This window comes from Tiliqua scincoides, chromosome 10 (genome assembly GCF_035046505.1).
Source record: "Tiliqua scincoides isolate rTilSci1 chromosome 10, rTilSci1.hap2, whole genome shotgun sequence".
NCBI classification, from domain to species: Eukaryota; Metazoa; Chordata; class Lepidosauria; order Squamata; family Scincidae; genus Tiliqua; species Tiliqua scincoides.
The window spans coordinates 9,372,554-9,627,276 of NC_089830.1; the positions used below are offsets into that span (position 1 = coordinate 9,372,554).

At 46.3% G+C, this 254,723-nt stretch overlaps 9 protein-coding genes and 1 pseudogene across 18 annotated transcripts; 3 read left to right on the forward strand and 7 right to left on the reverse strand.

Moving 5' to 3' along the window:
- Positions 1 to 3,177: 3,177 nt before the first annotated feature.
- RRAGC (Ras related GTP binding C) lies at positions 3,178 to 14,707 on the reverse strand. Its single transcript, XM_066638806.1, has 7 exons — positions 14,388 to 14,707; positions 12,689 to 12,892; positions 12,114 to 12,313; positions 10,854 to 10,968; positions 8,166 to 8,308; positions 6,959 to 7,107; positions 3,178 to 5,539 (listed from the first exon to the last, which is right to left on the reverse strand). Exons 1-7 carry the CDS (start codon positions 14,694 to 14,696, stop codon positions 5,388 to 5,390), a joined length of 1,272 nt encoding a protein of 423 aa, XP_066494903.1. The 5' UTR covers positions 14,697 to 14,707; the 3' UTR covers positions 3,178 to 5,387.
- Positions 14,708 to 18,647: 3,940 nt separating this feature from the next.
- Positions 18,648 to 22,804, reverse strand: MYCBP (MYC binding protein). Of its 2 annotated transcripts, XM_066638907.1 has the most exons (5): positions 22,721 to 22,804; positions 22,557 to 22,629; positions 21,837 to 21,885; positions 19,288 to 19,417; positions 18,648 to 18,925 (listed from the first exon to the last, which is right to left on the reverse strand). In XM_066638907.1, exons 1-5 carry the CDS (start codon positions 22,733 to 22,735, stop codon positions 18,884 to 18,886), a joined length of 309 nt encoding a protein of 102 aa, XP_066495004.1. In that variant the 5' UTR covers positions 22,736 to 22,804; the 3' UTR covers positions 18,648 to 18,883. The 2 variants fall into 2 exon arrangements, with proteins under 2 accessions (XP_066495004.1, XP_066495005.1); XM_066638908.1 differs by lacking the exons at positions 18,648 to 18,925; positions 19,288 to 19,417 and adding an exon at positions 20,740 to 20,856 and having other exon boundaries at positions 21,812 to 21,885.
- A 2,476-nt stretch (positions 22,805 to 25,280) lies between these two features.
- GJA9 (gap junction protein alpha 9) lies at positions 25,281 to 26,855 on the reverse strand. The gene has a single exon (XM_066638762.1). It carries the CDS (start codon positions 26,853 to 26,855, stop codon positions 25,281 to 25,283), a length of 1,575 nt encoding a protein of 524 aa, XP_066494859.1.
- A 20,646-nt stretch (positions 26,856 to 47,501) lies between these two features.
- On the reverse strand, positions 47,502 to 53,364 carry RHBDL2 (rhomboid like 2). The gene is made up of 7 exons (XM_066638743.1): positions 53,128 to 53,364; positions 51,238 to 51,386; positions 50,683 to 50,795; positions 50,314 to 50,414; positions 49,842 to 49,902; positions 49,200 to 49,261; positions 47,502 to 47,872 (listed from the first exon to the last, which is right to left on the reverse strand). Exons 1-7 carry the CDS (start codon positions 53,350 to 53,352, stop codon positions 47,690 to 47,692), a joined length of 894 nt encoding a protein of 297 aa, XP_066494840.1. The 5' UTR covers positions 53,353 to 53,364; the 3' UTR covers positions 47,502 to 47,689.
- An 8,260-nt stretch (positions 53,365 to 61,624) lies between these two features.
- Positions 61,625 to 74,142, forward strand: TMEM222 (transmembrane protein 222). Its single transcript, XM_066638600.1, has 6 exons — positions 61,625 to 61,764; positions 65,103 to 65,187; positions 65,817 to 65,848; positions 66,636 to 66,732; positions 68,294 to 68,424; positions 71,401 to 74,142. Exons 1-6 carry the CDS (start codon positions 61,625 to 61,627, stop codon positions 71,486 to 71,488), a joined length of 573 nt encoding a protein of 190 aa, XP_066494697.1. The 3' UTR covers positions 71,489 to 74,142.
- Positions 74,143 to 95,224: 21,082 nt separating this feature from the next.
- On the forward strand, positions 95,225 to 101,921 carry LOC136661152 (trophoblast glycoprotein-like). Its single transcript, XM_066638177.1, has 2 exons — positions 95,225 to 95,502; positions 101,090 to 101,921. Exons 1-2 carry the CDS (start codon positions 95,225 to 95,227, stop codon positions 101,919 to 101,921), a joined length of 1,110 nt encoding a protein of 369 aa, XP_066494274.1.
- Positions 101,922 to 109,993: 8,072 nt separating this feature from the next.
- SYTL1 (synaptotagmin like 1) lies at positions 109,994 to 152,107 on the forward strand. Of its 5 annotated transcripts, none has more exons than XM_066638985.1 (15): positions 109,994 to 110,153; positions 123,324 to 123,725; positions 131,040 to 131,188; positions 132,229 to 132,343; positions 134,360 to 134,408; positions 135,139 to 135,202; positions 136,790 to 136,881; positions 138,181 to 138,309; positions 139,256 to 139,422; positions 140,616 to 140,718; positions 141,733 to 141,894; positions 142,670 to 142,748; positions 143,249 to 143,348; positions 146,465 to 146,670; positions 150,305 to 152,107. In XM_066638985.1, the coding sequence occupies exons 2-15, from the start codon at positions 123,559 to 123,561 to the stop codon at positions 150,442 to 150,444; spliced, it is 1,722 nt and encodes a 573-aa protein (XP_066495082.1). In that variant the 5' UTR covers positions 109,994 to 110,153; positions 123,324 to 123,558; the 3' UTR covers positions 150,445 to 152,107. The 5 variants fall into 5 exon arrangements, with proteins under 5 accessions (XP_066495082.1, XP_066495081.1, XP_066495085.1 ...); XM_066638984.1 differs by having other exon boundaries at positions 123,350 to 123,725; XM_066638988.1 differs by having other exon boundaries at positions 123,350 to 123,725; positions 132,232 to 132,343.
- On the reverse strand, positions 144,689 to 144,807 carry LOC136661879 (5S ribosomal RNA; annotated as a pseudogene).
- MAP3K6 (mitogen-activated protein kinase kinase kinase 6) lies at positions 150,199 to 217,574 on the reverse strand. Of its 5 annotated transcripts, XM_066638978.1 has the most exons (27): positions 217,253 to 217,574; positions 205,200 to 205,339; positions 195,333 to 195,520; positions 184,674 to 184,842; positions 183,489 to 183,595; positions 181,166 to 181,336; positions 179,183 to 179,295; positions 178,855 to 179,011; positions 177,131 to 177,281; positions 176,091 to 176,198; positions 175,913 to 175,962; positions 175,144 to 175,239; positions 174,755 to 174,833; positions 174,454 to 174,587; positions 174,194 to 174,321; positions 172,186 to 172,322; positions 171,490 to 171,595; positions 170,824 to 170,981; positions 169,033 to 169,385; positions 164,997 to 165,168; positions 164,378 to 164,578; positions 158,034 to 158,139; positions 156,238 to 156,478; positions 154,630 to 154,739; positions 153,364 to 153,470; positions 152,652 to 152,728; positions 150,199 to 151,457 (listed from the first exon to the last, which is right to left on the reverse strand). In XM_066638978.1, exons 1-27 carry the CDS (start codon positions 217,551 to 217,553, stop codon positions 151,373 to 151,375), a joined length of 3,945 nt encoding a protein of 1,314 aa, XP_066495075.1. In that variant the 5' UTR covers positions 217,554 to 217,574; the 3' UTR covers positions 150,199 to 151,372. The 5 variants fall into 5 exon arrangements, with proteins under 5 accessions (XP_066495075.1, XP_066495076.1, XP_066495080.1 ...); XM_066638979.1 differs by lacking the exons at positions 152,652 to 152,728; positions 153,364 to 153,470; XM_066638983.1 differs by lacking the exons at positions 195,333 to 195,520; positions 217,253 to 217,574 and having other exon boundaries at positions 205,200 to 205,266.
- A 13,535-nt stretch (positions 217,575 to 231,109) lies between these two features.
- FCN3 (ficolin 3) lies at positions 231,110 to 247,783 on the reverse strand. Its single transcript, XM_066638161.1, has 8 exons — positions 247,669 to 247,783; positions 245,956 to 246,078; positions 242,932 to 242,976; positions 240,287 to 240,322; positions 239,401 to 239,528; positions 236,431 to 236,560; positions 235,600 to 235,734; positions 231,110 to 233,991 (listed from the first exon to the last, which is right to left on the reverse strand). Exons 1-8 carry the CDS (start codon positions 247,736 to 247,738, stop codon positions 233,750 to 233,752), a joined length of 909 nt encoding a protein of 302 aa, XP_066494258.1. The 5' UTR covers positions 247,739 to 247,783; the 3' UTR covers positions 231,110 to 233,749.
- Positions 247,784 to 254,723: the final 6,940 nt, after the last annotated feature.

Below are 254,723 nucleotides of genomic sequence, written 5' to 3' on the forward strand. Positions count from 1 at the left end.
GCTGGAGTACACATGGAGCAGTACTGCCATCTTGTGAACAAACACCACACACCAGGCAGTCTTCAGCTTCTCCTTGGAAAGGAGCAACCAGACTGAACAATGCCCAACTTCCAATACAATGACTAGTTCACAAAACCAAGTCTGAAAGGATTGAGGACAGGAAAATGTTTGGTCCAGTCATCACTCTGCCATTGCTGAGCAGAATCCCAGTCTCAGTAGCAGGTGCAAGTAGTCCAGCAACACTGCCAGTCTGGTAGGTGGAGAAGGAATTTGAAACATCAAACCTGGCTTTCAACTTTCCTTTACAGGAGGCAGCAAGGACTGGTGGGTATGGACGAAGCTCCTAGCGTCATGCTTTCTGCACAGCCCATGGTGGGTTGGGTTAGCTGTGTCTTTCTGAGTTCCTGATGACTAAGACCAGGGGTCTCCAAACTTTTTGGCCAGAGGGCCACATCAAATATCTGGCACAGTGTTGAGGACCGGGAAAAAAAATTTAAATATAAAATTTATTTAAATAAATTAGGGATGGAACTCAGATGAGTGAATAAATAAATGAATGGGCTCATTCATTCAACCTCTCTGGCCCTTGAACACCCTCCAGACACAACCAGAGCATAGTTCCAGTCATGTTTGGCCAAGTGGACCAAAGGCTTTCAGGGGACAAGAAGCTGGCCACCGGCCAGATAGAGGCTTGCCGTGCACCACATCTGGCCCCCCAGGCTGGGCTTTGGAGACCCCTTCCTAAGACCAACCCACAGATTCTCCACTACAGAGGCATGTAGTGCACTGGTCAAAATGAATGCAACAATTTGGTCAGTTTCATCTGCCCAAGTGCCAAGCCCAGAACCCTGCATGAAAGCTGTGCTAACACAAGCAACAGTACTTCCTCCTGTTCCTATCAATACACTTGTAGCTACCCAGCAGTAGAATATTACCCAGCTTCCCCACTAGCAGACCTCAACAGGAAGACTGTCATGTCATACTGTGGCTTTTCTCCTTCTTGCCCTAACAATTTGCCTGACATCTTCAATGTAGTAGCCACATGGTACTGTGCTATTCTTTACCATAATGCTTGAAGGCAGTGCCCCTGGGAAAGGGTCAAGGCGCAGCAAGTTGCTGTATGAGAGATGGTGCTACAGTCCCCTTCCACCAAGGAAAGGTGCACCCATGGTTGAGAGTTATTGGGGGGTGCTCTTTTGCTCCACAGGATGTACTCAGTAGTGCTTTTTGCTAGGGGAGACCATTATCTCAATGGTAAAATGCCCAAGGTTCAATCTCTGCAATCTCCAAAGCAGGACAGAGAAAAATTCTTGTCTGAAAACCTGGAAAGCCATTGCAGTCAATGTCAACAATATGGAACTAGATAGACTTTGACTAAGGCAGCTTCCTAGGTTCTCAGCTTCAGCTGGTAGGCCACCTGTTCCTAGACATCAGGCCAGGCCACAATCATGCACGTTTAAATCAGGGGTCTCCAAACTTTTTGGCATCAAATATCTGACATGGTGTGGAGGGCTGGAAAAAAATTTAAATATAAAATTTAAATAAATTAGAGATGGAACTTAGATGAGTGAATAAATGAATGAATGGGCTCATTTATTCAACCTGTCTGGCCCTCAGAACACCCTCCAGACACAATCGGAGCACAGTTCTGGTCATGTTCAGTTGAGTGGGCCAGAGGTTTTCAAGGGACAAGAGGTTGGCCGTGGGCCCTGGTTTAAACCAATGGTCTCCAAAGCATGGCCCATGGGCACATCCGGCCTGCAGAGTCTGTCCATCTGGCCAGCAGAGATCCATCAGCCTGGAGGGATCCTCTGGCCCATGAAGCCTGACCTTCCAAAGGCTGGGACTTGCAGAGCTCTCGTGGAACCTTCAGAGTGGTCGCAGGAGCTATGGGGCTCTTCAGAGCTTTCGCACAACCACAGAAATTTAAGAGGTGTGTGGGCTCAATGTGGAGAGCCTGCACTTGGAGAGGCTGCAGGAACAGGCTGGAGGAGCCTGCAGGAGTGGGCTTTTGGACTGTTTTGTAAGATTTCCCCTTCCCTCCCCAGTTGCTTTGAAAGTGCTTTGGACTGGTTTGCAAAGAGATCTTTTCATTCCCCCCCCCCCAATGGGGCCCTCCTGGTGAAAAGTTGGAGACCTCCGATTTAAACTGATAACTGTTACTTGGGAATGCCCTTAAACTGCATACAACAGAATGCTGACTGGTAGCCAATAATGGGATCATGTGACCTCTACAGTTCTATCAGTTACTCTGCCTGATAATCTAATTCAAGGTGCTGGTAGACCCCTTCAAAGCCTTAAAGTAACAGGGTACTGAAAGGACTGCCTTCTGCCATGTGACTGCTTGACGCCTCAAGTTACCAGGGATGGAACTTCTGTGCTTCCAACCATTCTCAGCAGCATGCTTGACACACGATGTGGTATTTCCCATAGCTTATGGAACTCCCTACCTCATGAGATCAGAAAGGCCTGTGTTTTGGCTTTCTTTCTTTTAAGCAGACTTCAGCTAGGCTGGAACAGAGGCCACCACCTCTTTCCCTCTCTTACATATCTGTGTTTGACTTTTTTATGCATCTGATACTATATGGATTTTAAAAATCTTGGCATTATCCACTTTGGGCATCCTGCAACTAGGTTGGTAAAAGAGAAAGGATTTCTGAGAATTTCGGTGGTGGGTGCAGTGGGGGCTTAGGATACCTGGACTGAGACTGGGGAAAGCCATATTCAGACCCCCAAGCTCTTGCAACCAAGTGCACTGGTTGCCCATGCTGGTTGTTCTCTCTTAGGCTGCCCCACCTCACAAGATGGTTCTTGCAAGGATAAGACAAGGGGAGAACCACAGCATCAACCAAGGCTTGTTAAAGGAAGGGTAAGCTATAATACTATACGAGAGGAAAAAGTTAGCATGTAACCCCCCCTCACACAGAGTACGCAGGACCGAACTAGTGTTGCTGCTGGACCAGACCAAGGGCTTATCAAGGCCACTCAGTCACCACAAGCAGGGTAGTGCAAATATCATGCTCTGTTAGACCCAAGCATCTGGTACATCTCCGCACATGGACATTCTACACATTTTGGTATCTCTGCTATCAGCCATTTATTAACCTATTCTCTCCCACATATGGAAGAGATCTGATCTTTTGAAAAGCCTTCTGATCAGAATCAGGAGCCAAGAAATCTGTCAACAGGCAAAGAATTTAATGCATAATTGACATGGGGTTGCATTCTAAGGTTTCTGTGATGGAAGGAATCTTCCATAAGAGCCAGGAAACTTTAGGATACTACAACAACAACAACAACAACAGTATTTATATACCGCTTTTCAACAAAAAGTTCACAAAGCGGTTTACAGAGAAAATCAAATATCTGATGGCTCCCTGTCCCAAAAGGGCTCACAATCTAAAAAGATGCAACACCAGCAGACAGCCACTAGAAAAGACACTGCTGGGGTGAGGTGGGCCTTTGTGTTCCCAATACAATCCTTTGTGTTCCCAACCACAACATGTGGCAATGAGCACTAGCTAGGATGATTTTCCAAAAGGATTAATACTTCAAGGAGAGGATGGATATTGACCACTTTTAGCCCCAAGCATACAGTGCTCCTCTGAACTGCAGCTGCTGAGGGATAAAAGAAGCCAGGGCACTCACATTCATGCCCTCCAGAACACTGAACCTGACAGCCCTTCACCTGAACCCGCAAAAGGCAGTTATGTTCTCACGAAGGCAGCAGCCAGGAAGTGGAGGTAACTGCCCTTTCCCCTGTCCACACACCACATTTGAGCCCAGTTTCTGCTCATTTCTCTAAATAAAAGAGAGTTCTAAGCTGCAGACCTGAACAGTACTGAAGATCAAGAGTAGCCAAAGAAAGCAAAAAACTGCATTTCTGTTATATTAACAATCAGTGCTCATACCAGAATTATGCCAATGTGATATACAAGACTGCTGTTTGCATCCAACCAGTCACCACAGTTTATGGCACAACCTTCACTTACTGCAGGCTGAATGTCCATCCTGCACACTAGCAGACAAGGTATCTATCAGCAGCTGAAATGCAAACTTCCACCAGGAACCAAGTCATGAGACACCCTCCCAATCCCCTTGGGATCCAAAACAGTTTCACACAAACTTCATTCAGAAGAACACCACTTATTGAGATAAATGCATTTTATTAATGCAATCCGGGGAAAATTGAATCACATGAAGGCTCTCCTTTCTCAAGGCAACACCCTATAAACTCAGTTGGCTGCAGACAGCCGTAGCAAACCGGCTGCTAAACCTTCAGCATTTTCACTTGAGTAGGCAAAAGGTCCTGGGGCTTTGGAAAGTAAAAGTGTTGCTTTTCCAACAGAAGAGGAACCAGTGACTCTTTACTGACCAATGCCACAAAGGAAGAGTCACACAAACACAAGCTTTTCTCCCAGGGAAGTGTGCAGGCTATCTTGCTAGCCTTGGAGCAAAGGAGCCACCTTGCCTGGTAAGGGGCTCTTACAGCCAAAGTTAAGTTTACAGCAGTCTGAACTTGTCAAAGGAGCATGCCAGGTTTTACAAACTAGACCTTTATGCTATCATAGGGCTTCAAAAACTGGAACAAGCACTGAAACCTACAGATGTTAAGCCCTGACAGCAAAACCTGGGTCATTTTACTGCTTTAAGAACATGAAGAGGAACTGTTGCCAGCAACTCATTAATTGGGTTGTCGTAAGCTTGAGAATCCAAGCAAACATATTGTAAACCAGGTATAAGCCACAAAATTAAGGTTACTAATTCTTGTCTTTATCATATCCTCAAAGAAAGAGAAGAACAGAAGCACACACACTTCTCAGCACCTTTGCTCTATGGGTCTGCTGGAGGCCTGGCATAGCTTGGTGTGGTGTTTAGTTCGCAAAATATGGAATTGTTTTTGGGATGTTACTGCAAAATGACACAATGAAAAAACACATGGAATGTTTGAGATGGAGCTAAAACTAAGCCACAAGCTGCAACGTTTGAGCCTCTGAACTTCTACGGCAAAGTCACCAGCTTTTTTGAAACACAAGTGAATGAACTACCTAGGGTTAAAAACAGAAGAACACTGAGCAATTATCAATTCAGCTCAGTTCTGGAATAAACCACACCCTGCTTCATACCAAGGGAAATGGTCCAGGAGGAGAAGAGGGTGTACTCTGGGCAAGAAGAGCTGCCACTTGAAGACAGGAACAGCCACTCAGTCTCCAAGAGTTTGACAGCTGTTTCGGTTGTGCCAGATCAACCAGGATTGCAGTTCCACAAGGGCAGGATGTCTCTCTTCTGAGAACGCACACAGGAGTTTATGCAGCCAGTTCTCTGCTGCCCGGCCCCTGGATACAGATGGGGCAAGCAAGCACGTGGCAGGCCAGGTTTGGTTTCCCCTAAACTGCATTTCTGGGGGTGCCATTATGAGTCACTGCTTTTAGGCCAGGGATGTTTGTTTGATGGTTGCAGGATCGGTGAGAAGAAATGCCCACTTCAAAGACCTCGTGGATGGCCTTGCGGAAGCAGTGGAAATTGTAGTCTATTAAACCTGTGAAGAGCAAAAGGACAGACACAGTTGTAAATTGAATGCAGCAAAGTACAATGCCACCTGGGAGCCCAAATGGGGGCATACCAAGTTTGGCTGAAGAGACATATGTCTCTGTCGTATGCAGCAGCAGACTCAAGCCCCAGAGCAATTCCTTTTGTGACAGATTTGGTCAGTTACTCCAATGACAGTTTTTAATTTTTTTTAAATAGGGGCTAGATAGTATACACTCTTGCTAAGATGCATGGTCAAATCCTCAGCACCAAATAGACACAAAGGAATTCCATGCTTTTTCCTGCAGCTTAAAAGGCTTTGGCCAGCTTACAGCAGCAAAAGTGAAACAAATAGTTAGCACAACATCCAGTTCATCACCATGTGATGCGAGCCAACACTCTTGCTGTGTCAGAATTTGGAGCGGGCAAGCAAAGCTGTGACAAATCAAAAGATCCAGGTGGGTTTAAAGAAATCGGATTTTTCAAGACCACCTGGCACGTCTGTCTTACAAGGGGCAAAGTCAACTATAGCAAATTTGAGAGTTCTGTGTCAGCCCTGTGAATTCTCCTGGCAAAGCAGGTTGAGCCCAACCAGAAGGCACTTCAGAGCATCCAGAGCAGCAAACACACAAACATCAGAAGATTAAGCATTCCCTTTAAGAGACATTCTTTTAGAGCAGTGTTTCTCTAACTGTGGGTTGGAACCCACTAGGTAAGTTGCAAGCCAATGTCAAGTGGGTTCCCATTCATTTCAATATTTTATTTTTAATATATTAGATGAAGCTGCCATGGTATGTGACTGCATTTGGGGAAATGCTACAGACCTGTACTTTTAACAAGCTACTAAGTATATTCTTTTAACAATGATAGCAAATGGAACTTATTTTTGGGTATGTGTGAGTAGGATTGGAGCCTAGGATTGTTAAAAATTGGGCTGCTTGATGATGTCACTTCCAGACATGACATCACTTCCAGTGGGTCCTGACAGATTCTCATTCTAAAAAGTGGGTCCCGGTGCTAAATGTGTGAGAATCACTGTTTTAGGGTACAGGCATGAAATGACCAGTAACTGTCTCCAATGAAGAGTTTTACCAAATTCACATCAGGCATAACAAGTGTTTCTGAAACGTTTCAACAAAACAGGTTTCTAGGCAATTTTTTGGGCTTGTTGCAAATTGTGCAATTCTCTTCTTCTCTCCTTCTTCGCCTCCATTATATCTCCACTTTTTTAAAGTGTGAGAACGTGAAATAGTGTGCACCAATCTCTGAAATGTTTTAACTCCACTCTTAGCAATGAGAGCAGCTCAAACCGGAACAGATCTCCACTCACTGTAATTACAAGACCTCAGGTAAGTCTTGTACCCTTAAGCACACCAACTTGAATATGTCACCTTTCTGAACCAGGTAACATGCAAACCCTTTTCCTTACCTTTGCGTTCAAAGCTTTCTTCTCTAAGGATACACACTAAGGCCAGAAACTTAGTCACTTCTTTTAAATAGAGAACAGTTGTGTTATTGAGCTTGATAATTGCCATAGACTCCTTATCGTAGGCACTTCCACTCCCATCTTCTTTTAGCCTACAGTAATTTGAGAAAACAAACCACTCAATGCATGTGCTTAATTCTGAGGTGCCGACAGAATATCTTTAGTAGTATTTGCACCTTGGGCAGAGCCTCTGAATCGTAATAAGCAAAAAAAAAAAGTTGTCTGAATTAAAGGGCTGCCAGTTCACTGAGCTGAAGAGTAAGCCAGAAACAAAACAGCAAGGCCAACTGCATAATGCTATCAGTACAGAGCAAAGCCCTCCCCACCAACAACATTCTCAGAAGGAAGCCGACCCCAACCCAGAAATACTGAAGCAGGAAATTCCCATGTTCCTAAAAAGTGAGCCCATTCTTATTTTTCTGATTCCAATTGCAATACATTAACTGAAACAGAAGCAACTGCTCCTGTAAGCCACTGAGATACAGCAGGCAAGGAATGCAACCTTACCCCTCAAATGTATTTGCTAATATTTTCCACCCCTCTGTCCAGTCCCACCAGCCAATATTGCCTACTCAAATGGTGACTGGGACTGCAATCCTATACACATTTACAAGGGGGTAAGTTCCATTAAACTCAGTGGGTCATACTTTCTGAGCACGTGTATAGGATCACACTGTTCTGAGATATATGTGGGGCGGAACTCAAAAAATCGGCACTGTCCACCTTAAGAATGCCCTTCAAACACAACAGCATGAACAGAAGCTTCATCTTATATCTAAGTCTTTTCAAGCCTTTACCAAAACTGATGCTCAGCAACTTCATCACAGGCAGAGCTTCAACCCTGCAGGGTTCTGCTGCTGACAGTAACTAGAATGGGCTTAAGACTTACTGGAGTCCTCATTTACCCTTGTGCTATCTGAGCCCTCCAGAGGTAGCAATCCCTGAAACAGGAGAAGCTGCTGGGTGTGCATTAAGCAGCTTCTCCAGGAGACAACTGAAAGAAATCACCAGACCTCATTGAACACAACAGAACTCACATGACAAACCTTCAGACTTAAGGTCCATGATCTGGAACGGATTCAGAAATTCCCCAACGATATTCAAGAATACACTTCTTCAAAGCGACTCAGATGCATGGCATGCCACTTACCCATATATACAAGACACATCAATGACTACGTCAATCATGTCACAACAAAGCTCATAGGACTGCATGTCAACGGGGGAACTGTCTGTTGCGATATAGATCTTGCTGACAACATCGAAGAGGAAAGCTTTCTCAATCCCTGAATTCTTCAAAGAAAAAAAATAACAGGTTTACAATTGCAAACAGCCCAACCTCATGCATACAAGGAGATGAACAACACTTAACACTAGCCAAGAGCAGGGCTGTCCAGACTCCGAACCATGGACCGCATCCAGTGCCCTGCCTTCCCCACATAAACGGCGCTTATTGTTCTGCAGGGAAGGCCTTCCCACCCCACCACCGATCTCCCACAAAGTGCGCTCCAGTTCGCCACTTCCAGGTTCTGTCACCCCAGCAGTCACTGCACCTGGATTTCCTGGCTGGGGTGCAGAGATCAACAGCAGGGAAGGAAGGCTCCCAGGCAGAAGCGCCAATCATGCCAGGGACGCCCTTCTCCAAGCGCAGCAGTCTCTACCATGGAGACCGCTAACTAAGAGTAATTAATAAGTTTACAATTTAACCCTTTTACAGAAGCAACATGAGTAGGCAGGACATCTTTTCATCAACAACCCTGAAAATGGTGGAAGGTGGTGGAGGGTGTAATATCAAACCAGTCAATTTTCATCAAGCCTCTCATCCTTTAATATGCCCCACCATCCTCATTCCAAGACTTTAGGTCACTATTCTCTAACACCCGTTTATTAAAAATGTATTACAAAATTATGCACACAGTGTACTATAAATACCAAGATGTCTTGAAAAGATAAGCCTAGTCATTTCTGACTTTATGGGGGCTGCTCATCTCCATTTCTAAGCCAAAGAGCTGGAGTTGGGCGTAGACAGTTTCCATGGTCATGTGGCCTGCATGACTTAATGCCTAAGCACACGGAATGCTGTTACCTTCCCACCAGGGTAGTACCTATTTATCTACTCACAGTTTTACAGGCTTTCAAACTGCTAGGTTGGCAGGAGCTGAAACAAGCAATGAGAGTTTACCACGTCGCATGGATTCAAACTGCCAACCATGCAGTCAACAGGCCTGTCGACTCAGAGGTTTAACCCACTGAGCCACCGCCGTCCCATTAAGATGTTTTACTTAACCACAATTCCTTAGATACCAAATATTCAGCTGGGGAGCATTTCCTATGACCATTCCAGTATGGAACAAGACGCCCCCACCTCCTTGTTAATCCGTGGCTCAACGCAAACTAGACATCCCTTATTAATGAGGATGTCATCAATTGCCAACCATGATAAATTCACTAAAAATGTAATTCCTTTGGAACTTGTGTCAGGGACAATTTCTCCTAAAACTGAGAAAAACTGAGGAACGGGTTTGTTTTATTCAAACACCAGTACAGGTGCAGCCTATTTATCCATGGATTTTTTATCTGCTGATTTGTCTGGGGGTGGGGGTACTGAAAGTCACACACACCTTTGCCTCCTTTGCCCTGAGCTGGCATCTCCATCCGTTTCCAGGCAGCCCAAAACACTGCAAAAAGGCTCTGCCTCGCCCAGGCAGGGAATTAGCCCTGGAGCAATGGAAGAGGCTCTCCTTGCAAAGGAACAGTAACATTCCTGGAGCCCCTGAGCCAGCCGAGGCTAAAGAGGGGACCAAAAACCTCTGTAGCCAGAACAGGTACAGCAAGGTGGAGCGCTCGCGCTCTCTCTCGCACACACGCACACACACACAGGCGCAGTAGCAACAGAGGGGAGGAGGGGATTGCTTTAAAAAACCTCTGGAGTGTTTGCGGAGCCTTGGAGAAACAGGTGAGGGTGAGCAGAGAGCCGGACTACAAGTTCCAGAATGCTCTGGAGCAGAGGAGTTTCCATGATGGCTGTGACCAGGGAGGACTGCAGGAGCAGCAGCAGCGAAGAGGAGGAGGAGAACCTGCAGTGCTGTTGGGAGGCTGCCTGGGACACAGAGGACTCCCAAGCAAGCTCAGGATCCCACCTGTGGAAGGGAAGGGGAGGGAAGGGGAGAGGATTGATAACAGCTGCCTTTGTTTCCTTCCATCCAGAAGTGTCAGGCTGCAGGCTGTAAACTCTATGGGATTTAGCACAACGCGTTTTTTGTTAATCACACCGAGTCATGGAACGGAACTAACGCAGATAAATAGGCTGTACCTGTATCATACATTCTAGCCTTTTTCCATTGGGTTAAACTACCCACTTTATTATATACATTAAGTTCAGGAATTTTCATTACTTAGGCAAATGGAAAGAAATCCGAGGAGAAATTCTGCACTTATTTTAGATTGAAAAAAATGTGTGAAAAAGGCAGAGTTTTCCTCCAATACTTTTGGACACTTTCTAGGTGAAAGGCCCAACAATAACCCTTGAAAGAAGTTCATAGGCTGGATAACAGAACACGCAGAGACAGGCTAGCACCACACAAGAATGCCTTCTGCTTGTAAGTAGCTACTCCGGCGATATTACAAATGTTGGGTGAGGAGGACTATAAACACATAGGATTATTAATCTGCTTTTTAAACAGAAGCTTCAACATTCTAGCCAAATGCACTAGTAAGTCAGTAAATTCATGTCAAAACATCTAGCAAATGTGTTTTTTGCAGTGAACTGCAGCTTCACCATCTTCAAAGTACTGACCACCACCAAACTAAAGAATGCAAATATTAAATCATTACTTACAGATATAAAAATGTTTAGCAGATTTTCCAAAGTTGGCAACTGCGGAATAAGCTTCTGTACGACCTTACTGAAGGCTTCAAATATTGAATGATCATAGATGCTAGTCAAATAAAAGCTACAAATAACCCAGTCATTAATTAGAATATTTACAGACTACTTTTCAACAAAAAGTTATCAAAGAATATTCTGCAATTAAAACTTGTTAAAACTTGAATTTTCTGTTTGGGCCAGAAGACCAAACAGTGCACACACTGAACAGCAAAAATAAAAATAAAAAATAAAAAATGCCAAGGGCATATTTTAAATTTAGCTTCCAGATTAATTTGTTTCATTATTTGCTCTCCTGGCCCTTCAGAATAATAAAAACAGTGGTCTCCAAAGCAAAAAGTGGTCTCCATCTATTAAACTTAAGTTTTAAAACGTAACATCTTAAGTTGAATGAAGTTACTAGCCAAAGTGGGGGGGAAAAGCAAAGACAACTCACGCATTCTTCAAAATATTCAAGGCTGAACAATTTCTCATTGTTTGGATTGCAGAGACACATGCACAGACCAAGTATTTTTCTCCTGAACAGATTTGGGTTGAATCTATCAAACAATGGTTTGCAGTCACTTCAAATTATAAATTATGGATTGAAACTTAGTATACTGGCAACAGTACACTAGTTTTAGATATCATAGCAAGACTGCAGCACAACCAACTTAGACACAGTTAGGAACTGACATGCCAACCCATGACACACACCTGATCAGTCATGTTTGGAGGATTGCTTGAACAGAATTTGGGTTTACACCACATACAGCAGAGAAATATGAATGGTTATGAATGACCATGCATTAAGCAGCAAAACAAAAACACACAACTACAACAAAACAAAACAAACCAATATAAAGGCAAGAAGATTGATCAAGAAATGCATTGTGCATAACTGAACATTCATATTTTAAATATAAGTACTTACAAAACGGCCAGCACACCCTCTTCCTCTTTTTTGTCACACAGCAGGGAATGTCTAAGATAATGCATGCATTTCTATTTGATCTATTCTAACTCTTCAGAACTGAAGATTAATACTATAGTATTAATCTGAAGGTTAATACTATAACACTTACAAAATTAACAAGTCAAGGCGCATTAACACTTTTTAATCTGGGTAGCAGCTTTCATATTAACAAGCACTAGAAAGCTGAGCTTTCCCAGATTCTATGAGAAACAGCCAAAAGGGGTAAAGCCAACCACAGCCAAAGGAATTTAACTTACCTAAGATGAAGTTTTTCTAAGCCAGCATCACCCAGGTCATCATTTGCTCTCTGATGAATATCTCTTTGAGTTTCTATTTTATGGTCATCTGATAAACCATCAACTTTATGAATAAAAACCTCAAAGTTCATGTCTGGGTTGATTTTGTAAGCTTTTGAGACTGTAATGTGCAGCCTAGTTAAAGCTTCCATGTAGTCATCCTGTAAACCAGATTTAATATATATCCTTCAGTCATCAGCCAATGTACTTGTCTTACATCACTAACTTGCATACATTGGGGCAAGTAAAAAATATTGTTCTGATCCAGTAACTACAGGAGAATCAGACAATGAGGAATTTAGAATTACAAGAGCCTATGAACAAAATATTTCTATTTTAGATCTCTAAGCTGAGTGTATCTTATACAGAGTACTTGGGTCACAGCTTGTTTTAAAAAACAAACTTACAACTACTGAAGTACTCATTGTTAAGGTCACTAATGTTGTAATAGCCAAGACCTACTTTACTAGCCCAACTACTTTCCAATCTCTCTTGCTTAACACCCTCTTCTCCCCAGCTCTGTTATTCATAATGACCTGTGCATCAATAACATAGATTAGTGCTCCAGTTCCTCTGAAGATCATTTCGTAATCAAACGTTGGATCAAAGAAGTCCATTTGCCCAGGAAAATCCCATATTTGGAAGTTCACAAAGGAGCTGTTGGAAATATCATCCTTATAGATCTTATTGGTACTCTCCAAAAACAAAGTTTCATTAGGAGACATTTTGTGAAACACCACCTGGGAGGAAGACAAAAGCAAGACAAGCACACAGGTTATCAGGCTCTGAGAAAGGAAAGTCCACACTGTCCTTTCTCACTAGAGGGGCTGGAGCATTTGTTGTTGTTCTGCAGCCACCTGGATGTGGCCAGGTGCAGAGGAGTGGCACCAGGATGCAGGTCTCCTGTTGTCTTGTGTGCTCCCTGAGACATTTGGTGGGCTACTGTGAGATACAGGCAGCTGGTGTAGATGGGCCTTATGCTCTGGTGTAGATGGGCCTTATGGACCCAGATGACAAGCAGAAGAGAAAGAACAGGACCACTTTGCCTTCCCCCCTTTATAGAAATTTTGCATGGATGGTTCTGACAGCAGGCAGACAACCACATGACCTCATCAACACCTAGTTTCCAGGGGAGTTAACACCTTCAAGGCGCATGTGATACCTTTAGTGGCCTCCCCCACCCCCAGCCCAGCCCGGTATGGGAATCAGGGATTGGTGGGCAGACTATTGCTTCCGCTTCCTACACACCTTCTGGATGAAGAACATCCCACTGTGCTGCAGTTCCATGAGAAGGATGTGGGACTACTTGGCCCTTGACCCAAATGATGAGCAGGAGGAGAGGATAGCAGGACCATTATGCCTTCTGTATTCCCACAGAGAATTTTGCATGGATGGTCCTGACAGCAGGCAGGCAAACATTCCCCCTCCTCATCACCCAGTTTTCAAGGGAGTTACAGCCTGCAAGGCCTGTGTATGTCTTCAAGAGTCAGTCAGAGATCTCCCGCAGGCCCTGAGTCCAGCCAGGTGTGGGACTCAAGGAGCACTGGGCAGACTCTTTGCTTTCCCCTCCCTGCACACCTTCCTACCCACACTTACCTGGGAGTAAGCCTCACTGACTCTAATGTGACTTACTTCTGAGTAATGTGCCTACACTTCAGCTGTCTGTCCAGAGGCTGCCCCCCATGCCCTGAGGAAATCCCAAGCATGGGTCTCAGGGAGTGGTGGGTGGACTTTTGCTTCCCCTCCCTGTGCACCTATCCTACCTGCACTTACTGGGAAGTAAGCTCCATTGATTACAACATGACATACTTTGGAGTACACATGCCTAGGCTTAGGCTGTCTATCCCCCACACCCTGAAGGAGCCCAGGTGTGGGGCTCAGCCCATTCTGATGCTTGTCTAAGCCCCATTATAGTGACTGGGGGTTACTCTCAGGTAAGTGTGACTAAGATGGCAGCCTCAGGGCTCAATCCTACACCTGCCTACTCAGAAGCAAGCCCACTATAGTGAACAGGGCTTGCTCCAAGTTAGTGTGGCTAGGATGACAGCCTCAGAACTCAAGCCTATGCTTGCCTACTCCAAAGTAAGCGCCATTATAGTCAAGGGGACCTACTCCCAGGTAAGCAGTGGCAGCCTCAGGGCTCAGTCCTCTGCTGCCCACTCAGAAGCAAGCCCATTCTAGTCAAGGGGACTTACGCCCAGGTAAGTGTGGCCAGAGCCTCTGGCCCCCGCGCACCTTCTGGATGGAGGACTTCCCGCTGCGCCGCAGGCCCATGAGGAGGATGCGCGGCTGCTTGGACGAGTCGCCGCCCGCGCCCAGCCCGCAGCCCCCGCCGCCGCCCGCTCCGCCGCCCAGCGGCGCCCGGGGGCGCTCAGCGTCCGCCTCCTCCTCGTCCTCCTCCTCCTCGCCGTCCTCGTCGGCGCCGTAGCCGAAGTCCTTCGGGAAGGAGTCGCTGGGGGGGCCGCCTCCCCCGGGCAGGGCCGCCACCGCCGCCGCGCCGGCGTCCTCCCCGCCGCCGCCCGCCCCGAACTGCAGCGCCGCCATCGTCGCCGCCTCAGCCCGCAGCAGCAGGAGCCTCCCGACAGCACCGGAAGTGGCGCAGCTCGTGACCGGAAGCGGAGGAGCCGGGTGGGAACTGCGAAACCGGACGTGCCTCTTCCCGCAGAGACGGAAGTGTTCCCTGAGCGAAAAACCTCCCTCCTGCTCCCGGAGCCGGAAGGTTCCGAGACCAAGTGGTTCCTATGGGGGAAGAGCGCACTATAAATAGGGGGAGCAGGCAGGAAGGGGGTCAGAGTGGCTCTTTTAAGCCCCATTGGGGGAGAGAAGAGGGTTTGGGGCAGGGGCAGCTCAACAGGAAAGCTGCCCCTGTCCCAGTCCCCTATACAGTGGTTAAAGGCAGAGGCATTCCCTGCCCCCCCTTACTTCTGGTCTCCCCACACAGAGGCTGAGCTCCTCACTGAGGACTAGTCCATTAAGAAGGCTGAAGTCCTGAGCCTCCAACCGCAGCTCCCCTTGCACTGACCTCACCCCACACACACACAATAGTTGAAGGTATAGACACTCTGCCCCCCCCCTTTGTATCTGGTCCTCCTATTCAGAGGCTAAACTCCTCATTGAGGACTATTCCATTGGTAAGGCTAAAATCCTGAGCCTCCAACCACAGCATCCCTTGCACTCCTACGACAGTGCAGAGACCCCACCACACACACAGACATAGGTCAAGCAGATACAAAGGGAGACAGAGTACCTGTACCTTTAACCATTGTATAGGAGACTTTGGCAGGTGCAGCTTTTTAAACCCTTCCATGTTGAGCTACACCTGCCCAAATCTCCTCTTCTTTACAATGGTTAACAGTAGAGGCACCTTGTCCCTCCTTTCCTATTTGGTCACACTACACAGAGGCTGAGCTCCTCATTGAGGACTAGTCCACTGAGAAGGCTAAAGTCCTGAGCCTCCAACCACAGTACTCCTTACTCTCCTACAACAGGGCAGAGACCCCACTGTGCGCACGCACACCCACACAGGTTCAAGGTGGAGGCACGCTGTCCTCCTTTCTATCTGGCTGTTGTTCTTGTAAGTCTATCCAAGCTTTCATGAAGGGATCCCCCATTTGTTTCAGCTAAGTTTTATATCCTTGCTTTCAAGACCTCCCCTTTGACAATGACTGACTGCAGTCTAGACATATGGAGCAATACAATCACTACAGTGTTCTACTACTGTTACTCCACACAGAGACAGGAAGTCCCAGGCACTGCACACTCTCCCCAAACAGGGGACAGAGAGTCTCAGTAGCTGCTGGAAGCACTACAGTACTATACAAGCTCTCTGGCACCACTCTCACAATCACTCCCAGAAACCAACTCTGCATTACTGCTGGCGTTTATTTTTCTCTCTCTCTTTCTCTGCCTCTCCTTGATCTAAACAGGCAACTCTCCAAAACAGATGGAGAAATTGCCCCCACCATTTGCATGGGGTGACACAGACCACAAGGGAAAGTCAGGGCATGTCCAGCAGCAATAACCAGTGTGATCCCAACTGTTCCTCCATGGAGCTGCCACCCTTCTTGTTCCAGACAGGCCCCTGTAGTTTTACAAAGTTTTACAAAGATACATCATTGCAACTGTCTGCTCTCTATCATGCAATGATAGGTCACAAGAGGTCACAAGAGTCCTGCTGGGATAAGATGGTTAATAACTCGTGTCTCTCTTTGAGCCGCTGCTTCATCTCTGTGTTCAATAAAACAAGATTGTCACAGTTATTAACTAGGATTAATAACTCATTTCCTCTCTCTCCCCCCCCCTTCTTTTTACCTCAGCTGGTTTCAAGATGGGACCTTAACAAGGCAACTTCTCCACTTGCTGACCCCCATGAGCTTCAGTGGAGAAAGGCAGGGACAGGCTTCTAAGGCCCAGTCACTGCAACCATTATCACTGAGGAAGTCAGTGGGGAAGGGGAGAATGAAGGTTGTGCTGGAGGGATAAGAAGCATCATGTTACACAAGAATGTAAACAAGCCTAGTATGTGACTAGATGGGTCAACTAATTTTTTTTTTTTTAATCAACCTGTATTAAGTGCAAGTCAAATGCACTGATTGGCTCATATGTGCCTGTTCATGGTTCCCCAAAGCCCTCTGCAGTAGGAGATCACAGCTCAGTATAGAACCTGTGCCTTCTGGTACTTGGGATCCATTCTGTTCACCGGCTAACACTCCATATATAGCCTCTATGTTCCTGACCGGTTTGGGGGGAGGTGAAGGCTGGGAAGTATTTTGACATCTCAGTGACAGCGATGTTGTGGGTGTCAAATGTTGACATCATGAGGGCATCATGCCTGGATTGGCTCTTTCACACTCAGTCCACATGGGAGCACTGTCAGGGGATGATGGCACAGGGAAGTGGTATTCTCATGTTCAGCAGCAGGCAGAGTTGCACCTTGCTGGGCTTAAACATCTTGTCTCCACTCCCCATGTTCTGGACCAGTATACAATAAAGACTACAGTGTACTGTGTAACTAAGCTATAGTTAAGATATATATAACTGTATATAAACTAAGTAAACTAAGTTATATATAACTTAGTAATTATAGTAAACTAAGATATATATAACTGTATATAATACAGACTATAGTGTAACTAAACTATAGTAAGCTAAGAAACACTAGTGACATAGTTTGAGTACAGGACTACCCAGGAAACTAGATTATCATAGAGCTGAAAAGCATTAGCTTTGATACTGAAGCCATTACAAAATACAGTGAGAAAGCCAACTCCCAGCAGAATCAAGTGGTAAAGCTGATTTTGAACTGTGCCACTGCAGGGTAGCTGTGTATGAATTTCATTCCCAAAGAAGGAAGGCTTTTTACAGGTAGTAAACTAGGAAGAAGGGTTCAGCTAAAGTTCTCTCTGAAATGCTTAGACAGCATTTTTCCATGGCACATAGACACAGATGTGGAGCAGTTCCAGTGAATCCAGTCCCTGCGTTTGGGTAAACATGCCAGCTTGCACCCTCTCCCTTTTATACAAACCCATATGCACATGCATCCCACCATCAGCATTGCTGTGCTCTTACCTACATGGGGAAGTAGCTAGGCAGAAATGGACCACAGAGCAGCAAGGAGCAATCCAGAGACCCTCCCTCCTCCTTCTTTAAGGTCTGCGGTCACTTCTTCCCACTTGCAGCTGCCAGGCCTGTTGAATCCAACAGGATGACTAGGAGCATGCTGAATCACTCCCAGCATGCTCTGCTCAGTCTGCTTCAACAGGACCAGGTAAGTGGGATAATGCAGTGGTGGGCCTTAAGATAAGAGACAGGCAAAGTGGGGCAAGGGTCTCCCTCCTCCTTGCTGCATGGGAAGGCAGAGTCACATGATCCTGTTTGCTTGTGGAAGCAAGAACAGGATAACCCTGTTACTCTGCCACTGAGAATGCTCACAACAGTAGCAATGCTGGAGGAAGAGATAGGCTGAACTTACTTGCTCTTAAGCAACTGAGAAGATGATCAGAGCACCAACTGAAGCAGCTGAATGGGCAGCAGGCCATAGAGGAGCACAGGCAGACATGGAGTATAGGGCACTTCTCTGTTTGCTGCTTCCTTCCAACCCATTGGTTGAAGTAGCTACTTCAGTCAGACTTGTGGGTGAACCATCCCTGCATAGATGATATACAGTCAAACATGCACATCTCTATAGCCTGAAGAGGTGCAGTTAAAGAAAGCCTTTAGCATTGGATTCTACGAACTTTATATAAACTGGACCACATTGCTTTGATTCTTTTGCTGCAACACCAGGGATACTAAAAAGAACTGCTGATGTATCTGTCTTATCTGAGGCACCGTTTGTAAGATTCATAGCTGAAACTATTCCAGAGTACAAGCATACATATAGTACGGTATATAACTAACTCCCTTCTACAGAAGCATCACAGTTGGAATGAACATCTGTCATTCAAGTAATCACTGTTTTTAAGTGCAATATAAAAGAGTCATTTTTTCCCAGTATTTACATAAAAACATGCAACAGTATATATTTATTAAAATTTGCTGAAAAATAAAAATAGTAGCAGCAGCAAAGTTCTTCAGTGCACACTACAAGCATTCTGCAAGTTGCAGCCTCCTGAGTCCTGCCCTCTATGGGCCTCTGAATAATGGCCACCCTGTTTACAGATGCTTTTAACTATAAAGCAATACTCAATTTATGTGCTTCAACATCTTTTATTCAAGTAACAAAAAGAATCTTATTCTTTCTTTTCTTCCAGAGGTGGTTCATACTGAGCCAGCTGCAAAGAGAAAAATTCTTGTTAGATCTCAGGCAAATATACAATGCAACAGTCCACTGAAGGTGAAGTTATCATAAGTATGGTATGAGTCAAGAACCACAATTCAGATATCTGAACACAAATCTAAACACTTTAATAGTGCACTGTGGATAAAAGAAAGCTCTCTTTCATTCACAGTTCACAACAGTTCATTCACTGTTGTCTCACTTAAGCAGCAGTGTACAAGGTTGATGCTGCTTGCATGTTTGGAAAAAGAGCTAATAGGGGGATCAAAGCCTGAGTGCCCATTCCAGCCATTCAAGCAGCAGCACAAGCTGAGAGGTAGATCTTTCTCCCAACCCAAAGCATTTTCTTGCCTTTACCTTTGCCTTCAGTTTCTTATTTTCTTCCAGTACAGCTTCATACTTCTCTTTCATCTCTGCCACTTCCAAGCGGAGGGCCTCCACTTCAGGATTTTCTGGAGCAGCAGCTCCTAAGTGATGTTTCAGGAAGCTTTTAAGCAAAGTTAAGTTGCTTGCTTGCTTGAATGAATGGCTTAATACTCAACCAGAGAATCTTGCCCTAGGCTATTCACCTAATTCCACCCAGAATATAAGGGCCAGTAGCATTCAACAGCTCTAAATCCAGGTGCAGCTAGTTAGGCCAGTGGCCCTAATGCACACTAATCAAGGCTTATTGGGCACAGCCTTGCTTCTTCATAAACCATGCACAGGAAGCTGCACTTTACAACACAATCATATGCATGTCTACTCAGAAGAAAAGTCCCATTGTGTTCAGTAGGGCTTACTCCCAGGACAGTGCATATAGGAGTGCAGCCTTAGAGCCCAATCCAACTTTCTAGCACCAGTGCAACCACAATGCAGCCCTGAGATATGGGAACAACTGTTTCCTTACCTTGAGGAGGCCATCATAACTACCCAGCCACCACAGAATGCAGCACACACCCTGTAGGCATAGCTGCACGGGTGCTGGAAAATTGGATTGGGCTGTTAGTTCTCAAGTATTTAGTTTCTGCTAACTGGGCAAAGAGGCACCTTTTAAAATGGAGTCCTCTTATATTTAACAATGGGAGAGCAACTGTCCCTTTCACCCCACCATAGTGTCTAGTACAGGGGTGCTCAATAGGTGGATCGCTATCTACCGGTAGATCGCGAGGCAAAATGAGTAGATCGAGGAGTGCCGAACCCCCCCTTCAGGTGCCTCTGGGAGGAAACGCCGGGAGTAAGGCCCATTGTAAGGCACTCAATGGGGCTTACTCCCAGGTAAGTGTGGCTAGGATTGCAGCCTCACAGCCTAATCCTAGGCATGTCTACTCAGGAGTAAGTCCTGTTATACTCAGTGGGGCTCAAGGTACACCAACATACATTGTACACTATGTTATGATGTGAACATTGTAAAAAAAACTCTGGTAGATCTCCAGGCCTTGCTGGGTTTCAAAGTAGCTCTTGAGCCAAAAAAGTGTGAGCACCCCTGGTCTAGTAGGTGTTGCTGGTGTCTCTCTCCTCACCCCCACCCCCCTATATGTACATGTATATATTTTAGACTGTGAGCCCTTAAGGGACAGGGAACCATTTATTATTTTAATATGCCAACTGCTTTGTGAACTACTCCTGTTGAAAAGCAGTATACATGTATTCTTAATAATAATAACTGACTTGCAGGCCTGTGCTTTTGAGGAATCTCAGTCTCCAGCTTTATCCTGCACTGGAATCCAGCACCTGTGATGTGCATGTTTGCAGAGAGCAAGCCCTTCCTAACTATAGTACAATCAGTTCTCTTTATATGCATATTCACTATCTGTGAGGGGCAGAATTGCCACCTACCTCTCATTATCTTCTGTTCAAGACTCTCTTCTTGTTATCTGCAAATTCAACCCTGGTGATGATGAGAGGTTGATAATGAGGTCTCTGGAAGGCTACCTGAGGGCTGCTCTGGGGTTGGGGAAAGACAGAGAAGGAGCCAAGAGACAGGAAGGAGGAAAAAGACAGGTGAACTCCTTAACTCTGAGGCCTTGTTGGGCCAGTAACCTTCAATGGGTCAAGGAATATCCAACACAAAGGAGGAAGTATCAGATGTTGGAGATATTGATGAGTCCTCACTATCTCACAGCCCCACAGACTTCAAGTTAAGATTCAGGTTCACAAAGTTCATAGAGTGTATGGCAAAGAGGGTCCCCTGGAGCCCAACCCATTTCCCCCATAGGCTCAATTCAGCATCCACTAATTCAGCATCCACTAGGTTTTCCAGGAATCTAACTTGGATAATGACAACTGCAGCCCTATGCTTTTTTGAGAAGCCTCTGTCTCGAGCGTGCTCCTACCCTGCAATTCAGCACCTGTGGTGTGTTCACATTTGCAAGGCAGTAAAGCCCTTACCAGCTAGCTCCAATTGACTTGGAGCCCTGTGCTTTTTGAGAAGCCTCAATCTACAGAGTCTTATCCTTCCGTGGAGTCCAGCACCTGTGGTAGGTGTGTACATCTGCAGGGGAGTTAGCCCTTATTTCCCAACTAGCTAGCCCCAACTGACTTGCAGCCCTGTGTTTTTTTGAAAAATCTCAGGCTGCAATCCTAGCCACACTTACCTGGGAGTAAGACTACAATGGGACTTACTTCTGAGTAGACATGCATAAGATGGGGCTTGAAGTCCCTGGAGCTTCATAGTAGCCTAGAGACCAGCACCTGTAGTGGATGTGCACTTTTCAGGGGGGTGGGGGAAGTAAAGCTCCCCTCCCCGCAGCCCAGCATCCTCAGTCCTCCCCCACAAAGAGATTGTGGGGTGCATGGTTGCAGGGGGGGCAAACTAAAGCCCCCCTTCCCAGCATCCTCAGGTTGCAATCCTATCCACTCTTACCTGGGAGGAAGACCCATTGACTATAATGAGGCTTACTTCTGAGTAGCCCAAGAAAGGATACTCTAAGGCACAGTTGGGTTTCTCAGGTTCTTCGTACAGGGCCACCAGGACTGCAAGGCAAGAGGAGGCAGAGGCAGCAAGTGAAGGGGAGAGAGCTGAGGGGTGGGGGTTCCCACAGAGCCCACAGTTCCCCCAGTGCCCCCTAACCTCCCAGCCCCCTGTGCCCCCCAGCTCCCAGCCCCCACTGCCCTCCAAGTACCCCAGTCCTTCCATTCCCATGCCCCAGTGTCCCCTAAGCTTTCCAGTGTCCCCCTAGCTTCCCAGCCCCTGAGTGTCCCCATTCCCATGCCCCAGTGCCCCACTAGCCTCGCAACCCCCTGTGCCTCCCAGACCCCCAGTGCCCCCGGATGTCCCCATGCCCCAGCATCCCCCCAGCTCTCCGGTACCCCCCAGCCCCCAAGTGCCCCCATTCCTATGCCCCAGTGCCCCCAAGCTTTCCAGCGCCCCCCTAGCCTCCCAGCCCCCTGTGCCTCCCAGCCTCCCAGAGCCCCCGGATGCCCCCATGCCCATGCCCCAGTGTCCCCCAAGCTTTCCAGTGCCCCCCTAGCCTCCCAGCACCCTGTGCCCCTCAAGCCCCCCAGTGCCACCCGTGCTCCCCAGTGCCTCCCAGCCCCCGGGGTCCCCAAACCCCCTAGCTCCCAGGAGTCCCCAAGTTCCCATGCCCCCACTGCCCCCAAGCCACCCAGCGCCCCCCAAGCCACCCAGCGCCCCCCCGCCTCACCTTTGGTGAGCGTGTCCATCACTCCAGACTTCTCCAGGTAGCGCCTGAACTGCTCCCTCTTGGAGTCGGCGGCCTAAGGGGGGGGGGGAGAGGTAAGGGGCAGGCCTCACTCCCAGCCAGGCCTAACTCTAACATCCCCCCCCGCCCCATCTCGGCCGCCGTACCTTGTAGTTCGCCATCGGGCCCTTCTTCCTCCTCCTCCTCCTCCTCCGCTGCTGCTGCCGCCGCCGCCGCCGCCGCCTCGAATGCGCCTGCGCTGAGAGCAGCCCGCGCCTGCGCAGACGCGTTTTCCCCCGGCCAAGCGGCGTCCAGCCGTTGCCATGGCAGCCGCGGCGTCGCTTGGTTACGGAGAAGCCACGCCCCTATATGCTAATAGCCCTGTGGAGGATGCAAAAATACAAAGGCGGCGCTTCTCCGCTAGAGGGCGTCTGAGATCATGGGATTTAAAGGGAAAGCTCCCTTTTTAGGGGGAGAGGGGGAGCTGTGGCAGGGCCTCTCCAAAACCTGGGGCTGCCTGGCATAGCCCCCCCCCCGTCCCTCTGTATTGGAAACCGGGGCACCCCCCACTACTCTGCTGCCTGAGGCAATGGACTCAGTTGGCCTCAGGGATGGGCTGGCCCTGCAGGGCTGGATTTTTGCCTGCAAGGCTGCTCTTGCTTAGTTCAGTGTTTCTCAAACCTTGGGTTGGGACCCACTAGGTGGACCGCAAGCTCGTTTCAAGTGGGTCCCCATTCATTTCCATGTGCGTTTGGTTTCTGAGTGCATCCCTTCCCTTCCTGCATCCTCTGCAAATCACCCATTCCTGAAGCCACTTGGCTGTGATCAAACTGTGGGTGTGCACCTGAGTTGGAGCCCAATCCTAGGCATGTCTACTCAGAAGTAAGTCTCATTAGAGTCAGTGGGACTTACTCCTAGGAAAGTGTGGATACACTTTTGCAGCCTAAGGGCCCAATAATCTTATCCAACTTTCCAGCACCTGTGCAGCTGCACCAGCACTGGGAAATTGGGTAGGATTGGGCCCTGAGAGCCCAAGCCTATGCATGCCTACTCAGAAGTCAGTTAAAGGGTCTATGCAGGCAATGGGGAAAATTCTTTATGCTGCACACAGACCCTGATGCAGGGTACATAATGGGCAAAATGCTAGCCTAGATTAGCTAGCCTAAAATTAGCCTAGCCTAATGCTTAAGCTTAAATCCTTGCTCATTTAGAGCCCAATCCAGTGCATATCTACTCAGATGTCCCATTACAGTCTATAATGGGGTTTACCCCAGGTGAGTGTGGATAGGATTGCAGCCTTACAGCCCAATCCTATCCACATTTTCCTGGGAGTAAACATTGACTCTAATGGGACTTACTTCTGCGTAGACATGCATAGGATTGGGCTGTTAGGCTACAATCCTATCCACACTAACCTGGGAGTAGACTTCATTGACCATAATGGGACTTACTTCTGAGTAGGCATGCATAGGCTTCGGCTCTTAGTTATTACTGCTTAGCCTGCCTCTCATGGCTATTGTGAGAATAAGGGCATAATCCTAACCCACTTTCCAGCACCGACATAAGGGCAATGCAGCGCCAAGGTAAGGGAACAATTATTCCCTTATTTTGAGGAGGCCTTCATGAGTGCCACCCAACTGCAGGATGCAGCACACGTCCCACTTCAATGCTGGAAAGCGGGTTAGGATTTGGGTGTAAGGTGTGGGATGGAGAGAGGAATGTCATCCTGTGCTGCTTGGAGGAGGTTGGATTTGAAAAAAAACTAATACATGAATAAAAAATGTGAGCAGTGGAGTTAATCAGCTTTTCTCAGAGGTGTGGGGTGATCAGAGGGCAGCATCCGCAGCCCTGCAATTTAAATTGCCAGCAACTAAAGGCCTGCCACAGTTGTAGCAAACCTCTCACCATCATAGAAATGAATTTGGGGCTGTCACTCTGTTTTTTTGTTTTTTTTTAATTTTGGCTCCAAAAACTCCAGTTAGAGCCAATTTCCCCTTGAATAAAGGGAAGCTGCCCTGAAGGTCCGAGTGGAGAACTTTGTGCATTTCCTTGTATGTATTTGAATGGGAGCTTCCAGGTTCACATCCATCTGCTTTTTCTTGGGCCTGCTGCTCTCCTAGTTTGTTATGGGGGGGAGGACTTGCTTGGAGGAGCTCTCAATTAGGCATTCGAGGCTTGTTCTCTGCTGAGAAATGTCACCAAGTATCTCTGCACCATCCTGTGGAGGTGGACCCAGCCTGGGAATTGCACTTCACTATCCCTGTGCATGTGGCTCTGGCTGGTAGCAGCAGAGAGATGAGCAGCCTCTGCCACCTCTTGTCTTGCCCAACCCTTGGCCAGGAGAGGGAAAAGTCCCTGAAGGGGGCAATCTTGGAAGGCAACAGGCTGGGGTGGGGAAGATCTCTGTGGAATAGAGGGACTGAGATGGGAGCTTGTGAACCAGCAAGCTCTTCAGAGCCCTAGCCCACCCCTCCATGCTTCCTCCTCTGCTCCATTCTCCTCTTCCTCATCAAATTCAGGGAGCAAGAGCGTGAGAAGCGTGATAGCATTTCACAGTTGCTGGAAGGGAGATAGCCTCAGGCACCAGGAGGCTGCCCCTGCCTTGACATCCATTTACTCTCAGAGCAACAGAGAAGACTTGCCAGGACCCCTACCCAATGCTTTGTCCCCTTCTCCAGGGGTCAGCTTCGTAACACTTGGGAGAACAGAGCAGGAAAACGGTCCCACTCAGATCTGGAGGTCAGTGGGTGCCCGTCTGGTGCTGTTGCCCCCACTGCTGCCACTGGCATTGCTGGCCATCGACACCTGCCGCAGAGGGGAGAGAGTCAGCAAAGGGCTGCCTTCTTCATCCTTCCTACTCTGCCTCCTCCTCCTGCTACTGTGTTTGGACTCTGGACTCTTCTCCTCTGCGGAGTCTGGAACATCAGGCCAGCTACTGAGTCTCTTATGCTCAGTCTTGAAAAGGGCTCTGGGCTTGCTTCTGCCCAGGGGGCTCTGCTGTCCAGGATGACTGCGTGTTGGAGGAGAATCTACTACGGATCCCCCTCCACTCTCGGCCCCAGTAGAGCAGGAGTCACCGGCCCCCTGTGGCCTTTGGGCACAGTTAACAGGCAGAGAGTTCCTCTCAGGGGACAGAGCCGACAACTCAGAAGGTCTCTCAGCCCACCTTGGCCAGGCCACGTTAGAAGTACCATCCACAAAAGCCTCTGAGCGACGGGGCTCCTTTTTCTTCTCCCCCTGGCTCTGAGGCACAGAGATCTTGGTTTCGAGGGCTTTGTTTAATCCTTCACTATTATTTGAACTGGTGTTCAGGGGGTAGCTGCCTGTCACTCCAGCAACTGGGACCTCCTCTTGTTCCTCATAACAACTGTAGTTGTTACTGTTCTCTGAATGGCTGTTGTGAACCAGGCAGAGCTGGTTCTCCATAAGCAAGTTGTATCCACTTGGAGCAGTAGGGAGGGTCTTCTGTGGCATGGCAGAGACCCCAATGCATGGGTGTACTATGACGGAGGTCATCTTGGATTTGTTGACACAGCAGGTGTCGTCACATTCTTCTTCATTGGCATCAGGCCCACACACCCCCTTCCTGATCTTCTTGAAACCCAGGTGGGCAATTTCAAGGACATTCAGGCACAGCGAAACCGTCGCAATCAATTGCATGAAGACAATGAATACCGTCTTCTCGGTGGGCCGTGATACAAAGCAGTCAACTACGTTGGGACAAGGATCTCTTTGGCACTTATAAAGAGGGTCGAGCTGAAAGCCGTACAGAAGGTACTGACCAATCATGAACCCAATTTCAAGGGCCGATCTCGTAAAAATGTGGATCACATAAGTGCAAAGCAAGGAGCCTTGGAGGGGGGCTTTGTTGAGCTTTTTATGCTCCAGGTGCCGGAGTTCCCTCTCGAGTCTTCGACGATCTTCCATCATTTCAAATCCTGCCACTTCCAGTTCGACCCTCACCTGTGCTTTTTTCTTCTGCCTCTCCTTTTCCAAAGTTCTCAGTCGATATAAGGCATGCCCCATGTACACCAAGGAAGGCGAGGAGACAAAAATCACTTGCAGAACCCAATATCGGATGAGAGAAATGGGGAAGGCGTGGTCGTAACAGACATTCCTGCACCCAGGTTGGTCTGTGTTGCATATGAATTCACTCTGCTCATCATTCCAGACATCTTCGGCGGCCACTCCGAGAACAAGCATCCGGAATATGAAGAGGATGGTCAACCAGATCTTGCCAATCATTGTGGAGTGAATATGGACTTCCTCCAAAATTCCTCCCAGGAAATTCCAATCTCCCATGGCTACTCTGCCATTTTAGCTCTAGAAGCCACAAAAGAAAAGAAAAAAACAACAGATGTGGTTAAATGGCTAGGCAGATAGATTTGGCAGATCGTACAGGGCAGGTCCTGCTACTAAAGAGAAAACTGCCTCTCATAACACAGTGACACGCTCAAAATAACCCCATTCCATTCTGCACTGGCAGCCACTGACTTCTGCAACTCAGGGCCCAATCCTGCCCAACTTTTCCCCCAATCCTGCCCAACTTTTCCAACACCGATGCAGCCCCAGGGTAAGGGAACAAATGTTCCCCTACCTTGAGGAGGCTTCTGTGACTGCCACCCACCACAGGATGCAGCACATGCCCCGTTAGCGTGGCTGCATCAAAGCTGGAAAGTTGGATAGAATTAGGCCCTTATCAAAGGGGATTTCTGGAGTCCATGGAGAAGCTTGTCCCAGGTTTCCCACTCTGCGGCCTCCCACTTTGCCTGCTCCCCTCTTCCTCCCTCTGTTTGAGATCAGTATAGTTTAAAAGTGCTAATACACAGGGAGGTGACATGGAATTTGCACATACAGTGCAACTGGGTTAAAATAATACCAAAAATCATATGAAACCCACAAACAGCTACCAGTAAAAGCTGATGCAGAAGCGTCAATAAAATACTCTATGCTAAAAGGTCTATTCAGTAAGGCCTTTTCTTGGTCTTCTCGGGGGTGTCACCGGCTCTATGGAATTCCCTCCCCTTCGGTTTAATAACTGCTCCCTCTTTAGCATGGCATGGTCTAAAAATGTTTATTTTTCAAGAAGCCTCCAGAATTTAGCATGGTGGTTTTACTGCTTGATACCTCCTGGTTTTATTATTTATTGATTATTGTGTTTTATTTGCTCTGCTTCTTCTGGTACATTTGTAATTTATTGCTTCTGGCTGTTTTTGACACGTGTATTTTTTTTGTATTTTACAGTTTTATTTTAGATGCACGTCTTTTTAATACAGTGGCATCCCTGGCGTTAGAGACAGGGGGCCACGTAGTACTGGGTGATGAGGCATTGTGTGGCATCCTGGAGCACTTGGAAAGCCTTCTGAGCTTCCGGAGGGCTCTGTAAACAGTACTTCCAGTTTTCCAGAGGTACTGTTTAAGGGCTGGAGGTTCAGAAGGCTTTCTGAGTGCTCCAGGATGCTGTGCAAGGTTCCAGGGTGCCCAGGTAAGTGGGGGGGGCAGCATCATGGGGGTCAGTCTGGGGGACACACACATTGAAAGGGTGTCAGCAGCCATTCATGAAACTATTGCACTGATTTAATGAGGAGGAGAGAAAAGAAAGTTTGCAGATGTCTCTCAATCACTTGGGCACTCAATCGTATGCTTCCCTGTGCTTGGAGGAACAGTGGCATCAAAACGCTACCGCTGTATCCCCTTGCCCCTCTCTCCCAAGGAAAGCCCCAGGTCCCACAATGGGGCTTCTCAAGTCCACCAGCTATTTTGCTGGCGCAGACTTGAGAACCTCTGAGTCAGGCTTTCCAGCCCAACACAGAGGTTAGGATCCAGTACAGGAGGCCTCTGCCAGCCCCACCTCCCTACTGCCCCAGCCCCTCCCCTCATTCCACCGCCCCCCACCCCAAAAGGCCACTGCCTGGTGGTCTTACCTTTCTCCAGCAACTGCACAGCATCCTCCTCCCGGCACTGGGCGCAGCACCAACGCTCCCTCCTCCTTGCGGTGCTGTAAGCATGCTTTACATTTATGACACCTACTGCCCACGCTGGAACTCAGCACCAGCACTGATGGCCCATAGCATTGAGCCCTAAGAGAGCAGAGACCACCAGAACATGAAGAGCCAGTGGCACCTGCCCCAACAGCCAGCACAGCAAGCCCTGGTAGTGCACTTTGAAAAAAGAAGATGCTGTGTACAGTATTGTAGATACAGGTTTTCATATTTTACATTTGTTACCAATGATGATGATAATGATTTAAAATATTTATGTATCGTTTTTCAACTACTAAGGGCTCAATCCTATCCAATTTTCCAGTGCTGGTGCTGTTGTGCCAGTGGGGTGTGAGCTGCATCCTGTGGTGGAGGGGCAATCACTGGGGCCTTCTTAAGGTAAGGGAACATGTTCTCCCTTACCATGGGGCTGCATTGTGGCTACACCAGAGCTGGAAAACCGATTAGGATTGGGCCCTAAGTTGTTCACAATTTTGTTTTCATCACAATAAATATTAAATATTTCAAGTATTAAAAATATTTAAAATATTTTAAAATTAATAATTAAAAATATTAAAAATATTAAATATTTCAACATAAGTATGTTTCTCCTTAAGTACTGACCTCCGGAACCTAATGTCTACTTAAATGCATTATAAATGGGGGGCTCAACTAAGGCTGCTTTGTGGGTTTTGTACACCAGCCCTGGAAAACTGGATAGGATTGGGCCCTTAAGAACATAAGAACAGCCCCACTGGATCAGGCCATAGGCCCATCTAGTCCAGCTTCCTGTATCTCACAGTGGCCTACCAAATGTCCCAGGGAACACACCAGATAACAAGAGACCTGCATCCTGGTGCCCTCCCTTGCATCTGGCATTCTGACATAACCCATTTCTAAAATCTGGAGGTTGCACATAGACATCATGGCTTATAACCCATCATGGATTTTTCCTCCAGAAACTTGTCCAATTCCCTTTTAAAGGCGTCCAGGCCAGATACCGTCACCACATCCTGTGGCAAGGAGTTCCACAGACCAACCACACGCTGAGTAAAGAAATATTTTCTTTTGTCTGTCCTAACTCTCTCAACACTCAATTTTAGTGGATGTCCCCTAATTCTGGTGTTATGTGAGAGTGTAAAGAGCATCTCTCTATCCACTTTATCCTTTCTGTGCATAATTTTGTATGTCTCAGTCACGTCCCCCCTCAGGCACCTCTTTTCTAGGCTGAAGAGGCCCAAATGCCGTAGCCTTTCCTCATAAGGAAGGTGCCCCAGCCCCATAATCATCTTAGTTGCTCTCTTTTGCACTACAAAAGTAGTTTCATTTCCACTACATTGTAGTTCCATTTCCACTAGTGTACATTTCCACTACATAGTGTACACTTGCATACATTTTCCACTACATAGTGTAGTGTACATTTCCACTACATTGTAGTTCCATTTCCACTACATCCTTTTTGAGATGTGGCGACCAGAACTGGACACAATACTCCAGGTGTGGCCTTACCATCGATTTGTACAATGGCATTGTATTAGCCGTTTTGTTCTCAATACCTTTTCTAATGATCCCAAGCATTAAATTGGTCTTCTTTACTGCCGCTGCACATTGGGTTGACACTTTCATCGACCTGTCCACCATCACCCCAAGATCTCTCTCCTGATCTGTCACAGACAGTTCAGAACCCATCAGCCTATATCTAAAGTTTTGATTTTTTGCTCCAATGTTTATGACCTTACACTTACTGACATTGAAGCGCATCTGCCATTTTGCTACCCATTCTGTCAATCTGGAGAAATCCTTCTGGAGCTCCTCACAATCACTTCTGGTCTTCACCACTTGGAAAAGTTTGGTGTCGTCTGCAAACTTTGCCACCTCACAGCTCAACCCTGTCTCCAGGTCATTTATGGTTGAAAAGCACCGGTCCCAGGACAGATCCTTGGGGCACACCGCTTTTCACCTCTCTCCATTGTGAAAATTGCCCATTGACACCCACTCTCTGTTTCCTGGTCTTCAACCAGTTCTCAATCCATGAGAGGACCTGTCCTCTAATTCCCTGACTGTGGAGTTTTTTTTAGTAGCCTTTGATGAGGGACCATGTCAAACGCCTTCTGAAAGTCCAGATATATAATGTCCATGGGTTCTCCCACATCCACATGCCTGTTGACCTTTTCAAAGAATTCTAAAAGGTTTGTGAGGCAAGACTTACCCTTACAGAAGCCATGCTGATTCTCCCTCTGCAAGGCTTGTTCGTCTATGTGTTTTGAGATTTTATCTTTGATGAGGCATTCTACCATCTTACCCGGTATAGATGTTAGGCTGACTGGCCTATAGTTTCCCGGTTCCCCCCTCTTTCCCTTTTTAAAGATAGGCATGACATTTGCTATCCTCCAATCTTCTGGCACCGTGGCCGTTTTGAGGGACAAGTTGCATATTTTAGTCAAGAGATCAGCAACTTCATTCTTCAATTCCTTAATAACTCTTGGGTGGATGCCATCTGGGCCCGGTGACTTACTGATCTTTAATTTATCAATCAGGCCCTTAGACTGTAATCCTACCTTACACCTCGGAAACAAACATCTCTATATAGTTCAGTCCTCTGGCCACTCTTTCCCCTCCCTCCTGCCCCAGTTAAGACTTTTAAAGTGGTTCCGCTTGGAGAAAGAGAACAGTTTAGCCCTCTCCTTTTCTAACCACTGTTGCACTTGCTTTCATTTGTGGACCTGTACAAAACCTGCACAAGGTCTGAGAAATTGCAACATAGGAAGAATTTGCCATGAGAACTCAGTTTTTCTAAGTATTGCTTACCAAGCTTAGGATTTCACAAGCTATTTTTGTTTGTCATCTCACCTGAGAACATGGAACCATGGGCACATACCTTCTGCAGCAAATGCAAGTCCCATCAGAGCCCCATGGATTCCTGCAGCCGCCTATGCTAGAGGCATCGGCACAAAACTGTGAGAACCAAGAGCAATCACAGCTGCAGCATTTGATGGAACGCGAGTGCAAAAATCAATCCTCCTGTCTATTTGCAGCTGCAGCTTGTTTTCTGAACTTAATTATGCGCCAAGCCATATCCAAGCATTTTTTTTTAAGAATTGAAGAGGTCAGCCTGTGTCACTATGCTTAGCTCCACGTTTGATCTTTTTTCATAATTGATCAGGATCCTTTGCCCTCCCCTTCAGTTCACTGTTGCTATATGCACTGGGTTTGCATTTTGCCAAATGCCCAATATGATCAGAGGGAGCGGGGAGGAGACTATCAGGGGCAACATATTAGCTCATTCCTTCCTGCAGTCCAAAGGGAAGCCTCCCTCAGTGCTCCACAGCACTAGTAGTCTTCATTCTTGTTCCATCTCCAGAGGCAAGCAAGGTAAATTTCCACCACCATCCACCCATCCACCATTTCTCAGTATGGTTTATATCAGTTGTTCCCAAACTTTTTAGCACCAGGGCCCACTTTTTAAAACGATACTCTGTTGGGACTCCTAGGTTTACCAGACTTCTGAAAAAGAAGATCTAGAACGAAACTATTTATTTATTTATTTGCAAGTAATGATAACCAGAAAAAAGACTCTCAGACGTTTATCCCCAAGAGCTGTTGGCATCCTTCAGTCTTGGAAGACTATGGTATCGCGCTCTGAATGGTGGTTCTGGAACAGAGTGTCCTCTCCAGTGCGTGAAGCCTGGGTAAAGTAGATATGGAGGATAGACTGTTTCCCATGCAGCAAATCCCCCCTCTCCATGTTGCTGAAATGGTCCAACGGAAAGGCAGAAGCCAATACAGTTGGTTCCAGCGGCGTCACAGGAGTTGCCAAAACGTGACTGTTCAGCCATGAACTGCCTCAGGGACTCCGGCTCCGGATTTTGCCTTGAGGTTGACTCCTGAAGCCTTTCCCATAACTGGATGTAGCCACAAGGCAGTGGAGGTCTGGGATAGGGTTGGGACCCCCCTATACTTACACATACTTGCAAACTGCAGAAGCTGAGCTTTTTGTAGGGTAATTGGCAGCTATGGGATCTGATTTTTGAATAGTTTCAGGGTTCGAGGCAATTAGTTATCTGATCTTTCTATCACCCTTTGGAGAGCCACCAAAAATAATATTGCAACCCACCAGTGGGTCCTGACCCACAGTTTGGGAACCACTGGTTTATAATCTTTTTAGGAGAGCCCTTGAAGAGGGAGGAAATGCTTTAAAGAATTAAGTCAGGATCTAATGGGAGTTATAGCAGGGGAACCTAGCAGGACAAACAGCCTTGGTTACTCCCTTGGCACCTTCCAATTCTCAGATCTCATCTGCACAAGACACAATTCTCATAGATCACCAGATAAACAGGCATTGATATGTTTCAAGTCTTGGTCTAGTAAGATATGCCCAAAAGTCTAAATTGGAACCTGGGCAAATTCCTAATAGCCCAAGCCTGGCTCCTGGTTTGCCTGCCCCTTTTCATACCATGGCAGTAGCTCAAGCAGCCCCACCAGGTGTCCACACCACAGGCCAAGAATTCCAAGAGTGGCCTGAGCATCAGAAAAGTTTTCTGCATGAGTGACTTTGGTGCAATAAATGCATATTTGTTTGCACAAGTCCATATATCTTGTGTCAAGTATCAATGTCTCTTACGTTTTCCCATGACTCCAAAGCTGATCTTTTATACATTTTCGCCACATACAATTTCATATGTATTACAGCCCAATCTAATGCTAGCCTTCCATTGACATATCTCATGCTCCATCAGTGTAAGCTCCATTCTGACAGCATGAGAGCTGTGCTGCTGTCATGCATTTTGGAGCCGCTGGCACAAATGGCTAGAGGACCTGTGCGTGCGCTGGTGGCTTCTGAACACCCCACCAGAACAGGTAAGGTGGTGCCGGGGGCTGTTTAGGGGCTGGAAAAGTTTTCATCCTTAAGATTCTGTGTTGTACTCCAATCATTCTTTTCAGTCTCAAATCAAAGTCTGGAAGATTATAACTGAATGCCCTGCCAAAATGTAAAACCAATTAGGAAGTTTACTTGCATCCAAGTCCAAGATCTTGGAAAACCTTATGGACAAGATAGGCACCATTATGAAATGCAAAAGCACTCAGAAAGTAGCACATTTACTAGAGAAGCAGTTTTCAACCAAGTGTGCCAAGGCCATGGGAGTTTGGGGTAGGGTCATATATTAGTAGGGCCATGGGGGGGGGGGTGAGCCCCACACTTGCAGTGTGGTATCAAAAAATTGATGGTGTGCCTTTAAAATGTTAGCATCTTCTATGTACGCTGTGAGATGAGAAAGGTTGAAAACTGCTGTAGTAGATAGAGTCTTTGTGATTCCGTCCCACCTTTGGTAACACACACCATACCAGAAACAATCAAAAGCAGCTTGTTGGGGCAATGCAGACATCTTGTTAAGGACAAGGGAGCAGTCAGATTGCAAAAGCTCCCAGCAACAGATCAATAGCCTCTGCCCTGGCACTGGGTAGCAATCAATCAACCATGTCCAATTTCAAAGTCAAATGAAACCTTGTTCCAATGCAATCAAATCATCCCTACCAATATTAGTTTCTCCTTTCCCATGTTCCTGCCAGCAACTTTCCCTCATTATTTAAATGAAATTTTAATTCAGCATTCATTGTCTGACTAAGGTAGTCATCCTCCCCTGGATTGGCCTGCAGGTTGAAAGCTTTGGCCAAATTGTTTATTGTTTTTAACCTCCTACTTTTGTATCACTGCTGGAAAAGGTGTTCGGTGTTGGAAAGAGGTTTCTACAAGGGTTTGTTAGAGGAATTATTAATGCATGTCATCACAATTATTTGTCTTGAACTGCCAAGAAAAATTGCATTAAAACAATGGTTCCCAAGCTGTGGGTCACAACCCACTGGTGCAAGCATGTGTAAATATGGGGAGATAAATGTCTGAGGGTCTTTCTTCTGGTTATTATTATTTATAAATAAATAAGAGCACAATCCTAACCCATTTTCCAGCACCGACATAAGGGCAATGCAGCTCCTAGGTAAGGAAACAAATATTCCCTTACTTTGAGGAGGCCTCCGTGAATGCCCCCCAACTGCAGGATTCAGCAGACGTCCCATGAGCACAGCAATGCCAGTGCTGGAAAGTGGGTTAGGATTTGGGCCTAAATTAAACAAATAAATAAAATATTATTTCTTTCTAGATCTCCTTTTTTTTAATAAGTCTGGTAAACCTAGGTGGGTTCTGATAGAGTGTAATTTTAAAAAGATATATAGGTTTAAAATAAAAGGTTTAAGATAAAAGGTAAGGTGCTTACAATGTTTGCTTAAAAAGCATGGAAATTGAATGTTTTACAATGTTTGCTTAAAAAGCATGGAAATTGAATGTTAAGCTGGTCACCTTAAATGTCTGCACCGTGAAAGCAGCTGAGACTTTGTGCAGTTTCATATAGTAGGATGGCTTTGCAAATTAGATTCCATGCACCAACACTTTGCTGTAGTCTGTCAATCTGAGGTACGGCTGAGAAGGGAAGCTTCCAGGTGGAAATTTACCAGGTGCACCTTACCCAATCACTTGCTAAAGATGCACATGATGGATTTCTGCCTGGTACTTGTGTCATTCACAGCATCCAACAGGGCTGCTAAGAGAATATGTCCTCAATACCACCCAATAGGTCTGCATCCTCACAACGTTCAGTTGTGGTCCTTAAAGAACACACACTAAATTTTATGGACACATTCAGCCCTGGAAAGGTTTCCAGACCGACACCACTTGCTCATCACTCGGCCAAAAATTTCAGCAGCAGCAGGATGAATTGCGTAGAACAACTCTTTGATTTCTTCAGAGCATTTAAGAGGTCCTTCTTTCAGACCTGAAAAATTCTTTCCACTCTATGTAAAACACCATGTACTAATACATGAACAAAGTGAAAATCAGAGGTCAATTTTCAAACTGCTTATCCTGACAATTTCTCAATAGGTCTGCATTAAATTTGGAGAAATGACAGTCCCCTTCATGACACTGTTCCAAATGTCAACTGGATTTGGACAAATAATCTGGATATCATGATCAATAGAATTTACAACAGTGGAATGCCGTTTTCACGTTTACACGGTTACCTGTGTAACCACTTCCAGGCTGGAACGTGGGGGGGGGCAGCAAGCTTAACTTGCTAAGTCCAGTCGCTAGTCATTAAGGACACTATGAGGTGGCCTCTGCTCTCCCTAGTCACAGATGAAAGCCCAGCAGCCCAATAGCAAACATCTTCAGTGCTTATTAGCCATGAAAAATCAACTGAGCTGTGTCTATGCCTAGAAGTTTTTCTGCATAAATGGAATAGGGCAGAAGGCTCAAAGGAAAGCTCTACTAAGAACACACAGGGCTGCCATCTTCTCTTCCTTCTGGTTCTGTCGAAGGGATATTTGTAAATCACTGTCCTTGCCCTCTGTAGAACTGGCTGTTGGGAAGCCCTGTTTTAATTATATACTGTCTTCTCAATAGATTCAAGGTGTTCAATGACATCAGTAGGGTTTGCATCACCCAGTATGGGAGGCCACCGCTATGTTGGACTTCCTCCCATGCAGTGGGCGGGGGCAACTCTCTGGGCAGTGGGCATGGTGATTCTCCATCACCCTGCTCCTGCTGATTGTTTTGGCTATAACTTTTAATAGAATAGAGATATTTCAACATGGTTTTTTTAAAAAATTGTATTTTGCATGTAATTACACATTGATTGATATATAACAGGGGCACCCAAATCCCAGCCCTGGGGCCATTTGCAGCCCTTGAGGACTCCCAATCTGGCCCACTGAGAGCCCCCAGTCTCCAATGAGCTCTGGCCCTCCGGAGACTTGCTGGAGCCTGCACTGGCCCGACGCAACTGCTCTCAGTGCGATGGCCAACTGTTCGATCTCTTGTGTGAGCTGCAGACCAAAGGCTCTGTTACCAAAAGGGCTGTTTTGTTTAGGGGAATTATTACACTGCCCTTATTGGAACATTAGGATCGTAGGTTGGATAACAAGACGGTGTAATGCAGATAAATTCCCTTTGGCTTAAAGAGGAGACTGAGAGAAAGATAACTTTCAGTAAAAGATTATGGTTAATAAACAAAAGAACAAAGGTAAAAATAATGCACATGGAGAAATATATTTCTTGGTACCTAGCCTTCATGGTGGTTGCGTGTGAAGAGTATTTGGTGCATCGAGGAAAACAGATAAGGAAGGGGGTTGTAGGGAAGGCTTTAGGGGTCCCTGCTCTGCGAACCCCAGCAGCTAACTAAAGATGGGAAGAGAAGGGGAGAAAAAAGGGGAGGGGGAAGAAGGGAAAGAGTTCCAGGCGCAAGACAGTTACCTGTCCTGTAGAGCCAATTGGGGGGGAGGGGGGGTCCTGTGGAGAGGACCCTCTGACACAAAACAAATGTGTTGGGCCTTGGAGAGAGAGAAAGTGTGAGAGGAAGCCCTCTCTTATAAGTGGTTGGGAGACAGACTGAGCTGGAAGGTAGCTTGATTGCTAACACAAAGCTGGGTGCTTGGAGTAATGCTTACACATTTGAATGGGGATCAGGATGTACCTATCAGTTATTAGCAAAATTCAATCAGAGGGTCAATGACTGGCTTCCTAGAAGGGGGAACTTAACAAAGACTGTGTGGGGGAAAAAATACAGGATGTAGGTACAATACAATGAATCAGAAATAGAATTTCAACACCAAAATCCTTGAAGGCAGTTCAAGTTTGCATACAGTAATGTAGGAAATGCTTAAACAGAGATTGGATGAAAACACAAGATTTCCTTGCATAATATGTGACTATTGGGGGGGGGGGGGTGTAACCATCAGCTTGTGGCTTGACCAAAGTCCTGGAAATGTGGCCTGTATGCTGGGAGATGCTTGCATGATATTATAGTCCATAATAGCATAACCAGATATAGAGAGAGAAAATCACAGCTAAAAGGCAAAAAGGGTTTTTTTCACATAATAGCTCCCTCCACTGCTTGCTGTTTCACATCTGTGATGCAGAAGTGGCAGCAAAGGAAAGGCCGGTCTTGCTTTGTGCAAGGCCTTTTACAGGCCATGAGCTATTGCAAGACCTTCATTCATTCATATATGTTTCATCTCTAATGTATTCATTTATGTAAATTTATTCAAATTTGAAATGTAAATCAACTCATTTTTTCTTCCCGGCCCCCGACAGAGTGTCAGAGGGATCATGTGGCCCTCCTTCCAAAAAGTTTGGACACCCCTGATATATAACATGATGATATTATTTGAAAATGCCAAGATTTTAAAAATTTTGGCCAGTAGTGGTATCGCACCCCCCCCCCATGCACATCACCAGTGCGGCCTGCACCCACTGCACCCCCATAGCAAAGCCACTGGGTTCAGACGGCAGGCTGAACATAAATCCATTTTTCAACAGGATTTTTACAAGCATGATTCCATCAGACAATTTCACAGAACCTCAATTTCTCCAGGTGTTTCCTTTCATACTGCAACGGTCATCCTGGCTGCCAACTCTTGCGCTTTTCAAGCTCTCACAGGCAGCTGCCATCCAAGCTTAAGACTGATGTCTCAAGGATGTCATTCATTCTTGCCAGCTCCTTACTCTGCTCCTCCACACAGATCTGTGGCCTCCCAGTCTCCTTTCCAGCAGCTGGTCTTGCTTAGCTTTTTCAAGGCAAGGCTACCAGACCACACCTCCTTTTTTAATTACCATGCACTGTTCCAAGCCACAGGAACACCACAACTGTTGAACCTTTATTTTTGGTACCTAAAATAAAACTTTCCAGCCTGCATAGTAGGCTCATGTTTCCCCTCTGTCTTTCTCAACAGCCACATCCTTTCAACAAAAGTGATACCCTTAACACTGGGTCTGAGCTACAGAAGAGTCAGCATGCTTCCTGTTATATAGCGGGTCCATGCAAATACAGGAAGGCATAGAGATAACAGCTCAATATGTTTATTCCATCTTCAGAACCTGGCAATGCAACACAAGGCAAACACCCTTGGCTTTTATAGCCTTTAGCTCTGCCCAGACTCCCCATGATTGGTGCAGTTGAAACCTTAACTAGAGTGCCAATCGGATGGTAGGATTTCGATCCATCACCATAAGTCTGGGCCAATCAGTTATGCAGGATTTCAATCCTGCATAACTTACATACATAACACTTCGCCAAATGCATCAGCTGCAGTTGCAACTCTAGGTGAATTCTAGTCACTAGTTACAAAACCCTATTCACAGAAAGATCTGCCAACGTCAAGCATTTTTATTTTAAACATTGCAAGTGCGATACCCAAAGATTTATGCTTAATTTACATGCCTTGATTTTGATCATCTGGTGGATTTTGATCATCTGGTGGATTTTGATCATCTGATCTTCCCTGGCAACTGAAATAGTAAGTCCCCACCAAATTCTGTTTGTGCTTTGGGTGATTCAGCTACCAACATGGCCTCAAAAGAAGGGGGGAAACCACCTCTTTTCCGTTTTGCCCTGTGTTTTCCTGCTGGCTGTATAAAGATTAAAGAACAGGGCATTTCGGCTCTTACTTGGAACATTTGAGTTACATCTTAAAAGCCTGAAGCCATCCAGAATCTGCTTTTCACAGGTCCAGAAGATAGCCAAGGAGATTTGGAGCACAGGTTAGGAAAAATAAGTTTTAATGGTGTACAGAAGTAAGAGAGAGCTTAAATACACAAAATATAATAGGGAAAAGAAAACATTGGAATCAGGAACAAGCACTTCGTGCAATGTTCCTTCAGCTTACTTGGGTATCAAAGTAGCCTTCAATGTGTCAAGTTCCAGGGCACACCTGCTTAATTCCTTCTCCACTGATGAAATCCAAGAGTGTTTCTGGGAGTTATATACCTATACCCAGATAAACTGCTGGAAGTTTGGTTTCTAATGGAAAAGACTTAGGGCCCAATCCTATCCAATTTTCCAGCACCAGTGCAGCCACAATGCAGCCCTGAGGTAAGGGAACAAATGTTCCCATACCTTGAGGAGGCCTCCATGACTGCCTCCCCATCACAGGATGCAGTGCACACCCCATTGGTACAGCACCACCAGCACTAGAAAATTGGATAGGATTGGAACTTTACAATGCAATCCTAGCTCACCCCTGAGCCAGCGCAGGTCCCTTGTGCTGGCTCCCAAGTGTAGCAAATGGGCCACAAAGCATGTCTGCAGCTACTCGGGAGCAGGCTAAGCCAGAGCAAGGATGTGCGTTGGCCTAGTAGTTCCAGATCCACACCCAGACATAATACATTTGTGCAGGCCTGGACAGGTTGGCGCAGGGGTTGAGAGAGAGAGAGTAGCGGGAGGGCAGAATTGAGGCAGGGAGGGGACATTTTTGCATGGGGGAGGGCAGACTGGGAGTGGATTGGGCCCAGGAGAGAGGTGGGACTGGCCACAGCAGCGCATGTTGGGTCCTAACCCCCTTCCCCACCAGCATTACACAGGCTGCTGTGATTTGCACCACAAAATCGTGGGTGCAGATCCAAGTAGCCTCATAGGGCAGGTTGGCTTGTGACAGGGGGTAAGGGGACAAAAATCTCCTTACTCCAAGTTGCTCCCCTTACTCCCCTTACTCCAAGTTGCACTCCAGGCTGCACCAACCTTGCGCTGGATACAGCACAGGTAACTCTGGATTACGTTAGGATTACGCCCTTATACTCTCTCTCTCTCTCACACACACACACACACACACATTGTTGTCTTTCCTTATCTAAACTATGTAGTAAAGATAAGCATGGAGCTGTTTCCAGCCCACATTATGGAAAAACACAAGTCTGAGCCTACTGTTCTCAGGCCTTGCAAATAAGCAGGCCAACTGGTGAAGTCCATCTAACTCTGGCTTTGCTAAGGAGGCAAGCCAGACAAATTGTGAACAGTCACTAGCTTCTGGTATTTACAGTGGTCTTCTGGTACACATCCACTACACAGTAAACTCCTAAGCAGGTTTACTCAGACCCATTGAGTTCAATTCTCCCCCTGCCCCCGCAACAATACTTCACAGTTGTGAATAGGTTTATGGTGTTGCTCTTTACTTTTCTTATCCTGTATGTGTTATATATGCCAATAAGGGATTCTGACTTCACTGACTGAGCTGGACAATACATAACACATGTCGTTCCCCCCTCCCCCAAGTGGGCAAAGCATTTCACATATACTATCTTACAACAACCCTGGAAAACTGGCAAATACTGTGGGGTAAGCAACTTGCCTAAGGGCACTGAGGACGCAAGAGGCTTGCGCTGTATTCAGCGCAGGATAGGGGCCCAAAGTGGCTCAGCCAGAGTTAAGGGGAAACTTTTCTCCTTACCTCCGGGTAAGGCACGCTGGCAACTGTGGGTCTCCTTGGGAGTGGAGGGAAGGGAGCGGAGTGGCTTGAAACTGCTTTGAACTCCCCAGGAACAGGGGTTGGGATCTGGCATAACTGCTGCATTCCAGCCCCACCTTCTGCTCCCCACCCATCCACCCCCGGGGCAGCCCAACACCCACCCCAGAACATCTCCCTCCCGCCTCCTCCCTGCCCAGCCCAGAGCCTTACATCGGCCCAGTTGGGCCGACACAAGGCTTGCAGCACAAGCTGCCACGGAGGCTGGATTCAGCCTCTGTGCACTGGCACAGCTTGCTCGTGAGGAGGTGCAAACGTGCTTTACAGCACATTTGCAATTCTCCTGGGCACTTACACCAACCCAAGGGCACTTCTGGATTGCACCCTGAGTGAGTCAATGGCAGAGTCAATGTCAGTAAGTGTAAAGTCATGCACATTGGGGCAAAAAATCAAAACTTCACATATAGGCTGATGGGTTCTGAGCTGTCTGTGACAGATCAGGAGAGAGATCTTGGGGTGGTGGTGGACAGGTCGATGAAACTGTCGACCCAATGTGCGGCGGCAGTTAAGAAGGCCAATTCTATGCTTGGGATCATTAGAAAAGGTATTGAGAACAAAACGGCTAATATTATAATGCCGTTGTACAAATTGATGTTAAGGCCACACCTGGAGTATTGTGTCCAGTTCTGGTCGCTGCATCTCAAAAAAGACATAGTGGAAATGGAAAAGGTGCAAAAGAGAGCGACTAAGATGATTACTGGGCTGGGGCACCTTCCTTACGAGGAAAGGCTACGGCATTTGGGCCTCTTCAGCCTAGAAAAGAGGCACCTGAGGGGGGACATGATTGAGACATACAAAATTATGCAGGGGATGGACAGAGTGGATAGAGAGATGCTCTTTACACTCTCACATAACACCAGAACCAGGGGACATCCACTAAAATTGAGTGTTGGGAGAGTTAGGACAGACAAAAGAAAATATTTCTTTACTCAGCGTGTGGTCGGTCTGTGGAACTCCTTGCCACAGGATGTGGTGATGGCGACTGGCTTGGACGCCTTTAAAAGGGGATTGGACAAGTTTCTGGAGGAAAAATCCATTACGGGGTACAAGCCATGATGTGTATGCGCAACCTCCTGATTTTAGAAATGGGCTATGTCAGAAGGCCAGATGCAAGGGAGGGTACCAAGAAGAGGTCTCTTGTTATCTGGTGTGCTCCCTGGGGCATTTGGTGGTCCACTGTGAGATACAGGAAGCTGGACTAGATGGGCCTATGGCCTGATCCAGTGGGGCTGTTCTTATGTTAGAGGCAAGGTTCAAATCTCAAAAATCCCAGACCATGGCTCTTGACCACTATTCTACAACAGCACTTTGAATACAATACTTATTATAATATTTGTATTCCACTTTTCACTTAACGCAGTCCCAAGGCAGATAACATGATTAAAAACATAAAGCTATCTAATGCATCGAAAATTTAAAGAGATTGAGAAGAAATCCAACCGCAACGCCCTTCCTTCCTTAAAGTTCAAGAGTCCGGCAAAACAAGCAGATTTCAAATACAGCAAATCCTCACTTAAAGTTGTTTTGTTATAAATTTTGAGAAAAAATAGTTGATTCCTGGTAAGGGCAACTGCCTGTGTGGAGTTTGTATGTTCTCCCCAATTCTTTGTGCGTTTTCTCTGGCCTCAAAAGCTCACATTTATTTCAATGTTAGATAAGAACATAAGAAGAACAGTTCCAGTTCAGGCGAAAGGCCCATCTAGTCCAGCTTCCTGGATCTCACAGTGCCCACCAGATGCCTCAGGAAGCACCCAAGACAACAAGAGACCTGCAACCTGGTGTCCTCCCTTGCATCTGGCAATCTGAGGTTACCTACTTCTGAAATCAGAAGGTTGCGTATACCCATCACAGCTTGTAACCTGTGTTGAACTTTTTCTCCAGAAATTTGTCCAATCCCCTTTTAAAGGCATCTAGTTTAGATGCCCTCACCACATCCTGTGGCAAGGAGTTTCACAGGCTAATTATATGCTGACTAAAGAAATATATTCTTTGTGTTTGGGGTCTTTATTTATAAGTCTGGTAATGTTTTTATGACCAGAAATATACTGTAGGAACTTAACTCTGGTTTACATATATCAGTTATTAGCCTACAGTAAAACTGGTTTTGTTTCAAGTCATTACGCTTAAAGTTGCAGTTTCCACGAACCTCTCAGCAACTTTAAGTGAGGGCTGGCTGTACTTCCCTAAAAGCAGCAAGTGTACCCAGGACTGCAGCCCAAGTTATTTGAACTGCCCCATATGAATGCAGACAGAGAAGTCAAGTACAGCATAGAGGTCTCTTTTACTACAGTTCTGAGAACTGTTGGAGACCTTTGTGCCTATCCTTGCACAAATCAGACCTGCTCGGCAAGCAGGCAGCGTCTCCTTTCGTAGCTCAGGGGTGCTGATAAGCCAGTTCCTTGTTCTGTAGCCTCAGCTTGTTTCTCAGAATCATAGAATCATAAAGTTGGAAGGGGCCTAATAGGTCATCTAGTCCAACCCCCTGCCGCTTCTCATAACCACACAGAACCTTCCACTAAGACATTCTTGAGCTGAAAGTGACATGAGAATCTATTGTTGCAAGCAAAGAACAGACATCTCCCATTGTTTATTGCAGTATTCAACCTGTGAACCTTCAACCCAATGGTGTTTCAAAGCCTCATTGGGGGGAGTAGCATCAGCCTTTCAAAGCCTGTGAAAGAGAGGGCTTGGATCCGATCCAATCCAATCATGGTCCTACCTCACCAAAACTCTTGATATAATCCTGCAGAGCCTCTTCTCACCATCTTGCCCCACAGCTCTTAAGGTCAGCCCTGCTCAGGCCATGATCTCAGAAGGTTGTTGTGAAGAAATTGGGGGGGGGGCAGCAATGGTTGGGCAGATTGGGTCCTGGAAGGTTCCGGTCTCATACTGGGAGGGGAGGTTGCATGAAAAAGGTTGAAGACTATTGGCTTATGGAATCAAAACAATGCATTATTCAATCCCTCTTTCAGCCTTTAAGATGGGCATTTACTTTCAAATAATCATGTCATGCCACCATTTACTATTCCTCAATAATGGCCATGTCTCGCTCTACCAGGAAGTAGCCATTTGCATCCAGGCAGAAATCAACATATTGTATATCATACCTCATTCTCTCTTCTGAAAAGCTTTATTCAGAATGAGTATTTGAAGGGGCATAAGCAAGAACTAATGTATCTGCATTATATCCTAGGACAAGACTCATTTCGGCAGCGCACTCTTACCTTGCGCTGGAACAGGCAGGCCAGGAGGCCTGCACTGTATCCAGTGCAAGATTGGGGCCAGAAGTGGCTCAGCCAGAGGCAAGCAGAAGCTGTTCCCCTTACCCCCCAGGCAAGACACTACGGCCCCAATGGGTCTCCTTGGACTTGCATCACCTCAGGAGGTGATACAAGTCAGAGGAGAACAGAGCGACTTCATGCTGCTCCATGCTGCTTGTGGAATGGGGTTGGGATCTGGCATAACAGCCAGGTTCAAGCTCTCTGTCTAACCGCCCTCTGCCTGCCCTCCCCCCGCCCTGAAACGTCTCCCTCCCACCTCTTCCCCACCCTCTCCAGACCCCTGCGTCAGTTGAGCTTGGTGGACACAACCCCCCCTCCCCAGGTCAGCGTGGAGACTGGATGCAGCCTCCGTGGGCCAGTGCACATCCCTGTGCCGGTCCAGCCAACTCTTGAGGAGGTGCAAGTGTGCTTTACAGCACATTTGAGACCCTCCTGGGCTGGTGAAGGAACTTGCTCCAGCCTAGGGTGCAGATAGGGTGCTAGATTAATTGATCTAGCCCACACAACCTGCAAAGGCGGATGTAGGAAAATGTTAACAATTCTGTAAGCTATTTAAGGACTTCTATCCTGTCTTTCCTCCTAAAATATAAGGTGCTTATAATAATAATAATAATAATAATACAGGTATTTCTATACCGCCTTTCTTGGTCCTCAGATTTCTCCTTAGACTTTATTCAAGGCGGTTTACATAGGCAGGCAAGTTAAATCCCCATAGGGATTTTTACAATTTTGAAAGAAGGTTTCTATCTTTCAAGAAACCACAACATTCAGATGTTTCTTTCTTGATCTGGTCGCACATTCTGGCTTCCATCCTCTCACGCTCAGAGCAGATGGAATAGCTCAGCTCAGCTTGTCAGCTGCTTCAAGGTCGCACGGTGCCGGTGGCCTCGAACTGGCGACCTTTGGATGTTATCTTCAGGCAAATGGAGGCTCAACCCTCTAGACCAGACCTCCTGCTTACAAAACAAAAGAGTAGCAGCAGGATAAGTGGTGCTGCTGGGGAGGTGTGGGCTGTACCTGGTGACACGCACTGGGGGGGTGACACCACTACTGGCCAAAATTTTTAAAATCTTGGTGTTTTTGAAAATTACCATCATGTTATATATCGTTTGATGCATAATTTCATGCAAAATGCAATGAAACACCACATTTAAATATATTCTATCAAAGGTTATAGCCAAAAAACCAGAGGGGGTGTGGCAATGGTGCGTCACCACATTCACTGCTCAGAGCATGTCAGAGCGCTGACACGATGCCCTACCACACTGGGTAGCGCAAAACCCTGAGAATGCTACTGAGCAGGATATCAATAATAATATACCAAGAATATAGCAGCATCTCAAAAATTACCAGGCACAAGAAGTTTTGAAATAATAGCCAGAAATTTAAAGAAAAAATGCAAATGTAACAAATATATTCAAAAGGAAAAGCAAAACAAAAAACTGTTGAGATTCTGCTGAAAGAATTGCAGTTCTTAATTCTAGTACGAGGGAGTTCCATAGTAATGGTGCTGCTACAAAGAATATCTTGCTTTCATCACTGCTAGCCTGACTTCTGCCAGGTTGGTACATGCAATAGTACTCCCTCAGCTTACCTTGAAATGGGGGGGGGGGGGGGAGAGAGAGAGAGAGAATCCATGCAATTCTCAGATTTGTAGTCAGGCTGCTAATTTTTTTTTTATTGCCTCCAGATTGTATGAAGCTGTAATAGTATGCATAAGAAACATCACATCTGAGATTTTTTTTAACACTTTTAAAACCTGCTTGAAAAACTAGCCACTTTAACAAATGGGCATCTGTGAAAAGCACTTGCCAATGCAGGTTCCATGGAGCTCAAAATCCTGATTAAAAAGGTACACCTACTAAAAAAAAAAAAACCTGCTTAAAGGTAAACCTGTTATGCTTTAGACCAGGCCCTTTGCCAATGCAGTTTTGCTGGGGGCCATAGAAAACTAGCAAGTAAAAGCTCTAGTATACCAGTTAATAGCTTTTGGGTGTCTGCACACAGGCAGTGCTATGTACGCATGCCACACCTTGTACCAAATCAACCCTGAAACAGAGTTTAATTCTTCCCAACAATAATCCCGTGATTGGCAGGTGTTAGAGGGACAAATAGGCAGCTTGAGCAGCAATGAGACATACACCTTGAGCTGAGAGCCACTGGCCTTAGGCTGGAACATCACATCAGCTGAAGAGTAATTAGAGGGTTCAGCACTGGCCTGGCAGAACATACAAACCATGGAAAGCTACAAAGTTTATCTGAAGGATGTATATCCTACCTCTGAACCAAACAATCCTCAGGAGAATGAATGCAGCAATATTTTAAATACTGTTACCGCCATCAGCCTTAGCACTCTGGCTGATGATAGAGGGTGTTTTCCTTTAGAGAAGGAGTCCTCAAGACAGGGCCAGCTCATCCATAAGGCTAGCTGAAGATTGGCAGGGGGATGCACCTCTGTCCCTCCCTGCTTGCCTCCACTGGGAGGAACAGAAGCTGGTACATCACTTGGTAATGATCGAGGGAGGAATCTAACACATTGCCTCACATGCCAGGTGGTCTAAGGCGAGTCCTACCCCAGACAACTGACCATTGGATGTTTCAGGGAGGGGAAAGGAAGCAATGCAGTCATTCAACATCAAGGCTTTGGTAATATTAATAGTTGCCTACATGAGAGTGTTTGTAGGTGTGTCACAGTGGGGGTTTGCCTGCTGTGCCTCTGTAAGGGTCCTGTGGCTTGACTGCTTCCCTGAACGAATTTGCTCCCCCTCCAAAGATGATGTGTATTGGGTTTTCCTTTGCTCTGCTTTATGTCTTCAATGTTTTGGGTTTTAATGTTAAAACATTAATGTTTTAATGCTCAGTTTTGAGGTTTCTACTGTTCATTGTTGTGATATACAGCATTGTACTTTTACTATTTGTGAGCCACCTTGGGCATTTGCTTCAGCATGGGAAAGGCAGGATATAAATTCTTCAAATAAAATATATCATAGCACCACCAGCCAAAATTCCCTCATCTACACAAAGGCACAGAAATCCCAATATTGGAAAATATCTATTGGTAACCTCAGTCGTTCACTAGGGATAAGAGTATTGTATACGCAGTACTCGGCCACAGAAGGGGGCTGCTTCTGGGAAGGGTTTGAGCTGCTAATGCGGAGTTCCTTTCCAATGTGCATTTTGCAAGGTGCCTGAACACCAACCCCACTGGATAAGTTGGGCAACTACAGGAATGATCCCTTTTATTGCAAGGAAGAAAGGAGGGGCCACACCCACAAAGTCTTTGTTCAGAAGTCAGCAAATAAATGACACATCGAACACAATAAATTTCCAACAAGTACCAATGAAAAAAAATCTTTGCCATTTAATACACAAAGTATAAAAGGAATATTTTCAGAGCATTATAGTACAACATACAATTCCAGAATGAGCACAACAGAAGTGAGATTGTTCAAAAGCTAAAAGTCACACATGACCTGTTTTTAAAAAGCTCCTTTGAATGTTTCATTTTGATTCTCTTGGATGATTCAGTCTAAGCATTTGCTGGTGAAAAAAACACATTGTAAAACACAGCAAACCCCACAAAGGCCAAGTAACCAATGATGCAGACCCAGAACCTGGGGTCCTTAATGAAATTCTTATCAAAACAGCTGAATATGACATAACCTATTGACATCCCAGCCAGGCCGCCTGCAAGGTGGGCCACAAAGGAAACCTTGAGAAAAAAACAAACACACACATATATTTAATGGGGCTATGTTCCAGGAGGGAGAGTCAGAAACAGCTGAATGTATGGTTGCTTGTTTCCTAAGGATGGGGAAATAGTACAAAGAGGGGATTTTATGCAGAGGAGGAACAGAAAGTACCTATGATAAACCCCTGGGTGGGGAACAAAGCCTAGAGAGAAACACAGACCTCCTCCCAGTTCACAGAACCTGCAGTTGCATCTCATTCTGACAATATTGTTGGTTGCGCGACATTTCCGTCCCACAATGTAATGAGTCAGGACAGTATTTCCTCCAAAATATGGCCACTTGCCACAAATCAAAGGCCTCATGTTGTATAACATGTGGTAACAAATTAATGTGTGGTTTCCTTACTGTACAAGGAAGTAGAAAACAGCTTAATATTGCCATTTCTACCCAGCCCACAGATATATACATTTGTTCCCTGTTGTGTATATGCAGTGTTCGTCAGAAATTGCTTAATTTTGCTATGGGAAACCATGTCAATTACAGAGATGCAGAAGAGAGAGAGAGAGAGAGAGAGAGAGAGAGAGAGAGAGAGAGAGAGGTTTGCAACCAAGGTGTGCAGAATCTCAGAGAATAAAATTTATATATCTATGATCGAATCAAAGCAATCAAAATGTGCACTTAAAAAGTGCATGTCAGTTAATGGACCAAATGGATCTAAGCACATATTAATATAAAATTCCAAACAAGACTAGAGTAGATCGCCCTAGCATGGCCCCCCCTTAGGTGCTGGGAGAATTGATTCAAGTTGGCTTAAGCCATTTCTTCCCCACATTGCATATATGCAACAGGGACCAAATGTGTACACCTGTGGGCAGGGCAAAAATGGGTTAAAGCCCACCCCGCACACACAAGGTCTGCAAGTTCTCTCATCCCATACCTTACCAGCTGCAACCAAGAGCAGATGTCCAAGTGAATTCATGCACCCGTTTGTCCCTGCAATTTGGGTCATGCAAAGCAATCCTCAGCTCTCCTTCCAATTACTTAGAGCTCCTCCAAGATTTGCCAAAGCCCAGTTAGTCTTTCCACCACCGACTTTACTCAATGCACCAGAGCAGAAAGAAAAGTATATAGCAAGAGACAAGGCTGCAGGCAAAATACAAAGGAATAACAATCCCCAAATATGAGAAGGATAGAGATGCAGCCCTCAAATATTGTAGTGAAGAGTATCTGGCAAGAGTCTGGGTAGAAGAGAATGAGAAATGTCATATCAGTACCAGCAGAAAAACTAAGCCAGAGCATTTATTGAAGAAGCAAGCCCAAATTCTGCCAATGGACACTTGCACTTACCTGAGGCCCAGTCACTGGAGAGAGAAATCTTCTATACAAAGCAAATCCAATGTCTGTTCCAACTAAGAAATCAAGAGCAGTTGTTAGCAGCCCATTATTATCTCTCTCCTCCCACAAAAGCAGAGGTATGGTCTTAAAACTCGCAATATTTTATTTAATTTATACCCCTTTGGTAAACCCCCCAAAGCACCCAGGGTGGCTAGTGTCTTCTGCCCTTGGTCTCAAATGGCACACACATGCTTTTCTGTTCTTCCCAAAATCCTTATCCTCTTTTTAAGTTGTGCCAGGGTTCAGACGTTTGTATATATCACGCAATTAGTCTCTAAATGAGAACTAAAAACCTTGCACTTTGGAGAGCTCTAAATCTGGGGCATAAAAGCAGTTCTTATGTCTCTCCAAGTGCCAGGCTTTATTTCAGAAGTCAAGATAGCCTTTTTTCAGGCTAGAAGATTCTATTAAGAAGCAAGCCAAGAATGTCTTCCTATAGCTAATTTGGCATGGGAAAGCAGACAAAAAACAAAATGTGAACCTACCCAATGGAGCACAGAGCAGTGGGGGGGGGGGGAGAAAGAAGCTGCTGCTTCCTCCCTGCTATTTAGTAGTTACAAGGGGTGGGGTGGGGAATATGCTTTCCAAGGTTACCTATTGAGAAGATGATAAGTAGTCTGGCCACTCCAAACAGCGGAATCATTTCTCGGAAGTTCTGAAAAGAACAGAGACATGAATCAACTCTATACCTGCAAAATTCATTCATTTATTTATCCAGCCAGCCAGCCAGCCAGCCAGTGTTTCTGCCAGAAGGGCACCCAGTTCTCACATGGCTACCTGCCATGTTGTTGTTGCCCTGCCTGCCCTTCCCACTCCTTGTCTTATGAAAGGGGGCAAGTAGAAGCAAAAGACAAAAGATGTAGGTCTGCATCTTTGTCATGCCTGGACTGCCATGCCGAAGTCAGACACCCAGATTTCCCAGGCTAGCATTTTGGCTTCTAGGAATAAATGGCTAAAAGAGCTTCCTCATCCACGCATAGCTAGAAGAGTTAGCACTACTCTTCGCAAACAAATGTACCCAAGGAGAAAACCTCCAGCTCCTAGAAGTGTCAAGCTTTTTCCTTACCACTAGAATATTCATGAAGTATCCTCCAATCAGAGCATACACTCCTCCTGAAGCACCTACTAGGGCCAGGTGTGGATCACAGATGGAGCTTGCCAAGGAACCTGAGGGTAGGGGTGGAAAGAGGGAAAGGGTGGAATACTAGAAGGAATGCTGCACTCTAGCACTCAGCCTAGGTCAGCACTCCTGCATGGCAAAGCAGCAATGGAGCCTTGGCTTGGGTCTGGGGGGAAAAACTCTTGCCATCCTAAGAGCCTCAAACTGCACTCCAGGATTCATCTGGATCAGCTATTTAATGGGGCTCTTACGAACACATGCTCCTTTGCCTCCAAGAAATGTGCTCCACTAAGTGCCCCATTTCTGCACACTCACCTCCAATTACTCCTGCAATGTAGACCAGTCCAACTCGGTGTCCTTTGTGAACCATTTCTAGAGGGATTCCCAAAAAGAGCTGCAGGAGAAGATTTCCTAAGATGTGTTCAACACTGAAAGAGGGGGAAAAAAGTTTGGAGATAGAGGAGCCAGCAGCAGCATTCCCTGTAAAGAACTCTGTGTGCTGCCCTTCTGTGGCTGTGCAGTGGTGGGGCAGAGTCTCCAGATGTTTGGCTATGATGCCATCACCTCATTGCTGACTTCTGGGTAGCTGAGCTCTGAACTGCATGGAGCTTGGCTATGAAGTGTGTTGCTGCATACCTTAGGAAGAAGAGTGGCCAGCAGATGATTATCAAGTGCAATTTGGCTCCCCTTTACTGGAACTAAAACCATACTGTAACCATAAAAACTGTCAATAATAATAATGAGCACTCGAGGTATTCATTTTCTACTGTTACACCCCAATGCCTGGTGCATATTTAACTCAATTTGCCCTGCTGCCTCAAGCACCAGAAGGTGTTGAGCCAGCCCTGATTGGTGCACTATGTTGCTTACCCAGCATGCACAAGCATGTATGACACAAATCTCCAGGCTTCCTTCCTCTTGTCAGGACTGTAAGTTAGAGGACTGTCCAAGATGCCAGTTTCCAAAGTGATCCACTGAATCTGGGGCTTCCAAACAGCATAATAAATGAATACAGCCAGCTAGAGAGAAACATCAAGAGAGCTTCAGTCCAACACTCAGGAAAAAAAACAAACAGAAAAGTGTGGAGGGTTAAGCCAATCAGAACAGCAGTTTGTTGGGGCAGACCCAAATGCTGCATCTTGGAGAAGTTGGAGCTTTAGGACCACACAGGGCTCTTCTTGAGTCCTCCATCCCTTGCCTCTTTTTAGTACCGAATATTCAGCAGTCCAATACATTAGGACACCTAAATATGAAGGATAGTTTCCCAGCAACAGCTCAGACCCAACAGCCTTAGACATTGAACTTTTCTAGATATTCAGTACTTTTCATAGACCTGAAGAATACCTGTGATTGGATTTTAGAGCTCTTTTCTAGTGTATACTTGAATACAAGGGCTTGCCTTAAATCAAGTGAGACTCTTGGTCCATCTTGCTTAGTACTACAACTCTCCAACATTTCAAAAACAAATCTTTCTATCACTTCTACATCTTGTTTTTTTGTTTTGTTTTGTTTTGTTTTAAGATAGCAATACCAGGGATTGAGTCTGAGACCTTCTGCATGCAAACCATGAGATCTACCACTTTATCATGACCCATCTCCCCCTTACAATGGATTATTTTCTAAGTAGTGGTGGATTTCCACCAGGGGCAAATCCAACACAGAGGAAACATTTCCATTGCCAGGCCCTGCTTGAATTCTTTCGTGCTTGTCTGCACCAACATGATGCATCCAAGGCCAGGAACATTAACAGCCATGGAACTAGCACTTACAGCCCATGTACTTAGAGGCAGAAGCATTCCTACCATCACTTAGCTGGCACTTCTGCCTTGAAAGCAACTAAGAAAAGAATGTGGTTCGACCCTTGAAAGCAAAGGGAAGAAAAGAATGTGGTTCAACCCTCCATGAATGGTATGAAACCAGAGTGCAGCTGGGGGCCACAATTTAAATGTTCCCAGACATAGAAACTAAAATCATTGCGTATTGAAAACCAGCACATCAGGGAGAAGGCTAAAACATCCTTGACATGCTAGATTTGCACAGCTAGGACTGTAACCACCTAGCAGAGCATCAATCATTGGCATTCAGAAGTTACATAATTCCATGCAATCTGTGTCATGCCCATTTTCTAAATATAGAGATTGGTTCCCAAGTATGTGAAAAAAGACGACTTTTGGAACAGCCCTTCGGCCAGCAACTCATTCAGCTGGGCAAAATGGGCAGACTTACCAAGGAGGAGAACTGAAACTGTGCGTCGGGACACACTAAGTGGGTCATGAACCAATTTCAGATGGGTCCCCATTCATTTCAATGTGTATTTTATTTTTTATATATTAGACTTGATGCTACCATGGTATGTGACTGCATTTGGGGAAATGTGACAGATCTGTACTTTGAACAGGCTACTAAGTATATGCTTTCAATAATAATAGCCAATGGGGCTTACACCTGGGTAAGTGTGGATAGCATTGCACCCTTTGGGATATTTGGGGAGTTTTTTTAAATAGATCAGCAACTGCTTGGGAGGGTTAAGAGGGTTTTTCTTAAATAATTTTTTAAACTTATATGTACTGTAAACTAATTAATTTGATTTTATTGTATGGAAGGGGTGTTAAAAATGTTCCTGCTTGATGGTCACTTCCAGATATGATATCACTTCTAGGTTAATGACATCACTTCCAGTGGGTCCTGACAGATTGCCATTCTAAAAAGTGGTTCCCAGTGCTAAACATTTGAGAACCACTGCACTAGAGAGCTTCCTACCTCGGCAACACTGATGGTAATGATGAAAATCGGTGGTGGGATGCAGTTTGCTCTTTCAAGATAGGTCCCCCTGGCATCCTCAGGAAGCATCCACTTTGAAACCGTTGCATGGATGCTGTCGCAGTTCACACAAGCGCAACAGCCTCTTTTGTCACCTCTCTTCTCCTCCTCCTCTTCTTCCTGTGCCTCAGGGTCTCCCTCCAAGTTCATTCGCTCAAGTTCCATGTTACATTCAGCCTATGCCAGACAGAAAGAATGACAAGGTCATTTGACTAGGACTCAGTCAGGGGCCACCTCTCATTCAAGTCCAAATGGATAAAAGACATTGACACCTGTGCTGGAGATTTAGGAACAAAGAGGTGCTTCTTCACACAGTGCATAATTAGTCTGTGGAACTCATTGCCACAAGATGCAGCGACAGCCACTGGCTTGGGTGGTTTTAAAGGGGTATTGGACAAAGTCATGGCCAGGCAATATCTACAGCAGAGTCAGGTCAACTATGCCTCTGAATACCAGCTGCAGTGGAGCAATGGCAGGGGAGACAGATGAACATAAGAAGAATCAGGCCAAAGGCTCATAGTTCAGCTTCCTGGAAGTGGCCCACCAGATGCCTCAGGGAGCACACAAGACAAACAAGATACCTGCATCCTGGTGCCCTCCTTGCATCTGGCATTCAAAGGAAGCCTATTTCTAAAACCAGGAGCCTGCATCATGGCTTGTAACCTGTGATAGACCTTTCCTCCATAAATTTGTCCAGCCCTCTTTTAAAAGCATCTAGGACAGATGCCATCACCACGTCCTGTGGCAAGGAGTTCCACAGACTGATGACATGCATAAGAACATAAGACTAAGAAGTAGTGCCAGAATGCTTAGCAGGAGGAACAGAAGAAGAGCACCACTGGATCAGGCAGAAGACCCTCTGAGTGCAGCTTCCTGCATCTCACAGCTACCCACCAGATGCCTCACAAGACACCTGCATCCTGGGGCTACTCCCATGCACCTGGCATTCAGAGACAGCCTACTTTTAAAACCAGGAGGTTGCATACCCATGACAGCTTGTAACCTGCAATGGACTTTTCCTCCATCAATCTGTCCAATCTCCTTTGAAAGGCACCTAGGATTTCAGGTGCCACCACCACATCCTGGGGGCAAGGAGTTCCACAGACTATTTCTAAAACCAGGAGGTTGCACATACCCATTAGGGCTTGTAACCTGTGATGGACTTTTCCTCCAGAAATCTGTCCAGTCCCCTTATTCTGTCTTGCTGGTGAGCCTGCCTGGGGCAGCTGATGGATGCTAGATTTCTCTCTAGACACAGTCCTCCCCCCACAACCCTAGAGTAGAGACGCTCCGTCCCGGCAGCAGCGAGGACCTCAGCTCAGGCAGGCAGACCTAGTGGTTGCAGCGTCTCTCCAGGAACAGCCCGTCCAGGAAGCCGGCGCAGCGACAGGCCATCGCCCAGCCTAGCCAGGGAGAACTTGGGACTAGCGGAGCGGGAGTTTCCGGCTACAATCCTAGCCACCCTTTCCTGGGAGTAAGCCCCATTGACTTTAATGGGACTTACTTCTGAGTAGACATGCCTAGGATGGGGCTGTCAGGCTACAATCTCATCCACACTTTCCTGGGAGCAAGCCTCATTGACTTTAATGAGACTTACTTCCGAGTAAACGTGCCTAAGATGGGGCTGTCAGGCTGCAATCCTATCCACACTTACCCAGGAGTAAGCCCCACTGACTATAATGAGACTTGCTTCTAAGTAGGCATGCCTAGGATGGGGCTGTCAGGCTGCAATCCCATCCACACTTACCTGGGAGCAAGCCCCATTGACTATAATGGGACTTACTTCCGAGTAGACATGCACTGGACTGGGCTCTCCAAAAGGGAGGGAGGAGAGGAAGGCAGGCAGGAGCTCTCACCTGTGCTGCGGGAGAGAGAGAAGAGCCGGAGCGATCCTGGAGGGAAGGGACAGGCGGGACCAGCCAGCCAGGCAGCTTTCCCGGCTCCGCCTCGCTCTCAACGGGCGAGGAAGCGCAACCTCCGGCCGAGCCCAGGAAGCCCAAGTCGGGAGAGCGGCAGCAGCAGCAGGAGCGCTGTGATTGCAGCTGGCTCTGGATGCGAGCACTCCTGTCCTCACTCTCCTGGGAGTAAGCAGCCCCACTGATTATAATGGGACATACTTCCAAGTAGACCCGCCTAAGCTTGGGCTTGAAGTGCAGCCGCCAGGAGAAGGGTCTGAAGCACACGGTCCTGCCACAGATGGGGGGGGGGAGCAAAGTAAAGCGCCCCAGGAGTTTCACAGCTGCAGCCCTCAAGTGGTATCCATCCTGGTCCACGGATGGCACCAACAGTGAGAGTCCATCATAGCTTACAAGCCATGAGGACTAGATGCAACCTCTGGGTTTTAGAGGTAGCCCAGTGGCATAGCTAAGGGGGTGCAAGGGCAGCAATTGCACCAGGCAACAAGCTTGGGGGGGGGACAACCTGGGCTTGATATGCGTGGCCAAAACCTTGGTATTTTCAAATGTTCTATACCAGTGGTTCCCAAACTTTCTCTGATTGCCAGACACAAGGGAGTGGTAATATGGTACAGGTGTCTTGTTATCTTGAGTACTTCCTGTGGCATCTGGTAGACCACTGTGAGATAAAGGAAGCTGGATAGGGCCCTGGCCTGATCCAGCACAGCTTGTTCTTTATTCTAATAGTTCTGGACCCCTGGGACTTCTCATTGCTCAAAGAAGTGAGGCCTAGCCTCAAATTGGCTGAAGGTGTACATCTCCCTGGCATACAAGGAACAACCTGGTCATGTTATCAGAGCCTTCTACTAAGGAGGTGTCAGCCTCTGCTATCTCCAGTGCTAAGACACCTCTTTTAGAGCCCAATCCTATGCATATCTACTCAGAAGTAGGTCCCATTATAGTAAATGGGCCTTATTCGCAGGTAAGTGTGGATAGGATTGCAGCCTTAGATACCTGTACAGCCAGGGATCTCCCTCTCTCCCCCATTTATTTGACACTGTTGTAACTCTTGAGTCAAGACCTGGGGTGGGGGGGCTTCCTTCTTTTGATCACCCTCCTCTGGCTTGATCCTCCACCCAAGGAAACCTGGGACCCCAACTGGGACATTTGGGTAGCAGTCTTCCTCCCTCCCTGTACCTGAGATAGGGTAAAGCAACACTTATTCAAAGTGAACAAGCAGCAAACAGAAAACAGTGGTGTAAGCAAAAACCACAGAGATATCCCTTGAGTTGGACTCAAGATCTTTTGCTCTCACTTCCAAAAGTTAGCACAGCGGCAAGCTGGGGTGCTTTTGGTCTGATGGCCACAGGTGCAGACTGTTGGTTGGTGTTTCAATGCTTGCTTAATCATCAGAACACAATTATTGTGACAATAATTACAGTAATAACAATTGTTGTGAGCACTGCAGCAGAAGTCCAGTAGATGGCAGCAGCAGGACCCAGTAACAATTGTGGTGATATTGGCCATTCAAAATTCTACAATACTAACTACAAAGATTGGAAACTCCAATTCAAGGGTGCAGCATGACAGTAGCTCCACAGTCATCCTGCTCCCATATACATGGGGGGGGGGGGATGTTGTGTGTGATACATCTGATCAGACTGGAGCATGTGACAGGCAGTGGTGTAGCTAATGGGGTGCACCGGGCATCAAGCTTTAGGGGGGCAACAAGCAGAGCTTGACACTAGTGACCAAAATTGTGAAAATCTTGGTATGTATGAATGATACCATCATGTTATATATCAATGGAAAGGTTATTTAATGCAGAATGCAATGAAACAAACTGCACTGGAATATCTGTATTCTAACAAAAGTTATGGCCAATTAACCAGAAAATGAAAACAATTTTCACTTTTTAAAAAGCCCAGGCGTGCTGTCACTTCCGATTGTGACATTACTTCCAGGGCAACGTTTTGAACTTGGCACCGGGCTACACAATCATTAGCTACGCCACTGGTGACAGGCTGATCCCTAAGTCAGCCTCCATGTACACAGAGCGCATGGGGGAGGGGGGAGAGACAGGCTTTCCCCAGGTGAGAGGTGCTTGCTCATAGTCATAATAATGTCCCCAGGCCTGGACAGGAGAGGCTGCCTAGGTGTGCTTCGATCCCAACCCAGAAGCTGAACAAGGTGGCTAGGGGAAATAACCACAAATAACCCAAGCACCAGTTTATTTTACAAATTACAGATGGAGGCTGCAATCCTATCAACACTTACTTAGAAGTAAGCCCCAATGACTACAATAGGACTTACTTCTGAGTAAGTAAGTCTCAGTAAGTAAGTAATGCCTAGGCTTGAGACCTTACACAGGTAGACATGCAGTGCAGTTCTACTCTGGGTGCAAATAGGATCACTTTCCAGACTGCACAGGTTCCTTTACTATACTGGTACAATGCCAGTTTCCAGCACTAGGTGGCTGTGCTTTTCTAAAGCAATGGCATTCAGTGGCTCCCAAACCATGGGCCAGGACTCACTGGTGGGTTTCGACCTGATTTTTGGTGGTTCACCAAAGGGTGATGGAAAGATCAGATAGCTAACTGCCTCAAGCCCTGAGGCTATTCCAAAATTAGATACTAGAGCTGCTCCTTACCTGCAAAATAGCTGCAAAGAGTTCAACTCCTGCAGTTTGCAAGCTTGTGTAAATATAGGGAGATAAATGTTTGACGATCTTTTTTCTGATTATTATTTCTTGTTGGCATCCTTCAGTCTTGGAAGACTATGGTATCACACTCTGAATAGTGTTATGGAACAGAGTGTCCTCTCCAGTGCGCGAAGCCTGGGTAAAGTAGGTATGGAGGATAGACTGTTACCCATGCAGCAAATCCCCCCTCTCCATGTGGCTGAAATGGTCCAATGGAAAGGCAGAAGCCAATACGGTTGGTTCCAGCGACATTGCAGGAGATGCCAGAACGTGACTGTGTTCAGCCATGAACTGCCTCAGGGACTCCAGCTCCGGATTTTGCCTCAAGGTTGACTCCTGAAGCCTTTTCCATAACTGGATGTAGCCACAAGGCAGTGGAGGTTTGGGATCAGAGTTTTCCTTCTCTCAGATGAGCTGCCTTCCCAGGCTAATGAGTCCCATCTATCTGGTGGCTATTCAGTCACCTCTTATGACAAGTATAGCCAAACTGAGGGCCTATTCTTATCCCCAGCCCTCAGGGGAAGTGATTATTATTACTTATAAATAAATAAATATTATTCCTTTCTAGATCTTCTTTTTAAAAAATCTGGTAAACCTAGGTGGGTCCTGATAGTGTAATTTTAAAAAGTGGGTCCTGATCGATCAATCAAGATAGATACACACACAGTGATTCCCAAACCTTTTAGCACCAAGACTCACTTTTTAAAAAGATACTGTATCAGGACTCTCCTAGGTTTACCAGGATCTCCTTTTAAAAAAGGAGATCTAGAAAGGAATAATATTTATTTATTTATAAGTAAGATAGATAAGAGTATACTACAGTGCACAAGGTGAACTACAGGTGTTCACCTCTTCCAATGCAATCTTTGGGTGGGGGATATTCAAAGAGGTTCTTCCTCAATGCAGTATTTTACAATAAGCTATCAGTTGGGATGGTCAACTGCTGTATAATTACCCACTCCTGGACAGCCTCCACCACTGAAGGTATAAAAACAGGACAGCTTTCTGACTCCCCTCATTTGTCCTCTATGGACACCAACAGTGAAACCTGAGGAGCCAGGACTTCACACTTACCCCAAACCTAAATGACAGTGCTGTAGCTCAAATGGGGGTCCTTTCAAAAATGTTCACATTCACTTCATCAGCCCACATCCGATGCCACTTTCCAGCACTGGCATAGCGGTGCCAATGGAACATGTGCTGCATCCTGCAGTTGGGTGGCACTCACAGAGGAAACAGTCAAGGAATGTTTGTTCCCTTACCTCAGAGCTGCATTGCTGGAAAGCATTGACATAAGGAGTTAGGATTATGCCCAAAGTTCCCTTCCCATGAGGTACCTGCAGGGCAGGCTCTGTTGGCATGGCTGCATCAGTTGGAAAGCTGGATAGGATTGGGCCCTTGGGTGCAACCCTATACACACTTACTTGGGAGTAAGGGCCTTTGAACATAACAGGACTTACTTCTAAGTAGACATGCATAGGATTGTGCTGTTACCCGGAGGGGGTGGGTGGGATTGGGAATCCCACTGAACTCAGTGGGACTTGGTTCTAAGTAGCCATGCATGGGGTTGTGCTATGTCTGCCTTTGGAGCAGGGAAGCCTCTCCTCATTCCTTTTGCAAATGCCTATTCAGATATATGGGGGATGTCATATTGATCTGTAATTATATCACACACAATATTTCTGTATAGTATACAGGGTAATAAAGCAGGACTGCTGAAGCGCCTCTGCATTCCTTTTGCAAATATTTATCCAGATATACAGAACATGCACACACATATGGTGTGTTGCCTATGTGTGTGCACATCGTGTGTGGGCCTGAATGTGCATATTGTGAAGCACACACATACTGTGTGTGCAAATGCATATTGTATGTGTGTAACATGCACACACATTGTATGTATGCCTGTGTGCACATTGTTACACACGTCTGAGTGTCATATTGTGCGTGATTGTGTGTGCCTGTATACTGTGTGTGTATGCCTAGATGTGTGTATATTATGTATACGTATACATATTGTATCACACACACACACATATTGTACGTATGCGTATATGAGTGTCATATTGTGTGTGATTGTGTATATTGTGTGTGCACCTAGATGTGTGTGCATATCATAGTGTGTGTGCGTGCCTAGGTGTGTGTGCGTACTGTGTGTGTATAGATGCACACACATTATGTATGTGTGTATATAGATTGTGTGCATGCATATTGTGTGTGTGCACATATGTTGTATGTGTGCATGTTGTGTGTGTAGATGGGTGACCAGGTGACCGCGTAGATAGGACTCGTTAGCCTGGGAAGGCAGCTCATCTGAGAGAAGGAAAACTCTGATCCCAAACCTCCACTGCCTTGTGGCTACATCCGGTTATGGAAAAGGCTTCAGGAATCAACCTCGAGGCAAAATCCAGAGCTGGAGTCCCTGAGGCAGTTCATGGCTGAACACAGTCACGTTCTGGCAACTCCTGCAATGTCGCTGGAACCAACCGTATTGGCTTCTGCCTTTCCATTGGACCATTTCAGCGATGTGGAGGGGGGGGGATTTGCTGCATGGGTAACAGTCTATCCTCCATATCTACCTTACCCAGGCTTCCTGCACTGGAGAGGACACTGTTCCGGAACCACTATTCAGAGCGCAATACCATAGTCTTCTGAGACTGAAGGATGCCAACTGTCCTGTCCTGTGTGTGTAGATGCAGACTGCACTTGCTCCCAGTGTGGAAGGGATTGTCACTCCCGAATCGGCCTTTTCAGCCACACTAGACGCTGTTCCAGAACCACCATTCAGAGCGCGATACCAGAGTCTTTCGAGACTGAAGGTTGCCAACTAAACTTTGTGTGTGTGCTTAAATATGTGCATATTATGTATGTGTGTAAAAGTCCAGCCTATTTATACAAGGATTTTTTATACAGGGATTTGACTCAACATGAATGGCCCCCTGCAAATGAGAAGGAATGTGCTGATACCTGGAGAAGAGGAAAATGCATCCCTTTAAAATCAGTTTAAAAAACAGAACAGTCCTTTAACAATAGCCTCCTTAATGAGAGAGTGAGAGGGGGCAGCTGGCTGATAATCCATCAGTCCTTCTCTCTCCAGGTGACCCCTCCCTCTCCCCTGAGCTCATGAAAGAAAGGTGATCACTTTGCATTGGTGAAGGGAGGGGCTGAGTGAATCAGAGGACTGATTGATGGATTGTCTTCTTAATGACTCTTATCTTACATCACAAAGGTCAGCAAGGCTGTTTTTAAATCACCTGAGGAAAAAACTTTGTTTTTTAAATTGATTTGCTACAGTGCAAATCAATCAGTTCTTTGCCATCCACCTGAGTGCTTGGAAAGGAACCCACTTGAATAATGAGGCTCAACCTGTAGATCCATTCTGTGTGTGTATATTGTCTGTGACTGTGTGTGTAGATGCACACACTTTGGCTACAGTCCTAGCCAGTTTCCTGAGATTAAGCGCCATTGAACAAAATAGGATTTACTTCTGAGTAGACCTGGCTGGGATTGTGCACTTCGTGTGTGAGTGCACCTAGATGTGTATGCATATTGTGTGTGATTGTGTGCCTGGGGCTAGGTGTGCATATGTTACATGCACACACATATTTTGTGTGCGTGCATATTGTGTGTCTGTGCAAATGACGTGTATGTTCCACGCACACACATATATCGTGGTGCGCGCCTATTCCTCCCGCAGGTACCGTATTTACTGGGCCCTGCAGCAGGCGAGCCTAGATTCTGCCCGCAGAATTGGCGCATGCGCAATGGCAGGGCGTGCGGCCCCGCCCCCTGCCCGGCGTCCGGGAAGTGACGTGAGCCCTGCCCCTCCCCTCCCCTGGTGATGGAGGAAGAGGAGGCCGCGGCGGGGAAGATGAAGCAGCTCCACGGCAGCGCGGGCGGAGGGGGCCTGAGCGCGGGGCCGGACCCTGAGCGCTGCCGCTTCCCGCACTGCGTGGTGTGGACGCCCATCCCCGTCCTCACGTGAGTCTCCCCACCGCGCCTGCGCCGTTCTGGGGGGCGGGGCTCTCCTGGTTAGCTGCAGCAGGGACTCCCCGAAGCCGCGCTGTGGCAGGGAGTTCCGCAGTCTAAGGGGCTTTAAACCTGGGCCAGCACTGACACTAGTACGGCATCTAGTTCAGATGCCATCACCACAACCTGGGTCAACACTGACAATAAGAAGGTATCTAGCCCTGACACCATCAACACATCCTGTAGCAAGGAGTTCCACAGGCTAAGGCGGCATTAAACCTGGGACTACACTCGCAGTCACATCATCACATTGTCTGGCAAGGTGTTCCGCTGACTAAGGGGGCATTAAACCTGGGACAACACTGATAGTAGCAAGGCATCTAGTTGAAATGCCATCAGCTAAGGACATACTCCCTAAAGACTTCTAGGGGAGTAAGAACATAATAAATAATATTTCATGGTAACATCCTTTCGGTTTCCTCCTTCCCTGGATTAGAGAAGAATATCAGACTTTAGGGCACAGTCCTAACCAGGTCTACTCAGAAGTAAGACCTATTTTGCTCAGTGGGGCTTACTCTCAGGAAAGTGTGGTTAGGATTGCAGTCTTAGTCCTTTGCATCTAGTCAGAATTAGTCTGTGGAACTCCTTGCCACAGGAAGTAGTGATGGCATCTTGCCTAGATGCCTTTGAGAGGGGATTGGACAGATTTCTGGAGGAAAAGTTCATCACGGGTTACAAGTCATGCTAGGTATATGCAAGCCCCTGGATATAGAGGTGGGCTACCTCAGAGTGCCAGATGCAAGAGAAGGTACCAGGATGCAGGTGGTCTCCTTGTCCTGAAGCATTTGGTGGGCCGCTGTGAGATACAGGAAGCTGGTCCTTTGGCCTGATGGTCCTTTGGCCTGATCCAGCGAGGCTCTCCTTATGTTCTTATGATGCTCTGTTGCAGAGGGTGGAATTTTCTGAATTACGCCACATTTTCCAGTGTTCCGTAGCCAGAGGTGAGGCAGGGCGTTCTCCTTGGCAAACCTGCTTGGCAGCTTAGGAAAAATGGTAGCTTCCTCTGCAGTGGGTAGGGAGGAGCATAACATTCCATGTTTCACAGATAGGTGGCTGATATGTTCTCATGGCACCCTAGTTCCTTGACCTGCACCAAGTTTACTGCTTGAAACCCTTCTCTTCCACTGTTATGCACTGCTGAAGGATTCACTTTGCAGGAGCCTGTCCTGCCATCTGAAGCTGATGTAGATCACAGCACATCCCACTTGTTTTAAAACACACACCCTGAAAGATGTTTAGTAGAATGTGAAAATTTCACAATAGATTTATTGAACATTCTGTGCAACATACTTGTAGCTCTAGGTTCTCTTTGGGTAGGCAGTTAAAGAAAAGGGTCCGGGTGAGGGGAGAGGGAAGCTTTGCACTTGAAATAGTTGTGCTCATGACCTGCATGCTCACCAGGGACAAAGTGTATTTCCTTCCCCACCCAAGATGTCACTTCTGGAGACTAGGGGAGAAGCCTGAAACCTGCGAAATAGCAAAGCTAGCAACCTGCACTAAAAGGCATTACTGAAAGCCAGAGGAAAGTTCTATTAGGAACAGGTGCAATAAGATCAACCAGCCCCTGGTAAAAAGGACATAATTGTTGCATGTAAGGAGAGATGCTGCAAGGAAGGGGGGCAAGCTAGCTTTGTGCAGATGTTGCTCCCTTGTTCCCCCTGTGCTGGACCTGTTTGTCCCTGGCCTGTTTTTTCCCCTCAAAGAGATCAGCTGTTAGAATGTGTCAGAGTCAGGGCTGGTCCAAGATCTTCTGGTGTCTGAGACTGTGTGCCACATGCTCTCCCCCTTGCCTGTCAATATGCTCATTCCGTTCCCTGGATAGGGAAAAGGAGACTGGAACAGAAGAAACCTGACACTCTAGTCCTCTACTTGCCTCTCCTCCCCTCGCCCTCTTCTCCTCTGTCGTCCTTTTTCAGTTCAGGAAATGGAAGGAAGGAAGAGCAGTGAAAGCTAGTGGTGGGCATCTTCCTCTAAGCAGCTGTCTAGCTGACCACCTCAGTCAGCTTCAGTCCTGGCAGGGATTGCTTTTCCTATGTGGAAAATCACTTCCTATCCTGGAGTGATTGCCCCTGCTAACTGGATAAGAGGCACTTTTTCACGAAGGTGATCCTCTTTTATTTAGCAGGGGGAGAATAACTGTCCCTCCTCACCCCTGCAGTGTCTTTTATAGTGGCTGTCTGCTAGTGTTCTTTTGTGTCTTTTTAGATGGTGAGCCCTTTTGGGACAGGGAGCCATTAAATATTTGATTTTCTCTGTAAACTGCTCTGTGAACTTTTTGTTGAAAAGAGGTATATAAATACTATTATTAATAATTGAATATCTTGGCAGCATGAAGTCTTAACCTGTGCTCTTTACTGGTACCCTAAACCCCATCCTTACTAATATCTCAGGTTTTCAGAAAGCTTCACAGATGTTCCTAGCCCACGCATGCCTGTAGCACAGGGGTGCCCAAAGTTTTTGGCAGGAGGGCCACATCATCTCTCTGACACTGTGTCAGGGGCAGAATTCATTTACATTTCAAATTTGAATAAATTTACATAAATGAATATATTAAAGATGAACTTATATGAATGAATGAAGGCCTATAAAAGACCTTGCACAAAGCAAGTCTGGCCTTTCCTTTGCTGCTGCTACTGCATCGCAGACGTGAAACAACAAGCAGTGGAGGGAGCCCTCATCCCACAGCTCACGCGAGAGGTCAAACAGTTGCCCTCACGCTGAGAGCAGTTGCATCGGGCCAATGTGGGCTCCAGCAAATCTCCAGAGGGCCAGAGGCTCATTGGAGGCTAGGGGCTCCCTGAGGGCCGCATAGAGAGGCCTTGAGGGCCACAAGTGGCCCCAGGGCCGAGGTTTGGGCACCCCTGCTGTAGCACATCAGTGGTCTGAAAGGAAACTGTAGGGTGGATATGTAGAGAAATTTCCAGTTTGCACGGGTTTCACATACTTGGTTGGGTGGAAGTGATTTTCTCTTGCCACAAATAACCAAGAGACTAGCTATTTACAGTGTACTGTTTTCACAAGGATACCTCACTTACAGTCAACTGGAATGCAGTGTCAGAAGGAGATGGCATTCTAGGAAAAACAGAGGCTGCCTCTGAGAGTGCTGTTGCTGTGTGAGGCTTTCTGACTCCCCCAGACAGTCATAGCTTATTAACTGTTACTTGGCACCTGTTTCTCCTGCTCACTTGAGTCTGGCCCATGGGAGAGCATTTCTGCAGTTTTCCAACAGTTTTTTGTCTTCAAGGTGTGAAGTGCAGGGTCTCTGATGCATTCTTTCCTTCCTTTCACAGCTGGCTCTTCCCCATCATTGGTCATATGGGCATCTGTACCTCAGCTGGAGTTATCCGGGATTTTGCAGGGCCTTACTACGTCTCTGTAAGTGAAAGTTTTTTCCTGGTTGGCTGTGGAATTTTTAACAGGGGCTGTATTTAAGGGCAAGGGCTGGACAAGGGCTGGAGGTCCAGCAATATTAGCCTATTGAGTTGCTCTCATTAGAGTCATGAGATTGGATTTCACATTGTGGCCCCAGGGTATGTGTTTTGGGCATGTGCCGGGGGGGGGGGGTTGTGCATGGGTGTTTGGAATAGTTGAGGAAGAGGAAGAGGGTGTCAGGAAGCAGATTGATAGTAGGGACCATTGCAGGGTTTCCAGCTGAACTAGGTGACTGCAGAGCATGTATGATAGGGATGGGGTGGTACTTGCTGTGTTACTCCACAAACTCAGTGTTACATAGTGTTGTTTTTTTCACATGTTTATATTGCCCTTCTTCCAAGGAGCTCAGGGTGGTGTACATAGTGAGGTGGTGTACAACCCTGTGAGGCTGAGAGATAGTGAGTGGCCCAAAGTCATCCAGGAAGCTTCATGACTGAGCAGGGATAGGAACCTGGATCTTCCAGGTCTAAATCCAACACCGGAACTCTCAGTGTCCAAATGTCTTTAACATGTATTTTGTGCTGTCCCTTACTGAGACCTGCCTTTTAAAATTTTCTCCTCCTTCTCTCTAGGAAGACAACATGGCTTTTGGGAAGCCAGTGAAGTAAGTGTTTCTCCTGTCTGGTGTGTTTTCTTGCAAATGCATTCTATCCATAGAAAAACCGACAAATATGTGCTGTGATGCAGTGATTAAGGTGCAATGAAAGTGCAAGTTCATCTGGCAGACAGGTGGGGCTTCTGCTTCTCTGAGAGGAGAAATCTTCATGTAGCCATCTAAAGTTTCAGCTGAACCTTGGTATTTTCTGAAACTTCAAATATGAACTGACGTAACTTTTTGAGTTCATTTTGCTTCTCTGGGAGAGTTCAGATTTGAAATGTTTGGAGAGAGAAAACTTCCTGTGCCTTTCTTCTCCTCTCATATTTCTACTGAGTTTGTACCCAGGGTTGTGAAGTCAATACACAAAACCTCCAGCCCTACCCAAAATGGCTTCCAGCGGTGACTCCCCAACCCTGAGCAGGTTTTGTGTACAGACTCAACAGCTGCGCTAGGTACAAGAGTTGGCATACAACTGCTGACTAGATGATAATCTGAGAGAGCAGGGCTGTGGAGTCAGTACATAAAACCTCTGACACCACCCAGAACAGCTTCTGACTCCTCCACAGCCCTGCTTGTGCCTCACCATTGCTTGGGTGGTACAAGTAGGTCTTCACCATCCATCTAAAAATGGATAGAGGGAGAATTTGCCTAATCTCTTTAGATAGGGAATTCCACAGTTGTGTTCTCATTAACTTTATTGGAAGGTGACGTGTTTCATTCTAAGAGGAAGGCAAAGAAACAGCAGACCACATGTGAGCTGAATCTTCAACCTTCTCTCTTTGTTCTGTTTCAGATACTGGAAGCTGGATCCAACCAAAGTATATTCCTGTGGCCCTAATGCTTGGGATACTGCTGTTCATGATGCCTCAGAGGAGTACAAGCACCGTATGGTGAGGAGACCTCATTAGTCAACTTGGAACACCTGCATTGTTCCCCAGAATGGACTCTCCCCCAGATCGCACCTCCACCCCCCCCCCAACATACACATTTGGGAAAGTTGTAGTAGTTCTCTTAAGGGAGTAATTTTTCAAGAGACTAACTGGGAATAAAAATTTGCATGCAGACTGTTGAAAAGGGACAAGAAGTTTTATTTGGCCATTCTAAAACGGAGTATTTCAAATAATAAAATAGAACTGTGAAGCAAGACAGTGAAGCAAGAACCGCTCACAGAGGAACCCACAAAACAGGAACATCCCATCGCCAACTGACACTCAGTTGCAAACTTTCTGCTTGAAATTTAGAACTTTAGAACTAGAATCAAGGTACTTGATGTGACAGAAGTAAAGATTGTACAAGAAAGGTCCTTATTGCTGTTGACCAGAAGTGCTAAGTTCTGTTGGGCAAATCGATCTCTATAATTCTGCAGAAGGCACCATAAGAATTGAATGCTTAAATGCTCTGAAATAAACCTGTCCATGCACAGAAAGACCCCTTTTCATCTGTCTATCAGCAATGACTGTGGGTGTTTTCTTAAATGCAGAGAGCTCTAGTAGGTAATTGTATCTCTGCATGCCATCCAAGATGGTAGCACCCAGGAGAGCCAGGAAGAAGAGGCCTCCAGGGGACATCCTGCAACACACAGTTTGGGAACCACTGCCATAGTGACGCATTTGAAATCAAGAGAAGTTGGGTCCCCTTGTGTAATTTTTAATAAGAAAAGAACAGAAGTGTGCTATACGTTCAGGGTTGGCATGTGCCTCTTTACTACCTGACTACAACCCACTGCAATCTCTGCTGACATGTGCCCATGTGTACCCATCTTGTGAAGTGTGAATGGGCAGAGGAGTGGGCATGTTTCCATCCCCCCCCCCTTCCCACAGATTGGTACAACCATCTTGGTCTGCGTTCCTTGAAATAAACAGGTGTGGGATGCTGGGAACTAAGCATCCCTGGCTCATGCTCATTACACATAAAAGAGGGATACAGGGGGAGGCTGCATGCAGTGATTTTTGTAAGTGTAGGGTGGGGGAGGGGAGAAGATCCACATCATCTTTTTCTGCCTATCTGGTACTTCATAAGCACCAGGTAGGCAGGGAGATGTGATTTGGAGCCTTGTCAATTTTTTTTCCTACTTCTTCCTCCAGCAGTGCTGGAGGGGGAAGGAGTCTGCTACCGCTGCAATCCTCTTCCAACCTGCTCATAGCAAATTGGAAGAGGATTGGAGCAGCAGGCTAGAGAGGCTGGTGGATAGGTGGGCTGGGGGCTCATCCATTCGCTGCCCCACTAAGGGTGCCCAAGATGTGAACATGTCAGGTGGCCCCCTGATTTGGCCACTCCTGTATACATTCAATCTAGTGAAGTAGTTTTTCCTGTGAATATAGTGACTTCAGCACAGAGAAATGGATTGGCCTTCAGATGGGTCATCCAGCACTGAGTGTTGATGGATTTATAAGAATAACTTAAAAGATGCACGCACAGATCCTCAACTGCACGTCTTTTTTTCTCTCCTAGCACAACCTCTGCTGTGACAACTGCCACTCCCACGTAGCTCTGGCCTTAAACCTCATGCGATATGACAACAGCACGTCTTGGAACATGGTCAAACTTTGTTTTTTCTGCCTGCTATATGGAAAGTATGTAAGGTAAGAAAAGTCACCACTGTATATTCTGTTGTAGGTGAGGGTGTGAAATTTACTCAGAGCCTTGGCTTCCCACTACATTTCTCTAGGGCATGCTTCTTGGGCAAATGTGATCAGATTTGAAAGCTGTTCAGATCTCAGAATCTGGTGATACCTGTAGTGTAGCAACTGTGTGCAACTCTTGCTCAAGTGCAAGTGCTTGCACTTTAGTGGCAAGCTTCAAGAAGCAAGTAATGAGCACAGTTCACCAGCTTCCCACCCACACAGCTGAAAGGACACAGCCAGCTATGCCTTCTTTCCACTTATTTCCTCTTGTCTATTCTGTGGCATCAACTCAATTAAAAAAGCAGAATTATGTGATCTGCATAACTTATGTGAATTAAATATTAACCATAATTCCCTTCTCCCTGTCGCCGAACTTTGCCACCCTATCTACAGGCTGCAAAATGCCCCTTAGTCGCTTTTCACAGGACCTGCAAATAGGCAAACTCTTTGTTGTACTGACTGGTGGCAATCATTCTCTGTTCAGCACCATTTTCTTGTGCCTGTCTCCTTTCCTCTAGAATATCCCAGAAAGCATTACCCTTACTCTGGTTTGGCTTTATGAAAATGCCATGCAACCAGTCAGGTTTGACTGTGTGATGATTTCCAAAGTCAAATCACAGCCAAAGCAATGCTTCTTGTGTTCTGGTCTGATTCTGTGTGTCTGTTTGGGGCAGATGGATATGCCAAGTAGCAGTTGCCCCACATGGCCAGAACTACAAACAAGATGGCAAAGAAGGAACAAAAAATACTAGATTGTACTTTCATGATACGCTTTGGAATGGAACAAGATTTCTGGATTGCTTTCGCCTCAACCCCTGAATAAAGCAAACATTTGTGTGATTCATTGTGTTTCTGATATTCGGAGGGGGGGCTTTGCAAGGCACAGAAATGCCTCTTGAGATACCTGTCTCAAGAGATTGTCTGTCCCATACAATGACATTAATCTTCATGAGGGCTAGAAACTTTGTGTAAAATCTGCACCTGGTCTGTTCCATGGTCTGGTAACAGAATAAATGCAGGCCTGGTTTAATCCCAGCTAGCTATGAGTAGAAAGGGGTGCAGCAGGGAGAAATGAGGCACTATTGTGAGTTTCCCTCACCAAAGGCTACTGAAAAAACTCCACAGTCAGGGAATTAGAGGACAGGTCCTCTCCTGGATAGAGAACTGGTTGAAGACCAGGAAGCAGATAGTGGGTGTCAATGGGCAATTTTCACAATGGAGAGAAGTGAAAAGCGGTGTGCCCCAAGGATCTGTCCTGGGACCGGTGCTTTTCAACCTCTTCATAAATGACCTGGAGACAGGGTTGAGCAGTGAGGTGGCAAAGTTTGCAGACGACACCAAACTTTTCCGAGTGGTGAAGACCAGAAGTGATTGTGCTCCAGAAAGATCTCTCCAGGCTGGCAGAATGGGCAGCAAAATGGCAGATGCGCTTCAATGTCAGTAAGTGTAAAGTCATGCACATTGGGGCAAAAAAATAAAAACTTTAGATATAGGCTGATGGGTTCTGAGCTGTCTGTGACAGATCAGGAGAGAGATCTTGGGGTGGTGGTGGACAGCTCAATGAAAATGTCGACCCAATGTGCGACGGCAGTATAGAAGGCCAATTCTATGCTTGGGATTATTAGAAAAGGTATTGAGAACAAAATAGCTAATATTATAATGCCATTGTACAAATCGATGGTGAGGCCACACCTAGAGTATTGTGTCCAGTTCTGGTCGCCGCATCTCAAAAAGGATGTAGTGCCAAAGAGGGCAACTGATGATTGCTGGGCTGGGGCAGCTTCCTTATGAGGAAAGGCTACGGCGTTTGGGCCTCTTCAGCCTAGAAAAGAGGCGCTTCAGGGGGGACATGATTGAGACTTACAAAATTATGCAGGGGATGGATAGAGAGATGCTCTTTACACTCTCACATAACACCAGAACCAGGGGACATCTGCTAAAATTGAGTGTTGGGAGAGTTAGAACAGACAAAAGAAAATATTTCTTTACTCAGCGTGTGGTTGGTCTGTGGAACTCCTTGCCACAGGATGTGGTGATGGCGTCTGGCGTGGACACCTTTAAAAGGGGATTGGACAAGTTTCTGGAGGAAAAATCCATTACGAGTTACAAGCCATGATGTGTACATGCAACCTCCTGATTTTAGAAATGGGTTATGTCAGAATGCCAGATGCAAGGGAGGGCACCAGGATGAGGTCTCTTGTTATCTGGTGTGCTCCCTGGGGCATTTGGTGGTCCGCTGTGAGATGCAGGAAGCTGGACTAGATGGGCCTATGGCCTGATCCAGTGGGGCTGTTCTTATTTTCTTAGAGTGATGAAGATGACTTACTCGCCTAGTTGTTTCTCTGCAAACACAAAAAAGCTCAGTTCACATGAGGTCATCATTTTTGTGTGTAATTTACACACTTAACTACATCTCTGTACCTAAGGTGTCCCCCCCAGTATATAAAAACTATTGCCTTGTCTGTGGGTGACCCTGTTTTGCGTAAAAACTGACTGACTTTCAGCCACCTGCGTTGGATATTTGTATATAGATGATAAAAATATTTTGTATTTGAATAGAGGTTTCTAAGTATGCAAAGAACTGCATGTGTATTGTCAGTATCATCACCATGTCGCTGCTGAGGAGCTGAGGCAGAGAGGGAGTAACTTGCTTAAGGCTGCCTAGGCTGCAGTCCTGTACACCCTTTCCTGGAAGTAAACCCCACTGAACACAATGGGACTTACTTCTGAGTAGAAATGTTTAGGGTTACATTGCTACTGAGCTCATGGCAGAGGCAAGATTCAAACTGAGATATCCTGGTTCATAGTTGTCTGTTTGCTTCTGCACTACTGAGTTCCCAGTTCACCCTCTCCTCCCATGATTCACTCTGTGGCTGTGTGCATGCGCATGTGATTCTCCTGCCTCTTCTAAATTTCTCTTTCTCTCCCTTACAGCATAGGGGGCTTTGTGAAGACCTGGCTTCCCTTCATCCTCTTTTTGGGGATTATCATAACAGTCAGCCTGACTCTTCACTTACGGTGATGGAACATCCCCAGCCCCTTTCAAAGACATTGTGTGGAAAACGGTGACTCTTCAACCCAGGAAGGGCTGGAGCCGCTTGACTTGGAAAGCCTTTGGAAAAGAAGTCACATGTTGGCTTTGTAATAACAACTCCTCTTTATCCTGTGGGACTGATATTCTCCAGTCATGTTTTTTTCCCCATCATTCTTGCCTTTTGTTGCCCAGGGAAGGGGGAAAACCAGTGCATTGCACTTCTTGTCAAAGGTTCCCTGTGTGGAGTAATGCGCTACGTGGACTTTGGTTTGCAGGGCATGTAGTAAGGGCTTATAACCTGCATTTCAGCAGGTGTCAGGGTGATTGTCAGGCTCCCCAATTTCTTGTGGACAGATTCATGACGGCATGTTATGGAAAGTGAATGTCCAGAACCGCTTGGGCTTGTCCTTTCTGCTTTCCTATTTGCAGGTAAACAGTGTTTGCAACACTGTTGTTAGTAACATTTTTCCTACCACTGGGTAGCTTGATACTGGCCATCTCAAAATGCTAAATATCCCCCCGTTGTGCGCACAAGCTGGGGATGCTGTGGCCAGGGTGGGGTTACATGAAGTTTCTGCTTTTGCAGCTGTTACATCTGTCACAGTGTGGCCATTGTAGCCATACATTGTAGTCAGGTCTGGGTTTCAGGGGGACTTTGGCAGAGGGATGATCTTGGCAGTTGTCAGTCAGTGGGTCCTCCTAAGGGCCCTCTGCACTTGCCCTGATGCCAGCCCCATGTTGCAGCCCCTTGTTCACAGCCATGTGCATTTAATTTGGTGTTCATAGGAAACACAGCCATTCTTCTACAGTAACAAATGGCGCATAGTCTCCCACCAGTGTCATTGGTGAAGCCCTTGTTGACGTTTTCCTTGAGCTATCCTTGACCAAATCCTTGAGAGTTCTGTTGGTCTTCCTAGTTCCTGTCATAGAACTGCAGTTCCCAAAGTATGTGTGAGAGAAAAAGAGGCAGACCAACAGAACAGAATTGATGATGGTAAAACTGCTCAGTTTTAATGTGCCTATATTGTGCATGCAAAGTCCCTTGGAAGAAAATTCTGCAATGGGGAAATGTCTGCTCTCGCTTGCCGAAGAGTATAGAGCCTGGAAACCATAGACCAGTGTAAAGACTGTTCCGAGGGGGCTAAGAGAAGTGGAGGAAAGGGCTTTTTCATCCACCTTGTCAGGTGCTGCTTCCAGGTAACCCAGGAGCAGTAAGGAATTGTGTGCTTCCCCCAGTTGTACTCCCCTTTTCCTAAGCAGAGCTGACTTTGGAGCCCTCAGTGCTTTTGTAGTGTGCTGTGGAGAGGAGGCATTGTCCTTGAGTTAACACCTGTGGCTGTACCAGGGCCTCTCAGTTATCCAGCCATTCCAGGCATGAGCAATGTCAGCTGTGGAATACAAATCAATATGCTCTGGGCTGATCACAGATCAAAGTGGCAGTCCATCAAGTGAACCCTGGGACTTATTACCCAGTGGCATTTTTTGGAACCTAGACCAAATTCAGTGAATGTCCTTCCCCCCCATCCACCTTTTTTGTACTTTCTTTCAGTGACTTGCCAAATGTTGGATGCTCCAGGAACCCAAGAGATTTCCAGACTTAATGCTCAAATCCAGCTTCCTTGCCACAGTAGCATCAGTCTAGACTTGGGTTCTGAGTCCATTAAGAAGTGCTTTGCAACTGTCCAAGTGTTGCCAAAATCTGAGGCTGGTGGCCAAAGGAGCAAACTTGCTAGAAATGCCCATTCCTCCCACAGCCACTACCCAGGTGTCTTTTTTGTTCTTATAATCTGTATTTTTCATTTGCATATTCTTGAACAGGTCTGATAGAGGTAAACAGAGAAGTTGCATGGAAAGACAGTGGGGAAAACTGAATGTACCTGACAAATCCAGTACTAAAATCTACTGAAGGAGCCACGGCCACAGTAGTGGACAAGGCTTTCACTTGTGTAGCTGTTACTGCTTTTCAACTTCAGTAAATGTGCTCCAGAGATGTGCACAAGTTGTTGCCTAAGGATGGGGATAACTGTGTAGTTGGAAGCTGTAAGCATCTGACTCTGCTCTTTGTGATTAAACAGGTAGGTTCAAACATCAAGGTTCCTCTCTTTCTCCAGTGTCACCCCAGAATGCATCACAATGCATTCACTGAGTGAAAGGAGAAGCCTTGGAGTGACCAAAAAGTGGTTGCCGGCAACTCAGAAGGCTGCCTGCAGCCCTGAAAACGCAGTGGTTTTGCTGCACTAAGGTAAACAGAGCTATTTTTATCTTTCTCCTTTATCTTTTTAAAGGGCGTCCCTGGTATCTGTGGAACAACAGATAACTGAAACAGCAGATACTGGGATCTGCAGATACCTGTATTTTCAGCACGAGCCCAAACACATCTATCTCATGTCTCAAATGAATGAATTAGCCCTTGGCTTGGAATTAACTGCTGTCTTAGAAAAACTCTGCAGTTTAATGCCACCTCTTCAGGGCTGTTTGAGAGTAACAAAATTCCTACCTGAGAGGCACTTCTGTGTAGGCATTTGGGAAATCTTGAGTATTGATCATGGTGTGTATATATAGTTCTTTGGTGTGCTTGTATGACTTGGAGGCAGCTGTTGGCTGCAACTCCATGGCAAAAATGTACTTGAGTATAGGTAGTGAAAGCTTGACATTGCGTATTGCAATCTCTGCACAGATTTCATATTAATGTGTGCATGGAAATGCCTTTAATGCAGGAATTTGGTAGGATGCAAAATACCCCTCAAAGGTTTCAGTTGTTGCTTCGGAGGCCCTACTTGAAGACACCTCTGGTTTTGTTTCATTCCATGAAACACTCCGCTTTCCATGTGTTCTGACTTCTTGTGGCATTTCATTGATTTGCCACTTGGGGATTCCCCCCTCCACCTTTTCCCTCTTGCTGGTGATTAGCCAGATGAGCCTCTGTCCTTCAATTTGGTTCTCCAGGGGGTGCTGGGCTCCTTTGTGCATACTGAACTCTGCTGCTATGATTTCATCATCCTGACAATGGTGAAAATAAATGCATTTCTGTGTACGTCGCCAAGCAATGGACGTCTCATTGTTTTGCCTGCTCTGTTGCCCCCCTCTGGTTGTCAGACAGAAGAGGGGGTTGTGCTTGCCACGGGTGAAGAGTAGAAATTCCATATAGCTGTGATCAAACATTACAGTGATTTGTACTTCTCCAGTGATTTTGCCCAAAGCGATTTAGTGTATAGGTATTACGTTTGTTTGACAACATTTTTGTCACTGAGACAATTTGTTTGTTCTTAATTATGTATATGCCTCAAAATTTGGAGCCTTTCCCCATTTCCAGTGGTTTTCTAGCCAGGTCAGCCAGCTTTAAAACATGTAAAAGAAAAAAGTCATCTTAACTGTCCAGCTGTGGATTCTGCCCACAGCCTGGATTATAATCACCTCCTACCATAACATAGGGCAAATTATTCTGGCACAACCACTTGGATCTGGGTACCAGCTTCCATCAGTCCAAAGATGCTCAAAAGTCTTCTCTAGTTTGCCCACCACACCCCCACTTATGTTGCTGATGCGTAAGAAGAGTCCTGCTGCATCAGGCCAAGGGCCCATCTAGTCCAGCTTCCTGTATCACAATGGTCCATTAGATGCCTCAGGGAGCCCACAGGAAAACATGATACCTGTATCCTGTTGCCATTCTCTTGCATCTGGCATTCAGAAATAGCCGACCTATAATCTGGAGGTTGCATTGAGTCATCATGGCTTTGTAACCTGTGTTGGACTTTTCCTCATATGTCCATTCTCCTTTTAAAGGCATCTAGGCCAGGTGTCATCATGACATCGTGTGGCAAGGAGTTCCATATATTTAATGGGTTAATTTTTCCTTTCACCTGTTCTGACTCGCCTGCCAGTCTAATCGGCAAGTAAATAGAAGTTTCCTTGAAATTTTTAAAAAATTCTGTGCTGTGATGCCTGATGAAGAACTTTTAACCACCACCACCACCACCACCCTGCTGTCCCAAGGAAAGAGCTTTCTGCTGTCAATCTGTAAGACCCACTCAGCTGCAATTGAGGTTTCCAGGTGGAGGAAGCATGGGCCACTCATTAGCAGGAGAGCCCCCTTCAAAAGCCAGTTGAGATTTTGTTGTGCTTACAAAGAAAAGCTGCACAGAGCTTCCCCCTCTGCTTGCTGTTACCACTGAATGGCTTTGAATTGCTGAATCTTGGAGAGAAATGACGCAGATGTGGTCAGCAAAGTCAGCTCCAATCTGCTGCTGATGGAACAGGGAACAAGGGTGTGAGCAACAATGGGACTGGCTTCTTTTGAAGACTGCTTTGTCTCGCATGGGGGGGGGGCATTGGAGAAGAAACAGGTGGGCTGCAGAAGTGGCAGCCATGTATTGAGTTGCACACAACTTGTATTGAGTTGCTGCATTCCAACATTGTGTGGTATGTTTCATTGCTGGGCAAGCAGCACCCAAAGATATAGAGCTGGGAGCATGATGTTAAATGTATGCTCTAACACAGGGATGTCAAACTTGTTTTGTACTGCAGGCATCCATGACACCTGCTGAAGGCCAGGAGTGATGGCTATGCAGGAAGCGACATCATTAAGCAGGTGATAAACAGAAATAAGCACTTCGTTCTCACCTAGGAACAAACCAGCTGCAAGTGACAGAAAAGAAAATATGCAAACCTTGATCATAATTTCAAGATAGAGGAGAGCACAATTATCACGGGCTGGATAAGGAGCTTCCATAGGCCTCATGTTTTATACCCCTGCTCTATTAAATGTATTCGTCTTGGAGGCATAGTAGGCTTTTGTTGTTTCTTATCACACAGATACTTCTAGCACAGGGTTTCTGGGTAGCTCAGGTATTGCCTCTAGACCAGTGATTCTCAAACTGTGGGTCAGGACCCACTTGGTGGGTTGCGATCTGATTTCTGGTGGGTCGTGAGAAGCTGGTGGCAGCCATATTGGAAGATGGCAAAAGACCTTTTGGTGCCATTTTGGAAGCGGGCAAAGCCTGGGCATTGCCATTTTAAGCTTCCCGGCATTGAGACGTAACTAAGAGCAGCTTGCACATGTGCAAAGAAAGCAGCGTGTTGCTTTTCCCCAGAGAGCGTGCTGCTGCCTTCCAGCTGGACCTCCCACTGCACTTGGAGGCTTCCCTCAGGGGGGCCAATTGTGGAGTGCAGGCTTGGATTGCCGGCAAAGAAGGACTGGGAGAGACATGGACGAGCCAGCCAGGCTTCTCCCCACCAACCTTTGTCAGCTTGGCTGCCTTGGTGGGATGGGCTGCCTTGGGGTTGCAAGACAGAGCAGCTCCCCCCTTGCAACTGGACTGGGCTGGAGAGTGTAGGCGGCGACCTGAACACAGGGCTTGGGTGAGTAGAGGCAGACCCACATGATCTCCCCTTTTGTGAGCCTGCCTTGAAAGCAGCATCGCCGCCGCCACCACCCCACTGCCGTTCTTGTCCCCTGCATCCCAGCCTCTCTCCCTCTCTGAAATCGCCTAGAAGCCACGATCCTTTCCTGCCCTGGCTAGCACGTCCTTGCTTTATATCTTTGCTGGGGTGAAGGGGGATCCCTGGTTGCCTGGCTGCCAAGAGAGCAGCGGGGGGGAAGGGGAAGGGAGGGCAAGCCTGGCATGTGGGGGGGGAGCACCCAGGAAGAGTGCTGCTCCCCCAGCCGCTTCTCAGATGTGCACCCTTCCCCTCTTCTTACTTCTCTCTTAGGCTGCAATTCTGTCTACTCTTACCTGGGAGTAAGCCCCATTGCCAATAATGGGAGTCAATTCTGAGTAGACATGCTTAGGCTTGGGGGAGATGAGGGGAAGCGCCCCTGCTTATCTTCCTTCTGAGGGGGATGCTACTGTTTTTATTTCCTTTATTTACCAAAGCTCAAGCTACTTCTTGTATTGAGGTGCATGAGGAGGGTGCACTTGTTTCTGGCTAGTGCTGAGCACAGTATCAATAGCCACATCAATGTTTGTTAGTTTCAAGCACAATACAAGAAATAGCTTGAGATTTTGTAAATAAAGACAGAAATAAAAAGTCGTAAATAAATACACAAATATTTTGTTCCAGATGTTTTGTTTTTTGCTTGACAGCAATGGTAGTGAGGGCAGGGAGAACTGGAAGAAGCTTCTGGGCTGGAATACTGTCTCTTGTCATTTGCAGTTTGAGTTTCTAGGCAAGAACTTCCTGCTTGATGACATCACTTCCGGCTCTGACATCACAGTGATGTCACTTCCTGTTTGATGTCATTTCTGGCTATGACATCACTTCTAGGTTGCTGACATCACTTTTGGTGGGTCCCAGACAGATTGTCATTCTCAGAAGCGGGTGGGTCCCGGGCTAAAAAGGGTGAGAACCACTGCTCTAGACCAGTGATTGTGAAAGTTTCTAGAGGCGCTAGAGCAGTGGTTCTCAAACTTTTTGGCACTGAGACCCACTTTTTAGAATCTGTCAGCACCCACCAGAAGTGATGTCATTAATCTGGAAGTGATGTCATAGCTGGAAGTGACATCACCAAGCAGAAAAATTTAACACCCTTTGTATGACAAAATCAAATTAATTAATTAAGCAAGTAAATAGATTAAAAGTTTAGAATTATAAGTTTAAAAATGTATTTAAAATGAAGTACCCTCCTAACCCTTCCAAGCAGATGCTGATCTGTTTCAAAAAAATTCCCCAAACATCCCGAAGGCTGCAATCCTATCCACACTTACCTGGCTTGTTAAAAGCATATACACTGTATATGTTAAAAGCATCATTGTTAAATGCATATACATAGTAGCCTGTTAAAAGTACAGATCTGTAATGTTTCCCCAAATGCAGTCGCATATCATGGTAGCATCAAGTCCAATTGATTAAAAATAAAATGCACATTGAAATGAATGGGGACCCATCTGAAATTGACTATCAACGCAGTCTGAGAAACACTACCTTAGAGGCTACTACCTGATTTATAAATGCCAAGGGGTGTGGCTATATTGGTGATTGGGCATCAGTGCTTCCTGCCCCCATTAGCAGCTTGTTTAACCCTTGTTGCACATAGCTTGCTCTAGACTGTACATTGATCTTGTATATACAGTCAGATCCTGCCATAACCTGCCTCAAATAACTCAAATTCAGATAAATTGCAATTGACAATTTCTACTGCCCACTACGTGATGTTTCATGCAAGAAATATCTAGGCCCATTGTTAACTAGGAGGACTCAATCATGCTTCAGTCTCTCCTTTCCACACCTGACTCTGAGACACTTGATAAGGTTGCTTCCTTTTTATCTGGGGTAATTGCCAGGCAGAGCTCTGGGCAGTGTGTGAGGGAAAGACCGATGTCTATGTTGTGTTGTCTTTTATATTTTTGTTTTGTTTTGTTCTTTCTCTGTATTTTATGCCAATAAAGGTCTTACTGAACTGAATTGACAATTGGCTCCCATCCTCCCTCACACACCAGTTCCCAACATAGTATTTAATACAGTTTTAGCATAACAAGTCAAATCTTAATACAGTACAGTATTTAATATGGTACTATGGATGAATTGATTTGCAAGTGGAATGTATTTGCTACCCAAGAAAATCTAATTTCTCAGGATCATTTAAAGAGTTGAAAACAGCAAACATAGCTGGCCAGAGATCTCAGTGTTAGTGGGTTATGATGGAGTTTACTGTATTATAATGCTGCCCAATTTTGTGCGTTTAAAAAAAGTTAGAATGATGCAAACTTTGATGGGCTTTAGCAAGGTGCACTGAGATCTGTGCTGGATTGCAGCCTCAGGAGAGGCATTCTGCATACGGGAAGATGATTTGATCATGCCACTGTCATGTTTTGGACTTCTATGAAACATGCCGCTTTTGTGCTGGAGGGGAGAAGCTGTTTTCCATGCTTTGCTCTCCCAGATAAATTCCCCACAAGCGCCCCCTCCCAAAACCTAATGTAATGAAGAAAGTTAGAAGCTCAGGCTTCTCTTTGCAGTGCTAGTTTTCTACATTCAGTGAACTTACTCTTTGGGGAAGTCTGAAAGGATACATGTTCTTTCTACCATGTCAGGACTCTGCAGCACATGCTTTCTGCCTCATTCTGCAGCATGTGTAGGCCACCTAAAACGATGTAGAAAGTAGGGAGCAAACTGAGGAGGTGAAGTATAACTCCAGCAGCGTTGGCCCATCCATAAGACCAATTGAGGCAGGTAGCAGATTGTTAGGGGGGGGCACTCCTCCATTTTCCTACTTACCTCAATTGCTGCTGCTGCTCCCCCAGTTTGGAAAAAGAAAGGGGGTGGAATGGGAGAGGAAATGCAGAGGAGAGTGGTGGGCTAGAGTGGAGAGAAGCAAACACTGGTGCATCACTAAGTAAAGGGGCTGGCATTTGACACAGGTGCCAGGGTTTGGAGCTGACCCTGACTAGTCTGCCAGCATGGTAGGTGTTCATATTTCTGACCCCCCCCCCCCCCCCCCGTGAAAAACAATTCACTTCCATAGTGGTCTGATATTGAACCTTTCTTTTTCTGTGCAGCAAATTTTGACCCTGAGTAAATTTTCACTTGCAACTGCAATGGGAAACCACAAGTTCAGCCACAGGGCATTCCCTATTTGCATGACATTCAGAGGTGTATAAAGAGGAGGAGATTGTCACTCACATGCTCTCTGTCACACTTTCTAGTAACTGGCTGAAGCAGCCAAGCTTCTGGTCCCTGCTGTTTTGTTTTTTTATTGTATTGACTGCTTTCGATGTTAAGGACACCCAGCCAGTGGTGTTGCTAGGTGGTGCAGGCCACACTGGGTGATGTGCACAGAGGGGTGACATAACTACTGGCCAAAATTTTAAAAATCTTGGTACTTGTGAATAATACCATCGTGTTATATATCAGTGTTTCTCAAACTGTGGGTCGGGACCCACTAGCTGAGTCGCAAGTCCATTTCAAGTGGGTCCCCGTTCATTTCAATATTTTATTTTTAATATGACTTGTTGCTACCATGGTATGTGACTGCATCTGGGGAAATGTTACAGATCTGTACTTTTAACAGGCTACTATATATATACTTTTAACAATGATAGTAAATGGGACCTACTCCTGGGTAAGTGTGAGTAGGATTACAGACTAAGATTGTTAAAAAAATTTCTGATTGATGATGTCACTTCTGGTCATGACATCACTTCCAGTGTGTCCTGACAGATTTTCATTTCTAAAAAGTGGGTCCCGGTGCTAAAAGTCTGAGAACCACTGTTATATATCACTTGATGCAGAATTTCATGCAGAATGCAATGAATCAACTTGTGTTGAAACATTTCCATTCTTTATAGCCAAAAAACCCGCAGGGATGGGGCGATGGTACATTACCATGCCCACTGCCCAAGGAGGAGGTCCATCATGGGTGTGACACACTGGCCTCCCGCACCGGGTGAAACGAAACCTAGTGACCTCACTGCATCAGCTCACGGAGATGTCACACTGGCAGGGCATTTTTGCTGAGCAGAGAAGTTTCCTTAATTAAAAACGGTGTTGTGAGGTGGCTGGTAGCATTCCCTCTTGAGACCCTGCAGTTTCTTTTATTAAATTCCTTTGAACCTCTGTCTGATTTCATAAGCAGCCTCTCGATCCCCTGTGGGAGACTCAAATATTTGCTAATGCTGCTTCCACCTCTACTGTCACAGCCTCCATGGATTATAAAGTCTGTGTTCATGCAGACTTTAGGGTTGCCAGGCTCCACTTGTGTCCTGCATAAACATGCATAGAATGGCATAGTTATTGCTAGTTTTTTTAATCTAGGCTGGAAAAAATTTGGACAGGGCAGTCTTGAGTTCAAATTGTAGATCAGCCTCTGCCAAAGACCGGGGACAACTCATTTGTCTCACCTCCTCTCTGTGAAATGGGAATAATACTGACCTACAGTACCTCACATTTTTCATTTAGCATTTTTATTTGTGTTTCCTTTTAAGTAGGAAAGAATGCAATAAAAGAATTCAATTTAACAGAAATGCAGAAAACAAAAATACATTCAGGCAGCACAAGGAAAACAAAGAGCTAGAGTAAATTGGATCATGCAAAACCTTAATGACAAAAACCGTAGCCTGAATAGTGGAAAAAAAAAAAAAACTTGCGAAGTCCATCAAATATTTAGGGCAAACCTATTTGGTATCAAAATTATCTTTCCATTAATATAATGAATGGAGACTAATGTGTCAAAAAACATTTGACGCATCTGATAGAGTGGACTGTAGTCTGCACAAACTGAGCTGAAATAAAACGCGAAGAACTTTCTTGTTTTTGCTAGAAGAGATCAACAGAGCAATCCCTCTGGACATCAGGCTTAATAGTACTGGATAAGCAGATAAGGTAGATGTTGTTTTTCAGGATGGGCGGGGGGGGGTGAATTATGTGTTTTGATCTCTCTTTTGAAGCAGTGGGGCATTTATTTATTTATTTATATGCATGCCACCTTTCCTATGTTCAAGGCAGTGTGCAATTAAAAATATGAAAATCCAACCATAAAAACCTATAAATAAAAGAATATTAAGAAAAATAAAAGCATATACATTTTTTAAAATCTGCAATAAATGTTGCAGATAAAAAATATAAAAACAGCAACAGCGTAAAGATGATGGCATAAAAGCAGCAACCAAGCATACAAAGGGTCTCTGCATTAGAAATGCCTCTGCTTTAAATATATAAATGAAATATAGTTAAAAAGAAAATCTTGGGAAATGGTTTGTCCCCTTAAAGGCAAATCCATTTTTGTAGCAGAAGCTGTCATCTAAATATGTCACCTAGCACGTCCAAGGACAAAATGAATAACTGCTGGGCTAAACATGTTTAAAGTTTGTTCACAGATAAAACATACAAAGATCAATAAAACTAGTATAGGTTGATCATCCCTTATCCAGACTGCATGGGACAGGAAGGTGCCTGGATGTTGGAATAATGGCATAAATATACTAAGAAATGCTTCCTCTTGGTCTTTGCCACCCATACGGGTGTCTGCTGGCCTCTTGCATTTTTCAACCATATCTGTACACACCATGGAGCAGGGAACAGAATTTACTGCCTGTGCCTGTACTGTATGAAGGAACGAGCACAAGACCTTCTGATGCTCACATTAAAGAAAACAAGAAAAAATATCCAGATTTTGGAATAGTCCCAGATAAGGGGTAATCTATCTGTTTTAATTTAATCTGATACCAATTGCAGTGGTATAGAAATATAAATTAAATAAATGCAATAGAAGAGGCAATGGAGACCCAGAGGGAAAATCGCTAACACTTTCTAACACAATTGCTATCAATACTAGGACCCCAGTATTGATAGTAAATTTATTGCTGTCTTCTCTAGATCCATCTCATTCTGTCTTCAGAATTTCATGGGAGCTGAAGAATTAGAAAGTGTCTGTTTAAAATATTTATATCCTGCTCTTCCATCCTGAAAGAGAGCATCAGTTCAAAGAAATTAATCATAGGACTGGGCTGTGCCTGTGATCCTAAACTTAGAGCCCAATCCTATGCACTCAGAAGCAAGCCCCACGATAATCAGTGGGACTTACTCCCAGGTAAGTGTGGATAGGACTGCAGCTACAGTCACATAGGACACACAGTCCTGAACTCAGTGGGCCTTACATGCAAGTAAATGAGCATCCCATTGGGCTGCAGATGTTTAGGACAGCCTCTTCTTTCTTCCCCCTGTATCAGATCAGATTCCTTGTTGCTTCCAAAAAAAAATAATAAAGAACAGAAAAGATAGCTCTGTCATTACCAAACACAGAATTAACATTCCTGATGTTAAGGAGAATTCTTTGTTTGGAGGAGAAAAGAAACAACCCACCCAGCAGGAAAGCCTGTGAAAGTGAGGGATGGTTCCACTGGGGAAGGCCTGTCCCTGCAGGGGTGAACTGCCAGGCATGCTTTGAAGTGGGGTCATTTTGTCACAGCTGGAGAGCAGGGGGGTTGCCTTTTTCATCCTGTTAGCAGGCTCCGCATCAAAGAGAATGATATCAAGTTGCACTTAAGCCAGGACACATTTGGAGCTTTTGAAAGGACAGCGGCAGGGGCCGGGCTGCCCACCAGCTTGCAGCCTGATGTGCAATGATATGATCTGCTTTCTCCACTCTTTACACAGCAGTCTAGAGAGACATGTGCACACATGCACGCTCATGTGTCTGTGTCTGTCTGTGCACATGTATCTCAGAAATTGTAGGGGCGAGGGGGGACTTGAAGACCCCCCTGACCTCTTCCAATTTTAGCCAAATTATGCTCCCCTTGTAGACTTCTAAAAACAGTAGCTAAGGGGGCCAGCACAAAAACCAAAGGGACTGGGCCCCACAGTGACATAGCTAGGGGATTACAGGCCACACCGGATGATGCACTCGCGGGGAGGGGGTGGAATGGGACAAAACTACTGACCAAAACTGTGAAAATCTTCGTATATTTGAATAATACCATCATGTTATATATTATTCAATATGTAATTTAATGCAGAATGCAGTGAAACAAACTATGTTGAAATATCTGTATCCTATCAAAAATTATGGCCAAATAACTAGAAAAGGAAAACACAACTGCCTTGTGTCACAAAAAGTAAATTTTCTTATCTTGAAACTGACCAATGAGACTGATTGTTCTGACAGCCAATATGGTATCCTTGTGACACAGCAGGGAACCAATAAGGTGTTAGTATGAGTCAGCTCTCATTTCCATGGATCAGAGTTCATACTAGAACTTATTCAGTGGTGTGAGTGTCATCAAGTTGGTCATGGGTTTTTTGTTGGTTGCTGATATCAGTCAACAGTCAACAAAACCTTTATTAGGCATAAACATTTGATAGGTGAAGATTCTGTACAGAAACCATAGAGAGAAGATAAAGCTAAGCAGTACACAAATATATGTATATGTGCGCGCCTACGTATACACACAGATACGAACGTACATTACATTTTACATACAAACAGGAATTATTTAAAAGACAGAAAACAATCAGTTACTCTGCAGATATTGCCAAGATGTAATATACTCAGTGATTGCTTGGTACAGAAAGCTTGGCTTGATTCAGATTACTCAAATTTAGGAACTGTGCGACTGAGAGGGTTGTATGCTCTACATCACCTGCTAGAAGGAACTGAATTATAGCTTTCTCAAAATGCCCTGTTTTAGCATGGAGCAAGGGAGAGAGAAATTGCTCTCTTAGCGCTTGATATCTGGGACAGTGCAACATAATGTGTGTGGATGATTCTACTTCACCTAAATTGCAGCTACATAAACGATCTTCCCAGGAGGCGTTTCAAAATCTGCCATGTAAGTCTTTAGAGGGGGTCACATAACAAGGTAAAGGCCCTTCTCTCCAGGGGGTGCATTAGGAGGGACAGATATTTTGGTTGTTGACCACTTGTAATTTTAAGTTGAAAGTTCAGAGGGCAACATTTTTTCTGTGCTGCGCCTAGAATCTCTTGCCTTTCTATGTCATATAGTCTGGTTTTCACAAGTCTGGTGATAACTTCAGGAGAGGGAGCTCCTTGTAGATCGACCTCAAGGCCCATCTGTTGAGTTTTTTTTATAAAATAGTACTAGGCAAGGGGTTAACGTTGAATCAGTCAACAGCCCCTTTAGCAGCAAGTCGTGATCAGCCCTGAAAAAGACTTTGGCCCAGTATTTTAAAAAACTGGACCATGCATGTAACTCCAGTCTGTGTTGGCCTGATTCCAGGCAAAGTGCTGCATAGGGAACGCAATGTGGTAAGCCGAGAATTTTGTAAAGAAATTTAGATTTAATCCTTTCAATTGTATTATTTAATGCCGGCATCCATACTGGGATGCCATATAAAATTTGTGGTATGACTTTAGCATTGAAAGTTTGTAAAGCAGCTGGTACAAACCGGTTGCCCCAGGAGAAGAAAAAGCGAGTTATGGCTTGAACCACTGGTTTGGATGAATTAATTTCAATTGATCGATGAGAGGACCAGGAATGCTTGTAATGAAATAGAAGACCAAGGTACTGGAATTCCTTGACCTGCTGTATTAATTTTCCACTGAAAAGCCAAGATTGTGGTTTCCATGAGTTCCCAAAAAGCACAATTTTAGACTTTTCATAGTGTAACTGCAAAGAGTTTATTGTAAAATATTCAATGCAGGCTTTGACTAGTCTCCGTAAGCCTATTTTTGTACGTGAGATCAGAACCATGTCATCAGCATACAAAAGTAAAGGGACGTCCACCGATCCTAGTTTGGGACAATGCAAGTCAAGCTTTGTTAAGAAGGGGGCCAAATCATTGATGAAAAAGATGAACAAAATGGGTGCCAGCACACAACCCTGCTTGACCCCCTTGTGATCAGGATTGGAGCTAAAAGGTCACCTTGTGGGGATAATTTCACTTGACAGGAAGTGTTTAGGTGGAGGACACGAATTAATTCTAATAATCTTTTGCCAAGTCCCAGCTTCTCAAGTTTTTCCCAAGTCTGTCCCTATCAATAGAGTCAAAGGCAGACTTTAAATCCAGGAATGCCACATAGAGTCGATATTTCTTTTGAGTCACCTGTTTGAAAAGTAAGTGGGACAATATCACACAGTGGTCGACTGTGGACTTGTTTGGTCTGAAACCTGCTTGCTCTGGACCTATGATGTTATAATCAGATATCCAGGAAGAAAGTGTTTTCAATAAGTGGGATGCGTACGTTTTCCCTGCGACATCCAAAAGGCTTATTGGCCTGTAGTTAGAGGGAAGGTTCTTATTTCCTTTTTTGAAAATAGGGATCAAGATTGATCTGGTCCAGGATTCTGGAATTACTCTAAATTTATTGATTCTTGTGAATAGTTCCGCGATAATTGGTGCCCACCAGTCTGGCGCTGCTTTATAGATGGGGAATATATATAGGGAATTTATATAAATTCCCTTTATATATAGGGAATTGCATCTGGGCCAGCTGCTTTACCCTGTTTTAGCTGGTTAATAATTGAAATGATCTCATCCACTGAGACAGCAGGCCAGTCTGGGAGGTCTGGCTGGATTCATTAAAAAAAATTGATTTGAAGTGCGATTCCCACAGTTTGGCAGGGATTATGGTAGTACCAATTGATTCTTTATGAAAACAACCTGATATAATTTGCCAAAAACTCTTAGCATTTTTTGATCTAACAGCATTGATTAGCAGTGACCATCTTGTTTCTGCAATACAATGGATCGAAACTCTGACAGCTTCCTTCAGGTGGGCAGTCAGCTCAAAATATTGGTGTAAAAGTGTTTTACAGTTAGTGTCTCTAAATTTTTTGTAAGTGCTGTGAACGGCAGTTTTCAGAGATAGGCAGATCTGATCAATCTTAGAGTGATCTCACCCACCTCAACTTGTAGTAAATATACATGCACAGGCACTAAAGTTTAATATGTTTTAGCATATTTGGCATCAAGGACAGTCAGGCACACCTGCGCAGTTGAGCACACTCAACCAACCTTGAAAATATGTTGGGTCATTGAACTCTGTGCCTGTGAGCAGCAGAATGCTAGGAAGGAGAATCTTATCTAGGAATGTGTTTGCGGTTAAGCTAGAACTAGCTAGTAAGCAGCCGGTATGAAGCAAGGAAGCATCCTTGTGGAAATTTCCCAACTATGTAATCTTATATCATGTGTTTTGAGACTTAATAAAAAGCTGGGTCAGGAGCTGGGAGACAGCACTTGGCTTCTCCCTTGATTTCATTCTTGCTCCTGCTTCCAGCACTTTCAACCTCTCTGAAACCTGTGTCTGTTGTCTAATTCTTGCCATGGCTTTTCTGCCACACCAACGCAGCATCTCAGGCTGCTCCTCAAGTAGCACCAATATGCTACATCAACTCTTCGGGAGGTTGCTGATATGTTGGGTGACCTGTACAGTTCTATATGAAAACAAATTAATAAGGGGTGATGTGACACCAACCCTAATGATGCCACTGCATTTAGAGTGTGTGTATGATATTGTAATTTACTCTGCAAGGTCTGGTACAAGAGGAGATCCATTATGGGGGGGGGGTTGACACAATGAGCTCTCACACCGTGACACAAGCCCTAGTGACGCCTCTGGACCCCCAATCTGCCCCCTTGTAATTTGAGCACTAGCATATCTATATCTAGTATTTATCTTAAAACCCTTCATTTATCTTTAAGCCCCTCAGTATATGAATATGTGGAGGATAGAACGAGGTTGTGTGTGCCCAGTCTCCTTTATTTATACCATTGCTTGTATAAGCTTTCTATGCTATGGTGACAGGGATGAAGCCCTGGGGGCACTGTCTCCTGCCTTCCCTCTGATCTGATTCTTGCCTAGGAGCTAGTACAAAATCCACCACATCCTGCCTGCTTTCCCATATGGTGAAGATTTGGCATGTCTCCTGCAGAAGAGGAACTACCAGGACCCCTACTTGAAACCTGCTTTTTCCTGACAGTACTTAGCCCCTACCTAGGTAACTGCTTCCTTCATTCAAATATGTGCCTTGAGGTATGCATGCTCCAGAATGCACTGCCCTTTTCCCAGCAAAATGTCATTCCTTTGGTAGTGTTGAATCTCTCCTGGATATACTCCTTTTGCTGCGGTTTCTGATCTATTCCTGTGGAGTTGGGAGGAAAAGGAAGGAAGGGCTCAGAAATTCATCGCATATAGTGGACTGAATGGCTTTCGTGGCACCTACTGAGGGCCGGAAGTGATATCATTCAGCAGGATTCATTTAGGCAAGGGAGGGCACCAGGATGTACGTTTCTTGTTGTCTTGTGTGCTCCCTGGGGCATTTGGTGGGCCACTGTGAAATACAGGATGGGCCTATGGCCTGATCCAGCAGGGCTCTTCTTATGTTCTTATGAAGTGATGTCATTGAACAAATGATGGCCAGAAATAAGCACTTTGTTCTCATGTAGCAACTCATTAGCTGCAAGTGATGGAGCAGAAAATGTGCAAATCTTTATGAAATCCGAGAGCCCTTTCAGAATCACGCTAGCTGCCCTTTCAGCAGCGCTGCTTCTGCCAAGGTGCCACTTTGCAGTTGAGTGGAGAAGTAATGCCTCAGCAGAAGCAGCTCTGTTGAAAGGCCCTCCCCTGTGATAATTGGGCTCTCCCAGCACCTTGTTAGCATCTTTTTCTCCCACTGCTCTTGCCCCTTACCCCATTCTTTGCCTTAATGGGGTGGCTAGATAAAAAGCTTGGGGGGGGGGGCTAGGAAGCAGGTGGTGAACAAACAAGGCAGCTATGGATTGATCATAAGGAGGGAATGTGAGCCATGGTGGCAATGAGGTCCTAGCCAGTGGTGTCACTTGGGTTTGTGTCATCCAGTACAGGAGGCCAGCGCATCACCCCCATAATGGGCCTCTTCCCATACAGTGAGCGGGGCAAGGCCCAGGGCGGTCACTCATCGCCCTGTACCCACTGGGTTTTTTTGCTATAACTTTTGATAGAATAGAGATATTTCAATGCAGTTTGTTTCATTGCATTCTGCATTAAATTCTACATTGAATGATATATAACATGATGGTATTATTTGAAAATACCAAGATTTACAATTTTTTGGCCAGTAGTAGTGTCACCCCCACCCCCCATGCACGTCACCCACACCCCCTTGCACTCCCAGCTCTGCACATCAATTGAAATTGCTCTAGGGAAGCAATAAATACACTGTGCGTTGCCACTTTAAAACAAATCAGCATATGTAAAGGACAAGGTGGTAGGAAATAGGAGGCAAATGAGTTCCTTTCTGTAGCAAGTCTGTTCTCCAAAGATATGCTAGTGGCAAAACTGCCTTTTCAGTCAGGGAGAGGTTCTTCCTCACATCAAATTTGTCCTGCCAAAAAAAGATGATTGCACATGAACTTGTCTCTTTTCATGTCTCAGCTGAGTGGTGCAGTGTGTTCCACTAGCTTAGTTGGGCTCTCCTTCCCTCTCTCTCCTTATGCTGTTGTTTACCCAGAAGTTGCAAGTCCCAGAGCCCAAGCTGCAGTGCATTATCCCAGGCTCCCTCGTTCCCTCTGTGACAGCAGCAAAGAGTTGTGCCCCCAACTCACAGTTACTCCCCTTCCAATGCATACTGGCTACTGACTTGGCAGCCATCAAGCTTCTAGCAGAGTTGACCCTTTGTGGAGGTTTATAATCCAGTTAGGAAGTGCTCTTTTGGAAATGGCTGTTAAAAAACCAAATAAATACTTTTAAATGGAAAAAGCTATTCATCTTCCTGCCTTTATTCCCCCCCCTTTTCCCATAACACTTTTTTCAGGGTTGGCAGATCACAAAGGCATAGATGGACAGTGATGCCTCCAGCCCCACTGTGCAGGGTGCCTCTGTTCCTCAGGAGAGATCAAAGCATCTTCAGAGTCATCTGACAGCAACATGGATGGATATATCTGCTGCAGCTTTCTCAGAAATATGTTCATAACATGTTACTTGTTTGATTTTCTCTGTAAGTTGAAAAGTAGTATATAAATACTGTTGTTAATAATAATAAATAAACAATTAAGGGCCCAGTCCCATCCGATTTTTCAGTGCCAGTGCAGCTGTGCCAATGGGGCATGCACTGTATCTTGTGGTGGGGCAGCAGTCACAGAGTCCTCCTTAAGGTATGGGAACATTTGTTTCCTTACCTTGGGGCTGCATTGCAGCTGCACCAGTGCTGGAAAATTGGATAGGATTGGGCCCTAAGAGTCTAGTTAGACATGTACTTAATTGTTCAACTTGCCCTGATCAGCACTTAGGTGTAATTTTAAATGGAAAGGGGGGCTGAAAAATGGGAGTGAACCATGGGAGGGCCATTAGAAACTTGTTCCCACCATAGTTTTTCTCCTGATTACACACATCCCCATGCACCACTTTTAAATGAAAAAACCCTTACTTCCATTGAAAACCAATTAACAGCCCAAGCCTAACCACACTTTCCTGGGACTAAGCCTCATTGACTCTAATGGGACTTACTTCTGAGAAGACATTCTTAGGATTGGGCTGTTAGATATGTGATTAAGCACACTAAGAGCCCAATCCTATCCAACTTTCTTGCACTGGTGCAATCACAACGCAGCCCTGAGGTAAGGTAACAAATGTTCCCATACCTTGAGGAGGCCTCTGTGACTGCCTCCCCACCACAGGATGCAATACATGCCCCATTGGCACAGCTGCACCAGCACCAGAAAATTAGATAGGACACTTTCCTGAGAGTAAGTCCCATTGAACAAAATAGGACTTACTCCTGAGTAGACCTGGTTAGGATTGTGCCCTAACTTGACTCTATGGGGTGGAGGTGGTGGTTGGATAGCTCATAGGGAGTCGCAGCAGCCTGAATTTATCTACACTAGGAAAGTGACAAAGGGTTTGTTTATGCTCTAAGGTCCCATGATGCAGAAACTGCCTTGCTGATGCTGTGCAGGTCTGGATCTAGACCAGCCATTTTCAACCTTTTTCAGTTCAAGGCACACTGTCAAGGCACTAAAATTGTCAAGCACACTCCCAGTTTTTTACTTACATTAAATTACTACATTATGTAATGGAAGATCAGAAGACCATCAGGTGGATGATGTGCTGTTGACAGTGATCCCATGTTTTGACAGCTGGTTGACAGCTCTGGGAAGGGCAGGGCTGGCTCCACAGCTGTAATCAATCAAGGCCAATGGAGACCTGGATGGACACCTGAGCTTCATTTGACCTTAATGGGACTTTGAATGGACATGGACTGAAGGTAGCTCACAGCTGAGCTGCATTGGGACTTAACAAGGGGCTGCAGGAATAAAAGGCAGCTTCAGAACAAGCAAAGTGTACCAGACCAAGAGGGCTATCCGATCCAGGATTATGGGAGAAGGGGATTGCCAGGACCCTGCTGGAGAGGGACTCTGCTGCAGAAGACTGGACTGTGCTTTGGAGATTAGACCTTGGACTGGAGGCTTCAGACCTTTACCCACTGAGTTAAGTGGAATTTTGGGGAGGGAAAGCCCTGGACAAGAGGACTTGCAGGGAGTGTCTGTGTTTGTAGCAATAAATTCTTGTTAATTGCTCAACTGATAAGGAGTTCTGCATTTTTTTGCACACCACAGCTGTTGTTCTTGGAAAAGGAGGGTGTTAATTAGCCAAAAAGTGGGCATTAGAAGGGAGTTGGGATATTTGGATGGGACATGCTACAATTTTTAATTAATACAATTAAATCATTGCACGACAAAGGGCACAAACCTAACCAGGTCTACTCAGAAGTAAGTCCTCTTTTATTCAATGGGGCTTACTCTCAGGAAAGTCTGGTTAGGATTGCAGCCAAAGACTAGGGGAACACTGGGGGGAATGTGCCTGTGGGACTTACTTCTGAGTAGACATGCCTAGGATTGGGCTTTTGGTTGCACTCTTTTTTTTCTCAAATACAGGAGCAGTCAATTGGCACTTCTCTCTTCTCCTCTCCCCCACCCCACCCCCTCCCACAGGCACATTCCCCCCATCTCATAGTTGTGGTTAGCACCTCTCCTACTGTTTCTCCCCTCACTGGTCCACACCTCCCTAAGGTCCAGAATCACTTGCCTCACATTCTCTCCCCCCCCAATTGCCTGCTCCTATATTCCAGAAAAAAGTGTGACCAAAAGCCCAATCCTAGGCATGTCTACTCAGAAGTAAGTCCCATTATAATTAATGAGGCTTACTCCCAGGAAAGTGTGGATAGGATTGTGGCCCAATGCCCCCACCTCTGAAAGGCAAAGGCAAGGCAGGGAGGGTCGCTTTGGGGAGCTGCAGGCAACTGTGGCAAGGAAAAGGGGCTTTCGTGGATGCTCAGCCAGCCCATTCTTAGGCTGGTGGCCTCAGCAGACTCAATGGCCTGCTTCTGGCTCCGCCCAGACCTCCAGGCTTTTCTGGTTGCCCAGTCAGTAGGCAGGGCAGACAAGGGACTTGATACCCAATCCTAGGTGTGTCTACTCAGAAGTAAGCCCCACAATAGTCAACAGGGTGTACTTCCAGGTAAAGGAGGATTGGTTGCAGCCTTTCTCTTGCTCAGCAGCAGGAGATGCAAAGCAGCAGCAGCTGCTCCCTTTTTGTCTGCTGCAGTGAGGGTCAAAGCAGCTGCTTCTTCTGCTAGTGGCTGCTGCCTGTCTCCTCTGGCCCAGTGGCACACTAGTGTGCCATGGCACAGCAGTTGAAAACTGCTGATGCCTGGGCAGGAGACTGTCTGGGAATCCTATGTACACAGCCTGCATAGTCAACTGCCTGCATAGTCAATCATAGCAGGCAACAGGCTTGTGGGTGGCACCACCTCCCTTGACCCTTCTGCTTCCATTGGAAAAGAAAGAGGGAGATGGGTCAGGAGAGGAGGAGAGTGTTGGGCTAGAGTGTCTGAGATATGTTCTAACATGCCACACTTCCTCTTTCCCTGTGTCCCCCTCTTCTTCCAGTGGAGGGAGAAGGAGGAGCAGAGGCTGGTGCTTTAAGGGGGGGCAGAATTTGATATCCAACTTTCCAGCACCGGTGCAACTGAAATGCAGTCCTGAGATAAGGGAACAAATGTTCCTATACCTTGAGGAGGCTTCTGTGATTGCTACCCACTACACCAGTCCTGGAAAACTGGATAGGATTGGGCTCTGAATCTCCAGGATGTCTTGGGCCAACCCTGCTGCCTTGAGTTCCACTGTGAAAGAAAGAAAGTATAAGTGTAGTAAATAAGTGTACTAAATAAGTACATTGTGGGCTCATTCCAAATGGAGATGAGTCCAGATGAAAGATTGACAAACAAGATTATGAATGTATGGAGCTGTCTTAAACCATTTCTGCCCAATGTTACATGTATGCAACATGGATCAAATGTGTACACCTGTGGGCTGGGCAGAAATGGGTTACTGAATCAGTCCAATTCAACTTTCCAGCACTGATACAGCTGCGCTGACAGGGTGCGCGCTGTGGTGCAGGAGCAGTCACAGAGGCCTTTGCAAGGTAAAAGAATCCCTTACTTACAGGGTTGCGTTGCAGCTACATCGGTGCTGGAAAGTTGGATAGGATTGGGCTCTCAGACCCCTACTTAAGGGACTGTGCTATGCATCGGAGGAGTGCTTTGTGCACACTGACCCAGTGGCATAGCTAGAAGGGGTGCAAAGCATTAAGTTTTGCAGGTGCCTGAATGTGCTGTGCAAGCCCTTGGGAGCCATTTCTGGCAGTGGGAGCAAAACAGAGGCATTGGGAAGGGGAAGGGACTGCTTGCATGGCTTGTTCAGGTGCCTGCAAATCTTAGTGTTTTGCACCCCCTCTAGCTATGCCACTGCACTGACCACAATCAAAGTGTTCATCCTTAAAGTGCCCACAGCTCCTGGACTTTTACTGCTGCAGACTTGGGGGGGGGGGGGAGAACAGCCAGTTGCTTTATGATAGCGAAAGGCTGTTCACACCCCCTGCTGCAGCACTCAGGCTTCAGAATGAGAAGGAGGGGGAGAGAAGCACCCATCCTTTGCGGGGGGGGGGGTCTGTTCCTGTGCCTTTAAGATGTGGCTGGAAAGGGAGGCCAGCTGCCCTTCCTCTGCAAACCCCGCCCCCGATTTTGCCTTTGAAATTGATTAATCCCTTTGTGTGTGCTGGCAGATTTGTGCAGCGCAAGCAGAGCTGGGGTCCTGCTGGAGGGATGTGATCTGGGAGAAGTTTTTGGCTGATTCCCTGTTGCATAGAGGAGCAGTAGCTGCGCCAGGCAGAAGTCCTCAGTTTGCAAAGCCAAAGGAGAAAAGGTGCTTATTTGAGGGATGGAGAGGGAGGACCTGTTTCTTTGATTTGGGGAGAGGGGCTTAGCCATGATCTTTTGGGGGGTGTTGGTGGTATGGATTGGGAATGGGGGGTCGCTTCAGTGTGTGTGCACAGAAATGAGGAGAGGGTGGGACCTTCCAAAAAGAGGAAGGAAAGGTCAAGATACTGGGATGATGGGCAATAGCCTGCTGTAGGGAATGGCCAGTGGGTCTGGTATGCCCATGATGCTTAATGGAATATTTGAGTGGTGTCTGACCTCAGCTTGTAGATCTGAGAGATGAGCCATTTTTGAATGCTTCACCATGTAAAAAAAACCTCACCGTATTGAAGAAAGCTAGTATGGCAGGAAGAGAGGTTTATGTTATATTTCTACTTGCAGGGGCTTTCTTTTAAATGTAGATTTTCATTCCAAAGAGGAACACCTGACCTACAATCTAAAGCAGTGCTGGCCATAATGCCACTTCAAGGCTCATCTGCCTCATCCCCAACTGAGGGCCCCATTCTATCCAATTTTCCAGTGCTGGTGTAGTTCCAGTTGGATGTGCGCTGCATCCTCTGGTGGAGGGGCAGTCACGGGGGGGAGGGGCGGCTTCTCAAGGTGTGGGAACATGTGTTCCCTTATCACGGGGGATGCATTGTGGCTACCCTGGAGCTGGAAAGTTGGATAGGATTGGGCCCCGAGTTGGTGGTATGTGTAGCGCAAGCTGACGCTTTCTAAGGAAGGATCTCTGGAAGCGGGGGGGGGGGGGGGAAGGAAGGAAGGAAGGCCTTGGAAAAGAAGGATCTCTGAGCACTAATTCAGCATTTGCATTCTTGGCTCTGAATTGTCATATTGTGCCTTCAAAGCTATTAATTGCAGGTTAGCATGCATGACTTCACCCTCCCTCCTTTTGTCCTTGCAATAACCCTGTGAGGTAGGTTAGGGTTTGGTGAGAATAAACATGGCCATGCTTTTGTGCTTTCTAGGAAGCAGGTTATCCGGTTAGATTTTTTTTTCCTCCCCACTTAACAGTATCCTGGGTCCCAATGATCTCTTTCTGTCTTCAGCTAGGATCCTTTGCAATTGCCTGTTGGAAATGACCCCTTGGGACCCTCCTAGTGCCATTTTGGGCTCCTGGGGGCTCCTCTTCCTGCTTCTTGCCCCTCTCTCCAACGAGCTGTGCCCAGTCCCCTGTGAGTGCTCTGAACCGGCCCGTACTGTGAAGTGTGTCCAGAAGGAGCTGACTTCGGTCCCAACTGGTATCCCAGGGTACACCCGCAACCTCTTCATCACAGGCAACCAGATCGCCCACATCTGCAGCCAGGACTTCCAAGGGCTGCCCAACTTGGTCACCCTCTCACTGTCCAACAACAGGTAAAGTCCTCTGGAAGCTGGGGGAATGGAGGGAAGACCTGTATTGGTTTCTATCACAAAGGGTTGGGATAGGTAACTCCAGCGAAACAAAAAGGAATGAGAGATATTATCTGGGATGGAGACTCTTTAAAAGTTTGTGGGATGTATCACTGAATGAAGAGCAAAATACTATAGCCCAGATTGCCACTGTCCCTAAAAGTAGAACAGCTTATTAAATAAGTGGCATCACTAGGGTTTTTGTTATCCAGTGTAGAAGGCCAGTGTGTCACCCCCCTGATGGACCTCCTCCCATGCAGTGGGAGGAGCAGTGCCCTGGGTAGTGGGTGTAGTGATGCACCATTGTCTCGCCCCACTGTTTTTTACTATAACATTTGATAGAGTATAGATATTTCAATGAGGTTTGTTTCAATGCGTTCTGCATGAAATTACATATCAAATGATGTATAACATATTATTTGAAAATACCAAGATTTAAAAATTTTTGGCCAGTAGTGCTGTCACTCCCCCCTGCCTGTGCACATCACCCGGTGCATTCCTTGCACACCCTAGTGATGCCACTGTTAAATAATCACAAATATTAAACTGCATACATTTAACTATTCATCAACTATTGCACGCTTGTACCTTCACAGGAAGCTAGGAACAGGTCTACTTTTGTGCATGATTAAGCAGTGAGCCTGCAGTGAAAGCACACTTGCTGTGTTTTGTTAAAATGTACTTCCTTCCCTTGTCATTTGCATTCTGAATGCAGGAGGAAGCTGCCTGGGAAAAAATTTGTGTGGTTTTATTTTTTGTATGTGTGTAGGAATGTATGTGTGCAGCCTTATAAATAAACCATCAGCAATTTACAGCCCAATCCTATCCACACATTCCTGGGAGTAAGCCCCATTTACTCTAATGGGACTGACTTCTGAGTAGACATGCTTAGGATGGGGCTGTTAGGGAATTTACACATATCCCACTGTGATCAGCACACCCACTAGAACTAGTGAAAGGGAAGGACAGCTAATTCTTGGTTGCCATTTCTATCGGGGATCCCACCTATCAAGGGAAGAGGTGTAGCTCAGTGACAGAGCACCTGGTTTGCATGCAGGAGGGTGGAGGGTTAGTCCTTGGCAGGTCCAGGGAGAGTACAGAGAACAATCCTGCTGGAAATCTTGGCCAGCTGCTGTCAGTCAGTGTTAACATTATTATTAACAGTATTTTTATACTGTTTTTCAACAAAAAGCTCACAAAGCGGTTTACAGAGAAAATCAAATACTTAATGGCTCCCTGTCCCAAAAGGGCTCACAATCTAAAAAGATGCAAAGAACTCCAGCATACAGCCACTCGAAAGACACTGCTGAGGTGAGGAGGGCCAGCTTCTCTCCCCAATGCTGAGTTAGATGGATCAGGATCTTCAGAACTGGTATAAAGCAGATTCTGTGCAAGGGGAAGCTCTTGTTGAAGAGAGGAACTGCTGGTGACTTGCCCTTCCTTTGATGGTAGAAGAAGGCAGGGGCTTTAGAATGTGGAGGCAGAGCAGTAATGGACAGCCATCGCAGCCCAGGACAGTGCCATCGTAGCATTGCTGCCCTGGCACCTGTGGCAGTGATGACATATGACATTGTTGCTTCTGGGATCCACCACTCCGAGGTGGAGTGCGCTGCAGCTGGTTTGTACACCCCATTTCTTCTCCATGGAGGTTGGGAGCCTTCACAGGGGAGGGAATGTGCGCACAAAGCAGCTGCAGGAAGTGCCTCCTAAGTGTCAGTAAGTGTCAGCTGCAGCTGTGGGTGATTCATTCTCTGCCCTCTCTGGTGGTCTGTGGGAGAGCACTCGCTCAGGAGACATTTCCCAATGGACCACCAGAGAGGAAGGAGAATGGACCGCCCGCAGTCAGCAACTAAAGCAGCAACCCACAAATTTTCTCAATAAATCTCTAATGCATCTTCCCTAATTACTACAAATTTAATTGTAGTTTTTATGGGGGGTTGTTGGGGAGGTTGCATGTAGTCCACAACAATTCTAATTTTTGCCTAGGTGGTTCACGAGGTTGGGGACCACTGTTTTAAGGGGTTTGATCGAGCCTGTGACTAGTGAGATTGAATTCCATCATTCGGGCCTTTTTGGGGGTAAGGGGGAGCAATTGCTCCAGGCTTTGTGCATGGGGAAGGCCGCATCCACTGTTTTAAAATACGATCAGATCCTTTTGCTTAGCAGAAATGAGTGGGTCAGTGAAAATGTAACCCAGGAGCAATTTCAGTACATTGAGGCTGCAATGGTAGGCACACTTTTCTGAGAATAAACCTTAATGAAAACAGTGAGAATGAGTAGACAAGCAGGCTTGTGTTCCGAGTCTGCCCTGTGTTCTATTGACTGGTCCATTGACTTCAGTGGAGGAATCTGTTCTTATTGCCCTGCCAATCTAATCATCGCTTTCCCCCTTGCCCCCGGAAGAGCCTGGCTAGAGGAACTTTCTGTTCTCTTGAGTTTTTGGAGGTTATATATGCCCACTTTCCAGCATTTGAGGTCCTGTCTTCCCAGAAAGGAATCAAGTTAGGACGAAAAGTGCCTTGTCAGTTTCATCTCCCTTCTTTGTGGAATAGATGCTTGTCTGTGCTCTGATCCCATGTTTCCTTTTAAGCTAAGCTTTTCCTGGGGAATTTAAGACTGTCTCTCTTTAAAAAAATAAAAATAAAAAAAATAGTCAGATGCCACCCAGTTCTGTAGGGATCAGGCCTGATCTTGCATAGTATCAGAGTGGTGTGGTAGAATAAATTTCAGACTATGGGTTGAGGACCACATTTTTGAAGCTGTTATATGTTGGTAGATGGTATTGAGGTTTTTTTTTTTACTCCCTGCAAGCAGAAAACTTGGGCAGCAGGGACTAGACCTGAATCTTGCCCCCTGTTGTGGTAGTTTCTACTTGTAAGGAGTCTTCTTGCATTGGGTGGCACTAGCATACCAGGGGCTCGGGGACGATGACAACAAATGCCCCAGGTGGCACCATGCCAGGGGAAAGTGCTGTGACCCTTCCCCCCACTGCCATTTTTTTCTTTTTCGGGCCTGTTTCCCTGTTTTTTCAGGGCTGGGGAGGCTGCCCATGGCTTCCCCGTCCCCCAGAAGGCCTTCCGAGGCCTTCGGAATGCCAGAAAACAACACTTCTAGCTTTCCATAAAAACTGGAAATGTTTTTTGGACAGGAGGGGCAGCATTTTGCAGTCCTGGGCCCCTGGATGGCACCAGGGCCAGGTCCGCAATTGTTGGGTGGCACTCAAAAATGCACACCTGCGGTCTGAAGTGATGCTGTCATTTTATTCTTTTGCTTGTGAAGGCTGGGCCTCAAAGCTCCATATCAGACTTGGAGGTGGAGCCCCAAACCACCAAGATGTTTGACCCTCTATCACAGTGGTATTCAGACTGGGGTGTTGCGCCTCTGCCCCCTTAAGGGGCGGGGGCAGGGGGGAAGGCAGTGACGCGATCGCTAATGGGGCTGCAGGGACTGGGATGTACTCGCCAGTCCCTGCAGCAGCCTTCCCGGGGTGCGGGGAGCCCTGTGTGAACGCCTGCAGGGCTCCCCAGCTGGTTCAAAGTGAAAGTAGAGCGATTGCACTCCACTTCTGGTTTTGTGTAGGGTTCCCTGCACCCCCAGAACAATGCTTCAGGGGCTGGTGAGTGCATCCCACTCCCTGCGGCCCCCCTGAGTGGGGCAATCCTGGGGATCCTGTCACTGCCTTCCCCCCGCCCCCGCTGCCTCCCTCCCCTCCCTTGCAAGAACTTACTGTGCTTTTCAAACTCCCAGAGACTTTGAAAACTGCAAAGCGATAGAGCTGCAATGTGTGCTTTGAGCATGCCCCCAGTCTGCCACTTCCTTCCCCACCTCTGAATCATCATATCTCTGCTTAATCGGAATGGAATTCTGTTTCAGAGCAGAACTATGGAGGGTTAGGAGCTACACGAAGCATGGAAATGCTGCCTTCCCCCTGCTCACAGTTGCTGAACATGCACACCTTGTGACATTCCCCCATGGTCAACATGCTGCAGTCTGTGCTCCTGTATTGTGCCACCTTTTGCTTGGCGAATCGGGCATTGCTATGGCAACGGCCTTGTCAGGAGGCTGCAGTTAATGCACTAGGCTGAGGCTGTGATGCTTGCTCTCATTTCTATCGATGGCAAGAGATACAAGGGGCCTGCTTGCAGTACTGCTGGTCTCTGAGGGCCTTGTGCCTAGAGGTATTGCTTCCTGCTGTTCTTCCAAGCATCCACTGGGCTGCCTGGGGTAACAGTAGCACCAAAACTGGTTTGGGTCTAATGGCTGATTGTCCATACAGGTGCCACAGAAGTGTATGCCTTCCTGAGGGCTTGGCCTCCGATCCTGTAAGAATAAGCCACTGCTGAACTGGGGGGAGATATGGTTCCCAGAAAAATTGACCCACAGAGCCAGTTACCAACATGGAATTTGCTGAATTCACCTATATTAACAGTGTTGTACTTGACTTATTTAGAATTACTAGATCAGTGACTCTCAAAGTGTGCTGCTTGAAGCCCTGAGGCTCAACCCCTTCAGGGGCTTCATGAGCACACCACAAGTGGCTACTATCTGCTCCCTGCCCAGTTAGTCCATCCGTCTCTCCTGCCTTCCCTTTTCATTGCTCTCCTTCCTCATTTTCCGGCTCTTTGTTGGTATTCGGCATTGAGTTCAGTGCTGTGCCACTCCATGCATGCACCGGCACTCTGGGGCTCTCCCAGACTTCATGCATGTGCTGGTGAGGCTCCCCAAGACTCCTTTGAGGAGTGTAAAGAGCTCAGGAAAAAGTTTGACAACTGCTGCTTTAGATTATTTTCTGTAAAAGCACCTTCTTGTCAACATGTTACTGTAGATTAAACCATGAACATTACAATGTCAGTCCTTGGTCTATGTGACAATTTAGATCAAACTTCTCTGTTTCAGGGTTCAAGTTTCAGGGTAGGCTTTTTCAGGGATTGGTCCCAGGATCTTCTGCATGCAAAGGAAGGGGTCTATCACTGAGCTAGAGCAGGGGTGTCAAACTTGCTTCATATAGTGGGCCAAATAGCATTAGTGGTTCCTGCTGAGGGCCAGAAGTGACATCATTAAGCAGGAACTGACTGATGATGTCACTTCTAGCAAACGATGGCCAGAAATAAGCACTTTGTTCTCACAGAGAAGCTCATTAGCTGCAAGTGACAGAAGAGAAAATGTGCAAGTCATAATTTCAAGATATGAGAGAACCCAATTATCATGCTTGGAGAGCCCAATTACCATGAGGACTGGATAAATTGCTTCTGGGGCCACATCCAGTTTGCAGGCCTTATGTTTGACACCCCTGACCTAGAGTATTTAGCACAACATTGCAACAGTGGGGGGGGGGGAATATACAGTGTCCTGAGTGTGGGTACAATAGAATGACTGAAGTACATTAATGAGGCAAGACAGATGATCTCCTGCCTCAAGGTTACACACTGAGGGCAGAGTTAATGTTGATTGGTTTGCTTGTGTTATTGAAAGGGATGACAACTTATGCAGGATTTATTTTATGTGGCGTTACTTTGCATGATTTAGTTCTGGTCTGTTGTTTGTTCTTCAGAATTCACACTGTGGAATCTCGGGCATTCTCTACCCTCCAGAGCCTGCGCTTCTTGGACCTGAGTTATAACCACTTGGCCACCATCCACCCGGATGCTTTTAGCTCTAGGAACAACTCTATCCGGGAGCTGAACCTTAGTCATTCATTATACAATTCCTCTGCTATCCACCCTTTGGCAGCTGCCCTTGCCCAAGGTGGCTTCCAGAACCTCTCCAAGCTAGAGCTCACCAGCAATGAGATCGTCTACTTGCCACTGGGCATGTTGACCAGCCTTTCCAAACTGGAGCATTTGGACTTGAGGAATAACTCCTTGGTGGACATCAAAAACTCCACTTTTGCTGGCCTCGATCTTAAGTACCTTGATCTGACATTGAATGCCTTCAAGACTCTGAAGAGTGAAGCCCTGTCTGTCCTTGGGAGGCAACCACACCTCCACCTGTTCCTGAAAGACAATCCATTTGTGTGCAATTGTGACATTGAAGACCTGGTGAGCTGGCTGAACCAAAGTCAGAGCGTGATGGACGTGGAGAAACTGACCTGCGTCTTCCCTTCCCATCTGAAGAATGCCTCCCTGGTGGACCTGACTGGGACAGAGCTGGAATGCCACTCCAGCCAAAGTGGGCAACGTGCTCTTCAGACCTCCTATGCTGCCTTAGGTGTGATCCTGGGAATCATTGGTGTCATTTTCCTCTTTGTGCTTTACTTGAACCGTAAAGGCATCAAAACATGGGTGAACAGCGTACGGGATACCTGCCGTAATCTGATGGAGGAGTACCACTATCATTACGAGAAGGACTCAGAACGGCACATCACACCAGCCCTGGACATATGATCCCATTTGTCTCTTTGGGAGGCTTTTCAAATGTTCATTTTTATTTGCTCATTTCTGTCAGGGACTGGTGGCGTCCATCTTTTTTTTTTTTTTCAGGACAGAGTCATGCCTTCACCATTATACAAGCAAGCCTTTTCTGAGAAAGATGTGCCTGTGAGGAGAAGTGGAGAGTTTAAGGAATCCTCCTCACAACCGCTCTGTGGGAGGGTCAACTAAATCGTCGTACTGACAAACAAACCTGGAAAAATGTTTTAACATTCTAAGTGCCAGTTCTGTACAAGGTTGAAAGGGAATGTCAACATTCAGATGTGCCATGATCAGATGGCTCTTGGGGGGGGGGGCAGGCAGGCATCTGGAATTTTTCCATCCTTAACTATCCCAGAGACCATTTTTTGTCTTGTTTCAACAGGCCTGTCATCAGGCCTGACAGATAATCATCTGTCTCCTGCATTGTAGAACTGGTTCCTGGAAATCTGTGGTGCTTAAGTCAGCCACGCCAAATAGCTTTGGTCTCCCTTTTATAGAAAGGAGGTGTGGGCGGACGGGATGGGACACAAGGTCAGATTAAAACTGGGAGTGCATTTCTATCCTACCTCCCCCCCCCCAGTCAATTCAGCCATACCAGAAAGGCAATGCTGTATCTAGTGGGAGGGGGCAGGTTGGAAGGCTTTGGAGGGGAATGGGGAATTATACCTCTCCATAAGCATCCTACTGCACCATGGGTCTCCTCAAACCTGTGCCAGCTCTGTAGCTAGCACAAGTCCAAGGATAAGAAAGGAGGTGAGGAGGCAAAGGATAGGATCTTGCGTAGTGTCATTGCCCCTGAATCCACCCCTCCCGCTATTTCCCTGCCTCCATTTGCCTCCCCTCCCTGCACCCACCACTACCTTATCTGGTCCAGCAGGTGTGGCGGTGTCTGGTGGTAGGAGTGCTACCGCCTGTTGTGACATCACTTGCAAAATGGCTGTGGCTAGAACATTGTGCAGTTCATCAGCAGCTCGCCACTAAACAATTCAGGCCCAGCAGAATGGGGGTGTGTGTTACAGCTCGGTGATAGGGCACCAGCTTTCCATAGTCACAGTCACTCATTTGTCCCTAGGGTCTCCAGGTAGAGCTGGGTGATACTGAGCTAGACAGGCCAATGGTCTGATTCCATATAAGGTACCTTTATATACTCAGCAGGTGTTATGTGATGATGCCCCCAAAGTGCTGGGAGGGGCACTGATCTGGTAGAACCACCATTGATCTGGTGGTTACCAAAATCATCCAAGGCAATTCCTTGAGTGACTTTGCTCAGTCTGGAGGGGTCTCTTAAGCTACTGCTTGACAATCCATGTTGTAGGCAACTCTTTTGATGATGAACCTACTTACTCTCCCTGTGGAATGGCCTCTTGGGTTCTTGGCATGGTTTGATCTTGCATCACTTACCCCAGGAAGAGCCAGTGGCCAGGTGGATAACCAGATTGGAGCCCTTCATCTCTAGCCTAGTTCCAGCCTGACTTAAACAATTGTGGGGGATCAATTAATTCCGGGCTTTGTTAGATGAAAGGTTGACAACAGGAGAGCCTTCTGAAAAGGGGGTAGGAGAGAGGGGTGTGTGGGAAATGTTTGCAGTATTGTAACCCAGATCACCCCCTGTTGGGTTTGAAAAGTTTTATGGCCTTTAAGTAGCTGTCCAGACTTTGCAGATCAAAGGCTGAGATATGGACAGCCGAGCTCTTCCTACTCATGCAAAGGGGCTCTTTGACAGGGTTTTTAAGAGACTTGTAAGATATTTCAGGATAAAATTACTAAATTTGTATTAGTATGTGAATGGTGGGGGTGGAATATTCTACTCTTTCTTGATTCCAATATGTTCATTTGCATTACATGATCACAGTGAGTAAAACTGCAGTCCTATAACTTGAGGAGTAGTCCCACTGAACTTGGCGGAGCTTATTTCTGAGTAAACATGCATGGGATTGCTCTGCATGTGACTTACACCCCAACCCACTGCAACTCCCCTTGCAGAAATGCAACACCATCACCACAGGGTCCACTGCATCCTATGGCAGAGTTTTGACTTCAGGAGCCTCCTCAGGGAAAGGAACATTTTGTTTACTTTTCCCAGGGTAAGTCCTGGGTGTAAGTCCTATCTGGTGTGCTCCCTGGGGCATTTGGTGGGCCACTGTGAGATACAGGAAGCTGGACTAGATGGGCCTATGGCCTGATCCAGTGGGGCTGTTCTTAATGTTCTTATATTCTTATGTCCCTGAGGGTCCAGTAGGTCAACTTGGACCTGCAGCAGTGATATCACTGACACAAGTCCATGTTGACCTGTAAAAGTGGATCAGGCCCTGGAAGGAAGTCGGAAGTTGCTGCCACTACTTAATCTGCCCTGTCATCACCCCGTTCTGCCCCCTCCCTGCCTCCCTCCTGACCCCTGTGCAGCCTTACCCTGAGGTGGTGGGTGTCTAGCATCTGTTTCTACACAGACCTGGCTGCTTGTTGCTCCCAGCGGCAGCCAGGCCCTGATCTCTAATGAAGTAGTGTTTACAACAACCAAGCGGCAGTGCCCTGTGGTCCCTGTTGCAGTGGATCTGAGCACAATTTTCCAAATTGTGAAGTGCCACTACAAGCACTACCATTCTGTATGACATAAGGAGTGAATTCATTTGTCCATCACATCCATTGTGTCAGTTCTCATTGACAGGACTTTTACATGGGCTCAGGCAGGGATCTTTCCCCATCTCTGGTACCTGCAGACCTCAAAGATTAGATCTGGGACCTTTTGCGCATGGAGCAGGTACTCTCCTGAAATGCTGTCAGTGACAGCAGAAGAGATGAGGCAGGAAGGCACACCAATGAGTTGCCTATACTACAGAATAGGCCTGGATTCTCCAGAAATCAGCGTCCTCTCCAGGTGATTATGGAAAACAATCCTGGAGATTTTATGGGACCTCTGTGATTAAATTGCATTATATTATGTGAGGGGGAGGGAGCAGCTCTCCAGTTATGGAGTCAAAGATGGCAGCTCTAAAAAAGCAATTGTGAAGGAAAAATCTTGGGGAATCTTGTTCTCTCTCCAATATTCCAGACTCCTTCCCCTAAATGTTTGGTTTTCATTTTTTAAAGTAAATCTGTGTGGAATATGTGGGAAAATGCTCAGGCCCCACGTCTCCGTAAGTAATTTGCTCTGGCAGAAGGCATTGTGATGACTGGAGGGCAGGTGACAGACTGTTTTTCTTTTTATTGAAATTATTTAATAAAACAAGCATTGAACATGTGTTTTGGTTTTATGCTTTATATTGATGTATGATTCTGCTTCTTCCAAAATACCCTTAGATACCCCCCCAATATACCCCCCCAATATACCCTTAGACCTCACAGTTACTACCACAAAGATTCTGACAATGTGGAGAGTTGGGGAAGTTGTATGACTAAGAACCTCCAGGGGCATAGCCATGCAAGCCTGTGACAGCTTGAACAACAAGGGGTCTTGTGCAGGGTGAACAGATACTATGGAGGACAGAGTGCCTATACCTTTAACAGTTGGAGAGAGGAGGGAATTTTGGCAGGTGCAGCTCAACATGGAAGGGTTTGAAAAGCTGCACCTGCTGAAATTCCCTCTTCTATACCAGGGGTCTCTAAACTTTTTGACCAAAGGGCTGCATCAAATATCTGGCACAGTGTTGAGGACTGGAAAAAAATTAAATATAAAATTTAAATAAATACGTTAGATGTAACTTAGATGAATGAATAAGTGAGTGGGCTCAAATGTCCAGGACTTCTCCAAGAATTACACAGCCCAAGAAATAGCGCACACACTTAAATGGACCCCCATTCCCCACCCCCTCAAGCACAACTCTGGTTGTGTTTGGTCAACTGGGACAGAGGTTCTCAGGGAATCAGAGGCTGGCCACGGGCTGGATAGACACACATCCCCAAGATCTTTTTTCACACATGATGCTAAAAAGAGCATTTGAAATTTTCCTGCACAAGTGTGCCTGTTGAGTGGACTATAGAAAAGGTACTTTTATTAATCTGAGTGTTAATGTTGTATTTTTATGGATGTGTTGCAAATCGATTTAAATCTGTGTGAAAATGTCCTGAACTTTTGGAGTAGCAGCTGGGAAAGGAAAGAGAATTATGCATGTTGTTGTCCCGTTCCCAGCAGAAACAGCCCTGCTGAGATCCCACATGCATGCAGGCCACAGAGCTCTCTCACCATTCTTATTGTTGCTAGTCTACATGTGGTTTCCAGGCTTTAGTGTGCTGGGCTGTTTTCCAGCAACCTTCCTGCTGCCTGGATTGTAACTAGGCTAGGAAAAAAAATAATTTCAAATTCTTGGGTGCTTGCGTGAAGTCTGGTGCAGCCACATACATATGGATCATATGTGTACAGAGTGGGGGGAAAATGCTCAAAGTTTCAAAGTACCAGCATGATAGTTTTAGGTTAGCGAGGGATGGGGGATTTCCCCCACCCCCAGCCCTGATGACAGTATTTTGATGTGCCCCAGACTGGTGAGGGAGGAACAGTGTGTTCAGTCAGTTTCATATTTTAAGAATTGGTCACTTGTGTTTAATAAAGTGGCCCAAGTTAAACCCAAGCCACAGGGGTGGTATCTTTATTGGGGGATGTGTGTGCAAGGGTAAATAGAATGCCAGTTGCAGGGGAGTGGCAGTGAGATGCAAGTATCTTTTGGTCTTATTGGTAGCTGCGTTGGGTGCCCTTCGGGGAGAAAGGTAGAATACAAATCTAACAAATAATGTGCTCCCTGATGCATCTGGTGGGCTGCTAAGAGACAGTAGTGTCACTAGGATTCACGTCACCCGGTGTGGGAGGCCTGTGCGTCACCCTATGTAGTGGGTGGGGCAATGCCCCAGGTGGGTGTGGTGATGTACCATCACCCCGCCCCCACTGGTTTTTTGGCTGTACCCTGTAACACAGATATTTCAATGTGGTTTCACACACACCCCGTGTCAACTTACTAACACCTTATTGCAGCAGTTCTCAAACTTTTAGCACTGGGACCCACTTTTTAGAATGACAATCTGTCCAGGACCCATTGGAAGTGATGTCATGGCCAGAAGTGACATCATCAAGCAAAGTAAAATAAATAATTAAATTAAAATAAAATAATTAAATAGGGGGGAGCCAGTCCTGTTCCACAAAGTAATCTACTCTGAAGTACGTCCCATAGTGGTCAATGGGGCTTACTCTCAGGAAAGTGTGGGTAGGATTGCAGCCTGTGAGCTCAAGCCTATGCATGTCTACTCAGAAGTAAGTCCCATAGTGGTCAATGGAGCTTACTCTGTAGTCTGCCTGCAATAACAACCCCCCAAAAAGAATCAGTGAGATTTCCAGCCCTCCCCAGTTCCCAGTTAAAAGTTCTTCTGTTTCAGGCATATCCAGATAAAGACCCACCTGGCTTTGCAAGTGCAAAATAGAAAACTTCCCCTTACCAGTTCAAGCCTCTTTTTTTGTCCTTTTTAGGGGGGGGGGGGGGAGGCTGCCTCTGGACATTTGTTGCACTCCAGCTCCATTGGATTGGGACTATTCTGGTGTCCTCACATTCCCCTTTGCCTGGCCTGACCACCAGCCAAGGCACGTCTGCCTACTCATGAGTAAATGCGACATGAGGTTGCTTTGCTTTCCATAGGGCTCAATAGACTCACAGCTGGGAGGGGGGACCTCCTTCTCCAGTGTTTTGGGGGGCTGCATTCATTGGATCAGGACCATTCTGACATTTTTGGAGTCCTCTCTGCCTGCCTCTCAGCCTGCCTCAACTAAGGCAAGTCCTCTTGCGAGTAAACACAGCCACGTGGCTTCCTTTCTGGCTCTGACTCCAGCTGGGAGGGGGGAGCTTCTCCGGTGTTTTTTTTGGGCTACATTCATTGGATCAGGACCATTCAGGTGTCGTTGGATTCCTCTCGGCCTGCCCTTTCCTACGGACTATGGCAAGTAGGCTTACTCGCGAGTAAACACGCGATACAGCTCACTTTCACTTTCCATAGGGCTCCATGCATTTTTTCCTTCTGGTTTTTTCACCATAACTTTTGAATGAAAGGAGCGATTTCAATTGTTTTTTGCATTGCACTCCGCCAGCCATTCCACATCCAACGGTGTATGGCATGATTGGGTGGCTCCTAATGCTGTGATTTTAGCACGTCCTCCCCCAGGGCACATCACCCCCCCCGGGCATGTCACCCGGTGTAGCCCGTACCCTCCGCACCCCCTTATCGACGCCAGTGCTGAGAGATACAGCAAGCTGGACTAGATGGGCCCCGAGCCTGATCCAGCAGGGCTCTTCTTATGTTCTTATATGTAGTGGAGGAAAAATAGGAGCAAGTATGTTGATAGACATGCCTAGGGGAATCAAAGCTGTAAAAGGCACAAATGAATTGATGGCTATTTGATGTGGTATCCTGCATTTTAATCCCCTCCCTCTGATTTCTGCAATCCGATTTGTCAGCTGTTTAGCAGATGGAGCATCCTGGCTTGTAAGTGTTGGCATGCTGGCCTTTCCATCCCAGTTTTGCACTGTATGTTTGTTTACAGTATTTTTTATCCAGCCTTTCTTCCTGAAGGGATGAAAGCAGATCCAAAGGGACTCAGATGTTCACTTGCTATATGAACCTGTCACATGGATCATAAAATCAAGAGGTCTTTATTGCTCTCATGATTTCTAAAAGCTCCCCCTCCACTAACAGAGCTGATTTAAGGAGTTCTTTGATGGTCAAGAACAGCAATTTTCAACCTTTTTCATCTCATGGCACACGGACAAGGTGCTGAAATTGTCAAGACACACCATCAGTTTTTTTGACAAGGCACACCATTGACAACAGGGGCTTGCATACCCCAGTGGCCCTACTAACAAATGACCTTCTCCCAAATTCTCGTACCACACCTGCAGACCTTCCGTGGCACACTGGTGTGCCATGGCCCAGTGATTGAAAATGGCTGGTCAAGAACATGTGCTCGGTTCCAAACTCAGTTCTGTCAGCAACTCAACTGGGAGGGCTTACAAAAACCACTATCTCTCTGTTTCATCTTCAGTCTGTTTCATTGGTTAAGGATTACTAATTCACCTTTCTGTTAAAACTTCACTTCACTGAGCAGATCTGCTCAGGCTGCCCTCTAGGAGCAGAAGTCCTCCAAGGTGGAGGGTGATATTGTATCTTTAGCAGTTGTGGCAAAGCCAGTGTTTCTCAAACTGTGGGTCAGGACCCACTAGGTGGGTCGTGAGGGAATTTCAGGTGGGTCCCCATTCATTTCGATATTTTGTTTTTAGTATATTAGACTTGATGCTACCATGGTATGTGACTGCCTTTGGGGAAATGTTACAGTCCCGTACTTTTAACAAGCTACTATGTACAGTATATTCTTTTAACAATGATAGTAAATGGGACTTCCTTCTGGGTAAGTATGGATAGGATTGCAGCCTAGGATTGTTAAAAATATTCCTGCTTGATGATGTCACTTCTGGTCATGACATCACTTCTGGTGGGTCCTGACAGATTCTCATTCTAAAAAGTGGGTCACATTGCTAATCTTTGGAATGGAGGATGCAGGATGTGGACACAGGATGCAGCACAAGGAACAGTAACTTAAAGCAATGGTTGTCAGCTGTTTCAGATCCAGGACCCACACCTCTGAAATATCCTTATTTATTTTCATATCGGGTAATTGCACAAAGGATTGCAGCCGAAGGCAACAACCCTAACCATCCTTTCCAAGAAGTCAGCCCCATTGAGCATATAAATGTGCATAGGCTTGCACTGCAATAAAAACATACAACCACCCCTTGACATTTCAGGTTGAGACCTGGCAGCTTGTGGAGCCCCTTTTGAACTCACAAACAGTGCAATGCAAGTGGAGGAAGGTTTACTCAGATGCATGACCTCCTGAGCCTACTGAGACTTACTTCCAGGTAAAGGCCCAGCATTGCAGCTGGTGCAACTAGTGGCTGCAGTCCACTCCAGCAACTCTGGGTCCAGGCCTGGGTTTCCCACCAGCTCTGTGGCTTGTAGGTAGGTGCTTTCTCCTCCCCCCTGTGGTTGACTCAGCCTTGGAGGTCTCTTCTGCTGAGGCTGCTACACTGCTCTTTTGCAAACACAAAACAGGGCAAGGGAGGGAGGAACCACATACCAGAGCAAACTTCTGCTTCCCCAGCCAAAGCACCCAGCTGCACTTTGCTGCAGGGCCCAGCCCAGCCCAGCTCCTGCAGGGCAAGGGGCTCACCTGGACAGGTAACTTTTTCCTTGTGGTTCTCTTTGGGGCTGAAAGTTTGGGCTGGAGCCTCTGCCGGGCTTCCTCTGCTTGGGAGCATATGGAGAAGCGGGGATCATCCTGGCAGTGCAGGGCTGTTAGTCTGGAATATCTCCCCTGCTGGGTCCTGCTCAGCTCTGAACACCTGGCAGTGGTGGAGAGTGCCTAGTAGAGGAAGGGAAGGAAGGAAGGAAGCTGACTGTGGCGGCAGCTGACCCACCTGAGCTGCAGGTTCTGTGCCTGTGTGTCTGGCAGGAAGGGGGAGGGGGTGTCTGTGTCTTGCCAGTGCAATCCTGTGCATGTCTGCTTAGAAGCAAGTCCCCTTATAGTCAAGGGGGCTTACTCCCAGGTAAGTGTGGATAGGATTGTAGCCTAAGAGTTGCAAGACCAGCCCTGTAGTTGGAACCCTGCCCCTGGATGTGATGGAGGAGGGGGCCCTCTAGCCAGAACTGGTTCTTCCAGAAACTGGTGGGGTGGGTCTCTTGTTGGTATCCCCAGAGATTCCCCCCACTTGTTACCATTGTCCCTTTGCATGGAGCACCCAAGTTTGTATGTTCCCACACTGGGTGTTTCTTTGATAGACTGGGACCAGCAGTGTCTGTGGCTGTCACCCAGGTGAATTAGCATGGGGGTGACTCTACAGTCAATGGGGTCTTTATCCCCAGGGCCTGCCCAAAGCCTCCTGGAACTGAAGGCAGGGCACCAACTACAGCAGACCTCAGGTATGCCACTTACCTTCTAGGCCTAATGGATGTGCTTGTCCTGATTCCCCCCTCTCAGCCCTCCCACTGGACTCCTGTGCTTTTATCATCTGTCTTGTGGGCAGAAATCCAACAAGGGAAGTGTTCCCTGTTGTGCCTTCCAGCTGGAACACACTTGCTGTTGAATTTCTGTCTGCTGCAGAAAATCTGCTTGAAGACATTGGCAGGAAATCATCTGGTAATAGGACCTTTCTTGTGCAGCCACATACAAAGAGGGTAAATGTTGCCCTACTTTTAATAGTTCCGCAGAAAAGGATGTTTTGGTGGGCGCGGCGCATCGCTGAGCAGTGAGGATCGATGGACTGAGCCAAATTCTGCACAGTTATAAAGGCCCAGGCACCTGTTCTTCCTGTGTATTGTGTCACCTGAGCACCCTGGCAGTCTTAGTTGATCTGAATTTGGCGCTCTGCCCTGTCATTTTGTTTTGGAAGTCATCTTGCTGGCAGTTGTCTTCTAAGGAGAAGCTGTCCAAACATTAACCTTCCCTTCTGTGGCTGAGCTGTTGAGATGGCTACTGTGGTTCCCCCCTCACCTGCTAGTCACCTTTCAAGTGACTTTCAAGGGACCAATTGGTTCTACCAAGGGATCAGATGACATTTTTGATTCCCTCTCATTTGCAAAACTAGAGAGCCTAAAATGTGTTTAACTGGTTAAGGCTGCAATCCTATACACCAGGGGTGCCCAAACCCCGGTCCTGGGGCCACTTGCAGCCCTCAAGGCCTCTCAGTGCGGCCCGCAGGGAGCCCCCAGTCTCCAATGAGCTTCTGGCCCTCTGGAGATTTGTTGGAGCCCACACTGGCCCGACGCAACTGCTGTCAGCATGAGGGCGACTGTTTGACCTCTCATGTGAGCTGTGGGTTGAGGGCTCTCTCCACTGCTTGTTGTTTCATGTTTGTGATGCAGCAGCGGCAGCAAAGGAAAGGCTGGCCTTGCTTTGTGCAAGGTCTTTTATAGGCCTTGACCTATTGCAAGACCTTCATTCAATCATATAAGTTCATCTTTAATATATTCATTTATGTAAATGCATGTAAATTTATTCAAATTTTAAATGTAAATTAATTCTCCCCCCCCCCCCCGGACACAGCATCAGGGAGATGATGTGGCCCTCCTGCCAAAAACTTTGGACACGCCTGCTATACACCATGGGTGCCCAAACCTGGCCCGGGGGCCACTTGCGGTCCGTGGGGAGCCCCCAGTCTCCAATGAGACTCTGGCCCTCCAGAGTCTTGCTGTTGCCTGTGCCGACCTGACACAACTGCTCTCACCATAACAGTCAATTGTTCAACCTCTTGCATGAGCTGTGGGAGGAGGGCTCCCTCCACTGCTTGGAGCAGCAGCAGCAGCAAAGAAAAGGCTGGCCTTGCTTTGTGCAAGGCCTTTTATAGTCCTTGAGTTATTGCAAGACCTTTATTTATTCATATGTCCCATCTCTAATATATTCATTTATGTAAATTTATTCAAATTTGAGATGTAAATTAATTTTTTTTTTCCCGGGCTCCCCCCGACGCAGTGTCAGAGAGATAATGTGGCCCTCCTGCCAAAAGGTTTGGGCACCCCTGCTATACACCAAGGGTGGCCACACATGCTTAACATAAGAGCTACATATGTTAAACTTCAGGTGTTTGAGAGCCATAAGAGCCGTTTGAGGGCTCCAATATTTAAGAAGCATTAAAATTCTTAAATATATTTACTCACCATAAATATTAAAATTATGTTTTATTCCAGTAGACTCTGTTTATGCCCAGTAAATAATCATAAAGCTTGAAAATATCTTATTTACCTTTTTTATTAAGTGTGAAGCAAAAAAGGAGCTCGGCCAACATATTTCCAAGAGCCACACTTTATATGTCAAAGAGCTGCACGTGGCTTGTGAGCTGTGGTTTGGGTGCCCCTGCTATATACACTTCTCTGGGAGTGACCTCACTGAATACAATGGAGCCTACTTTTGAGTAGACATGCACAGGGTTGTGCTGTTAGTCCTGCACTCTTTGCATCAGTGGTTCCCAAGCTTTTGACCACTGGGACCCTCTTTTTTAAACAACACTCTTTTGGGATGCAACTAGGTTTACCAGACTTTTAAAAGAGACTTTTAAAAAAGAGACCTAAAAATTAATAAATCCTTTATTTATAGGTGGTAATAATCAGAAAAAAGATCCTCAGACTTTTATCTCTCTGTATTTACACATGCTTGCAAACTGCAGGGGCTGAGCTCTTTGCAGAATAATTAGCAGCTAATTTGAACAGCCTCAGGGATTGAGGCAAAATCTGATCTTTCCATCACCTTTTGGCGACCCACCAAAAGTCAGGTCGTGACCCACCATTTGGGAACTACTGCTTTACATGGTTTTGTTGCAACTTGGAAAGATGTGTGACTTCTGACAGTTTAAGAACTGCCCCTCCATAGAAGAAACATTCTCTTCCTCTTGTTTCATTCCCTGTTCTAATAGCATGTGGGAACTGGAAGAGTTTCATAAATGGTCTCCTCCCTAACTGTTAAAATGACCCCCTTCCTTTGCCTTAGCTGTTTGAGCTTCTGATTAAGGGTTCCACCTTTGTGTCTTACAGGCAGAGCCCAGTAGCATGCTGTTGTGTTCCTATGCATGTGGCAGGGGTGCCCACTGTTTGCCTAGGTGTTCACTGGTTTGTCTAGGGTGTGTTTGTGTGTCCAGCAGGTGGAGTTTGTGGGTGTTTACAGACATCAGCAATGTATGTCATGGGTGGCTGTTACAGACACCTCATCTCCTTTGCCATCCAGTTGTGTTTGTTTTTGCTGTATTCTTCTCAAATACTTTGTGTTTCAGGTTGCAGATCTGTGGTGACATTTTGTGCTCCCCACGCCTGTGGTGAAAGCACATTTCTGTGTGTTTCTAGTGGGGACCAAAACAGAACCACAACCTTTGCATTTGTAGGCCTGTGGCGAGACCTCAGTCTTAACTTTCATTCCTTGTTTGAGGATGAGAGGTGTGCGAGTGGGTGGAGAGGTCATAGTCATCTGTAAACAAGGTAAGGGCTTTGCGTTATCTGACTTCCTCTAAAGGGTGGTGCTAGTCCTCATTGCCTCCAGTGGGTTTTAGTGGAAACCCCCATGCTATCAATTACTGAACTATTATTTAATAATTCCAAAGTGCAACACTGTTGTTAAGAATGTCTCTTTGTACCCAAGAGAATATTCTTCCAGGTATTATGTTTCAGTCTTTTATTTATTTATTTATTTATCACATATTTATACCACCCTTCCTCCAAATTGCTCAGGGTGGTCATTGAGAGGTTTGGAGCACTGTTTCATCTCCTGGTGACACAATGCCACATGGTGTGCATCAGGGACAGGTGGCTTTTGAGGCCTATGAACTGGGCAGGGGCTAGAGCTATCACATCTGTGAGGTCAACAGAGGTGGAAGATAGCAGATTGGCAGTAGAGTTCCCAATGCTGTCCACCCGGATGCATCCATTGCTCCTCCTCTTTCCACTCCATGAATTGGAAAAGGGAGAATGGAGCACAAGAGGAAGTGTGGAGGGGATGAGAGTGGTGGGCTAGATGAACTTCTTCTTCTGTTCTTTCTCTCTTCCCCTTTCTTTTCCCAGTCCAGGAACAGAAACAGACACATTACCAAATAAGAGGAACACAACATTTGGTACAATTGTGTGCTGGGAGATCTTGCACTGCCCCTGAAAGGGGCCTGCTGTTCACTGATGCAGAAAATGCTGAGCATAACTATCTCTGTTTGGCCATCTACTTGTGCTCAGACTTGAGCACAAAGCTACAAGAGCCGGCACATGAAGCCAGCCAAGAGCACTTGCTGGATGCAGTGTTGGTGATGATGCTGTCACCGCCAAGCGAGAAGTGACCCTAAATGGTGCCTCTCTTCCAGTTCCTTATTTGCTAGCATTTTTGTTCAAATTTTGTTGTTTTAGGGAGATGGTGGAGATGCCCTTTAGGAAGACCCATCATGTGTGCTCACAGGTGCAGTCGAGGTGGGACAAGCAAAAAGTGGATCAGGATGGAATTCCTAGGAAATTTCTGGATTATTTGCAGTCACTTGGCAAGGGCTTCTGACTCCCAAATGCTTTACAATAGCAAAAGTAAAAATAATTTTCCCTCCCTACTTTAGGTTGTTGGAACCTGATCTATAGTAATTTATTTATAGGTCAGCACTGGTAAAGGCAGCTCATTGGGGGAGCCAATATATTATGGCTAGAGGTATTTAAAAACAGTGTTATTGAGGCTGTAATCCTATTTTACTCCCCAGAAACTCACTTGTAATGATGGCTTCTGGAATGCAGCAGGTCATTGACATGGCATCTGGCTTGGTGGTTGTTGCTGGGGTTTTAGCAAAAAGCTTGCAGTGGGCTTGCAAAAATGGGCTTGCAAGTTGGAGAGGATTTATCCTAGAACAGCTCCTCTCCATACTTCCTCCTGTCTTTCAAATGGCAAAGTGAGAGATAGGAGGATGACAATAGCAGAGCAACTCCATCATCACTGCAAAGTTATAGGTAGTCCATCCCCCTAAAGTGGTGCTATGGAACCAGGATCACATTGTGGCCCATCAGAGGGCTGTCTCTAACATGCATCCAACATGCATCCATATACCTGCAAGTACTCAAAGCACAACTGAGCGTACAGTGTGTTTTACAGGCCATATTAAACCTTTACTGCTTTTAAGGCATGTTGCAAGGTCCAGGCTGTGGCCAAGTTTCTTGGTAATCTAAATAGAAAATGCGACTGCTTTCCCTTTATCTCCTGCATAATGGCCTATTGAGAGACTGTTTAAGCATAAAGCATAAAGGCTGCTTTAATGTGTTTGAGTTGCAACAATTCTATAGATATGATTGTTCCTGCCATTGTGAGATAAGGCAGCCTGTTTGACATTCTTCAGGTTCTGTTTTGATTTTTTTTTTTAAATTTAAAGCAGACTGTTAAAGACCACTTCAGAACCCTGTGTAGGAGTGCCAGCCTTTGCAGAGTGGTGAATGAAAAGTCCAACTGGGGGTGAAAAGCAATTGGCAATGCGTAGTAGTGGCTGGGAGTGGTATAAGAATAGAGGTTGACGGAAGATGTCCCCATTTTCACCTCTAAAGTGCTGGATGGTGGGAGTAAGCCCCTCACTGGCCCAGTTCTGCACCAGCTGCATACCAGTGCCACGCTAACCACCAGGGTAGAAAGACCAATGAAAAGATGGACCTAGTGTGTGGCAATTGAAGCAGTGATGTTGCTAGAGAGGTGCAGGGAGTGTGGGTCGCACTGGGTCTCACGCACAGGGGTTATGACCCTGCTATTGGCCAAATTTTTTTAAATCTTAGTATTTTCAAATAATACCATCATGTTATATATCAATTGATGTGTACTTTCATGCAGAATTCAGTGAAACAGACTGGGTTGAAATACCTCTATTCTATCTAAAGTTATAGCCCAAGAACCAGTGGGGGTGGGGTGATGGTACATCACTATGCCCACTACCTGGGGTGTTGCCCCACCCACTGCATGGGAGGAGATCCATCACGGGGGTGAAGTGCTGACCCCCCATACTGGGTGATGCAAACCCTAGTGCAAACCCTGGGTGATGCAAACACTGAGTTGAAGGCCAACTCCATGCAAGGAGTGTAATTAGGAAAGTGATAGAAAGTAGCCCTAGTCAGGCAGATGCTCCACAAGCAGTTGGCCACATGGTTGTGCGTTATTTCTCCTGTTGTATAGGAGGTCCCATGCTGGCTTGCTGCACCAATGTGGGTTGAGTCTCTAGTCCATTTGATTGCATGCCCTTTGCATGGTTCTGCTGTGCTAGGTCCTTGTAGATGAATTAAAACTCAGCTCCTTCTGGAATTGGATAAACAGAGGAACCAGGAATAGTTGTGCTTTTGTCAATGGTTGGCCAATGTTTTGGAGCCCGTTCATGCTGCTCATTTGACACTCTTTTTCAAAAAGTATCTGAGTAACGAAATAACATACATAATAATAATACTGGTATTTATATACTGCCTTTCTGGTCATCGATTACTCCTCTGACTTTATTCAAGGCGGTTCACATAGGCAGGCTATCTCTAAACCCCCAAGGGGATTTTTACAGTAACAGAAAGGTTCTGTCTTTCAAGAACTGCACAACATTTCAGATGGACCTTTCACGGTTTGGTCTCACTTCTGGCCCCCAGTTGCCTCCCACACTGGCTGACAAGCAGCTCCTTCATCTCTCACTTGAAGGGCAGCCAAGATGCTTCTTTGCTCACGCCAAAAAGCAGGTGGAATAACTCGGCTCAGCTTGTCAGCTGCTTCAAAGTCTCGCCATTCACGGAACTGCCGGTGGCCTCGAACTGGCGACCTTCAGATGTTATCTTCAGGCTAACAGAGGCTCTACCCTCTAGGCCAGACCTCCTGCCCATGGTGCTCATACATGGTGCCCAGAAATGCACAGGGATCTACAGGCTGCCAATGCGGTGTGGGCAAGACAGGCTTGTGCCACTGTCAGATGGAGATGTGCCGGACCATCTGGTAAATGGCACATGTTTTTTTCCTAAGGGGTAAAGCAACTTGTATTCTGGGGTCCAAGCAGTTTGCTCAAAGTGTGGTTATATTAAGTAATCAGTGTCTGCAAATATCCTTATTTTTGCAGGAATGTGTATTTTCTAGACTGAAATGCTGCAGATTTTCGGAATTTGCTGGGGTAGTACCACATTGTTCAAGGGCCCAATCCTATCCAACTTTGCAGCTGCAATTCACCCCTGAGGTAAGGGAACAAATGTTCCAATATCTTGAGGAGGCTTCTGTGACTGTCTTCCTAATACAGGCTGCAGTGCATGCCCCATTGGCATGATTGCACCGTCACTGGAAAATTGGATAGGATTGGGCCCTAAGACTGCAACTGAATGGCGACTTACCTGGGAATAAGTCCCACTGAACTCAGTGGGACTTCCTTCTGAATAGGCATGCATTGGACTGTGTGGAAACCTGCTGCACAGCAGTAAGAGTTATATAGCTAAATGAACACAATTGTGGGCCAAATGAAAGGCAAACTGAGCATCTCGGAAGCATGGATATACTTTTGGGTGTAGAGATCTGTCCACAAAGGAGGAGGTAGAAGAAGAGTGCCTAATGTTGCACCTGCATTGGGTCTTGGATGTTGCTGCTGCTCGGCTAAAGGGGCAAATGGTGGCACATAAGATGCTAGGAGGAATCTTCTGGATTAGACTCACATGCTGTTTCTGACAGTGACCAAGCAGTTGCCTCAAAAAGCATGGCATGAAGGCAGTGACTGCTGCTATTGCTGATGCTTCCCAGTAACTAGTGTTTGGAAGTATCTTCTTTGTGGAGGTTCTGTTTTGGTAGTGTGGCTGAGTGGTGTCACTAGGTGTCACCCAGTGCAAGAGGCCAGTGTGTCAACCTTATGATGGACCACCTTCCATACAGTGGGTGGGGCAATGCCCTGGGCAGTGGGCATGGTGATGTACCGTTGCCCCACCCCTGCTGGTTTCTTGGCTATAATTTTTTGTTAGAGTAGCAATATTTCAATGTGGGTTTTTTCATTGCGTTCTGCATGAAATTATGCATTGATTGACATATAATGATGGTATTACTCAAAAATACCGGGATTCTAAAAATTTTGGTCAATAGTGGTGTCACCCACCTGTGCATGTTACCTGGTGTGGTTCCTTCTAGTGTTCACACTACAGAAAACTAGCCTCGAAAATATGTCTGGATTTCAGAATAGTCCAGATTTTGTTTATCCGGATAAGGCAGTGGTTCCCAAACTTTTCAGCTGATGGCTCCCTTAAAATATTGGGTCATTGACTTTGGCTCCCCATTAGGGGTATAATCATATATTGTATAGGGCGGCAGGTTTTTTGTGAGGATTCCATGGCTTCCCAAGGAGCCATGGCTCACAGGATAGGAACGACTGGGAGAAAGGTAATATACCTGTATTCGTGCTATCTATGCAATTGGCACTTTAGCATAGAGTGAAAGAGACAGATTCCTGCCCTGAGGAACTCCTGATTTAGTTACTGACACCAGGGAGACTACTTTAGGGGTGTGCAAACAGAGGGTAAACTGGAAGCATGTAACTGCTCTTTTGCTTCTCTGTTTTGGTGTGTCAAGAGGCCTGTTGCTTCATCCTGCAGAGAATATTTCTGTTTCTTATGCAACAACCATCTTCTGTCCAATTTACAAAAGTATATTCTTTTCTCAAGACAGCTGCTGGGGGAAACTTGCCTGTCTTGCTGGTTGCATGGAGAGGAAGAAGAGCAAAGTAACTTAATAAAATTTTATTTATTAAGCTTTTATAATAAAGCAACATTGCAGGCTCACCAGCTCCACTGTTACAAATTCCTGAGAGGCAGCCAGCATCAGACGGGTTTGTAGCCTTTCAGAAGAGTCAAATGATCAGAACTTTGATGTGGCTGGAGTAAAATGTGTGAACTAGATCTGGTTTTGGAATTTCCAGAAAGCAAGATTCTGCCTCTCCCACCTGACTCTTAAATGCGAGACGCCTTCTGTAATTACTTTGTCACGTACTACAATAATGTTTCTTTTCTTGGGACCAACCCAAATGACACATAGGCTTGAGCAAAGCTTCAAGTTCTCCAGAAGGCTTCAACAGGCTCTGTGTTGAGCAAAGCAGGAAGGGTGTGAAGAAAGTTGCTTAAGATCCAGCCTGGTGAAAAGTTTTGGAGAACTTGATTAACTGGATTGTGGCTCTTGGGGATTTTTTTTCTAGTGGACCCACACAGCTCCCTGTGACTTTTGCATGGCGTTCCTTGTATTAAAATGCCAAGGCGAAAGCTAAAATCTTGGCTAATCTTTGTTTTGATAGCTACGAGTTGTTAAATAATGAACAATACTTACTCCTGTCTTGGTCTTGAATGTACACCTTGGATCAAAGCCGTGGAAATGCAGTCAGCTGCTCCTCAGAATTGTTTCCATTTTTATTGAAGCAACTGCAAAGGATTGTGGGAGCCATGTCGAGCACCTCAGGAGGCTTCTCAAATGGATCATAGCATAGAGATAAAACTTGGCTAGCAATTAACATCAACAATGTAGAATTTTGTGCAAGAAGGGATGTGTGTGCATAGGAAGGGAGGCCCTGTAGAGCAGAGCCTCAGACAGGAAAGGTTTCATTACATAAGCTTCATAGAATGCACTTTGGAATGGTCCGAGTACATATTATATATTGTTCCAGGAATTGTTACAACAACCCTGCATGATAGGGCTTAAGAACGTAAGAAGAGCCCTGCTGGATCAGGCCAAGGGTCCACTGAGTCCAGCTTCCTGCATCTCACAGTGGCCCACCTCTGGGCCTGCCTCTGGGAGCACTCAAGGCAACATGATACCTGCATCCTGTTGCCACCCCCTTGCGTTTGGCATTCAGATGCAAGGTTACCTCTGTAGCAACCATTTTTAACCACTGTGCCTTGGCACACTGGTGTGCCATGAATGGTCTGCAGGTGTGCCGCAGGAGTTTGGGGGAGGGTCATTTATTAGTAGGGCCATTGGGGTATGTGAGCCCCCCACTAACAGCATGGTGTGCCTTGTCAATTGTCAAAAAACTGATGGTGTACCTTGGCAATTCTAGTACCTTGTCAGTGTGCCATGAGATGAAAAAGGTTGTAAATCACTGCTCTAGAGAGAGAGGTTACATAGAATCATAGAGTTGGAAGGGGCCTAATACGTCATCTAGTCCAACACCCTGCCTTAGGCAGGAACCCCACTTAGACTAGAGCAACAGGTGCTTGTTAGGTTACCTCTAAAACCCAGAGGTTGCATATGGTTGTCATGGCTTGGAAGCTGCAATGAACTTTTCTGCTAGAAACCTGCCCAGTCCCCTTTTAAAGTCATCTAGAACAGATGACTTTAAAAGTAATCTAGAACAGATGCCATCACCACATCCCGGGGCAAGGAGTTCCACAGATTAATTATGCGCTGATATGTTGCTATTGCCTGTTGCACATGTGGGACCTGCGCTTAAATTACTGTTTGCTTTACTTTTTGTGCAGCCTCCAGCTGTTCCTGCAGATGGCGGGGAGGCGGGGCTGGAATTTGTCTAGAATTGGGGAGAAATGGGGGTGAAGCTTGGGGATTTCATTAAAGGCTCCCCTATCTCTTCTTTCTCCCCCCCCCCAAATAAAAAATAAAAAAAAATTAAGCATGATGTGGGAGTGGCTCACACTGTTATTTGTGCCTTGACAATTCCCTTTTATTTCACTGGGGGAAAAGTTCAGATTGGCACAGGAAGAGAGGGCAGCCTGAAACTGTGAGTTTGCATGTGGGCAGGGAGAGGCTGTGTTTGTGCAGGCGGTGTGTGTGTGTGTGATCCAGCAAGATCCAGCCTTGACTACACTTTGAATGGCTGTAAAAATACCCATTGAAATTACTCCAGGATGTAAGTGCATATTTTCAAGGGTGAAGAGCCCAGGCTGTGTGTTCCCAGCAGCCCTTGGGCAGGCATCAGACTGAAATTAAATGGACAGTGATGTATGTTTCGGTCTGTGCCATCCTCAATTTGGGACTGAATGAGGAGTAATAATGGGGGAGGGGGGATTGTTCTGGAACAGGATGCTATAGAACTGGGAAATGGTCCACGAGAGCATCACTAAGATGATCGCAGGGCTGAAGCATCTTTCTTATGACGAATGCCTCCAGCATTTGGGAGTTTTTATTTAGAAAAATAAAACAGCTATAGAGGTGCATGAGCAGAGCTTCTAAAATCACTCATGGTGTAGAGCAGGGGTCTCCAAATCCCGGCCTGGGAGCCAGATGCGGCCCACGGCAAGCCTCTTTCCGGCCCATGGAGAGCCTCTTGTCTGTCGTACACTTGGTCTCACTCCCAGGGTTTTGGGTGCTCAGAGTTGTTGGTTCTGAACCCTACAGCCCTCAAAGCTCCCTATTCGGTAGTACTGCCACCACCCTGTAAGAGCCAGTGTCTCAGTCCAGGGAAACAGAGACCCTCTAGGCTTAACTATATCCCTCATAGGCACTGAGTACTTTCTTTACTTAAAGTCTCAGTCCTCAAGTTACTAGTCCACAATGAGGATTTTTGGTAGCTTGCTGAATGGCTAGGCAGGGTTCTGAATCTTTGTCCCCAACAGACAATGAACCAACATGGTAAAAAGATTTTTACTTTATTAAGTACATAGGGTTACAAAAAGTTACAAAAGGCAGCAAATGCTAGAGGCATAAGAACTTCTAGGAAACATATCAGCATAAAACAACAAAGCTAACTGGCTAACTCTATTATTCTCTGACTCTCACCTGGGTCAGCTTCTTTTGTAGATCCTCAGGCCAGTTACCTATGGCCACATGGTCCTGGTGGGGCAGGATGTGCACCCACCACCTCTCTCACCCAGAGACAAAGACCAGAAGACCAAAGACTCTGTCCTCTGGAAGTGGGGCTGGAAGCTTCCCCTCTCAGCTCTTCCCTCCCAGCTCTTCCCTTCCCCCTGGAGATCTACAGCTGCATTCCATCCTTGATGGGCGTCTTTCTGGCTGCCTAGGTGCTACATAATCACCTTCCATTGAATTGTAAATCCTTGCAGCTGTGGCTGCAAGCCACTTCTGTGTTACTGTTTTAGCTTGGTTCAGGCTTTACATGTTACTAGGCCTAAACTGTACATATTCATGACATTGTCCCCTCAAAGCTTCTGGCCCACTTGACTGAACATGATTGGAACTGTGCTCTGGTTGTATCTGGAGGGTGTTCTAAGGGCCAGAGATTGAATGAATGAGCCCATTCATTCATTTATTCACTCATCTAAGTTCCATCTCTAATTTATATAAATTTTATATTTAAATTTTTTTCTGGCCCTCTATACCTTGCCAGATATTTGATGTGGCCCTCTGGCCAAAAAGATTGGAGACCCCTGGTGTAGAGAAAATGAATGGAGCCCCCTTTTCCTCTGTATCCATGAGCACCAGTCATCATCCAATGAAACCATCAGGAGATTCAGGACAGAACAAACAATAGTACTTTCTCACACAGCATCCTTAATAACACAAGCCTACAAAATTGAGGGTCAGAAAAGTTTTCCCCAAACTTTATGGTGGTTTGATATGAATCTGGGGTGCCGATTCCAAAAATGGCATCCGTTTTGCCCTATCACGTCTAGCTTTGGAGATCTCGTATAGCCTCTTTAGTGAATGGTTCAAGCAGCTTCCTCATGAGGAAGCTGCTTGAACCATTCACTAAAGAGGCTATGCTATTTCTCCAAAACTAGAGGCGATAGGGGAAAACGGAATGAGCACCCCAAATATACCCAGGAATTGGTGTAACATTTAAGGAAGCAAAATGTGTGTTGGCCTGTATTTGACTTTTGACTGAATTCATGATGCAAAACAGGTATTAATGTGTGTGGTGTTTGAGACAAGCATTGGGTGTTGGTGTAAACTGATTCATTCATTTGGTTTCTCAGCAGGCTGTGGCCTTGTCTCTTAACAGGTGACAGGGATCAGAAGGAATCCTCCATGGAGCATCATCCAGAACTGGATGCTTCCCTCCTTGAGAGAGCTTTGTGTCTCTGTGGCAAACGAATGGAATGATGACACTGATCTGCTGACTGCACCTTGCCCTGGTTCTCTGTGGAGGAATAATGTACTGATGGGATGTACCTAACAGGTCTTTAAGAAAACCTCTGTGTCTGGACTTGGATGCTATCAACGTCATACAGTTCATACCAAGTGGTCCCCATGGACCAAGAGATTGGCATGGACTCCTTGCTGGACCTCAGTTTCCTGACAGAGGAGGAGCAGAATGCCATTGCAGAAGTCCTGCGGAGAGACTCGCAGCTCCGGATATTGGAGGAGGGACGGATCAGGTGAGAGAGCCAGTTGTGCACCAGTAGCCTGATCGCTATGGGCTGAGAGAACTGACTTCATACTTCACATTGCTTTGAATTCTAGCTTGATCCCTGCAGTCTCCCGTTCTGGGTGCAAGTGCTTCGAGAGTCTGGGACTGCTGGGAAATGACCCATCTCCACTGGAGTAGCTTTGGGGCTGTCCTTTGATTACACAGGCCAACACACATTTTGCTTCCTTAAACGTTGCACCAATTCCTGGATATATTTGGGGTGCTGATTCCAAAAATGGCATCTGTTTTGCCCTATCATGTCTAGTTTTGGAGACATGGCATAGCCTCTTTAGTGAATGGTTCAAGCAGCTTCCTCATGAGGAAGCCTACACCATGGTTTCTTCATGAGAAAGCTGCTTGAACCATTCACTAAAGAGGCTATACTAGATCTCCAAAGCTAGACATGATAGGGCAAAACGGATGCCATTTTTGGAATTGGCACCCCAGATTCATATCAAACCACCATAAAGTTTGGGAAAAATTTTTCTGACCCTCAATTTTGTAGGCCTGTGTAATTTAGGGAACTACAGTATGGTAGGAATGTTGAGAATGGTTTCTCCCTCCCTCCATTCTCTTGTTCCTCCACAGTTGAGTTTAGATTGCAGGTTCTGCCTGGCATGTATAATTCATCAAGTTCTCCTGCATACCCCTTATTATGCCACTCATGAGCTGCCAAGCCCAGGATTGGAGTTTGTCTGGCCTGCCCAGGGACACTTGAGCCTCCCCCCCCCCCCCCCGCTGTGGGAGATTGGTGGGAGACCAGAGTGGGGCAAGGCCAGAGATCTCTTAAGGGGACCTGAGCCGGGCGCATTTCCTCTTTGCATGTGGATGTGCAAAAATAACTGACACGCACTGAGTTTTACTGGTCACCTATTAGGGCCAGGTAGGAATTTCTTCAGTCCACCTAGATTAACCTGTGGTGAGCAGGTAGTGCTGGTTAGAGGGCACAAACATGGCCTTTCGTGCACACCTTGGGGCAGCAAAGGCAGGACTGAACCCATTTCCAGCCCTTAGAGGCCCAGCGGCACAGGGACCCAGATGGGTAGTCCTGGGCCAGGACTGTGGGGGCTGCCTCAAGGGCTTAGTGGCACGAGGTGGCCCTATGTGTAGTCTGGCTGCCCCAGACCCTTGCGGGTTGACGAGGATAAGCGGCACCACCTGAATAGGGACAAAGCTTGAGTCAGGTACATGCCTGGCCCAGGGGACAGAAGCATTTCTGGTGCCTATCAACGTGCCAGCCTCTCTGTACTACAGGCACTTCGCTGCCACGTGAGCTGCAGGTCTCAGTGTCTCTTGTCTCACTTTCCTGTAACTTTATTAACAAAGCAGCCCATTCTCCCATATCTGTTGTCTCGAGTGTTCATTGGGCAGTGCACAGAGAAAAATGAATAGGGACCGTGGAAGAGATGTGTTGCAGCTCTCATTCATATGAGTATGGCCTGCACAAGAGAACTCCCCACTGCAGTGTAGGAGGGGGTTGTACTTGGACTGTACTGGCCCTGCAGCTTCCAGAGGTGCACACACATTAGCCTACAGCATCAAAAATCAAAAAGTGGGTCTTAAAGAGCCTCAACAACCAAAGGTAAAGAGAAATGCAAAAATAAATCCAGGATGTGGTTTTTGCATTCCTGTTGCCGTTTGTTCTTACACAGGTCAGCTTGTTATTGTGCAGGGTGCTTCAACCCACCACTTTCTTGGTACACTTCCTGCACCTGATGCAACAACCACCCTTAAGCAACCAAGCTCATGTCACAATAAGCCGGTTGGGGGCCTTTTCACAAGCAACATGAACATCACCTTTTCACCTGGAAATGAGTCATTTCTGAATGTCACCCTTACAAACGGGTCACATTTCAGTTGTGTGTCTCCATGGCCATTGTGTGTTTCTCAGGCATATGCAGTCCTTCCTCCTAGAATTTCAGGGTGAATTTTCCATAATAAATACTAAATTTGCACAACTGCACCTACGTACCAGTACTCATGCTGTACATAATCCATTTGACGCAGTCTGCTTCCTTACAAGACTGTAAAAACTGTTGACTATGGTGAATCGGCACTGAGATGCAACAGAGTAAATTCAGTACTAGAGAAGAAAGAAGGTCCAGGAAAGGTTGAGCAACAGAATCCCATTTATATTAGAGTTAAAATTAGTATTTGGAAATATTCAGTTTTCCTACACCTTCAATTCTGCAGAATAAGAAATTTGAATTCCAAGTTTCTCTCTCAAAATATAGGTGCTATAACCTTTATTGGCACCTCGTCACTGTTCCAATTTTGGCAAGCATAAAATATGAAATCCAAACCATCACCCCATGACATCCATCAAACACAGATATAATCCATGGATTTTTCACCTGCGGTTTTATTTCAGCGCGATGAGAAAGGCCCTTTCAATTAACGGAAAAAAAGTCATCAAGGGCAAGGGCAGCCAGATGACAATCCATCAGTCATTCTCTCTCCAAGCACTTAGAATAGCTTCACTCCAAGGCAAGCAACCCCTCCCTTCCCCTGAGCATGTGAAAGAATGCTAAATGGCAGTGATTATCACCTCCTCCATCACCCCCTCCATGCTGCAGCTCTTGGTGAAGGGAGGGATTGCTGCCTCGGAGTGAAATTTTTCTAAGTGCCTGGAGAGAGACTTTGTCTGCTTGATGCATTACAAAGGCCAGCAAGGCTGTTTTTAAATCACTGAGCAAATTGTTTTTTAAATGGATTTGCTTTAATGCGATTTTTGCCATCCAGAATGAAACCCTCGCAAATAACAGAGACTCAACCTGTACTGTCCAATTTGTATCCAATTTGGTAACAAAATATAATTTATATTGGGTTAGTACACACAAGGATTCAGTGAATATTGTGAAAGCGTGTTCAAAGAACATGCAGTGACTTTACAGCATCAAATTTTGCATAGGAAGAGGTCTTCTCAACTCCGGTCCAGACCAGTCACAGAGATGTTGCCAATCTTCACTGGTTAACACAGTTTTCTACACCGCCTTCCCAACCCCACTACTGCACCCACCCAAAAGTAAAGGGCTAAGCAACCCCAAACAATTTGCAAATCATACAATGAGATGTGGTTTGTACAATTCTCCACAGTAGGCTGTGTGTCTGGCCACAGTAGATTTTGCTCCTCTTCAGGGGTGGGAACATTTTGCAAGATTTTGTAGCCATAGAAAGGTGGGAACAGTTCACAGGCTGGTCTAGCCAACATCCCAGTTCCCACGGTGGCCCACCAGCTGCCTCTGTGAAGCCCAAAAGCAGGAGAGAAGGGCACATTTCTCTCCCACCATTGCTCCCCTGCAACTGTTATTCAGAGGAATGCTGGTCCTAAACATGCAGTTTCTATCTAACTAGGATCAATAGTCATTCATGTACCTGTCTCCTTCCACAAATTTGTCTAAGCCTCTTCTAAAGCCATCAAAGCTGGCAACCGTCACCACTTATTGTAAAGCTGAAATCCACGGTCTAATTAAATGGAAGGAGGAATGTCTGGGTTGGACAGCTCCATCCACTTGCAAAAGGGAAGCATTGTAATATGAGAGAGCAATATCAATGGAGAACCTTGGCCATCACCGAGTTCTGTGGAAGGGCCACTTTGAAGGTAGGACCCCCACATTCTACATAGTGGGCTACCAGCAGGACACACTGCCCCAGTCACCTCTTCATCCCACTTCTATCTTGTTTCTGAGTTGGCAACATCTGGGGACAGATAATTCTCCATGGTGGGTAGATAAAGCTTTGGGGTTCCAATGGCTAACCCCTAGTGTATATGGTTGGCCTGCTTTTCTGTGGATTTCAGTATCCACAGATGCAGTGTGTGTGGCTGGAGGGCCTCAGATGACCTGGATGCAACCGGAAATCACTTCTGGGTCACACTGGTGAGTTACAGTCGTGCCTGGCATGTCTTCCTGAGGTCCTCTAGCTGCAGATTTAATTACCTGAGGAATCTGGTATCAGTGAGGGATCCTGGAACCCTGAATACCAAGGGCTCACTGTTGTATGTCACCAATAGCGTATAGGTTGTTTTAATAGTACAGGTGGAGCCTATTTATCCGCAATAGTTCTGTTCCATGACTCGGCGCGATTAACAAAAAATGTGTTGTGCTAAATTCCATAGAGTTAAGCAAACACGCTGCAGCCTGACACTTCTGGATGGAAGGAAACTAAGGCAGCTGTTATCAATCCCCTCCCCTCAGCTCCATACTCAGCCCTCCCCATTGCCAGCTGCCCGGCTTCTTTCACATGGGATGCTGAACTTTTAAGAGTCCAGCCCTATGCTTTTCTACTCAGAAGTAAGCCCCATTGTAGTCAATGGGGCTTACTCCCAGGAAAGTGTGGAGAGGATTGTAGGCTAAATCTCATGCTTTGCTTGGTGGGAAGGCTTGCTTTTGTCCATGATAGCCTGCACCATGGGGGGGGGGGTTGCTTGTGTCGGTGATTGCCTGCACCAACTCAATGGGGGGGGGAATTTGGCTGGGTTTTTTAAAGCAATCCCCTCTGTTGCTACCACACCTGCCCCTGTGTGAGTGACAGTGAGTGAGTGAGTGAGAGCTCCACCTTGCTGCATGTGTTCTGGCTACAGAGATTTTCGCCTCCCCCTTCCCCTCTTCAGCCTCTTTGCTGGCTCAGGGGCTCCAGGAGTGTTACTGTTCCTTTGCAAGGGGAACCTCTTCCAGGGCTCCAGGGCTATTTCCCTGCCTGGGCGAGACAGAGCCTTTTTGCAGTGGTTTGGGCTGCCTGGAAATGGAGGGAGAGGACAGTGCAGGGCAAAGGAGTAAAAAAATCTGTGGATAAATAGGCTGCACCTGTAATTCTTACAACTCTGTAAGGTAGATTGTTATCCTCGTGTGGTGAGTGAAGAGATGCTGAGACTGGGGAGAAAAGTAGTTTGCCTAAATTCTTGCAGTGGGTTTATGGTAGAAGTGAGATTTGAACTGGTTCACTGCTCAGTCTCCTGACTTTGCACAGACCTGTAATATATTTCTGATTAGATGTAATTCTCTTATTGCATTGTAAAAAAGAAAGTTATGGGTGGAATTAATGTCATTCAACATGTTTAGAAACTGCAGTTCCCTTGGTTTGTTGGGTCCCAGCAGGAGCACTCTGGAAACAAAGATTCATAGAACCCCTGCAGCCAGCTTCTATGCACCCAGGAGGACCATGTTGATTTCTCAGTCAACAGACCCTCTCCATCATGTTATAATTTTTGGTTTGGTTTGAAAAAAAAGAATTTCAAAATGTATGAAGTGGAATGAAAGTCTTCTATTTAAAGGGGTGGAGGTGGGAGTTGATCCTCCTGGGCATCCAAAGTACCTCTTGGAATATGACACTTCTATTCAGGCCTAACACCCTTGGGCAGCTGCCTCGTGCACCAGTACAAGGCCTGCCTGCTAATGACTGCAGTGTGCCATTGGGCTTGGCTGCCATTTTTCTCCCACAGTGCCCCTGACTTAGCCATCATTCAGAGGCACTGTGGGGAGAAAAAGTGGTGGTCTATCCCAGAAAAAAATGTTGGCAACTATTAGTGGGAATGCCATTTCTTCCCACAGTGTCATAAGAACACAAGAAGAGCCCTGCTAGATCAGACCAAGGGCCCATCTAGTCCAGCTTCCTGTATCTCACAGTGGCCCACCAAATGCCTCAAGGAGCACACAAGAGACCTGTGTCCTGGTGCCCTCCCTTGCATCTGGCATTCTGAGGTAACATACCTCTAGAACCAGGAGGTTCCACATACCCATTATGGCTTCTAACCTGCAGTGGACTTTTCATGCATCAATCTATCTAATTCCTTTTTATTAAAGGCACCTAGGCCAGACACAATCACCACATCCTGTGGCAGAAGGATGCTATGTTGGAACACTGTGGAAAATAAAATAGCAGCTGCAGAACTCCCTTTGCTACTGCCTACATTGGAGACGGAAGACCCTCTACTGAGGCTGCCTCCCCTCACAACTTTATGGGAGCTCACATATGCAATAGAGCACCCACTAGAGAGCTGGTGCCACCTCAAGCCTGGAGCCGGCCCTGTTTATGTGCCTCAAAACAGCCTATGAGGTGGCATTAAAAAACTTCATCATCTGTACTGTATTGTAAAAATGAAAAGAAAATCTCTCAGTTTTCCACCCCAGCAAACAGACTGAAATGTGGTTGCCAACTTTTGAAATGCAAAATTCTGGTTCCTAAGCAGAGCCCTTTGGCGCAGGGGTGATGTGCGCCTAGAGTGGGGCCAGGGAAAGAGGAGGGTGGAAACAGGTGGATCCCCCAGCGTGTTTTGAGTGAGTCTGGGAGTGGATTCCGGTGGCCCTTCAGGGAGTGGAGCACGGCACAAAATCTGTCTCTTTTCCTCAGGCTTATTGCTAGGAAGACAAACAGTTGAGGAGAAAGTAACCAGCTGTGCCTCTCACTCTTCTGGCAAATGGCCCAAAAGTGACAGGGCTAAACTGGCCAGGCTGGTTATGTTTTTTTGTCTCTTCAAACTTGGCCACTCTCTCCCGAAACCTGTTCACAAAGAGTACAATTTCTTTAGCTAGAGCAATTGCAGATGTCACCAAGTGCCACAGGGACATATAATTCACCTGAGTAAGCACATGTTTTCTGCAAAAAGATGAAGGAATTTATTTGGAGAAACATGTTTGCTCTCTGAATTTTGAGTTCTTTTTCACAGAATGGTCAAGCAACACATTTCTGTTAACACAGGCCTACAAAATTGAGGGTCAGAAAAGTTTTCTCCAAACTTTATGGTGGTTTGATATGAATTTGGGGTGCAGATTCCAAAAATGACATCTGTTTTGCCCTATCACATCTAGTTTTGGAGATATAGTATAGCCTCATTAGTGAATGGTTTAAGTGAACCATTCACTAAAGAGGCTATGCCATGTCTCCAAAACTAGACGTGATAGGGCAAAATGGATGCCATTTTTGGAATTGGCACCCCAAATATACCCAGGAATTGGTGTAACGTTTAAGGAAGCAAAATGTGAGTTGGCCTGTATAATCTGGTCGTTTAATTTTTCTTTCGCCAATAACAGCCAGGGAGGAGGACCATAACCCTTTATCTCCACCCCAGTCTGGATCTTTCCACCCATCCCCGGCAGCTGCTGTTTTGGAAAAAGACTTGAAGTAGATCAGTCTAGTTTGTACCCATAACCCCCTTTTGAAAGTTGCATTTCCTGAAGAAGTGAATGACCCTGTAATGCCCAGCAATGTTTTGTACTGCTGAGAATCTGCCCTGGGAAGAATTGCTTCCAACCTGTCTGCTTCACTTCCCCCTTTCAATGCTCAGCAAACTGCGTGAGTCTGTTTCTGATCCCAACTGGCTGAAGATCCTGTCTGGGGACTGGTTCTGCGATGTCCGCTCCAAGCGACACCGTCACAACCACCTAGGCGCGGACATTGTCCGGGCTTCTATCCGCAAGAAGAAGAAGCCCAAAGGTAAGGAGTGGAGCTGCTCTAGTTTTATGCTGTTGCTGCTATCTAGGGAGTAAACACATTTATGGCATTTAGTTGCCTTGCTGGAGCAACTAAAGGATCATTGTCAAATCTGGGATCCTGTTTCCCACAGTGGCCATCCAATGGTGTGTACACATATGTATACACATATGTATAGACACATAATATACAATGTGGGTCATACTTATCTGTGGGTTTGGAACCTGCAGATTTGACCCAACATGGGTTCCAAACCTGCCCCTGGAGGGCATTGGTCCTCAAGGCACGATTGGAAGTCCCATCTGGTCCTGTCTGGAGGTGTTCTGAGGTGCAGGGAGGCCATGCGCAGCCTTCCTGGGCCTTAGAAGGCCTGCCAGAGGTGTCTGGAGGATACTTCTAGTTTGACTAAAAATGGAAGTGTCTTTCAGAAGGCTCCAGAGACCTTAAAAAAAAAAGCTATCAAGGCGAAAATTCTTTTGTAATTCTGGGAGCACCCCATGTAACCCCTCAAGTTGTGGTGCAGTCACTTAGGCTAAGATCCCCTAGTGTAAATAGACATGTAAGGAAGAAAAATAGGGTGGGAAGGAAAGTTAATGGAAGAAGATGCCTCAGAAAAGCCTGAAGCAAGGTATCACAAAGGGAATGGCCTTCTCTTGTTGCTTATCTCCAGTGTCTGGTATTCAGAAGTATACTGTCCCTGTACATGGAGGTTCTATCTTTCACTTGAGGTACAAATTGAAAAAAAATCATACTTGCTGAAAAAGATGCAACCTTCTCTTACTTACTTACTTTGGTAAACCTTTATTGGCATACAAAAAGTCCAACGACAATAACAAATATAACAAGGCAAAGAGATACAACTTTATCAGCTATCAACTTCTGGCCTTTGCCATAGAAACTGCCGCCAGAAATTCCGCCACCAAAATGGTGATGGAAGGGGAATAATCACTAAGAAGGATTGGGAAAGGATCAACAAGAGAAGCAGGAAGAGAAGAAAGAAAAGGGCCAAGTAGGTGGGACCTGAAACCTTCTCTTTAACAAAGCAGGTGAGCGGAATCTGAAGCAACAAGGCAGCTTTGGGGACCTGGAGGTGATCCATGAGCCCCCAGCAGAGGAGGACAAGGAGAGCATCTTGGAAGCACCAGAAGCTGTGGATGGGTGAGCAGCTTTGGGTGTGGAAGGGAGTGTGCCTTTTTGGTTGAAAAGACCAGTACCTTCAGGCAAGTTTTGAAACAGTTGACAGTTTGTGGGCAGGAAAGAAAAGCAGAGCCTCAATGAGGAAAGAAGGAAGGTCTCCTGAGAAGGCAGTAGATATTTATACTACTTCATCACAGCTTATGCTGGGCTGGTTATAGTCTGCAATTTGGGATCTAACCAAGATCTTGGGAGTCACAGAGATTCTTGCTGTTCTAAGCAGTGTTAATTTCTGGAGCTGAGCTAGTGTAATTTGCTCAAGACCAAGATTGATGATGTTGAAGAAGAAGAACCTTTATATACCACTTTTTAACAGGAGTGGTTCACAAAGCAGTTTACATAGTAAAATAAATCAGTAAATGCTTCCCTGTCCCCAAAGGGCTCACAATCTTTAACAAAAAACCCAAAGAGACACCAGCAATATCCACTGGAAAAGACGCCATGCTGTATTGTTTTTCTAGCATAGATAAGGGCTTAGGAAAAAGGTGGACGTGAGACTTGAATCTGGGCTTGTCCAGCTAAGTCTTGGGTACGTCATTCCACCAGGCTTCCATTCAAGTAACCATAAGATTTCAGAGAGTCAGATGACTCATTAAATGTAGTTGTTTCATCTAGGTTGATTGTAAATGGATACCAGAATTGTCTGGCAGCCCCAGATTTGGTCAGGTGGATCAACCAGATCAATGTTTACAGAAAGAAGCTACAGTTGGAGCGAGTGGAGAAGAAACACCCTTCAGTCACAGAATGAGTCTTGATATACTGCAGTGTTACAGAACATGAGCCCTTCTGGATCAGGCCAAGGGCCCATCTAGTCCAGTTTCCTGTATCTCACAGTAGCCCATCAGATATCTGGGAGCACACAAGACAACAAGATCTCTGTATCCTGTTGCCATTCCCTTGCATCTGGCAGTCAGAGATGGCCTATCTCAGGGCATGTAAGCTGTGATGTACATTTCCTCCATAAGTCTGCCAGGTGCCATCACTGCATCCTGTGACAAGGAATTCCACAGGTTAATTACACACTGGGTAAATATTTTTTCCTTGCAAGGAAACTTTTAGGGCCACTTTTCATGTGTGTGTGTGTGTGTGTGTGTGTGTGTGTGTGTGTTCACTGAAAACACACACACATTTTGGAGGAAAAATCCATTATGGGGTACAAGCCATGATGTGTATGCGCAACCTCCTGATTTTAGGAATGGGTTAAGTCAGAATGCCAGATGTAGGGGAGAGCACCAGGATGAGGTCTCTTGTTATCTGGTGTGCTCCCTGGGGCATTTGGTGGGCCGCTGTGAGATACAGGAAGCTGGACTAGATGGGCCTATGGCCTGATCCAGTGGGGCTGTTCTTATGTTCTTATGTTCTTATGAAAAATTAACTGTTAAGGTTTTGAGAAACATGGTTGCAAAACACAGGTACACCTGGGGCAGCATGACCTGGAACACTGCCCAATACTCTTGGTTCTGCCACCTCTGAGCTGCAACCCCTCCCCCCCCAAAAAAAACAACCCCTTACTTGTGTGCTGCCCTGAAACCTGGAAATCTTGCACTTCTGGGTTTCATGGCAGCACATGAAGAGCATAGTAAGGATGGGAATGATTTGCTTCTTGCTTGAGCAAATGCAGAGAGGATGAGTCCGGCTTACATTGGTGGCAGGTTGCAAGGAGGCGGCTGCAGACTTGGGGTGAAAGGCACCCCAAACCCATCACCTCCTCAGACCCCTTGCAGTGTGTCACTGATGCAGTTTACATCAGGTGGCTGCATGGATGGGCTGACAGTGGGTACACATGTTGGGGAGCTGTGACTGGATGCAGCATCTGTTGAGGTGTGTCATTGATGTCAAAGCTAGGCTTTCCTTTGTGTCATGCGTGAACTGATTCTTAACCTTGGCTGGTCAGGCTCTGCATATCCCAGGTCTGTCTGGAAGCAGAGCCTCTAAGTAGCAAAATACCAAAAGAACTCTCTTCTTTCTTTTCCTTCATAGGCTCCCCAATAAACCTGTTACCCAGCTGTCCCAGCCTGAAGATACCCAGGTGAGTCCCTTTGGTTGAGAGGCCCAGCCTATGGCTTTTGTTGTCCTTGGTGTGATGGCAAAAACTGTTACAAAAACAACCCTTTCTTTTACAGAGGGCAAACTTATATTGCAAATATTCTGGGTTTTTTTTCCTGACGTCTTGGCTGCAAAGCAGCAAACCCTGGATCAGTGCCTAGTGCATAAACAGCCACCTTTGGTCCCTTTCCTCAGCACAGGCTGCTGTCTGTGGCTATAGTTCTCCAAGGCTGTTTTGCAACCTGGCTACCAGAGATCCTTGCAGCAGGAAATACCAGGAAGTGAACCTGTTTGTTTGTTTGCATGCAAAGCAGGTACTCTGTGCTGTGGACCCCTGCTGCTGAGTAGTCATAACTGCAACAGCTTTTTTTTATTGTCCTTGTATCTTGTAAGTCCTTTAAAATCTTCCCTCCTCCTATCAGTGAAGTTGCCCAAATCTTCAGGGGATGCTGGACTTTACGTGCACAACTTTTATCACACAAGGCGACACCTATCAGTGTTTTTGAATGAAGAAATGTTTTAGTGAGTCTGGGGATTGATGCTTTGGCTGTCACCATCGATGCTGTATTGACAAATGGCTTGGGTTGTGCAACTCCATGTTCTGAAGGGGACAGACACTGTCTGGATTTGCATATGCAAATAAAAATCAAAATGCATTTCCACAGCGAGGTTGTCCATTGCCAATGAACCCAGCATGTTGCTTATTTTTTTAGGTGGTGGTCTTGTCTTCACAAGATGTGATCCAGCCTCCAGAGCTGATGACTGAAAATGAGCTAGGTAAAAGTATAGAAGGGGAAAAAAGCCAAACCACAATATACACAGAGAGCTTCATTATATATGTGAGACAGCACATGTTATGGGGGTAGGGGCTGCATAGATACCTTGCAGTAGAAGAAGATTTTTTTTTTTCAGGATTTTACACCTTGAATACAATGTACAATTCTGAAGATGTTATTTTCATAACTGGATCTGCTTTTGCTGGTCCTGGGAAGGGACAATGGAGCTATGAGATGTTGGTTAAACCTCACCTGAAGTACTATATCTAATTCTGGACAACTCAAGAAAGATGCAGCCAAACTGGAGCGGGTTCAGGGGAGAGCAGCGAGAATTATCAGAGGGCTGGAGAATAAGCCCTATGAAGAAAGCTTGAGGGAACCTGAATGTTCAGCCTAGAGAAGAGAAGTCTGAGAGGGAATAGAATAGTGCTCCTCAAATACCTGAAGAGCTGTCATATGGAAGAAGGAACAATTTTGTTCTCAGCTGCCTCTGAAAGTAGAACTATATCTAATGGGTATAAATTGCAAAAGAAGAGATTCTGATTGGACATCAGGAATAAATTTCTGATGGTAAGGGCGGTTTGGCAGTGGAATGGATTGCCGAGGGAGGTGGTGGATTCTCTCTTACAAGAAATCTTCAAGCAGTGGTTCATCAAGCACCTGCTGGAGATGCTCTAGGACAGTGGTTCTCAAACTGGTGTGTCGCGACCCACCAGTTTGTGTAACACTTCCACTGTCCCTTTAAGGCGGGTGAAGGGGGTGCTTTGCACTTACTTTCAGAAGGCAGGGCTGCAGCAGGCTACAGGAGGTGCAGGCAGCCCTGCACAGCACTCCCCGATGCTTGGAACTTTCACTAAAAGTGGGCGCAAAGCACTTCTGTTTTTCAGGAGGTGCTTTGCGCCCACTTTTAATGAATGTTCCAAGCCTCAGGGAATGCTGTGCAGGGCTGCGCAGGGCTCCCTGCACTTCGTGTAGCCTGCTGCAGCCCTACCTTCTGAAAGTAAGTGCAAAGCACCCCTCCTTGCCTCCCTTAGCGACATGATCCTGGGGATCGCGTCGCTGCCCTAGCCCCTCCCCCGCAAGAACTTACTGAGGGAGTAAAGCTCCCTCAAAGTTTGAGAACCACTGCTCTAGGAGGATTTCCTGCTCCAGGCAGGGGTTTGGGTAGACGACCTTTGAGGAACCTTCCAACACTATGATTCTATGCCTGCAATCCGAACCACACTTTCCTGAGAGTAAGCTCCATTGAACAAAATAGGACTTACTTCTGAGTAGACCTGGTTAGGATTGTGCCCTATGTTTCAAAAACCCATCCATTGGCAATCCTGCTCCACCCCTCAGAACATCTCAGATTTCACCAGGTGGTAGTGAAAAACTATAAAACCAATTCTGAATCAGAAGGACTAGAAGTTTAGAAAGAAAGCCTGAGGCTCTCAAAATGTTGGAATTCTATGCCTTGTAGTAGATTTAGGCTTGCTTAGAATTACTGGATCTAGATACTTCCACCCATAGATTTATGGTGAAGCAGAGACATAAATTGTTGGAGGCTCTAGGTCAGTTTTCTTTAATGCCATTATTTTTATTGCAGACAAAAGCAACTCATTTAGCAGCTTGAGTTCAGAAACTGGGGAGGAGGAACAGCAGACCAACGCAGCACCAGCCATCAAAGTTACAGTGCAGGTATGATAGCAGAGAGAATTGCTTGGCAGTCTGCGACAGGCTACCTTGACCACTATGTAAGTCGAGACCTGGTTGGATGGATTGACACAGGTAACAAGCTAGCTCATCCCTATTGATGGGACATATAGTTGAAATTCCTGCTCAGTCATGCACAAACAGTGTGGCAATTTTTCAGGCCCAGTCTAAAAAATGAGTCTAACTATAGCCTGTCTCATAGGGTTGCTTGTGAGAATGCATGACATGCATGCATACATGCATACAATGTTAAGAACCTTGAGTCTGTAAGGTGTGTGTGTGTGTGTGTGTGTGTGTGTGTGTGTGTGTGTGTGTGTGTGTGTGTGTAATCGAGCCTTGCAGATTGAGCTTTGTGGGCGTTGTCTAGTCTGCAGTACCAACCTACCCCAACATGCAGTTGGTTGACCTCAGGGCTGGTCCATCCATGAGGCCAACTGATGTGGTTGCCTCAGGCAGCAGATTGGTGGAGGGCATATCTCTGTCTGCATACTCTCTGCTGCCCTTTCTACTTGTTCCACTCCCTGGATTGGAAAAGGAAAAGGGGACAGAATGAAAAAGGATATGTGAAGAGGAGAAGAGGAGAGTGCTGAGCTGGAACTTTAGAGAGTGGGAGGAACAGAGGCTGACACATCATTAGGTCAAGTGTGCAGCCTTTGGCAGGCTGCCTTGGGTGTCTGGAGGTCATGGGCCAACCCTGGCTAAGCCCAAGAGCCAATCCCTTTCCATCAAGTCCTGTAAAGCCTTAAGCCTCAGAACTTGCTCTTCAGTCTAAGTCAATGTTGCTCAACCACTGGCACTTGTGGTGGTACTTGAGATGGTGTCTGGTGGTACTTGTGCTTTTCACACACTCAGAAAAGCCCTCCCATCTGCCCTGAGACTTTTATGGGTGCTTGTCATGTTGTATCTGGCCTCCCAATGACATCATCAGCAGTTACTTCCAGTAGGTGAACAATGCAGAGTGGTACAGCAGGGGACAAATGTTGGGAAACGCTGGTCTAAGTAACTGGTCTCAGGTGTGAGGATGATGCTGTCTAAGTACAGGCCTGCCCAAGGGGTGCTGCCCCTGGTATGCAAAGCAAGCTGCACCTGCCTCACTGACTGTCCCCTGCTTCTGACCCCCCACCTTGTGCTCGTGGCAGAAATGGCTGCTGCTGACTCCTCAACTCTAGCAGCAGTTCTGGCCTCAGCCACTGCAACAGTGACTCTGATGGCTGCTCCTCTTCGGCACTCAAATCCGTGGGATTGCAGTATAGCAAACCCCTTGACTGGTCTGTTTGTTCGTAGAGTAATGGGGATCTCAAAAATGGCCAGGAAGAAGCTTCGGGTTCTTCACCCCCAAAGGATGATGTGAGGAGTCCCCGGAATGAACTGCTGAACACCAGTTCCTCATACTCAAGTCTCAGTTCGTCCACGGTATGTGCTGGGATGTGTTTATGTTTGGCTCCGCGATGGGGCAGCCTTGAACATGATGAACAAAACAACAGAGCAGCAATGGATATTCCGTCCCTTGCTCCACTTCCCTTTTAGACTTTGCTTCTCCACATTCTCGTTCCTCTAGGGCTGCAGTTCTCAACCCTTTTGCCCTTTGCAGAGTCTTGGGGAGGCCTAGAGCACTGGCACATGTGTAGAGTGATAAAGTCCAGATGCTGAATACCAGCAAAGAACTGGAACAAGAGAGCCACAAACAGGGAGGCTGGAGGGATGGCTGAGCAAACCAGACGAGGGGCTGATGGTGGCCACTCCTGAAGCCCCTGAAGGGCTCCTAGGAGCACACTTGGAGAAACTCTGCTCTAAGATATCCTAAATTCCTAGATTGAGAGAGTGGTTTTGAACTCAAAACTGGAGCTGAGGAACCAAACTCTTTATTTGCAAAGGCAAAAAAGGAGGAAGACCAGGTGAGAGAAAAGAAACTGTGCACAGAAATGGAAACAAATGTTGCTTTGATTCTAAAATTTGCCGCAGGATAGTCATCCAATCAATAAATATTCATTTCTCAAACCTATTCAGCCCAGCTAAAAATTGTGACTGGCCCCTCTTCCCACCCACTGTCTTGAATCAACTGCGCAGTTCAGATCTCCCATTCCGAGCGTTAAGACTGGCATCCCTCCTCCCCACATGTTCACATCAAGGCTGCCCATTTTAGTGAATGCAAAGAAAACAAATGCTGTAAAGAACATGACTTTGTATTAGATGCTTGTGGGAATTTTGTTCCCTGTTTGCTTGAGATAATCCTTGCAGAGAGAACGGGAAAATCTTGGATTTGCCACAAACTTTATTCTTTCCTTTCCAGCATCCTTCCTCCGTGTTTTAGATCCTGCCGCTTCCTTTTTTGATGCCTGTCCTTTTTGCTCTCCTGCAGATGAGTGGCAGTATGATGAGTGTCTTTAGCGACAACGATATCGGGAACGTGGAAGTCCGAGGCTCTGTCCAGTTCTCTCTGTATTTTGACTCCCGGAAGAAGGAATTGCGCATTCAAGTCATTCAGTGCCGAGACCTTGCAGAGGCCAAGAAGCAGCGGTCGGACCCGTGAGTTTGGGGTTGGGGCCCCAACCTCTTCCCGGTCGCCTGTCGGCTTCTGTTCCCTTCCACGTGTCTGTCCAAATAGCACAAGTGTTGTGGCTTTATTACTCTTCAGACAGAAGTTCCTCCAAGCCTTGGAGTCCAAGGACTTTTGAGAGACTTCTGACAGCCAATCGCACAGGTCTACAAAAAATTTTTTTAACTTGCCAAGTATGTTTGAACAAATTTAGGATATTTTTGGGGTTCCTAAATCAAAAAATAGCATCCATTTTGCCCGATTTGCTATTGTTTGGGGGAACAGCATGGCTGCCTTATATGCACATTCAAGCAGTTTCCTCGTGAGGAAACCATGGCATCAGCTTCCTTATGAGGAAGCTGCTTGAATCGACATATAAGATACCATTCCCCCCAAACTAGAGACCATCAGGCAAAACCATTTTTGGATTCAGCACCCCAAATATACCCAAGTCTAACTTTTAAAACAACTGTCTAACTTTTAAAACAACAAAATGAGTGTTAGCCTGTGTAGTCAACCACAACTACATCCCACTGTGTGAGGATGTAGGATAAAGCCAGGAGCTGCCTTTATAGATCAGGAATTGGGCAGAAGTTTTTCAATGCCAGCCCTATAGCAAGAAATATTGTGGTGGTGGGCCCAGGGTTTAGCTTGGAGTCCTATGTCCTGCACATGAGGAAGAACCCAAATATAGATATTTGGATTAAAGGGAGGTGGTTTGGGGGTTAATATTGAGTAGATCATCTAAGCCCAATGTAAAAAGGCAAAGAAGTGAGTGTAGGCAAGGTGAACCTAGCAGCCCCGAACAGATGAGCTTGTGTGGAACCATGAAAGTGGGGGTAAGGGAAGAGGCAATATAGTTGGGAGAGAGAGAACTCTAAATGTGAGAACTAGGAGCTTGATGCTGAAAGGCACCAGGGAGGCAGTGCCATGATAGGGACACTAGTATAAAAGCCACTTTAATACTAATCTTAAATATGGTTTTCATGCTTTATTCTTGGGTTGTCTCCTCTTTGTCACTTTTTATTATTTATATAGCACCATCTCTGTGCGTGGCACTTTACTGAGCACAAAAGAAAAGTCTCTGCCCCACAGAGCTTACAAGCTGCAGAGCTTTTAGCTCAGCAGAAGCAACAGAGACATGGTCCGTATTGCCTTTGTGTCCCTTCTCTCTTGCTTTCAGGTATGTCAAAACCTACCTCCTTCCTGACAAATCCAATCACAGCAAAAGGAAAACTGCTGTCAAGAAGAAGAGCCTTGACCCCATCTTCAACGAGACCCTTAAGGTAAAGAAGAGGGAGTGGGAGAAAGAGCTGCAGTGCAATATCCTTACTGGCAAGTTATTTGGCTGGCGCAAATCTTGTGTCTTGCATGCAAGAGGCAATGTGCAAGTGGAAGGGACTTGTATTCAACTGGGAGGTTATACTCAAGCAAAGAATTGCATATGTCCTGGTGTTCCTTACGCCCAGTGTGGATGAACTGATCTATTTATCTACAATGTGTAACGTGCTTACTTTAATCTGAGGTCTGATTTAAGGGCCTTTAGGAAATGATTGGGCTAAAATATAATATAATAATATACAGTATTTATATACCGCCTTTTTTGGTCTTTATTCAAGACTTTATTCAAGGCGGTTTACATAGGCAGGCTTATTAAATCCACGCAGGGATTTTTACAAATTGAAAGAAGGTTCTTTCTTTCAAGAACCACTACATTCAAGGTGTTACACTCCGATCTGGCTTCACATTCTGGCCTCCATCCTCCCATGCTCCGAGCAGATGGAACAGCTCAGCTGCAGCTTGCCAGCTGCTTCAAGGTCGCACGGTGTCGGTGGCCTCGAACTGGCGACCTTGTGGATGTTAATCTTCAGGCAAATGGAGGCTCTACCCTCTAGACCAGACCTCCTGCCGAATATGATCTCCTCCTCTTAATTGGTTGGATTTGGTGAACTGAACTTCAAATTACGTGTACATACACATTGTTAGTTACTTATTGAGAACCTATAGGATTAGAATGAAAAGCGGGATTTTTTGAGCAAGAAGCCCCATGTTTATTTTGAGTTTTATTTTTGGCAAATGGTTTTTGGCAATGCAAAGATTCCTGATGGATGGATCTGAAAACTGAAGGGGTGGCAAGGGATGCTTTCTGCAACGTGGTGATAAGAGTGAAACATTCTGCAGGGCCATTGCTCATCGGGATCCATCTGTGTGCATCCTGGCACAAATCACTTGTTTCTGGCAAGTTCTTACCCCCCCCTCCACCATCTTCACTCTGCCCATCTCCCAATCTATGTCTGCAGTACAAGATTGAGAAGGCTGACCTCCTGGGCCGGATCCTGAACCTTTCTGTCTGGCACCACGACTCTCTGAGCCGAAACCTCTTCATGGGAGAGGTGGAGATTGCACTGAACACTTGGGACTGGAGCAATACAAGTCCGCAATGGTTCAACCTCCAGCCTAGGGTGAATATCCTCTGTGTTTAAACCTACTCTCTTTCTTTTTCTGGTTTCTTTTTTGCCTTCTTTCTCTCTTTTGTCTTCTCCCTGTTTAACCCATTACTGCCCAGCCCACAGGTGTACACATTTGATTCCTGTTGGGCAGATATGCAATGTTGGGCAGAAATGGCTTAATGCTTTCTAGCCTTCATGATGTGTTGTGAAAAGTGGAGGCCCGGGTGTGTGTGTGTAGATGTGTATATATTTGATGAGATGAGGTATACAATATGTGCAACAGCACTGGAGTTGCATGCCTCTTAGGGTGATGTTCATAGTTCCTTTTGTCCTCACAACAACCCTATGAGGTAGGTTAGGCTGGGCCAGTCACTCTCAGCCCAATGAAACTCACAGGGTTATTGTGAGGACAAAAGACGGGGAGGAACTATGTATACCACCCTGAGGAAGGGTGATATAAAAATGTGAAAAATCAATATTGTTGCATAGTGTCAGCAACAGGACCCCTTTGGGCCAAACCTGGTCCCCAGTGGGGTGCCCTTGGCCTGGCCACTGCCAACATAGAAGGCTACAAAAGAATTGGCATGGCGTTAATACATCTGTGGCAACAAGATTTGTAGACAGACCACTTCCAAGAGAGAAGAACTTGAGTTTTGGCCTCAGTGTCAAGATGGTCAGTGTGTCGTGAGATGAAAAGTGTTTGGATATTTTCTTATCCCTGCTGTCCCACCCTCCTTTGGCTGCATCTTCTTCTTGTTGACCCCTTTCTTTTCCCTCCCCATTGCAGACTTCAGTCGCTCCGGATGCTCTGTCCTGCCGCGGCTATCTCAATCTAGCCCTGAAGTTCATCCCGGCTGGTTCAGAAGGTGGGTCCTTCCTTCCTTCCATCACATCGCCTGGGTTTAAAAGCAGATGGGATTTTGATGCTTCCTACAAAACCTCTCAAAGATGCTGATCAGTTTGGCCTAGAGGCCCTTAATGGCCCCAGCTCTGGCAATCAGCTAACCCCCCCCCCCCACCAACCCCTGTGCTTTTCAGGGCTGGGGGCATCCCAATTTCCTTCTATCCTAATGTTGGTTGTGTAGGGTCCTGGATCGCGCTATTGTCCCTGGGTTCTGGGAGAGTAGTGCAAGTCAATGGTGCAAGTCAAGTCAAGTAGTGCAAGTCAATGGTGAACAGCAAAAAGTCTTAAATACAGTGCTGTTGATCTAATTATTTGTAATGTACATTTTAAACATGTAATTGGTATAAGGAATTGGTTTGCATGTTTGAAGTAGCTGGATCTGGCCATTAGTGGGATGAGCTATCGATGACCTGGGGAACTGGCCTCCAAGTTTGTCATCATTAAACACAGTTTTATTTGCAGGGGAAGGGCTTCCACCCACCGGTGAGCTCCACATCTGGGTGAAGGATGCACAAAACCTCATTCCACACCGGGGCGGTACGGCAGACTCCTGTGTTCAATGGTAAATGCCAGTCTCATTTAACTCTGTTGCAGGGGAGCCCAAGTTGTCAGAATAGATAGGGAGGGACAATGATTCAGATGCTGAGGGAGGGGAACACATGATATGTGTGTGAAGGAATTGCATGTTTGGAATGCATTTGGTGCAGAGCAGGGGAGTCCAAGTTTTTGGCAGGAGGGCCACATCATCTCTCTGACAGTGTCGGGGGCCAGGGGAAAAAAGAATTAATTTACATTTAAAATTTGAATAAATTTACATAAATTAATATACTAGAGGTGGAACTTATATGAATGAATGAAGGTCTTGCAATAGCTCAAGGCCTATAAAAGGCCTTGAACAAAGCAAGGCTGGCCTTTTCTTTGCTGCCGCTGCTGCATCACAGATGTGAAACAGCAAGCAGTGGAGGGAGCCCTCATCCCACAGATAATGCCAGAGGTCAAACAGTTGCCCTCATGCTGAGAGCAGTTGTGTTGGGCCAGTGTGGGTTCCTGCAAGTTTCCGGAGGGCCAGAGGCTCATTGGAGACTGGGATCTCCCTAAGGGCCGCATTGGGAGTCCTTGAGGGCCGCAAGTGGCCCCAGGGCTGGGGTTTGGGCACCCCTGGACTAGAGGATGTTTCACTAATGTGCTGTCTTTGAACAAGAATTGGGGGTGCAGTTTCCATTGCCATGCACCCATGCATAGCTGAAGTGGTTCAAATCTGAGGACTGTACCATAAAGCCTACTTAATATTTCAGTTGGCTCTCTAAACCAACATTCTGACAAGGATTAACAACCAAGAGTGATTCCAAGAGGCAGCAGGAAACATGCCCAGATAACCATTTTGAAAAATTGGTGATGCTTTTTTGGCATTTGGTGGTCCAGATATGCCAGGTGTGTGACTGTTCCAAATGACTGCTAGGAATTGATGTCTAGGGACAGTGTGTAGTCTCATGGCTGTCTTCATTCAGACACTGATAAGGTGTGTCCAGAAGGAAATAACATCTGTTTTCTCCACTTGACCTCACACTGGGCTGCTTTCTGTATCTGCAATATGGGAAGGGCCTCTTAAGCACGTACACCATCAGATGCCATCTTGAGATTTAATAACCGTGCATGAGGAGCATGGTAAGAAGGGGAATGATCCGCTGCTCGCATGCTTCTTGGAAGGCAGAGCATTGTGGCTTGCATTGGTGGCAGGTTGGAGGAATTTGCTGTCCCCTTTGATCTCTCACAATCTGCTGCTGCAGCAACCCCATGTCAGGTGGCCTCATGGATGGGCCGACTGTGAGCACCCCATACGAGAATTTCAAAAAAATTTTCTTTGGTGGTTGGCAACCTTCAGTCTCGAAAGTCTATGGTATAAGCCTACAGCACCTGGTATTCCCAAGCGGTCTCCCACCCAAGTGCTAACCAGGCCTGACCCTGCTTAGCTTCCGAGATCAGATGAGATCAGGCATGTGCAGGGTAACACTGATGTGTTCCAGGAGGAAATTATATGTCTCTTGCTAAGGGATGGAGGCTGGGAAAATTGATCCTTAGTCCCCACTTCTCGGCTTGTGCCTTCTGCTGGTTTTATGCCAGTGAATGGCCTGTTCTCATGGAATGCTTCCCATGTGTTGGTCTCCACCCTGCGTAGAGGCTGCAGGGTGGATAAGTCACGGCTTGCAGGATGCATTTATTGCCCCTACCGCTGCCCCTGCTAGCCAGCTCTCGTCTGGCTGGTCTTGATCAACACCAGCTCCAGCCTCCTGAAATCCCCCATTTGTAGCCATTTGGAGTAATGTCATCCAACCCCCTTCCCTCCCCAGATGTTCAGGCCTTGGTCTCCCAATGTCTGTTCTTGCAGCAGCTTTAACTGCTGTACAACACTCAGTTGTGCTTCCATCTGACCAGGGAATAGAGGGAAACTACATACATTCCAACCAATGCTTTTTTTTTTTTTTTTCCCCTACTGGACATTTTGTCCTTAGTGGCTCTGCCATGTGCCTTTGTCTTGCAATCACAATCTTAAAACACACTCCTGTAATAACCTTTATTAAGATCAAAACACAGAACCTTAGGCTTTGGAGTTCTCCAGACCGCTTTGAATTAGTGAGACTAATCAGCATGAGTCTAAGTGCCAGACAGGATCTCAGTTTGCACCCAGGGCTTCTGGGATGAAAAATGCCAGTAATGACTAGTCTTCCATGTTTAAGTATATACATTCCAACAAATATTCCCATTCAACCTCCAGCACTAATTGATGCATGCAGAAGTGAAATGGACAAGGTGGTAGTCTTTATATAAGTAAATCTAGGGAGTAATTTCACATGGTGCACTAAGTCAATAGCAGCCAAACTGGTGACCTAGTGGTTAGAGGGCATGTGAACCTGCCCGCCCTTCAGTAAAATCCATCTTAAGGTGGTAGAATCCCTCAGTTTCATGATCCCTTGGCCGGGAGGACTTAGTGCAGTACATTCTGCAAGGTACAAAAAAATTGCACACACAAAATACAAAAAAAATGGCAGGTTAACATGCCTGCTCCATTAAGAAAAATTCAAAAACTTCTATTACAAAACTTTTTTGTACACTTGCCCCCGTTACAAGGGAACCACTTTATAGAGAACAGCTTTTCCTTTTACTGTGGGTGCAGGCATACCTCCTTGCAAACAGAAAGCCAGCATAGCAAGCAAAGATCTGGGATAGATTTGCTTTCCTCCCCAATGTGTTAGTTTTCTATTTGAAGGAGTTTGTTCGAGCGGGGGGGGGGGGCTGTATGCATAGGGGCATTCAAAACTAGTCTGTACCACCCACAGTTCGTTCCAACACCTTTCTCCCATTCATCCTTCTGCATGTGCAGACCAGGTCCTGTTTAATGCTATTTGCACAAACATTTCTTTGATAATTACTCCTGGGTTCAGCTGAGACCAAAAGGGAGGTTCCACCTGACTGAACAGACTTCCCTTCAAAGGACTTGGTTTACTCTGTACAAGCTTCCTAAAATTTACATGTAACATGAAGCAGAGGGGTTTTGAGGTCAGGAATGTGTTAACTCATGGACTGGATGTGAGCACACACAGGGGTGAGATGACCCCTCTGGTTCATCTCAGAAACATCCAGCTGCTTCATCCAGAGCCTTTGTCCCACTCTTCCTTCCAGCTACATTCTCCCCGATGACAGCAAATCAAGCCGTCAGAAGACCCGCATTGCAAAGAAGAGCCTCAGCCCCACGTTCAATCACACCATGGTCTATGATGGCTTCCAGGTCTCAGATTTGGCTGAAGCATGTGCTGAGTTCACCGTCTGGGACCACGACAAGTTCTCTAAGCAGCAGCTTGGGGGCATAAGGCTGAGCCTTGGTAGAGGTGAGATATCAAGGGCCTGGAGGGGAGTGAGTCTAGACTGGGGAAGGCATTCCCCAACTCTCTGAGAGGGATTGGCATGGCAGTCCCTGCCTTTAGAACTGTGGTTCCCAACCTTTAGGAGCCCGAGGACCACTGAGACAAAAATTGGAATTGGTGTGGACCACATGCAATCCAAGGCCTCTAAGAGGGATTTTAACAGGGCATACAATGTTTCTTTTGGGTCCTTTCCCAAAGGGGGAGAGGAGACGTGGGCAGAACAGGGGTGGAGAGTGGACAAAACAAGGCAGGGGGAGGGTGGCAATAGCAGGAAAACTATTTGGAGTCCAGGTCCACCTTGCTTCCCTATGTGGAGCCCAGGACTACCTGCCTACACAATATCAGCAGCTAGATAAAGTAATACAGAAAACCAAATATACTCTTAAGTCTCTAAGATTTTTTAAATAGAGAAAATCATTGCAGAAAGGCTCACATTTAGGCTCTCACTAGAATGGAAAGTGTCCTGGGTGTACCAAAACATACCTCTGCAGCAGCTGTAGTTCCACAGCTGTCTTTGAAACACTCCTTCATAGTAAGCAGCTCCACCAGCCAAAGAGCTACTGTAGCACGCCAGTTTCTCCCAGATTTGACAGTGTTCAGGAGTGTCAGGTATGCATTATTCCTTGGCCCAGCACATATGACAGCTACAGCTGCCTTACACACAGCATCCCATGTGGGCAGCAAGTCTGGGTGAGATTGAAAAACATAAGATCCCAGGAAATTTCTGGGGGCCCTCCTTTGGCTCCTGGGCCCTCTTTTTGACCATGGGCCCAGGTGCAAGTTATCCCCTGTACCCCTGCATGCAACCATCACCCTTCACACAAAAAATACAACTAAATTTGTAATAATTACAGGATATGTATTATTTATAGTGAAGATTTGTGGATTGCTGCTTTTGTTGCTGGCTGGCTGTGGGAAGTTCATTCTCTGCCCTTTCTGGTGATCCATGTGGGAGCACACTGAAAGTAATCAAAGGCACTCTTCTTTTCCTGAGATTTCGAGGACCACTTCTTAGGGTTGGGAACCAGTGCTTTAGAACAGGGGTGTCCAAACATTTTGGCAGGAGGACCACATCATCTCTCTGACACTGTGTCAGGGGCCGGGGGGGGGGAATAATTAATTTACATTTAAAATTTGAATAAATTTACATAAATGAATTTATTAGAGATGGAACTTAGATGAATGAATAAAGGTCTTGCAATAATTCAAGGCCTATAAACGGCTTTGCACAAAGCAAGGCTAGCCTTTCCTTCGCTGCCACTGCTGCATCACAGACAGGAAACAGCAAGTAGTGGAGGGAGCCCTCATCCCACAGCTCAGGTGAGAGGTTGAACAGTCGTCCTCATGCTGAGAGCAGTTGCATTGGGCCAGCATGGGCTCTAGCAAGTCTCCGGAGGGCCAGAGGCTCACTGGAGACTGGGAGGGCCAGATTGGATGCCCCTGGGGGCCGCAAGTGGCCCCCGGGCCGGGGATTGGGCACCTTGCTTTAGAAGAAGTGATGCACATTGGCTTGTTCATTTCAAAGCACATTAGCTTGTTCATTTGTTTTGTCCTGAGCAAGATATGTGTGTCTGTATGCACACATGTGAAATTTTGGCTGCAATCCTATCTATGCTTGCTTGGGATTAAGTTCCATTACATTTAGAAGGACTTCTGCAAATAAACATGCATAGGATCAAGGTGCTGGATATTATTCTGCAAGGTGTGGGATAGGAGAAGTTCCCTTATGTTGAACTTACTTCCTGAAACATGGAGTAAATGAAAGTCAAGTCAAGGGGGAGTGTTGTGTTGTTTTTCCTGCCTCCAGTCTTCATCTCATTAAAAATAAACTCCTTTTCTTTCTATCTCCTCCCCACACCCCCAAGCTGTAGTTCTGGGCAAAGAAGCCTCATTTTTATTTTAGGTGAAGGGAAAAAAGTCTTCCCTGCCCTCTTCTGAGAAACTGAACTGCATAAACATCTGGAGGGGAGGAGCTCTTTTCCTTGGAAGTGGCTTCACTTACAAAGTAAATAAGCTCCTCTGTGCCAAATGTGTGTTGCAGGGCTAGAAGAGAACATGGCTAGGGGCCAGAAGGGGAGAGCCAGGTTAGCTCTTCAGGTGCCTTCATAATATTTACAATTGAGTTAGTTTTTGTGCACTTTGCAGGGAGGGTTGCAGTTGTTATCATCGTCCCTGCCCCCAACATTCCCAATTATTGCTGCAATTAGTCTTAGGGGGTTCTGTGTGGAAATCATTAAATAGAATGGTGTGGTAATTGCATGTTGTTGATGAACTCTAAACTAATAATGTTAAGTCTTTTAAAAGCATGCCTTGGGGTAGCTGTTTCAGACTTGGTTTTCACATGCACCTCTGTCATCAGGAGAGCGAGAAACCCATTAGGAAAATAAATACCAGATCTCTCCAGAAAATGAAGAGTTCCATGTCCACAGCACAGTAGAAGAGGGATGGCTCTGCTGTGTAGCCAGCTGCAGTCTGTATCTTCTCCCACTTCTAACGAGACTTGTTCGCATTCCTTTCCAAGAGTCTGCCTTCATGTTACATTCTTGTGACAAGCACCCACATGTAAGCTAGGCTGTTGAGCATGTTTGTAGAGCCACTCCCTGCTTGTCTCTAGTGGCTAACTTTCCCTGCTCTTCCCTGTGCACCCCCTAGGGAAAGTATTATTATTATTAACAGTATTTATATACCGCTTTTCAACAAAGAGTTCACAAAGCAGTTTATGTAGCTGCTAAGGAGAACTATGATGAACAACTAATGAGAAAAGCAAGCTCATAAGAACATAAGCCCTGCTGGATCAGGCCAAAGGTCCATGTAGTCCAGCTTCCTGTATCTCACAGTGGCCCATCAAATGTCCCAGGGAGCACACAAGACAACAGACACAACCTACGTCCCGGTGCCCCCCCCCCTGCATCTGGCAATCGGAGGCAGTCTGCCTCTAAAACCAAGAGCTTGCACATACCTACTATGATTTGTAACTTTTCCTCCAGAAATTTGTCCAATCCCTTCTTAGAGGCATCCAGGCAAGAGGGGATTGGATTCAAACATACCAAGAATAGGTCCAACTTTCAAGATGGCAAAATGTGTATAGGCCTATATAATATGATCATTATATTTACACTCTACTTTCCAGACAAGATTGGCTCCAAAAAGCAGCTTTTAATTAAAATCACAATATTGCACACACATGCACACCCTATGTGCACGGCCTAGAGCAGAGAAGGGGGAATGTTGGCAGCTCGCTGTTAGCTTCATGTGGTTTTTCTCCTCTTATTTCTTGTATTTTGACCTCTCCACCCAGCTAATTTATTCCTTCTGAGCATTTTAATTTAAAGCTAGTGAGCTTAACAGCATTTTAAAAACCAAAATCCAGTACGACAACTGCACACAAAGCTGGTCTTTTTCCATCTAATGAGAGTGTCACTAAATGGTTCTGTAATGAGCAGCCAGGCTCTGATGGTACAGGTCAAAAGGTAATGTGTGTTTTGATGTCCAGCCCTGTACATTGTGGGACCCATAACTGCCTTGGTTTCAAAATATACCTGGGTGGCAATACCAAAGATTGCTCAGCCACCGCTATGGCCTTTTTGTTTCCACACAGGGAAGAGCTATGGTATGCCGGTTCAATGGATGGATTCGACGGAGGAAGAACAACACATCTGGGAGACAGTGTTCAGGCAGACTGGACAGTGGGTGGAAGCTGGACTCCCTCTCAGGACCAACCTGACCCCTAGGACTTAACCCCATACTTGGTGGGGTGATTGGAGGAAGCACCATCTCTGCAGGGGAGAGCTGTTGGATATGACCTGAATAGTTCCCAAGGCCTCACTGCAGCAGCAGAGGTTTTGAAGGACTCAGTACCAGCTCTATTCCACCCTGCCTGGGTGGTCCAGCCACACTTGGATAGTGCTATTGCTGCTGTCACCAGCCTACAGACTTGCAGGCCACCTGCTTTCACAAAGGAGAGGTGAGCACATCAGACTGCTAGAGGAGAGGCCTTTCTCAAAGGCCTTGTGCTGTCATGATTTCAACAGCTACTGTTGATCAGAAAACATGCCATATACAGCTCTTTGTCCTTTGTGCCCTTTGTCTACCCAGTCTTTTTTTGTACATCAATGACACAAATAGCTTACTCCCTTGTATTAGTTCCTTCACTTCGGTGCATGGTATCTCCATTTTTGCTGGTAAACAGAGAAACCAAACACCCTCATCAGCTCACTCCTGTTCCTGCTGGACCACAAAACTTACAAATGGTAAGTCCTTTTGAACCACTGATGGTTGGAGGTGTGTTTTTTTGTTTCCTCTGCTCTGTGGTGACTACAGTATTGAGACTGTGCTTCACAACCCTGAAAGGCGGCGAGGCAGGCAAGGATCTTCTGCTGCTGATTAAAGGAGCCATCTCACTTGCAGCAGTATAGAGTCGTTCAGAATTGCATTGTCTTCTGCTGAAATTCCAACCAGTGGAGCAAAATCACCCCTTCTTTTCCCTAGGAGCCATCTGGAAGGGGCCTTTCCCTGTCTGAAAGCTTGAAAAGCAAAGGGCTAGATCACACTGAGGCAATCAATGCAGTCCTGTTAAGTTTCTTTTACAGTTCGGCAGGAGGTAATCCATATAACCCAGAGCCTTGGCCTTTTCCAAGCAGATCAAGGGATTGCATTGATCTTGTTCTCACTCCGCTCCATGTTGTAGCTGCTGGCCAAGAGTCTGCCGGTGCTCTAAAATGGCTCTCCAGATGCGGCACACCATCCCCCCTCTGCCAACAGGAGATAAAGAACATAAATCAACTGGTGGGTAGGCTGTGTTGGCCTTGTGATGCCACCTATAAGGGAATGATGCTCACAGCTGCTCACCAGGAAAGACTTCTAAAAACTGGACCATTTGGGACTCAACTGGGAGTGACACAGCTGCTTTGCTGGCTAGTTAAAGAACTGAAACTGTTTTAGCCCATCAGCTGCAGCCTCTTGAATAATTTCCATTACTTGTTTTGTAATGTTATGAGGTAGCCATTGGCTTCTAGTTCCCAGGAAAGGGCGATGCTGAAGCCACAAACATACAGATTCAGGCAATTGTCGAGTATGCACCCCAAATAAACTGTAGCTTGCTTAAAATTTATCTCTGTCTGCAGGGGTTTGGCTGCTTTGTTGTGATGGGCAAGGCTTTGAAGGGTAGTAAGGATTTGAGATCCTCCCCATAGAGAACACTGAAACACACAATTGTTTTATTGGGTCTGATAAAGGTCCCTTTGAACCAGCATTCTGTTCCAAACAGCCACCAGCCAAACTCCTCTGGAAAACTGACCAGCAAGGCAACATCCCTACCCTGTTAGCTCCCAGCATATGGTATACAGCAGGGATTTTGAAACTTTTTAGTAAGAGGCCCACATCATCTCTCTGACACTGTGTTGGGGACCAAGAAAAATAATTTACATTTCAAATTTGAATATATTTACACAAATTTACATAAATGAATGTATTAGAATATAATATAAATATATTAATATATTGTAATACATTATATGACTGAATGGAGGTCTTGCAATAGCTCAAGGCCTTGCACAAAGCATGGCTGGTCTTTCCTTCGCTGCTGCTGCTGCATCACAGACATGAAACAGCAAGTAGTGGAGGGAGCCCTTGAATGGCAGCTCACGTGAGAGGTCAAACAGTCACCCTCATTGTATAGGGCCAGGGCGGGTTCCAAAAAGTCTCTGGCGGGCCAGAGGCTCATTGGAGACTTGGGATCCCCATGGGGCAGATTGAGAGTCCCCAAGGGCTGCAAATGGCCCCTGGGCCAGGGTTTGGGTACCCCTGGTATATAGAAATGCACTAGCTCGGAATACAGAGGACCCATACAAATCCTTCACAACCATGAATAATCTTTTAAGTTAGATGTGCATGTTTCCCTGCCCACACATGGGGGTGGATCAGGTTGGAGGAAAGGTACTTTTTACCTGATGCATGTGTACTGGAGGTCATCAGGGGTAGCATAGGTTAGTAGGGCAGGCAAGGTGAAACCGTGGTATGACAGCTGGGAAGAAAGGTTAAGATGCATTTGTTACTGTTGGATGTTGCGGCTTCTCCTATTGGGGGACACAGGGTTGAAAAACTGGACATGACCCCTGTGCCTACTTCTCTCAACTTCTCTTTTTGTGGCGCTAGGCTTGGACCGGTCCTCAACTACAGAATGTGATTCCTGGGCAAACAAAGGAGGAGGGAGAATTGAGCACTGCTCTGATTATCAAATTGAGCAGGCCACAGTTCCAAGTAGTGGCTGCACTGACACAGTGTTTGGAGGAAGAAATTGGTGCAGGCTGGACAGAGGCAGCCAAGTATAGCTAAGGCTGCATTCAGAAATACAGCCCTCTTCAGCTGGATATGATGCTTGCAAATGGGTGAAGAATCCTGGCAGGTTCAAGTCCTCCCACATATATTATTTCCACCTTTACCCTTTAAGGGCTTGGCATCACAGCTGGATTAGGAGTATTACTCTTTCTTAAAGGGGACATGGCTCAGACAAAGTAGTTCTGTTTCATACAAAAGTCACTTCTAGGTTATCCTGGCCTTTCTTCTCCACCCCAGTTTAGCAGACTTTAAGGCTTAAGGGCTGAACTAGACTTTCTACAGCCAGGAGTGGATGCTTGTACCAAAAAGGAGGTGACCAACCGTTGAAATTGTGTCTTTATCAGCCCCAAGCTTCTCTAACCACTCAACCAGGAGAGGGTCTGCAGCTTCATCCTCATTCCTGCAGGCTCTAAGTGGAGAAGGGACTTCTGGACAAACAGAGGAAAGGAGGGGGAAGAGATTAGAGGATTTTCCTTTTATGACAGTGTTAAATCCACTCAGCATGACCTCACAATCGCTTGCTTTCAGATGACATACGCCTTGTGAGTCCCAAGGACACAACTAGAACCCATGGGTTGAAACTACTAGGAAGTAGGTTTAGGCTAGATGCAAGAAGAAATTCTATCAGTAAGATCTGTCTGGCACTGGAACAGTCTGCCTAGTGTCAAGCAGAGGCTAGCTGGTCACCTGTCCAGGAAGCTGCAGCAGTTGTCTACACAAGAGGCAGCTGAATTAGATGGCTGTCCAAGGTCCCTTCCAATGCTAACATTCTATGATTCTGAAAGAATGAAGAGAGAAACCACCTCAAAAGTACATAGAGGGTAGTTTTCTGGTCTTAAAGTTTAACCCGTGGTGATGCTTGAACTTTTTTAAGTCTCCTCATCATTCTTGCATTAGGTGCCCTCCCGTCTTGCTACCTTTTGGTTTTAATTCCACTCTTACTGAAGAGTGGCAAACTCCACTCTTCAGAAATAAACTGGGACAGTGGGTTGGGGCTGCAATTCAGAATGTGTTAGGAGAGTTAGAACAGACAAAAGAAAATATTTCTTTATCCAGCATGTAATTAGTCTGTGGAACTCCTTGCCAAAGGAAGTAGTGATGGCATCTTACCTAGATGCCTTTAAGGGGGGATTGGACAAATTTCTGGAGGAAAAGTTCAATACAGGTTACAAGTCATAGTAGGTAAGTGCAAGCTCTTGGTTTTAGAGGCAGGCTGCCTCTGATTGCCAGATGCAGGGGGAGGGCACTGGGATGCAGGCTGGGATGCAGGCTGTGTCTGTTGTCTTGTGTGGGCCATTTGGTGGGCCACTGTGAGATACAGGAAGCTGGACTAGATGGGCCATTGGCCTGATCCAGCAGGGCTCTTCTTATGTTCTTAATGTCTCCATTTAGCTGGAATAAGAGAAGTTCTGCAAATCTGTATTAATTGTATTGTTTTAAAAAAATGGGGTGGGGGAGCCATTTGTGCCACCTTGAAATAAAGATGGGATTAAAACTAGTAAGTCACATTTTAATTCATTGATCATAGAATATGCCCATCTTTGAGTAAACTGTATATCAACATCCTTCCAGTTGCAGCGGCCTCACCTGTTAGCTTTGGCCTTCTCAGAACCCAGGCATCCTGTTCTAGCCTTGGCAGTGCGTCCTGCAGGAGTCGCTGGATTTCAAGCTCTTTCTTGATCAGTTCCCACTGCAGCCTGGCATGGAGACAAAGTCAGAGGATTAATTTGCTACTGGTGCAGCTGTAGAGAGCCAGTGTGATTTAGGGGACACTGTGGTAAGTATTAGACCAGTGTTTTTCAAACTCTCAGGGAGTTTGCTAAGGGGTTTGGCTGGACTTATCAGAGCCTCCTGCAGCCTTCCAGGGTTGCCGGGAGCTCTGCGCGAGCACCTGCAGCGCTCCCCAGGTCTTCAGAAATGAAAGCAGAGCATCTCCAACAGGTGCTTGTGGAGCCTCTGCTTGAATAACTTGCTCTGAACTCCCTGGAAGAAGGCTGGGATCATCCAGAAATAAGGAGATGCTACCATGGAACTGGGTGCTATTTTTGCATGGAACCATAAAGTTTCCCCAAGCAGTATACACAATGTAGTTGAGGGAAGCTCAGTGTCATCATCCCTCTCTTGGTCAGGTGTACTCTGGAACAATGTCTACATGCTTGCCATGCAAAGGGTGGTGGTTGAGTGGGCAATGGATGGCTCAAGTGGGCAATGGATGACTCTATAGGAGGCTGTCTTCACAGAATCAATCTTACCACTAAAGTAAGTCCAATATAGATGGCCAGTTACACATTTGAGAATGGCCTGCAATCATGCATTGTCTCAATGGGTTTGCATTTGAATGAGTCAACTGCCCATTGAGCAATACAGGTAGCCCCCCCCCCATATCCCCAGTTTCATTTCTCCGCAGATCCATTCTCCTGTCATTAAGCCATTTTCTGCCCAACATTGCATATATGCAACAGGGAGCATCTGTGGGCTGAACAAAAATGGGTTAACTTTGTTTTTAGCCAAACCGCTTAGTGCCAAGGATGAACATGTCTTGCTTTTACTGGTCGCTATACTCATGAAGCTTATAGACAGGCAAGCAGGCACGAAGCCTGCAAGCTACTGGGGATGACTCAAAGAACGTTAACAGGAAGCAGGAAGCTTCCTATATCTACGGGTGTACGCCTGTACTGTGTTGGGATGCTGGGGCTCAAGGGGACTGGAAGTCGCCTCCTCTACCCTAGAAAGAACTGGTCAAGGCTAGATAGCGAAGGTGATAAGTGAAATGCACTTTTTCTTCCATTGGTATGAGACAATTCAGGGACTGAGCTCTGGTGCTGAAAGCAGATTGCTGGGCTGAGTCCTAAACAGTGATGTGTAAATCTGAAAGGCTCTCTACACTGCAGGTGGAGTTCAGCGAAAAAGTCAGGAAGGGGCTGCAGCACAGTGGGAGAGCACCTAATTTGCAATTTGAAGGTCTGATGTTCAATTCATATCATCTCCATTTAGACGGACTGGGAAAGTCCCTTGTCTGAAGCTCAGGAGCTGCTGCTGTCAGTAAACAAAAGTGAGTTGAATAAGGGAATGACCTGACTCTATAGGAGGCAGCTCCAGATCTTCAAGGTGCAGGACTGTTCTTGGAACCCCAATGGTTCTGTTGCATCCTACTGGAACCCTCAACCCATCAGAGGAAATACAGAGTGGGTTTACCTTCTAGTCTCCACCCGCAGGTGATTAAGCTCGGCCATGAAAGGCACGTTGCCTTTCGGTGGATGCTGGGAGTTCAGCCAACTGCTGGGGCCAGTACCAATTCCAGAGCTTGGTGTGTCTGTGCTGCCCTGGCTCTTCAGAGACTGCAGCTCCTCCTGCTGCAGGGGTGCCCCCTCTTCTTCCTTCTCGCTGCTCAGGCATCCATGACTTCCCCCGGGCGACAGCGGCTTCACCTTCAGTTCTGGCAATGCCAGAGATGACAAGATGAAAGGGGACAGGACAGTGTGCCCCAAAACCTGAACAAGAGGAGTCCCATGCCAAAATGTTGCAGTGAGCACAGTGGACTCAATGGAGAATGCTTTGGAATGGAGTAGAATTCTCAATGGAGAATTAGATTTCAGGACTGGGAGGGAGTCTCCTGTGTTGAACAGCCAGCCTTAGGCTTGTGCTCTCTCTCTCTCAATCTCTCTCTCAAATCTTTTCACTCTATATTTCTGATGAGTGTGTTCATTCATCCTTTCCTAGCCTCCTTTCTTTTTCCTTCACCAAAACTGCAGTCCTTTCAGTTGAAATTTAAAGCTGTTTTCTTCCCCCTTCCTGGCCCTCCCCATTCTAGAGCCTTCTGATGCCATCTAGGAATCCACATTGCATGGATAACCTGTGGATTCCTCAGGAAGCAATATTTTCAGGCTTTTTCTGTCTCCCTTAGTTGTCTTATAGATATAGAGCTGATCTCTGCAAACATTTGGAACTCAGCAAGTACTGAGTGACCTCCCTCTTCTTTGTGGGTGGTCCCACTTGTTCTACAAATCAACTGGCATGCAAGCAAAGGGGTGGTTAATAGAGGGAATGAGGATGCTGGAGTCAGGGTGGGGTCTACCATGCAGCTCCAGGTTTTGTCCACAGCATCTCCAGCTAAAGATGGTGTAAAAACCCTCAGTGCAGGACCCCAAGGCACGAGCACAATGCATTTGCTAACCTCAACCAACCTCACTTGTTTGCCAAGCAGACTCTGCATGCAGAAGTTCAGCTCCCCCCCCCCCCGCCTGAAGAATGAAGGGGCAGCCCTCTTCAGGCCATCAGTGATGAGTCAGTTTTGCACATGGAGAATCCCTCTTGGTGGTGTGTCAGAATCATGAAATGCCTTCCCTTTGAACACTTGTTCACAAATTCAGCCATTTTAGTGCCAAATGGAGTCTTTCCCCCCTTGGTAAATAGCAGCTATGGGGAGGGGGGGGAGTCCCAAACTCCCTGCTGTTGCCCAGTGGCTTTTTTTAAAAGCAAAATTAAGCTCATCAGTGCTAATTGTGGATTTAATGCCCTTAAGAGTCCCCAGTCTCACTTCTGTAGCCTCTTGTTATGTGGCATCCAACACCTCTGTTTCCCCCACTTCTTTCTCTGACAAACACATTCAGGCAGCCTGACCATGAAGCTGACTGAGGAGATCTCCTCAGGTGGTAGGCTGGCAGACGACGTGCACCTCTGCTGCTCCTCCTCCTTCCTGGTGTGGAAAAGGAAGTGTATGAGGAGGAGAATGGTGGGGTAGACCATCAAAGAAGCTCTAGCCCACCATTTTCCTCTCCTTTACAGTTCCTCTTCCTTTTCCAGTTCAGAAGTGGGAGAAGGAGCCGTGGAGACAATGGCAGGCATACTGCCGGTGTTCTGGGAAGTTTGGTCTGGTCCTGAAGGAGTTACATATTTTAAAAGGCATTGAACACATCTAAGGAAAGCATGCAACTTCTGAATCCAAGGTGATTCTAGACCTTGTGTGTCCAGGACCAAGCTCACCAACCTACCTGTCAGGAGAATGGTGAAGGTTGCCTGCACCGCCTGCCCCATGAGGTTATCCAGAGCGAACACCCAGTGTGGCTTGATTTGGTGCTTCCGCAGTGCCTGCTTCACCTGCGGACACATAAGTGAACACGCTGTGGTGAGCAAGGGTCAGCAACCTATGGCCTGCAAGCCTGATCTGGCCTGCCACCTAAAGTCACTTCGCCTGTGGGGCTCAGCTTGAGAGGCACACGGCAAATTGTTACTTGGTTTGTTGAGGCATGTGGTGATGACATCATCACCAAATGTCCAGTCCTTTCACTCAAAACGATTGCCGACCCCTGCTCTAGACATCCCATTCTTCAAATCAGACCCAAGTCAATACGACATGTAAACATAAAATAGAGCAATACTAAAACAAAAAACAACAAAGAAATCAAAGGTGGCGGCTCAATCAATGCTAATCTACAACAGATAAACCACAACTGTATCTAGATTCCCCTGTAAAAATTATAGGGACTAGGCAGAGCCCTACCTTTGCCATATAGGGGTATCTCTGGAGTGCTTGGCGATGGCACTGTTGTCATCACCAAGCTCCAGAGAGCTGTGAAGGAAGCTGTGCAGGGCTTTGATTCTAGCTATTCAGCTGCACAGCTTAGATGGAACAGTGACTGTATCAGGCAACCACTGCCATCCCAAAAGCAGAACAGAAAAGCCAAGACCACACAATGCCTGGAGAAGATTAAGGTAGGGGTCAACTGGGCCTCTGCTGGGAAGCCATGCCACAGAATTGATGCTGCCATCAAGAAGGACCTGCTCCTAGTGGCTTTCTAACCTGCCCCAGAAGGCAAAGAGGGCACCTGGATTAAAACCTCAGATAACAATTGTAGTGCACAGGAAATCATATAAGATAGCCCAGGGGTCGGCAACCTGCTGCTCTAGAGCCGCATGTGGCTCTTTCAGCTGTCTGCTGCGGCTCCTCCAGGTGAAAGTGGCAAAGAGTGTGACAGGAGGCACCTGTGCTGGGAGGGCAGGCTGCTTCCCTCCGCCCCCTGCCTTCCTCTCCCTTCACCCCCACTTGCCCCGCATTGGTTTCCCTTTTCAATTTTGCCCGCTCTGTAGGCTTAAGCTCCCTGTTTTTCCCTTCCCCAACTCTCCAGCAGGACGCCCTCCTCCTCAGCCATTTCGAGCCCTTGCAGCCAGCCTTTCCCTGAGCAGGTCCCCACTCAGTGCAAGGAGAGACTTAGAGATGGCAGAGAAATTAAATGAGTTCTTTGCATCTGTCTTCACGGCAGAAGACCTCGGGCAGATACCACTACCCGAACGGCCCCTCCTAACCGAGGAGTTAAGTCAGATAGAGGTTAAAAGAGAAGATGTTTCAGACCTCATTGATAAATTAAAGATCAATAAGTCACCGGGCCCTGATGGCATACACCCAAGGGTTATTAAGGAATTGAAGAATGAAGTTGCAGATCTCTTGACTAAGGTATGCAACTTGTCCCTCAAAACGGCCATGGTGCCAGAAGATTGGAGGATAGCAAATGTCACGCCTATTTTTAAAAAGGGAAAGAGGGGGGACCCGGGAAACTATAGGCCGGTCAGCCTAACATCCATACTAGGTAAGATGGTGGAATGCCTCATCAAAGATAGGATCTCAAAACACATAGACGAACAGGCCTTGCTGAGGGAGAGTCAGCATGGCTTCTGTAAGGGTAAGTCTTGCCTCACCAACCTTATAGAATTCTTTGAAAAGGTCAACAGGCATGTGGATGCGGGAGAACCCGTGGACATTATATATCTGGACTTTCAGAAGGCGTTTGACACGGTCCCTCACCAAAGGCTACTGAAAAAACTCCACAGTCAGGGAATTAGAGGACAGGTCCTCTCGTGGATTGAGAACTGGTTGGAGGCCAGGAAGCAGAGAGTGGGTGTCAATGGGCAATTTTCACAATGGAGAGAGGTAAAAAGCGGTGTGCCCCAAGGATCTGTCCTGGGACCGGTGCTTTTCAACCTCTTCATAAATGACCTGGAGACAGGGTTGAGCAGTGAAGTGGCTAAGTTTGCAGACGACACCAAACTTTTCCGAGTGGTAAAGACCAGAAGTGATTGTGAGGAGCTCCAGAAGGATCTCTCCAGACTGGCAGAATGGGCAGCAAAATGGCAGATGCGCTTCAATGTCAGTAAGTGTAAAGTCATGCACATTGGGGCAAAAAATCAAAACTTTAGATATAGGCTGATGGGTTCTGAGCTGTGTGTGACAGATCAGGAGAGAGATCTTGGGGTGGTGGTGGACAGGTCGATGAAAGTGTCGACCCAATGTGCGGTGGCAGTGAAGAAGGCCAATTCTATGCTTGGGATCATTAGGAAGGGTATTGAGAACAAAACGGTTAGTATTATAATGCCGTTGTACAAATCGATGGTAAGGCCACACCTGGAGTATTGTGTCCAGTTCTGGTCGCCGCATCTCAAAAAAGACATAGTGGAAATGGAAAAGGTGCAAAAGAGAGCGACTAAGATGATTACGGGGCTGGGGCACCTTCCTTATGAGGAAAGGCTACGGCGTTTGGGCCTCTTCAGCCTAGAAAAGAGACGCTTGAGGGGGGACATGATTGAGACATACAAAATTATGCAGGGGATGGACAGAGTGGATAGGGAGATGCTCTTTACACTCTCACATAATACCAGAACCAGGGGACATCCACTAAAATTGAGTGTTGGGCGGGTTAGGACAGACAAAAGAAAATATTTCTTTACTCAGCGCGTGGTCGGTCTGTGGAACTCCTTGCCACAGGATGTGGTGCTGGCGTCTAGCCTAGACGCCTTTAAAAGGGGATTGGACGAGTTTCTGGAGGAAAAATCCATTATGGGGTACAAGCCATGATGTGTATGCGCAACCTCCTGATTTTAGGAATGGGTTAAGTCAGAATGCCAGATGTAGGGGAGAGCACCAGGATGAGGTCTCTTGTTATCTGGTGTGCTCCCTGGGGCATTTGGTGGGCCGCTGTGAGATACAGGAAGCTGGACTAGATGGGCCTATGGCCTGATCCAGTGGGGCTGTTCTTATGTTCTTATGAGAGGCTTTTCCTCCACAGTAGAGGAGACATCCTCTGTGTCTACTCAGTAGTAAGCCCCATTACAGTGGATGAAGCTTGCTCCCAGGAAAGGGTGCTTGGGATTGCAGCCTTGAAACCTGGTCAAGGCCAAGCACAAGGACGGGTAAGTGGGAGCCCGTGAAGGTCTGTTCCAGAGTAAGCCCCAATGTAGTCCCTGGGCTACTCCCAGGAAGGTGTGGAGGGCTGCAGCCTCAGCCCCCTCCTGTGCAGGTCTACTCACAAGTAGTCAGTGAGGCTTCCTCCCAGGAAAGTGTGCAGAGGACTGCAGCCTGAGGGAGGGAGGGAGGGAGGGAGGGCAGGCAGGGCAGAAGCTGGCCTGTGGTTCCCCCCCTTCCCCCTTCTCTTCCCCACCTCTGGAGTCTGTGTCCTTTTTTCCTTCTAGCAGGGTGCCTCTGGAAGGTGGGGGGAGTTCTTTAGTATCCATGTAAGATAAGCAGATGTCATAACCACCATATGTATTGGAATCCTGGAAGATCTGGTGAGGAGGTAGATGTGGTGTCAGCAGTGGCCCCTTTAAGGGTAAGCCCTGGGCATCCAGCAGCGTGTGCTGCACAGCTGCAGCCACTTGAAGGCAATAGGGCCCTCAGGGATATAAGGAGCACCTGAGGAAGGGGGTGTGGGTTGTAGAAGGAGTGCAGGTTGGAGGGGAGGGCCGGCCTGGCCTTATTAACTTTGACTTAGATACTCTGACTGATTTGACTGACTTACTTTGGAATCTGATCTTGGACTGTGACTTGGCTTACTGACTTTGGACTCTGCCCTGGATGCTCTGACTGACTTTGTGACTAAGGGACTGCTGGAGACACTGGAGTTTGAAGTGTGGCTGCTGTGCCCAAGACCTGCTGAGGACCCAGGGTCTGCTGTAGTGGTGGGAGGCTGCTGGCAGGAGAGAGGACCTCTGCAGGTTGAACAGTGGAGCTACCCTGGAGGTGGGGTCCAGCAGGACTACAGGGCAGAACCAGGGTCATTTGTTGGGGGAAAGAAGGGGAGCTAATTTGCTTAAAGTGGGCCTAATTCTCCAGGCAGAGAATGGCCTTGGAATCAGGCAAAACACCATAGAGGACCAGGCGTCTGAAAACACAGGACAAGAATGTATGTCAAAACTAACTAAAAGCTACAAGAGGGGGCTACATTATAAAAATGGGACCTATAAGAGCATAAAGGTAAAAAAAAACTATATATGCAGTATTATCTTCATTTTAGATGTCAGAAGGGTTTTGTGGCTCCTGAGGTTTCTTTTCCTCCGGAAAATGGGTCCAAATGGCTCTTTGAGTGCTTAAGGTTGCCGACCCCTGAGATAGCCATTTAGGGTGGCTGCAGCCATTGCTTGCTTGCCTCAGGGAGTGGGGGAAGCAGAACCCAGAAGGCTGCCTGATGCTGTCTTGGGTTCGCTGCTTCTGTGTTACAAAAAATCCCCAAGCCCTTATCATGTTTGCTTCTGTGCTGTTGTCAAGTCCTGTACTTTCAACAGCGTGTAAAGAGAAAGGGAAATGATTTGTTTCTCACTTGACCCCTCACAATCTACTGTGGACGTACCCCTCACAATCTACTCACAATCCCCTCACAATCCAGGGATTGTACCCCTCACAATCTACCCCTCACAATCTACTGCATTGGGTGGCCTCATGCACGGGCCAGCAGACTCCGGGGTCTACAGCTTGACATTTTGGGGTGAGAGGGTCCTATGGGTACACTGGAGACAAGGGGATGGGGGAAATCACTCCAGGGCAGCCAGAACCTACAGTCAGGTAGCCTCATTCCTTTAAAGCAGGCGTTGGCAACCTTTTCAAGCAACGGGGCCAGAAGTTTGGAGATGATGTAATAACTGAACTTCCAGGTTGCTGCGCTCACTCAAGTGGCTGTGCAGAGCTTGCTTGAGTCACAGAATTTGGTCTGTGGGCTGCAGGTTGCCCTGCTTTAAAGTCATAGAATCAGAGTTGGGGAATAGAAGATGATCTAATCCACCCCCCTGGCTCGAGTAGGAAATTCTTCTAGAGCAAGGGGTGTCCAAAGTTTTTGGCAGGAGGGCCACATCATCTCTCTGACACTGTGTTGGGGGCTGGGGGGAAAATAATTAATTTACATTTAAAATTTGAATAAATTTACACAAGTTTACATAAATTAATATACTAGAGGTGGAACTTATATGAATGAATGAAGGTCTTGCAATAGGTCAAGGCCTATAAAAGGCCTTGCACAAAGCAAGGCTGGTCTTTTCTTTGCTGCCGCTGCTGCATCACAGACGTAAAACAGCAAGCAGTGGAGGGAGCCCTCATCCCACAGCTAACTCGAGAGGTCAAACAGTCACCCTCACGCTGAGAGCAGTTGCGTCAGGCCAGTGCTGGCTCCAGCAAGTTTCCGGAGGACCAGAGGCTCATTGGAGGCTGGGGTCTCCCTGAGGGCTGCACTGGGAGTCCAAGGGCCGCAAGTGGCCCCAGGACTGGAGTTTGGGCACCCCTGTTCTAGAGCATTCGCCAGCAGGTGCTTGTCAAGCCTCTGCTTGAAGATCTCCGGTGAGGGAGAATCCAGCACCTCCCTTTGCAATCTATTCCACTGCTGAATTGCCCTGACCGTCAAGAGTTTCTTCCTGATGTCCAACTGGAATATCTTCTCTTGCATTGTACCCATTGGATCTAGTTCCAAAATAGTGTTTAAAAAAATAAACAAAAATAGAAAAACCCCAGGGGTATTTTAAAAAAACAACAATAAATCCAAACCTGTAAATGGTTACCAAGTTTAAAAACAATTGCTTAATACTTGTCAAAAACCCTGGCCTCTGAGCGGCCCGCTTGGAGGCAGGCTGTGCACCATGGCCTTTCCCAGTTTGAAGAGACACTTTGCCAACAGTCTGAGGCTAAGAGGCAAAGAAAGAAGGCCCATAGCCAGGGAGACAGACCAGGGACAAACTGCACTTGCTCCCGGTGTGGAAGGGATTGTCACTCCCGAATTGGCCTTTTCAGCCACACTAGACGCTGTGCCAGAACCACCTTTCAGAGCGCGATACCATAGTCTTTCGAGACTGAAGGTTGTCAATACATATACATCCTAGTGCCTTTGCAGCCATTGGAAGGAACACTGAAAGGGAGGAGATTTACAAATCCTTTGGAAAGAAATGGGTAAGATTATGGCTGGCTGCATTTCCATTCCTGCCTGCTCCTCAATAAAAAAGCTGGAAAATCTAAAATGAACACTGAACAGTCTGGGGAGGCCAACCTTTGGAGTTAGGGATTTTTGGTTTGTCTGTCCAACATACTCACAGTGTCTTGAAAAGTGAAGAGTGGACCCTGCACCTGGCAAAGGTCAAGCCCATCTCCCTGCAATGTGGACTGGAGCTGGAGCAGATCCTGGGTCAGCTGCTTCCGGCTGGGGGTGCGGATGTAGGTTTTGAGACAGGACACCAGCTGAGAGATGTGGTCCAAAGACAATGGGCTTTGAGGGAAAAAGGAAGATGGCCAGGCCTGGAGGGAACAGACACAGGCATGGAAAAAAAATCTTGTAATGTGTTTGTAGCAGTTTGTAGCATGACCCCGCCCACAGACACTGATAGCTATCACTGCCACTGGGGCTTCAAGGGTTTGCTGAGGGACCCTTAGTAGTGCCCAACCTGGCTGACCCCTGATGGCCCCCAAAACTGCTCCCCCACCACAGCTTCCCCAGGAGGGCCTCAGGGATTTTCTCTAGATCTGAACTGCAGAGAAGACTGCAAATGTCAGACAATGCTGGGTGTTGTGATCTTGTGAACCCAGAAAGATGCCACCTGGGAGAATTCAGACATTTTGTTCATGCTCCTCTTATCCACACAGACAGGGCCAGGAAAAAGACAGGCCTCTCAGTCTGGAACTGCAGTCATGCAGCCAGCTCCAAAGCCCCTCTTACCTGGCCCTGGGCTTTGTGTATGGCTGCTGCAATGCTGGGCAGTTCCTCCGTCAGGACCTTGTGCAGGGTGGACCTCCGCTCATTATCCTTCTTCAGCAAGAACAAGCCGCCACTCTCCTCGTGGAAGGAAGAGGAGAGGTTGAGGTCAACACTGGTCAGTTCCTCAGGGGTCCTGTGTAGACACATTGAGGACTGGATAACCCAGGGGCAATAACGGCTGAGGGAATCCAAGCTGACCCACCACCACTTCTGCTCAGGGACAGCAGAGTCAAAACATGCATTCCAACATTGGACAGGCTGAGTTAATATAAAGCAGGGCAGGGTGAGAAGGCACTGAGACTGCCCATTCCCTAAACTGCCTGGCTTTGCTCACAAACCCTCCCTGGACCCTTTTTTCTCTCACTGTCAGTCTTTGAGACCACCAGGGTAGAGGATAAAGGGAGTTGCAAGCAAAACATTAAAGAAATCAAAGGTTTTAGCATTCAATCTCACCTGCCGTTTCACTTTAAAGTGCTTCCCACTCTAGTCCACCACTTCCTCAGAATCATAGAGTTGGAAGGGGTCCACAAGGTCATCTAGTCCAACCCACTGTCTGTAGCAGGAAATCCTCCTAGAGCATCTCCTGTAGGTACCTGCCAAACCTTTGCTTGAAGATCTCTAGTGAGGAAGAACCTACCACATCCCCTGGCAATCTGTTCCACTACCGAACCACCCTGACCAACAAGAACTTCTTCCTGATGCCCAGCTGGAATCTCCTCTCTTGCAGTTTGTGCCCAGTGAACTTAGTTCTACTCTCAGAGGCAGCTGAGAACAAATGTGTTCCTTCTTCCATATGACAGCCCTTCAGGTATCTGAAGAGTGCTATCACATCCCCTCTCAGCCTTCCATTCTCCAGGCTAAACACACCAAATTCTCTCAACCTTTCCTCATAGGGCTTGTACGCTAATTTTCTGATCATCCTTGTTGCTCTCCTCTCCACCTGCTCCAGTTTGGTTGCATCTTTCTTAAAGTGAAATGCCCAGAATTGGACATAGTGCTCTAGGTGAGGTCTGACCAACTTGGAGTAAAGCAGAACCACAACTTCCCATGACTTGGAAGCTAGTTTCCTCCCCTCCATACTTCCAATTCAAGAAGTAGGAGAAGCAGAGGCCAGCACATCACCATTTAAGAAGGGGGGGAGGACAGCATTTGGAACACACTGGGAGGTCTGGGGTTGCACCTGCACGCATGGTGTCTAAGGTTTTTGAAATTAATGGACAATCAAAATAACTGTCTTGAATTCGTAATTAAATTTCTTAAACGCACCCAGAATTTTGGATTTTTTTTTTTTTAAAACCTGTATCAGAACTTTAAAAGTCTTGCAGTGGAACTAAGAAGTACCTTATGTGACTTTTACTATTTTCTTTTTTCTTTTTTTTAATTATAGCTGTGGAAAAAATTTCCCCATTTTTTAACCAGGGTGGAGTGGATATAATCCCAGTTTTGTTTTGTTAAGTTAAAATTTCTTTTCCCAGATTCCAGATCATTGAGGTAGAGCACTTGACATGAAGCTTGATGAAAAATCTGCTAAAGAACAGATATCTTGAAATATGAGGGGCCTCGGTGGTCCTGAATTACAAGTTCTATAGTTTTCCCTACAGCATACTATAAATTAATTACGACAGAAAATCATCTTCCAAGCTTGCCTGAAAGATAGTTATTACCTTCTCTCCCATGAGATGCAAGCATCATCTATCTTCTTTACATGCAATATTTTGAAAAAAATATATCTTATGGAAGTGATACAAGGCAGTCAGCAGGTGGCACTCAAACCCTGCCTTATTTTTCTGATGCTGCATAGACAAGTGTAAAAGCAGGCCTGGCTTATTTTGCTTTCAGGTCACAAGAGAGGGGGACAACTATACTCCGCCCTTTGCTGTCTCTTTCATCCCAAATAATGTGCTTTTCATGTTTAAAATTCTGTTTTCATGTTTCCAGACTATGTACGTGTGGTGGGGTGGGGTGGAGTGGGGGAGACCGATGAGCCTGGTAGCTGAAGCCATCTCTCACATGTGTGTAAACCAATGGGCTCTCACATCTCTCACATGGGCTGTAAACCAATTAGAGTTAGACCAATGTTTCTTAATGTTTCTCCTCTGCTGTACCACTTCACATGGTCCACCTATTCAGTCTCAAAAGACTATGGTATAAGCCCACAGCACCTGGTATTCCCAGGCGGTCTGTACTAACCAGGTCTGACCCTGCTTAGCTTCTGAGATCAGACAAGATCAGGCATGTGCAGGGTAACAGTTGCTGCTCTATTTGAAGTACCACCGGAAGTAACTAGCAATGACATCATCAGCAGTTACTTCTGGGTTGGGAGACTCAGGGTGGGCAGGAGGGCTTTTTCAAGCAGGGAAAAGCAAGCTTTGGAGCTCTACCCGCCAAGCCAAGCCTCCTACCCCGATTGTTGTGTCATGTTCCTGGTTTCACTGCCAGGCAGCAGGTGTCCAGGGGTCCCAGGAGTACCACCAGACACCACCTCAAGTACTACTGGTGGTACTGGTACCACTGGTTGACAAACACTGAACTAGACCAACCGCTCCCAATTGGCCCTATGCCGGGGTAACTTTTCAAAGGTAATCTACACATTTTGCCTGCAATCTTATACACTCTTTCCTGGGACTAAGCCCCATTGAACACAACGGGACTTCTGAGTAGGTGTGCATAGGATTGTCCTGTTTATTTGTAGGCTTCCATGAATGCAATTTTATATTAAAATGTGCTTAGGTCCATTTGCTCCATTAACTCACATCCACTTTTTAAGCACACATTTTGATTGCTTTCCAACCTACCATAGAGATATAAAAGTCTATAATAAATTGTACTGATAACTCTAATGTTCTAAAGACCTTGGCTGTGAACCTGGAGCCCTGCAAAGAATGTTTCCAATTGGGCCCTGCAGCTCTTGATCTTGTCTGTTCTTGGAAGCTAAGCAGGGTCAGGCCTGGTTAGTACTTGGATGGGAGACCGCCTGGGAATACCAGTGGCTGTAGGCTTATACCATAGTCTTTCGAGACTGAAGGTTGCCAACCACCACCTGCAGCTCCTAAGGCTGGCCCTGCATATGTGGACCAGAACAATTTTGAAATAGCTGCTACAGACCTCCTCTTAGTTATTTCCAAGGAGAGGACTGAAGGCGGAACTGATGACAGTTCGGTCACAGGCAACCAAAGGAGCAGAAGTAGTGCACGTCACTGTGAACACAAGACTCTCCCCCCCCCCGAATTTCTCAGAAGATGAGGTTGCAGACTGTGCCCTCCTTGCTTACCAGCTAGGGAAAAGAAGAGGACATCAGAAAGGCAGCCACTTCACATGGGTCTGTGTATGTGCAAACGCCATAGAAACTATATTTATGTTTATGATTTGTTCTGTTATCCCTGGTGAGACTCGCTTTCTTGAGCTGTCAAATCTGCATGCACTTTTAATTCTTGCTTTCTGCTCATGACACAGAACTGTGGTCTGGGTCGTGTTACATTGATGACTGGATATAATGTATAGAACACGTTGCTTGGTGGCAGGGAACTTGTACACACAAGATAATAGCTGTATAATTTAAATGAACCTTTTTCACAGACTCCGCTCAGAGTCCCAAGATCTGGCCCAAGATCTCCTGCAGGCTAAGTTGGCATGCCAAATGCTGCCCCCCCTTACCTGATGATGTGCCAGCCTCTGCTCCTCCCACTCTCCAATGTTAGTAGGAGAGACATGTTGTCTTCCTGGGGTAAAAACCAGGGATCTGTTGGAGAGCTTGCTGGGTGTTATCAGGCTCGATTACTATTACCCATTCCTCTCAATGCACATGGGAATAAACACCACTGCCAGGCACAGCCTTGAACAAAACATAAAGGACCACAAGGATCTTGGCTGGAACATGAAAGACTTTGGATGAACCCTTCTGCATTACAAGCCCTGCCAGGCAGTCACACAGTTGAACCATCCTGGATATATACTCAAATAAGTGGTCTCCTCCATCCCCACCTGGCCCAGGTCTTACCTTAAGTAGTTGGATCTCTGGGTCGCCTCAGCAGAACTTGGAGCTAGTAAGCTGTTCTCGGTCTGTGTCCTCAAGGACTGAAAGGATGAGAAGCGGGTTCTGGGCTCACCAGCGCCCTCTGTTGAAATTGACCTTTCAGGTGTGTTTTCAGAGGTTGCCTCTCTTCCTGCTTCACTTGCCACTATTGAGCTCCTAGTTTTCTTTCTACTGGGGGCCTTCAGGAATGGCTCCTGAAGCAAAGCAGTTGCAGTGGCCCGCTTGTCTGGATCAGCTTCGAAACAGCTTAAGATGAAGGCCTTGGCTTCGTCCGACATGGATTCGGGCACTTCCGGGTGTATCTTGAACATGCCCACCTGCACAGAGACACAGGACTGGTGGTAGCATGCAACAGACTGTCCAGGCAAGTCTAGCTGCCCATTCATTCTGGGGCATCTGCAGATCTGCCTTGTCAGTTTCTTTGGGCCTTCTCAGCGGGGAAGGATACTAACTCCAGGGCAGACATCTTCATTTGCCTGCAAAACTAGGGAATGAATGGAGGAAGTGGCCACCTGGGAAGAGGTTAATGAGATTCATGCCACTTGGAATGATTTCTGGAATAGGACTACACCACAATCCCTCTCTCTACTCTCATTTGTGTGCCATCTCTCATATGCCATCAGGCAGCCTAATCCTATGTATGTCTACTCAGAAGTAAGTCCCATTTGAATCAATGGGGCTTACTCCCAGAAAAGTGTGTATAGGATTGGGCTGTTAGTCTCCTTAGGTCTGGAATGGCCTTTCCTTATTAAACAAGTCATTGCCTCTTCTCTTGAAGGTGTTCCACTATTTTCAATAGTGAAACATTTTCTGGGTCACCCCTCTCCCTTCCCCCATGCTAACTCCTTTGATGTCACTAAATTCCCACACTACTCATTGGTAGTTTTCAACCTTTTCCATCTCACGGCACACTGACAAGGCACTAAAATTTTCAGGGCACATCATAATTTTTTTTTTGACAATTGACAAGATACACCATTCTGCCGGTAGGGGGCTCACATCCCCCAATGACCCTACTAACAAATGACTCTCCTGCAAACTCTTGCGACACACCTACAGACCATTTGTGGTACACAGGTTGAAAATCGGTAGGTTAATTCATGCCCTTTTCTCCCAACTTCCATTGTTTGCACATATTCAGTGACTTCACACACAATCATATACTGGAAGAAATATTTTAGAGGACATGACATCAGAATATTTATTATGTTTATATGCTGCCTTTCTTCCATTATGAAACAAAAAGACAGCATGCATGGGGTTCCAAAGCCGTCACCCATCCAGGTGCTGACCAGACTAAGACCTGCTTAGCTTCAGCAAAGTAGCTGTATTAATTATATTCAGACTATGCCCTGGCAATAATATACTTTCTCTGCTTTGTAATATGAAAAAATATTAGAATGAGATGGTACTGAGGCCCAATTTATGCTAATAATCGTTCTTAAATTTTATAATGAATTGTGCCTATTTTGATTGGAAGTGTAGGCCTGCAAGATCATGTCAAATGAGGAAGTTCATGAATTGTGCCTCCTTTTGTCGCATCCACTAAGTGCTAAAGATCCCTGGAGCCAATTGTAGAGGATCTGCTCCTTTCCCCGCACAACTTGCTAAAATCATCCTAGGTAGACACTGGCATGACCAGCAAACTAGAAACATCAATTCGCCCGCTTGTTGGTCATTTGCAGAAGGCTGGACAACCCAGACATCCCCCAGGTGCTCTCCCTGGCCCCACAAAGGCACCGGTCCCAGCTTCACCTTGAACATGGCGGCCTGTGGGCTGCCCAGCTCGAAGAAAGGGGGCTTTCCCGTTGCCATCTCTATGATGGTGCAACCCAGGGACCAGATGTCAGCTGGCTTGCCATAGCCACGGGGTCCCTGATCAATGATTTCAGGGGCCATGTATTGCAGGGTGCCTGCAAAAGGAAAGAAGGAAGGGAGCCAGAATGAGTCATGGGAGCCACACCTCACCCCCTGCTAACTCCAGGTGAAACAGATTCCCCCCACACTTCCTTTCCTTATTATTTGCATTTATTTATTGGTTGACACCCTGAATTTAACATAATTATTAATTATTCTAATTATTCTTTAATCCCTTATCTCTGATCCAGAGGCCTTCATTTACTTGCTTGCTGTCAATTATTATTTATATAACGCTTTACAGTAAAAAAAAAAGTTCATAAAGCAGTTTACAGAAAAAAATCAAATAAATAATGGCTCCCTGTCCCAAAAGGGTTCACAGTCTAAAAAGATGCAGAAGAACACCAGCAAACAGCCACTAGAAAAGACACTGTGCTGGGATGAAAAGGGACAGTTATTCTCCCCCTGCTAAATATAAGAAGAGCATCACTTGAAAAAAGTGTCTCTTATCAGGAAAGAGAAAACTCCCTCTGACCCGACACCTCCCAATGCATCATGCTTTACCTGTGAAAGTCTCAGTGCTGGGGTTGATTCCAGCCAACCTCTTGGAAGTACCGAAGTCCGAAATTTTTAATACACCACTGTATGTGTTGATCAAGACGTTATCTCCCTGTAGATCCCAGAAAGACAAGTCACGACTTTGGAGAGCCACATGGAACTCAAGAAAAGTGGGCTTCACCCACCTCCAGAGCCACAGTCAAGCAGGGACGCTACCCAAAAGCCAAAAAACCCAGGAGGAGGATCAAAATCTCAGGATGGTGCTTAGAAGTGGAAATACATTGTGGCCTAGCGTGTTTTGAAAACAAACCTTCTTTAGAGGGACTGTGAGTAGATAGCATACAAGCTCAATCCACACTAAAGGCGCAGATGAATCAAATATAAAGCCTTATGGTGGAAAATATTAATCAGTCAAAATATAAAACTTATCACCATATCCATATTTAGCACCCACATTCCTAAACACTTAATGTTTATATTTATTGACTCATCTCCACAATGAGCATTTGCTTTAATTTTTCTTTTTATGCCATTTATTTAGTGTGCCCCTGAAGCAGATGGTTTCTGCAACATGCAAAACATCCTGGTTTGAAATAAATCTCCATTTCTGAGCACCAGCCTAAGGTCTTGCCGCTCCTCCTACCCCAGACCCAGCAGTGCTGTTCAGAACAAGCAAGCAGGCCAACTCAGGGTAGTTCTCACCTTGATATCCCTGTGGACAATCTGGTTGTCATGCAGATACCTTAAGCCCTCTAGGATTTGCTTGGTGTAAAAAACAATGGTTGTCTCATTGTCCTTTAGAGGACCCCACATGGAGCGCAGAAGGGAGGAGAGGCTTCCTATATGGTAAAGGCATTTTTTAAAACTATGCCTGACATTTATTTCTTGCAACATGGAACTCAAGGCAGTCTAACAATATTTACAATCTGGATAGTGTTCTTTGAGTGTGCAAAGCTCTTCACATGTAGTTCCTTGACATCACCTTTACAACAAACCTGTAAGGCAGCGGTTCCCAAACATACCACAAGCCGTGGTGCCCTCAGAATCCGAAGTGAATGGCAGTGACACAAACACACGCCACGCAATGACATCACCAGCCACTCACTTCTGGGTTCAAAGGTTGTCTCAAACCTCCCAATACCTATAAGGGCAGGCAAGGAGGGCCTTTCACAGCACATGGGTTTTTGAAGCTCTGTCTGCTGTGCTGAGTCTCCTGTCACTGTCTGGAGGCTCATACTGCAGTCTCCATGCCAGGGCAGTGGGCAGCCTGCGATGCCCTAGAAGGTTTTTTGTGACATGCCAGGTCAGGAAGAGAGAGCAACTTGCCTAAGGCCACCAAGTGAATCCATGGCAGAGGCAAAGTTCAAACTAGAGAAGTATCAATTCACAGCTCAGTTTCTTAGTGACTATTCTACAGCTCCTCTCATGCAGTACATGAGGTTCCCAGGGGTTCACCCTTCTAGGCACTGACCAGATTTAGACCCACTTAGCTTCAGCAACATAAACGTATCTGGTGCCCTCAGACCATTCCCAAGACACTACAACAGAAGGATGACCAACTGGTGACCTGGAAGCTAATTTGGCCCCATAAGCCAGTTTTTATAGCCATCTACCAAGTTGTGGCTTACAGAGTTGGGGATAAGCAGCGAGATTGCAAAGAGAGTGGAGGACAGTATACTTTTCTGGGTGGTGAAATCTAGAATGGATTGTGAAGAGCTCAAGAAGGAGTTCTCCAAACTGGGGGAATGGGTAGCAAAATGGCAGATATATTATGGTGTAAGTGTAAACTGATGTACTTAGGACAAGAAATCAAAATTTTGCACGTACACTGATGGGATCCGAGCTGTCTGTGATGGATCAGGAGAGACGAGGTGGTGGTGGACAGCTCCATGATTGAGGCATGCAAAATTATGCATGGGATAGATAGAGAAGATAAAGGAAAGTTCTTTTCCCTCTTGCACAATACCAGAACCAGGGAACATCTATTAAAACTGACTAATGGGAGAATCAGAATAGATAAAAGGGAATATTTATTTATTCAGTGCATAATTAATCTGTGGAACTCCTTGCCATAGGATGTTGTGATGGCACCTAGTCTAAATGCTTTTCAAAGGGGATTTGACAGATTTATGGAGGAAAAGTCCATCATAAATTACAAGCCGTGATGCCCATATGCAACCAGCGGATTTTAAAAGTAACCTCTCTCTGAATGTCAGGTGCAAGGGAATGGCAACAGGATGCAGGTATCATATTGTCTTGCGTGCTCCCAGAGGCATCTGGTAGGCCACTGAGAGATACAGAAAGCTGGACTTGATGGGCCCTTGCCTTGATCCAGCAGTGCTCTTATGTTCTTATGAGTGTCTTGAAGCTACCTTATCCCAAGTCAGACCATTGGTCTACCTAGCTTGGGTTTCCAATGGGCAGTTGGCACGCACAGAATGGCCCACAATCAAACAATTGTGCCATATGCTTCTTACTTCCCTGAGTCCCCTTCCTTGAGGGCAATGTGTGTGTTCATACCCAATTTCTATCTATTCCTGTTCAGACTTGGAGCCACCGGAGCACAATGTTCATTCTGTCCTCCTTTCCTACCTGCCTTTCCCTTCCAATAATGCAATTTCCCTCCCCAACTTGATAAATGAAGGCACACTGAAGGCCCAGCAGCTCCAGGGTTCACCACTGTTGAAACAAACATCTTCATCCAACTGACCTCCAGGCACCTCCTCCATGAAGATCTTGAGGAACCCATCCTGACTGACTGACCCCAGGTACCGGACGATGTTCCTGTGCTTCAGGCGCTTGTGGAGAGCAATCTCTTCATGTAGCGGCTGCGAGTATCTGAGGAGTACATGTGACAATGAGTGAAGGAACAACTCCCCTCTTCAAGGGAAGATGGGCAGAGAGTTGAATAAGCACCCTTATAGGCTGAGCCCAGCTCCAAATTCTGAAAGGGCCAGTGGAGACTCCTACCTACTGTCCCGCTCTGGGATCTCCTTGATGGCGATGCGCACCTGGTTGCTGAGGTCTCGGCCTGCATAGACCACCCCATAGGTGCCTTTACCCAGAATCACCTTGTTGCCTGCTTCTGTGTATTCGTAGTCATACTGTAAGGCAAAGTAAATAAAGAGTTAGGAAAGCACAAGGCCCTCATGCGGCATCCACTCCAGGCCTGCCCACCACAGAGTTGGCCCTTGTTCCTGCCATCCTTGCACCTATTTTTTCATGAGGGCCTGAGCAAAGCAGGGATTGGTGCCTCTTTCTCCAAACTCACCTCTAAGTCCTCTGGGGAGCTGCAGCTATTCGCTTCCTCACCCACCTCTGCCATGAAAGAGTGAACAAGATCATAAAACCTAAGCAAGAGAGCAGAAGAGAATAGAGAGCCTTAGAGGACAGACTACAGCACAAGTAGTTAAATGGAATGAAAACTTAGGAAAAATTAGGAGGCTTTTTCCTAATTGGAGGTGGGCATGAGGTTGGAGGTGGGAATAAGGTACAATTAAAGTACATTTTGTTGATGAAAAATGAGCAGGAGGAGAAGAAGGGACATAACAACCCCATCCTCTCTCCCCTCCCTACTGCAGCCACATCAAAAAGGTTTGTGCAGCACCCTATATATGCTTCCTTACCCAGGGGTAAGACTCCAAGGCCTCCCTCACTCACCAACGGCAATGGTATTGGGTAGGGAAGTATAGCTGAAAGTCCTCAGCAGTGTGCAGCACGTAGAGGAAGCAGCACCTCTCATCACACTTGGAGATACTAGTGAGAAGATACAGGAATAAAAGAAGAACTTGAGTATTGCTTAGCAACAGCCTGAACCTCTCCAAGACCTTCCACGCTCAGCTGGCCTCATGGATGGGCCAGCCCTGAACATCCTTTAGGAAATGTAGCACCTACAGGCCAGGAGAAACACCTCCTTCTCTTTGGCTTCTCTTACATTCTCCTTGCCACAAGATGTTGTGTAACTCCTTGCCAAAGGACGTTTTGATTTCACCTGGCCTATATGCCTTTCAAAGCAGTTCAGAAGGGGACAGAATTATGGAGAAAAAGTCCATGACAGGTGGCAGGTCATGATGACTGTATGAAACTTCCAGGTTTGGGAAGTAGCTTATCTCTGAATGCCAAATGCAAGGGAATGACAACATAATACAGGCATCTTTGTCTTGTGTGCTCCCAGAGGCTCCTGGGGGGCCACTGTGAGATACAGGAAGTTGGACTAGATGGACCTTTGGTCTGATTCAGCAAGACTCTTCTTATGTTTTCATGAAGCTGACTCTGAAGTATCACCAGTATCACCACAGCTAGGCTGCAATCCTAACCACACTTTCCTGAGAGTATGCCCCAATGAACAAAATAGGACTTATTTCTGAACAGACCTGGTTAGGATTGTTCCCTTAAATACAAGCAGTTTGAAATGTTGAACAATGATCACCTGATTCCACGGATGGAAGATGCCGGGAACGTCCAGGTAGAAACTCCTTCCTGCAAACACCAAAAAAGATGCAAAGCCAAAAATCCAGCAAACTACAAAGCCCCACCACAGGAACTCAGGAAGTGATGACCACTGGTCCAACAGGAGAACCAGACCCACCAAAACATTTTGGTCTTACCTCCTCCAGGGAGCAGACATGGCTTAGTGTCACTGATCTCTTCCCATTTTGGTTGCAGATACTCAGCTGGGATGGTTGCAACACCCTGTTCATCTCTAGAATTAGGACCTGTACAGAAAGGTAGGAGGACATGAGCTCAGGTGGCCCTTAAAAAGGGATTAAACATGTTTGTGAGGATAGGGCTGATCAATGGCTCTTAGGATGGGTTTCTCTATTCAGAGTCCATGAATACCTCTGTTGCTAGAGGCCAAAAGACAACAGCTTCTGCCTTTGTGCCCTGCTTGAGAGCTTTGCTTGAGGGTCACTGTGGGAAGCAGGATGAAGCTGCTGGAACTAGATGGGGGTTCATCTCAGAACAGGGAGGGAACTTCTGAGGCAGACGAAGCTGCACCCCAAGCATTTTCTCTCACCCTGGACATTTGTGAACCTCTGGATTTAAAAAGGGGGTAAAATGAAAGATAAAGTCTAGAGAGCTCTCCTCTAAAGTAAGCCTGAAAGGGTGCCCTGAATTCAGTTTAAAGGAAGCAACATCAACACGAAAAACTTCATAATAAAAGGAAGCGGAAGTTTCTAAGGCTTTCATTCTGCAGCTTTGCTGAAACTTGGACAATCAACCTGGTAAAAAACTCTGCATGCATCAGGTCCTGAGTTTGTTCCCCTGCCACCTCTGCCTGAAAGATTCTTAGAAAAAGGGGCTGGAAAAGTTCCTGAGGAGGTCTCTGGAAAGCCACTTCCAGGCAGAGTCAACATTTAGAAAGATTAATCTGTTTTGCTCCCTATTGTGCAACACTCTGTGTTGTGCAACTCTTTGCAACCTATTCCTTTGTGCAAAGGCCTGTGACAGAGGTCATCACAGTGGACCAGAGCTTTGCATCTGAATGGGCAGCCCCTCAGGAAGGGGTCAAAAGCAGCAGCCGCTTGGCGCGCTGATGGTCTCAGGGTCCATCTCTGCATTCCCTCATTAGGGTTTAGTGCCTAAGTTTTCAGAACAGGCTTTCAGATTTTGCTACAGAATGGGAAGATAAGACAGCAGCACTCACCAGACACTGCTCTGTGGAGATGAAGGGCTGGCAGGGCTCCATCAAGAAATCCATCCAGAAATCAACCAGCTCCTGCTTTGGGGACCACGGGTCCAAGGTAGTCTTGAAATGTTTGTATATGATGTAGGTCTCTTTGATGGAAATCAGGTACCTGTACCAACAATTGCAGGAAGAAGAGGGTCGAATTTCAAACACACCTTCCCATGCACCAATGGAATAAAGGGTCTAATTAGTTGCTACATCAGGGGTGTCAAACTCATTTCATCTAGAGGGCTGAACAGCATTCATGATGATGATGATGATGAACAGTATTTATATACTGCTTTTCAACTAAAAGTTCACAAAGCGGTTATGATGCCTGCTACGGGCCGGAAGTGATGTCATTAGGCAGGAAGTGATGTCATTAAACAGGTCTTAACCAAAAATAAACACTTTTTCTCACTTAGGAACTCATTAGCTGCAAATGACAGAAGAGAAAATACACAAATTTTGATAGTATTTTAAGATATGGGAGAGCCCAATTTTCATGTGGGCTGCCCTTTCAGCTGTAAGCACTGCTCAGCAGCTGAGAGCCTGAGGGCCGGATAAAAAGCTTCCATGGGCTGCATTCGGCCCCTGGGCCTTATGTTTGACACCCCTGTGCTACATCTACTGCATGATGGAGCCCTGCATGCTTGACTTTTCGAACTTAAGTCATTTCTGCCCAATGTTGCATATATGCAACAGGGATCAAATGTGTACATGGCTGGGCAGAAATGGGTTAAACAGCAGTCAGGAAAAGCCCTCCACTGGCTCCATCAGTACTGGCAAAGCTGATTGCAGCAGCTCACCAGAATTTCCAGCAAACCTTTTTTCCTGCCCTACCTGGTGATGCTAGAGATTGAACCTGGACCCTCGGGCAGTGTAAATGAGAAATCGGGCATGTACACCCCCCCCCCCAGCCTCTGTGTTATTCTGTGCCTGACTCCTGCCATGATTCGCTTTTCTGAAAGATTCGGACTAGAGTCAAAGTGACTCTAAAAAGGACTCTGGAGGAGCTGTGAAGGCTGCCTGTTATGATTTGTTTGCAACTCAAGTCAAGCGGAGGCAGAGACTCAGGACTCAACTTGGGAATCGGGAGTGTGGTTCCAGCATATCCCTGTCTGCCTGAAGAAGCTAAGCAGGTCAGCCTGGGTTCTCGCCTTGGGAAGGAAACCAGAAAGCTGCTGACAGACCTTGCATATGCACTGTGGGAGGGTGTGTGGACTATGTGGAATGCAGAGAATATCCATCTCAGCTGGAGACAGATAACATCTTAAGAGACAACCGAGGCTGAATTGTGGCTTCTGTGAAAGTTTGTGCAGAGCACAACCAGGAGGGTGGCTGCACTTGAACAGAAACATCTGCTGTGTGGGTTCTTCTCATAGAACAAATACTTGTAAAAACCCCATTTAGAAAAAATGGGGTTTTTGAACAGCCTGCCTGTGTAAACCACCTTGAGTTCTGTGTAAAAACAGAAAAAAGCATAAATACTTGAACTTTTAATTTAATTAGCAATACCATTTAACAAGTGAGATTACTCAGAACACCGTGACTCATTCCTGTACCAGAAATCTACTGTTCCTTGCAAAATTTGCTCTTTCTTATTACCCCTTTTGACTCAGTATCTTGAGGCAAGCTGGAGAAACAGCTGGCTTGTTTCCCCACCCACCAGTTACAGAGAAGCCAAACTTCCCACCACCTACCAAATAGGAGTATTGAGCTTGTAAAGTTTCTCCGAGGACTGGATAATTTTGTCTTTGTCCCCCGCCAGGATACTTGTGCCCAGGTAAAAACCCACATCCCAGTAATGCATCTTCTCCAAGCAGCCCTTCTGGCCGAGGATGCAGCTCAGTTTCATACCTGGGACAAAGAAGAAGCACAAATGCCGAGGGGCAGAAGGGATTTTTCAGGCGACATCACTTATTTTTGGCCTGATTTTTCCCTTCCAGTAGGGGAAGGACCCAGAAAAATAAACAGAGCTGTTGCCTCCCCAACTCCCCTTACTGGACGCCAAAAGGAACGAGCCAGCACCTATCTGGCGGAGCTGCATGGAGGTCTCAAACTGGTGCCCAGCAGCCATGAGGAAGACAACGGAATTAATACCGGCATGAAGACTAGGCTCTGTTAAAAACGCCTTGTAGTACCTGGGAAGTCAAAAGCAGAAAGGAAACATTAGACTGGAAAACTACCAAGGCGGTTTCTTTGCACAGTTGTCATGAGACTAGCTCAGCACACATGCCCTCTGTATCAGAGGCAACCCCACGACAAATCACTGCCCTGTTTTGTTCTTTATGCAATTTTTGAAGGCAGGGGGCAGTATCTTTTTAGCTCTTTGCTACTGTGCAAACATACGTACAGGGAGGCCCATATCCACGGATTCACTTATCAGCAGATTGGGTCCACAGCCCCCTCACACAAACCTCCTCCAGAGGTGAGGGGAGCTCTACTCCCCTTGCCTCCAGAGGGTCATGTGAGCCCAGCAGAAACCATGGATAGATGTCCAGGACCTCTGCTGGGCTCAGACAACCCTCGGGAGGCAAGAAGAGCAGAGCTCCCCTCGCCTCCTGAGGGTGAGGGGGTGTCTGTCCATATCTACGGTTTCACTTAACCACAGGGGAACCACCGTGGATATGGGGGCATGCCTGTACTAGTATCTCTTCAGCTCCCCTCCCATAAGTTCTATCCAGATAGCAAGTGTTGCTGAATTTACTGGAATTTGTTGAAAAGCAATATATACGAACTAATCCCAGCAACAACTATTCTACAAAACTTCCACATCTAGCCTACAACCAGAACCACTGAGAGAATGAAGATTCAAAACATTCTTAGTCTTAAAAAACAAAAACCCTTTTACAGGTCAGTTTACTAAAACGCACCCAGTACAGATAAGGCTGTTTTAAGTAAATACAATACAGAATATGACAGACAAGGGACTTGAGCAATGTGTAATAAGAACATAAGAAGAGCCCTGCTGGATCAGGCCAAAGGCCCATCTAGTCCAGCTTCCTGTATCTCACAGTGGCCCACCAAATGCCCCTGAAAGCACACAAATCAACAGACACAACCTGCGTCCCGGTGCCCTCCCCTGCATCTGGCAATCAGAGGCAGCCTGCCTCTAAAACCAAGAGCTTGCACATACCTACTATGACTTGTAACCTGCAATGAACTTTTCCTCCATAAATTTGTCCAATCCCCTCTTAAAGGCATCCAGGCAAGATGCGATCACTACTTCCTGTGGCAAAGTGTTCCACAAACTAATCACTTGCTGGGTAAAGAAATAATTTCTTCTGTCTGTTCTAACTCTCCCAACACTCAGCTTTTGTGGATGTCACCTGGTTCTGGTGTTATGTGAGAGGGAAAAGAGCATGTAACAGCAGATAACTGACATGAGAACCAGTTATAAATGCACAAGACAAGAAATGTCCCTGCAAACAAGGGACCCACCAAGCCATCCTAGGCACATAAAAAAGGAATGCTTAAGGAACTCTGAAATATCTGTTTGCATCTTGGTGTTCTTTTTGCATCTTTTCAGATTGTGAGAAAACTGGTATAGAAATACTGTTAATAATAATAAAAAAAATAATACTAATATATTCAGACATGTTGAGGCATAAGACCAAGCAAACCACAGCCCTACTCCTCTTTCCTCCACAGTTCCTTGGTGGAAACATGGTCATTCAACCCTGGTTTGTTAAAGCTATGGCTTCACAGCTCCTGTGAAACCAGGAACTATAGTTTAATTCTGGCTTACAATTCAGGATCCTAAACCACTGTTCGAAGTTGGTTTCACATTCTTTCTTGCAAGTCAGAAGAAAACCACAGTTCTCAGTTTTGCATGAGCCACAGAACTGTGGTTGAACAAGCCAGAATGCAAGATGAAGACAGATGGGAGCTTGCGTTCCTGATTAGTAAACTATGGTTTACCGATTGCGTGAACAACATCAGAGGTTCAAGGTCAGCTTCAATAGAAATTCAGTGTCATCCCAACCCCAAGGATTCTTCTCCATTCCTCACCAATGGAAGGCTTGGTCTCTCTTCTCAGCATCAGTAAAGCCAGAAGCAATGAACATGTCCTTGTAGATGCGGCCACACAAGCAGTACAGGTCGGGTGCTGCCCTTTCAGGCTTTTCCACCAGTGGCAAGAGAACAGAGAGCGCCTTCTTACGGTCCCCAGGCTGGTTCCGCCTGCAAATTCATAGCACACATAGCACACATGCACACAATATCTAAAGCTCACAAAAGAGCCAGGCTACAACCTAGAGGCTACAACTTCTTCATGCAAGAAGAGAGACCCTATTCCCTTCCTTGGGTATATAAGGGCACAATCCTAACATTGTGTTAGATGGTACAAATCTCTTGCGCCAGCCTAGAAGGGTTGCAAATGTGCTGTAAAGTACATTTGTACCTCCTTGGGAGCAAGCCGTGCCAGCGCACGGATGTGTACTGGAACATGGAGGCTGCATCCAGCGTCTGTGGCAGGTTGCGCCAGGAAGGTTGCATCGGCCGAGCTTGGCCAACACAGGGGTCAGGAGAGGGTGGATAGGAGGCAGGAGGGAGGTGTTCCAGGTTGGGGGAGGGTTGGCAGAGGGCTTTCCAGGGGGCGGGCGGCGGGGAGCTGGAGGCAGGGCTGGGACCCAGCAGTTATGCTGGATCCCAACCCTGATCCCCGAGCAGCACGGAGTGGCTCCAAGTCACTCCATTATCCTCAGACTTGTGCCACCTCCTGAACTGGCGCAGGTCTGAGGAGACCCATGGGGGCTGTAGTGACTTACCCAGGGGTAAGGGGAAGAGTTTCCACTTGCCTCTGACTGAGCCAATTCTGGCCCCAATCTTGTGCTGGATACAGCACAGGCCTCTTGGACTATCTATTCCAGCGCAAGATAGGATTGTGCTGTAAGTTGGTTTTTAGTTCACTTATTCCAATTACACAGGCTCAGGCCCAGAACAAACGTGAAAAAACCCACATGGAAATCAGCATTGCCCATGGATGTAGTAGAATAATGTTTGGATGCAAAACCCAAATGGGTTTCCTTGTCCATGAGCCCCCCCCCCACCCTGGAATAAGCCAAGTACCCTTTTCACTTCTTATTCTGTGAGTGTGAAACATATCAGTGGAAACTCATGTGGTGGTCCAATAACTGGGTTTTGAATCCTCGGAGGAGGTGAGAAGAAGGCTGATTGAGCCCCGGCAGAGGAGGGACTAGTACAGTTCTTTTGAGCACTGACGGAGAAGGGACTAGCATGGCTTTTTCCAAAGATAAACCTCCAGATTGGAGTGAATATGTGGTTCCAAATCTAACATGGGTTGACACTCACTGATGTAATTTCTGATGTTTGGTTTGGGCCTCAGTTCGAGTGGGCTATCAGGGTTGTCTCTGTTCACCCTTGATTTGCAATTGCCAGATCCCTAAATGGCATTTGTCCACGTGTACGCTTGCCTGGGCACCTTGCAAGGGCCAAATGCATACTCTGAGATCCAGTCTACATGTTTTCTGCTTCTTCTCTGACAAATGTCTCCATCCTAACATCAGGGCAGAAGCACAGGCAAAGCAACTCAACACACCACTGCACAAAGCGCCCACTGTGTTCTTGACAAGTCTTTCTTTCTATGGCCTCCAGCTGCCTAGTTACTATTACAGTCAGTTCTCATTATCTACTAGGGTTAGGTTCCTTGAAACCTTTTCAAATAGCGAATTTGCATATAATGAACTGTTGATCCTATGGGATCAATGGGGTTAGGTACAAAGGGTAGCATAGGTGGGAAAGAGGTACCTTCCCTGCCATCAAAAGAATCCAGCAGAGACACTCAGGAAGCCAGCAGAGTGCAGCAGGCAGTGTCAAAATAGCACAACCAACCATAAGCATCTGCTGGCCATTTTAAAGGGGTCCCCACTGGTCACAAGTCCCTGCAGCCTCCAGAAGGTCTCTGCATAGCAGATAACAAGAACAGAGGCGTGGATGATGAGACAAGGTAACAATTCTGCCCCTTGGCAGATAGCGAATTTGCAAATAAAGAGAACTGACTGTACATATAACGGCTCCTGTGGGCTTGGAAGGATCTTTGGTGACAGAGTGAAACAGACCTTTCCCTTTCTCACCTCTGCACATGCTATAATTGCCTTTGTGTCAGAATGCATGCTGGACAAGTGCACAGGTGAACCAGTGGCAACATGGGAGCACCACAATGGCCCCAAGTGTTACTGCTAGTGTAAATGCAGTCATGTCCCACCATTAGCTCAAGAACACCCGCTGCACCCCTATGTCCGCACAGCAGAGGTCAATAAGACATAACAGAACTGGGAACAGAGGCCCATCATGGCTGGGGAGAACTCCTCACCTGTCAAGAGCAAAGGCATAGTGGAAGCAGATGTTGTGTTGTTCAGCAATATTACAAGTGGGCAGGGCCTGCAAGGTGTCCACCAGCGTGATGATGGCATCGAAATCCTGCAGAAGACATCAAGTGGAGCTGTGTTGCAGGCAGACAGGCCTTCTTCAAAACCCAACCCCACCCAACCACATCCTCCTCCCTCCTTGGAGGACTTGAAATGAAGCAACACAGCCCATGCAGTATAAGGTTTCTGAATAGCCAACATGAGGGTGGTCCACAAGTGACAGAATTCACACAACCACCACTGAACTGGTACACAAAGTTCCACCAAGAAACTCCATATAACTAGGCCTTAAGTAATCCCCAGTGTGATTCCCCATCATATCTAGTTCCATTTCCGCCTCATCTCTGTGTGCGTCAGGTCTCCAGCAACCAATTTTCACTATGAGTTAGGCAAATTAGCTGCTGAAGATATGAGATGAGGAGGAAATGGGAGATAAACAACAGATAAAGTCAGCTAATAACTCTTCCTTTACTGTCTGGGAAATTTTCCCCCCTCCAGCTTTCTCTGCCACTTCATGGCAGACCTTCAGAATTTCCAGGGATTGTGCAGAGCAGAGGATGCCACTGCACTGGGGGGTGATAGTGGCGCTCAGCGAAAGAGCACCTGCTTTGCATGTACCAGGTTCAATCCCGGTGGAATCTCCAAGTGGGGCTGGGAGAAGGCCCCTGTCTGAAACAGACAACCCCAACTAGACCAAGGCAGTGGTCTGATCCACTATAAAGCAATTTCCTTTGTCCTGTTGTACATTACAGGAACAACAGTTCACCACTGCTATTGCAGAAGTATGTTATTTATTTTAAATACTGCCCTTCCTCCAAGGAGCTCAGAATGGGATACATGGTTCTTTCCCTCCTTTTGTCCTCACAGCAACGTTAGGCTAAGAGATAATGACTGGCCCAAGGTCTCCCAGGAAACTTCAAGGCTGAGCAGGGATTTGAACTTGGATCTTCCAGGTCTAAAGTCAACATCAGAACCACCACACTGCCTTGGCTCTCAGGTTATAGTAGGGTTACCCTTGAAAAAGTATACTGAGAATATTCTATGGCCAATCTGCTGCTGATGTTGGTATTTGGTGTTTGTATTCATTAGCTCTTTGGACAAGAGGCAACAGTCCCAACAAATCCACTCACCTGCGCATCTCGGTAGGACAGGAGAAAGTTCATGACGATATCAAGGCTGAGGCACTCGACACTGTCCAGACGTTGCTGAATGCTGGTCAGCTCTCGGCTCAACTGCTCTCCACTGTATCTCTCCCGAGCTCTGCGTATGTCCCTGCGGATCATCTCGCGGAAGTAACCACTGGAGAGACAAGAAGCCTGGTTTGGCACTCAATCACCCCCTCAGCTTACACCAGGTGGACAAATTTTTTCCATGGTCTGTACGTCTGGTCTCCTCCCCCAACTCAAGCCTCTTTTTATTGCTCTGACACAATAGAGCTGCCCACATGTTAAAATGTATCCAGATACATTCACATAACTGGGTACCGTTTTATTCACATTCACATGTTTCATGCAACATAGGTACGTTCTGGGTATAGTGTACATGGATGGTTGATCTGTAAACGTGTACAGACATTCATAAGGAAATATGAACATACAGCATAGTGGGTGAACAACCTCAGCTGTCTTTCCTGGTCCATTAAACCCAAAAGAGGCAACTTGGATAACTTCAGAACCATTGCGTTTTTCAACCCAGTTATGTTCTCTCTCACTGATTGTCTCTCGTCCTGTCTCTTTAAAGAATAGCAAAGTGAAGATAGCTCCACTGTGAAGCAAGGCAGCTGGCCAGGTGGAAAAAATGGGTAACACAGGCAGCCCACTCCTATCCCCCATGAGCCTATGTGATGCAGTGGTGCCAATGGAGAGCACACTGCATGCAATGATGGGTGGGGGTGACCAGATGGCCCAGGAGAGAGAGGCAAAAATAATTTTTACTTACCTCCCCATAAGCTGCCTAGCTGCCAATGGGTTTCCCAGGTCCTACACCAGCTTGTTAGCAGGCATAAGTCTGAAGAACCTCAAGGGGTGTGTGTGTTAGGCTGGGAAAGGGGGGATAGAATCTTGGTGGGTGATGCTGACACCAATACCACCCCCTCCCACCCCCCGCTCAATTAAGTCCATGCCCTAATCCTCCCCTGCCACCATCTTGCCCACTCAGCAGGGCAGTGGATTGCAAGATCCACTGCCATAGGCCATGTATAGACTTGGACTGTAAGAACAGCAGAGAAACAGACAGGTCTCTCCCATGGGCAGTTGTCAAGGCAGTTGTCTCAAGCAAGAAGATTGGTGGGATGTAGACACTCACCTCTGTCCACCCATTCACCTTCACTACCCCACCTCCTCTCCATTTTTTCCTTGGTCTGGAAAAAGGAGAGGGGGACAGAATGGAAGAGAAAGCTTGGAAGAGATGGAGTAGAGCAATAGAGACTGACCTATCAATTTAGCTCTAGCCTACCCCTCTCCTTTACATTTCCTTTTCCCCTTCTTTCTCCAATCCAAGAAGTAGGAGCAACAGAGGACAGCACATCACCAGTTAAGAGGGGGCAGAATTTGGCACTAAAGGCATATGGCCATTAGTGTTTAATGGGGTTCAAACTGTCTTGAGCCACAGTCTTCTTTCTACAGGGCTCAGTATAGTTCAAGACTCTTAAGAACAGAAGAACAGCCTTGCTTGGATCCAGCATCCTGTTTCCCACAGCAGTGTACCAGATGCTTCTAGGAAGTCTAGAAGTGGTATGTGTAGGCAAACAGCCCCCTCCCACTGTTGGCTTCCCAGTACACAGCCTCTAAACCCAGAAACCTGTGCTCCATGAATTTGTCCCATCACCTTATAAAATCATCTGTGTCAGTGGCCATCACCACAACCTGTACCAGCAACTCCATCAATTAATTTTGGGCTTATGCATCTCAGGCTTTACACATCTCAGGGACAACACAGAGGTTCAGGATGGATGGCGAGATCACAGAATGCTGTATCCCAGTGGTTCTCAAACTTTTAAGCACTGGGGGACCCACTTTTTAGAATGGCAATCTGTCGGAACCCACTGGATGTGATGTCATGACCACTGGAAGTGACATCATCAGCTTAGACTTTAGATCTAAGCCACAATCAGCAAAGGTCCCATTACACCATGCATGCATGCTGTTATTTTGCATAGCTTGGAATTTCAACTCAGAAGTCAAATGCAGACATGGATTCCTTCTCCAACCACACAGCCCTCCCCCCTTTCCAGTATCCCAACTTATTCAGGGTAAACCACCATACCTCTCTCTCACCGGGTGCCCACTTTGCCCAGCAGGGTATTCTCAGCTCTGTATTTTCAGTGGCACCTGGCTGAGCCAGGTGCCACTGAAATTGGCTTGTGACCCACAGTTTGAGAAACACTGATGCATCCTAATGGAACACTTTGCATGCAATCCTTCTGTGGCAAATACATGTCATGGGAACTGGACAATGGAAAACTACCTGCTCAACTGTGACACAGTTGCTAAGGTCTACCGCAACATCCTGCCCTCAATGGCATGGGGAAGTTCTGAAAAAGCTAGAAGGATCTGAGACAAATGGTTCCTTCTGCCCCCCCTTTTTTTTGGCTGAGTGAGCCATAGAAGGCAGAAACACACTGCTGATCTAGATTACGTTTCTTCAGAATATGCTGGACCACAAAGACTGATAGTGTGTTGAAGACTAAAGCTTTTTGCTTCCTGTGGCTCAAACTGGAGACAGTACTCATTTTGTTTAACATGCTCTGGTGAAAAGAGATACAGTGAACAACTCACAGTATATGTGATGAATGTCTCTCTGCACTGGACTGCTCAAAGGAACAGGTGCTATCTCAAGGGCCAAGAGGGGAAACCCTATCCAAGCATATAATGTATTATAGTTGACCATAGTTGGGACGATGCTACAAGCAGATCAGCATCTCCACAAGCATTCTTGTGCTTTTCCTAAATTTATGTGTGAGGCTCAAGGAACGGTCTTCACAGACTTGTCCTACCACACATTAGAGCAGGAATTGTAGAGGATGGGACGTCCATGTTCAAAGACATGTCATAATGATTTGGGTGACACAGGTGGGAGTGGGTCTTCTATCCCTACAGAGGGAAGACCTTAAAAAGGACTTGCCTGTCCACAGAGTTGCCTGCGATGGTGCATGAAAGGGCTTGCCCACCATTTGCCTGCCTGACTGCCTTCACCACTCCTCCTCCTCCTGCTCCCTGGGTTTGAAAATCAAGAAGGGAACAGAGTGGGAACAGGAAGTGTAGAGGAGATGAATACATACTGCTCCTTTTATAACACAGGCCAACAACATTTTGCTTCCTTAAACGTTACACCAATTCCTGGGTATATTTGGGGTGCCGATACCAAAAATGACATGTTTTGCCCTATCACGTCTAGTTTTGGAGATACAGAATAGCCTCTTTAGTGAATGGTTCAAGCAGCTTTCTCATGAGGAAGCTTTTCTCATCACGGCTTCCTCATGAGGAAGCTGCTTGAACCATTCACTAACGAGGCTATACTATATCTCCAAAACTAGACGTGATAGGGCAAAACAGATGCCATTTTTGGAATCGGCACCCCAAATTCATATCAAACCACCATAAAGTTTGGGAAAAACTTTTCTGACCCTCAATTTTATAGGCCTGTGTAATTAGAACAGGGGTACTTAACCTTTTTACAATTACAGACCCCCAATGGATGGCCCTGGCCCAAAATAACCCCACACAACCCTTCTCCAGACTGCTGAAATAATCATAATTTACCAGTCTTTATTAGGTACTAGAATGACTTCAAAAGTTGTCAATACCTTGTTTTATCTTACATACCTATAGCTAGGAACAGAACACTCAATTTGCATTGATAATGGGGATGGTTGACAACAATTCAGAGATTGAGTCCAGTTAAGAATCCCTGCATTAGAGGGAGTGGGGCAGGAAGTAGATGGGAGTCAGCATAGGTATCAATATAGCAGCTGCTGGTTGCTTAAGCCAATCAGCTCCCCAAGGATGATTTTGGCCTGGGCATTTTTCAAAACACAATACTCATGCTTTGTGGTTATAGCATTGCACAAGTGGAGGGGGGGAGGAGGTCTCTGTTCCTGTTGACACAGAATGTGGAAATTGATTGCATGAAAGCGAATTTCTATCCCACCCTTCCTTCAAGGAGGTCAGGGCGATAAACACAGTTTTCCTTCCCGTTCTATCTCACAATAGCTCTGCAAGGTAGGCTGTGCCAAGAGACATTCCAGGATCTGCCTTGGGTGCCCTCCAGGGAGAAAGGCGGATTACAAATCAAACAAACAAACAAACAAATCACCATGCAAATTTTAAGACTGAGTGGTAGATTGAACTTTCACCTGCCTGCTTTTTGAGCCTAACCACACCGGCTCTAACCACTACACCATACTTCCCCAATGTGCTGGGTTTGCTCATACAAGGAGACCGTGCATTCAAACTTCTGACCTTGTCCCCCACATGCACTCTGAAGAGTACAGCCCATCTGTGGAAGGCAGTACCATAGGCACTTGCTAAATGCTTGAACAGCTTCTGTGAACATGGTGATGGCTCACTTATAAGTGTAGCAACATCTTCTCAATATGAGATACTACATGTGTCACTGGTCTTGACATGTTCTTTGGTATGCAGCAGCCATATTATGGCCCCTGCTTCCCCACACTGACCAGGATGGGTGTGAGGCTTTAACTCTATGCCTCAGCATGGCCCCAAACTAGATTGGCATCTCTCAGCAATTGCTATCTAAATAAGCCTGTTACATCATCATCATCATCATCATTATCATCAAGAATACTTATACTGCATACCACTTGCTTTTCAACCACAGTAGTTCACAAAGTGGTTTACATAATACAATCAATGCTTCCTGTTCCAAAGGGCTCGTGATCTTAAAAAAACAAATACAGAAGACACACCAGCAACAGCCACTACAAAAGACACTATGCTGGGGCGAAGACAGACAGTTGCTCTTCCCCACTACATTTAAGAGGATGCCACTTTAAAAGGTGCCTCTTTGCCCAATCCAGAAGCCTGAATTCATAAGCAGGCAATACATACACTGTTTTGTGAATGTTTGTTGGTCTTAATAATGGTCTTGTTTTTACCTGACTGGAGTTTTCCTAATGGGATTAACCCAGGTACAGTTTAAGGTGTGAACGATCCTCTGGTGTAGATGACAAAAATCTCACAGTAACCATGGAAATGGTTGAAGGCGTGAACTCTTGCTCAGATTTAAGGGTTCCCCTCCCACCCACCCTCTGGCCCTCCTAAAGGGCAGCAAGTCAATCCCCTTGTGTTTGGCTGACAGGAAATTTTGGGGAGTTTCTTGACTGTGGGTGCATTATGACTGCCCGCCACAGCATCAACTCTTTCCCATGCCTACTTAACTTGAACTCAGAAGGGTTCAGAGACAGACATTTCTCATTTCCTTCCTTCCCTCCCTCCCTCCCACCCACCATTATTAAAAAGAATTACGGTTATCAATGTCAAACTCATCAGGCCTTCTAAGAAACCGACTGGCTAAGATTCTGCAATGGATAAACAGAGTGTGTCTGTCGTAAGATCTTTTATAGTATCTAGAACATCTCGGCTCTTCTGTTTATTAGAAAAAAATGGAGTAAAAACGTCACGGGGAAAGTGTCACACTCACAGAGGTGGTTTCTGCAGAAGAAACCAAAGTCAGACTGGAGCTTCCTGTCCTTGGGGCAGTGGAAGCTCCACATTCTGAACAGCCCCCTACAGCTGTATCCAGAAATTACTGGAAGGTGGGGCCAAACAGCACAAGGAACCATTACAAAATGACCAGGACATAGAAAATAACTGAATTAAATTTCAATACAATGTTTTATGAGGATACAGAAACAAGAGCCAAGTGCGTGTCAATTATCCTACACCTTGTGCACGTAAAAATGGCCAAACTACATGGAAGCTGCTTTGCTTCTTAGGAAGCAATACTAACAGCACCGCCCTGCAAGGTTAGCGTTCATACCTACTGTTTTGACCAGAATTGCCACCCTTTGTTTGCTCACTTTTTAACAGAGCATCCACCTGTTGTTGTCATTAAGCCGCTGCAGTTTGGTAACTTCTGTGCCTCCTTCCTGTGCTTTTTTCACACTGAATATTTATTTTAATATTTTTTTTACTATAAATACAGCAGTAGTGCAGAGAAGCAAAACTTACTGTATTCTGGTACTTGATGGGCACCTGAGACACAGTCTTTTCGACAGCATTTTTACTGAGAATAAAACAGCCACTATTATCATGTCATTGTACAAATCAATGGTAAGGCCACACCTGGTGGCGCCCATTTTCACACGTCCATTTGGCGTTCAATGGCGTCCATTTCTTTTCCATTTCCAGCTCTGATCACCACATCTCAAAAAGGATATAGTGGAAATGGAAAAGATGTAGAAGAGAGCGACCAAAACGGTTATGGGGTTGGGGCAGCTCCCTTATGAGGAAAGGCTGTAGCATTTGGGGCTCTTTGATTAGGAAAAAAAGGTGCAGGAGGGCAGATATGACTGAGATGTACAAAATTCTGCAGGGGATGGATAGAGGGATGTTCTTTTACCTCTCACACAACACCAGAACCAGGGGACACCCACTATGAGTGTTGGGAGTGTTGGGCAAAAGAAAATATTTCTTTACCAGAATGTAATTAGCCTGTGGAACTCCTTGACATAGGATGTGGTGGTGATGTCTGGCCTATATGCCTTTCAAAGGGGATTGGACAGATTTATTAAGGAAAAATTCATTACAGGTTGCAAGCCATGATGGGCTTGGGCAACCTCCTGGTTTTGGAAGTAAGGCATTCTCTCTCAAAATGCCAGATGCAAGGGCACCAGGATGCATGTCACTTGTCTTGGGTGCTCCCTAAGGTATTTGGTGGGCCACTGTGAAATACAGGAAGCTGAACTAGATGGGCTTTTGACCTGATCCAGCGGGGCTCTCATGTTCTTAACTCTTCAGGCTATAGTTTATGAGAACAGTGAAACTTCTTTGTTTCCAGGCTGCTGAATTCTCTTCTTTTCAGCTGTGCTGCATTTTTAATTGTTACTGCATATCATTAATGCTGCATTTTACTGTTTTCAAAATGGTACTGTACTTTGTAAGCCTCCCTGTGCCCCATTTAATAGGGAAATGCAAGATATAAATAATTAAAATGAAAATCCACAGACATACAAGCACATACACACCTGTACTCAAAGGTACTCTGAAAACCATGGGGACCACATTCCTGCAGGAAGGAATCCGTTTCCTAAATTTAACTGTTACAGATAAGTCTGCAGGAGCAAAGGAGAAACCGCCAGGAACTCAACCTGTCCCCAGCAGCACTAGCACATTATACCCAAGCATAATTTATCTACACCCAGAACAGTTGTGGGTTGCGACTCAATTTTTGGTGAGTAATGCCATCAGGCCGCAACTTCTGGGTTGTCAAGCTTTTGCCTTATGTTACCTGCATGGTGGTCTTTGGTTCACTCCAGGCTTCATCACATTCTTGCTGATGAAAATATGCTTGTCAGTGAGAACACAATGAGACCCTGAATGGCAGCAATACCATACATGACCACTGCTGTCTGTTCAGAAGGAAGCTGTCCCTGTAAAGGTTGCTATTTGGGGGACCCTCACATTGCTATGTAAAGACTGCCATGCAGAGGCTCTAGCAGTATTAAAAAATCAAATCAAATCTTGGCAACCCAGAAGTTTTAGCGGTGAAGTGATGTTTTCATTACATCACCGCCAAGACTTCCTGGTTACCAGGGTCCACACTGAAGATGGGTTGTAGGCAGAAGAAAGAAAAACAGAGGGGGGGACTTAAGAAGAAAAAGAAGAAAAAGAAGAAGTGGAAGAACCAGTAGGAGGACTAAGAGGGAACACCAATAAGATAGAGTATAAAGTAAACAATAAGAAGAAGGGCAAAATGGTTGAACAATAAATAGAATTTGTTTTTTAATATATTAAATTAAAATAGATGCAAACCAAAATTTGAAATATAAGTATTGCGGAAATTAAGTGGTATTAAGATAAATATTTTATTAATTAGATTAAATTAAAGTGGATGAAAGGGGAATTTGGAATATAAGTATTGAAAATTAAAGTGGTAAATATATGAAATAAATTAGATGGAATTGTAATTTTGGAATATAGGTATGGTGTAAATTATAGTGGTATTAAGATAAATAAAAGGGTTATTTTATAAAAAAGAAGGTAAATAAAATAAATTATAGATGTCAATTTATTTTGGAGAAAATATTAAACCTGTATTTTGGGTTAATAAATATGTGGTGGATAAGCGAACTATAATATTATTGTAATTGGAGATATTTGTTTTTAGATGTGATATTAGAAATTAAGAATCAGATAAGATATTGTATTTTAGAGGTTAGTTTAGTGGTAAGAAGAGTCTATAAGTAAAAATTTGAAGCCTTTTTTTGATTGGATAGTTATGGAAAATGATGTATAACATGTTATAAGAGATATTGAAGGAGGTAATACCATTGTAATCGGAGACTTCTTTTTTAGATGTTATATTAGAGATTAAGAATTAAATAAGAAAGATTTTATTTTAGAGATTAGTTTAGTGGTAAGAAGAGTGTATAAGTAAAAGTCTGAAGTGTTTTTTTTAATGATGGGATAGATAAGGTTAGAGGAAAAATATGGAATGTTAAAGTATTAACCAGTTGGGTTAAAGAATATGATAATTTTTGTATTGATTATTAATTTTGTGTGCATTAATGTTTGTTGTAATCGATGGCTACCATCCTCGTGTGTAACCTATGTAGTCCTAGCCCTAAGTCTATCCAATTTTCCTTACCTGTATCTGTAATAAATAAATAAAGCATTATAAAAAAAAAAATGAAGATGGGTTGTAGGGCAGGAAAGTTTGAGAACCACTGCACTAGAAGTTAACATTGTGTGGACATTCTACAAAAAGTGAGTGAACAAAAAGGACAGCAACTCCTAAGAACAGGACACAACCACTATGGACGCAACTCAGCAAAAGCACTAGACACTTGCTTTTTTCTTTGTTTAGTAATGAAAGCTAAAAATATTGGGAAGTGCCTGGAATATCCCAATTTGACATGGTTATGGGTCAGAATTGGCTGGAAAGGAGGTTGAACTGACATTGTACCCTTGCTTCTTTGCCTCCATAATATTTGCTCAGCCTGTAGTTTTGTACATCAAAAATTATGACAGCAACACCGTACATGACCACTGCTGTCTGTTCCGAAGGAAGCTGTTCCTGTAAAGGCTGCTTTCTCATATTGCTGTCTATGCAAATCTACCCAGGCACTCAAATAAATATTGGAGGGCTTGCTCTGCTTTCCTTCCAGGAGGGGGTACAGAGTGGCAACATATGCAGGGCCTTCTTAGTTGTAGTACCTAAATTTTGAGAAGCCTGTTTAGCTCCCTCTCTGATCAGCTTTTAGTGGACAACAAACCAGCTATTAGATTATTTCTGGTTGGTTTTATTATTTTGGACTGAAAAAAAAAACAAAAAAAACATTAGTTTGCTGAACTGTTGGCCATGGCATGGTTTGTGGTTTTAGCTTGTTTCACTTTTATGGAGCTTTTTCCCCTTCATTGTTGTTTCGTATGGGTAGTCACTTGTGGTAACCTCAGCACAGAGTACTCACCCAAAGCTTATCTCCAAATCTGCCTAGCTACTGACTTGAAGCAGCATATCCCACCTTTGTTGCCAAATAATACAAGCTAGGCCAAGCTCTCACACAAGCTGCAAAGCATAAATAAAGCAAATCCTTCTAGCAGAAACGCACTTTGATAATGAATAAACCCACCCATAACAGCTTTAGCCATGTCCCCCGAAGGGCAGAATATGAACCCTCATTACCACCATGTGGAGATATCTGATTGAAAGTCAAGGTAGAAGTCAGGGCTGAAAGTCCTGAAAGTCAGTGCCTGAGGCACTGCCTCCCCTCACCTGGCAATGCACCAGCCTCTGCTCCTCCTGGGGGGGCTAGGCTTGGAAAAGGAGGAGGGGGCAGAGAGGAAGACTACGTGTGGGAGGGAGGACTGTGGTGGGAGATAGAGTGGGCCCTCAGTATCCATGGGGGATCGGTTCCATGCCTTCCCCCTGTGGATATCGAAATCCATGAAGTTTTGCAGGAGGCTGGCACTGAAGAAGCTTGCTTGGAGGTTGCCCCATAGCCTCCTCAGAAGGTCTTCTAGATGCAACTGGAAGTCACTTCCAATTTGTGTTGGTGACTTCCGGTTGTGTATTCCTAGACACAACTGGAAGTTGCCAACACAAACTGGAAATGACTTCCATTTGCGACCTCCCCACGCCTCAGAACACCTCCCAGACATGTCTGTAAGTGACCAACTTGATCTGGAAGTGGCTTCTGGTCACACCCAGGAGGCCCTCTCAGGTGCAGGCAGATGCTCAAGTCCATGGGTGTTGAGTCTGTGGATAAGGAGGACCCACTGTACTCAAATCCACCACTCTCCACTCCTCCACACCATCTTCCACTTTATCCCCTTTTTTCTTTTCCAATCCAGAGAGCGGCAGAAGAGAAGCAGGGAAGACTAGTGGGCACTCTTTGTGAGTCTGCTGCCTGAGGCAGCCACCTCACTTGACCTCATGGATTGGCCGGCCCTGATAGAAGCATTTCTTTATAATGTACTTGATAAAGTCAAGTACATGAGATACAGGAAGTTGAACTAGACGGGCCTTTGGCCTGATCCAGCAGGGCTCTTCTTATGTTCTTATATGTGGAAGGAGGACTGAGAAGGAAGAAGAGAAATGAGCATTACCAGGAGTTGGTAGAAGTGCCCTCAAGCAGTTTGGCAAGCTGTCCAGTCAACGGGGTGAAGAAGGTTTCCATATTGAAATTGGGCTGGTAAACCTCACTCAGGCACATCATGGCACTGGCATCACAGCACAAGACCTTGTTCTGCCCCGTCACCATGTAGGGGATGAAGGTGTAACTGCAGTTGCAATCCTGAAAGACAGTTGGGCAAAGTAGCCCCATTAAGTCTTGCCACCAACTTTCTATATGACCATCTTCTGTAAAGCTCACAGCATGAACACATCAAAAGCAGTAGCCTTGCAAGCTGAATATTTGATTACTTTTGCCTATTTATATTTATGAATATTTATGATTACCTCTCCCCCCTCCTTTTGCCTTCCTTTCTCCCTTCCCCTCCCCAGCTTTCTCTCATGTTAGTTAGGATCAAGATGCAGATGCACAATACATACATACAAGTACGTATGTATCTTTGAAACTGCGCCATAAGAATGTTGCCAGACCCACCCTATAAACTGAAATTTTTGAGCAATGCAAGTGATGCACAACACAATCCCATACGTGCTTACTCAGAAATACAGCAAGTCCCTGACTTATGAAAGCCCCAACCGGCATAACTCAACATACGCTTTGCATAAAGTCAGTCTTCGCAACAAACCGAACGACTTTATAGCCAAGTGGTGCCTCAACCTCTGCCTTCTCATATCTTTCCTAGGACGGGCAAGAGGAGCCACCTGCACTGACTGTTAAGGACTGCCCTGGGAAATGTAGTTCTTGATAGCCAGTAGTGTTGCATGTGCTTCTAAGGAGCGTGAGGCTTTGGATTTTAAGTTCTCAGCCCCCAAGTCAGCGTCTCCCAATATCCAAAGTCAAGTGTAAGGAAAATTAGCACCTCAGTTGAAGATGTACCATATGCAATTCCAACTTATGTAAAAATAAATATATAGTTGTCAGGAAGGGAACTTCCAAGAGAAGGCAAGTTCACTCAAGGGAGTAAAACCTAGTTGTTAAGCACAACCAAAGCCCTTCTTGCTTCTCACCTTCCCATTATTGAACTAGCAGCTGAATGGGTGAAAACTTTGGTAGACTGGATTTGCTACCACCATCCCAGGCCACAGAGATTAGGTAGAGGAGGGCTGTCAGGGAACTCCCCCCCCCCCGCCCAGGAGAACACTGAGCCCCAGGTGAAGAAAATATGAGATTGGCTGGAAAGCATAAAGGAAGGTTTTCACCATAAGGATGCAATACGCCAGCAGAGCTGAGTTGCTACACTATCATCACATGCCTCCTACAGGATAAATTTATAAGTGTTATTGGAAAAAAGGCAAGCATGCAAAATAATATGAGCCTTACAATCCTAGCTAGACAGTACAGTTCCTAGTCGAAGAGATTCCTAATCCTTTTCATTTGTGGTTTGGCTCCCAATGGATGAGTCACTCAGGAAACTAGTAAAGAATGCACCTCCCCCGTCTTGGGCGCTTGCACATTTATAACTTGGCTAGAATTATGTCATTACATTACCTGATTGGAGGGGTGGAAACTACATAAGAACATAAGAACATAAGAACAGCCCCACTGGATCAGGCCATAGGCCCATCTAGTCCAGCTTCCTGTATCTCACAGCGGCCCACCAAATGCCCCAGGGAGCACACCAGATAACAAGAGACCTCATCCTGGTGCTCTCCCCTACATCTGGCATTCTGACTTAACCCATTCCTAAAATCAGGAGGTTGCGCATACACATCATGGCTTGTACCCCATAATGGATTTTTCCTCCAGAAACTTGTCCAATCCCCTTTTAAAGGCGTCTAGGCTAGACGCCAGCACCACATCCTGTGGCAAGGAGTTCCACAGACCGACCACGCGCTGAGTAAAGAAATATTTTCTTTTGTTTGTCCTAACCCGCCCAACACTCAATTTTAGTGGATGTCCCCTGGTTCTGGTATTATGTGAGAGTGTAAAGAGCATCTCCCTATCCACTCTGTCCATCCCCTGCATAATTTTGTATGTCTCAATCATGTCCCCCCTCAAGCGTCTCTTTTCTAGGCTGAAGAGGCCCAAACGCCGTAGCCTTTCCTCATAAGGAAGGTGCCCCAGCCCCGTAATCATCTTAGTCGCTCTCTTTTGCACCTTTTCCATTTCCACTATGTCTTTTTTGAGATGCGGCGACCAGAACTGGACACAATACTCCAGGTGTGGCCTTACCATCGATTTGTACAACGGCATTATAATACTAACCGTTTTGTTCTCAATACCTTTCCTAATGATCCCAAGCATAGAATTGGCCTTCTTCACTGCCGCCGCACATTGGGTCGACACTTTCATCGACCTGTCCACCACCACCCCAAGATCTCTCTCCTGATCTGTCACAGACAGCTCAGAACCCATCAGCCTATATCTAAAGTTTTGATTTTTTGCCCCAATGTGCATGACTTTACACTTACTGACATTGAAGCGCATCTGCCATTTTGCTGCCCATTCTGCCAGTCTGGAGAGATCCTTCTGGAGCTCCTCACAATCACTTCTGGTCTTTACCACTCGGAAAAGTTTGGTGTCGTCTGCAAACTTTGCCACTTCACTGCTCAACCCTGTCTCCAGGTCATTTATGAAGAGGTTGAAAAGCACCGGTCCCAGGACAGATCCTTGGGGCACACCGCTTTTCACCTCTCTCCATTGTGAAAATTGCCCATTGACACCCACTCTCTGCTTCCTGGCCTCCAACCAGTTCTCAATCCACGAGAGGACCTGTCCTCTAATTCCCTGACTGTGGAGTTTTTTCAGTAGCCTTTGGTGAGGGACCGTGTCAAACGCCTTCTGAAAGTCCAGATATATAATGTCCACGGGTTCTCCCGCATCCACATGCCTGTTGACCTTTTCAAAGAATTCTATAAGGTTGGTGAGGCAAGACTTACCCTTACAGAAGCCATGCTGACTCTCCCTCAGCAAGGCCTGTTCGTCTATGTGTTTTGAGATCCTATCTTTGATGAGGCATTCCACCATCTTACCCGGTATGGATGTTAGGCTGACCGGCCTATAGTTTCCCGGGTCCCCCCTCTTTCCCTTTTTAAAAATAGGCGTGACATTTGCTATCCTCCAATCTTCTGGTACCGTGGCTGTTTTGAGGGACAAGTTGCATACCTTAGTCAAGAGATCTGCAACTTCATTCTTCAATTCCCTAATAACCCTTGGGTGTATGCCATCAGGGCCCGGTGACTTATTGATCTTTAATTTATCAATGAGGTCTGAAACATCTTCTCTTTTAACTTCTATCTGACTTAACTCCTCGGTTAGGAGGGGCTGTTCGGGCAGCAGTATCTGCCCGAGGTCTTCTGCCGTGAAGACAGATGCAAAGAACTCATTTAATTTCTCTGCCATCTCTAAGTCTCCTTTTATCTCCCCTTTCCCTCCCTCACCATCCAGAGGGCCAACCGCTTCTCTGACGGGTTTCCTGCTTCTAACATATTTGAAGAAGCTTTTATTATTCCCCTTAATGTTGCTGGCCATGCGTTCCTCATAGTCTCGCTTGGCCTCCCATATCACCTTCTTACATTTCTTTTGCCACAGTTTATGGCAAAAAGAAATGTAAGAAGCCTGTTCATTCCATCCCACCCTTTGGATCTAGATAGACAGGCTTGCTACCCAATTCCTAGGGGCATGCCATTGTCAGCAGGGAGGGAGTCAGCTAACTCAGACAGGAAGAGCAGCCAAATATACATCTCACATGTTGCCAATAGCATCTATCAAACAAAGGACAAACGCTGCCTGTAAAACAGTGGTTCTCAAACTGTGGGATCAGGACCCACCAGTGAGTTGTGAGTCTGTAAGTTCCATATTGTACGGAGGGGGGGCTTATCTCCAGGTGACATTGCATGAAACTGCAACCATAGTGACCATTAAGAATTGCGTAAGCAAGACTGATCAGTATTTAATAACTGAAATCAACCAGATTACACAAGAGGAACAAAGCATCACAAGGTGCTCTTCACCAAGGGCCAGGCTGTCTATTATTTGCAAAGATAAAAGGTGACTGAAGTTTAGGGGAAAGACTAAAGACACACACCCCCCTGCCGCCCTGACTGAATCTCCAAGACTGGCTCATGAGTTTCACACAGTGAATGTCAGAAAATAAACTGAATGTACAAAACTCTTATGGACAATCTCCTGGAAAAGGAAAAATGCAGGGCAGGTTATTAGTTGGACAACAAAGGACTAGATAGGAAGTAGAAAGAATTGAACAAGAGGAGTGGCATAAAAAAAAACACCCCACACTAGGGAAGCACATTCCTACATCTAAATTTTCGAAAACACTGTAGTTAAGAATATAATTTACTTTCTAAGGCTGGAGATGAGCAACAACTGTGTTTTCCTTCCAAAGCGAAAGACAGGCAGAGGAAATCAGGCTCGTGATTTGAATAGTCACCCCACCTCAGTAAAACATGTTTGGGAGCGTTTCAAAAACCTGTTTCACCAGAGGCAACATGAGGACAAAGGGAGTATGGAGACACCCATCGGATGTGATGCCTCTCTCACACCACCTGCAACTTCCTGAAAAACAATTGTCCCATCTTCACGCTAAATGCTCTTTCTACTGTAGGTCATCATAACCCAAATTACTCACTTGTCAGCCTCTCATTCTCTGATGGTAACAAAACTTGGAAGCAAAAGTACATGACTCACAATCCCAGCTCTCTCCAGTTTACAGAAGTGGGTGACTTATCATGAATCCTCAGCACCAGCAACACTGCTTTAAGGTGACATCAAGAGGCAGGTGGGGGGGTATCACGAGGGGACCTGGCCCAGAGTTTTTCCCAGGGCCCCCAGCAACCAGGCACCAGCACAGACTAGAGAACAGTTTTGTATACAGGGTGTCCAAGTTTAAATTAATCCTAGAACCAAAGTATATGCCACGTTAAGCCCAGCTTTATTTGACTTATTTAGCACAGGAAGCAAGATGGACGTGCCCTTTGGATTCGAAAAAAAGCAGCTGAAGGAGTGGAGGATCTGGCTTGGGATTGCAGCATGCAGAGAGGGAAAGGGTTAACATCCCACCCATGCATGTTCTTTCAACACTCTCCCCCTCCCACACAAAACTGATGTTTTGTTGCAAAGAGTCAATCTGGGGAGTAATTTTTGATGAGGAAATGGCACAGGAGAGAGCTGTTAAACCCCTTCCCCACACACTGCAGTCCCAGGGCCAGATTAATATTGTAGCAAATACTACTATGGGGTCCACATTTTCAGGGCTCCCTGATGCCACATTCAGTGGCATCAAGAAGTCTTCCTCAATGGGCACCAAGAGCCCAGGGCAAATGAGGTTGGGGGTGTTGCGAGAACCAGAGATTACCCCAGACTATTTTTCCCCCTTCTCCCTTAATACCCCCATTTCTTTTCCAATTAAAATGCAGAAGTTTACACCAAAACCTGCACCCATAAAATGTACAAATTCTGCACAAGTAAATGATGAGATGAACCCTCTCCTGTTTGTTTTAATGTGTTCTGCCTTTAAGGTGGGGTGGGGATAAATCCATTGAAATCCTATTAATGCTTACTCAGCAATCTGGTAAGCATTTTAGCAAATTATAGCAAATGAAAAAATTGAATTAGTTTACTATGCAAGGAAATAATTTATGTTTTAATAATTATGTGCATTTTTTTAAACTTAGGGCCCCTTTATAACATGCTACAAACCCCAGACTAGCTTAACCCATGCCTCAGAATACCTTAAAAGACATAAAAACATAAAAGGCATAAAACCAAGGAAACCAAAAGTTGCATCTTTTCAACCAAAACAGCCATTCTGAAGCCCGCAGAAGCTGCAGGCAAATGTGCACGGCCTCTGCAGCTTCAGAGAGTTCTCCAGAGGCGAATGGAGTGCAGCTCCATTCACCTTTAGAGTGCTCAGGTTGGGCCAAGTTTGGCCCAACATGGGTCCAGGGGACCCGCGTTGAGCCAGATCCATGAATGAATAATCCACCGATACGGAAGCCCCACCTGTATAACGTTACTGGTTTTTTGTACTTTTGTAAACTAATATTTGGCCACGTCACCAAATATTTTACTTGAAGCTCTAAGGTGCTTTAGCATAGCTTGTGGTTCAAAGAAGCCCCTACCCATAATCAGCTATTTGGCTACTCATAATTAACTCATGCTGCTTACATCTAAACCAGTGAGAGCCAGGGTGGTGTAATGGTGAGAGCAGAGAGACCTGGGTTCAAATTCACACTCATCTATGAAGTTCACTGGGTATCCTCGGGCCAGTTGCTCTCTCTCTCTTACCCTAACCTACTTTACAAGGTTGTTGCAAAGAACCTTAGCTCTTAGCTGTTGCAAACTTCCCTTAGCTCTGTAGGCAGAGAGCAGAATAGTAAAGCTCCAACCATAAAACAAATACCTCTAAGATATGGAACCAGGGGGCAGTCATTACTTTTAATAAACCAATGAGTTGAACATAGTTTGATCACATGTAGATAACGGGGGAGATGCCACTCCCCTCTCATCATGCTGCAGCCGTTGTTTCCTGATCAGATAGCTGATCACAAGGATGGTATGCAATGACTGCAACCTCAACAAATCTTGCAGCTCCCACATATTAAATCTCCAAAACAAATCCAAATCAATTGCATCACCACAGGCGAATATACTACACCCCATCTGCATAAAGAAATGCTGCATTTCTACAGCACCCAGCATACAGGACCTTGTGCTGTGCAGCACAATACTAAGACCGAATACAGGTAGGAATAATTCACACCCACAAATCTCTGTCCTGAAAACAAATGCCTTGAAATTATGGTTTCCAGGTCAGGCGTAGCCAAAAACAGGACCTGGTGATGTAAGAAGTATGCCTGTCAGAGTCTTGGCAGGTGCAAAGGTTGCACTCCTATACACATTTTCCTGGAAGTAAACCCCACTGAACACAACGTCTGAGTAAACATTCATAGACTTCCGTTAGCAAACAATGTAGCAGCAACTCCACTCACTCTCTGGTTTGGAAAAGGAAGAAGAGGCTGGCTATATCGGCAGGCCTTCACTAGATCAGTAGTTGGACCTTACCTTTTTCTCAAAACACTTGGGTTTTCTCTCCCTACATCTTGCAATTTTATAGCCGCTATTTTTCCCCCCTGGTATTTTTGCTTGTTTTTGTTTTGTAAGATAAAATTAAATATCCATCACCAGATTTGTCAAGAGTTGGCAAAACATCTGGGACGGGGAGAGCCTTGCTGGAGCCCCAAAATGACCTCAGATTAATTTCTGCATGCAACACACACACATACACACAAAGGTTGCTTTGGGTAAACTGCAACCCTACTGCAAAATGTACTGCTACATACCCTACTGCAAAACCACTCCAAACACATTTTAAGAAGTATTTAATGTTGCATTTCTATAACGCACTTCCTCCAAGGGGCTCAGTATGCAAAATTTGGAAGTATGTTTCTAAGGCCTTCCATGGGCCTTTTAAAGCCTTGTGGTGGCCCAGGGAGGCAGTCTGCAGCTTTCCCAAGCCTCAGGCCACTTCCCAGACACGACCTGAAGACTCTTCCGATCGCATCTGGGAGGTGCATGTCAGGCCTCCAGCACACGACCTGCGCAGGGTCAAATTTGTAATCCCAAATCCACGGCTAAGGAGGACGGCTGTATATGCCATTTGCAAACATTTAGTTCTACTTGGAACTGAATTCAGATTTGTGTTTCCTTTTAGCCAGGTGCTCAGAAAGCCTTTACCTATACAAACATCTTTGATGAGTGCCTCTTGGGGGTAATAACTTTGGCCAGCCCTGCTCTGCTCTCTCATTTCCTTGAATTTATTCAAAAGGTCTTTATAACCCACACTTCACATGCAACATTTATGGAGCAGTGTCTGAGAAGATAAGGCATCATAAAAATACAAGACAGAAAACTATAAAGCAAGCAAATATTGCAGAATAGCAGAAAGCAGCATAAAACCAAGGTAAAATAAAATTTTATAGCTCAAAAAATATCAGATGAGAGGAATAAAACATCATCATCAGTGAAAAGCTGGATTAAAAACAATTGTTTAGCTTCTATCTCTTGGCTGAAACATAGTTGGTGTCTAGTGTGCTTCTCCAGGGAGAGCAATCCATAGCTAGGGTGCCACACAGAAAAGGACCTTCCCCAGACACCATCAGTAGTTCTCTATATATTTGGGAAGTTAATGAGGAAGGAGGCAATCCTTTAGATACTCAATTGTCAAGCTGTGTAAGGCTTTACAGCCCAATCCTGAGCTGCCTGGCACTCAGGGCTGCCGTGGCGCCACAAATGGCTGCTGCAGCATCCTAAGCTCTATCCGGGCAGCGCTGGCAGCTCCTTGGAGGAAGGGAACTTCTGTCCCCTACCCCGGGTAAGGCACATAGCCCCGCAATGGGGCTACTTGATTCTATGACAACCTTTGGGTCATCGTAGAATCAAGAGCCTCCGTGTCAGGCCAGCAGCCCGAAATAGAGGCTCAGGATTCAGCAGAGCGGAGCTCCACCACTCCTGCCTCCTTCCTGCCCCACTCTCTCCCGCTGGCATGCCTCCTCCCCGCCCTGGAACACCTCCCCCCATGTCCCCACCTATCTGTTGCCTGGTGGTCCACACAACCACCAAGCAGCAGAGCACTGGTGATCCACCGGCACTGAACTAGCACATGCACTCCAGCGGTGTGCACTAGTTAGAATTGGGCCCTTAGGGTTCCAGTGTGTTTCCAGGCAAGAAATATTTCTGCAGTTAATTCCAGTTAATAATCAAGCCATAATATTTTTTACCAGCTGAAATGTCCAAATACAGTAGACTTCCTATAATCTTGCACCTTTGGGGTATAGCTGATGTGGGAGAATCTGGTTGGAGTCTCTTTTTAAGCCACCTTCCAAGAGTGCCAGGCAGAACCAAGAGGGTGAGAAGGAACCTGCTGTGAAATTTCAGGGATGGTGTATCCCTTAGCAGTGAGTATGGGTGGCTCCTCTTGCTCCTCTCAGCAGAACCAGGGCAACAGCAAGAGACCCATGGAGAGATCTGTGCAAGGCCAAGGCACCACAGATGTCGCAGCTCAGTGCACTCACCAAGCCCAACTATCAGAAGTACCATATAACTGGATGCTGAACTCTTGGAGTTTTACTATAGAGACTCCAAGTATATTAATTGGACCTTGAATAGCTAGCCAGGATCAGTGACGGACCTTCCCAGCCTCATGCCCCAGGGGTTAGGTCCACAATGGTGCCCCCCACAGGATGTTGTTGCCCCCCAGAGTGTGCAAATTCCCCCCCCCCACTTACCTAGAGCGCATGGTGCCTAGCACGACTCCAGGATATATCAGAGAAGCTTCCTAAAGGTTCCCTGACACTTTAGTTTCCTACCCTGTCCGGAGCCTTGCAGAGGCTTCCACGGGACCCTAAAGACGCACAAGGTTCCATGCCCAGGGCATTTGCCCCAGCACGTGAATGGGAGGTCCACCACTGGCCAGAATGCATCATAGTTCAGTGGTCGAGCAACTACGTATTTTGCATGCAAAAGATCCCTGATTAAATCCTTGACAGCAACTCTGAGTAGAGCAGGAAAAGACCCATATTAAATCATGGAGAGCTGCTGCTGGTCTGTGTTGACAAGACTGAACTAGAGGGATACAAGGTCTGACACAGCAGAAGGCACCTTCGCATGTTCAACACACTGCAATACTCTTCTGGGTGTTCCCAAGGCAAGAAAAACTCTGGACGGACTATCAAATGTCACCTTCTTGGCTGGATACTCAAGATGCTTACCTGATCCGACCTGGTGACAGGTCTGCCAACTCCAAGAGCGCGACTTCAACAACCAGTGACTCAAACCCACCTGCAGAAACAGACCTGCAATGAAGAACTATGTGGTGCCTACTCACCCGGAAGGCCTGCATCTCCGGCAGATTCGTGTAACAGCAAAGGAGGATGTTGTTGGTCATGCTGTAGCTCTCACGCACCCCCAGGTGATAGAACAGTGAGGGCTGGCACAGGCTGTTGCTCATTTCCACCACAACAACATCTGCAAGGAGACAACAGAGACAATCAGACATAGCCCACTGTCATCCTCCCAGGGACCAGCTCAACCGTACAGTCTAGCAACCCTCCCTACTAAAAACAGAAGCATTTGGGGCTTTTTGGTTGACTTGGGGCAGATGTGCCAGAAATTTGTAATATTTTGCACCATATAAAGAAAACGGATAGAAAACATTTTTATCCCTTTCTCATCAAGATGTAGTTGAAGGGGAGCAGAAAAGCTCTGGGACAGCAGAACTAGTGAAGTCATCAGCAACAGCACACAGGTACTGGCTTTAAAAATGTATTTCAAAGAAACTCAGCTGAGAAGCAGTGTCTAAGCAAACCTAGGTGTTTGCCTAGGGACATTAGACTAGGTAGGCCATTGTCTTTCTGAAGGGCTACCTAAGAGATAATACATTAAGGTTACATTACGTTACGTTACGTTTTCCAGACTCACAAAGAGAGTCTGGTCCAACAAGAAGCTGACAGAACATACCAAGATCCAGGTCTACAGAGCTTGCATCCTGAGTACACTTCTGTACTGCAGCGAGTCATGGACTCTTCGCTCACAACAGGAGAGGAAACTGAACGCTTTCCACATGCGCTGCCTCCGACGCATTCTCGGCATCACCTGGCAGGACAAAGTTCCTAACAACACAGTCCTGGAATGTGCTGGAACCCCTAGCATGTATGCACTGCTGAAACAGAGACGCCTGTGTTGGCTCGGTCATGTCGTGAGAATGGATGATGGCCAGATCCCAAAGGATCTCCTCTATGGAGAACTCGTGCAAGGAAAGCGCCCTACAGGTAGACCACAGCTGCGATACAAGGACATCTGCAAGAGGGATCTGAAGGCCTTAGGGATGGACCTCAACAAGTGGGAAAACCTGGCCTCTGAGCGGTCCGCTTGGAGGCAGGCTGTGCAGCATAGCCTTTCCCAGTTTGAAGAGACACTTTGCCAGCAGTCTGAGGCTAAGAGGCAAAGAAGGAAGGCCCATAGCCAGGGAGACAGACCAGGGACAGACTGCACTTGCTCCTGGTGTGGAAGGGATTGTCACTCCCAGATTGGCCTTTTCAGCCACACTAGACGCTGTTGCCAGAACCACCTTTCAGAGCGCGATACCATAGTCTTTCGAGACTGAAGGTTGCCAATATATACATACATTACATTACATAAGACTCAGGTTACTCAGGTAAGGCTAAAATCCTACGCAAATTTACCTGGAGGCAAGCCCAACTGAATGCAGGTCTAAATAAGCATGAACAGTCTAGCACTCCAACAGCCCAACCCTAGACCCCACAATATGTACTAGTTCCATTCCAGGGGTCTGTCCACAAGTTGGAGCACATGCATGTCAAAGCAGCTCTTACCAGACCAGAACTATCTCCCCTGAGCAAGACCACCACAATGGATGGACTGAGCCTGTGCTACAGCCCCAACGGGGCTGTCCATCACTTGGGTACCCAGTGTGCATGTTTACTCAGCAGTAACTCCCATTGTTTTCAGCAGAGTCTACATCAGGTAAGAATGCAAAAGATTGCAGCCTAATACTATCCTTTATATTTACCTGCAATATTTTTAAATTCAATTTTTAAACATTTGTTTAATCTATTGGAACCTGCTCCAAAAATCTAAAACAAACAATTTCTCAAACTGTGAGTCCGTGGCCCACCAGTGGGTCACAACCCAATTTTTGGTGGTTTGCAAAATTGACAAGGCAGATGAGGCCATGTGCATCAAGCAGTAAACAACCTGCTACTGGTGGGAAGAGCACTGCTGCCCAATAACCATTATAGTCACAGAGGCTTGAACGGCTGGCAAAGTGAAGTTTTTTTTTAGGTGGGTCCTGATGCTAAAGAAGTTTGAGAGCCACTGAGGTTGATGTTTCATTGAAGCATAAATAAGTAGGAATAAGAAGCAGGAGAACAAAATATTCTAATGAAGAGATGCAATGTTGATTCTGTGTTATATTTAGTATAAAATATGAAGAACTATTTTCTTTGTTTATTCTGAATTCCAAGCCTCTAACAACCAAGGCATTAAAATGATAAGTCAAAGAGGAAAGCAACATTCAGCAGTGGGATACATCCATCACAGCTTTGAAAAATTCATTGACACACAACAAAACCTTGGCTAAGGAAAACACTTTTACCACACCTTGATTAAAATTTGGTAGGGCCATGTAATACACTGCACGTCCAGCCTCCAGGTCAGCACCTGCCCATCTCTTGCCTAGACTACTGAGAGACTACTTACACACACACAATCAACAGAATCACACCACTTCTAACACAACCCTATGCAGAAGTACTTCAGGTCCAAAATAGACACACAAATGTATGCCAGCCAGAAGCCCCTTTCACTCCAAACAGCCTTGTGTATGTGCATGAATGCGCATGCAAAGGAAGGTGGGAGATCTTAATTAGGGACAAAGAAGCAGGGAAGGAAGGGTAAGACTTTCCCACTGTTCTGTTTTTCCACCAAAATTCCAACCCCCTCCCAAAGCAATTTGAAATAGGAAGTAGCACCAACACTTGTGGCTGAAAGTATCTCTCCACATTTGCATGTCTAGTTTGACTGAAAGCCAAGGGCAAAACTAAACATGTTATCAGTCAATGCATCTTTGCCTCCACTCACTTTGACAAGTTGTAGTCACATGTGCAGGGGGCTGAGATCCAGACTGGGACTATGGTGCAGGGGGCAAACCCTTTCCTATGGACCATTTTCCCCAGTGAAAATGATCTGCTCTTGAAATTTGCCATTTGCCCCATTAGGAAAGACTGGGGCTTGCACACATTTTTTTCTTAACAGAGAAAACAGGTTCTATTTGTGAAAGGTTTAAAAAACAGCAAGACTGGCCTGTTTATGAGGTCAAATCAGGTAGTAATCTCAAGCAGCAGGTTGGTGTGTCATGTGTGTGTCCCCTCACCATTCTCCATTGCCCACTGCTTCCTCTACTCCTCTTCCTCCTCCCATTCCCTGGATTCAAAAAGAAAGTGTGGAAGAAAGGAGGGGAAAATGTGTGCCACAAGGTTATAGCAGGAAAGGTGACATTTGTTGCCGGTCTTGGGCCAGCCCTGAAAGAGAGAAATCCATGAATGTATCTCTGTCCTGACTTCTTGTTTGACCCCAAACCCATTACCTGCTTCCCTTAGAGATGCTAGGCTAAGCAGCCTGTTCCTGTCTGGTGGAAAGGACTCCTACCCACCCACCCCACTTCATCCACTCTATTGATCTGTTGGAAAAAATCTCCACAGAGGCCACATTGACTGGACGGAGATAGTGAACATTCCTTACAAGCAACAACGGATCATAACAGTTCCCTAGAAAGCAGCTTCGCGCACTCTAAGGTGTTTCGCTCTTAGCTCTCTGTCTCTCTCTATCCTCTTTAGCTCCAGATACAGAATCTCTGTTAGTTTTAGATCAAATCAGCTCTCCACCTGACAGAAGCCACTAGAAAATTCTTCTTTTTGTTACACAGACCACACAAGAGGAAGGAAGGAATTACTTCAGTCCTTGCCATCAAGTGAAGAAATGCAACTTGACAGCAGAATGATGATTTTTTTTGGTTAGATAAATACTAGAAAAACATCACTGATAGAAAAACAATATCTATCAACAGTTCAAATACACCATAGCCTATGTGAAATCGGATGCATTCCTCATAGTGCCTTGCATAGTGCACATGCATTCCTCATGTGCCTGCTTTTACTTGCATGTGCACTAGACCAGTGGTTCTCACACATTTAGCACCGGGACCCACTTTTTAGAATGAGAACCCTGTCAGGACCCACTGGAAGTGATGACCGGAAGTGACATCATCAAACAGGAAAAATTTTAACAACCCTGGGCTGCAATTCTACCCAGGAGTAAGTCCCATTTATGATAATTGTTAAAAGAATATACATAGTAGCTTGTTAAATGTACAGGTCTGCAACATTTCCCCAAATGCAGTCACATACCAGTCTAATATATTAAAAATAAAATATTGAAATGAACGGCAACCCACCTGAAATTGGCTCATGACCCACCTAGTGGATCCTGACCCACAGTTTGAGAAACACTGCACTAGACAGAATGCATTCCTTCCCCACTCAGGCTGCCATCATGTGCACAATTGCACAGGCATAAATCCCACTGAACACAGCAGGACTTCTGAGTACATACGCACAGGATTGCATTTTCAGTGTACCTAACCATGCTCACCTCTGAACTCTCTGCTATCAGTGGCAGCGGTAGGACTCAATGTGCCATCAGACAGCGGATGGAGAATACTATGGGATCGCCCAGCAATTGGAGTGATCAATTAACTATAGCTTACATGTGGATTCTACCCAGCTTAGCAGGAATGGGGTAGACCAGACTGACCAGTCCTACTAAGCTGAGTTGACTCCAAATGTAAGCCTTAGGGTCTCAGAATCACAAAATTTCCTTTGCTCTTGTCTTTTGCAAAGCACACTAAACCACCAAGAGGTTTTTTTTTGCTGACTGTTATTTGGTGGTACTAGCATGGAACTTGCAGGGAAGTTATAATGCAGTAGAGGATCTTGTTTTTAAAAGTCAGTAATATCCTCAGCATAAAGCAAAGGACATTTGACCTCCTGTCAAGTGTGCAAGCGGAAGGGAAATGTCAGGAGAAGAGCAACAAATACAGAGCAGCATCGGCTGGAGCTGCTGGTTCAAAGGCCTGGAGCCTATGATCTCATACTCAAAACCTACCATTCCGTTTCTGGCAGTGTGTTTGTGCTCTCTTCCCAGGCCAAGGTAAATACAACTGGTTCTCCAGCCTGAAACATGCTGCATGTATGCCGAGAATAATTATTGTTTACCACCAGTTGTGTCCGTCCCATCCTAGCCAGCATTTCACAGATGAAAGCAGGGACATTTGTGTACTAGCAACATCCCTGTTACATAGCCTGAGGAACTTTCCCTCAGAATGCAGGCTGCTGAAGTCTCATTCTGCATGTTTATTTATTCACAAATTTGTTTATTACTTACAAAATTATACCCCGCTTTATTTCCCTCCTGGGCATTCAAAGCAAATGTTGTATTAATGTATTGCATGGAGGAAGGGATTGGTAAGGAGGTCGACTCCAATGGCAGTGGAGGTCTGGGGGGAGGTGGCAGGCATCTGTTGGTCCAGTCCACTGCCCAGTATGAATGGCATCATTCACTTCATGGATGGGCCAGCCTCAGATAGTGTGGTATAGTGGTTAGAGTACTGCAGCAGGAAGGCTTAGTTTTGGATCCCCACTCAGCCATGAGCCACTCTGGACCCTCTTGGACCAGTTATATGCATGCATAGCCAAAACTGTCACATAGGGTAGTTGTGAAGATAAGAGAGGGTAACACATGCACATCTCATGAGCACCTTGGAAGAAAGGCAGGATGTAAATGTGAATGATAAAAGATGCTTATTAGAATATTGGCTCTGGAAATTATCCTGGAGGTCATCTAGACCAGGGGTGTCAAACTCGTTTCATGCAGAGGGCTAAATAGCATTCATGATGCCTGCTAAGGGCCGGAAGTGATGTTATTAGGCAGGAAGTGATGTCATTAAACAGGTCTTAACCAAAAATAAACACTTTTTCTCACTTAGGAACTCATTAGCTGCAAATGACAGAAGAGAAATTACACAAATCTTGATCATATTTCGAGATATGGGAGACCCCAATTTTCATGTGGGCTGCCCTTTCAGCTGTAACTCCTTAGCACTGCTCAGCAGCTGAGAGCCTGGGGGCCGGATAAAAAGCTTCCACGGGCTGCATTCAGCCCCCAGGCCTTATGTTTGACACCCCTGATCTAGACCAATGCCCTGGACTGCTCCAGCATCCCTAAAAGGTGGGTGACCAGCCTCTTCTTCAAAGCCTCCAACAAGGGAGGGCCCAGTCTGCACTGTGCAATAATATTTCAAGGCTGGACAGCTCTTATAGTTGGGAAATTCTCATTCCTTCAGGTTCATGCAAGAGTCAAGATGCAACCATCTCCCCGCCATCACTAACAAAACCATCCCCAAAAGACAAAAACAGGGGCAGTGATCTAGCAGAGATAGATATCAGAACACTGCGATTGTCCCTGGTAAACAGAGACCCTTGGAGAGTAGGACGTGAAAACAAGGAGCTCAGCTCACCTAGCTATTACCTGCTCTACTCGTCATGCAAGCAACAAATTAGAAGGATGCTCTACAAGCTTCCTTTATAACCACTAGATAATTACTTTGCTTCCTTTTTGTCCACACTGCAATTTCTGCCCGCATGCATTTGTTTCTCTCTTCCCCACGTTTGGGTGGTAGGAACTGCTAGTTCATGCTTTCCAAAAAGGAGAGCAGAGGATGCTGCATACAAAAGATATTCTCCAATCAACCTCTTTTGAGATTATTCAGAAGCCTGATGTTCTTCCACTACTATCCATAGTAAGAAATGCTGTGTAGTACAGGTGAACAGCAAGGGACCAGGTGATGCAGAGCGGTGGGCATTGAGCTCACCAGCACGTGGCCAAACATTCTGTAAGTTTGGACAATGAGCACTGAAAAGAATTGTATAGTTCTCCTGAAGCCCTCACAATGCAAGTGAGGATTTCAGGAAAGCTAGGTTACCATTACTGATCTTTTCATTGAGATCAACCCCTCATACGCTTCCAAGACTGGAATACCCCTTATTCCCCAGGCTCATAGTTTTGAAAACTTTTTAATTAAGTTGTGACAAAACATCACCACTGAGCAGGGGTTGGACTCGCTGACCTCCAGGATCTCTTCCATCCCAGAACATTTTCCAGTTCTACCTACACTGAAGTATGCTGGAGAGGAAAGGTGCCATCAGCAGCCACGTTACATATTTTGGGAACATAAATATGAAGCTTCTGAAAGAAAACATCTGATGTACTCAATGGTATTGTAGAATAATGCATTTGTGATTCTAAAACTTTCCTATTTGTGTATCTGAAAGGTTTAATGTTGTAACTGAGTGCAATGAAAACCACCACTGCAATCAGAAAAACCAACTATTGATGAATGGTTACAACAAATCTAGAAAATTGTTTTCAGGTTCACTTTATATTAACCACCTCCCTCCCCACCTGAAAAAAAGGATTTTATCCATTGAGTATTGGAATAATAACTTTCAACACAATGTCCATCTGCAAAGGCTATCTTCTGCTGTAAGATTTCTAAGTTACAAGAGTTAAGTTTTGTATTAAGATGTATTAATCAGGCTACACTAATTTCGTAACTTTATGTATACTTTCAAATTTATTTTCTCCCTATTTATTTTACTGGAATGTAAACAAACACAGTTAAGAATGTTACACCCACTATACAGGTGCATCCTATTTATCCATGGATTTTTTTATCTGTGGATTTGTCTCAATGGGGTGGGGGAACTGAAAGTCACACACACCTTTGCCCTTCGCTGGCATCTCGATCCTTTTCCAGGCAGCCCAAAACACTGCAAAAAGGCTCAGGCAGGAAAATAGCCCTGGAGCCATGGAAGAGGCTCCCCTTGCTAAGGAACAGTAAGACTCCTGGAGCACCTGAGCCAGCAAAGAAGCTGAAGAGGGGAAGGGGGGGCTCCTGCAGCCAGAGCACGCGGAGCTCTCTCTCTCTCACACACACACACAAACACAGGGGAAGCTGCAGTAGCAACAGAGGGGATTGCTTTAAAAAACCCAGGGAGTGTTAGCTGAATTCCCCCCCCCCCAAGATGGTGCAGGCTCTCCATGCTCCAGCCTACAGAAACAAAATAGCCCAGCAAGGCTACAATCCTCTCCACACTTTCCTGGGAGTAAGCCTCATTGACTATAGTGGGGCTTACTTCTGAGTAGGCAGGCATAGGACTGGACTCTTAAAAGATCAGCATCCCACCTGTGAAAGAAGCGGGACAGAAGCGGGAGGGCTGAGTACGGAGGGGAGGGGATTGATGACAGCTGCCTTAGTTTCCTTCCATCCGGAAGTGTCAGGCTGCAGTGTATTTGCGTAACTCTATGGAATTTAGCACAACGCGTTTTTTGTTAATCGCGCCGAGTCACAGAACGGAACTAACGCGGATAAATAGACTCCACCTATATTTCCCATGTATGCATCTCATAATGTATGAATGGGAGTCTTTTACTGTGGCTACAGATATCATGCGTTCTTCAGCTTCTCAGTCCTGGTGACAGGGCTCAGACTCAGTGTAAAAAAAAGAAAAATTCTGCATCAAGATCTATACTGTTTCCCACACAAAGACTGAGACAGCGATGTGACTCAGGGTTCTGTGAAAACTGCCCAGTGATGAATCTGTGTTTCTCAGAAATGTTTGTTGTCCTGCAACAATAAAAAATGATTTCGTATTTAATTTTGCACACTGTCGGTGATCCACCACTGCCTGTTGCTGTGAGTGACTGTGGTACAAAGTTGCAGGTCTGGTGTGGGAGAGGAAGAGACAAGATAACTGCCCAAAGTTCTCCTAAATCAAGAGTGTTTAAGGCACAGCCACTAGGCTTAAATTCTAAAGGCTTAAATTTGGCATGTTCGTTTATCATATCATGCATGTTCAAAAAGAGGTCTTGGAGACTTCAAGGGAAGGGCTCTTGAGTGCATGCAGAAGGTTCTAGGTTCAATCCCCATAATCTCCAGGCAGGGCAAAGAAAAATTCCTGTCTGACACCACCTTGGGAAGGTGCTTCCCATTTGTGTTGACAGTGCTGAATTCAATAGACCAAAAGGCGGATCCAAGAGTAGCAGCTTCTTATGAACAGGTTTACTGTAGCATAAATTTTCATAGACTAGTCACTAAACACTTCATCACTTGGCAGATCACTTGGCACTAAACACTTCATCACTAAACACTCCTGAATTGGCAGATCACACACACATATAAACACACACACAAACAGGGAGTAAAGAAATGTTAGCAATGAGACCCCACAGCCATAAAATGCAAGAGGTTCATTTTCATGTCAAAGTTCAACCTAGAAGATCCAGATTAAAATCCCCACTTAGCCATGAGGTTTCCTAGGTCAGTGGTCTTCAACCTTTATGTGCATGTTACCCCAATAAATAAATATCTGAAGAATGAGACTGGGGACCCACCACAAATCCTGCCCCCACACAGGACCTGATCTGCCCCCATTGCCGCCAACTCCCTGCTTCTTGCCTGCCCCATTTCCTTCAATGCATCTTCACAACAACCCTGTGAGGTAGCAGCTGGAGCAGGGCTGGCCTGAGGATCTGCAGGGCAAGACAGCTAGAACAGGCTGCACAGGATCATATCCAGAACTCAGTTTTGAGAAGGCAGCACCATTTTTGGATTGGATCCAAGCCTCTTGCACAGGCTTTGAAAGTTTGTTGCAAACCCAAAAATGAGGCTTTGTGACCCTATTCAACATGCTGAAGACACACAGGTTGAAGAACACTGTCCTAGGTGACCTCAGGTCAGTCACTATCTGGATTGTTGTGAGAACAAAAGGAGGGAAGGAACCTGGTACACCTCCCTGAACTCCTCAGAGGAAAAGCAGTATAAAAATGGGAAAGATAAGCAAAGAATACAATCTTCTGAGCTCTCTTATGCTAACTGTAAACTCTCACAGTGGAAGAGAAAACCCCTGGCCAGGTTTAAGTCCTAACCACAATGAACTAAACCTGCAGTGACATTCCAATTTCACTGGGATTGCTGCCTTTCTTTCAGGATGTTAAACTGGGTGGAGGGTGAACATTCACCAGGTGCAGCTTTTCACCCCACAACAATAAGAAACACTGAATCTACCTGCCATGTTCCTCATGAGAAGCGTAACGAGAAGCCCCAGCACCCGGGACAGAGACATCACAACTACATGTGACAGAGTAGCTCTCCCTGGAGGAGGAGGCACTGACAGCTTTGCACCCCCATTGCTTCTCCTGTGAAGGCTCCCCTTTGAAGGGGGCACAGGAGAAGGAACATATGGGGGCGCAAAGCAGCCACAGGGAGTGCCCCTTTCTCTGGGAGAACTGTAGGCAGTGCAAGACAGTCCCTTCTGGGTTCTAGCTGGAGGTGGAGGCGGTACTGGTGGCTTCACACACCCCTTGACATAGTGCCTGGGGCATGCCTTCCCAGTCACACCTTTGTACAGAAGCACAGGAGCATTTTGACAGGAAAAGATGGCAACACAAAGCAGCATCCGTCCTTAGCTACATGTGTTCAGAGCCCCAGGGTCATCACAGAAATGGGAAACCTTTCTCTTTGCTCCCACAGAAGTGCCTGGACCAGTCAGTTCTATTTATACACAGATTCGCTTATCCACAAGGGGCAGAACTGCCACCTACCTCTTGTTATCTGAGACTCTGTTCTCAGTGCTGGTGCCGCATCAAACGGGCATTGATATTGACCCGTGGAGAATTGTTAGACACATTTGTGTCCACTTCCAGACTTGCCCCACCACCCTGGGTACCATTTCAGGGACTCCTTTACAACCCTGATGATGATGAGAGGCTGATGATGAGAGGTCTCTGGAAGGCTACCTGAGAGGTGGCTCTGGGGCTGGGGCAAGCCCAGGGAAGGAGCCATCAGACAGGTGCAGGAGGAAGAAGGGTGAAGCAACTCCCTGCTGAACTCTGAGGCCTCACTGTTGGACCAGCAACCTTCAATGAGTTGAGTGATAGCCAGCATGAAGAAATCACCATCACCATTGCCACAAACTTCAGCACATGGAGGGATAGCCAGCACAGAGGAGAAAGCATTAGAGTTTGCATGAGCCCTTACAATCAGCCAGCCCAATAGACTTCAAGTTAAGATCAGGTTTATGAAGCTCACAGACAGCATGGTGAAGAGAGTCCCCTGGAACCTAACCCCATTTTCCCCTTAGTCTCAATGAGTCACTATCTGCTAATTCAGTATCCACTAGGACTGTATTTCTCAACCAGTGGTATGGGTACCACCAGTGGTACCTGAGGTGGTATCTGGTGGTACTTGCAGGATTCCTGGACACCTGCTGCCTGGCAGTGGGACCAGAAACACGATGCAACAAACAGTGGTAGGAAGCATCAAAGCATGCTTTGCTGCACTTGAAACAGCTCTCCCATCCACTCTGAGCCTCTTTCTGCTGTTTGTCGTGTTACATCTGGACTCCCAGCCCGGAAGTAACTGGAGAGGATGTCAACGCCAGTTATTTTCCGTGGTACTTTGAAGAGGTGAACCATGTGAAGTGGTATGGCAGGGGACAAACATTGAGAAACACTGTACTAGGACATTAGGACAACAACCTTCAACGGCTTGAGGGCTGCTCTGGGAAGCACATCAGAGGAAGCACGTCAGATGTTGTAGAAGTTGATGAACCCTCACTATCACTCAGCCACACAGACTTCAAGATGAGATTCAGGTTCAAAACATTCACAGAGTGTATGGTGAACAGGGTCCCCTGGAACACTACCCCATTTTCTCCATAGGCTCACTGATTCAATATCCGCTAATTTGGCATCCACTGGGTTTCCCAGGAACCTACCCCTGGGTGATAACAAGAACTGCCTGTATCAGGACATGGGAGAAGGAGAAAACTGCCTGGTGGCAAAGGCAGAAGTGTGACCCCCTGCAGTGGCGTCATTAGGGTTTGTGTCACCCAGTGCAGGAGGCCAGCACATCACCCCCATGGTGGGCCTTCTCCCATGCAGTGGGCGGGGCACTGGCTTTTGGGTCATAACTTTTGATAGAATAGTTATTTCATCACTAGGGTTTGCATTACCCAGTGCAGGAGCGCAGTGGGTGGGGCACTGGTTTTCGGGTTCTAACTTTTGACAGCATAGAGCTAGTTCAACGCGTTTTGCTGCATTGCATTCCGCGTGAAATTCCGCATCGTGTGACATGTGACACGACGGGGTTATTCGAAAGCCCCATGGCCAAGGGCGGTGTCACCCCCCGTGCGCGTCACCCGGCGCAGCCCACCCCCCGTGCGACGCCACCGCCTCCCTCACCTGCATTGTAGAAGGAGTCCAGGGTGTCGGTGTCCCCCACCAGGGCCACAGTGCCGAAGGGCAGGGCGCTCAGCTCGGCCCTGGGGACCTCCCTGCAGGCTTCGCGCAGGCACTGGAGGGGCAGGGGGTCCGCCTCGTCCTCGGTGAAGACGTACACCACGCGCAGGGCTCGGTCCCGGCAGCCCCGGCCGCCCGCGGACGAGCAGGACACCGGCTTGCTGGGGGTGAGGGCGATGGCCACGGTGTCCTGCCACAGGCTGCCGGCGCCGCCGGGCTTGCAGCCGCCGGGCTCCCCGTCCATGCCCAGCACCCTCTCCTTGTCCAGCCTCTCCCAGGGCTCTGCGCAGCTCCCCCAGGGGCTCCCGGGTTAAGTTCAGCCCCCCACGTGGGGGTGAGGGTGGGGTTGGGCTTCCCAAAGCCCCGCCCTCCTCAAACTTCCTCCCCAAGTTCCAGAGCTGGGTGGGTGCGCGCTGGGCTGGCTGCAGTGTTGCAAGCGCCTTCCTTCCTGCGCGCGCGCCTGTCCGGGCTTCGAAGCCTGGCACGCGCCGAGGGGGGCAGAGGGAGCGGGAGGGGGACCACCCACCGCGCGTGGGAAAAAGCCCCGCCGCAGCGGCTGAAGGCGCCTCCCGTCCAGGCGAGCGCGCGCAGAGCGGTTTGCGCAAGAGGAGGGTGGCGCCTGTGGCCGCGCCTGCTGGGCCAGGCGCGCTCTCGCTGCCCGGGAAGGGTGCTGCTGGCCTCCTCAGGTGGGCTCCGCTGGCCACAATCAGGCAGAGTGTAATGAGTCAGTGGAACTCCTTGCCACCAGAACCAGGGGACTTTTATTTATTCTTTTATTTTTCACACTTCCTCCAAAGAGCTCAGGGCTGCTCCCCTCCTTTTTGTCCTCACCACAACCCTGTGAGGTAGGTGAGGCTGAGAGAAAGGGCAGTCCCAAGGAAGCTTCACAGCCTGGGGGGATCTGAACCTGTATCTTCCAAGGTCTAGGTCCACTTCCCAAACTGCTATACTGCCACTAAAATTGAGCGTCGGGAGAGTTAGGACAGAGAAACTTTATTTTCTACACCATTACTTCCTCATGAGGAAGCTGCTTGAACCATTCACTAATGAGGCTATACTATATCTCCAAAACTAGACGTGATAAGGCAAAACAGATGCCATTTTTGGAATTGGCACCCCAAACTTTTCTGACCCTTATAGGCCTGTGTAATCACATCAATATAATGCGAAACCCTTCATCTTGCTCTTTCCACCTGGCCACTTGGACATTTTTCAACCATGTCTGCACAGGGACACACCACAGAGCAGAGAATAGAACTTGCAGCCTGTACCTGCACTGTACATGGGAATAATGAGCACAAGACTCTACAGTGTTCACCCTACAGAAAGTTTAAAAAAAAAGTAAAAGTTAAAAACAAAGTTAAAAAAAAAACCTGGGAAATACCTGGTGCAGCTACACTTCTACACTTCTAGGGTCATGTATGCAAATTATCCTAGAGATTTGCAGTTAGGGGGAAAATCTGAAGCTAGGCATGCACAGTGTGTCCAGGCATGGGGTAGTGGGATTTGAATTGAGACTGAAGGTCTGATGTGGGGGTGGAACCTGAACTGTATGCGGATTCCCTGGATAAAGGGAAAAAAAACTGGAGGTCATGTTTAAGGATCTTTATGCAAACTTATTTCCTTGACTGGATTTAGGGTGTCCAGGTTTCGTAAATCAATGAGTAGCAGATCAGAATGAGCAATATGATATTCTGCAAGCCCAACCCAGCCCTGAAGAGAGAAACGCTAAGACAGTGGTTCTCACTGTATAAGTTTTCAATTTAAGTAATGTAAGTAAGTAATTTCAATGTAAGTAAGTGTAAAGTCATACACATTGGGGCAAAAATCAAAACTTCACATATAGGCTAATGGGTTCTGAGCTGTCTGTGACAGATCAGGAGAGAGATCTTGGGGTGGTGGTGGACAGGTCGATGAAAGTGTCAACCCAATGTGTGGCGGCAGTGAAGAAGGTCAGTTCTATGCTTGGGATCATTAGAAAAGGTATTGAGAACAAAACGGCTAATATTATAATGCCATTGTACAAATCGATGGTAAGGCCACACCTGGAGTATTGTGTCCAGTTCTGGTTGCCACATCTCAAAAAGGACATAGTGGAAATGGAAAAGGTGCAAAAGAGAACGACTAAGATGATTACTGGGCTGGGGCACCTTCCTTATGAGGAAAGGATATGGCGTTTGGGCCTCTTCAGCCTAGAAAAGAGGGGGGACATGATTGAGACATACAAAATTATGCATGGGAAGGATAAAGTGAATAGAGAGATGCTCTTTACACTCTCACATAACACCAGAACCAGGGGACATCTACTAAAATTGAGTATTGGGAGGGTTAGGACAGACAAAATAAAATATTTCTTTATTCAGCGTGTGGTTGGTCTGTGGAACTCCTTGCCACAGAACGTGGTGGCCTGGATCTGGTCTGGATGCCTTTAAAAGCGGATTGGTCAAGTTTCTGGAGGAAAAATCCATTACGGGTTACAAGTCATGATGTGTATGTGCAACCTCCTGATTTTAGAAATGGGCTATGTCAGAATGCCAGATACAAGGGAGGGCGCAGGAATGAGGTCTCTTGTTATCTGGTGTGGTCCCTGGGGCATTTGGTGGGCCGCTGTGAGATACAGGAAGCTGGACTAGATGGGCCTATAGCCTGATCCAGTGGGGCTGTTCTTATGTTCAAACATTTTAGCCCAGGACCCACTTTTTAGAATGATAACCTGTCAAGACCCACTGGAAGTGATGCCACTAACGTGTAAGTGATGTCATGGCAGGAAGTGACATCATCATGCAGGAAAATTTTTTAACAATCCTAGGCTACAATCCTAACCACACTTACCCAGAAGTAAGTCCCATTGACTATTATTATTAAAAGCATATACATTGTAGCCTGTGAAAAGTACAGATCTCCCCAACTGCAGCCACATTCCATGTTGGCATCAAGTCTAATATACTAAAAATAAAATATTGAAATGAATGGGGACCCACCTGAAATTGTTCCGTGACCCACCTAGTGGGTCCCAACCTACAGTTTGAGAAATAGTGGGCTAAGATGTTTCATTTCACACACACACACACACACACACACACAGAAAGAGAGAGGTGCCAGCCTAGGTAGCATGTTCGCTCAAAAACCACAAGTCCCGGGGTTCCTTCTGCTGGTATGTCCCCTTGCACAGTCACAAGTCATCAACAGATGTGGCATCTAGAGGGAAGGTCATGCACAGAATAAAGGACATTGAGATCCCCAGGCAGTGAGAGCCACTGCTGCTAATAGGATTTACAGGTCCAGAACATCTGCAGTGCGTTAGGCCTCTGATCTCCAAAGCTCATAAAGGAACTGACACTACATCTTAGGGACAGAGCATAGTGTGTAAAGGGAATTTGCCAGCATCATTGTGTACAATTTATAGATGTTCTTGCCAGTGGCGTCGCTAGGGAGGTGCAGAGGGTGCAGGCCGTACCGGGGGGTGACGCTGGGGGGGTGATGCTCACTGGGGAGGGTGACGTGCTAAAATCGCGGTGGTTAGAAGTAACCCCATCGCATTATATACCGTTGGATGCGGAATTTCAAACAGAATGCAAAAACCCAGAGCGAAATATCTCCTTTCTATCAAAAGTTATGGCCAAAAAACTGGAGAACAAAAAATGCATGGATCCCTATAGAAAGTGAAAGTGAGCCATATCGCGTGTTTACTCATGAGCAGGCAAATGTGCCTTAGTCCATTGGAAAGGGCAGGCTGAGAGGAATCCAATGACACCAGAATGGTCCTGATCCAATGAATGCAGCTCCCAAAAACACCTGAGAAGGAAGTCCCTCCCTCCAAGCAGATAAATGTATTGAGTCCTACGGAAAGCTAAACTAAGCCTCACTGCCGCGTTTACTCACAAGTAAGTAAATGTGCCTTGGCTGGTGTGGATGATCAGGTGAACGAGAGTGCAAGGTGGTCCTGATCTGATGGAACTGGAGCTCAACAAATACTCCAGAAGGCAGCCCCCTCCCACACTAAAAAGGATCAAAACAGAGGCTTCAGCTGATAAGGTGAACCTTTTTGAGACTTGCAAAGCCAGGTGGATCCTGACAGTGATCTGGTTTAAATAGAAATTCTTAAATTGAACTGGGTTCTGGTTAGAGTTGAAAACCTTACTGGTTTTGGAGGGGGGGGGGTGTTATTGCAGGCAGTCTGCAGAGGAAATTCACTTGGTCAGAAGATGGCTCCATAATCCATAAATGCATGTCACACACAGTAAAAATCCAATAGTCAATAGTGCCCCCATTAGCTGATCTCATACAGGGCTAAGCTTCCAGTCTCATTTCCCGCGTATTTATGACTGTGACGACAAAACAAGAGATGTTGATAAGAGTTTCGCCCTTCTCTACTGACAAAAGTGCTTGTAGCACATCCGCCTCTGCCCATCCCCGGAAGCGCGCTAGGATGGGCATAAGATGTTTCTGACGCAAGGGACAGAACAAAAGGATATGTTCAACTGACTCCACATTGTTCAGATCACAAAGACAGAGCCTTGTGGAAAGAGGTATCCCTTTGAACAGGCCCCATAGAAGGGCTGAAGGAAGGGCATTACATCTTGCCAGCATGAAGGCTCTTCTTAACTGCGGATTATACAGCTGGGATAAATAAAATGGCATCCTGACTAACTGGACAGATACACGAAAGTGCAATGGGGAGCAGGAGGTGTTGGCCAAACTCATTAGCTCTTGACATTCAATGTCCATGATTCTCTCCCTGACAACTCTATACACTGCTGGCAGGACCAAGTCTGATACCAATTGGAACATTAGACTGTCATTGACCACATTGAAAAGGATACCAAACCAAAACTTTGCAAATCTTAGCCATGCCATTGTGTTCAACCTGATAAGACCTGTCTCAAGGCAGTAAGGGGAGTAAGGGACACATCTCGGCATGCCTAAAATTTTCCTAAGGAAAATAGATTGAATATGCTTCGTAGCTAGATTTAGTGCCTTGAACCAGACCGGAACACCATATAAAACTTGAGTAACAGTCTTGGCTTTGAAAACCTCCAGGGCTGCTGGAACATATCTGTTGCCCTGGGTATGATAAAATCGTGCAGTTGCTGACAATGAAACATTTGTTAAGCAACCTCAAAAGGCCAATGCAGGTGCAAGATATTAGAGCCATGTCATCTGCATATAAAAGCAGTGGCACCCAAAGGTTGCCCAGCTTAGGACAATGGCTGTTAACATTCTCCAAGGCTGGAGCGAGGTCATTCATAAACAGGTTGAACAGTAGAGAGAGGTGCCAGGATGCAACCCTGTTTGACCCCTTTATTTGTAGTTATTTTCTGGGACAAAGTCCCAGATTGGGGACACCGCACCTTACAGGATGTGTTGGTGTACAGAGATCTGATTAGAAGCAAAAGTCTTTTATCTATCCCTAGTAACGTAAGCTTGTTCCAAAGCAATCCTCTATCTATTGAATCAAATGCCCCTTTTAAATCAACAAAGGCTACATACAGCCTTGCCTTGGATGCCTTGCTTGTTGATAAGTTGTCAATGGTTGATTTACCTTGCCTGAAACCTTCTTGCTCCGGTCCGAGAATGCAGTGGGAGCTAACCCGGGCCCTGAGCTTATTATATAGGTATCTTGCATAGGTTTTGCCGACAGTTGACAATAAACTGATAGGCCTAAAATTGGCCGGGGAGTCAGGATCACCTTTCTTAAAGATTGGGACAAAGATTGTGGTCAACCAATCTTGTGGGATTTGTCCCGTTCTGTTAATTTCAGAGAAAAGAGGAGCTAGTAGTCATGCCCACCAAAAAGGATCAGTTTTCAGCAATTCAGGGGGTATTGCATCAATTCCAGGGGCCTTTTTACTTTTAAGATGTCCAATTAATTGACTAACCTCTTCTGGTTCCACTGGGGCCCACACAGGAAGCTCAGATTCAGAGAAATCTACACATCCTTCCTGAGGGAGGTTAATATCCAAGAACATTTTTTCAAAGTGTTGTACCCAAAGACAGAGAGGGATTTGGGCTGAAACACCTCCTTCCAGTCTTAGTGAACCTGTTACAATAGACCAGGGGTGTCCAAAGTTTTTGGCAGGAGGGCCACATCGTCTCTCTGACACTGTGCCCGGGGCCGGGGAAAAAAAGAATTAATTTACATTTCAAATTTGAATAAATTTACATACGTTTACATAAATGAATATATTAAAGATGAACTTATATGAATGAATGAAGGTCTTGCAATAGCTCAAGGCCTATAAAAAGCCTTGCACAAAGGCCTATAAAAGGCCTTGCCTTTCCTTTTCTGCTGCTACTGCATCACGGATGTGAAACAAAAAGCAGTGGAGGGAGCCCTCATCCCACAGCTCACGCAAGAGGTCAAACAGTCACCCTCACGCTGAGAGCAGTTGCATCAGGCCAGTGTGGGCTCCAACAAATCACTGGAGGGCCAGAGGCTCATTGGAGACTGGGAGCTCCTTGAGGGCCGCATTGAGAGGCCTCGAGGGCCGCAAGTGGCCCCAGGGCCGGGGTTTGGGCACCCCTGCAATAGACCAAAAAACTCTGCTATTTTTAGGGAGAATTGCTTGTAATAACTTCCCCCATTGCTCTTGGTAATACCTCTGTTTCTTCTCCAGTGTTATTTTACCTAGCTGTTTTTTAAGTTCAGAGTACTTAAGCAGGTACCCGGGATTGTTGGATTTTCTAAAATAAATTGCGGTATGTTTCTCTAATTTGCTGCTTCACATCCATAGTCAAACCCCTCCCTTTTAAATCCCATTCTCCGGGTACCCATCAGCCCCATCTTGCATCCTAATTCCTGACGAAGCCAGCTCATGAGGGATTCATAAGATCTAATTATAACTATAGTATCCTCCTCTCTTAAAATATCTGAAAGGTATTTAGTACATTGAGTTCCCATAATTAATTGTTGGAATTTCGCAGGAGAACTGCTATCCCACCGTATTTTATAGCTATGTTCCACACTATCCTCTAGCCTAGATAAAGTCTCTAATGTGGGGATATATAGGTCCAAAGTCATTCGTATATTGTTTTGATGTATGTATATGCCAATAAAGGTTACAACAACACAACAACAACACTTGGTGGAACAGGGCTGGCTTCTGCTTATTTAATTATTTGTTTTACTTTAATTATTTATACTTATTTATTTTAATTTGTCTGATGATGTCACTTCCAGCATGACATCACTTCTGGTGGGTCTTGGATAGATTGTCATTCTAAAAAGTGGGTCCCAGTACTAAAAGTTTGAGAACTGCTGCAATAAGGTGTTAGTAAGTTGACACCCAGGGGGTGTGTGTGACACCACTAGTGACCAAAATCACTAAAATCATAATTTGGAAGAATAATACCAGCAGGTTATATATCAATCAATGCGTAATTTAATGCAGAATGTGTTCTATCTTTGTCTATCAAAAGGTACAGCCAAAAAAACAGTGGGGGCGGAGTGATGGTTCATCACCATGCCCACCACCTGGGGTGTTGCCCCGCCCACTGCATGGGGCGGTGATGTGCTGGCATCCTATACGGGGTGACATGGACCCTAGTGATGCCACTGGTTCTTGCCATACTACTACTACATCTGGCTGTAAATACAAATCAGACTTCCACAAGGGTGCTTAAGCAAAAGGAACTAAAGTAAGCAAAAGGACACCATTATAAAAAAAAAAAAAAAGGATAATGACAGATGGCACCTTACTGGTTTGTAGCATGCACAGATAAATTATGGGGATGCTCTAAAACAAATGATAGAGAATGGCCAGGGAAATGCACTATTCCTTCCACAAGGATGCTCCTCTGACCATTTGGAAAGAACCAATGAACTTCAGTGGTCATTCTCTGCCCAGTTTAGCAGGTCGTGAAATTGTGTGTGGATGCTGACTGATGCTGGGGTGGAGGGGAGAAGGTCTGGCCAACAGCGTGCAAAGTGCTATGCAGAAAATCACAACCACCAGGTCCCTGGCCCTGCGAAATTGCAGCCTGTACTATACCATGGATGAGTAGGATGGTAAGAGTTCAGGGGTTAGTACCGGGGACAGGAAAAGAAGAGTCAAGTGGTGGTGGAACAGTAGGGTGTGGTGAGGCTAGAGTGGTTCAGGAACAAGTTTGTGAAAGAAATGGGCTCTTGAGAAAAAGGAAGGATGTAGCTTGGTCAGGAAGTCAGCCAATGGCTGAGTGTTCCTGTTCATCCACCCAGGATGACCCCTAATGGCTACATGCAGGGGCTTGGACTAGATGACCTTGTGGGCTACCTGATTCTAAGCCCTCAGTTCTGGCAGCAGCCAATGCACCATTGGGGGGGGGGAGGGAGATACTGTGGGGTGTACCATGCAGAGCTTTGTCTCTGGTCCCCTCTTTTGTAGTGAAGAGGGGGAGGTGACATAGAGATCTGCATTAAAATGGTCTTGGTCCATGTAGCTCACTCTTGTCACTGGCCTGCAGTGACTCTCCAGGGTTTCAGAGAGGGCTCTTTCTTAGCCCCACTTGGAGATGCTGCCAGGGTTTGAACCAGCAGGTGTTCTAGCTCTGAGAGACACTCTACATGCCTACAAGGCAAAGAAATTTATTTATTTATTATAACTTATCCAGAAAATGTGTCACTGGTTCAAAAGTTGTTTGCACTGAGGTCCAACAAATGGGATTCTGTTTTAATTCATAGTTAACTTGATGACTCCACTCTGTGAGGAAAGAAATTTGCATCCTAGCATCCAATGTTTCTTTGTTTTTCCAGGGCCAATGCAAACCTCTTGGCACCTGAAGTGGCAGCTAAATGCCTCTCCACCTCCACCACTGCTCAACAATATACTAGCTGATATCCCTGCTCCTCCCCCCCTCCCCAGATTCAGAAGAGGGGGATGGAGCTGAAGAGAACACCTGGAAGAGAGGAGCGTAGTGGGCTAGACCAGTGATGTCAAATTCATTTCATGCTGTGGGCCAAATAGCATTCATGGTGCCTTCTGAGGGCCAGAAGTGATATCATTAAGCAGGAGGTAATATCGTTAAGCAAATGATGCCCAGAAATAAGCACTCTGTTCTCACATTAGCTGCAGATGACAGAATGTTCCCCTTTCCACATAGATTCCTTATCTTTGAAGACCTCCTTCCGTCTCTCCATTCCATAGTCATCGCAGACGCAGCATGGCTGAAAGGACAATTCTGGGAGAACCCAATTGTAACAAGGGTGGATGAAGAGCTTCTGGGGGCTGCATTCAACCCACAGGACTTATATTTGACACCCCTGGGCTAGACTGTCTACTCCATGGCCCTTCTCTCCTCCATGCTTCTTCCACCCATCCAGAGGTCTCCCACTCGCACAAACACTGCTTGTATTCCTTTGCCACCCCTCATGCCTGGAACGTCTTCCAAAACATCTGCATGATGTCTCCTTTCTTACTTCCTTGAAATCTCTTCTTAAAACCCACCTTTTCTGTGAAGTCTTTGGCATAATACCTTCAACCGATCTCCTTCCTAGAACCAAATTTTAAGTACATGCTGCAGAAACAAAGACGTACTGGTCCTCTTCCTATCTGACTCCATTTCCTTCCCTTGGTTGTCTTCCTTGTGTCTTTTTAGATTATAAGCCCCTTGGGGAAGGGACCTGCTTGCTCAGTCTGTCTAACATGCCATGTACATTGATGATGCTGCATTAATTAATTTACACAGACCTACACATATGTTGTTGTCATAAAAGTTTAGATCTATCCTTGGGTATATTTATTTATTTATACAGGTATTTATATACCGCCTTTCTTTGGTCACCAGATTTCTCCTCAGACTTTAATCCAAGGTGGTTTACATAGGCAGGTTGTTCTAAACCCCCGTAGGGATTTTTACAATTGAATAGTTCCAGTCTTTCATAGAACTCCTCATTCCAGCTGGATTCCTTCCTGGTCTGGTCTCTCTCTGGCCCTTCACCTCCCAAGCTCCACTTGACGGCAACTCCTCTCTGCCAGCTCATCAGCTCATCAGAATATCAACATGTCATCAGTTCTTGGGTACTTGGTTGTTTCGAACTAGCAGCCTCAGATCTTCAGGCATACAAGGCGGCAGCTCTACCAACTGAGCCAGACCTCCTGCCTATATGTGGAGAGCTGAACCCAAAAATGGCATTGGTTTTACCTGTTTGACTCTAGTTTTGGGGGTATGGCATAGGCACCTTATATGCTGGTTCAAGCAGCTTCTTCATGAGGACGACGATGCCATGGCCTCCTTGTAAGGAAGCTGCTTGAATCAGCATATGAGGTGGCTATGCCATACACCCAGACCTAGAGCCAGTTGGGCAAAACCAGTTCCATTTTTGGATCCAGCACCTCAAAAAATATCCTAAATTTGTTCACACATCCTCAGCAACTAAAAAAAATAGTGGGTTTTTTTTTTGGGGGGGGGGGGGCTGTGTTATTATTCTCATTATTATTGCTTAAATTATTATTCTGTGTTTTTATTCTCATGTGTTATTATTTTCAGGCCTGTGTTATTATTCTCATTTAAGCATGCATTGGATTGTAACCTGAGGTGAAAAGGAGATCACCATACACACAATGGACTGGACAGCAAATGTGAATCTCTAGCACATATTCTCACACCAGGAGATAAACACCTGCCTTTCATACTGTGGTTCCTACCCTATCCAGCTTTCTAGCACTGATGCAGCTGTGCCAATGGGGTGTGTGCTGCTTCCTGTGATGGAGGGGGCAGTCATAGATGCCTCCTCAAGGAAAGGGAATATTTGTTCCTTTGACTTGGGGCTGCTTTGGTGCTGGAAAGTTGGATAGGATTGGACTCTGTATGTACAGTACTTACAACTGTATACAAGCGTGCAGCAAACATGGTTGTCACGTGAAATGTGAAGCAGCTCTGAGCTGCAGTGTTTGGTTTGGATGTAGAAGATCCGAGCTCAAATTTTCATTCATTCATTTTTCACATTTTTTATACCACCCTTCCTCCAAGGAGCTCAGGGTAGTGTTCCTTCCCTTGTTCCTTCCCTCCTTTTGTCCTCACAACAACCCTGTAAGGGAGGCGAGGCTGAGCGAGAAAGTGACTGGTCCAAGGTCATTGTTAAATAGTGGGTCCACGAGAACAAAGGAAGGCATAGAGATAACAGCTCAACACGTTTATTTCATCTTCAGAAAAGAATCTGGCAATGAAAACACAAGGCAAACACTCCTGGCTTTATACCCCTTTGCTCCACCCAGATTCCCCACAATTGGAGCTGTTGAAACACTAAACTAGAGTGCTAATCAGATGGTAGGATTTCGATCCACCACCCAATAAGACTGGGCCAATCGGTTATGAAGGATTTCGCTCCTGCATAACCTGCATACAGAACAGTTACCCAGGAAGCTTTGTGGCTGAGCAGGAATTTGAACCTAGATTTTCCTGGTCCAACACCAGAACCACTCCAACATCCTGGCTATCATATCATGCCTCACAGCCTGTTCCCATGCAGAACTGGGTGCATTTAGAGTAATGAATTTAGTGCAAATGAATGAAGCACTCATGCCTGGTCTTCAGCAATCATGATGCCTTGTGGATAAGTCATCCTCTGGAAGGTGATTAAGAAAAAAACCCAGCACATAGCACTTGGCCCAATGGCTAGAACCTCTGATTTGTTACACCCCACCCCCATCTCCCAGGTAGAATATTTAAGCAAGAGGAAGAGCAGCCTGGCCCAGAACAACAGCCAGGGAAAGAGCACCTGTTGAAAGCTTGAGTCCCACCTCTCCACAAGAAAAGGATGCCTTCTCTGCTCTAGTGGCTGGTTGCAGTGTGACTAAGGTATGAATTACTGTGGCTGAATCTGCCTTCTTCAGGAAGAAGGCAAGCTGGACCAATGTGCTCCTGGCCTATGATATGACCTGGAATTCAGGGTCATGGCCACCCTCAAGCTGTCAGCCTGATCCTTCAAGGGGAGCATAACCCTGTCCAGAAGAGACTGTAGATCCAAACCCAAATCAGTTCTTCTGCTGATCACCTCTTGCCTTGCCTGCATTCAGTTTCTTCCCTTGTATCCAGTCCTTCACCATGGTCAGGCACTGGGTCATATATCTACAGCTCCCTGGTAATAGATGAAAAAGAGATGGAGATCAATGTGCTGATGATACCCTTATAAGCTGACGTGAGTCCCCTAGCAAGAGAAAGGGTATACATTTTGAAAAATGGCAATGGTAATGGTAAATAACAGTAAAAACTTGGTGCTTTCAAAATCAACAACAAAAGAACAGTTGGGAAGTTTACTATTCAAAGAAAAATGTTACAATTGGCCAAGCTGATCAGAGAAATGTTAAATTTTTTTTTCTGTGCTAACCATGAAACTAATTGAATTAACTGGGATAAATTAAGGCTGAAATCCTATATGTATTCACCTGGCAATAAGTCACATTGAAGTAAATGGGACCTACTTCTGAATAGACATGCATAGGATTGCACTGTAAGACTGCAATCCTAGACACACTTACCTGGGAGCTGGTCCCACTCAACCCCAATGGGACTTACTTCTGTGCTCAGCACAGGACTAGGCAGTGAGATTCCAACAAGCACTAACCTGAGTGCACTTGGAACGAAGGCTGTTTTCTCTTGCTGGAGTGTTTGGCTGGTTGACTTTGGATTCGCCAACCTTTGGCATCGGAGATCCAAGACGGACTGAGAAACAGGAACACACTGGAGCTCTACACTGTGTCCTGGTGCTGTGCCAAGAATGTTCCAGGCTGCAGTCCAAGCCTCAAATCGAGGCCTCCCTCCTTCCCACCCAATGGACGTGGAAACGTGAATGACAGTTTCAAACAAGTCTGACTGTTTTGGGGAGTTCAGGTTGGTTTTAAATAAGGGAAGCATGTTCTGACCCCTGCCATCAGACTAAGGCCCCACTGGGAGGCCCCACTGACTCCCAGGAAGAACCTTAGGGCAAGGGGAAGCCCAGCCCAGCTTGAGCAGTCAGCAGGAGAAAGAGCAGCTGCAGGGACCTTCTTTCTCCACTCCATGCAGACAGAAAGAACACTCTGCTCCAGCCCAGGACTAAAGAACTGAAGGAACCGAAGACATGCTGAGCTCTATCAGCAGCTGGAATGTGGTTGCTCTTTGCTGTTGGCCATATCAGGGATAATTTTGATTAAAATTGTGCAAATCTTCAAAGTGAATAAAATACGTCTGCTTGAGATGAAGCCCTTTGCTTACAATACATCAGGGGTGTCCAAAGTTTTTGGCAAGAGGGCTACATTGTCTCTCTGACACTATGTTGGGGGCCGGGGAAAAAAAAGAATTAATTTACATTTAAAATTTGAATAAATTTACATAAGTTTACATGTGAATATATTAAACATGGAACTTATATGAATGAATGAAGGTCTTGAATTGCTCAAGGCCTATAAAAGGCCTTGCACAAAGCAAGGCTGGCTTTTCCTTTGCTGCTGCTACTGCATCGCAGACATGAAACAACAAGCGGTGGAGGGAGCCCTCATCCCACAGCTAACTCGAGAGGTCAAACAGTTGCCCTCATGCTGAGAGCAGTTGCATCGGGCCAGCATGGGCTCTAGCAAATCTCCGGAGGGCTAGAGCTCATTAGAGACTGGGGGCTCCCAGTGGGCCGGATTGGGAGCCCTCAAGGGCTGCAAGTGGCCCCAGGGCCGGGGTTTGGGCACCCCTGCAATACATGAAGGTTTCCACCATCTTCATCTATGGCTGTGGAACCTGTAACCCACACGTTTTGGAATGTGTAACCTGAACACATTTTGTAATTGCAAACATTCAAAGTATTGCACGTTTTATGAAAGGGACATAACACCTCAGGAAGAATGCATTCCACTGTTTATAAATGGCTAACAATTTTTAATGTATCTTTATTACATGCAAAATTTTCAAGTGAGAGAATACAGAGCTTCAGCAGGTTGACAGTGTTTACAGGACTCCAGAACACATTTTATAATGACAAACACCCAGACAAAGTGTCATTCTTCGGGGAAGTGGTTTCAAGGGATTCCTAACACCCCGAACAAACTGCAGTTCCTAGGATGATCTGGAGTAAGGTGTGACAGCCAACTCATATAAAATAAACGGATATAAGTTTGTAGAGTAGACAGGGCCTAGCCCAGTGGTTCCCAAACTGTGTGTTGCAATGCCCTGGGGCATTGTGAGCCATCTATCAGGGCGCGGCAGGCTGCCCTTGCCACTCCAAACAGCAGTTGGAAGCTTGGCATGGTGGGAAGAGCTCCAGTTCACGAAAACCATGTGCTGGGAAAAGCCCTCCTGCCCACCCTGACCTCCTTACCACTGTTTGGAGCGGCGCACAATGTCACCGAATTTGGAAGTGATTTGCGATGATGTCATAGTCAGTCACTTCCGGGAGCTGCACACTGCAAATTCAGTATTGGGGGCATTGCGGGTCCCAACACTTTGGGAATTGCTGGCTTAACTTGAAAGGAGATGTCAACAAAAGGTAGAAGAAGAAAAGAGGTGACTTAACCATTTGGCAATATGGTGTAGATGGGCCTAGGATCCCATGAGACTTGCATGCTCAATACTTCTCAGTGTAAGGTTTTGCTTTTCACAGTCCTGTGTGCTGTTTCCACAGCAGGATGTGGAGGGGTCCTGGTCTGTGGAAACCCAAGCACTGCACTTGCTGCCTGCTGATTGTGGACCTTGTGGGAGTCAAGGAGATATCTCCCCTCCTGTTGCTCCTGTCTGGGCATGGGATCCTGCGTCCGGTTTTACCATGGATTCCCAAGGCAGGGAAGCTGCTACAGGTATCTTGCCAAATAGGGGAGGTATTTTGAGCAGAGGAAATTTAAAAGAAAATTGACCTCAACTCCACAGTTTGATCTGCTATGCTCCTCACCTGACTGCATATGTTGAAAGCCACAAGTTATTAACCTTATGATATGGGCTGACTGTTAGGGATTTTCTCCACTGTGTGGGCTGCAAGGTCAGCATCGTTTGCCAGGATTGTTGAGCTTCTGCCAAGGCCTCAGGGCTCTCCCAAGGCCCCTTGCTGATCCCTGAGACCTCCTCAGTGGCCATAGCTTTTGTGGGCTGGCAGAGGAAAAGCAACTCTCTCAGTATCACCCAGGTAGGTGGAAGCCCATGAAAAGCAGGTTGCGGAGGGTGACTTGAAACCAGACATGGTTTAAATGGATACTTTCCTGTCCATCTTCACTGGACAGAGTAAATAGAGGCACCCAGTTGTGTCTTCTTTCTGACGCTTTTAAATATAGCTAGGACCTCAGTATCCATGGTGGTTCTATTCTGGAACTCTCAGCAGATACCAAAATTCATGGAGTCCACATTTGAAGGGCTATAAAAAAAACTTACCAAAATCTTGCTTCCTGCCTTTGTGTTGCCAAATCGCACCATTTCCTAGCCTGTATGGCTAGTTTTAGGACGTAAAGATTCACTTCCAGGTCACATGGAGATTCCCTGCTCCTCCTGGCCTAGCCCCAGAATGCATTGTGAGTGCTTTTAAACATTAAAAATAGAATGTTTCTAAAGCCCTTTAAATGTGGACCCTGATATCTACTGGCATCTGTGGTGAGTCAAATCCACAGATGCCAGACCCACAGATAACTGCGAGTCCACTGTAACTGTAAGGAACTTGGAGTTTCTAACCCCTGCTAATTGGGTAAAAGGCACTTTTTCAAGTGGGTGCTCCTTTTTTAGCAGGGGGAGAGTAACTGGCCCACCTCACCCCAGCACTGTAAGAACATAAGAACAGCCCCACTGGATCAGGCTATAGGCCCATCTAGTCCAGCTTCCTGTATCTCACAGCGGACCACCAAATGCCTCAGGGAGCACACCAGATAACAAGAGACCTCATCCTGGTGCCCTCCCTTGCATCTGGCATTCTGACATAACCCATTTCTACAATCAGGAGGTTGCGCATACACATCATGGCTTGTACCCCATAATGGATTTTTCCTCCAGAAACTTGTCCAATCCCCTTTTAAAGGCGTCTAGGCTAGACGCCAGCACCACATCCTGTGGCAAGGAGTTCCACAGACTGACCACACGCTGAATAAAGAAATATTTTTCTAACCTGCCCAACACTCAATTTTAGTGGATGTCCCCTGGTTCTGGTATTATGTGAGAGTGTAAAGAGCATCTCCCTATCCACTCTGTCCATCCCCTGCATAATTTTGTATGTCTCAAGTGGCTGTCTGCTGGTATTCTTTTGCATCTTTTTAGATTGTGAGCCCTTCTGGGACAGGGAGCCATTTAGTTATTTGATTTTTCTCTGTAAACCACTTTGTGAACTTTTAGTTGAAAAGCGGTATATAAATACTGTTAATAACAATAATAATAACTAATAATAATAATAATAGTTGTCAAACTGGGTCTTGATGTTAGCAGAAGATGTTTGGTAAAAGGAAGGGATCCAATTACAAACCTGTTTGACTGTGCTAACTTTGTGATTGTTGCCCTACTCTTTCTGTACTCTCCCCATGGACTCTGTTTTTAGCGCACCTTCATCTCCGTGCGCTTGTAGGAGTGTCCAACTCCCTTGCCAGTTTTCCAGTCTATACCATAACGCTGTGCCTTTCGGTTTCCAATGGGATAGCCCCCATTCAGGTTGGAATAATAGCAGTTTTTATACCACCAGGCTCCGTGCACCACCTCGGCACAGTTCTGTGTCCCGCTATCGTTGTCGCTGTCATGGGTGGAAAAGGACTGGTTGTTGTGAAAAGTCAAGGAGTCACCTGCAAAACACACAGATGTAGTATAGGAGACTGTCTTTCAGCAGTGAGTAGCTGTACCATAGGATGGTCTGAAGGCATTCAGTAATTCTTCTGAAACAAAGCCTGGCTGGGTCTGGGCTGGGTCTGGTCAATGACTGGGTGAGAGACCTGTGTATGTGTGGAAATTCCATGCAGAATAGTATGTGTCCCAAGAAAATAAAGGAAGGCTAGAATTGTAATAAACAAACAAGGGCAAAATGACACCCCTCCCTCCTTATCTTGAGTGGCACACTAATAGCAAATGAAGTGATCAAGGACTGACCAGGATATGAGCAGGGATGGGAAAGTTCAGTGCAGCTTGATTTGAGTTGAGTCTAGAGTCACCCAAATTCACGCAGTTTTGCGACCCAAGTCCAAGCCACTGACTTGAGTTCCCAAACCTGGATATGAGTCCTTTTTTTGACTGCCACTTCCTCCGCTTTATAGCTGTGGCTCAACTCTAGGCAGCCAATGGGGATCACAAGCTGCAATAGGACTTCCCCAGGTCCAAAGGGATTGAAGACGGGGAGAAATCTGCAGGGTTGTGCTTAAGGAAACTGTGCAAGGTGCCAGAGTACAACAGAGGTGATTGATGACCAAAATGGCAACTGCTACATTCTAGAAGGGTCAGTTGCAGAGTTCTCCTCTAGATGATAGAATAATTATTCCCTACAGTGGTTCTAAAACTTTGAGCACCGGGACCCACTTTTTAGAATAAGAATCTGTCAGGACCCATCAGAAGTGATGTCATGACCAGAAGTGACATCATCAAGCAGGAAAATTAACAATCCTATACTGCAATCCTACCCACTTTTACCCAGGAGTAAGTCCCATTGACTATCATTGTTAAAAGCATATACGAGTAGCCTGTTAAAAATACAGATATATAATATTTCCCCAAATGCAGTCGCATACCCTGGTAGCATCAAGTCTAATATATTAAAAATAAAATATTGAAATGAATGGGGACCCAACTAAAATTGGCTAACAACCCACCTAGTGGGTCCTGACCCACAATTTGAGAAACACTGCCTTACACAATTTTGTCTTAAGACAATATCACCACTGTGCTTAGGTTTGAGTTCTTTTTTCTTTTTTCTTAGGTATACAATGTCATTTTAAATTAATATGTTTTTTATTCTCTCAAACCATCGTCATCATCATCAGTGTGTCACAGTCCACCAGATGTTTGGACTGGGTTTTCTGGGTGTTCGCTAAATAAGTATGTTTTGAGCCACCTTGAACATCCTCCCTTGCAGGAAGGGAAAGGTAATATACAAATATGTTAAATAAAGAAACAAATATGACTTTGAATGAATGAATGAATGAATGAATGAATGAATGGTGCTGTTTACCAACAGCAATTGCAGGGTCTGAATTCCACAGACTCATTTCAGGAAACAACATATACCTCAAGGCCTTGTTTCATGTGTCTTTTTAGGGTTGTTGGGTCTTGTAAAAAGAATAATTAAGGGTAGTTGGTTAAAGAAAAAAAAGAACAGAGTGGTAACTGTGCCATTATCCAATGATTTCTCTAAAAAGAAATGGAACGAGCATATCTAGCATGAAAGCAGCTTTTAAGTCCCTTACCTGCTGAGCCAGCCAGGAAAGGCCCCAGAACAAGCTGGTACTTCTGTTCTTCTCCCCTGAGCTGGAAAGACTGATAATGAGCAAAGGCCTTATGGTCATCAAAGTCCACCAAATCCACCCGGAGCTGGTGCTCTCCTAAAGACCAGAGGAGAACAGAACACAGGAGCTGAACTTTGGGTTACTCAGAAATACTCCAAGAGTGTCTTCATGCAAAAAGGAAAAACAGAAGAGGTGAGTCATGAGGACAACAGGGGAATTTGAGAACTGTGGGCAGGCAGGGGTTGAGCAGGGGATGTGGGGGCCAGGATCTGGCACTTGTGCCAGATCCTAACCTCAGTCTGGGTGGTCCAGAGCAACTCTGGGCTGCTCAGATGTGGGCCACCACTTCAGTGCATTTCCCTTGCCCCTGACTGAGCTGCAACCAGCCCCAATCCCATCCTGGGCAAGCCAGCCAGCCACCCTGTTCCAGCACGGAATAGGATTGGGCTGTCCATGAATGCATCCCTGTCCCAAAAGGATTCACATTCTAAAAATATCATTTTCTTCCTTTTTGATGGTGGTTAAACAAAAAGACCTGCGGCTTCTGAATTGGGCACTGGGATCATGGGAATTCCCAAATTGGGAGTGTGGTGCAGTAATGGAGACATTATATTTGCTTCTACATACACTGAAATGCTACAGGTAAACTCAAGCAAAACTCAAGCATCTGCCTTCTCAATGAAGAAAAAAGGACTGCAGCTCTCTTTCGCCACCCAGAGGCTCTTGGCAGCATGGCAGCTCCCTGTTACAGGCAACGCTTCCACAAATCAACAGATTGGCAGGCACTCTTACCCGCCCGTGTAAGAAGATGAATGTTCTCATTGCCCAACCAGAAGTCTGACAGCTGATTCCCAAATCCCTTCTGGTAATCACTCCAAGGGCGGTAGAAGTCAACAGACCCATCCATCCTTCTCTGAAACACCTGAAAGAAATGAGAAAGATGTAGTACCAGTATATTGAGTGGTAAGGATCATTGGTCCCAGAAGGTAACCTGGAACTGTGTTATGGTAATAAGGTAGAAGTAAAATGAATGGACCAAAGAAGAACTGATGTTTTTTAATTGTGGTGTTGGATAAAGTTATTATGTATACAATGGATAGTTAGAGTAACCAGCAGAGAAGTGCTGGATGATATAAAACTAGATACACCATTAGAAGCCAAAATTGCAAGATTTGCCTGATTTACTTTGGCCATGTCATGCGTGCAAATTCACTAAAGAAGTCAATGATGGTAGTGGAACAAGAAAGAGGGGCAGGCAAAGATCATGCTGGTTTGATACCATCAAAACAGATACAAAGATGAACGAAAGAAGCCATGCTTGACATGGACAGCACTCACCAATAAAGTTACCAAGAATCAGACACAACTGAATGAGTTGTTGTTGGCAACCTTCAGTCTTGAAAGACTATGGTATTGCGCTCTGAATGGTGGTTCTGGCACAGCGTCTAGTGTGGCTGAAAAGGCCGATTCGGGAGTGACAATCCCTTCCACACTGGGAGCAAGTGTGGTGTGTCCCGGATCTGTCTCCTTGGCTATGGGACTTCCTTCTTTGCCTCTTTGCCTCAGTCTGTTGGCAAAGTGTCTCTTCAAACTGGGAGAGGCCATGCTGCACAGCCTGCCTCCAAGCAGAACGCTCAGAGGCCAAGGTTTCCCATCTGTTGAGGTTCATTCCTAAGGCTTTCAGATCCCTCTTGCAGATATCCTTGTAGCGCAGCTGTGGTCTACCCATAGGGCGCTTTCCCTGCACAAGTTCTCCATAGAGGAGATCCTTTGGGATCCGACCATCACCCATTCTCATGACATGACCAAGCCAACACAGGCATCTCTGTTTCAGCAGTGTATACACGCTGGGGATTCCAGCTCGTTCCAGGACTGTGTTGTTTGGAACTTTGTCCTGCCAGGTGATACCGAGGATGCATCGGAGGCAGCGCATGTGGAAAGCATTCAGCTTCTTCTCCTGTTGTGTGCAAAGAGTCCATGACTCGCTGCAGCACAGAAGTGTACTGAATGGGTACAACACACAAAATGGTTGGAGCAAAACTCCCTATGATAGACTCCACAGCCTCCTCACTTGTAGTCAAGGGAAGGAACTCTGGCAACTAAAAAATTCCTCTTGCTGCTGCTGAATTTTCAGAAACCAGGACTAGATTTTGGGGGGAAAGGAAAGAGTCTGTGTTCTCATGCAAAAGCATGAGGCAGAAACTGCCTCTCCTTTTCTCCACAGGCAGCTTGGGGAGAGAAAGGAGACTGGGAAAGGAGACTCCCTCCTCAGGACTGAGTGTGTTTGCTGTACTGGAATCAGGGCTAGCTCCAGAAGCTGCAGAGCCCAATGCAGTGCATTTCTGGGGGGGGGTCCACCCCCACAGCCCCCCCCCACAGCCCCCTGACTCAACAAGCAGCCACAGTGGCAACAGTGTTGCACTCCCAATGCTGATGGTACTGCATGAGAAGTGTGACACTCAGAAATAGTTGGCGGTTACGTGGAGATGTCACCACCAACTGCTTCCAGGAGATCCATTTCAGGCCGTATGGAAGCAAGGGTGGGCAAGGAGGGCCATGCACAGTGCTCTGCTTGCCCCACCTTGGCTTGGATAATTCCATGCCAGGGTGGTGGTAGGGGCAGAAGAAGCCCCTGTGAAGAATAGGGCCCAATTTGGCTGAACTGGCCAAATTGCTCAAAGGCTGGCCCTGACTAGAGTGTGTGTTCACTCCAAGCACCTGGTGAGTTGACCTCCTCGACTGTCCCAAACGTGCCAACACTTCTCTCTCTCCTGCTTGCACTGCATCAGTCAGCCCAGGGACACTAGACAAACCGGAGAGCTGCTTCCAGGATTTAATGCTTTGTGTTTCTCATTCCCTTTTCATCCTGATGTTGCCAGGCAATCCTAATTTCCCCATCCCCACTTCGTTTCCACATATATAGAGCAAAGGGGGGAAAAAATCACAAAGGCAAGGGGAGCAGGTGAAATTTCTTTAGGGAAAATGCTGCATGAGAGCTGAGCTCTGTGCGTGAAAGTTTTCCAACCTAGGAAGGGTAGGCGGAGATCCCAGATTTTGCACCAGCTCCCTTTGTGTGCTGCTTTCTGAAGGTTGATTAAAGAGAGACATCTCCAAGGAACTGAGCAGCTTTGAGGGGTTAGGCTAGCACAAAAACCTGGATGGGTTTCTTTTGTAGCGGATAGACTCTGCTAATTGACTTTTTTAGCCCTGGTAATGAGAAACAGATCCTTGTTGGACCATGTCATCTATCCAGGTGGGTGCAAAAAAAATATGAAAATCCTACTTATCACAAGAGAATCAAAGAGGGGGAAAGCAGGGAAGAGCTGCTGAATGAGAGTTGTTTGGGGGAAATCAGGATAATGTTATTGTTCAGGGATTCAGGTTTGTGGTGGTGCTTGGCCATTGTTAAGTTCCCCTAACTGGTATTAGGAGAAACAGGCTGCACATGCTCAGTGGAAAAGAGAATGGTACTCTTCATATGCTCAGAGGAACTTTTAGAATATTCCTGCTAGACTGAATCATGGCTCGCACATTACGAGATGCTGGGAGGGTAATGTTGGGAGTATATTTTAGAAGTGTTTGGTGCATCCATCCATGTCAGTCTGGAATGTGTGTCAAGACCAGTGGTGGTGTTGGAGAACCGGTTGATGCTTGGCTAATGTGCTTGGCTAATTTGTGGTCCCTTGAGAATATGGTGTAATCATGAGCAGATTGCACTGCTGCCTTCACCTTGATGCAGCCACCCGGGACCATGGCACTCACCAGCCAGCCCCCTCCATCGGTATCCATGTCACAGAAGACCCGTAAAGGTTGGCATTCGGGCAGATAGATGGTGTACCAGCCGCTCAAGAACTCCCCTTTGCTCAAGAGATCCTTGCAGTTCCTTGGCCCTGTAAACAATGAAGAAATTAGTCCCTGGGGGAAGAGAACACAAGATAAGACTGAACATAAAGGGAGTAGAGAAACGACCTGTTAAGTGGGAGCAGAATGTTTGTATTCTAAAAGAGTCTGGGCTCAATGCTGAACTTCACACAATGGTTTAATTCAAGGGCCTTTTAGGGTAGCTCCACATTTTCCACAGCAGACGCATATGCTAAGTGTAGACAGGTGTTACCTGAAGCACACATCCATTTAATTAAGAGAGTTGGCCTCAGGAGTACATTATGCAAGTGCTAGAACAGCTGCACTGGTTCCAATTCATTTTGCACCAGCTTTTCACTCCTCATGCAGGCACACGTGCGCAGAGGTTCAGACTCCAATGTGGGGGTTTCAGGCACGGCTCTGCTCTTCCCTTGGCCTGTTCAGCCACTGTCTGCCCAGTGGGCTCTGCCCTTAGCCCCTCGGGCTCCACACTTTGATCTGTCATGCACCACTCCTGAGCTTCCAAGCACCTTCCTCACAATGTCAGGGTCTGGATCTCAGGCAGCAGAGCAACCCAACTAGCATTGAGAAAGACAAATGTCTTGAGAAAGGCCATGTCTCCTTCAAGGAAGGATGATGGTTTCAGGCTTTCCAAAACTCATTTCTACCGATTTTCCTGAGTGCTGCAGTCCTGAGGTGCTGCTGTCACATGTAAGCAATTAGAGTAGGTTGCAAGCATGGTTGTATGTATGCATAAGTGCCTGGAGGAAACAATGAAAAAGCTCACCATTTTGGCAGAGAGCAGCAAGATCTGCGGGGTCTCCTGGAAGAAATCAAAAACACATTAGCAAGCAAATCATAAGTGGACATTCATCTTTCCAATCTTGACTCTGTTCAAGGTCGCCCACTCCACCCCAGAACTTCTGTTCCCAGAATTCCTTGTGGAGAAGGAATATTTGAGGGTTGCATCAGAAAGTAGAAAGACCATCCCACAAACACACGTGTCTGTACCAGTCTATACCTAACTCTCCTGGAGTTTGAGAACCGTTCTAAGTGTTTGCTGGGACGGGAAAGGGCAGCAATGCCATTCCCAGTAATGTGCCACTGGGGACACAGGGGCTTTTTTTAACCTTATCAGTATCCCTGTCAGCCTTCCTGGGGTGTAAGGAGCCACACAGGGCCCTCTACAGCAGTGGTACTCACACATTTAGCACCGGGACCCACTTTTTAGAATGAGAATCTGTCATGACCCAACGAAAGTGATGTCATGATCGGAAGTGACATCATCAAGCAGGACATTTTTTAACAATCCTACCCACACTTACAAGTAAGTCCCATTTACAATCATTGTTTAAAGAATATACATAGTAGCTTGTTAAAAACTTGTTAAAAGGTCCCCAGATGCAGTCACATACCATGGTAGCATCAAGTCTAATATATTAAAAATAAAATATTGAAATGAATGGGGACCCACCTGAAATGGGCTCGCGATCCACCTAGTGGGTCCCGACCCACAGTTTGAGAAACACTGCTCTATAGGGCTCCCCACAGCTTGTAAACCATAAAAATTGATTGCAACCCACTTCCAGAATTGATCTCCTGTACTATGACTGTATTTCTATCTTTTATTTATTTTATCAATAACATTTTGGAAAAAATATTAGTAGTCATTATCAGTTGTATAAGAAAAATGACCTTAAGGAACTTTTGAAATAATTAGGAATAGTCATATGCTAGATTATTTCTCCACCCAAATCTATAGGGATAAGAAAATACTAAGCTCATTATCTGGTGAGGAGGAACTTCTCTCTTTATTGGAGGAAGAGGGGATGGATGCTATGGCAGTGGCTACACCTGCCACGATCACTCCTCTGAGAGAACACTAACCACATGGCCACACTAGTGGCTGCTGCTAAATAAACAAGCTGGGAGCTGAGCTTTTTCTCCAGGGCAAATCCCAGTCATGGGGGGGGGGGGAAGGGGAGAAACTATTTGGCTGTGATTTACTGAATGCAAAACAAGGACACTAAAACTTTTAACCTAAGTCTGCACACATTCCTGGAAATACACTCCACTGAACACAACGGAACGTACTTTGGAATAGACATGCCTAGGATTGCCCTGTAAGGCTGCAAACCTTCTTGAGAGCAAGACCCACTGAATACAATGGGACTTATTTCTGATTAAACATGCATAGGCTTGTACTGTCAGTCACTTTTTTTTTTTTTTAACAGGTATTTATATACCGCCTTTCTTGGTCTTTATTCAAGGCGGATTACATAGGCAGGCTTATTTAAATCCCCGTAGGGATTTTTACAATTGAAAGAAGGCTCTATCTTTCAAGAGCCACAGTAATTCAGATGTTTCGTTCCGATCTGGCCTCCATCCTGGCCTCCATCCTCCCACACTCAGAGCAGATGGAATAGCTCGGCTTCAGCTTGTCAGCTGCTTCAAGGTCGCACGGTGCCGGTGGCCTCGAACTGGCGACCTTGTGGATGGTACCTTCAGGCAAATGGAGGCTCTACCCTCTAGACCAGACCTCCTGCCCTTGCGTTGCATACATTTGGGCTGTTCATAGACATGCCACAAAACAGTGGTGTTGCTAGGATGCTGCGGGACACACTGGGTGATGGGTATGGGGCGGGGGCTGACACCACTACTGGCCAAAATTTTTAAAATCTGGTTGTTTTCCAATAATACTGTCATGTTATATATCAACTGATGTGTGATTTCATGCGGAATGCAATTAAACAAACAGCACTGAAATATATTCTATCAAAGGTTATAGCCCTCCAAAACAGCAAAGAATAATAATAATAATAATATACAGTATTTATTGAATACTGAATCCCATCACCGGGAGCATTGCTCTGCCTGCTGCGTAGGAGGAGACCCATCACGGAGGTGGCACGCTGGCCTCCCACACTGGGTGCCACAAACCCTGGTGACGCTGCTGAGATCAACATACTGTAGGTTTTATGACCCCTTCACATAATTGTTTTTCCTTTGCACCCTACTTCACTCCTTTGCAGATAAGGGTTGCTGCTGCCTCAGGCAAGTGGACTCTGTCATGTAGCACAATGAGATTCCTTGGGCCAAGTTCCAAAGAGCTGCTTCGGGAATACCAAAGAGCTTGGCCAGGCCTGGGGGGGGGGAAATCTCCCCATCCCCACAACACACCTTGAAACAACAGTCTGACAGAGCATCAAATGGATTCTGAAAGTAAAAAAAGTGAGTTGCTAAGTGGATAGTTGGGGAGCAGGGAAGCTGCTGTTTGAGAGTCAGCTGTTACAAGTTCCCCATGGGTGGTGTGCACAATTTGATGAGCAGTCCTTTGGATCCTGGCTTCAAGGGCCACCTGCTGCTCATTGCTTTTGCGCTACAGCAACGCCTCTGGAATTCAGTCCCAGAGGAAAATGTCTGCAGGGTTACCTTGTTCCCCTTTTGGTCCTTGTTTCCCAGGTGGCCCCATATCTCCTAAAAAGAAAGGGGACACACAATAAAGGCACTGCAGGCATTAAAGGTCAGAGGCAGAGAACAGAACTCAGAAACACACATGGATGCTCTTAGGAGAAACATCCCAAAAAGGCCTGAGGGTGGTTTCCTGGCTGAAGATTATGTTGCACTGCATATACTGAACTTTTTGTTTTTAATATTAATAACAGGGTAGCCAGTTTGTCCATAATGACTCAGTTTCTTCCATTTTTGTTTGTTTTGCCTTTTGTACATTTTTGCAGACAAGTGGGCAACAAACAGTTAATTTCAGGTCATTTGGGGGATGTTGCTGGACTCTATCCTAGCACCAGATTTTATTTTTTTTCCAGTTTTACAAGGCTTGGCAATGTTGTGACATTGCCGGACCCTGCCTTGTGACATCACTAGATCCTGCCCCCAAAATCTCAGGTTGTGGGATGCAATTGACCCTCGTCAAAAAAAGGAACACTAACAGCAGCTGAGAACTGGGGAGAGGTTTGTAATCATTTCTCCCTTCCCAGCAGGAGCATCAGCATCAATTTGGGTGAGGAGGAGGCTGCAGCTGGTGAGCTGGCAGCAGTAACCAACAGGAGACAGACCCTAAAGCAACACTGTGTCTTCAGCCTTCCCCTCCTTCTAGCAGCTGTGGCCAGGAACCAAGAGTGACAGGGGCTGAGACAGAAGAGAATATCAGGTGCACAGAAATCAGGAAGTTAATTCAAATACATACCAGGAACTGCATGAATTAGAACAGCATGAATGAATTAAAACTTGCACACGGTGGAAATTCTGCCCTAGTTGTAGCAAATTGCCCTCTGTCAGTGATGTGGTGGAGGTAAGGAGGGGAGATTAGGTTTTGTTTCTCCTATTTTTTAAAAAAATTGGCATAAAAGTTAAGGCAAATTTTCCATTTAAACAGATGGCAGCCAGAGCCTCTTCTGCCCTGAAAACCAGGAGAAGCTTCCATTTTCTGCAAAGGGTCATATGCAGGAATTTTCTCAGAAGATGTCATTGACAGACATCATGGAAAAAGAAGCCCAGTCCAGTGACAGGTTCTAAGATCTAAACCAGTGGTAGACTCAACCTAGGCTTAATGGGGCCACAAAGTCTCATTTGGGGGGTTGTGGCAACCTGTCAAAGCTTCTGCAAGAGAGGGCTTGCATCCAAACCAGTAACGGTACTACCTTCTTAAAACGGAATTCTTGATATAATCCTGCAGCCTCTTTTTGTTTTCTTGCCCCACTGCTCCTAAGGCTGCTTGCTTGGGCTGCTACCTAACAAGGTTATTGTGAAGATACAGGAGGTAGAGGGAAAGTGATAGGTGACAAGGGCAGGTGGATTGAGTCCTGGGAAGGGGGCAGTTTCAGCAATGGGTCCTCAGTACTTCATTCATTCATTTGGGTCATGGCATGAAAAAGGTTGAAGACCACTGATCTAGACTAGGGGTGTCAAATATAAGACCTGGGGGCAGGATGCAGCCCCCCCAGAAGCCCTTTATTTGGCCCTTAGCCTCTCCCAGTACCACCATCAGCTTCTCTCAGCTGCTGAGCTATGCTGAGGTGCCTCTGCTGAAAGGGCATTCTGCATGATAATTAGGCTCTCCCATATCTTGAAAATATGATCAAGATTTGTATATTTTCTGTTCTGTCATCTGCAGTAATGAGTTCCTAAGTTTTAAAAGTGCTTATTTCTGGTCATGACCAGCTTAATGACATCACTTCCTGCTTTATGACATCACTTTTGGCCCTCAGCAGGCAACGTGAATGCTATTCAGCCCAGCTTATGAAACGGGTTTGACACCTCTGATCTAGGGTGCTTGAATAGATTTCAAATATATTGCAAGTCACCTTGAGAACCTCAATTAGTAGGCACAATATAAAATATTTCCAATAAATATATAAATAAAAATCTATTGTGAGCTACTTTGAGGCCTTATTTTTTTTTTGCAGAAAAAGTGGCATTTAAAATACAAAAAAATAAAAAAGGCAAGGCCCTGCCGTGTGCACACCTAGTTTATATGAAATCAGAGGAGAGGAGATAAATGCCCTCTCTTCACAAGCTCTTGAGTATGCATTACAGTTGGCACTCCCTACATCTGATGAACTTCTGCTTTGGAGTCCTTTTCCAGAAGATGTAAGGTGATGGGCAAACAAAATCTACCACTCCCTCTGCTTTCTGTCCCTGATATGGGCTTCTATGTTTCTTAGCTTCATGGCTGTGCCAAGCCCTGCTCAGTGGAATCCACACTGACTTGCAGCAGCTTTCCAGGTCGAAGCTGGGTTTTTGCCTAGGGATTGAACCTGTGACTTTCTGAATGCAAAGCAATCACTCTACTGCTGACGTATGGCCTCTTCTACCTTTCAATGCCAATGTACAGGTGAAGGTTTATAATCCCCCCACCAATTCCTCCCCCCACCCCTGCTCCCCCACCCCCGCTGCTATTATCTGTGAAGAGCAACATGCTGGGGGAGCATTTTTTTCCCCTTCTCCTCCTGTGCCATTTTCTCCCATCTAATGAAACCCCTGCTAACAGGGCAAAGGGTAATCCTTTAAAGCAGCAGTTTGCTTGCATTCAGCAGGAGGAGGGCAACTGTCTAGCTAGCATCTTTTCCAGCTGTTGTTGCTGGCAAGTCCCTTGCGAATTTTGTCTGATTCTGAGTCCCCTGGGGACAAGAAACCATCTTCTTGTTTCTTTTGCTGTGCAATCCACTCTGCTAAAAATTATTTTGCTGTGCAATCTACTTTTTTGTTTTTGTCAAAAAGCAGTGTGTAAATATTCTAGAAATCATCATCATCATCTACTGGGGGGAATTGCAGGTATTTGTATAGTTTCTGTATTATTTCCTCTGGTGAAAGGGATTTTCAGGACAAAAAAATATGTGAGAACTTCTCCTTCCCTCAGTGTCTTTACTCCGATCAGGCTGTGATGAAACATAATATAACAACAACTCTTGGTGTGACATCATCTTGAATGTTGCATACCTTTTAGGCCTTTCATCCCAGGTGCCCCCTTTTCTCCAGGTGTTCCTGCTGCCCCTGGAATTCCAGGACAGCCTGACAAGAGGGCAAGCCTTTCAACACCGGAAAGATCCATCACCTTTACCTCTGCAGAGACAGAAAGTGACAATAAGAAAGGGGGTATTTCACCCTTTGCTCTAAGAGAGAGTCTTGCCAGATGTCCATGGCTAAGCAAAACTCTGTCTGACAACCACCCACTGCCCCTAAGCAGGCTTACTCTGCAAGCCAATGCAAGTTAGTTATTGCCTAGGAAGCCTGCATGGGATTGCAGTGCCAGCATTTTGCATCTTCAGAGGCCAGTAAAATCCCACCAAGAGTGGCCAAATGACCAGGGCTGGACCCAAAGCCATCCAGTTCAGGGGTAGTGTGTGCAATGCTCCACTCCTTATCCAGCAGTACACCTGCTGCCAATGCTCCTCCTCCTCCACCCAATCCCTAGATTTGAAAAGAGGGATACAGAGCAGAAGAGGAAGTGCGAAGGAGAGGAGAGGAGAGAGGTGGACTAGAATGCCTTCATGCTCAGCTTTCATGCATATGTCTTCAAACCAGACATCCAAGATGCCCCTGAATAATCAATTCCTTGAAATGATAAGACTTTTCCAGGTTATGTGGGGGGAGGGGGCATGCAAAATGTGCTGGATGTGCTCTAGAAAACATCATCACAGCAGCCCATCTAAGCCTGATAAACTGGGTTTTCCCAGTTCTCAAATCACTAATGCTATTAGAAAATGCAGTTCTCCCTCTCTCCCATCTGTGCAGCCACAATTTTTCAGTAATGTGTTGCATGGGATTATGATTGGGTGGTCTCCAGCACCTATTGGATAATATCTGTGGCCTCACTAATTAGTTCCACAAGTCCCTTTTCTCCTGCCCATCCATTTAGAGAACCATAACATGTTTTATCATTTCAGTTATTGGTTCTCCACTCCTGGCTCTCTTCACACTCACAGAGTGCCATCCAGTGCATGGCTTATCTTCTGCAGTTCAGCAACCTGAATGTTCAGGGGTGATGTAATGACATCATCATGTCTCCCCAACTTTTTGGACTATCGCATTGCTTTAAATGCCACGGGCCTGAGCCAAGTCCAGTGACTTGCAGGAGACGGCTGTGAGCAGTCCTCCTCAGCTGCAGGGAGCCAAGCGGGGGGCAAGCAGTTGGCAAGCCCTGCTTCCCGGGGCGGGCAGAGCGGACGTCACAAGGCTGACTGCGTTCAGGCGCTGGGATCCAGTGGCGCCTGCACACTCGGCTACCTGCCAGCCCAACTTCCAGAGGCTGCGGTGCAACCTCCCTGGTTGACCAGCGCTTCCTGCAGCACAGCCAAACCCGTGGTATGAGCTGCCCGCTAGCATACCCCTTCCTCCCTGGCCAACCAGGGCTCACCACAGCACCAGCCTAGGGATCTGGGCTGGCCCTAGGAGCCCTAAAGCCTAGGGGCCCGACCATGGTTAATACGGCCCTGGAGGTATCCAGAACTTAGAATAACATGCACCTCTGAGGGTTATCTAGAAAAGAATCTTAGGTGGCAGCTTAACTGGGAGTAATTCCTCGTAAATGGGGCTTATTTTTGAGTAGACATGCCTAGTATTGTGGTGTTAGAAAGCAGGAATAAAATTCCCCTTTCAGGGCTTCATGCCATGCTAAGGCAACTCATTGTCAGAAAATACAGAGCCTCCTACCTGGGCATGTGTTGGGGTCACCAGTTGCCACCATCCAAGTGCAGAACCAAAGCAAGGCTGCAAAAGCCATCTGAGACCCTCAGGATTCTTCTCTCCTCTCTCTTGCTTTCGCAACTGACCCATTTGCTCTTTATATTTGCTGAGAACAATGGCATGTTTAAGAGGCTTATCTTGGGAAGTTAATGGGAAGATTCCCACCATTGTTCCAAGTAATAAAAACAGCAATAAGCGCCAAGGATAGTACAGTTTCCTCAAGAACATCTTGATAGTTGGGGGGGGGGGGGGTTTAATCTTTGTCTTTTCCAAACAGCACAACATGGCCCAGGCCAATCTCAGGTCCTTATGGGAAATGAAGACACCATATTGACCCTGAGCAACTTATTTGCACATAGAGAACCTACCTTTCTCATTGCCTAGTGAGGTAAGTGGATGTGCTTGTTTCTGCACACAGAACAGCACCCACTGTAGCAATGCACAATTTATTCAAAGTCAGTGATGGGAAGTGACTTCTTTGTGTACATACAAGAGATGCTTTCCAGAAGCTTTCCAGTTTGCAAAAGGGAGACATTAGCATTAATAGTGAAGGCACAGTTTCTTCTGTCACAGTTCAATGTGGTAACACTCTCTCTTCAAGCAGGCCAGAAGATGCACTTCTTTGTGTACATACAAGAGATGCTTTCCAGAAGCTTTCCAGTTTGCAAAAGGGAGACATTAGCATTAATAGTGAAGGCACAGTTTCTTCTGTCGCAGTTCAATGTGGTAAAAATCTCTCTTCAAGCAGGCCAGAAGATGCACTTTAAGACAGTGGTTCCCAAAGTGATGGGTCGCATCCCACCATTGGGAACCAAAACTGGGCCAGTAATTGGTGTCCCAACAGCACTGCAGTGATTGCAATGCTGCAGGAACCCAGGGGCTTTCCCCCTTACCTGGTCCTACTGGCCTTGGGGAGGGTCCGGGAGGCCCACAGCCATCCCCAATGCTGAGCCTCTCCAATGCTGAAAATTGCTTCATTTGGGGATAAGAGCGCACTTCTGATTTTCCCCAAGGCCTGAAGGACCCCCCAGGTAAGGGGGAAAGCCCCTGGGTTCCCAGGGTGCCATGATCACGGCAACACCATCTAGACACACACACACACACACACACACACACACACACACACACACACACACACACACACACCCGCCCCAGGCCCTGCTCCCACAAATCTGCAGTGCCAAATCTTCACCTACAGTTCCAAAGCCTGAGTAGGACTTTGGGAACCACTGCTTTCAGAGCATGTAAGCTGTAACCTGTGTGCCATGAGAAACAAATAAAGCTCTTGACTATGTCATGGAAGAGGCTATCTGCTGTGTCTCTGCAGGAGTCGTTGGTTTGGCCATGCCACTTTCCCATCAGCCTTTTTGAGGAACAGGTCTTTCTGAAGCATCTCTGCATAAAAGTGTGATTGGCAGGCTCACTCATGAGGCCAACTGAAGCAGTCACCTCAGATAGCGGATTAGCAGCAGTTGCTCACCACTGTCCCCCTTTGACTTGCTTTCAGTGACAGGAGCAGAGGCTGGCACATCACCCGTTAAGGGCACACTGCCTCAGGTGCCAGAAGATCTTGGAATAGTTCTGGTGATTGGATTGTTCAATCACAGAAAAGTGGCAGAATTACCTACCGCCAGAGGAAGCTTATGGGAAGGAGTGCCACACATATGGTCTTCTTGAGGGATGTGGGCCTACAAACACACCCACATGGGAATGGATCTAGCCCAGGAAACTGCCAAGTAAGAATTAGACTCAGGAACCTGAATCACTACCTTGCCCAATGACTTGGCACAACCTTGTCCTGGCCTTGGGACAAGAAATCATGCAGATCAAGGAATCATGTAGAGACACAAAGTAGACCATCTCCCCAGATCAAGGAATCATGCAGAGACACAGAGCAGACCATCTTCTCTGTGGGCTGATATTGTACTTTGGATTTAAAAGGGGGGGGGGGTCTTTGTTTCTCATTTGTCATCAGCTGTTCCCTTGAAACACACAATCACACCTCTTGGTTCACAGTTTAGGAATCCTGTACCTGCATCTGAGCCTGGAAAGCTCATTTTGCAAGAAGAGAGACAGACACCAACATTAGGGATGTTTTAATCACCGTTGAAGAGGAAAAAATTTTCAGCTCAAGCTCTGAAAGGTACTTATACAGGTATACTTGGCTACTGACCTGCAGTGATACATGAAAACAATCCCTTGCAAGGCCAGGGATGGAGTGATGGCATTTCATGGAAATTAGCCATAAAGAAAAATGCTTCATGGAAAGGATGTTTTAAAAGAAACCACATCCTTTGGACCAAAGTGCATCTTCCATCTCAAGTGCTTCTGTGCCCTCAAATACATCAATGATCGAACACTGCAATTGGATGTTTAAATTAATCCTTTAACTTTGGACTATCCAGGACTGCTCTTGGATCAAGAACTAGCCCTCATGTTTTGAACAGGCATGGAAGCATCTGGACACAAGATGGCAGTGAAGGGCAGCCTCAGCTGTGTCCTTTAGGAGAACCACAGAGCTAAGAAAACATGTATTGTGGCTGATCCTTCTGTGCAGAGGTTTTCACGAAATATGTAGAGAGCCAGTGTGCCGTAGTAATTAGACTAGGAGCAGACAGACCAGAGTTCAATTCTCCACTGAGCCGTGAAGCTTACAGGGTGACCTTAGGTCAATCACCATCACAAAATCTGTCTTACCTCACCTGGTTGTTGTGAGAATGGGAGACGGGGCTGACATGTGACATCCTGAGCTCCCTGGAGGAAGAGTAGAATAGGAATGCAATGCTAAACCCATAAAGTCCCTCTACTGAAGTTCCTCAACTGGTAGCCCAAGAATCAAAACTGAGCCCCCCCCCCCCCCAAGCAACTTCATGTCCCCCTGGCTCAACTCAACTTACTCTCTTGCCCCAAGAATCCTCAGCTCAGCAAAACATAATTTCTAAAATAGCTGATCCAATGCTTGAAGTCATCACTATGTGGGTAGTATTCTCTGATGAGTAATCTGATTTGATTCCAAGCTGGTTCAAGGATGACTCCGATGGACAAGTGTCAGTATTGTAGACCAGGGGTGCCCAAACCCCAGCCCAGGGGCCACTTGCGGCCCTCGAGGACTCCCAATGCAGCCCTCAGGGAGCCCCCAGTCTCCAATGAGCCTCTGGCCCTCTGGAGACTTGCTGGAGCCCACACTGGCCTGACACAAGTGCTCTCAGCATGAGGGTGACTGTTTGACCACTCGTGTGAGCTGTGGGATGAGGGCTCCCTCCACTGCTTGCTGCTTCACATCTGTGATGCAGCAGTGGCAGTGAAGGAAAGGCCAGTCTTGCTTTGTGCAAGGCCTTTTATAAGCCTTGAGTTATTGTAAGACCTTCATTCATTCATATAAGTTCCATCTCTAATATATTCATTTATGTAAATTTATTCAAATTTTAAATGTAAATTAATTATTTTCTTCACCGGCCCCTGACACAGTGACAGAGAGATGATGTGGCCCTCCTGCCAAAAACTTTGGACACCCCTGTTGTAGACCAGCAAATAGCCACCATAAGGAATTGGGGCTCACAGCATCTCTTTTAAAGAACAGAAGCCATGAATCTATGTCCACTGTTGCGCACCTGCTCCTTGACAGCGCAATCCTAACCCTATGTAGCTACAGCCAGGTTGCATGGCCTGCGCTGTATCCCACACAGGGTTGAAGTGGGCTGGATATCACCTTGGACTAAGAGAATATTTTTCCCTTACCCTGTGCTGAGCCTCAGCCTGCTCTATGGGGCTACTCAGATCTGTGCCAATTACAGCGCTCCCCCCATATCTGCACATTCAGTTATCCATGGATCAGGTCTGCGGGCCCCCCTGCATACCCCCTCCCGCCTCCAGAGGGTCCTTTGAGCCCATGAGAGGCTGCAGAGATCCATCAGCAGCCTCTGCCTGGCTCAGATTGAACCCCAGAAGTAAAAAGAAGCCACTTTCTCTAGGGGCTTCCCCTGGTCTCCCAATGCCTTATAAGGCATTAAAACATCACTTCCAGTTTCACAGAGAAACCGGAAGTGACTTTTTTTTAACCTCTCAGGCTCAGGGGACCCTCCGGAGGCGAGGCGCCCCTCGGCTGTGGAGGTTGGAGGGGGTGATCACTTGTATCTGCATTTTTATTTAACCATGGGGGGGTGTGTGTTCTAGAATGGGACCCCTGCAGCTACAGGGGCACACCGGTATTTATCTGGCACACATCCAAGAAGCCCACAATACAGGAACAAGGGTTAGGATATGGAGTGCACTGTGGCTGCTTATTTCATCCCCACCTGGGTCCCATCCACCCCTTGCCTGCCCCCCTGCCCAGGAACACCCCCCCCACCTCCATACCTCCCTCTCACCACCCTCTCCCACTCCCACCACCTGGCGCAATACTTGCCTGTGCCAGCTGGCATGGAGATTGGAGCATGTCATTGTGCCAGCCCAGGGGATCTGTGACGGTGCAGCTCCACTTCAGGATTGGGCTGTGAGTGGAGCCTTCAGGAAATACATTCATTTCACAGCCCTGCCCAGTGCCATCAAGGACCTCACCTTCTGAGAAGCCCTTCTTTCCAGTAGAACCTAATTACCTGGAAGGGAATCAGCTTGTGTCAGGACCCAGACCAGTTCTGGAACACCTGGCAGCACCCTCCCCCAAATACAGAAGCTGGCCACTTCTAGCACAGTAAGCCTCTGCCATAGCATTGGGGTAACCCATTGCATTGCCTAGGTCAGGGGTTCCCAAACCATGGCCTGCAGATCACACCTGGCCCACTGATACATTTTGAGCAGCCCTCTGGTTTCCATCTTACTTATCCTTAAACTGGTTCATACTAAAATCAGATTTATAAGCAGAGACTATTAGGTAACAATGGCTCCAAGCACCGGACCAGCGGTGGTGTAGCTGGAGGGGGGTGGACCACTCAGCCTGGCAGGGAGGTGGGCAAGTGGCCCCTCCGTTCGAAGCCATTCCTGGCGGGGGAGGGGGGTAAAACGGAGCCTTATGGATGGAATGGCTCAGAGGGGAGGGGCCGCTCGCCCACCTCCCTGCCAGGCTGAGTGCTCTGCCCTCTTCAGCTATGCCACCATGGACCAGATATTAATTCTTTTTCCTAGGCTGAGGATTCTTGAAGTAAGAGAGTAAAACTTAGCAGCTCAGCCCCGAGCCCTGTGGCATTATAATTTCATGCATCTTCCCATTTCTAACTCTTCTTCGCCCCTCCTCAATTCCTCCCCCCAGTGGATGAAGCAACTGTTAGGCTGGGTCACTCTCTCCAAGAGCAGTTGAGAGAGCAAGAGCTAGTAAGCCATCCTGAAGCTGCAAATACTGGGAAAATTCTTGTGTAGAAAATGCATATCTTGTCTGCTTTAACTGACCCATTCTAGCCCCTCATAACAGCAAGGGTGAGCAGGGCCAGTCCATCCATGAGGCCCACTGGCAGCCCAATCCTATGCATGTCTACTCAGAAGTAAGTCCCATCAGAGTCAAAGGGGCTTACTCTCAGGAAAGGGTGGATAGGACTGGGCTGTGAGGCAGAATTTCAGGGGGAGGGGGCACATCCACCCTCCTATTTGCCTCCACTGTTCCTCCTTTCTCCTCTCACTACCTGGATTGGAAAAGGAAGGGGGCAGAGATGAAGACAACCGGGGGGGGGGGGCTGAGCTAGAACATTAGATGGTGGAAGGAGGCTGGCACATAATTAGATGGGGGGCAGCCTTTGGCATACCAAACCTGAGAGTGAATGCTGTGACCCCTACTGGCAGTCCTTTTCAATCTGGCTTTTCAAGCTGGTGGATGGCTGGTGCGAGGAGACGGGAGAGTGGAGGGCACCTGTTGATCCTCCTAGCTGTCCCAGCAGCCCTTGCTACCATTGATCAATGCATCCTGCAAGGCTATATGAGAAGGCTTGGGGTGATGGTTCCACTCCTTCCTGTAGAGGAGATCTCTGAAGCTGGTGCTAGGGAGCTTCTGCTTCACCCTTTGAGGCCCAAGTCCCATGTTGTCCCTTGTGCCTTTTAACGTGTATTTGAAGGCTCTGGCTGCAGGGATGGCCCACGCCTCCAACAGTACAGCTAGGGGCCATTAGGGTACATGTGTGTTCATCCAGGCACACATCCTTCCCACTCCCTCCACAGGCACTGGAAAAGTCCCAAAAGTTATGGCAGTAGCACCTTCTACCAGTCAGAGTCTACTGCCTCTTCAGCAAGTAGGAAAAACTGTGGCCACCACCAGCCTCTTTCGACTCAATCTACGCACTTCGCAGACCCAGCAAGGAGGTAATAGCAGTAAGAGTAGCACCTGCCTCCTTTCCCAATAGCTCTGCAGGCTCTGGCCACTTACCAGAGCCTTCCTTACCACTTGCTCTGCAAAGCAGAAAGCAGGAAAAGGAGGTGCCAGCACATGCAACTGCTTCACCTAGTCCAGAGGTTGCCAAACTCATGACCACTTTCCATCAGAAATGGGGTTCCCATTTGGACCAGAGCTTACAGTTCTGCCTTCATGCTGCTGGTAATCTGAGTAGATCTGGGCACTGGGATGCTCTGGATAGTCACGTCTATTGCCCGGCATCCCAGAAGGCTGTGCAATAAGACTGGGCAGACACGACTGCCCAGAACATCCCGGTGCCAAGATCTACTCAGATTATCAGCAGCACAGAAGTGGAACAGTAAACTCTGCTCACAGAGCTGAGGGCTTTCCCTGAACCCCAAATCCAGCCCCTGGACTGGGGTTTGGAAAGCCCTGGCCTAGTCTTATGGGTGGGTCAGCCTGTGCCCAAGACTAATGTGTCCATTTTGTGATCAGGGTACAGCCACGTTCACCCCTATAATATTCCAGCTGAATTATGCCCCAGTGAATGTGCAACTGACAGACCTTAAAAGTGTCATAGTTAGAACCAAATACTACAAAAATCAGACACAAACACACTTTCCAAAAAAGCTTCACAAATAATTCCTTTTTATTGGAGAGGCCTGCCTCTTCTTTCTGCATTTGTCACAATTTGACAGCAGAGGGGGTT

Bases quoted from the DNA above. Each gene is read 5' to 3' on its own strand.
- RRAGC (XM_066638806.1), bottom strand. From the start codon at position 14,696: ATGGCGGCGCTGCAGTTCGGGGCGGGCGGCGGCGGGGAGGACGCCGGC. The intron at 12,893-14,387 runs GTGCGCGGGGGC...TCTTCCTCCCAG, and splicing joins GGAAGTCCTCCATCCAGAAG to GTGGTGTTTCACAAAATGTC. The intron at 12,314-12,688 runs GTCATTATGAAT...TCTGGTTTACAG, and splicing joins TCTATGTTATTGATGCACAG to GATGACTACATGGAAGCTTT.
- MYCBP (XM_066638907.1), bottom strand. The intron at 19,418-21,836 runs GTATCCTTTCTT...TTTGCTTAAAAG, and splicing joins AAACCCAACTGTGCCTTAGA to CTTCCTGAAACATCACTTAG. The intron at 18,926-19,287 runs GTAAAGGCAAGA...TTCTCTTTGCAG, and splicing joins ATAAGAAACTGAAGGCAAAG to CTGGCTCAGTATGAACCACC.
- GJA9 (XM_066638762.1), bottom strand. From the start codon at position 26,855: ATGGGAGATTGGAATTTCCTGGGAGGAATTTTGGAGGAAGTCCATATT.
- RHBDL2 (XM_066638743.1), bottom strand. From the start codon at position 53,352: ATGGAACTTGAGCGAATGAACTTGGAGGGAGACCCTGAGGCACAGGAA. The intron at 51,387-53,127 runs GTAGGAAGCTCT...GTTTCTCTCTAG, and splicing joins TTACCATCAGTGTTGCCGAG to CTGGCTGTATTCATTTATTA. The intron at 47,873-49,199 runs GTAAGTGCAAGT...TTTTTTCTCAAG, and splicing joins CTCCAGTGACTGGGCCTCAG to GTTTCCTTTGTGGCCCACCT.
- TMEM222 (XM_066638600.1), top strand. From the start codon at position 61,625: ATGGAGGAAGAGGAGGCCGCGGCGGGGAAGATGAAGCAGCTCCACGGC. The intron at 65,849-66,635 runs GTAAGTGTTTCT...GTTCTGTTTCAG, and splicing joins GCTTTTGGGAAGCCAGTGAA to ATACTGGAAGCTGGATCCAA. The intron at 66,733-68,293 runs GTGAGGAGACCT...TTTCTCTCCTAG, and splicing joins AGGAGTACAAGCACCGTATG to CACAACCTCTGCTGTGACAA.
- LOC136661152 (XM_066638177.1), top strand. From the start codon at position 95,225: ATGACCCCTTGGGACCCTCCTAGTGCCATTTTGGGCTCCTGGGGGCTC. The intron at 95,503-101,089 runs GTAAAGTCCTCT...TTTGTTCTTCAG, and splicing joins CTCTCACTGTCCAACAACAG to AATTCACACTGTGGAATCTC.
- SYTL1 (XM_066638985.1), top strand. From the start codon at position 123,559: ATGCTATCAACGTCATACAGTTCATACCAAGTGGTCCCCATGGACCAA. The intron at 136,882-138,180 runs GTATGATAGCAG...GTTTGTTCGTAG, and splicing joins CCATCAAAGTTACAGTGCAG to AGTAATGGGGATCTCAAAAA. The intron at 141,895-142,669 runs GTGAATATCCTC...TCCCCATTGCAG, and splicing joins GGTTCAACCTCCAGCCTAGG to ACTTCAGTCGCTCCGGATGC.
- MAP3K6 (XM_066638978.1), bottom strand. From the start codon at position 217,553: ATGGACGGGGAGCCCGGCGGCTGCAAGCCCGGCGGCGCCGGCAGCCTG. The intron at 165,169-169,032 runs GTAAGACCTGGG...GTGTCTACACAG, and splicing joins CAGAGATCCAACTACTTAAG to GACCCCTGAGGAACTGACCA. The intron at 158,140-164,377 runs GTGAGTATGTTG...ATGTGTCCGCAG, and splicing joins TCTTCACTTTTCAAGACACT to GTGAAGCAGGCACTGCGGAA.
- FCN3 (XM_066638161.1), bottom strand. From the start codon at position 247,738: ATGGCTTTTGCAGCCTTGCTTTGGTTCTGCACTTGGATGGTGGCAACT. The intron at 242,977-245,955 runs GTATGCAACATT...CTTTCTTTTTAG, and splicing joins TGGGATGAAAGGCCTAAAAG to GAGATATGGGGCCACCTGGG. The intron at 239,529-240,286 runs GTGAGCTTTTTC...CATTGTTTACAG, and splicing joins TGCTGCTCTCTGCCAAAATG to GGCCAAGGAACTGCAAGGAT.